Source organism: Capricornis sumatraensis, chromosome 15 (assembly GCF_032405125.1).
Source record: "Capricornis sumatraensis isolate serow.1 chromosome 15, serow.2, whole genome shotgun sequence".
In the NCBI taxonomy this organism is placed as follows: domain Eukaryota; kingdom Metazoa; phylum Chordata; class Mammalia; order Artiodactyla; family Bovidae; genus Capricornis; species Capricornis sumatraensis.
This window is the reverse complement of record NC_091083.1, coordinates 39,705,419-39,963,986: the sequence shown is the minus strand read 5'-3', so window position 1 is coordinate 39,963,986 and position 258,568 is coordinate 39,705,419. Positions and strand designations below refer to the sequence as shown.

The following is a 258,568-nucleotide window of genomic DNA, read 5'->3' as shown; positions in this document are numbered from 1 at the left end:
CTGGCTGCCTCCAAGCCAGGCACGAGTCACCTTCCAGGGCCAGCGCTGGAGAAGAGGGAGGCAAGGCGGGGTCAAGGCGGGCCCAAGTGCGCAACCCACGGCGACCCAGGTGTGGAAGAGGCGGCGAGTGCGGGGCCAGGACCTGCGTGGAGCAAAGGGGATGGAACTCGGAAGGATCCCGAGCCCGGCCACAATGCAAGGAGAGAAAGACTCCTATCAGATTCTCTTACAGGTGAAATTTGCCTTCCCACCATCGCCTCAAATATGAGAGGAGCGAAAGCTGTGGCTTAGGTACTATTGAAGTTTGGGGCTTCTGGCAACCTGTATGGTCCCCACGACGCGGCGCGCGTTCTCGCCGCGGGCCCCACTGCGGCAGCGACACCGTTCATCCTTTTTTTTTTTTTTAAAGAGTGAAAGTAGATTTCCCCCAAGCCTGAAAGTTATGACATCATTTGTTCTTTTCTCCCCTAAAGGTGGCTGGCCAGCCTGGCGCGGTGGCCCACCCAAGCCTCTTCCTTTTAATGTGGCTGGAAGTGGTTAAAACGTACACTAAAGCCATTGTTTCCAGCACTGGTCACCCCCGAATTTTCCATTATGTTATCCCCTGAAATACGCGACTGTGCCCCGGTCTAAAACAGAGAGGGGCGATGGTTTAAATTTGTGTGCATCCGGCAGACAAATAGTATCATTTGTTCCCGTTTCCAGATGCGTTGGTGGCACTCTCGCATCTTGCCCTGGGCGCTGCACTTGACTTTTGTGGGGTGGGTTCAGTGTAGTCATGGGTCGGTTCAGTGTAGTCATGGGTCTACAGACCTCGCAGTGGGGACTTGAAGTCAGGGATACACCATAAAATTCGAGCCACTGACTTGCAGGGAGTAAGTTTCACAACAAAAGCAGATCCAGTTTATAATTCATAGGAAGAAGAGGCTGGTTCTCTTCAAAGGACTGTGTGACTGATGGTGGTCATCAGCCATATATAATGGAATTGAATCGGCTGTAACACGCCCCTCTGATATATATTTTGGTCAGCTGTGCTGGATAAGGCACCAGGCATGCATGCAGTTGCTTGCAATTTCACAGTATTCTACTGCTTACCTAACTGTTTCTTGTAGTATTTAGTCTAGTAGAGGACAAGTAAATTTCATTGTTTAGTCTTAACTGTATTTACTCAAATGTAAAATGTATTTGAAGGATTTTGACTTTTTGAGGCATTTTTACATGTAAGATCATTATAAACCTGATATACACAGCAAAAAGTCTTTCTGCAAAATGTTTTTCATTTGTCATAGGAATAACATACACCTCAGTCTCAAGTCACTGAAAAATTAATACATGGTAATTCCTTTAGACTGTAGCCTAATCATTGGAATCCATTTTAAAAATGAAAAAGAACAGTGGAAGGTCCATTTTAAAGTGAAATAGTGTGGAAAATCCCTCTCTAATATACAAACGAGTGTATACTGTGTAATAGACCAGAATTTTATTTTTGCAAGTGTCATCTTCTATGCAAGAGAGAAATTCCTTCTTTTAATCCACAGTCCAGATGCATTTGTCATCTTAAATTTCACCTTTTTCTAAAATGAATTTTACTCAGTTTCTTATGCTATATTCCAATCTCCAGTATATGAAATACTGTTTTATAATCCTCAGAAGTAAAACTTCTAGTTTTAGAAAGAACTATCAGAAGATTTGAGAAAGTGTGTGTAGTTTGTGGATACTGGCCACATATGGGGGAAAAACCGAAAACTTAGGCCACAAGTCACAAAACTTGAACCCTAATCTTAATTCTAATTAACCTGATGTTGGTTTAGCCTGAATTTACTGAAGTGTAAAATACAGATTTTAAGTTTTCCACAAACTTGCCTTATGCTACTAAGATTTTTTTTTATGTGCAAGTAACAATTGCTATTGCTAAAACTAGAAAAATGTTAAGTAAGAGCATTTGGCAGAAATCTTAATCCATCCTATTGAACTTTGAGTGTAATTATAAATGTAAGTAATTTGAACTTTCTAATAAAGAAAAAAATAAGAAGCCTTCATTATAAGCCTTTTGGTTTATTACCAAGGAACCTGACATTTCAGAACAATTATTGGTCAAAGTTTTTGAAACTAATATTGCTTTTAAACTCTCTTTCAGTTATTACTTATAAGCAATGTAATGAATTACAAAGCCAGGGAATGACTGTTGCTCCCCAGCCAAATAGTATAAAGTGGTAAATTTATAAACAAATAGCCAGACCTCCTCACACTTGGCCAGTTTGACTTGTAAAGATCCACACTGGAGTGCATAAGTAAAATAACAGAGCAAGCAGCGAGAGAGAACCAGCTGTAGAGACATCCTGAGCAAACTAGGAGAACGGATGGCCCCAACATATCTCATTTTTGCTTTCTTTATAATGTAACTCTAACGGCATACACAGCACAGAATAAAATCCCTCAGAGAGGGCCTTCTCCATAAACGCACTCTCAAACATCAAAGAGTACAAGTGAAAGTTCCTCTTCAGCCAGCTCCACCCAGTCACATTTCTGAGAGGCAACAGCCAAGAGGTGGCCATTCTTTTAAACTTTTTCTCCATGTAGTGACATACACAAATATAACCAGATCATTGTTTTGTTTTATGAGTTTTTGAAATAAATGAGACTGTACTTTACATATGTGTACGTACACACACACACAATAGTAAACTAAAACTTGCTTCTTCACTCAATGATTTCATAAAGAACTTTCATGCCGGGTCCATATAAATGGAACTCCACCTTTTTAACTGGTATGACATGCACCATAATCTGCTTATGCATTCTCCTAGGAACTTAGTCTTTTCAATTTTCACTATTATAAACATTAAATACTCTTGTAGGGGACTCTTTCTGCATGTATGTGTTTCTCAAGGAATAACTACACAGAAGTAGCATTGCTCAACTGGGGGAAACAGGATTTAAAAATTTCGATAGGTCCTTAGAAATTTCCCCCCAACTTATACCCCCAGTCTTCTCCCAACTTATACCCCTACAATGTTTCCATTTCCTCACATGCTGCATAGCATTTCATATATTTGGTTTTCATCACATTTGTCTGTATGATGAGTGAAAAAAGGTCTCATTGTTTGAGAGACTTTTCATTAATTTATAAGCCATTTGTATTTCTTAGTTGAAGAAATGTGCTTATATCTTGTTAGATGCTTATTCACTTATAAAAAGGTTCTTTAAAAAACATTTTTCCATGAAATATATACTTTATATATTGACAATGTGAATTAAGAAGACTGCCTTTTACCTAATTTGGTTTTTGTCTTTGGTTTAAACATGGACACAGGTCAATAGAGGGCTTCCCAGATGGTGCTAGTGGTAAAGAACCTGCCCACCAATGCAGGAGACATAAGAGACATAGGTTCAATCCCTGGGTTGGGAAGAGCCTCTTGAGGAGGGCATGGTAACCCACTCCAGTATTCTTGCTTGGAGAATCCCATGGACAGAGGAGCCTGGTGGGCTGCAGGCCATAGGGTTGCAAAGAGTCAGACACAACTGTAGCAACTTAGCAAGCATGCAAAAGTCAATATTTTCTTCTAATACTTCAAAAAATGGTTTTCACTCAGCTCCTTAATCCTTTTGGGATGAATTTGCATGTGTTGTAAGGGAGGACTCAAATTTGATTTTTTTTTCTTCTCCAATTGAATGGTCAATTATTCCTATGGAATTTATGAAAGAGCTTTCCCCCCATCAATTTGAAATAACTATTCTCATATATGTGGTGAATTCCTTTCCATATGTAGATTGATCTAACAAGGTTTTGAGAGATGTTACACCCAATAGACTGTAATAAATTTAATCTTCAAATTTTTAAAATCATCTTGAGCTCCCAAAACTTTCAATATTATTCTGTTTCTAATTTCAGAACATGTCAAGTATTAGAATAGTAATATGTGCAGCCTGGTTATGGTTCTCATTTAGAAGGCTAATTCAGTACTGTTCTAGGATGAAGCCGCCTTTTTTTTTTTTTTCTGTCTTCATCCTGCTAAGAAACGAGAGTAATTTCAGGCAGCCATATTCTCTAGGATAGAATACAGCTGATTTGGATCTCCAAACATACCAAGTGATAACCAACCACCAGCAACAAAACATTTTTTGTAAAAGTGATGAGTCCCTGCCATCAGTGATTTGAAAAAAGAAAATTCATCTTTTTTCTTACATAAATACTTATAGAATGTGAATTAATACCCCCCCCAAAACAGCACATCAAGAAGAGGACCTTTGATAGGATCGCAAATTAGGCAAGTTCACTTGGACAAAAATGCAAAAATTTTATCACTGCAATTAAAAAAATATTACGTACATACAAGTACAGAAAATACTTGTAATAAGCAGTCAGCAGAGCTGAGATCTGGGTGAGTTCATGTCTTCTTCTACCTCATAGAGCTTGAGACAGGACTGGAAGTAACTCTGGAGCCCTAGCTGAGGCTTCATCTTTTCTCTTGATTCCAGAATATTTTCTGTCTTTATTGCATGGGTCCTGAGGAGAACCTGGAGAACATTTTGTCCTCAACATGTGCATTGAAATATGAGAATTTCTTGTAGAAGTTCTAGCTTAAAAATCAATTTGCCTTCACATCAAAAAGTGGCCATTTTAATAAATATCGTGAAGACTTTTCATCATAAGCAAGGATGACTCTCCATATTTGGAACCTAAAATGGACTTAAGGCACTCAATAGGATTTTAAGATTTAATTACAATACGTACCCCATGGCTGTATCAAGTTTTTGGTTCACTCCACCGCCTCCTCTATCCACCCTCCCTGCTTTCACTTTCAGCCTCCTTGTTTTCATCTCTGGGTAGAATCTTTCTTAAAAAATTTATTGGGTGATTTACAGTGGTGTGTTAGTTTCTGCTGTACAGCAAACTGTGTAGGATACCTGAATAAGTTCACCCAAGGACAGCTTGTGAACAAAACTGAAATGTGCAATTTCTGCTTACCATGCTGAAAAAGAAATTTCGTTTGCCCTTCTTTTTAATTGTCCTTTGTTAAGGAGGGCTGGGGCATGGATGTGGGAGTGGCCTGAATCTGCCAATCAGAAAACAACCTCTAAAATGGGGGAGCCAGGGGCAAGATGAAAAGAACCTGCAGCCTTGGATGGACCACCTGAGTTAGAGCTCCCTGGCCTGGGCTCAGCATACTATGTCTGTAAAAGGCCAGATAATAAATGCTTTAGGTTTTGTAGGTCATAACCTCTCTGTTCTATTTTGCCATTTGTAGTCCAAAAAGTAGCGGTAGATAATACTTGACTGTGAATGAGTTGTGGGTCAGTGTTCCTGTAAAAGTTTATTTAATGGACACTGAAGATTGAATTGTATAAAGTTTTCATGTGCCACGAAATATGCTATCTTTCTTTTTTTTCCCCCAGCCATTTAAAGATGTGGAAACTACTCTTACCTTAGAAACAGACAGCAAACTAGATTTGACCCCAGGTGGGCTTCCCTTGTAGCTCAGTTGGTAAAAAATCTGCCTGCAGTGCAAGAGACCAGGGTTCGATTCCTGGCTTGGGAAGATCCTCTGGAAAAGAAAATGGCAACCCACTTCAGTATTCTTGCCTGGAGAATCCCATAGAGAGAGAAGCCTGGCAGGCTACAGTCCATGGGTTCCTAAGAATCAGACACATCTTAGCGACTGACTAAACCACCACCATGTTTGTTCCCCTTCCCCTCTCTCCCCCCACTCCACCTAGGCTACTGAGCTCTGGACCCTACTGGGAGACAAACTTCCTCTTCTTTAAGTTGCTATATTAAAGGAACTTAGCCAGTACCCTATGTAATACACTCCTCTGCAAAGATGATCTTAGTTACCTTGAGTGAACTTGGAGGAGTGCTTTTTGCACGACTAGAAGCTGCTGCAAACAAGAACTGGAATGGAGATGGAGTGACAAATTGCTTTCTCTTCTCCTCTCCTACGAACAGGCTGTGTGTTTAGAGAATCAGTCTAATTACTCGCACAGTAGTTTTGAGGCTATGTACATTTTAAATTTTAAGTGTCTTTTAAGGTATTGATATTTGACTTTTGATGCTTGTTTTTTGTAGTCATGTACAATAGTGATTAATTGATAAGAATGACTATTTCTGGCTTAGCCCTCCCCTACCAAAAAAGTCCCACAAAATTTGAACTGTTTTTTCATTGTTTTCTTTTTTAATAATCAACAGTCAATATTTATGGGGCACCTGTATGCAAAATCCTGCCAACAACTGCATTAAATTTACTTTAAAAGACGTGATCCTTGCCTAGCTTTCAGACCTGTTAAGAAAACACAGGGAGACATACCTACCTCATCTCAAAAGTTTTAGAGTGTCTGATATAAAGATCACTTGAATCCAGTAATCTGCAAATCATCTGTGGAAACACATGAGGGACCTTGAAGATGATAGAAGGGCCATTTGGTGTGTCTGCTAAAAATTTTGTAACCATATTACAGACAGTCCTTCCCAAAAACATGCAAAAAGAGATCATTATTTCAGAAATTTGAGCCTGATTGAAAAACAGCATCTTGACCTCTTACATCAGACTTTTTCTAGGTTTATGCCCCAAACCTCTGGGTTTCAGGAGAGAATTTTAGGGCTTCTGTTGAACAGCAACAACCAAAACAGTAAGAATAAATAAATATACTGAGGTTAGCGCACCATCTTTCTTCCTTCCCATGTCCAGGCCTCTTTGAACCTTCCTCCACTTTTACACTTTTAGGAAAAGTGTTGAAGAGAGAGAGAGGTTGCCGGGGAGAAGTTGTAACTCTGGCCAATATGTCTGGGCCACAGAGCCACAGGAAAGCAGCTGCACCTTGGACTGTGTTTGTGGCCCTGAGTAATTCTCTGTCTCTTTGTTTTGATGTTCATTGACCTTCCTGAAGTGGGCTTTGATGTTGTGTTGTTTAGTTGCTAAGTCATGTCCGACTCTTTTGCGACCCCATGCACTGTAGCCTGCCAGGCTCCTCTGTCCATGAGATTTCCCCAGGCGGGAATACTGGAGTGGGTTGTCATTTCCTTCTCCAGGGGATCCTCTCGATTTAGGGATCAAACTGGCATCTCTTGCATGGACTGGGGGATTCTTTACCGTTGAGCCAGCAGGGAACCCCTTTGATGTTGTAGGCTATCACAATACTGCTCAGAAGGGAGCTTGGGCTGGGAGAAAGGGAAAAGGCAAAAGATGTCAGGCCAATTAATTATTCTGTTTAAGTGACCTAAAGTCTAGGATAAGGGGAGCCTTACAATAGACAAATAGCCCAGATTTTTTTCCTTGGACCTGCAGTAGTGGCCCGCTCAAAACATATGACCTCATTTTCAATAACTTGGATGGACATGGAGGGTATTATAATAAGTGAAATAGGTCAGATAGAGAATCTTTCCGATATCATATGTGGTATCTAAAATATAAAACAAAGGAATGAATAACAAATTGGAAATAGACTCAGATAACACTAAACAGAGAATGAGCTAGTGGTTACCAGTGGGGAGACGGCAGGTAAAGGGATGAGGCAGGGTTGGGTATTAAAAGAAGTACAAATTACTATGTATAAAATAAATAAGATATAAGGATATATTGTACAGCACATGGAGTATAGCTAACATTTTATAATAACTTTAGATGAAGCATTATCTATAAAAATATTGAATCATCGTGTTGTATACCTGAACCTAATATAATATTGTAAATCTACTACACTATAATTCTTGAAAAGACATATGTCCTAATACTACTCCTTCAGATCTTTTAAATGAGGGCATAATTAAGAATATTTTTATTTGCCCTTACTACATGAGATGGTTAGATAGCATCACTGACTCAATGGACATGAATTTGAGCAAACTCCGGGAGATAGTGAAGGACGGGGAAACCTGGTGTGCTGCAGTCCATGGGGTCGCAAAGAGTCGGACACAACTCTGCGACTGAACAACAGGAACGCATGCTCCCACACTCTTCTAGGAACCCAACCCATATAATTCTCACAGGCATCCTTTGGGGAAAGTACCCATTAGTATCCATCTTGTAGAAGAGGGGTAGAAGTGCCCTACGTCCCTAGTTGGTAACTGGCAGAGTCAGGATTTGAGTGGAATCAGGCAGATACCAGAGCTTGTTTGCTGAGTCGCCCAGCTCAGACTAACCACTTCTTTGAAGGTCCATAGGCAGGACAGAGAAAAAGAGCTGTAAACACTTGCTGGATAATTGTAGGCACTGCTAACTGTGTGGTTGCACATCTTCTGGCTCCTCACTGAACCACACGGCATCTGAGGCCACCGTGTTCTTTTTCCCTTCTGTCCATGGCCTTTCTCCTGGGTGGGGAGAATGTGGACTCTCAGTGTCACCCAGATATGACGTCCCATGGCTCAGACATGGCGGTGAAAAGGCTGTAGGTCACATTAGTCTGCCTGTGTGAGCTCACTCAAAAGTCAGTGACTTCTGCATCTTCTGCAGGTTCTCTAAATCCAGAGAGGCTCCTTCCCATTTGGGTATTGAAGTGGTTCAGCAATGAAAAACAGCATGCTTTAGAACAGCCGCAGCAGGCTGGAACGTTGTCTGTTATAGGAGTGGGCACAGCACGGTTGAAAGTGGCCTATCTTGAGTGCGGTTAAAGCCCAGCAGCTTTGATTAAGAAGCTTTGGTTAAGATGACAGTGGTCCTTACAACTTCCTAACCCTCGGCTTGCTGTTTTGTCTCTGTTATGTTTTGTTTTGTCTTGTTTTCCTTTGTCAGGCCTGCCTCTAACATTTGCAGAGCCCACGGCAAGAGTACAAATGAACACCCACAGACCATATGTCTAAATATTTAAAAGTTATAAAATCAGCTAAAACACAGTTAAATAAAATATGTTCCATCCTTCTACCTTGACAAATATACCATCATGGTAAAAAATGGAAAACTATGTAAAGTTATGGCTTTTGTTGGGAAAATATCAAAGACAAGTAAGCATAATTGTTATTGCATATGTCTGGGTGTTTTGTTGTTGGGCTGGAAATGTTTAGATGAGTGATGAAATGAAAGAGAAATAATTCATAATTTACTATTTATCCAATTGAATTGATTTTTTTGTCTACATTTCAGTAAGAATCACTATACCGTTTAATCAATATTCCATAATTTGTCCTGAAGGGTTGCAAATACACTGTAATTCTACTAAAAGTGTCCAAAAATTTGAATATATGTTTATCAAGAATGTGTATTAATATAAATATGGGAAATTTTAAGTTAAATTTATTTAAACATTATTTATAATATGCTATTTTATTCTAAAATACTCACATTATACATTCAAATAGAAAAGAAAAATTATAACTAATGAATATAAGATTTTTTTTAAGCTGAAATTTTATTTAATTTTTGGAAAACAAATTTGAACTATTTTAAGCAAATACAAGTATTTGCTACGCTAATGTAGCTGGTTTTCAAGGTAAGGTATTGGTATTCGATTTCATGAATTATTTGTGTGGATTTATAGAGTTACCAACCTAGTAGTGATATGAATTGACAGTAGAATGTTCTGCTGCCAGGGGCAACTATTGTAAGGATTTGCTAAATGTTCAAAACCTGCAGAGCTGTGTATTGGAGAAGCAAGAAAACAGTGCGAGGCCTGCTGGGAAATGATACTGCATGAGGGAAGGCCTTTGTGGGGTCTGCCAGGTGGATTCATTTGTCTTTTCTGCCTGCTCTTGGAGCAGTGTTCACCTCCAGTGTTCTGAGCAGCATAGCCCAAACCTTTACAACGTTTGGATGTGAACACCTTCTACTCTGAGGACACACAGCAAACCCATTTCCATGGGTCCTGAATGGAGTTAGTCACAAGAGCAGATGCTGAATTTTAAAGTTGCACTGTATCCTTGTTGAGTCCTGACTCCCAAATGACAGGGACATCGTATGTTCTTTAATTTCCCTCTGCACGTGTGTGTGTGCGTGTGATACAGGGCCTTACAAAGAAGGGCTCAGGGCAGTGGCCCTTTGCCTGGGTCGAAAAGTGATACCATTTGGGGAAATGTTTTAAAATTTGTGTTGTTTGTTTACTTACATTTTATTTATTCTTTTTTTTTTTTTTCAAGTTTTAAACTTGGACCCTCAGCTGCAACAAAATGAAATCACAGTTATGGGAGTCTTTCCATGAGCTTGTCCTCTGATGATCCTGCAATGATTAATACAGGCCACCGCTTCTGGAACTGCAGAAAGCAGTCATTTTAAAAATTAATTATTTATTTATCTTGGGTGGCACTGGGTCTTTGCTGCTGCTCTCAGGCTTTCTGTAGTTGCAGTGAGTGGGGGCTACTCTTCATTGCAGTGGCCTCTCTTGTGGCAGGGCACAGACTCTAGGCACACAGGCTTCAGTAGCTGCTGCACTCGGGCTCAGTATTTGTGGCACACGGGCTTACATTCCAAGGCATGTGGAATCATCCCGGACCAGGGATAGAACCCACGCACCCTGCTCTGGCAGGTGGATTCTCATCTACTGTACCCTAGGGAAGTTCAGAGTCATTTTTAAAGCCCTTCTGGGGGCAATGTAGATTTTCAACAGGGTTGATTATTCCAGAATCATCCTTTAGGAAGTAATGTTTTCATTGGGAGTCAGGGGTTTATACACTGGGGAGAGGTCAGTTTTGCAAAGTTTTTCCTTCAACTTTCAACAAGGCTAGCAAGGAGACAGCTGATGATGGTCATTGCCTATGGCACGTGGCTGCCACACACAGGCAGGCACTTGTGGTCTCCATAGGAGGCTTTTTATTTTCTTCAGTACCTTGTATATATATGTGTGTGTGTGTGTGTGTGTGTGTGTGTGTATGTATACATACATATATATATATATATAGCCCATGAACCATCTTTAGTAGGGGTGCTTGTTAAAAAGGCAGTGTCTAGATCTCAACTATACATGCCCCAAGTGAGGTTTTCTGAGCTTAGGCTCTAGAGTGATACTGACACAGATGCTTTTCAAACCAGGTTTTGAGAAATATTCATCTAGATTCAGTTCAATTCAGTTCAGTTCAGTTGCTCAGTTGTGTCCGACTCTTTGCAACCCCATGAATCGCAGCACGCCAGGCCTCCCTGTCCATAACCATCTCCCAGAGTTCACTCAGACTCACATCCATCGAGTCAGGGATGCCACCCAGCCATCTCATCCTCTTTCATCCCCTTCTCCTTCTGCCCCCAATTCCTCCCAGCATCGAGTCTTTTCCAGTGAGTCAACTCTTTGCATGAGGTGGCCAAAGTACTGGAGTTTCAGCTTTAGCATCATTCCTTCCAGAGAAATCCCAGGGTTGATCTCCTTCGGAATGGACTGGTTGGATCTCCTTGCAGTCCAAAGGACTCTCAAGAGTCTTCTCCAACACCACAGTTCAAAAGCATCAATTCTTCAGTGCTCAGCTTTCTTCACAGTCCAACTCTTACATCCATACATGACCACTGGAAAAACCACAGCCTTGACTAGACGGAACTTTGTTGGCAAAGTAATGTCTCTGCTTTTGAATATGCTATCTAGGTTGGTCATAACTTTTCTTCCAAGGAGTAAGCGTCTTTTAATTTCATGGCTGCAGTCACCATCTGCAGTGATTTTGGAGCCCAAAAAAATAAAGTTTGACACGGTTTCCACTGCTTCCCCATCTATTTCCCATGAAGTGATGGGACCAGATGCCACAATCTTTGTTTTCTGAATGTTGAGCTTTAAGCCAACTTTTTCACTTTCCACTTTCACTTTCATCAAGAGGCTTTTTAGTTCCTCTTCACTTTCTGCCATAAGGGTGGTGTCATCTGCATATCTGAGGCTATTGATATTTCTTCTGGCAATCTTGATTCCAGCTTGTGCTTCTTCCAGACCATCGTTTCTCATGATGTGCTCTGCATATAAGTTAAATAAGCAGGGTGACAATATACAGCCTTGACGGACTCTTTTCCTATTTGGAACCAGTCTGTTGTTCCATGTCCAGTTCTAACTGTTGCTTCCTGACCTGCATATAGGTTTCTCAAGAGGCAGGTCAGACGGCCTGGTATTCCCATCTCTTTCAGAATTTTCCACAGTGTATTGTGATCCACACAGTCAAAGGCTCTGGCATAGTCAATAAAGCAGAAATAGATGTTTTTCTGGAACTCTCTTGCTTTTTTGATGATCCAGCGGATGTTGGCAATTTGATCTCTGGTTCCTCTGCCTTTTCTAAAACCAGCTTGAACATCTGGAAGTTCACGGTTCACGAATTGCTGAAGCCTGGCTTGGAGATGAACCTTAAACTTTTTATTTATACACCCTTATCATTAAAACATTTTGAGCAAGTGGATCTGATATATAGTCAATTATTTACACACTGTATATATGGACTATTATGCTAATATATCATGTAAATAGTAAAACACACAAAACAAAGTTTTCTAAAAGGCAAGATGATATAAACAATATTTTGAAATAATTTTGTTTTATCTCTCGATGATACAAAAATACTTTTTGTTCCCATCAAAATGTCACTGTTAATGGATAATTATTGATATGATAAACAGGCTATTTTTAGTGAAAGCTATATATTTGAATTGCTTTATATATTTGTTAAAAATCTAGATTTAATAATGATTTAAAGATTGAAACTCAAGTTCAGGTAAATTAGAGACTTATTTTTAATGCCATTCAGGACAAGCTAGGTTCACGCAAAAGAGGTGAATTTCTGACTGTATTTGTTACCTGTTTTCAGTCCTATCCACAAATTATATAAACGTTTTGGCTGAAGTCATGCTTATAAGTGTTCTTTGAGATCTGTCAGTTCTTGTCAACTTGTCATAAAGTGTTACATTTTTATTTTCAAAAAATTGACTTTAATAATTTGCCGAAACTCTTTGAGAAGTTTTAAAACAGATTTGAAAATTCTGTTTCCAAGTTTTTAAAATGTGATGAGTTTCCATTGGCAATACAGTCATTTCCAGGAATAAAATCACACCATGAAGGGGACATTTTTAATCACATGTGTTTTAGAAAGCAGTTACTTTTGCAATTGTTGTGAAATGTCATCTTTACCTGAAGGGGGCAGATGAAGAGTGTTTTATGGTTTTCGTTTTCAAATAACTGTAGATTCTCATGGAAATCACATCCTGGAGAAGGGGAACAAAGTACTGTGGTTTAGGCTGAAGTTGAAGATGTACTGGGCTTACCTGGTGCCTCAGATGGTAAAGAATCTGCCTGCAATGCAGGAGACCTGGGTTTGATCCCTGGGTTGGGAAGATCCCCTGGAGGAGGGCGTGGCAATCCACCCTGGTATTCTTGCCTGGAGAATCCCATGTACAGAAGAGCCTGGTGGGCAACAGTCCAGGGGGTTACGAAGAATCAGACACCAGTGAGCACTGACTGAGGAGATACTAAGGAAACAGTGAAAATCATGATACGGCCAAGAAATGGGCAAAGGCTAAATAAGGAGAGGCCTGTATTTTATGCCCATGGCTGTTGTTTCTATCTTCTGAGAACAGAGCAGTCATAAATGGCAGTCGTGGACATCCCAGATCACTGTGGAAGGGCTCGTGGCCCCAGCGGGTGGACGATGGAATCCTCGCTGTGAGATAGAATAGTAACAGGTATGAGAGTTGACTGTAACAGAGCCCTCGGGTGCAGGCATTGTTCTGGGGCTTCCACGAGTAGCGCTTCATTTAATACACCAACCTAATTAGAGGTACCAAGGGAACATTTCATGCAAAGATGGGCTCGATAAAGGACAGAAATGGTATGGACCTAACAGATGCAGAAGATATTAAGAAGAGGTGGCAAGAATACACAGAAGAACTGTACAAAAAAGATCTTCACGACCCAGATAATCACGATGGTGTGATCACTCACCTAGAGCCAGACATCCTGGAATGTGAAGTCAAGTGGGCCTTAGGAAGCATCACTACGAACAAAGTTAGTGGAGGTGATGGAATTCCAGTTGAGCTATTTCAAATCCTGGAAGATGATGCTGTGAAAGTGCTGCACTCAATATGCCAGCAAATTTGGAAAACTCAGCAGTGGCCACAGAACTGGAAAAGGTCAGTTTTCATTCCAATCCCAAAGAGAGGCAAGGCCAAAGAATGCTCAAACTACTGCACAATTGCACTCATCTCACATGCTAGTAAAGTAATGCTCAAAATTCTCCAAGCCAGGCTTTAGCAGTACGTGAACCATGAACTTCCAGATGTTCAAGCTGGTTTTAGAAAAGGCAGAGGAACCAGAGATCAAATTGCCAACATCCGCTGGATCATCGAAAAAGCAAGAGAGTTCCAGAAAAACATCTATTTCTGCTTTATTGACTATGCCAGAGCCTTTGACTGTGTGGATCACAATACACTGTGGAAAATTCTGAAAGAGATGGGAATACCAGACCACCTGACCTGCCTCCTGAGAAATCTGTATGCAGGTCAGGAAGCAACAGTTAGAACTGGACATGGAACAACAGACTGGTTCCAAATAGGAAAAGAGTCCGTCAAGGCTGTATATTGTCACCCTGCTTATTTAACTTATACATCATGAGAAATCCTGGTCTGGAAGAAGCACAAGCTGGAATCAAGATTGCTGGGAGAAATATCAATAACCTCAGATATGCAGATGACACCACCCTTACGGCAGAAAGTGAAGAGGAGCTAAAAAGCCTCTTGAAGAAAGTGAAAGTGGAGAGTGAAAAAGTTGGCTTAAAGCTCAACATTCAGAAAACAAAGATTGTGGCATCTGGTCCCATCACTTCATGGGAAATAGACGGGGAAACAGTGGAAACAGTGTCAGACTTTATTTTTTTGGGCTCCAAAATCACTGCAGATGGTGACTGCAGCCATGAAATTAACAGACACTTACTCCTTGGAAGAAAAGTTATGACCAACCTAGACAGCATATTCAAAACAGAGACATTACTTTGCCAACAAAGTTCCGTCTAGTCAAGGCTGTGGTTTTTCCAGTGGTCATGTATGGTTGTGAGAGTTGGACTGTGAAGAAATCTGAGCACCTAAGAACCGATGCTTTTGAACTGTGGTGTTGGAGAAGACTCTTGAGAGTCCCTTGGACTGCAAGGAGATCCAACCAGTCCATTCTGAAGGAGATCAACCCTGGATGTTCTTTGAAAGGAATGATGCTAAAGCTGAAACTCCAGTACTTTGGCCACCTCATGCGAAGAGTTGACTCATTGGAAAAGACTCTGATGCTGGGAGGGATTGGGGGCAGGAGGAGAAGGGGTTGACAGAGGATGAGATGGCTGGATGGCATCACCAACTCAATGGATGTGAGTTTCTGTGAACTCCGGGAGTTGGTGATGGACAGGGAGGCCTGGCGTGCTGCAATTCATGGGGTCGCAAAGAGTTGGACATGACTGCGTGACTGAACTGTACGAGTCCAAGTGCCAGCCTTTTTATGGATGAGGACCCTCAGTAATGGAGTCAGGAGTCAGCATGTCAGTCAGCACATCTGGGGATGAAAGCTGTGGACACAAGAAGTCACAGCGTTGTTAGGGCCTGGACCTACTCAGTAGGACTCAACTCTGCCTTCCCAGCCAGATGGAGGAGGCACTTGAGGATACCTGGGGTCTGAATGCTCCACACTCAGAAACCAAAGTTCCCTCTTGCAGAAGCTGCCCTCTGTGGTCTTAAATCTAAAGAGCAGAGACTGAAATATCTGAGATCATCAGCTGATCATGTGGGGCATGGATTTCCTGAGGTCTGCAGGCACAGCCACCCACGCCTGGAGAATCTCATGGACGGAGAGGTCTGGCAGGCTACAGCTCATGGGGTCGCAAAAAGTCGGACTTGACTGAAGTGACTTAGCATGCATGCATGCAGACTTCTTGGCAAGAATTTTGTCTGGCTGTTTTGGACATCATTAACTTCAAAATGTGTTTCTTTAATTTTGGTGACATATACAGACATAATATTAGTGACTGGGGCATTTTCTTGGACTGTTGTAAGTATTAGTTTATGTTTTCTTGGAACGCTTCCTCCAAAAGTGTCAATGTATAAGCAACCATTCTGTTCCAGATGTTGTGTTAAATTCTTGAGATTCAGAGGTTTCAAAGATCTGTCACTTACTCTCAGGAAAATGAGTCTGGAGAAAACCAGATAACTGGGTATGTAGTTCATATACTATGTTGAGATTGTTTATAGGGACAAGTGGCTGTTCACAGGACTCCCAGGTTGTTCAGTGGTTGGGAATCTGCCTGCCAATGCAGGGGACACAGGTTCGATCCCTGGTCTGGGAATCCCACATGCCATGGGACAACTTAGCTCACAAGCCACAACTACTGAAGCCCATGTGCCCTAAAGCCAGTGCCCCACAACAAGAGAAGCCACAGCAATGAGAACCTCGAGCACTATACCTAGAGAAAGCCTGTGCACAGCAAGGAAGACCCAGCACGGCCAAAATAATAATAATAATATTTTTTTTTAATGACTGTGCACAGATGGGAAGACAGACAAGGCTTGCAGAAGGAATGGTCTGTGGCTGCTGGGTGGAGAGGTGGCCTTTTTCCGTTTGTTCATCTCAGAACCTGAAAACGGATGTCACCTGTTCCTCCTTTCACTCCCCACTTTCCTTCCCATTTCCTCTGCACAAATTTCCTCCCATCCGCACTTCTATTTTTGTCTTCTTTTCATTAAAATAGAATTCCTTTACCATCAGAAGATATATTATTAGCAGTAAACAAGAAGGAGAAGAGCAAATCTTCACCAGTACTCTTTTCCTGGGATTAAAAGTTCTCTGTTTAAAGGAATTTAAATTTATTGCAGTAATAGTGCCAGGTACCAGAAAGGTCTGAAACTTTAAGCTCACTGAATCAAGGCATGCCCAGCTTCAGCGTGTGCTTTTGTGTTTTTTTAATAAACAAATATGTGTTATTGTTACAAAAGCTGTATATGTTCCTTGAGAAAGACAAAAAATAAGATAAAAATAAGAAAATAAAAGCACTGAATTCCTACCACTGGAGATTATCTTTAATATCATTTTGGTTACATTTTCAGGTACCATGTGTGTGTATTTATTAAGATGAAATAATACTTTGCAAGTTGTTTCATATTCTGATTCTCTAGGTTAATGAACTTTACCTTTATAATTCAAAACCTTTGTTTGTCTAATAGTCTATCCACATGTAAATTTCCTCTATTTCCCCCAAAATACACTTTAGACCTAGATTGCCCAAATTTGAGTCTACTTCAGGCCCACATGTTGAATAAAGTTGTTACACCCCTTAGTTTTCTTCTAATGTAGAATCATTTCTAATTTTTTTCCATTACTTTCCCAGACCAAGGATCCCAGAAGAATGATTCACCTTCATTTGTCTGGGTGCCTTCAGGGGCAGTCAGTGAACTTTCCCCATTCCCTCTATTTTCTTACAGTGAAAACTAGGTCTAAAACTCTGCTGGATGCATGTTAAACACTCTGACTAGAATATTCTGCAGCCAATGGTTTGCACTTTATTGTGGGTCACATCAGGAGACACGGCATCTGATGGTTCCCCATTCATGGGGCTAAATGTGACCACTGCATTAGGTGATGAAAATCTGATCCCTCCAAAAATTGACGCTTACATTTATTGTGTGGCTGGGAGGAAATCTCTGTGGTGTTACTTCGGCACCCTGTGAAAGTCAGATTCGCTGTAAACCATGGCACTTGATGCTTGTAACACTAGTTGACGATCCTTGCCCTGTGTCAATAATTTCATTAGGGATTGACAATGATTAAAGTCTAATTCAAGCATTTCCTTGGTGGCTCAGTGGTAAAAAATCTGCCTGCCAATGAAGGAGACAGCGGTTTGATGTCTGGTCCAGGAAGATCCCACATGTTGAGGAGCAACTAAGCCCGTGTGCCACAACCATTGAGCCCATGCTCTAGAGCCCGGGAACCACATCTACTGAGCTGCAACTACTGATGCCCGCTCACCACAACTACAGAGTAGCCCCAACTCAGTGCAACTAGAGACAAGCCCTCACAGCAACAAAGACCTAGCACAGCCCCAAATAAATAAAATTATTTTTACAAAGTCTAATTCAGTCCTTCCTTTTATCTTAACAGGTAGCATACTTCTGTAAAATAAAGCTTTCTCTCATCACATGAAGTTTTTTTGGTGGGGAGAAGTTACTATGAAATACAGTCTTACTGGAAATTTACTTTTTCCCATTCAGTTCAGTTTAGTCGCTCAGTCGTGTTCAACTCTGCGATCCCATGAATCGCAGCACACCAGGCCTCCCGGAGTTCACTCAGACTTGCGTTCATTGAGTCAGTGATGCCATCCAGCCATCTCATCCTCGGTCGTCCCCTTCTTCTCCTGCCCCCAATCCTTCCCAGCATCAAAGTCTTTTCCAATGAGTCAACTCTACACATGAGGTGGCCAAAGTACTGGAGTTTCAGCTTTAGCATCATTCCTTCCAAAGAAATCCCAGGGCTGATCTCCTTCAGAATGGACTGGTTGGATCTCCTTGCAGTCCAAGGGACTCTCAAGAGTCTTCTCCAACACCTCAGAGGAACTTACCACATGCTCAGTTGGCCAGTTGTGTCCAACTCTTTGTGAATCCATGGACTGTAGCCCACCAGGCTCCTCTGTCCATAGGATTCTCCAGGCATGAATACTGGAGCGGGTTGCCATGCCCTCCTCCAGGGGATCTTCCCGAACAGGGATCGAACCTGCATCTCTTATGTCTCCTGTATTGGCAGGTAGATTCTTCACCACTGCACCACCTGGGAAGCCCATTGTCAAAGGAAAGAGGTGACCTAATAACTGCTTCAAGATGATGACATATAAGTTGGAGGCTACTTTCTCTCTCTCTCTCTTTTTTTTTTTTTTTTGGAAAATTATTATTTATTCATGGATTTTTGGTGATTCAGTCAGTGCACCTACACAGTTGCAACATTTTTGGTCTAAGAAGTTGTTAAGTTGAATAATTCAGTATCAGTTGTCTTACTGTTTAGTGTTATTCAGGTACAGCTCAATCTACAATTTTATGAACATTTTGAAAAAATGAGATTAACCAGACAGTAAAAATCACTTTCATTACATGGGATGGGTCACTTATCCCAGAAAATGTCCCCCACCAGGTATGGTGTCTGATGTTCAGTGTGTCAACCTCACATGATTAAAATGAATTTACTCTTGTAAAATGGGTTTACTGAGACTTGAAGGGAAATATCATTTCAAGAACTGTTCACCTGTATGCAGTGCAGATAAGATGTTTCTATCTGAGGTGGCACTAGTGGTAAAGAATCCATCTGCCAATGCAGGAGAAGCAAGAGATATGGGTTCGATCCTTGGGTCAGGAAGATCCCCTGGAGCAGGACATGGCACCCCATTCCAGTATTCTTGCCTGGAAAATTCCAAGGGCAGAGGAGTCTGGTGGTCTACAGTCCCCGAGGTTGCCGAGAGTCGGACACGACTGAGAGACTGAAAACCACACCACCATGGCTATTGAACTTTATCCTTTTTTTAAAAAATGAGTTGCTAAATGACTTAACTGCACAATTCATTACATAGCACATCCATTGAAAAGAGCTTTATATTTGGTTATTATTCTCCCCTCTAAAATGACTTTAAACCCACATGAAAATGATAATGGTAAACATGTGTGAACACACACACACACACACACACACACACACACACACTGATAGGTGTTTTGCTAAATTGTAGAGTGACCTGTTGTCTCAGTTTTATAACTAAAGTTATGCGTCACAGTAAGCACTCCAGTCCCAGGCAAAATGGGATGGTTAGTCACCCAAAATTTGTGAGATAAGTAAATTTGTCAGCCTGGCATTCAAGCAACAGATTTCTGATGTATTGTCCTAGTCTTGACTCAGATGTTAAACAAAGCCTTTAATTCAGAAACAAACTGATATGTCGAACTGGCAGGAAAATAACCTTTTAAGTACATTTGAATTGTTAGAAATATCAAGAATGCACTAAAAGGATCTAAAACTGCCAGTGTAAAAGAGTCCAAGTATCTCACTACTTTCAAAGAGTTAATATAGTTTCCAATATTTTGAATATTTTAGCCAAAGCTTAGAAAATGGAATGGTGTAAGGAACAATGTGCTTGAGCTGATTTTCACTATGGAATTTTATTTATAATAAGTACTATTTCTAGAGAGACTAGTCATTGAAGGTTAGGTTGAAAGGGACCTTGAGAAGCAATAATGTTTATCGTCCCATGTCTAGTCAAGGCCACAGTTAGACCATAATGGAATTCTGTCCAATGTATTTTTAAATACCCTCAAAGAGGGGAATATTCTATTACTAACTTCATATCTTACCTAAAAGTTCTCACACTTTCCGGAAGACCAATCTTTTTTCTCTGGATGATGCTAGTAATTGTGAACTGCAGGGGAGCATCCTTTGACAAAAGTTTAGAGATTATTTTTTAATTTCCTTTCAGTATTTTAATTCTGAAAGATTTTAATTTTTTTCAAAGTTTGTATCTTCAAAACTTTAGTTACATTTGTGGCTCTCTGAATTCCAGGAGCATAGATTTGGGTGCCAACAAAGGTCCGTCTAGTCAAGGCTATGGATTTTCCAGTGGTCATGTAAGGATGTGAAAGTTGGACTGTGAAGAAAGCTGAGCACTGAAGAATGGATGCTTTTGAACTGTGGTGTTGCAGAAGACTCCTGAGAGTCCCTTGGACTGCAAGGAGATCCAACCAGTCCATTCTAAAGGAGATCAGCCCTGGGTGTTCTTTGGAAGGAATGACGCTAAAGCTGAAACTCCAGTACTTTGGCCACCTCATGTGAAGAGTTGAAGTGAAGTGAAGTGAAGTCTCTCAGTCGTGCCCGACTCTTTGTGACCCCATGGACAGTAGCCTGCACCAAGCTCCTCCGTCCATGGGATTTTCTAGGCAAGAGTACTGGAGTGGGTTGCCGTTTCCTTCTCCAGGGAATCTTCTCAACCCAGGGATCGAACCCAGGTCTCCTGCATTGTAGACAGACGTTTTACCATCTGAGCCACCAGGGAATCTGTGACAAAACACAAAAACGTTTTACCGAGTTGACTCATTGGAAAAGACTATGATGCTGGGAAGGATTGGGGGCAGGAGGAAAGGGGGACGACAGAAGATGAGATGGCTGGATGGCATTACCGACTCGATGGATGTGAGTTTGAGTGAACTTCGGGAGTTGGTGATGGACAGGGAGGCCTGGTGTGCTGCGATTCATGGGGTCGCAAAGAGTCGGACAGGACTGAGCGACTGAACTGAACTGAACTGAACTGAACTGAACTGAATCAAGCAGGGCTGCAAGCAAAGGTTTTTCTTTGGAAGAAAACAATTTCTACTTTTAATATAAGTTTTTATAGTATAGTGCTCATGAAACTGACATCTTTGTAATGGAGAAAGTATTATATAAAAACCTATTGTTGAAAACCATCAGTAAATTCACATATCAAGGAATAAAATTATTAGTTTAACTTATCAGAGTTTAATAGATTTTGTAGGATCTACACATGGTTCTACATGTATGACTTCTGATTCTTAGGATTTACCACTAAAATCTCATTCTTCATCTCAGGACCACAGATGAGCCTAATCCTGATGCTTTCTAGTAAAAAAACAAAAAAGTACTTTGAGCCCATAAAAGGGAAAGACTATGATGCTATGAGACACACATTTTAATTTTAGTCCTCTTTCTGGTTTCCAGATATTTGACCTGAGTTATTGCATTTGGTAGGTTGTTTAGGGATTCAGTTCAGTTCAGCTGCTCAGTCCTGTCCGACTCTTTGCGACCCCATGAATCGCAGCACGCCAGGCCTTCCTGTCCATCACCAACTCCCGGAGTTCACTCAAACTCCCATCCATTGAGTCAGTAATGCCATCCAGCCATCTCATCCTCTGTCGCCCACTTCTCCTCCTGCCCTCAGTCCCTCCCAGCATCAGAGTCTTTTCCAATGAGTCAACTCTTCGCATGAGGTGGCCAAAGTACTGGAGTTTCAGCTTTAGCATCATTCCTTCCAAAGAACACCCAGGGCTGATCTCCTTTAGAATGGACTGGTTGGATCTCCTTGCAGTCCAAGGGACTCTCAGGAGTCTTCTCCAACACCACAGTTCAAAAGCATCAATTCTTCTGCGCTCAGCTTTCTTCAGAGTCCAACTCTCACATCCATATGTGACCACTGGAAAAACCATAGCCTTGACTAGACAGACGTTTGTTGGCAAAGTAATGTCTCTGTTTTTCAATATGCTATTAGAAGTATTTTATTTAGGTGGTTAGTATTTTGGAGATTCAAAGAGCTAACAAAAGTTAAGGGGTAGTTTCCATTTGATGCTAGTACAGAAAAATTGAAAAACAGATTTCCCAGACTTTAACATGCAGGCAAATTCACATGAGGGATCTTCTTAAAATCCTTTCCAATACAAGGTAGTCCAAGCTCTATGCTACTAACAAGCTCCTAGGTGGTGCTGATCCTCCAAGAACTACATTTTGAATAACAAGATTGTGAAGAATGTACCTACAGCCTAATTCAGTCTTTCTCTTCTCAACCTAGAAAAACAAATAGCACCCAATGAGATGACATCATTATCGAGATAGGTGGGGACATGGGTAGGGATGAGAAAAAAAACCTTTACACTATTATTGGTATAGCAAAATACTTGAATTTCTAATTAAAAATATTCATAATTAGTTTAATAAGGCCGCTGGTAAACTCATGAACAAAACTTTTAAACTTAAGAAAGCTATTTCTGTAGCACAGTGACTAGAATGTGGCTATAAATCTGAATGCTATATACAATGCCAGTTGTAATAGCTTGATGTTTTATTAATAGTTTGAATTTTTAATGCACACTTTGCAGCTAGAGTTACACTTATGTTACTCCCTTTTAATAAAATTTATTTTTCTCTATTTTGTATCAGGAAAATACCAAATAACTTTCTACAGAGAAACTTCATATACTGAAATTTGGTATTACAAATACCATAAACCAATTAAAATTTTATATTTTATACCCAAAGTTACATGTACTGCTTACATCAATTCATGGTCATTTAATAATTCAGTGAAACATTTACTGAGCAGCTATTTATTCATTAATTATACTTTTTGAATTTTTGCCTGATCTGTTAGGATTGTTTGGTTGTGAGAGACAGAAGAACACGAAATCAAATTGGTTTCAACAAGTTCCTAGCTTACTTCTTATATCCACAAGTCCACCTAGCATTCCAAGATATCAAGGATCTAGTAACCTTCTGTCTTGTTGCTTCCCCATGCTTGGCTTTCGGGCCAGAGATTATTATCTTGGCCAAAACGGCTGCTGGAGTTTCAACCATTACAACCACATCCCAACCAGAAGAAAAGGAGACAGAAGATAAAAATGCATGCTGCTTGCACTCCCTCAATACCTCTCTGTCTCCCCTAGATGATGTGCCACATTTAGCTGCAAGGGAGGCTGGGAAATGTAGTCTGTATTCCAGGCGGCCTTGTGCATATCTGCAAAGTGCAAGGTGCTGTTACTATGGGAGAAGGGATTGGCAAACTATGATTGGCTGGCTGGATCTGACCACTGTGTATTTTTGTAAATGACATTTGATTGGGACCTTATCATGCCCATTCATTTACACAATGCCTACTGTTGATTTCACAGTGCAGTGTGGAGCTCAGCAGTTGAGAAAGCAATCACATGGGCCACAATGTCTAAGTATTTTCTCTCTGGCCTTCTAAAGAAAATTCTTGCTGATCCCTGCTATGAAAGAAAAGGAGGGACAACTTGGAGTCTCTGTTACATTTCTTAGGTGATTTCTCCCTCTTCTCTCATCTTTAGCCAAGTTTAAGTCATTTATAAAATCCAGCAGCTTCTATGAAGTGCTAAGAAGTAGGGTCTGAGCAGGAGTTGTGCTTCCTATGGTATGTTCTATGCTAAGTCACTCAGTCATGTCCAACTCTTTGAAGCCCCATGAACTGTAGTCTACTAGGCTCCTCTCTTTGTGGAATTTCCCAGGCAAGAATACCAGAGTAGTTTGCCATTTCCTCCTCTAGGGGATCTTCCCAACTCAGGGATTGAACCTGCATCTCTTGCCTCTCCTGCATTGGCAGGCAGGTCCCTTACCACTAGTGTCATTTACAAAGCCCTCCCATGGTACAGAATATCAGGGATAACTTACCAAGATGTCCCCCCATATCACTGTCTTTTTCTTTATTTTATCAAGGGAAGATTTACAGTTGTTCCACATCTGGGTCTAGTCTTAAACTGATGCCAACAGAATCCACTTTAGCTAGTTTAACCAGGAAAGGTTATTATAGGATATTAGTTCAGTTCAGTGGCTCAGTCGTGTCTGACTCTGCGACCCCATGGACTGCAGCATGCCAGGCTTCTCTGTCCATCACCATTCCAGGACATTAAATGACATACAAAATCATTAAGAGCTTAAAACAAGGAGAAGGGAGGTGCTAAATAATAAAGGCTGGGTCAATTTTTCAGAAATGACTCTTTACACCACAAGCAGGACCACCAAACAGGTTTCTATCTTGTCCCTAATCCAGGAGGGATTTTGGAGTTTTGCCCTATGACCTCAGTTCTCTGATGGATCTAAGAAGAGTTGTTGATTCTGTTTGTTCAGCCTTTTTTCTTTTGAGTGGCCAGGAGAGATAGATGACTTCCAAGCTCCTTGCATGCTGGGCTGGAAACTGAAAGCCTTCAAAACCTTTTACAAATACACTGAATAAATCCTATAAGAATGGACAACTTTTGGTTGCTTCACTACCCTTGTTTGGTCTCTTGTCACAAATCTGAACCGTATTTTAATCAATCACAACATAATTGTACAGGAAGAGATGTACTGTCATTCCAGCAAAGAGTGCTTCTCAGACATGATGACGATCCCCTATGGTTAAATATTTTAGTGCACCAGACTGTTTGCATGGTACAGAAAGTCTATATAAGTTATACTACACATTTTCGTTAGTAATTCCCTGAACGAAAAGCAATGTATTCTAAATGTATTGATTACAGTATAGCCTCAGCTACAAAAGGAGGAGAGCAGGGCAACCCACTCTAGTATCCTTGCCTGGAGAATCCGGATGGACAGGGGAGCCTGGCGGGCTACAGTTCACGGGGTCGCAAAGAGTGGGACTTGAATGAGTGACTAAGCACACAGAAGCTATGATAACAAATACTTCTTATGTAATAGAGGTATACTTCTCTCTCGAGGGAACTTTTGGGAGAAGGCAGCTGACCGAAATGGATGGGCCAAAGTCAGTGTAGAGACCTGGGCTCCTTATGTGTTGTGCCTGCTGCTGTGTCACTCTATCTGCATGTTTGAAACTGGTTCAGCTCCTTGTCCAGAATTCAGCTTGCAAAAAGAGAAACTCTAGAGAGCAAGTGGTTTTCTTGGTGATGCAGAGCTTGCACAATCACCTGTATTCCCTCCACTGACACAAACTTAGTCCAGTGGCCAGCTAGCTCTGAGGGAGGCTGGCAAATGTAGCCACACATCAAGCTGTGTGGCTAGATGTCTGGAGGATGGACTGAGGGTCAATTAGGGATCTTCTCCAACACTATGTGACTCTGGGCCTATGCATGACATAGCCTTGCTTAGAAGTTTTAAAAAGCATTTTGAAGTCTGACAAAACTACCTGTATTTCTAGGTGATATCAATATTAGTAACTTTCTCTTCTTGAAAGTATGTTCAAATAAAAAATCTTACACAGAAGGCACTCTGGAAAATGCACTTTAGTGACTTTGCAGAGTTTTAAAGAGTAATCAATATATAATCTTGATGCTGGCTGTTTACTTGAGAAATATTGCATATGATCAAAGTATAAAGTGTGTGTGTGTATGTGTGTGTGTGTGCATGTGTGTGTTGAGAGAGTGGCTTCAGATGAATCAGTTTTAACATGGTGTTCCATCTGAATAAATATATATTCCAGTGGCCCAAAGTAACTTAAAAGGAATTTCAATATTTTATATGTATATCTGCAGAAATGTTAAGATCTATGTTGTAACCCACAACAATTATTTTTAAAATATTATTTCTCTTCCACGCTTCTCCGTATTTGCTCCAGAGTCTCTCGAGCTCCCCCAGTTTTCCTAACATCCACTGTTTATGGTTTCTGTCATCTATCTCCTGCCCCCACATCAAAGCTCCTTCTTATTTAGATCAATTTAGAGTTGAGTTTCTTTTTATAGTTTCATTTCTGCTTTGCTCATTACCTGGACTCTCCTCAAGAAGGAACCCAGGGCTGACCCAGAATGCAAAAATCCTTTCCCTTTTCTTCATGCATCTCCCCTGTCTCCTAATTTCGCATCACAAAAATGCCAAGAAATGGACTGGCAAAGAAAGGATGCCAAGACGGTGAAGGGAGGATAGAATCTGCCCCAACAGAACAGGCAGGCTGTGAACACTAATGCATTCAAATGTCTTGTTTCCATCACACATATATCATTAAGAGCTCTAGTGAGGATAATGTGGACTGCTATAACTCCAAACCAGATGGAAAAAAATCTCTCAGTTTAAAAATATTCACAAAGCTGGATTTATACAGATGTTCCACCTGAAGGCAGAACTGAACAAATTAATGCTCACAGTGGACTATGAAACTCTAATCTATAAAGTGCAAAGGGAAGGGATGGGAACTAAAAGTTATCGAGCACTTACTCAAGTGTTGTGTTAAGCTCTTTAAACAATGTCGAGCCATCTAAAACCCCCATTAACCCTTCAGATCAGTGTTCTCAGCTTGGGGATCTACAGATCATATTCTTGATAGTCCACGAGTGGTGAGATTCTAAAAGGCTTGTGTGTTTGCAACAAAAATAGTATTAAAATGCTTAACACGATGTAGTGTAAATGCCTGACGATAAGTTGAATGGAAGTCCCTGACATTGAGCTTTTGATTGCAGAAGCATCCGTTTCAAAGATGTCATCTATAAATAGATCGCCAGCTGTGTGACAGTTAGTAACTAAACAACTTGATAAGGACCAGACTGAACTCCTTACCCATGAAGTTCCCCTTTTAGAAAGTCTGGGCTAATCTTGACAGCTGATTGCTGGAGGGATTCCACTTTTTCCTTCCTGCACCCTAATTCCCGTCTTATTTTAAAATTTACCAATAAAGAGTAAACCCATAAAACCCTAGGTACCCACCCTCAGACTCCAGTAAAGGCAGAGCCCCAGGTCCACGTTCCCTCTCTTTCCACTTGTGATCTTGCTGTGTGGTTCCTGGGTGTGTGTTTACCCACCAGAACCTGTGAGCAATAATCCTTGTTATTGCAGTCCCCTGATGCTTGTGGCTGAGGTGCATCTTGTATTCATAATAAGTACGACGAGGGCTGGTCCAGCCATGACATTGGCTCTCATTGGTCAAAGTCTGCAGGGCCGCACCCCAGGTAATGTGGGCCCTGGTGAGAGCCTTCTGCATTCCTAGGGATAACATCACTGTAAACAGATGAGACTAATACAAAACCCATGAGCATATTCTGGGTCGTCAGGAGAACTGATTTCATAATCAAACACTCATAACCAGAGTCACACAGTATCTCAGTGTGCTACTTTAACTGATGTAGACCAATGAGAAAGGCACAACGGCAGACCTAATAAATGACACATGTGTGCCAAGCCGAGGCCAAAAGACTTCATACTTTGTGAAATGAATGGTGGCTTTGCAGGAGTTTAGATTCAAAAGACGGCTAGGAGATTCCCCTGGCATGTGGCAGTAGAGTCACCTTCTAAAGGACATCATCAGGGCAGTGTTAGGTTAATAATTTTGTACAAACAGGACAATATCATCTGGTAATGTTGTTTCTTTGAGTTTTGTTATTTTTATGAGTATTGTAACGAATTTACAAATTTGTGTTGATTTACATTGGTGTGGTAAGTTAGATTTTTCTTCCTAATTTTTCAGTCTTTCTCTATTAGATTATGATACAGCCAAACTTGAGAGTCCCTTGGACTGCAAGGAGATCCAACCAGTCCATTCTAAAGGAGATCAGCCCTGGGATTTCTTTGGAAGGAATGATGCTAAAACTGAAACTCCAGTACTTTGGCCACCTCATGTGAAGAGTTGACTCATTGGAAAAGACTCTGATGCTGGGAGGGATTGGGGGCAGGAGGAGAAGGGGACGACCGAGGATTAGATGGCTGGATGGCATCATGGACTTGATGTACGTGAGTCTGAGTGAACTCCAGGAGTTGCTGATGGACAGGGAGGCCTGGCGTGCTGTGATTCATGGGGTCGAAAAGAGTCGGACACAACTGAGCGACTGAACTGACCTGAACTGACGGGCCAAAACTGTGTCCTGTGACTTTGCAGTACCTTCTACCAGAGAAGGCAGAATGTTATAGATATCTGTGAAAAAAGCAGCCTATATTACTTGGCAGTGAAAATTAGCAAAACTGTTACTTTCAATAACCTAAAGGCCAAAAAAAAAAAAAAAAGTACCTAATGAATGTAAAGCATTGGACAGGGAGGTTCTGAATCAGGATGTGGAGTATCTGGGCAGGCTGCAATTCACTGCATTTGGAAAAGTACAAGAAAGTGATGAGCTCAGAAAAGAATTGGCCAGTTTGTAGGCAAAGCTAAGAAGGAATGTGGAAGACTAGAAATTCCAGCAGCTGTAGAGGTGATAAATAAAATCTTTGTTTTGTTTCCAACCAGTAAAAGAGAAAATTGAAAAATGCCTTGCATTCGAAAGAGCTACTAAAATAGCTTCAGGGAAACAACAAAATCCAAGTATAACCCCAGTAAGAGAAACCTTAAGGCCATGTCTGACAGTACATACTTTTACCTGGTCTAAAGGACTTTGAGAAAAGCGGCTAAGTGCTCTTGAAGGATACCTGGATTAAGAACAGCCACATCTGGCGCTGGGAAGAGCACAGGTTCTGATCTGATCTGGCCCTGGGGAGAGCACAGGTTCTGAGCCTGATTCCAAGATCATGGGGTGAGGCTATGGTGTGTTTTGAGGGGCAGGGAGAGTACTTTGCATAAGAATACAAATTGAATAGTTACTGTGAGGGAGCTTGGTGAATTGTTCTTGACTTCTTCTCTGTAGACTCACACTTTCATGCTTTTCACTGTGGGACTACACAGCCCCTCCAATACAGAACACACAGAGTGGATTTCACTGGAGGCTGAACTTGGGTGAGATGTTAATGAACGTGACACAAGATAAGGCTTTAAAAATGTATGCATGACTTGGTTTGATCTTTGCTGTCCTGTGATACATCAGAAAGCTTCCCTGACAGCTCAGTTTGTAAGGAAACACTGAAAATCAAACCAACTAAACAAACCCTAAAATCCATGCCCTGTGTCACCTCTGGTATCAGAGTGAAGATGTATGTGGGTGTGGGGAGCAGAATGAACCTACTTGTAACCTAGCACTAATCCTTATCCAGTCTAGCTAAACTGAGCCAAACCCCGCTATGAACTGAAAAAAAAAAAAAATGTGTAAGTTGCTGAGATTTAGGGGTTGTCAGCTCTGCTGTACTATTTTAGTGGTTGTTGAATAACACAGTTGGCATCAGTTCAGTTCAGTTGCTTAATCATGTCTGACTCTTTGCAACCCCATGAATCGCAGCACGCCAGGCCTCCCTGTCCATCACCAACTCCCGGAGTTCACTCAAACTCACGTCCGTCAAGTTGGTGATGCCATCCAGCCATCTCATCCTCTGTTATCCCCCTTTCCTCCTGCCCCCAATCCCTCCCAGCATCACAGTCTTTTCCAAAGAGTCAACTCTTGACATGAGGTGGCCAAAGTACTGGAGCTTCAGCTTTAGCATCATTCTTTCCAAAGAAATTCCAGGGCTGATCTCCTTTAGAATGGACTGGTTGGATTTCCTTGCAGTCCAAGGGACTCGCAAGAGTCTTCTCCAACACCACAGTTCAAAAGCATCAATTCTTCGGCGATCAGCTTTCTTCACAGTCCAACTCTCACATCCATACATGACCACAGGAAAAACCATAGCCTTGACTAGATGGACCTTTGTTGGCAAAGTAATGTCTCTGCTTTTCAATATGCTATCTAGGTTGGTGATAACTTTTCTTCCAAGGAGTAAGCGTCTTTTAATTTCATGGCTACAATCACCATCTGCAGTGATTTTGGAGCCCCTCAAAAATAAAGTCTGACACTGTTTGCACTGTTTCCCCATCTATTTCCTATGAAGTGATAGGACCAGATGCCATGATCTTCGTTTTCTGAATGTTTAGCTGTAAGCCAACTTTTTCACTCTCCTCTTTCTCTTTTTTCAAGAGACTTTTTAGTTCCTCTTAACTTTCTGCCATAAGGGTGGGGTCATCTGCATATTTGTGGTTATTGATATTTCTCCCAGCAATCTTGATTCCAGCTTATGCTTCTTCCAGCCTTACCTGAATGGCCTAGTGGTTTTCCCTACTTCATTCAATTTAAGTCTGAATTTGGCAATAAGGAGCTCATGATTTGAGCCATAGTCAGCTCCCGGTCTTGTTTTTGCTGACTGTATAGAGCTTCTCCATCTTTGGCTGCAAAGAATATAATCAATCTGATTTCGGTGTTGACCATCTGGTGATGTCCATGTGTAGAGTCTTCTCTTGTGTTGTTGGAAGAGGGTGTTTGCTATGACCAGTGCGTTCTCTTGGCGAAACTCTATTGCTGCTGCTGCTGCTAAGTCGCTTCAGTCGTGTCTGACTCTGTGCGACCCCATAGATGGCAGCCCACCAGGCTCCCCCGTCCCTGGGATTCTCCAAGCAAGAACACTGGAGTGGGTTGCCATTTCCTTCTCCAATGCGTGAAAGTGAAGCCGCTCAGTCGTGTCCGACTCATAGCGACCCCATGGACTACAGCCTTTGCCAAATTCAGACTTAAATTGAAGAAAGTAGGGAAAACCACTAGATCATTCAGGTATGACCTAAATCAAATCACTTATGATTATACAGCGGAAGTGAGAAATAGATTTAAGGGACTAGATCTGATAGATAGAGTGCCTGATGAACTATGGACTGAGGTTCGTGACAATTGGCATAAGCATAAGCATGAAAAAAATCATACCTAGTTTTCTATTTACACATCAGCAACATTACATTAGAAAACATCTTGAGTCAACACTAGAGTTCTTTTTTTTCCTCTTTTTTTTTGATTTTTAAATTTTTTTTATTTTTAAGTGAAGGGTAATTGCTTTACAATGTTGCTCTAGTCTCTGCTATACAACAGTGTGAATCAGCCATAAGTGTACATATGTCTGGGCTTCCCTGGTGACTCAGCAGTAACTAATCCACCTGCAATGCAGGAGATGAACCCACAGGTTTGATCCCTGGGTCGGGAAGATCCCCTGGAGAAAAAAAGGCAACCCACTCCAGAATTCTTGCCTGGGAAATCCCATGGACAGAGAAACCTGGTCAGCTACAGCCTATGGGGTCACAAAGAGTCAGACATGACTTAGTGACTAAACAACAAATACATAGGTTCCCTCCTTCCTGAAGCTCCCTCCCACCTCCTACCCCATCCTACCCCTCTAGGTCATTGCAGAGCATAGGGTTCTATTTTTCGAAAGGTCTCCATATGTTAATCAAGTCTTTAAAACCCTTGAAGAGTCCTGATTAACCCCATTTCACGGATGAGGAAACTGAGGGCACTGAACGAGGCCACAGGGTCTGACTAGGGCCTGCCTGATCTTCATCATGAGTATTTTTCTACTACACACCTCACTGTCTCTTTTTATTGGTTTCAGGTAGCTTCTCTTTGGTTTGGGTGACTATTAAATTAAAATTTGACATAAGATCATACAGAGATCAAAGGAAAGGGAAAAAAAAGTTTTCCAAAAGGAAAGACAGAAAGGACAAAGATAAACTGCCAAATTCAGATGTTGAAGCCTGGAGCAAACCTGGAGTTATCCAAACCCTGGGGGATATTTTCACCATCAGAGGACTGCTTCTCATGTGTCTCTACTGTTAGCAGTTAAGCAATGCTTTCAAAATACTTCAAAACCTGTGACTGTCCACCCATCTGACGCGAACATCAAAGCGTGCAGCCTGAGAAGAGCTGTACTCGGGGCGCGGGGAGTGAGGCCCGGACAGAGGGGTGTTCTGGAGATCAAAGGGCAGATTCCTAAACAAGCAGGTTCTTTTTACGCTCAAGAAAGCTTTTCTTCATTGGAGCATAATTTGAGTAGTTTCAGATGTGAATCACATCATGAAGGCGGGGGAGAAACCCCTTCAGAGGATTATTTTTTCCTGTGGCTTGGTGTTAACAGGTTCTTTTAAACGTGGAAGAAACTCATAAGCTCCTTGGGATCGTTTTTCACACACTGTCCGTTTGGAACCCTGTCGACAGTCAGGCGGTGATGAGAGTCTTTGCTTCCTTAAATCATTGCCTCCCTGGGTGAGGAGAGACCTAAACACCTCGGTGTGTCAGCAGCCCAGCTCCGCCCTGTCTGTCTGGAGGGACCTGTGGTGACTACATGGGGAGGCAAGTTGATAACAAGAATGTGATGCTTATAAGCATCGGTTCCTCAGGGAACGCTGGGGGAGGGCTCAGTGGTGAAAGAAGGAAAGGGAAGACTCATAAGAAAAGGAGGAGGATAAATCCTCTCCTCCAGCCATGGACACCCAGTTTCCTTCACTTTTGAAACTCCTTCTTTCTTTCTGAAACATCTCAAAAGATGCCCACTTCTTTTTTAAAAAAAAAGATTTTTTTTGATGCAGACCATTTGTAAAGTCTTTTTTGAGTTCATTACAATATTGTTTCTGTTTTAAGTTTGGGTGTTTTGTGTTTTTGGTTTTTTTTTTTTGCTCTAGGGCATGTGGGACCTTAGATCCCCAAACAGGGATGGAACCTGCACCCTCTGCATTGGAAGGCAAAGTGTTAACCACTGGACAGCAGGCCCTACCCATTTCTCAATTTACTGATCATCTCTTGGGCAAAGGACTTCCCTCTTTCGTAGGACACTCAAGGACAAAATTGCCCTGGAAACAGTTTTGAATCAGGACAGTTACTGCATGGATTGGGGGTGTCTCTTTCAGGAGCAAAAGCACATTGGTCCAGGCTGGGGACGGGAAGTGAAAGTCACTCAGTTGTGTCTGACTCTTTGCGTCTCCATGGACTATACAGTCCATGGAATTCTCCAGGCCAGCATGCTGGAGTGGGTAGCCTTTCCCTTCTGCACTGGATCTTCCCGACCCAAGAATCGAACTGGGGTCTCCTGTATTGCAGGTGGATTTTTTACCAACTGAGCTATCAAGGAAGTGAAGCTCCTTATAAAAGCTCCCTTCGTGGCCTCACTCACCATCATGGGAAGGTCCCTTTGAAGTTTGGAGTTTCTCTCCTTAAGTCCCCAGTCCTGGCTCTTTGTCAGTGATGGCCTTGGGAGCAGAGAACAAGGAGAGGCTTCATTCTGCAACATCTTCAGGAAAATAACACTTCAGACTCTCAAACTGACATTGACAAAAATCAAGGATTTTTTTTTTTTTGGACAAAATTGAGACTCCCATGGATACGTTCACTATTGATTAATGGATTGATTGCTCTTTCCTGGACTGTAGATGCATATATCACTGCCTCTTTTGTGACCACCCCCACCCTCACTCTTTTCTCTGAGTGCTAATTCAATTCTTCATGTCCTGGGAACAGCCACAGACGAGGAGGGTGGCTGCAGAGTTTCAGGAGTGAGGTATTAACCATCTTCTCTGTAGTTTTTGCAATAGACTCTCATTGAAAACTATGTCATAAGGCTTCCCTGGTGGCTCAGTGATAAAGAATCCACCTGCCAATGCAGGAGACACCAGCACCTGCCTCGGAGCAGCTAAGCCCATGTGCTGCAACTATTGAGCCTGTGATTTAGAGCCTAGGGCGCTGCAACTACTGAAGCCTGTATATCCGAGAGCCTGTACTCTACAACTAGAGAAGCCATTGAAATGAGAAACCCACACACCACGGCTAGAGAGTAGACCCACTCACTGTAACAGAAGAAAGCCCACACAGTGATGAAGAATCAGCACAGCCAAAAATAAATAAGAAATAAATAAATAAATTTTTTAAAAACTACATCACATTGAGCTCCTAAGATGTTTGAAACAAACTGATATGAGCAAAATGGATATAAACACATATTTTGACAATTTGAAAACATATTTAAGTGAAATATCAAAAACTCTCAAATGCTTGAAAACATATGCCTAATTATTTTTATTGAATTAGACTTTTTTCTTTGATCTAAAGTTAGAGGAGAAATCATTATAACTGTTAGATGCTTGATAAAATGTGTACTAGGCGTAAATCTGAAATTAACACTAATGGCATAGCCATGCCTTATGCGTGTATGGAGCTTCTTTCACAGCTTTTCTTTTTTAATAGCCGAATTTAGCCTCTAGTTCCATAAGGGTCTCACAGTTATAGTGTCTTTGCTTTATTTAGAGAACAGTTTTTCAGGCTTTTTTTGGGTGAAAATGCCACAGTTTCTGCGGGGTCCTAGCTTAGTACTATTGTAAAAAAATTTTTTTTTTTTACTTTATTTTACTTAACAATACTGTATTGGTTTTGCCATACATTGACATGAATTCACCACAGGTGTATACAAGCTCCCAATCCTGAATCCCCCTCCCACCTCCCACCCCATATCATCTCTCTGGATCATCCCCATGCACCAGCCCCAAGCACCCTGTATCCTGTCTACAAGCCTGGAGCTAACTTTAACCTTTAATTGAGGCTGTTCTTGATGGAATGATGGTATTTTGGTATCTATCAGTACTTGCCTACATGTGCTTGGGGCTATGGATACTCACCTCTGGTTTCTTTTGAACTCCAATTGCTTTTTGCCCTAAGACATTTTTCAGCATATCTAGACTGAGCATATTTTTAGAGAAAACCTGGAAAATGAAAAAACATAAAAGGAAGGAAAAAAGATCTGTTACCCAATCACCTCAAAACAATGACTTTTTTCAGCCTTAGGAATTTTCTTGTAATCCTGTGAAACAACTATTTATAATCATAATATAGGTATTTTTGTTTCTTTTAAATTTAGCCTTATGCCAGAAGTCTCTTATACTATAATGGCTTATTTTGTAATGAGTGTATCATTTTTTAAATCACAATTTCCATGGTTCTAAAAACCTTATTTTAAAAATTTATACAAACTCCAGCATCTCCCCCCACTTCCAGCCCAATCCCTGGCAGCCACTGTTCTATTATTTGCTTTTATGGATTTCACTATTGTAGATGCCTCATGTAAGTGGAATCATGTAGCATTTGTCCTTTTGTGACTGGCTTACTTAACTTGGCATAATGTCCTCAGCGTTCATGCATATTGCCACATGTGGTAGGATTTCCTTCACTTTAAGGCTGAGTAATATTCCATTGTATATATAGACTACACTTTATTTATCCAAGTTTGTAACATGTAGATGTACTTCATCTCTTTCTGTTTTCAAATAATATTCTGTCCTATGGCTTTTTGTCCAACTCTTTTTGACCCCATGGACTGTAGCCTGCCATGCTCCTCTGTCCATGGCATTTCCCAGACAAGAATGCTAGAGTGGGTTGCCATTTCCTACTCTAGGGGTTCTTCCCAACCCAGGGAACAAGCCCACATCTCCTGCATTGACAGGAGAATTCTTTACTACTGAACCACCTGGGAAGCCCATGACTTTAGCACATTTTGTTTATTCATCGTCAGCTAACGGGCATTTGGACCTTTTACCTTTCTCGAATAATGCTGGGATGTCTCAGGAGTCTTAAGTGGGGGAAAACCCCAAGGATTTTGGTCCAGGTATTCTTAGATGGTGCCGTGAGATGTTCCCCTGGGTCTCTCCACTCCATCTTCCTATTCCGGCAAGCAGACTTTCTTTTTCTCCCTTTCTCCTTTGCTGTCTGTCTGTGTAAATCCTCGTTTACTGCTGTCTGCGCCTCATGTTGACTGCTCCCCAGGGTCTGCTGCCTCTTGTCCTTGTCAAGAAAGTCAAGAACAGAGAGTCCACCGCTTTTCCCCGTCAGCGGTGAGATGCTGACAAAGGGCTCGTCCTTCTGCAAGAGCTGCTTCTGTTCTTGTCCACACTGCTTCCCCTCTCTCCCAGTGAGCCTCTCCCCAGACTGAGTAGGGATCACAAGCATGTTTGGGATTCCTTCTTCTTCACGTCCCCACTGTCTGGGAATGGAGAGCCAGGAGTTCATCCAAATGACATAGTTTATTGTCTCTTGCCCCGACTGCCACTTTTCAAGTATTGTTATAAGAAGTTGGCCTTCTGAGTGCTGGCTTTTTCCTTCTGCTTTTAACTATCTGTGCTCTTTTCATTTGTTTTTAAGGGGAAGGGCACTTTGCAAGTTGGCTTTGCTTCTTCTGGGAAAGCCTTCTCCAAAAAGATTACAAATTATTTATTTAATTGCTAGATAATAGTCCACTGAGCGAATTGTAGCATGATTTATTGAAGAACTCCCCCTATTTTTGGACCTTACATTTGTTTCCATTTTTGGCTATTATAAATAATACTTGGAGGAGCAATCTTTGCAAAAATCTTTTTGTTTTGAGATCATTTTTTTTGGCTGAACTGCCAAATGTATAATTATCTGACCAAAAACTAGGATAGTTTTTTAGATCCTTGGAACATCTATGCCAAATTGTGTCCCACAAAGATTATTTTAATTTATATTCTCACCAGCATGGGTTAAGTGTGCCTCTCTGATTGAATGCTTGCTTTTACTGAAACAAAACAAATCAACAAAACACACAACAATTAACTTCTCATCATTAGAATTTATAGTGCTTTGGGCGGTTAGAAAGACCAAGGAAATAATTGCTATTGTCTTGCTTGGAGAATCCCAGGGAAGGCAGAGCCTGGTGGGCTGCCATCTATGGGGTCGCACAGAGTCGGACACAACTGAAGCGATTTAGCAGTAGCAGTAGCAGTAGTAAAAGGCATAAAGGTGTAACAATGCTAGTATTACTGTTGTTGCTGTTATTATTGCTTTTTATATGTGCACTTTTAAATTATTTATTTCAGTCAAAAAATTTGAAAGACATTTGTTAGTATCAGTGTGAGCTAGCAAGTTTGAGTATAATTAAGTAGATTTTTCAGAATCTTGACTTTATTCAAGCCTCTTTTTAACAACTTTATCAAGGTAGGCATATATACTGAAAGATCAAACCAGTCAATCCTGAATACTTACTGGAAGGACTGATGATGAAGCTGAAGCTCCAATACTTTGGCTACCTAATGTGAAGAGCCGACTTATTGGAAAATACTCTGATGCTGGGAAGGACTGAAGACAAAAGGAGAAGGGGGCAGCAGAGAATGAGATGGTTAACATCACCAACTCGGTGGACATTAATATGAGCAAACTCTGGGAGACAGTGAAGGACAGGAGAGCCGGGAGTGCTGCAGTGCATGGTGTTGCAGAGTCAGACATGACCTAGGGACTGAACAACAATGACAATAAGCTGCATATTTTAAAGTGTACAACTTGACAGACTTTGACACGTGTGCACTGGTGGAAGCATCACCACCTACAGTGCTGAACTTTTCCATCACCCTTGAGTTTTCTCTTGGTCCTTCGAACACGTCCCAGATTCTACCTGCTCCCCCCACCCCGTTACCCCATTAGGTTTTTGTCACTAAGGACTAGTTTGAATTTTATGTTTCAAATACATAAAACCATGAATCATCTACTCATTTTTGTCTGGCTTTTCTTTGAATCAGCATAGTTATTTTGAGAGTCTTCTATGTTGTGTTTCCAGTTCGGGGCTTTTCCAAAACCATTGCTGTGCGCATCCATGCTACAAAGCCTTTGTAAGACATGTGCTCTCTCTTCTTTTCGGTGAGCACCTAGGGATGGAAAGGGTCAGTCACAGGTGAGTGTCTGCTTAACTTTTAAGGAAACTGCCAAACTGCCATCCAACGTGTCTGTCCTGTATCACATCCCACCAGCAAAGTATGACTCCAGTTCCCCCCCACCCCAGCCTCATGAACACGTGGCACAATCTTCTGGGTTTAGAAATCCTAATTGTAGTGGGTAAGTGGTGGTTTGTCACTGTGATTTTAACTTGCCAACTGGGCTACTTTGATACTGTAAGGAAACAGAGGTATAAAATGGAACTGTTCACTCCCTTTACAGTTTGATGACATTGGATAAATTACTTAATATCTCTGTGCCTTGGTTTACTCATCTAAAAAATAAAGATGAGGAAAACCGTACTGCATACTTTAACAGAGTTGTTATTAAAATTAGTGGATGCAGTGAATGTAAAATGCTTTGTAGGCTACATAAGTATTAGATATTATCATGATGATAGTTAAATTGCTGCATGATTTTAGGCAAATCACTTCAACTTGTTTGAGGATTACTTTCCAGCTCTATAAATTGAGGGGCTACATAAGGTGACCTCTAAGTTTCCTTCAAGTACAAAAATGTTCTTGTCTAAAAAGTATACTGATGTTCCAATACCACGTGTATATAACACATTTATGGAAAAGTACTCTTTAATGTGGAAAAAATGATAGCTAAATATTAAAAAAACATGCATACATTGTAATTTCTTATTATTGTAGGTATGCCAGATTTTAAAAGTCGACCACAGGTTTCTATTCTTCTGCGTCCCACGTGGAGGTAGTTAGTAATAAATTGTTCCTTTATTTCTGTAATTAATCTGATCCAAAGATAAATCAATTTTAGCATATTCAGAGAAACATCTTTTATATTCCAAATCTTCAAAACAAGGTGATGATTTCACCAAATAGCATACGGTGAGTTCTAAGTATTTTTGCAAAGTTTAAAAAACTTTATCTGTTTATTTAGATCAAGAGTTATGCCAGATCTGGGGATGATAAAAGGTCTAAGAACCACATTTATTTGGATTTGTATATAAATGGAATCATTTAAAGAAATACCTGACTGAAGTTGAGAAGACCAAATGAACTGTGGTCTAAGCTATTAGGAAGATGCCAAGCTCTTTTTTGAAATAATATCTGCCAAGCATCTGCTTTATTACTTAAAGTCAGGTAAACAAGTAATATGAAATTTGATAGAATATCAACTCAAACTTGATTGCTAAATTACTGAGATATTGAGAGCTTTAATATAGTGTCTTGAACCTAATTCGTGTATTTCTTAGTAGTTGACTACTAAGTAGTTGTTTTGTTGTTGTTGTTCAGTTGCTAAATCATGTCTGATTCTGCAACCCCATGGACTGCAGCACACCAGGCTTCCCTGTCCTTTACTATCTCTCAGAGTTTGCTCAAATTCATGTCCAAATTGAGTTAGTGATGCTATCTAACCATCTCATCCTCTGCCGCTCCTGCTTCTCCTTTTGCTTCAATCTTTCCCACCAACAGGTCTTTTCCAGTGAGCTGGCTCTTTGCATCAGATGGCCAAAGTATTGGAGCTTTAACTTCAGCATCAGTCCTTCCAGTGAATATTCAGGGTTTATTTCCTTTAGGATTGACTGGTTGGATCTCCTTGAAGTCCAAGAGACTCTCGAGAGTCTTCTCCAGCATTACAATTTGAAAGCATCAGTTCTTCGGCACTCATCCTTCCTTATGGTCCAACTCTCAAATTCATACGTGACTACTGGAAAAATTATAGCTTTGACTAGACAGACCTTTTGTCAACAAGTGATGTCTCTGCTTTTTTAAGATGCTCTCTAGGTTTGTCATGGCTTTTCTTCCAAGGAGCAAGAGTCTTTTAAACTTCATGGCTGCAGTCACAGTCCATGGTGACTTTGGAGCCCAAGAAAATGAAATCTGTCACTGTTTCCACTTTTTCCCCATCTATTTGCCATGAAGTTTATTGCTGATAGTTTCAGTGACTTCACTGATATACTATGATATGGTTTAACTGTGTGTTTTGAAATATACTCACTGTAACATTTTTTTCTTCAAATTTCCTTGACTGCTTTATAATATATCCATATTTCACAGGGATTAACAGTCATATTTAGACGGATGATGGATAATAGAAAGCAGGTGCCAAGGCCCTCCTTCCTGTTCTTTAGTATTTATCAAAATTACACCAATGATTTCCATTTCTGTTTAAAAATTCTATCTTTCCAGCCTTTATATTGAATGTATTTGACATATAACATTGTGGACATTGAAACTGTACAACTTGTTACTTTATATAATGTAACATGATCATCATTGTAGTGGTATTGATCACATTACATGATTATAATACTATATTATTGTCATATATGTTTATCATACTGTACATAGAATATCATACGTTTATTATTCTGTATGCAGACCTTTGCAGCTTATTTACTGCTCATTGCAGGTTTATACCCTGAAACAACATTAATCTTATCCCCCACCCCCATACCCTGGTAACTGCCATTTTACTCTCGGATTTTTATGAGTTTGACATTCTTAGATCCCATGTATAAGGTTAATCACACAGTACTTGCTTTCACCCATCTGACTTCCCTCAGCATAATGTGCTCAAAATCCACCTGTGTTGCCACAAATGGCAGGATATACTCCTCGCTCCTGGCTGAATAAAACCCCATTGTTTATCTGTGTCAGATCTTTTAAACATTTATTCATCTGCTGATGGGCGGTTAGATTCTTTCCGTATCTCGGCTATTGTGTATAGTGCTGCAGTAAAAATGGGAGTGCACATATATGTTTAAAATACTGTTTTTATTTCCTTTGGGTATATACCCAGTAGTGGAATTACTGGATCATATGGTAGATACATTTTTTAATTTTTTGAGGCACTTCCGTATTGTTTTCCATGGTGATTGAACCAAGTTACATTTCCACCAAGAGTGTACAATTGCTCCCTTTTCACCATCCTCATCAGCATCCATTGTCTTTTGTTTTTAATAATGGCCAATAGAGCAGGTGTGAGGTGCTATCTCATTGTGGGTTCAACTTGAGTTTCTCTGTTGATTTGTGATGTCAAGCATCTTTTCATGTGTCCGTTGACAATTTTGATGTCTTCTTCAGAAAATTGTCTGTTTAGTTCTTGTGCCTATTCTTTAATTGGACTTTTTTTTGCTATTAAGTTATATGAGTTCTTTATATATTTCGAACATTAACCCCTCATGCAACATATGACTTGCAAAATTTTTCTCCTATTCTTTTTGCTCCTTTTGCTGTGTGAGAGCTTTTGAGTTTGACTGTAGTTCAGTTTATTGATTATTGCTTGTATTGTTTGAGCTCATGGTGTCATGTCCAAAACATCATGGCCAAGATCAATCCTGAGGACTTTTCTGTACATTGTTTCCTAGGAGTTTTATGGTATCAGGTCTGTTGAGTTAATCTTTGTGAGTGGTGTTGAGGTAGGGGTCCACTTGCTTTGTTCTGCATGTGACTCTCCAGTGTTTCAGGCCATTTGCTGAAGAGACTATCCTTTCCCATTGGGTGTTCTTGACTCCTTTGTTTAATATTAGTCACTTGTGTATACTGAGATTTAATTCTGGGCTCTCTATTTTGTTCCATTGGCTCATGTGTCTATTTTTGTGGCAGTATCATACTGTTTTTACTACTACAGCTTTGTAGTATAATTTGAAGTCAGGAAACATTTTTCCCCTCACGATTGCTTTGGTTATTCAGTTCCACGCAAATTTTAGGATTGTTTCTTCTATTTCTGTAAAAAATGCCTCTGATATTTTGAATCGTAGATGGCTTTGACTAGTATGGACGTTTAAACAATATTATTTCTTCCGATCCATCTTATTAAGTTTCTTTCGGCAAATTCTTGCACTTTTCATTGTACAGATCTTTCACTTCTTGGATTAAATTTATTTGTATTTTATTGTTTTTGATGCTGCTGTTAATGGGATGGTTCTCTCTATTTCTTTTTCAGATGTTTCATCAGTCATGTATGCATTCATGAATGCAACTAAGCAACAGGTTTCTATATGTTGATTTTGTATCCTGCAACTTAATAGAGAAGTTGTTGATTAGTGCCAACAGTTTTTTGATTGACTCTTTGGGATTTTCTCTGTATAAGATTATTTCATCAGCAAATAGCAACAATTTTACTTCTTTCTTTCTGATCTTGATGGCTTTTATTTGTTTGTCTTGCCTAATTAGTCAGGACTATCAGCAGATTTATTGAATAGGAGATGTGAGAGAGGGCATCCTTTTCTTATTCATTTGCTCATGAGGTTCTTGCTATCAAATAACATAATTTGAAAAAGTCTCCCACCCAGCCCTGGCACATGGTAGTACTCAATAAATGTTGCCTATAATAATAATAATTGCTTCAATTTCTATTATATTACAAAGCAGTTGGTTCTGTTCTATTCTACTGAGGAGCTTGTTATTATATTTAGGTAATCATGTATTTTCTCAGAACTTCCAAGGTCACAGATTTTCTTCTGTGGAGTAATGTGGAATAAATGTAATATCTCTTCCAACTGAGGAGACTCCAGCTATTTGGAAGAAATGTACAATGTTTTGTACTTTGGACAGTCCTCCCCGTCTTTCCCCCTTCTTTTGGCAGATTGCCTCTGCTTCATTGCATGCAGTTATCAAGAAAAAGATAAGCCAAATGAATTAGTTTGCTCAGGCTGCCCTAACAAAGCACCACAGACTGAGTGGCTTAAACAATAGAAATTTATTTTTTAACAGTGCTGGAGGCTACAAGTCCAAAATCAAGATGTCAGCATGGCTGATTTCTTCCGAGGCCTCTCCCCTTGCTTATAGACAGTCATCTTCATATTCATGGGGAATTCTCCCTCTGTAGGTGTCTGAGTTGAAATGTCCTCTTCTTGTAAGGATGCTAGTCATCTTAGATTAGGGCCACACTAATGACCTCATTACAACTTGTGTGTGTGTGTGTGTGAGTCACTCAGTTGTGTCCAACTCTTTGCGACCCCATGAACTGTAGCCCTCCAGGCTTCTCTGTCCATGGGATTCTCCAGGCAAGAACACTAGAGTGGATTGCCATTCCCTTCTCCAGAGGATCTTCCTGACCCAGGGATCGAACCCTGGTCTCCTGCACTGCAGGCATATTCTTTACCTTTTGAGATACAGGGAAGCCCCATTACAACTTAATTACCTCCTTTAAGAGCCCCTCTTCGTATACAGGCATCACGTTCTGAAGTACTAGGACTTCAACATACGAATGGGAGGAGGGCACAGATCAGTCCACTATGCCACACTCCAGACTCTTCTCCAGGACTCTGAATCTCAAGCACAATGACCAAGGGAAAACATGACTGCTCCACCAGGGCAGGAGTGTCTGGGAGGGTCTCTCTATCAGATCCCCATGGTTGCTCTGTCTTAATTTCTGTCCTTCCTGACATATATTTCTCTTCTTTTCTATGAGTAACCCTGGTATCATTATGTTAAATTATTTTTCTTTTCCTATTTAAGCTAGAAAGAGTCCATTTCTACTGTTTTCAATAAAAAGACTCTGAGACCTACCCCTAAGTCCATTCCCCAAGTGTGTTTTCTAGACCATGGGTGCTAGAAATGAGTCTCACCTCTTTGAAGTTCCTGTTACCAGAACCAGCACATTCCCAATTTGAGTTGGAACTAAAGAAAACTCTCTGATTGTGTATGTGTTTCTACAGATATTTCACTTTACAATTGGATTAAATTGTGTATATGTTTCATATTAATATGTGCTGTAAAGTATTAGGATAAAGTGCTCAATGATTTTTTTAAAAAAATATCGAGAACCATTATTATAGCAAATAATCTTTTTTTGTTTGCTTAGTTTACAATTGTGATCTGTGATGAAGACCAGGAAAAAAGCTGAGTTAGAAGCAGTTTCGTTGGAGCACAGGTTTTGTGTGCAAAGACAGGTGTTGCTTGGGAATCAAAGGTTACAATGGAAGGTCAAAGCCATAATGCTTGATTCACAGGAAATAGTTGGCGGCTCTGGCAGATACTGCTAAACGTAGTCAAGATCCATGTTTTCCCTTTTTTATATTGTTGTTATTGTCCCTGTCATGTCTGACACTTTTGTGACCCCATGGACTGTGGTCCACCAGGTTCCCCTGTCTACAGGATTTTTCAGGCAAGAATACTGGAGTGTGTTGCCATTTTTTCCTCCAGAGGATCTTCCTGACCCAGGGATCGAACCTGTGTCTTCTGCATTGGCAGGAGAATTCTTAACCACTGAGCCACCTTTATGGTATTAGACTATTCTAGCTGGGCACATGGCCACCCAGAATAAAGGTGGCATTTTCCAGTGTGTCTTGTTGGGAAGTGAAGTGAAGTCGCTCAGTCGTGTCCGACTCTTTGCGACCCCATGGACTGTAAGCTATCAGGCTCCTCCGTCCACGGGATTTTCCAGGCAAGAGTACTGGAGTGGATTGCCATTTCCTTCTCCAGGGGATCTTCCCAACCCAGGAATCGAACCGGGGTCTCCCGCACTGCAGGCAATAAGTAAGTAAGTGCTGGTAAGTAAGTAAGTGTTAGTCGCTCAGTCATGCCTGACTCTTTGCGATCCCATGGACTGCCACCCATCAGGCTCGTGTGTCCATGAGATTTTCCAAGCAAGAATACTGGAGTGGGTTGCCATTTCTTTCTCCAGGGAATCTTCCCTGACCCAGGGATCGAACCTGGGTCTCCTGCACTGCAGGCAGATTCTTAACCAACTGAGCTACAAGGGAAGCCCTCTTGCTGGTAGGTGTGACTGTATATGACTGTGCTCACCTGGATGAGATACATACACATATTTTCTTGATGTCATAGATGGTAAAGAATCTGCCTGCAATGCGGGAGACCCAGGTTCAATCTCTGGGTTGGGAAGATCCCCTGGAGAAGGGAATAGCTCCCACCCAGGACTCTTGCCTGGAGAATTCTATGGACAGAAGAGCCCGGTGGGCTATAGTCAGTCCATGAGCTGCAGAGTCAGACACGACTGAGAGACTAACACTTTCACTCTCATCATATATGCAACCTCTGAGATTTGTACATCGTCCTTCTTTTTTCTAATTGTCAATCTAGTGAGTTCTTCTGGGTTATGAATACAAGGCAACACTGCAGAGGATTACTAAGCTAAGAGAGAAAGAGCACAGACATCCAACGATCATACAGGATAGAGCTTTGGTACCAGCTTGGATGTTTGCGTGATGCAGAAAAATAAGCATCTGTCTTCTTTCAGAGTCTGTATTTTTATTTGACCTGCAACAGTTTTTATGTTCTAAGTGATATGCATGCATGCATGCTAAGTCACTTCAGTTCCTTATGAACCCACCCCCATCTCTTATGTCTCCTGCATTGCCAGGCAGGTTCTTTACCACTAGCGCCACCTAGGAAGCCCAATTAGTCCATTTCAGTTGAGTTGCTCAGTCATGTCCAACTCTTTGCGACCCCATGGACTGCAGCATGCCAGGCCTCTCTGTCCATTACCAACTCCCCAGTAGTGGCCATTAATATGCTTTCTATCTTTGATTAAATATTGGGACAATAAAGACCATTTCAATGACTTCTGGTGGTTTGCTAAAGGAACATGTGTTTCAGTCTAATTGTTTTTGTTAATGCTTGATTCTATCACTTTAGAGCCAAAAATAACTTAATTTTTAATGTTGAGGATGAGAGAAGAGAATGTCTTAAGAAAACCAAACTCTGGTGCAAACAGCTCTATCACTATGTGTATGACTTCTCAAACACTGAATATTCAATTTTCTTCCATCTTTAGAGGGCAAAAAAATAATGACATCATATTGGGCACATTATAAAACCACATACATATGCTGTAACAGTGGGAATGCTTTCCAGAGTCCAGTGAAACCAAAGAATGGAAACCATTTGCTCCAAACTCCCAAGTCGAAGCCTACAGCAGTCCAGCTTTTGAGTGTGTTATACTCCTTGATTTAGTCTTTGACAGAATGCTGAAAGTAGTTGGAAATTTCTCTATAATTTCAATCCAGATATCGACATCCATTTGTCAGAGCCAGAAAACATTTTCTGCCTGTTCTGATGAACTGTAATTGTGAGTTAGAACTTTCTTATCTTGTAGAATAAAAAAGAAAAAAGAAAAAAACATTTGGACCTGGACCCTGACCTAATACTTAGCTATTCCTTTTTAAGATTGATGTAGATTTTTGGTAAAAAGATTGTAAATGTTGAAATCCCTTGACAATTAAATATATTTTTAAATCCTTATGAATCTTTCTAGAGAAATTTACCTAAAATTTGATGGTCTGTATACACATCCAATGTTCAATTAGAGGATCTTATAGAAATATAAAGAAAATTACTAAAATTTAAAGAAATTTAAAGCAAAACTAGTCAAAATCCTTTTTTTTTCCCCTAGAGTTTTCATTCTCAGATTCCTTAGGATTGAGATTCTTAACCTGGATCCCTGAGTGGATTTCTGGGACTATAATATGGATGGAAATGACAGGCAAAATTTCGAGAATACAGATCCATGGGTTTCATCAGATGCATATAAGTGTCTGTGACCTCCAAATAGATTAAGAACCTGTAAAGTATCGAATAATAGGTAGTAAATAAGTGTCTAATATAAGCCTGGCTCTGTAGCATGTAGAAGATTAAAGCAGTTTAATCCTGTTGGAATGACAAAAGCAGAACATCTGTTGTAAGAGTCCGTGGTTTTCAAAAACCTTGCTGTTTTTCCTCAAGTGTGCAAAATCCTGCTTGCTGTCTATGACACTGAAGCCAGAGCCTTGCAGAGGCTTAATGGAGGCTATAACCCAAGATTGGGATAAGAGTTTGATGTTTACTGCATCAGTTTCAAAGTCCAGCTGTAAATATACTATAGCTGAGAGATGGAGCAATATAATCTTTTCAAGCTTGAACAAACAGTGATGCATAGCCAAATACTTGGAACTGTTTGCTTATTTAAGAAGAAGTCTATTTCAAGATTTGATTACCACTAACTCAGACAACTTTTTCATCACTAAGTCCTTTCAATTCCATATCATGTGTTTCAAATTTAGTCTGCATAACTTATTTTTGTTCTACTTTTCTGTCAAAAACAATGTGGAAATCCCAGGTTATATAATTGAGGTCTTGGAGAGGCAATATACATCTAGCCAACCAAAATAAAATGAAAGCTATTATCATGAAACATGCTTAAGGAAGTCTATCCTTTGTTCGGTTATGAGTGCCAACATTTGTGATCCTAGGATGAAGTCAAAGGAAACTAAAATGGGTTTTCCTTAATGCAACCATGTGCAGAATCGCTCTTTATTGTAGCAGATGATCTGTAAAAATATTTGTGGATTTTTAAATACCCATGAGAAGAAATCAACTTAAAATATAACAAGAATGTATTATTTTTATAATGTAGGTGGAAGCTGAAATCATTATATTCATCCTCCTTAGTTAAGTTTATTATCAGCACTATTAGACAAGTCAAATGAGAGACTCTTCTGCAAACCCACTCTCTTCAGGGCAGACACTAAAATGATCATTTCTTCCTTCCTCTTTCTTTGCATCAGGTTGATCACACAGTCATTTGAGTTACAGCTAGAAGGACATGTTGTATGGTTTTGCACCAATAGAATAACTTAAATCCATAGATTTTTTAATTCATATATGAGGAATGTTCCAGCAAGAAATCACCAGTGTGCAGAGTTGTGAAGCTAATGATGAGTAGACAAGAAGATGGTTAGTCTGGCAATACCTGGGGCAATTTCTTGGTCTTGTGGTCCAAGAAGGGAGTAAGAGACTCATTTGATAATCACCGGATAGAATAAAGAGAACATTCCTGTGTGTGTGTGTGTGTGTTGGGGGCAGCACAAAAAGGCTAACCATTACTGAACTGGCTTTTTCTGTAAAATTGCCACAAAAATGCTTACTAAAGAGAAAATGAACAGCATATGGACTCTAGTTGAGACTTCACAGAAACACCCAGGGAAAGAAAGGACAGAGGGCAGTCTTTCCAATGAGCATGGAAGAAGTAAAATGTTTCCCTAAGTTTTTCTATCAATGTCAACATTTTGGATGGAATATGCTATTAGGGGAAGATTAGCTTCGGTTTGCTTAGAAAGAACTTTCCCTGCAAATAATCCTGGGTGAGCTTTTAATATGTAGGGCTTACATTGTCAATCATTTCTATTTGGCTGTTTTAAATATGATTTCTTTTTTACCCATGAATTATTTAGAAGTGGGTTTTAAATTTCTGAATATATTGATTCTTGGCTATCTTTAGCTATTGATTGTATTTATCAATTGTATTTCTAATTTTAATGCATGAGTTGAGTAGTGTTTTAGGGTGAAGAATATGATCAGTTTTTGAAGATGTTCAATGTGTACTTGAAAATAATATGTAAACTATATTTCTGTGGGATTAGATACATGTACAGTGGGCTTCCTAGGTGGTGCTGGTGGTAAAGAATCTGCCTGCTAATGCAGGAGATGCAAGAAAAGCAGGTTCAATCTGTAGGTCAGGAAGATCCCATGGAGTAGGAAATGGCAACCCCTCCAGTATTCTTGCCTGGAAATTTTCATGAACAGAAGAGCCTGGCAGGCTACAGTTCATGGGTTGCACAGAGTTGGGCATGACTGAGTACACGTGCACACACAGGGTGCTTAGAACTCAGTTGAAACACAGCAGAAGAATGTTCAAGGAAAGTAAGAAAGACTAGTAAGTCTGAAGTTATGACATGTGAGTCTTGGTAACTTACCAAGGAAAAAGTTCTGCCATTTCAAATGCCTTTGAAAACCAATAGCTTTAGTATCTGTGCCTCAGTTTCCTCTTCTGTAAAATGGGATAATAAATAATACCAACTCCCTTTAGGTCTAGTCTGAAGACAGGGTGGACAGAGGTAAAATGGGATAACAATGATATTATAATTATATAAAAAAAGGTAAAGTGGAAGGTGCTCAGTTCTGTCAGACTCTTTGTGACCCCATGGACTGTATCCTGCCAGACTTTTCTGTTTATGGAATTCTCCAGGCCAGAATACTGGAGTGGATTGCCATTCCCTTCTCCACAGGATCTTCCTGACCCAGAGATCAAACCTGGGTCTCCTGCATTGCAGGCAGATTCTTTACCATCTGAGCCATTTGGGGAAATTGCCAACATCTGCTGGATCATGGAAAGAGCAAGAGTGTTCCAGAAAAACATCTATTTCTGCTTTATTGACTATGCCAAAGCCATTGACTGTGTGGATTACAATAAACTGTGGAAAATTCTGAAAGAGATGGAAATACCAGACCACCTGACCTACCTCTTGAGAAACCTATATGCAGGTCAGGAAGCAACAGTTAGAACTGGACATGGAACAACAGACTGGTTCCAAATAGGAAAAGGAGTCTGTCAAGGCTGTATATTGTCACCCTGCTTATTTAACTTCTATGCAGAGTACATCATGAGAAACCCTGGACTGGAAGAAGCACAAGCTGGAATCAAGATTGCTGGGAGAAATATCAATAACGTCAGATATGCAGATGACACCACCCTTATGACAGAAAGTGAAGAGGAACTAAAAAGCCTCTTGATGAAAGTGAAAGAGGAGAGTGAAAAAGTTGGCTTAAAGCTCAACATTCAGAAAACGAAGATCATGGCATCTGGTCCCATCACTTCATGGGAAATAGACAGGGAAACAGTAGAAACAGTGTCAGACTTTATTTTGGGGGGGCTCCAAAATCACTGCAGATGGTGATTGCAGCCATGAAATTAAAAGATGCTTACTTCTTGGAAGGAAAGTTATGACCAACCTAGACAGCACATTCAAAAGCAAATACATTATTTTGCCAACAAAGGTCCATCTAGTCAAGGCTATAGTTTTTCCAGTAGTCATGTATGGATGTGAGAGTTGGACTGTGAAGAAAGCTGATCGCCGAAGAATTGATGCTTTTGAACTGTGGTGTTGGAGAAGACTCTTGAGAGTCTATTGAACTGCAAGGCGATCCAACCAGTCCATCCTAAAGGACTGGGTGTACATTGGAAGGACTGATGCTGAGGCTGAAACTCCAGTACTTTGGCCACTTCATAGGAAGAGTTGACTCATTGGAAAAGACTGATGCTGGGAGGGATTGGGGGCAGGAGGAGAAGGGAACGACAGAGGATGAGATGGCTGGATAGCATCACAGACTCGACGGACGTGAGTCTGAGTGAACTCCGGGAGTTGGTGATGGACAGGGAGGCCTGGCGTGCTGCAATTCATGGGGTTGCAAAGAGTCGGACACGACTGAGCGACTGAACTGAACTGAACTGAACTGAATGACGTTTTTGTTTGTTTTTTATGGGCACAACCACCAACTTTAAGTTTTAATTTTAATGCTGAATTAACTGATTTCTCTTTGATAGAAGCTCTGGTCTGAAGGGTATCTGGCAGTCAACGTTGGAGGGATGGCACTCATTACCCATAAAGTTCATGACTCAACCTCTCTATGATGATGTTGTCACTGTTGTCACCTGACTGGTCAACGAAGGTGTCAGGACACCTCAGCTTCACCTGTCTTTGAGGGGGTGTGTTATTTGGTCACTTACTTGACTAGATCTGCCTACGGATATCCTGGCCCCTGGTGGTAATAGAGAAGAATATCTGAGTGGTGCCTCCATACCACTTCAAATCCACAAGAACCGCAGGGCACCTCCTCATGGGGTTCAGAATGGTTATTTAAGCAAATGGTGACACAATCACTAATAACTTGGTTTTTATTACTGCAGCTGATTAAGTACTTTCTGATGTCTTTTATTTCTACCCTACCCTGTATTATCTTTCCCACTTTTGATGTGGTCCCTACACATTTGTTCATCCTTGGTGATCTGGCTGGACGATGTTTCTTAGTTCCCTAATTTGCCTTTCAGACCTTTGCACAGCTCTGGTTTGCCAATTTGGCCAGCTGTTCCCTGTCCTGAACGCCCTGTGCAGTCTGTTCACCTGCCAGAATTGTTTGTTTAAAGACCATCCAGCTGCTTGGGCTCCTTTCTGCCTAACAGGTTTTTTTTTGTTGTTTTTTTTTGCCAATGCCCTAAACTTGCTGAAATTTGCTTTCCCAGAACTGATTATTTTTTTCTCATCAGCTTCTTTCCTTTTCCTTAGGAATATTCAGCCTTTTAAAAACTATTACTTTCACAGAAGTTTCAATTCTCTTTTAGTTATGAACCCTGCCATTATTAAAAATTGAATTAGAAAGGATCTTTGCCTTCTGATGAATTTGGTAACAAGTAATTATCTCCAGTAGACTTAAAATCTATTTCACAGTTAGTGGGTGACCTATTTTCTATAGCAAATAGCAGGATAGTTAGAAACCTGTCTGACTACCACAATGGAGTGTTAAGATGCATGTCCTTATGTAATTCTGTATTGGATAAAGCAAAATAAAGAAGCTGTAAATATGTACTTATATTGTTGGCTTATCTTAAAGACGCTACAAAATTTTAAATGAAATTAACATCATAAACCCAGGGGACTTTTATTTTTAATGCCCATGCCCCAACACACACACACTGGCCCTATTTCTATAAGTTCTTAGGAAGAGACAACCCAGGGGCTTCCTTGATGGCTCAGAGGCAAAGCATCTGCCTGCTAATGCAGGAGACACGGGTTTGATCCCTGACCCAGGAAGACCTCACATGCCTTGGAGCAACTGTGCACCACAGCTATTGAGCTTGTGCTCTGGAGCTGGAGAACTACAGCTGCTGAGTCCACATGTGCTAACTATTGAAGCCTGTGCAACCTAGAGCCTGTGCTCCACAACAGGAAAAGCCACGACAATGAGAAGCCCTCCCACCGCAACTTGGGAGTAACCCCTGCCCACTGCAGCTAGAGAAAAAGGCCACGCAGCAGCAAAGACCACAGCAGAGCCAAAACTAACTAACTAAACAAATAATTTCTTTTTTTAAAGAGACAACCCAGAACTTTAAGAGGTGGTCAAAAAAGTCCTCTGAGGGGGAAAAAACATAATTTTTTGTAAAAGCAATTTAAGGATTATTGATTGCGGAAAGATAGCCCTAAGGATTTGTCCTGGATGGGTTCAGAGTGAGGCAAAGAGAGCTAAATGGGTGTCTGTCAGGGAAGTAAGAAACGTAGTAAATTACTGGTTGAATGCTCTGGTATTCCCACCCACCCCCCGCCTGCCATGGGCACACCTCCTGCAGTGTGACTTGTGGCTCACGCCATCAATGGAGACACTGCACTTGCTATGCTGACAGAGTGCAGCAAAGAGAAGGCGGGTCAGTTGTTCCTAAGGTTCAAGAGCCTTGGGTGCTTCTGCTTGTTTTCATAGAAACCAGCCCAACCTCTTTGTGAACAAGCCCTGGCTAGTCCACTGGAGGATAACAGACTGCCCGATGGCAGATTCAAATCAGCCCATTTGACCCAGCAGAAGCCCCAGGGAACACAAGAACCCAGCCTCTAAAAACAAAGTCAGTCTCCCCTGTCAGCAGAGGCCTGAGCTGCCCAGCCAAGTCCAGTCCAAATTGCTTCCCAGCAAATTCATGATTCATGAGGTCAGTAAATGGTTGTTTGAAATAGGTGACTTCCCTGGTGGCTCAGACGGTAAAGAATCTGCCTGCAGTGCGAGAGACCGGGGTTCAATCCCTGGATCAGGAAGATCCCCTGAAGAAGGGAATGGCTACCCATTCCAATACTCTTGCCTGGAGAATCCCATGGACAGAGGAGTCGCAGGCTATAGTCCCTGGGGTTGCAAAGAACTGGACATGACAATTTCACTTTTGGAATGGGTGGTGAAGCAATAAAAACTAATTGATACAGAAATGTTTAAATCTCCAAAGATAGCCTCATGGGGGCCAGGAGTTGGTGTGGGGGAAGGGCAAGAGTCTGGGAAGGAAAAAAGGTGGTAAGGGAGAAAAGGCCAACATGCTGTGTTAGTTTCAGGCACATAGCAACATAATTCAGTTTTATTTTTTCAGATTATTTTCCACACAGTTTATTACACGATGTTGATTATAGTTCCTTGGACCATACAGTAAATCTTTGTTTCTCATTTATGAATAGTAGCAATAGTTTGTATCTGTTAACCCCATACTCCTGGTTTACCCCTTCCTCCTTCCTCTGTGGTTTGTTTTCTGTGTCTGTGAGTTTGTTTCTGTTTGGGTATAGATTCATTTGCAGCATTTTTTTTTAATTCCACATATATGTGATATCATACAATATTATGACAATCTCTAGGCCCATTCATGTTGCTGAAAATGCAAGATTTCATTCTTTTATATGGTTGAGTAATATTCCATTATAATGGAATATACATGTAATATATGTATACATATATATATAATTTTCTTAAACCAGTCATCTGTTGATGGGCACTTGGGTTGTTTCCATGTCTTGCCTATTGTAAATAGTGCTGCTATGAACATTGGGGTGAGTGTATTTTTTTTTTCCCAAGTTAGAATTTTCTCCAGATATATGCCCAGAAGTGAGATTGCCAGAAGTAGGAGGTTCTTGATGGGGAGAAACACTGGGAGACAGAGCTGAGGCTGGTATCACAGAGTGAAGTTTTCTTCATGCCGCCCTAACCCCAGAATCTTCTGCAAATGTCTCCCACTCATATTTGTCTTGGACGAGTGGCATTTTTCAGAAATCAGAGAAAAGGAGTTGTATTACATGTCACATACCTGCCATCACACAGTGAGGAGGGGAGGATGGAAAGGGAAGTTGCCAGAGGTGAGGCGGGAAAGAATTGAACATTTAAAGGAAGCAGGCAATGACCAGAATCATGAGGTCACTGGGAAGAATATGTCCCGCTCAAGAATTCCTGGAAATGCTCAGAGTGTTGAGTTTTTCACTCTGTCGAGGTTCAAGCCAATTTTTGTCTAAATCTTAGTGGGCAAAATCACACCCGCAAACCAGAGGACTTTCAGCCACCAGGAGCTGGCATCAAGTTATACAGAGTTTCTATTGACCATAAATAATGTTTTTTATTTCATTCATTTTGAAATTGTGTGGCATATCAGTTCAGAATCAGTACGAAGTTGTTTTCGCCGCTTCATTGCTAACATGTTTTTAATACATCTTGGAATCAAAGGAAAAATTTCTCACCAACCAACATGAAAAGCCAGACAACAGCAAAGCGAGTGTGAAGTCAAAACTGAATTCCTGGATGTGTTTGAAGGAACGGGAGCAACACGGGCAAGATGTGGAAGCAGCATGGTCCAGCATATTTGGGGGAATAGAAACAGTTTAGCTTGGCTGATTACAGTGGGCAGTGTTTTGAAATGCCATACAATGTCTTTTTCCTCCTTAGTAGTTCCAGAGCTGGTTTTTGTGTTTGTTTGTTTGGTTAGTTGGTTGTTTTTAAAACCCTGCAGCCTTCCCCTCCATTGAGGCAAGAAGCTGAAGATATTTTTTTCCAGGGAAAAGAAGACAAATACTACCCAGAACAAAAGAAAGCCTTGCTCGGTTTTGCATTTCAAACTAGATTTTTCAATATAAAGTTGATAGATAAATAGCAGTCTCAAAAAATTAGACTTTCAAGCAGGAATCGGGTATTTTTTTCTGACCAGTTCCAGCAGAGTTTTTATATAAAAAGTTTGGAGGGTTGCCTTCAAAGAAAAATGGAGAATATGTTTCTAGAAGGGCCAGCCACACAAAGGAGGACTGAGTGCCTGGCAGAGTTGGGAAGAGAAGGGAAAGCTGTTGCCCCAAAAGCTTGGCCTGCTTGGAGGTTTGTGGGAAATGAGATTGGAGAGAACCTAGAGCGGGTGCGGCCTCCAGAGGAGTTTTGAGTCCCTAACAGAGCAGGTGTGGCTGGGCTGATGGAGCTCAGGGGAGCTTCCCCAAGTCCCCACATCCGGCTTTACGGTCTGGCCCCTCGGAGGGCCTGGCTCTGCCTCCCAGACCCTCCCTGACGCCAGAGGAGGCCAGGTTCCCAAAGGAGGCTGCAGAGATGGGGCGCAAGGGGACCCAAGGCACTTTCGGGGTCAGAACCCCAAGGACACTGGCGGCTCAGCTCCTGGAGGTCTTTGCGCGCTGCCCCCACCCCGCCCCCCGCGCAGGGAAAACTGAAGTCTGTAGGAGTTAACCCCAAGGAGCAGTTTTTGGCTTTGCTTTTTGTTTTTAAATCCTTTTTCACCTTTATTGGGACTTCCCTGGTGGTTCAGCTGGTAAAGAATCTGCCTCCAATGTGGGAGACCTGGGTTCCATCCCTGGGTTGGGAAGATCCCCAGGAGAAGGGAAAGGCTACCCACTCCAGTATTCTGACCTGGAGAATTCCATGGACTGTATAGTCCAAGGGTTCACAAAGAGTCTGACGCGACTGAGTGACTTTCATTTTCACTTTCAAAGTGAATCAGCCATATATACACATATATCCCCTCTTTTTTGGATTTCCTTCCCAGTTAGGTCGCCTCTGTCCGTGGAATTCTCCAAGCAAGAATACTGGAGTGGTCGCCATTCCCTTCACCAGGCGATCTTCCTGACCCAAGGATCAAACCCCATTCTCCCACACTGCAGGCAGATTATTTATCATCTGACTCACCAGGGAAGCCCATTAAGGTCACCACAGAGCACCAAATAGAGTTCCTTATGCCCTACAGTAGGTTCTCATTAGCTATTTAATACATGGTATTAATAGTGTATATGTGTTAGTCCCAATCTCCCAATTCATCCCACCCTTCTTTCCCCTCTGGTATCCATATGCTGTGACTTTTGTTTGCTTTTGAGCAGAGTACATGTGGAGTATATTTGGAGCAGAACCTTGAGGGGAGGAGATGGGGTGGTAGGTTGAAATGAGAACACAGGAGAATCTCTGAAGAGAAAGGCAGGGGTTATTCTTGATAATGTGGGAATAAATAGAAAGCTTTCTCCTGGAGGACATTATGCTTAGTGAAATAAGCTAGTCCTCGAAGGAGAGATGCACACAATTCCACATCTGTGAGGTTGTCTAAAACTGTCAAACTCACAGAGGCAGAGAATACAGGAGTGGTTGCGGGTGGGGAAATGGGGATCTAGGCGTTCAAAGGTGTCAAGTTTTATTTAGAGTTACACTGCCTTAAACAGTGCTAGAGACCTTTGTACCCAACATTGCTACAGTCCCAGACACTGTGCACTTCAGATTTATTCAGAGAGCAAACCTCATCTTAAGTTCTCTCCACCCACAGCACACACACAAAAGCTGCACACAGCTCTGGGAGATGTTATATGTCTAGAACCTTGATTGTGGTGCTGGCGTGACTGGTATTTGGTGGGACCAAACTCCTCAAATTGTGCACATTCGAAGTGTGCATTATTTGTATATCAATTGAAAGTGAAAGTGTTAGTCTCTTAGCCATGTCCAACTCTTTGCGACCCCAGGTTCCTCTGTCCATGGAATTCTCCAGGCAAGAATACTGGAGTGGGTTGCCATTTCCTTCTCCAGGGGATCTTCCCGACCCAGAGATTGAACCCATGTCTCCTTCATTGCAGGCAGATTCTTTACTGGCTGAGCCACCAGGGAAGCCCCCTGCGTATCAATTAAACCTCAATAAAGCTGTTTTGTTTTGTTTTTCAAGAACTGAGGGTTGTCTAATGCTCATGAAGTATTCTTTCATTCTTTCTCTGAAACATCAGTCCTCTGCCTAAAGGGCATAATAAATACCCTTTTTGAAGAAATGACCGACAATATTATCCCCTCCTAAATGCAAGTCTCACACAGCCAGAGTGGAGGGAAGGTCCGTTTGAGCACCTCTGGGCCCCTGTTCAGAACCTGCAGAACTCGGAGGAGATGGGCCACAGTCTTGGCTGGAACACATCTGTCTCCTGCATTCATTGACGCTCCTTTCCTTCTCCCCTTCAACTCTGTTGTTTTAGCTCATAAGTAATTCAGTTTAAGGGAATAATCCAAATAAGTTCACCTCAGGGATGACAGTGTGGTTGCTTCTCTTCTGTTTTAAATCAGTGTCAGCAGTTGTTTCTTGCTTCAAACAGGAGATGATAATTAAGGTGATCCCTTCATGTTTTATACCTTGCAAATGAAGATTAGGAACAACCATTGAAGCTGAAAAAGGCAACACATTCCCCTCAAAGCAAAACAGGGGTCTAACTGTCACATCCTCCCCACGTGTGCACAACCTACAAGTGAGATTTGGTTGGGGCCAACATCTCTGTGTGGAGAAGGCAATGGCACCCCACTCCAGTACTCTTGCCTGGCAAATCCCATGGACAGAGGAGCCTGGTATGCTGCAGTCCATGGGGTCGCTAGGAGTTGGACACGACTGAGTGACTTCACTTTCACTTTTCACTTTCCTGCATTGGAGAAGGAAATAGCAATCCACTCCAGTGTTCTTGCCTGGAGAATCCCAGGGACAGGGGTGCCCAGTGGGCTGCCGTCTATGGGGTCGCACAGAGTCAGACACGACTGAAGCGACTTAGCAGCAGCAGCAGCAGCAGCAGCATCTCTGTGTCGCAGAAGGAACAGCAGTACAGACACAGACAGAGGCATCTGCAAGCCGTCAGGGAACCAGGCACACCATTTTCATGGGCCTGGATCACACCCATGATGCAAACTGAGCAAATTCTCACGGCAGCTCCCACTCTGGTAATAGTTCTCACAACTCCAGCACTAACTTTTCAAAGGCCTCCAGCCTCTTTTTCTCTCTAAAAGTGCTGAATTGTTCATAGGAGTTGCAGAAAACTCACATTTGCCTTTTAGCACAACCTAAACATCACCCAATGGAATTTATGAGAGTTATGATCATTTTTAGGCCATTTTGATACAATTAGTGGCACAGTTGTAAGACCTTACTATTTTTCCAAAAGTATGACTATGTCTTCTTAAATGCCTAATTTGCACCCACTGAATCACACACTGGGAGAACTTGGCTCATTCAGAATTAAAAATATACTGAACTGACTGAGGTAACATGAGGGGATTCTTTGTCTATGAGTCAGTGGCTGTGCGACTGTTGAAATGTTTAATAAACAGAGTGCCTGCTAGAGACGCTGTGGAGTGCATCTCATGTCCACTGACTCTGCTGGTAAGGATACCCCGAACCAATTTTTTTTTAAATTATTATAGATTTCACTAGTTAGGCTTGAAAAAAATGATTTTATTCAATCCAGCTATTCCACTCTTGGGTGTACACACAAGATAATTGGAAACAAGGACTTGACCAGACGTTTGTACACTCATGCATATGGTAACATTATTCACAGCAGCCTCATGATGGAAGCAGCACAAGTGACCACCCGTGGACCGACGGGCAAGCAAAACATCGCATGTGCATACAGTGAAATATTATTGACCCATAAAATAGAAGGGCATTCTGACACACGCTGCAGCATGGAAAACCTTGAAGACACTGTGCTGAATGAAATAAACCAGACACAAAAGGACAAATCCTGTAAATGGTGCTGCAAGGAACACTGGGGTAACACAAGTCTTTTTGAATTAAGGTTTTCTCAGGGTATATGGCCAGTAGTGGGATCACTAGGTCGTATGGTAGTTTTATTTCTAGTTTTTTAAGGAATCTCCATACTGTTCTCCACAGTGGCTGTATCAATTTACATTCCCACCAACAGTGCAAGAGAATTCCCTTATAAAAGAGAACAGACTTGTTGACACAGCAGAGGAGGAGAAGGTGGAATGAACTGAGAGAGTAGAGCTGAAACATATACATTGCCATATGTAAAATAGATAGAGAATGGGAAGCTGCTATATAACACAGGGAACCCAGCCCAATGCTCTGTGACAACCTAGATGGGTGGGATGAGGTGGGGAGTGAAAGGGAGGCTCAAGAGAGACGGGACATATGTATACTTCTGTCTGATTCATGGTGTTATACAACAGAAACTAACAGAAAATTGTAAAGCAATCATCCTCCAATTAAAAATAAATTTAAAATTTTTAAAAATGGACAAATATTGTGAGTCCACTTACATGAGGTAACTAGGAAGATCAAACGTATGGAAACAAAGTGGTGACCAGGGACTGGAGGAAGGGGAGATTGGGAGTCAGTGCTTTTAAAGGGAGCAGAGTTTAAGTCTGGGAAGATGAAAACATTCAGGAGATGGAGAGTGGTGATGGTTACATACAACATGACAATACTTAGTGCCCTTCAGCTGTACAGTTTTAAAAAATGGTTGAAATGGCACAATTTATGTTATGTATATTTTACCACAATAAAAAATGATTGTACACAAAATATAATGTTGACTGTGGTCTTCTAGATGAATTACATTTGAAAATTCATATCAATTTGAATTTTAAAAGTCACCATGTCAATAGAAATAGCATGACTGAGAGGTCTGTCAGGAGAAAAAGACTAAGATGGCTTAACCCAAAGAAATAGTAAAAACTCACATAAATTGAAACAGTTTTGATAAAAGAAACCAACCCCTTAAACTAGCTAAATGGATAGACTAAAACTTATCGACAATGGTATCCTGTGGCCACATAAATGTGGCTAGCCCAAATTGAACTGTGCTATAAGTGTAAAATATATACCAACTTCAAAGATTTAGTGAAAAACAATGTAATATATTTCATTAGTAATTTTTATATTCATTAAATGTTTAAAAAGTTAAAGTCAGTTGCTCACTCGTGTCCGACTCTTTGCTACCCCATGGACTATAGCCCGCCAGGCTCCTCCCTCCATTGAATTTTCCAGGTAAGAATACCCGGGTGGGTTGCCATTTCCTTCTCCCGGGCATCTTCCTGACCCACGAATCAAACCCAGGTCTCCAGAATTGCAGGTAGACACTACCGTTTGAGTTACCAGGGATATGTTTACAATATTTGGGAGACGTTTGGTTAAACTAAGAATACTAAAATTAATTTCATCTGTTTACTTTTTTTTACTTTAGCTACTAGAAAATCTTATTTCGTATATGCATGCAATGTGTGTACTTTATTTAAATATAACTGATGTACAACATTATATTAGTTTCAGGTATACAGCATAGTGATATGGTATTTGTATCAACTGTGAAATGATCACCACAATAAGTCTACTTAACACCTGTCACCATACATAGTGACAAAAATTTTTTTCTTGTGATGAGAAGTTCTCAGATTTACTCTCTTGGCAATTTTAAAGTATGCAGTTCAGTATGATAACTATAGTCACCATGTTGTATATTATATCCCCATGACTATTTATACCTGGAAGCTTTGTACACTTTGAAGTTTCACCCATTTTGCTCACCCTCCAACTGCCCACCACTACCACCTCTGATAACCACGGAACTATCCTTTGTATATCCTATCCTATCTATGAGTTCAGTTTTATGGGGATTTTTCTGGGGGGAGGGTTTAGATTCTGCATTTATGGATCATATGGTATTTGTCTTTCTGCCAGATTTCACTTAGTGTAATGCCCTGAAGTCCCATCCATATTGTAGCAAGTGGCAATATTTCATTCTTTATTGTGGCCAAATAATATTCCATTGTATCAGTTAGTTCAGTCACTCAGTTGTGTCTGACTCTTTGCGACCCCATGAATCACAACACACCAGGCCTCCCTGTCCGTCACCAACTCCCGGAGTTCACTCAAACTCATGTCCGAGTCGGTGATGTCATCCAGCCATCTCATCCTCTGTTGTCCCCTTCTCCTCCTGCCCCCAATCCCTCTCAGCATCAGGGTCTTTTCCAATGGGTCAGCTCTTCGCATGAGGTGGCCAAAATACTGGAGTTTCAGCTTCAGCATCAGTCCTTCCAATGAACACCCAGGACTGATCTCCTTTAGAATGGACTGGTTGGATCTCCTTGCAGTCCAAGGGACTCTCAAGAGTCTTCTCCAACACCACAGTTCAAAAGCATCAATTCTTCAGTGCTCAGCTTTCTTCACAGTCCAACTCTCACATCCATACATGACCACTGGAAAAACCATAGCCTTGACTAGATGGACCTTTGCTGGCAAAGTAATATCTCTGCTTTTCAATATGCTATCTAGGTTGGTCATAACTTTCCTTCCAAGGAGTAAGCATCTTTTAATTTCATGGCATTGAATATATTTATACATTTTCTTTATTTATCTGTCAACTGATGAACACTTACATATCTTGGCTACTGTAAATAATGCTGCAGTGAGCAACAGGGTGCATGTATCTTTGCAATTTACCATTTTCATTTTCTTCAGATAAGTACCCAGAACTTGAATTGCTGGACTATAGCTTAGATGGTAGAGAATCCACCTACAATGCAATCTATCCCTGGGTTGGGAAGATCCCCTGGAGGAGGGCATGGCAATCCACTCCAGTATTCTTGCCTGGAGAATCCGCATGGACAGAGGAAACTGGTGGGCTACCATCAATGGGATCGCAGAGTCACACACAACTGAGCGACTAAGCACATGGTAATTCTATTTTTAATCTTTTGAGGATGCTCCATACTATTTTCCATGATGGTTGCACCAATTTACATTCCCAACAGTGCACAAGGGTTCCCTTTTCTCGACCTCCTTGCCAACACGTACACTTGGCCTTTTGATGATAGCCATTCTGATGGGTCTGAGATGTTATCTCATTGTGGCTTTGATTTGCATTTTCCCTGATGATTAGTGATGTTGAGCAGAAAATTTTGAATTACACAAAATTGTCTTGTGTTTCTGTTGGATGGCACTGCACTAGAGGTGTATGGGGTGGTTCATGGTATGACAGCACAGAAGTAGATTTCATGACTATGGGCTTCTTCTTTAAGGAATAAGAGACCAAGTTTTAAGCCTGTCAGTTCTGGTAACTTTCTATTCCTATGCTTTAAACTTGGCCTGTATAGCAGGCCCACTGTTCATTCTTTTCATTCCTCTTTATATTCTATTCGTTGTACCCCCACCTTGAGAGTCCCTTGGACTGCAAGGAGATCCAACCAGTCCTTTCTGAAGGAGATCAGCCCTGGGATTTCTTTGGAAGGAATGATGCTAAAGCTGAAACTCCAGTACTTTGGCCACCTCATGTGTAGAGTTGACTCATTGGAAAAGACCCTGATGCTGGGAGGGATTGGGGGCAGGAGAAGAAGGGGACAACAGAGGATGAGATGGCTGGATGGCATCACTGACTTGATGGACGTGAATCTGAGTGAATTCCGGGAGTTGGTGATGGACAGGGAGTCCTAGCGTGCTGCGATTCATGGGGTCGCAAAGAGTCAGACACGACTGAGCAACTGAACTGAATTGAACTGTACCCCCACCAGATTAACTTTTAGGAAATCCTTTGTATACACTTTCTTTTTCATGATCAAAAAAATTACTGCCTGGGAAGTTTGCAGGTTTCCAGGTTTGCAGAAATCCAGGTTTCCCAGAAATTCTGTATGGGTAGGTCGGGGGCAGGACTGACACTTTGCATATTAACAGATATCCCAGACTGGCTTTATGCAGAAGGCCTGGGGAACTGGCCTGCAGGATTAAGCCAATTCCTCAAAATACTTCTCAAGGCTCTTTCTATCTTCATAAGCTAGTTAGTCTAATCTGTCTGAGAGAGAATGGGAAGCAAATACCTAGCTATCCTTTGCAAGAGAATCAGCCTCTGTCCTGAGCAGCTTTGATTGAGGGCAGGTAGTTGAGCCCTAAAGGTATGTCCAGTTCTGTGATTTTTTTACCCTAATCCTAATCATGATTATTTACATCCTCAGAGTACTTTTTTCCAAGCATCAGCCTGAATTTGAGGAAGTCAGCCTCTTCGATGCTGCATTCTGTAGTGCTGACATCATAGTATAAATCAATTTGAACCAAGAAAGTTTTGACATGTGCCCTTTTCCACAAATTATTTTCCTTGCTTTTCTACTGATTAGCTCCAGGCATCATTAGGGACATTCATGTCAGGACTTTACACTCTCATTCAATAGATAAAGATGATGACACTGTAGACTGACAAGCTGAAGGCTGTATTTGGCTCATGGAAGCATTTTGATTTTTCTGCATGGGTGTTGTTATTCCCTGCATGCGTGTGTGTGTGTGTGCTCAGTTGCTTGGTCATGTCCAACTCTTTGTGACCCCACAGACTGAAGCTTGTCAGGCCCTTCTGTCCAGGGATTTCCCAGGCCAGAATCCTGGAGTGAGTTGCCATGCCCTCCTCCAGGGGATCTTCTTGACCCAGCAATTGAACCCACGTCTCTTATGTCTCCTGCCTTAATCCCACAGGACTAGTGTTCTTATAGAGGGAAAATATACCAGAGATTAATCTCTTTCTGAGCACACAGCAAGCTGGGAAAGAGGTCTCATCAGAAACCAACCTGTCAGCCCCTTGTTCTTGGTCTCCCAGCATCTCGAGCTTTGAGAAAAAGAAATGTCTGTTGTCTGTCAACAAACTGGGTGGCTTAAACAACAGACATTTATTTTTCTCACAGCTGGCAAGCTATGCCAATACTTAAAATTTGGAAGAGTGCCTATAAAAGTCTGAATTTCTCTTGAAAAAATGATAAGATCCGGTAACCATTGGCTAGAGATGAGTAGTCATCTGTCTTCACTCCCCATTTCTCCAGTCTCCGCAACCCCCTCTTGTCTCCCAGACATGGAGGCTAATGGTCAATTGGTAATTGTATCAGAATTATTACCTTTAATCTAGCTCTTATCATTCATTTACATTACTTACCTTCAGATCAGTCCAGTTGCTCAGCTGTGTCTGACTCTTTGCGATCCCAGAACTGCAGCACACCAAGCTTCCCTATCCATCACCAACTCCCGGAGCCTGCTCAAACTCATGTCCACCCTACCATTGTGAATTTAGGTTTGCAACTGATAATGTAACTAATCTATTGACAACGATCAGTTTTCTTCCAATAATGAAGCAGTACTTGCATTGAACTATCCACACTATCTTATCTGAACTCCCTTTTGATAGACGGTCTTTCTTTATGAGGACACTAACCAGCTGTAGATTCTGTATATATATGAACCACACTGAAATACACTATTATACCTGTCTATCATGAAAATAAATTAGGACATAAATCTAAATTGTAATGACAAATCTCAACTCTGAACACCATGAACCAATTACATAATTTGCAAAAGATGTCTTTTATCAACTAATAAATCAGGGTGGCATGAACTGGCAAAAGAAAAGCTCCCTTTTGTCTCGACAGATGTAAATAAAGAGTAAATTACTTTTACCTGAAAATTTGAAAATAATGGATTTGGGAGTATAAAGATTCCATCTGTTACATGATTTCAAGTCACTCATGACAGTTGCATCAGAAGCATATTGAAATATTAACTTTATATCTTGCATTTATAGAAATTAAAGCATGAGACATTTTAAGAAGCAGAAAGTAACCATTTGTCAGAGAAAATGGGAGCAGAATCTGGAGACACAGAAAGTAGAACAGAGGAAAAGCAAGGAAAGTAATTGCTTGAATGAGGGGAAATTAATGTAACAGAGGGAAGAAAAAATCACAAAGAAGAAAAACATGATGCTTTATGAAACTGTACTATGTTTATTTATTGACTGGGAGTGTATTTCCATTAGACTAATTCAAGCAAAATATATAAAGAGACAGTAAATCACAATAATATTTGTCTTAGGGATCTACAGCAATAAACAAATGAATGGATCAAAATCATTCTTTTCAAAACAACAGTGTTGTATAAAGCAATCCGTCAGTGACTTTTGAGTTATTTTATTTGTTTTCAGTGCCCCTGGAATAGAATTCAGCTGTTAAGACAAAACTAAAAGTTCAGAATTTACTATGGGCCATTTCAGCATGCATCAAGTATTGCTGTTGCTGTCCAGTCGCTAAGTCATGGCTGACACTGTGACCCCATGGACTGCAGCACGCCAGCCTTCCTTGTCCTTCACTATCTCCCAGAGTTTCTTCAAACTCATGTCCATTTAATCAGTGATGCCATCCAACCATCTCATCCTCTGGTGCCCTCTCCTCCTGCCCTCAATCTTTCCCAGCAAGTTCACTGTATATACTTCAAGTATGCTTCCAGTATACTGTACTATTCTTAGCTGTAGTTGAAAGCTATTACAAATGTCTGTTTTGTAGATTAAAAGGTATTATAGGATTTTAGATGCTGAAACAACCATTCTTATTTTATATATAAAAACTTATTTATTTTAGGTATGTTCATGGCATCTGGTCCCATCACTTCAAGGCAAATAGAAGGGGAAATAGTGGAAGCAGTGACAGATTTTATTTTCTTGGGTTCCAAAGTCACTGTGGACGGTGACTGCAGCCTTGAAATTAAAGCAAACTTGTTCCTTGGAGGAAAGGCTATGACAAACATAAACAGCATATTAATAAGCAGAGAAATCACTACTTTGCTGACAGAAGTCCATCTAGTCAAAGCTATGGTTTTTCCAGTAGTCCTGAAGGATCTGAAAGTTGGACCATAAAGAAGGCCAAGTGCTGAAGAATTGATGCTTTCGAATTGTGGTGCTGGAGAAGACTCAGAAGTCTGCTTGGACAGCAAGGAGATCAAACCAGTCAATCCTAAAGGAAATCAACCCTGAATATTCACTGGAAGGATTGATGCCGAAGCTCCAATACTTTGGCCACCTGATGCTAAGAGCTGCCTCATTGGAACAGACCCTGATCCTGGGAAAGATTGAAGGCAAAACAAGAAGGAGGCAGCAGAGGATGAGATGCTTATCCTCTGATGCATCACTGACTCAATGGACATGAAGTTGAGCAAACTCCAGGAGATACTGGAGGATAGAGGAGCTTGGCGTGCTCCACTCCATGGGGTCGCAAAGAGTCAGACATGACTTAGCACCTGAACAAAAGCAATGAGGAAGAATGTCTGCCTTAGAAGTTTTCAAAGAATGAAAACAAGAAAATTCACTGGGAGTGTTTTTATCATAAAAAAGTAATTCATGTTTATTGTAAATTAGTTTAGAAAACAGAGATGAACAAAAGAGACAACAGAAATCATTCTTATTCCACCATTCAGAAATAATCACTTCTTCGACTTATCACAGTTTGGTGTGTATAAGTCATTTTCTTTCACTGTGACTAGCTATGTGTATACAATTTTTAAAATGTACTCACACTGTATACACTGCTTCAGAATCTGCTTTCCAATAGAACAGTATCTTATGAAAACCTTTGTCATGAACTATTATCCTACAACATGTTTTTATGCTAAGGTTGAACCTGAATGGAATTAACCAATTTTTCCCAAATATCTTCATCACTATAAATAATGATGTTGTGAATACCCTTGTACATAAACCCTTGCATATAATCAAAAAGCCACAAAAATGTTTAGAGCTTCTGGTATGCATTGCCAAATTGTCCTTGTGGAATAACTGTGCCCATTTCAATACACCCTAGTATGATGTGAGATTAGCTATTTCACTACTTCTCTATTTTAAAAGAGATAGAGGGTCAGTTCAGTTCAGTCGCTTAGTCATGTCCAACTCTTTGCAACCCCATGAATCGCAGCACACCAGGCCTCCCTGTCCATCACCAACTCCCAGAGTTCACTCAGACTCACATCCATCGAGTCAGTGATGCCATCCAGCCATCTCATCCTCTGTCGTCCCCTTCTCCTCCTGCCCCCAATCCCTCCCAGCATCAGAGTCTTTTCCAATGAGTCAACTATAGAGGGTAGGAAGTACCTAACACAGTGCCAGCATTTGGTAGCATCATATTCCACGTTTTCTCTTCCTACTCCTCTCATTGAGAAGAGATTTCTCACTCTGAACTTATGTATGTGAGGAACATAGATATCTTCAGGCACTTAATGCATTTGAGGCAGCAAGGTTCTTAAATAAGTGGGTGTCCCTACTGTTTTCACTGAATCATAAGAATGGATGTAAACTACTCCATCCTAGTCTTTTATGGAATGAGATTACACACCGCCAATTATTAGAACTATGAAATAGTTTTCCTAAGTGGAAATAAAATTTCCAAGTATTTTGAATCATTGACCTTCAAGTCCATGCAAAATCCATGCCTTAGAGAGGCATAATGGTAATTCCAAAATCTATCAAAATGATAGGATTTGCAATGTCATCTCACAAGACATCTAACCTTCCACTCACTTTCAGAGCCTAGAAGTTTTAAAAAGAAATTATTTTAGTGCAAGTCATTCTGAAAGAGGCAAAATAATAGTGACTACAAACAGCAGAATGATTGTGGCCAGGATTTCTAAAAGGAATCCTTGCAAACTAAAGACAGTGGAAGAGCAAAGAATATCTATTTAAAATTCCTCCACCTTAAGGTTCTCCAGGCAGAAATAGCCAGCTATCACAGAAAGCATATTGGATTCCCAGGATGTCCTGGGGAAGAATAAAACCTAAAAAAGAACTTGCCGCTGAAAACTCAGAATGAATGTCACCAGCTTTAAAGCAGAAAATAACACACAAAAATCTTATACAGAAACCTAGGCCAAAAAAAAAAAAAAAACACAAGGTGTTCTTCCATGGAGAGCGCCAAGAAATGGTCCTTTGGCCTGGAGTAGCAAAGAAATGGTGTGATCCTTGGCTTGTTTGTTCTTTTATCTCTGGATACTTTCACTCACTGCCTCTGACATTTTTCTAATAAGGTCAGAGTTTTCTGTCATACCATTATACACACACATACACACAGTGAAAACTGACCTTTAAATTCAGTTTCTCTTTTGTTTAAAGGTACTACATCCCTGGTACATGCATGCTCAGTCCTGTCTGAGTCTTTACGACCCCATGGACTGTAGCCCGCCAGCCTCCTCTGTCCATAGAATTTTCCAGGCAAGAATATTGGAGTGGGTTGCTGTTTCCTCCTCCAGAGGGATCTTCCTGACCCAAAGATCAAACCCACATTTCCTGTGTCTCCTGCATAGGCAGGCTGATTCTTTACCACTGAGCCACCTGTGGGAAGACCACTACATCCAGGGTGCTTACCAATTAAAAGGAAACAACTCTTAGAAATACCCCAAATGATTTTCATGTTAGCTTACTGTATCTGTTCCCACAAGTTCAGTTTCCTTTAAAATGGCACTGTGGCTCTCATTTTATGTCTTTAATAATCATAGAAATGAAAGTCCCACACTTGCACATGGTAAAGGAACTTATCCTTCTCCACGACTCATCCAGTTCTCTTTGTGCTGCTGCAGGTGTTTGAAGGTTTGTTTTCTATTGCTTCCTTCCCCTCTCATGCATGCATGCTAAATCGCTTCAGTCAAGCCTGACTCTTTGCGACCCTATGGACTGTAGCCCTCCAGGCTCCTCTGTCTGTGGGATTCTTCAGGCAAGCTCTCAGGACCCTCTAATTCCAAGAATATGTAACAATCTTAAAATGATGGAGAAAGCTTCCTTTAATAATAATGTAACAATAATATATTTATTCATTTTCTATAACTGTCATAATCCATGATTTCTAGATGTATTTTTAATATTAGTGAAACACACCTAACCAGTGTCTTTAACAATATCTACTGTTGAGAGTTTGAGGATTTACACTATTATATAAAGGGCTTCCCTGGTGGCTTAGATTGTAAAAAATCTGCCTGCTATGCAGGAGATCTAGGTTGGATCCCTGGGTTGGAAGGTCCCCCAGAGGAGGGCATGGCAACCCACTCCAGTATTCCTGCCTGGAGAATCCCCATGGACAGAGGAGCCTGGCCGGCTATAGTCCATGGGGTCGCAAAGAGTCTGACATGCGTTTGAGGATTTACACTATTATTTAAATTCAATTCTTTGTTAGCATTGCTCTTTTATAACCTCCTTTGAAAAGCAATAAAGATGAATTGGTGTTTTACAAAATCTTAAAATTCTCAGAACTGCCTTACCTTTTTATCAGAGAGTCTAACACCAGGATAATTTTCATCCTGTATGGGGTTCTCATTTCATACAAATTATTTACATTTAATTCAATTAAGTTTATGATCTTCTCCAAATTATGACAAACATATACAGTACTTCATATTTTTCAATAAAACCTTGCCTGTTCTTTAAAGCGTGAGATTGTCGGTTTACTGAGTGGATATACACGAAGCTGTTTTCCTAGCTAGTTCTAGATGGGGGGACGGTTAGTTCCCAAACATTGTAGCACACCACAGTTACATATGTGACTCTTTTAAGTGGCTTCTCATGTTCCTATAACTTGATAAAATGCTATTAATCCTTTGTAGCCACTTTTTAAAAAGTACTTTGTATGCTGAAAACCAGTTCACAAACTCCAAGCAAGTTTATGTGAAAGTAATATTATCCTTGTGTTGTGAGGTGTGCTTACATCAGCATAAATTAATTCTTTCAATAAAAGTGTTGGTGTATCCTGTGAGGGAAATAAAACATTTCACTGTTTATGCCTGGGAGATTCAAAAGTGAAAATCTCACTCAGGGCTTATGTTTTTGTGATTTGTGTTATCTGGTACAGTGACAGTTATATGTTGTCTTCTCAGATGTTTGATAGCTTTAGGAGAAACTTGGAATGACCTCAGGACGTTCTCTCTCAACCCAGCTGCTGAACTCTGAATTCTGTTCCATAACCGTTTGTCAAGTCAGCACATCTCAGAGCTCTCCTGCGGGTTGCAAGTGATCAACCAAACAGAACTACAGTGACAGGACAGTTAGACTGGCTTAACAGAAAGGGAATTCGAAAGACATTCATGGATGACTATAAATACACACAACGGGAAGACCATATCTTTTATTAAAATCACCACAAATACAAAAGCATCGCTGAAATATATATATATATGTATATATATATATATATATATATATCTGTATACATGTATACAGCTGTATACATATATATATATTCTCAAATTCCTGAAAAATTATCACAAATATATTGGGTTTATGTGTCACCACATGGCATATCCCTAAATTAGAACAAAAATACCCGTACAATTTTGGGATGAATCACATTCTCTTCATTTCTAACTTCCTGTGTTTTCAGTCAGACATTTGTTTCTAAAGGATCTGCTATGAAGTGTTTCCCAATTTAGGCTTCATGGCTCTGGGAGTGACATGTACAGTGTCATGTAAAATTTGGTAGCTGTCATGTCCATTCAAGTTCAACTGTATCTCGCCTTTTCAATAGCAAGAGCCAACCTGCGGATGTTGGATATACAACCTGCAGCAGCTTCCTGGAGTTCCTCATCAGGTGACCCAACCATGTCCAGTAGAAGCTGCCACACATGGAGGGAAGAGGGGGAGGAGGGAAACAAGAATAAAAACATTAATCTAAACCTGTAAAGCCAGGCTATAGAAATACATTAAATATGAAATATTTTTTAAGTCACCAAAAAAAAAAAAAATCCTAGAAATTTCATGATGGCAAAGGTAAATATAAATGGTATTTAATCAGATGCAGGAATCTCTCATGAAATTCTCATGCTTTTTATCTTTTAGAGCTGAGCAAGATTGAAGCTCCAATACTTTGGCCACCTGATGCAAAGAACTGACTCATTGGAAAAGACTCCAATGCTGGGAAAGACTGAAGGCAGGAAGAGAAGGGGACAGGATGAGATGGGCATCTCATCACTGACTCGATGGGCATGAGTTTGAAGAAGCAAGCTCCAGGAGTTAGTGATGGACAGGGAAACTGGGCATGCTGCAGTCCATGGGGTCACAGAGTCAGACACGACTAAGCGAGTACACTGAACTGAACCTGTTTCTCCCTTCTTTCTTTGGTCATCTGACTTTTTCTGCTTTGGAATTTCTCTTGCATCCACTGTAGCTTTTCTACCTCCTGGGACAAGCCAGCAGCATGTCATGCCTAGACTGTTACTGTATCCTCTTAGATTGAATATCTCTTCATTCCAGTCTGCCCCACCATGTCATGACCTAGATAGGTCAGTCCCTTAATAGAGACTTTCATTGACTCCAGGGCAACTAACTAGAGGCCAGTCTCCTTACCTGTCCTTGAAGGATTTCTGTGCTCTGGCCTCAGCTTACCTTTTTGGCTGTTCATCTTTCTCCATGTCATCCTGTACTCCAAGGTCACACTTTCCCATTTCTTTTGCCTTGATCAGTGCCACTGCTGCTGCTGCTGCTAAGTCGCTTCAGTCGTGTCCGACTCTGCACGACCCCAAAGATGGCAGCCCACCAGGCTCCCCCGTCCCTGGGATTCTCCAGGCAAGAACACTGGAGTGGGTTGCCATTTCCTTCTCCAACGCATGAAAGTGAAAAGTGAAAGTGAAGTCACTCAGTCGTGTCCGACTCGTAGCGACCCCATGGACTGCAGCCCACCAGGCTCCTCCATCCATGGGATTTTCCAGGCAAGAGTGCCAGAGTGGGGTGCCATCGCCTTCTCCGGATCAGTGCCACTACTTTACCTAAAATGCCCTCCTGTCTCCTCTTTCTGTTGCCCACCCTTCATGACCCGGTTAACTTTTCTACAAAGCCTCCACCGATTTCTGCCAAACAAAGTGCCATTTCTCCCTCATCGGAGCTCTCATAGTCATTTACTCAAGTGTCTATTGCTACATTTATATTCTTCCCTTTTCCACAGACATTTGTATTCATGCTTTTTGTGCTCCTTTAGATTGTAAACTCTGGAAGAATCTTACACCATATATATATATACACACATACATACATACTATATATATAGAATAGAGAATCTACTATATACTGCTTGATACAGAGTAGATGCCAAGTAAATATCAAATAATTTAATTAAAACTTTTAAGATCTATCTATTATAAGTCTATCTAATAAATCTATCTGATAAAAGACTTAAAATGTAATTCGAATTAACCATTTTGGACTCTTTACCAGCTTGTGGCTCAACTGGTAAAGAATCCACGTGCAAGGTGGGAGATCTGAGTTCAGTCCCTGGGTTGGGAAGATCCCCTGGAGAAGGGAAAGGCTACCCACTCCAGTATTCTGGCCTGGAGAATTACATGGACACACAGTCCATGGGGTTGCAAAGAGTCAGACACGAATGAATCACTTTCACTTTCACAAATGTGGATAATGTCATAGAATGAGGATATCTTGATAAGCAAAGAAATATTGTAAATAAAAATATTGTGAAACATCTTAAATATGACAGGCTTAGGAGTCTGGCTTTTATTCTACGGGGAATGAAAGGAAGTTATTGAAGCACTTTAATTAGGAGAGTGATATAGTCATATTTGTATTTTAGAAAGATAAATTTTATGGACTATGGAGGGGGAGATTGATGGGTACTATAGTACATCAGCCAAGATGGACTGAATAAAGCAAAATCAGTAATAGCATAGACGGAAGGAATTCAAGGGATATTTAGGAACTAATTTATTCAACACATGGCCCAAGGACAGTTGGTTATCCAAATGGAAGAAAATAAAAATGGTACTTTCATATCACACATAAACATCCATCCTAGGTAGACTGATGATTTAAATAAGAAAGCAAAACATGAAATGTTTAGGAGGCTGTATACGAGACAACCTTGATCAGGCTAGGGCACTGAAGGCTGTCTGGCCTCTCTGTTTCTTGACCCCCCTCCTGTCAATGGTCTTCACCACATTTGAGCTCCCATTGCCAGAGTCACACCCTGGTTCTTATTTTTCAGCAGTCTGAACAGACTAGCCTCCAAATTCTCTTACAACAACTTCTTCCCCTCTGATTTGGCCACTGAACTTGTTTGTTCTTATCATGGACTCCAGTCCATCAGCCTATATGCTTTTCCTTAAACCATGTCCTATCTTCACTTTCTCCCATGACCAGTTTAGATTCCACAGTCCATCTTCTCATTCTCTTATCGGTTTCTTAAACCTCCTCATGACATCCATCCAACAAAACCATAATCAACTCTGTCTTCCCCATGCCCTCAGCTCATCAAGCCCTACTGGGGATGATATGTGCACAACAAAGCAAATGAATTCATCATAAATCCAACTTCAGCTGGGTTCTCTCACTCCCCAGCAATCTAAGTATGTCTCTCTCTAATTAGGTTACTTTCTGTTCTTCTCAATGCCTATTTAAAAATCCTCCTTCTTTTCTAATTGTCAACTCTTCCTCAGCAGACAACTTGTCAGGGCTCCTTTACAAGCTTGCCAGAAGTCATTAGACAGGAGTTGTTCCAACCAAGTCTGCAAACATCCCTACATCATGGGGCTTTCCAGGTGGTAAAGAATCCACCTGCCAATGCAGGAGATGCAGGAGACACAAGAGACATGGGTTTGATCCCTGGGTCGGGATGATCCCCTAGAGTAGGCAATAGCAACCCACTCCAGTCTTCTTGCTTGGAAAATTCCATTGATGGAGGAGCCTGGAAGGCCCCAGTCCATGGGGTCACAAAGCTTGGGACATGATGGAACGAACACACATGCATGATGCTACATTAAAAGCTTGATTTCCACAAGCAAATGGGATGTAGAAATAGTCTAGTGTCCAAATGTCCATCATATGTTGTGTAAGAAGTTGGAGGGAAAGAGATTTGCAAAGACCGTCTACAGAGAATTCATCTAATGCCTCCCTCCCAGGGCCTCTGCTCTAGTCTCTGTCTCTCTTCAACAGGTTTATGTTCTCGTTGTTTTCAAACCTGGGGAGAGGTGAAATGAAGTTCATTACTCAGGTGGTGAACCCAACTACCTGAGTAAGGAACTAGACAGCACCCTTACGCCGTTCAGTTCCTCTATGGAAAAGGGTGCATCAAATAGAGGTCAAAGTCATAGGCGCCGAGATCATAGCTGCATGGATGTGTATCCTGATTCATCCACTTACTGGACAAGTTATGGAACCTTTTGGTTCTGCCTTCTCAAGTGTTTAATGGGAAGATGGGTCCTCTGAGGGTCATTGGGAAGATGAAATGAGACAGGACACACCTTTAATAGAAATGCTTTTCCACCTGTGTTCATGGGCTCGCTCTCTCTATGTATCTTTTGATCTTTGTATCTGCCCCTTTCCCTCATCCCGTTTTGTGTGATTGTTTCCTGAGCCTTCTGTGGATCCAAGTGTGCCACGTATGAAAGGAAAACTCAAACATGTAAAGAGGCACAGGGGGAGTTTATGCCAGCAAGGGCAGAGGATTCCTTGTGCGAGAGGAGAGAACTGCAGGTGGGGAAACAGAGCAGGGAGGTGAAGGAAGGAAAGAGCTCCCTCCCACCCTGTTTTGAAGAGAGCTTGGGAGTACGGGGGTTATTTGGGGAGCAACTTAGAGAGAGAGAATGCTGAGTGGAGCAAAGGTAGGAGACTTTTAAAGAGCTTCACAGTACATACTTGTGCTCTTCAGCTTCAAAGACAGTGAAACTAGGGTAACAATTACTTTCACTTGCTCCTTGCCTGCCAGGCTTCTGTGTCTAGGACTTCACGTCCCAGTCACGAATGGACCGTGAGGAGCTTGGCTCTATACAGGTTACACATTCGAATCCCATAAACCCAGGGCCTAGGACAAGGTTAAGTGCTCCGTAAATGCTATCCATTATCAGAGTGATGACTTCACCAGGTCTGAAGTCTGGTTCTGGCATTTACTCTTTGGAGCCCAGCCCTGGTTAGTCTGAAGGTTAGTGTGAGAGGGACAGGGAGCAGGAGTTTTGGCCTTGGGATCAGTCTGCCCCCATCAGCACTTGGCTCCCGGGGTACCAGGGGTCCTGGCTTTACGTGGCATCACCATTGCCCCCGCTGCCTTGCAGACTCCCTTAGAAAGCAGCCCCTCTGGCTGATGCCTGTCAGAAATAAACCACTATTTTGCCCCTCCTCCCCCCAGACCTGGTGGTGGTTCTGTGGTTCCCTCTCCAGATTTCCAAGAGTCAGGCATTTATTCCCAAGCCCTTGATGCCTGTTATATAATGTCATATTACATAAACCATAGACCCCATATGTGGGGTACATGTGAAATGTCTGGCATGCTGTGGGCACCTGGGTCTTTGATGGAGCCCACGGTGTGCTTGCTGGCTGTCCCTGGAGTCTTCCGGACAGGGTTTCTAGAGGCGCGGGCACCAGACCGTCACATACATTATGTCAGAATCCAGTGTTTCCTCAATGCCGTGCCCTTTATGACTCAACTCCATACATGACATTGCTACCTAACTTATAGTCCTGAGTTCATCAAAATGACTCCTACTCTTTGCGGAGTTAACTTTCCCTAAGTTTCTTGCACTAACCATGAGGTTTCCTTCCACATCCAATAATCGTGGTTACTGAATGTTTAGCCTAAAAGCTTGATCAGTGGAGTCCAGCAGTCCAGACTTTTAAATGACTAAAAGGTAGACAAGGGTTGAAAGTTTTAAAAATAGATGAAAGGCGAAAAGTATGGCTTAGAAAGGTACTTGTGGTGGGCAGTGAGAGCGGCTTCCTTAAACAGAACTTCAGTGACTCATTGGCCTCAGGCCACAGCTTACCTAACGTTTGTACAACGTGAAATGATTTTATTAGCTACCAAGCTTACTCTGTGCCAGGCACTGGAATTCTTTCTTTATTGGTTAATTTTATCCTGCTCTGGCCATTTTCCTTAGCCAGGAACATTCTCAGTCAAGGGTACAGAGATGGAAGTGTAAAATTTTCTGCATGCTAGAGGCCTGGAGAAGGGCATGACAACCCACTCCAGCATTCTTGCCTGGAGAATCCCACGGACAGAGGAGCCTGGCGAGCTACAGTCCATGGGGTCACAAAAAGTTGGACACGACTGAGTGACTAAACGTAGAGGTATGAAGGGCTTGACACCTGAGAGGCATTTCTAGGGCCCTCTTTTGGTGATGCTGCTCTGTGAATTTACTTTCCCTAAACTTTATTTTGCTCTCAAGAAATGCTACTCATTACATTGGTAATATACGCAGAGGCTGTGCAGCTAATGCTGCTTCACAAATTGTTTAAGGATGTGCCACCTTTCCCAAACCACTCTCTGAACAACATGTGCTGGGTATGTGTCTTGGTTTCCAATCAGGTTCAGGAATAGAGGCTTTTATTTTTCTTAGGAGCTTCACAAGCAAACTAGGCCACCCAGAGAAATGCTTTCAAATGGCTCTAAACAGCCACATAATGGAAACTTAGGGCAAAATCTTGCATTTGAAGGGCAGCTAACAGAAAGCAAGGAATGGCATGACTAACACACAAGGTGAGGGGAAGGTGGTATGCAATTCTTTGCAATCTTTAATTAACAGGAGTGTTTTCCTTAGGAAGAGGGCTTCCCTGGTAGCTCAGGTGGTAAAGAAACCACCTGCAGTGCAGGAGACTCCAGTTCAATTCCTGGGTCTGGAAGATTCCCTGGAGAAGCGCTAGACTACCCACTCCAGTAAAAAATCTTGCATTTGAAGAGCAGCTAACAGAAAGTAAGGAGCACCATGTTTTCAAATCACTAACACACACGGCAAGAAGGTGGTATGAAATTCTCTGCGATCATTACTTAACAGGAGTGCTTTCCTATAAAGTGAAAGTTGCTCAGTCGTATCTGACTCTTTGTGACCCCATGGACTATACAGGCCATGGAATTCTCCAGGCCAGAATACTGGAGCGGGTATCCTTTCCCTTCTCCAGGGGATCTTCCCAACCCAGGGATCAAACCCAGGTCTCCCGCATTGCAGGCAGATTCTTTACCAGCTGAGGCACAAGGGAAGCCTAAGAATACTGGAGTGGGTATAGCCTACCCCTTCTCCGATGGATCTTCCCAAACCAGGAATTGAACCGGGGTCTTCTGCACTGCAAGTGGATTCTTTACCAACTAAGTTATCAGGTAAGCTTCTTTAGGAAGGAGAGATGCAAATTGGGTACAAGTGATTATGGAAGTGGTACGCATTTTTTTCTGGTATATATTTTTTGATTTGTAGACTTTTTCCAACTATAAAAGCATTTAAAATATTATGAGAAGGAAAAACACCTCAGGTTTACTTTTTTGAAGTGTTTGTTCCTTTCAGAAACTTTCCTCGTTTTCACCTCCTCCTCCCCCAAACACACCCAGCTCTTACATTTATTGGCAGTTCCATATATGCGCTGAAGGAAAACCAGCTCCCTTGTTTCAGAACTTAATTGCACAGAGCGCTTTAAAACATCATTCAAACACATAACTTTTTACAGTGTTGGCGTGAACAAGAACAAGGGGAGGGGCAACGAGAGTGGTCTGCGGACTGGGCTCACGCGAGCGCTTCCTCCAGTGGCAGAGGCTTTGATCACAGGCACAAACCCTTGGAACACAGCTGTGACCCGAACTTCACATCCCCCTTGGAAGGCGAGACAGAGGTAGCAAGGGAACCTGTATCTGCGTCCAATTTCTGCTTTTACATCTAACAGTTCATGACTTTTATATAATATTTCAGTTGTATGAAAAGTATGTACCAGTTTGAGTGATAACAGATTTTCTTGTGGTTTGACTTGACGTTGTTTGGGCAAACCCAGACTGGAAACAGGAGCGCTAATAGAGCCAGAGGAGCCCTGAAATACCTGCATGCACACCGAGCTCAGAGGGTTTTCCAGGCAGTCCTGGCATTTCTGGAGCTGATCGGAACCCATCTTCCGTTGTCTGTTTACCAGGCAATGAGGTGACGTTTGCACAACCTGGGAAAGAGCAGGGCCTTTGGATCATGGCCTGCAGGCCCCGGGGCCCCCAGGATGTCCAGGCAGCTGGGCTCTGATGCAGAGGCTCCCAGTCGGACCCCACCCCCACGCTGAGCCTTGGTAATTCATTTCATATGGCAGCTCCTCAGAGACATGGGCCTTAAAACACATTTTACATTTGATAGTGGGGGTAAATCTTTGATTCTCTTTGGTCAGTGAAGTGAAGCAAGGAGTTTGTCCTTTGGTGGTGTCTGTTTGCCTCCAGGAAACAGGAGTGCATGCCCTGTGATCTGAGATCCACATCCACACAGTTTTGGAGGGGTTTGTTGGTTCTGTCTAGTGCCCTTTTTGCATAGAAAACATTCCTTCACACTGGAGTAGGCTTTTCCTCTGGTTTTTCAGGTTGTCTTCTCATGAGCCTTCCACTACAGAGTTTCTGTGCCCAGAAACACAGCACAGCACAGCACAGCACATCACACACACACACACACACACACACACACACACACACAGGAATACTACCACGCATAATAAAGAATGAAGTTTTGCCATTTGTGATAACATAGATGGGCCCTGAAGGTATTATGTCAAATGAAATAAGTCAGAGAAAGACAAAGACCATATGATTTCATTCACATGGAATCTAAAAACAGAATGAACAAACAAAAACTCATACAGAGAAAAGATTGGTGGTTACCAGAGGGGAAGGGAGCTAGGATGTGTGTGAAATGGGTGAAGTGGGTCAGTTGTTTGATGATGGACGGCAGCTAGGCGTTTAGTAGTGATCTCTTTGTATTGTATACAGATGTTGAATTATATACACCTGAAAGTTAATGTTATATACCAGTCTTTCAATAAAACAGGGCAAAGGTCGAATATGGAGAAGTTAGAGGAAACAGCTAAAGTCAGAATTTCCAGCTTCTGAAAAAGACAAAATGGGATCATGAGTGCAGTGGGTGGGAACAGCCTGGAGAAGAAATGCTGAAGTGCCAGAGAGATGTTCACACTGAACGTAGCTACAGGTGAATCTGTAGGTGTGGGAAGCTGAGGTAGTTTCAGGTGTACATTATAATTCCATGTCTGTATACAATACAAAGTGATCACCTCCAAAGGCCTAGTTACTTAACACATAGCCTTATAATTTATAATTTCATGTAGAAGTATTTTAAAACAATAAGAGACATGCACTCTTCAATAGAAAACAATTACCTTAATTATGTAAAGGCATTTTCAATGGAAGGATTTTGTTTTGGTTTACAGCTTTGCTCTAGGAAATAGTAAGAATTTATAAAATCTGAGATAAATCTATAAAACTGAATCTTAGCAAGCTAAGTAAGAATTCTAAATTGTTTAAGAATAAGGCCAGGCCAAGAGTCATCTAAATATAGAGATATTAAAATGGATAAAAATATTCCATAACAATATAGCCCACAATATTCCATAACATTGTTGCTGTTCAAGGACTTATTGTACAGCACATGGAACTCTATTCAATATTATGAGGCAGCCTGGATGGGAGATGGGTTTGATGAGAATGGATACATGTATACAAATGGCTGAGTCCCTTTGGCGTTCACCTGAAACTACCACAACATTGTTAATCGGCCATACCCCAAAACAAAATAAAAAGTTTAAAGTTACACACACAAAACACATGTTGTTGTTGTTCAGTTGCTAAGGCATGTCCGACTCTTTGTGACCCTATGGACTGTAGCCTGCCAGGCTCCTCTGTCCATGGGATTCTCCAGGCAAGAATACAGGAGTGGGTTGCCATTTCCTCCTCCAGAGGAACTTCCTTACCCAGGGTTTGAACCCTCATCTCCTATGTTTTAGAGTCAATCTAAATTCTTCATGTTATCTTGTCTGCATTTATATGTATCTCTAAAAAACTGGCACATTATTAGAAGGAATTCAAAATTAAAAACATGTTAGTATTTAAAAATACCTTACTGGGTTTGGAATTCATTCCTCATAGGAGTAAACACGGAAAGATATCCAAAAGAAATGAAGCCAAAGATTTGAAGAGGGGAAAAAAAAAAAACCTTTAGTTAAACCACTTTCCCAACTTTATTTTGATTTCTTTTTAACTTTCAGAAGCAGATTAATATGGAAAAATAAAGCACAAGCCTGGAGGAAAGAGCCACAATTTTTCTTCTTCAGTGTCAAAGAAATAGCTTTCCCTGCTCCTACTAAATTGGAACTAAGCTCATAAGGTTGAAAATAAATGACTAATTTCTTGGGAAATAACCTTAAGTGAAAGAGTCTTTTGGCCCAATGACTGCTTTTCTTAAACTGCAGTTGACTTAACCTCGTTCTCAAGGCCTCCTCTCCCTTCTTTCCATCTCACTCTGTCCGTATCAAGTGACCTTAAAAGTCAGTCTCATCGATTGCTACCCATCTCGGCAATGTTTTCCTTTTCTGATACAATTTGTGGGCAGAAATAAGTCAAAAGTGATTGTGCGCTCTTCATTTCTCTTTTAAAAACTTATCTCTGATGTCAAAGATCTTTAAAAGATGGAACTGAAACAATATTACCACAAAATTTCACAGACATTTTTACCAACTCTGGAAAAAACCATGATTACCCTCTAAAATGTTTTAATGCATCACTAAATGTTAATTTTCATTTTCTCCTTTTGCTAAATTTATACAAAATGATACTTCTTAGTCTCATCTATACAAGAACCTCAAGTTTCAGTGAAAGAAACAATGAATTTTATAACAGAATGATCTCTTCCTCTTCTGGCAACAACCCTGTTCATTTCAGAGCCCATCTTGCATTACTTTTTACCAACTTTAGCTGTTCAGAACAGGAGGGCTGGCTCTAAGCACGGTATCTAAGCCAGTGATCAAATTTTTTTTTTTCAGCAGCAGAACTCCTTTCCTTTCCTTAAAAAAAATTTACTGAGTATTTATCACGTTCATTGGAAGGACTGATGTTGAAACTGAAACTCCAATACTTTGGCCACCTGATGCGAAGAGCTGACTCATTTGAAAAGACCCTGATGCTGGGAAAGATTGAGCATGGGGAGAAGGGGACAACAAAAGATGAGATGATTGGATGGCATCACTGACTCAATGGACATGGGTTTGGGTGGACTCCAGGAGCTGGTGATGGACAGGGAGGCCTGGCGTGCTCTGGTTCGTGGGGTTGCAAAGAGTGGGACATGACTGAGTGACTGAACGGAACTATCACTGAATTGCTGTATTAACAATGTATAATCTCATTTCCAGGCATATTCAAAAGCAAAGTTTACAAACATTTATCATAAAATATTAATAGTAAGTAGCAAGAAAAATAAAATTTTGTTAATCCTGGAACTATCTTGCAATATTAATAAGAATATTTAGGCCTGAAAGTTATTGGTACAAACTGGAATGATGAAATACATCTTTACCAAATGCAGATGCATTTTCTTTTTGTATCACATATATCTCCTCTAATTTTTATTAGCAGTGCCTTGAGTTGGGAGAAATTTTAACATCTAGATGTATCATGTAAAAGTAATACCTATATAATTTTTTTTAAACTGTTTCAGTTTAAATGGAAGCATTCCTTAGCTGTGTAATGATTCTTAGCATCATTCTTTTAAATGTAGTTCTCAAAAAAGGATAAATACATTAAACTCTGAAAATTTTGATATATTTTCTGGCACATCTGCAATTGGTTATCATAAACTTTAAATGACTTAGTAATTTCATTCTTAATACATAAATGAATTTATATATACTGTTCCCTAAAGTTCTGGAAAGACTTAGGAATAGAAAGTCCTAGGAACTTTAAAGAGTAGGAGAACTCTGTTCTTTTTTCTCCCAAAACAAAAATTCAATTCTTCTATGAAATTCACAGGTACATAAACATACTATGTAAGGCAAAATGGAACATCAAGAGGAGATGCAGGGTGTGGGTTCCTAGAACTCCTCCTGTTCCCTCTTGCTCCCCACATGGAACCTCAGGATCTGGACGACTCATCTCCGAAAACTTTGACCCTGTCACCTGTTCATTTCCATCCTCACAACAGAACAGCTCCCTTGCTGCTCACTGCAGACACATCTTCCCAGTCCACGCTCACTCCACCACCAGCTGCCCCACCATCCTAAAAACGGTCACGCCCTCAGTTCTGATGGTCTCGGCTAGACAGTTTGGAAAGGAATAGTTTAAGCATGCCCCTGGCTCAGTTTTAAATGAGTGACAGACTTGCCTTATGCTTCTTGGATTTCAAAATTTGCGTTTTTAGGCTCAATCTTTAGCTTACAAGATTTCAAACTATGTACCAAAGTGATATGTCTTAGGCAGTACAAATGAAAGAGCTGCATCAAGGAAGGGCTTTGGGGCCTCCCCTGAAGTGATACATATGGAATGTTGTTTCTGTGTGACTTGAGTCAAAATCCTCCTGAGGAAACCCAGATGGACCTGCACCCCTGAGCCTGCTCCAGGACCAACCCAGAGCTCCTAATCCAACATGTCAATATAGTTGTCCTTTCAATCTCACTTTAAAGTCAAGGTGGAACCCAGGTACTACTTGTAGTTCATTTGTGTCAATACTTATTTTGTGTTAATCTAGCTTTCTTCAATGTGTATCTTACATGTCTGGTAAGATTTTCCTTTTAATTTCTTCCCTCTCACATCTTTTTGGCTGTGATGAGCACAGGTGGGCAGGTCTTTGTTTCCTTGGCAACCAGAAAAAGACTTGGCTGGTCACTTGCAATGTGATGTGAAAGGCACGATGAGGGAGTCATGGGCTAACCCTCGAGGAGGGTAGGGGGTGCAGAGTGAGCCAAGTGGTGGACGGCAGTCCAGGAGAGCAGCCCTTCCTCTGCCCCATGTCCTCAGACTCAGAGAACAGGTGTGGGCTGTATCTCTCCCCTTTTACAAAGCAAAGCCTAAGAAGACTCAGGCAGGCTTTTCTCAGTTCATCACCCCGTCTCTATCAGAAATGACGTTTCCCACCCATCCTACCATAGAGATCCAGAAAAGGCAGGGAGGCTGGCTATCTCTCAAGGAGAAAGGGGGTAATAATAACAATGACCAACATTTCAACCAGCAGTTAGTACTCACCATGTATGAGGCACCATCAAAGTGCCCTGTGTGTACTAATTCATTTAATGCTCTCAACAAACCCAGAGTTAAATATTATTACTATTCTAGTGTTACAGATGAGGAAACTGCAGCCCAAAGTTACAGAGCTTGGCAAAGCCAGGATTTGAACAAGTAGATTCCATGCTTCTACCCATTATGAACACTGCCTCCTTTGGCATGAGTGTCCATGGAGAAGGAGCTGGTCTGGCCTGGTCCCTGGACTCCTGGTGCTGGCATTCCCCAAGGCCATCATGCCCACACCCAGTGCTGAAATCTGTAGTCACAGTCAGCTGCCTCTACTTGCAATGATCCCACTCAGAGGCGCCTCTTTGTTTCTGTGAATGCTACCTGCGGGTCCCTTGCAGACCAAGCGCAATCTGTGGGGTCCAGGCCCTACCAGGGGCTGACCTTTCAGACGTTTGTCTGCACCAGTGGTGCACCATCACCCTGGCACCACGATGACCTGCAGTATGCTTAGAGCTTCTCCTGAAGCTTGAACCCCTTCCTTTCATCTGCATATCCTCAGTGGCTATGACAGTCCCGCACAGTTTTGAAGTTACAATGCTCTACATATTTCGGCTTCCGCAACAAATGAGGCTGAGAGTTTTGAAATTACTCCTCTGATCCTTCCAGTCATACCCATTTTGAAATGTACTTGAGCTATTTTTCTCTGGTACAAGAGAAAACTTGTCAGTTACTCTTTCCACTCTTTTGGGCACAATGTCTGAATCTCTCTGGTTTAATATTCCTAACAGCTTACTTGCGTTCACAGACTGCGCTCCACTGTGTATGTTGTTTTTCAAAGTGTTCCATGAGATTCTTCCCAATACTGACCCTGGGAGAATGCTGCCAAGGACGAGTGCTTCCTCCGTCTACTCTGCCCCTCATCAGGTTTCTCACCCATAAAATCTCCCCCTGCCCCCTGTGTTGTTCTGCCTCAAAAACACACACAACGTTTCTTTTCAGTCGCTTCGGTGCAGAACTTTGTCACAAATGTCCTAGAAGTCTACATAGTGGCCAGTTGGCTCTTTTTGGGGGCCATCAAAGAGTCCATAAACTACCTGTGAGCACATTTCAAGGATTACCCAAATATACATAACCAGAAATGCTCATTTTTTTCCCCCTCCAGCCTTATTGCTTCACATGTAGGGCAAAATGACTTAATGATGCATTTCAAGAGGATACAGTGCGAATCTTATTCTCCATTAGCCAATGGTATGTTAAAGCTCTCATGCAGTAAAGCTGAACATCTCCTTTTCAGCCTGTCAATTTATTCTGACACAAGCCGTTGCTGAGAAAATTAAACTAACGAACATTAGAAGAATAACTAACATAAACAATTTTTAAAAATTATTTCAATAAAGTTGGAGGGTATAAGAAGTCAGTATCAGGGCAAATGGCTCTGCCAACTTGGCAGTGGTAGGTGGAGTCTATGATGAAATTTTTACCTTAATGCAACAGAATAGCTTTCTCCTTTGCCCAGCCATGATTTTGAAGCTTTTCATGTACCACAAAATACATAATAGAGGGCAGTTAAAGTCACTCTGCACCCCCAGCTACATGACCATGGCATATTTGGAGGTGACTGTGAGGTGCATTCCCAAATATGGTGCAATGCCTTCTAAATTTACAGTCTGATTTCCTGCTGCCAGTTATGACTGCCAAATGCTTCTGACAGTGCGGCCAGTTTGTGGTGTCCCTAAAAATCATCAGCAATTTGAAAACATTAGCACCCGGCAATAGTCATACTTTGCCATCATTGCCTGTATTTATCACCTCACTTTTCCAGGGGACAAATTGAAAAAAAAAAAAATCAAAGAGAAAAATTTTCTACTCAAGCAGCAGGGAAAAATACAGAGTTGAAAACCAAGTGCATTAGAGGAACTCAGCCCTTTTCTACATTGTCCATAAATTAAACAGTTTGAGCTCTAGGGCTTAGGTGGCTATGGCAAAGAAAAATACTATAATATGTTTCCCTCTGTCAAATCCTTTTCACTTGGTCTCCACATTTGCAGAATATTTGGATATTTGGATATTACGGTTATGTGGCAGGACTGAAAATGCGGAGAGGTTCATTGCTTCATTCGACAAATATTTACTATGTTCTGCTGCGTGGCATGAACCGTGCCTGGAAATGCAGAACTGGATGAGATAGGCCTGGCTTCTGTCTTCAGCAGCCGTGGTCCCCTGAGACCCACAGTCCCAACATGATAGAAAAGAAGTGATGCACAAGTCTCAGGAGATACAGATGGGGGCAGAGGTAGAAGATGTCCTTGAGGTACAAGAGGGAGTCTGAAGCCTGAGAGATGGATGTGGAAACACAAAGTGTGGTGCGGGGGGCTGAAGCGCATTGCAGGCTGAGGAAGGGCAGTGGGACACCTATAAGGGATTTGCAGAACACAGACATGTGACACCCAGCCTTCTACCCCACCTTGCTCTCCACTTGTACATCCTGGCTGGTGGCTGCCTCCAGGGGCATGTTTTTCTTCACAAAAAAATAGCCAGAGCTTGCCAAGCCATGTCCCATGAATGCATTACTTTGAGTCCAGGATAAACAGTTCTCACAAAACAACCCCCAAACCCTAACCCTAACCCAGTTTAGTGGTTTAAGCAACCTAGAAGTTTGTCTTCCCTTGTGTAACTCTGCAAATGGTCCAGGGCTGGTAGCGCAGCTCTGCTGTCTTTAACATGCTGGCTAAACGCTGAGTCTACAGCTGCCCCAGTGGCCTCCACCCCTCAGCCATAGAGTTAGGAATGGGACCCAGGGATATGCATGCATCCTTGATGTGTTGCAAGAAATACAAGTTGCCCACATCACTTCCTCACACGTCCTGTGCTGGAGAACTTAAGTCACGTGGTCACAGTGAGGGTCAGGGGAGGCTGAAAAACGTGTTCTGTGCTGTGCTGAACGTGGTTGGGGAAGGAAGAGGCAAGATGGTGGCAGAGAGGCAGGCAAGACTCAGGTTATGCGAGGTCTTGCTTAAAGGAAAGGTTAGTGATATAAGAAGTGCAGGGACAGACTTATGAGAATTTGCTTGCAGGAAAGGCTGGATCATGGTAGACGCAAGCTAAGGTTCCCAGTGAGTCTCCCTTTTAATTATCATGTGTCTTTGTTCAGCAACAATCCAAATTCTGCATTCAGAGGATGCATATCTGAGTCACACAGCCTTGAAGGAACTACTTGAGAGCTTACGTTTCAACAGAAAGGTTTTGGTGGATACAGACAGAAACCTGAAATATTCTGTATTATTCAGCTTTCCCCCGTCGTGACTCTAGGACATGCTCTGAGTTTATGTACAGTCCCAGGTCCCAACAAACCACACCCCTTTTAAGGTGCAGCGGTGACAGCATCTGTAGATAAAAAGTGTGGCCTGTACCCTGGCCAAGCCAGAGGAGGACCAACCCACTCTCAGGGGTGGCACAGACCTGCCAGCAGCCTCTCTGAGGAGCATCTGATCCCGCCAAGGGTACAGGATCCATCCACATGTCACTCAGCCCCTCAGGAAAAATGCTGCAGGAAGCCAGCACCTTAGATTGTGTCTACACTGAAAACCCTGAGGCTGAGGACATGAGAGCTGCCATCTGATCTGGTTCACTGCACAAGAAGAGGATTTGGTTCCCAGGAAGAGTGCTTTAGATACCTACCCCACCCCCACAGCCTTCACCAGTCAAAATTCTGCTCCTGATAAAAACAGCAGCAGCATTTGAATGTACCCCCGGCAGGCAGGCTCTTAATATATACAAATCTCTCTATATATACTCATTCTTCTCCTTTCATCCTCTCTGTAACTATCTGAGGAAAATATCATCATCCTTCTGGAAGCAGTAAGGACAACTCAGGGCATCAGGGTACCTTGGCAGCTGTACCCAAACCAGGACTCAAGCCCACGTCTAGTCTGGCACCAAACACACGCTCATTTCTCTGCATCCTGTGTTATTTATTTAACGGGTAGTTTTCTCCCTCTGATTTATCGATTTTCTAAATTGGATTAATGAACAACCTTTGGGATATCTGTCTAAATTACACCTGTATATAGTATATCATGGATCTGAGCCACCTAAAATGATTTTTTTCCCAAAACCTATCTAAATTTGCATAAAATCACTGACTATATCCTATAAAAAGTTCTTACTCTTGCAGAATGGTTTGTGGTAGCTTTAGTGCCTACATGCTGTCAGGATCCTTAAATCATTCTTTTTTATGACAGGCCATCACTTCTTTTAGGATTTCAATGAATATGAAAAATATGGGTAAGCCGTACTTGGTTTGCATTTCCCTGATGACTAGTGGCATACAGCATTTTTCACATGCTTGTGTTTGCCATCCATATGTCTTTGCTGAAGTGTCCAGAAATTTTGTGAATTTTTAATTAAGCTGTTTATCTTCTTGAATTATAAAAATTCTTTATGTAACTTGTATAATACTTTTGTCCGATATGTATATGTATATATATATATGCATATACATACTAGTGGCTTTGATTTAATTATTACAAGCGTTATCAATTAAATTCTGATTCATCTATTATTAAATTAATTGAACAGTTAACACAGTTAAAACTTGAAATGGTGCTAAACCATGGCTGCTGCTGCTGCTGCTAAGTCGCTTCAGTCGTGTCTGACTCTGTGCAACACCATAGACGGCAGCCCACCAGGCTCCCCCATCCCTGGGATTCTCCAGGCAAGAACACTAGAGTTGGTTGCCATTTCCTTCTCCAACGCAGGAAAGTGAAAAGTGAAAGTGAAGTCTCTCAGTCGTGTCTGACTCTTCGCGACCCCATGGACTGCAGCCTCCCAGGCTCCTCCATCCATGGGATTTTCCAGGCAAGAGTACTGCAGTGGGGTGCCATTGCTTTCTCCGCTAAACCATGGAGGACTGATTTTTAAAAAGTCATACCTGATGAGGATAGTTAGTGAATCATGACAGCCTGGGGCTTCTTTTACTTGGCCCAGTGTTTCTGAGACTCACTCATGTTATGGAATGTGTCACTGGTTTACTCTTTCGTGTTGCTGAGTAATATTCCAATGGCACAGAGGCACCCACAGCTATTTATCCACTCACCTGTTGAGGGATATTCTGTTTCTGTTTGGGTAACTGTGAATAATTCTGCTGAAACTATTCATAGCGAGGTCTTTGTGTGTATACACATTTTTCCTGTTTCTCTTAGGCAGGAATCTGGGAGTGAAAGTGTAGAGCTATGTGGCATGCTTAACTTTTTGAGAAATTGGCAAACTGTTTCCCAGGGTGGGGGTAGCTGTACCATTTTGCATTTTTGTCAGCAGTGTGTGAGGGTTCCAGTTCTTCCACATCCTTGTCAGCTCTTAGTACTGTCAGTCTTTTGAATTTTAACCATTCTGATAGGTGTATGGTTGTGTCTTGTAAAGTTTTGGTTTGCATTTCTCTGATGGTTAGCAGTGTGGAGCATCTTTTCATGTGCTTGTGCTTGCCATCCATATATCTTGATGAACCATCCAGATACTTTGTGGATTGTTTTCTTTTGAACTTTTAAATTTGTCCTGTCAGTCAGTCAGTCAGTTCAGTCATTCAGGCATGTCCGACTCTTTCCGACCCCATGAATCGCAGCACGTCAGGCCTCCCTGTCCATCACCAACTCCTGGAGTTCACCCAAACTTATGTCCATCGAGTCGGTGATGCCATCCAGCCATCTCATCCTCTGTCGTCCCCTTCTCCGCCTGCCCTCAATCCCTCCCAGCATCGAGTCTTTTCCAATGAGTCAACTCTTCTCATGAGGTGGTCAAAGTATTGGAGTTTCAGCTTTAGCATCAGTCCTTCCAATGACCACCCAGGACTGATCTCCTTTAGAATGGACTAGTTGGATCTCCTTGCAGTCCAAGGGACTCTCAAGAGTCTTCTCCAACACCACAGTTCAAAAGCATCAATTCTTGGGCGCTCAGCTTTCTTAACAGTCCAACTCTCACATCCATACATGACCACAGGAAAAACCATAGCCTTGACTAGACGGACCTTTGTTGGCAAAGTAATGTCTCTGCTTTTGAATGTGCTGTCTAGGTTGGTCATAACTTTCCTTCCAAGGAGTAAGTGTTTTTTAATTTCATGGCTGCAATCACCATCTGCAGTGATTTTGGAGCCCCCCAAAATAAAGTCTGACACTGTTTCCACTGTTTCCCCATCTATTTCCCATGAAGTGATGGGACCAGATGCCATGATCTTCGTTTTCTGAATGTTGAGCTTTAAGCCAACTTTTTCACTCTCCTCTTTCACTTTCATCAAGAGGCTCTTTAGTTCCTCTTCACTTTCTGCCATAAGGGTGGTGTCATCTGCATATCTGAGGTTATTGATATTTCTTCTGGCAATCTTGATTCCAGCTTGTGCTTCTTCCAGCCCAGCGTTTCTCATGATGTACTCTGCATATAAGTTAAATAAGCAGGGTGACAGTATACAGCCTTGACGTACTCCTTTTCTTATTTGGAACCAGTCTGCTGTTCCATGTCCAGTTCTAACTGTTGCTTCCTGACCTGCATATGGGTTTCTCGAGAGGCAGGTCAGATGGTCTGGTATTCCCATCTCTTTCACAATTTTCCACAGTGTATTGTGATCCACACAGTCAAAGGATTTGGCATAGTCAATAAAGCAGAAATAGATGTTTTTCTGGAACTCTCTTGCTTTTTCCATGATCCAGAGGATGTTGGCAATTTGATCTCTGGTTCCTCTGCCTTTTCTAAAACCTGCTTGAACATCTGAAAGTTGACAGTTCACGTATTGCTGAAGGCTGGCTTGGAGAATTTTGAGCATTACTTTACTAGCGTGTGAGATGAGTGCAATTGTGCAGTAGTTTGAGCATTCTTTGGTATTGCCTTTCTTTGGGATTAGAATGAAAACTGACCTTTTCCAGTCCTGTGGCCACTGCTGAGTTTTCCAAATTTGCTGGCATATTGAGTGCAGCACTTTCACAGCATCATCTTTCAGGATTTGGAAGAGCTCAACTGGAATTCCATTACCTCCACTAGCTTTGTTTGTAGTGATGCTTTCTAAGGCCCACTTGACTTCACATTCCAGGATATCTGGCTCTAGGTGAGTGATCACACCATCGTGATTATCTGGGTCGTGAAGATCTTTTTTGTACAGTTCTTCTGTGTATTCTTGCCACCTCTTCTTAATATCTTCTGCTTCTGTTAGGTCCATACCATTTCTGTCCTTTATCAAGTCCATCTTTGCATGAAATGTTCCCTTGGTATCTCTACTTTTCGGTATAGCCAATTAACAATGCTGTGATAGTTTCAGGTGAATAGCAAAGGGACTCAGTCATACATATACACGTATCCATTCTCCCCCAAACTCCATTCTCATCCAGGCTGCCACATAATGTTGAACAGAGTTCCCTGCACTATACAATAGGTCCTTGTTGGTTATCCATTTTAAATATAGCAGTGTGTACATGAACATCCCAAACTCCCTGTCCATTTCCCTGGCAACCTTAAGTTCATTTTATGTCTATGAGTCTCTTTCTGTTTTATGAGTAAGTCTATATTATTTCTTTTTAGATTCTACATATAAGGGATGTCGTATGATATTTCTCCTTCTCTGTCTGACTTACTTTACTTAGTACGACACTCTCTCAGGCCATCCATGTTGCTGCAAATGGCATTATTGCCTTCTCTTTAATGGCTGGATAATATTCCATTGTATATATATACCTCATCTTCTTTATCCATTCCCCTGTTAATGGGGATTCCGGTTGCTTCCATGTCTTGGCTATTGTAAACAGTGCTGCAGTGAACACTGGGGTGCATGTATCCTTTTGGATCATGTTTTGTGAATTTTTAATTGAGTTGTTTATTTTCTTCTTGAGTTGTAAAAATTTTTTACATAGTTTGAATAATTCAAGTCCTTTGTCAGATATGTAAATACACACACACACACACGCACCCACACACACACAAGGAGACTTGCCCTTTTGTAGAAAAGAGATGGACCCAGTGTTGCTTCAGTCAGGCTCCTGAGGCTCCCCTTCTAGATCCCAGACAGCCCTACTGCGAAGGTTTCCAGGACTTGTTCAAGCAAAACTGAGGGACATTGTGGCGCAAGAAAAGTATATGTCCAGATATATGGTAATCTGTCATCAACACACAATTTCACTTTCAACAAACCAGCACCTTTGCTGTCTCTCCCAGTCACAGGGAGGACATCACGTGTCCATCTGCGCTCTCCTCAGGCCACGCACAGGCGGCTGGCTCTCCAAGATGTGTCTCTAGGTGACCAGGCACCACAGCTTGGATGAGTGTTTCTTTCCTTCTTTGGCCAAGGTGACAATGTTCAAAGAGGCTTTTATTTTTTACTTCTCTGCATGCAAATTGGAATGAAAAATAGTAGGTCAACATTCTGACATGAAGTTTCATTGGCAAGTGACCGACCATCTAAGAAAAAGGACCTTAGAAATTTATTTTCACAGAAATTTGATCAGATTTCCCCCAATCAGAAAATCATGGTCTAGTGAAAAATATCAACATTTGCAGTAGTCAGTGTGCACATTTTAAGTTACTTCTTATAATAATCGGAGGTATAAATACTAAGCCCTGAGTTGTAAAGAGACCCCCTCAAACTGCATGCCGATTTTCCTTGCTATAAATGGAGCATTAGGAGGGCTTTTCTGATTTTTTTCCTCCTCAGGGATTCAAACTTTAAACTTGGGTTATAAAGAATGTTAGCTTAAACTTTAGAAATATTTTTCTTACTTTTACTCACAGGTAAACAAAGACCTAGAGAATGAAGTGATTGAAAAACCAAAAGCATATTGCAAACTAGGATATTATGAACAAATCTTGACTTGTTAACCAGAAGCATAAGCCATTCTGTTTGATCACTCCTGAACCACAGACATCGTTGTTTTAATTTAAATATGCATATATTATAATTAAGCTGATTTTTAAAAACGTAACTCTTGTTGAGCACATGTATTTTTAAAGGCATTTCAAAGGGAGACATCTTACATCATGGCAATGGGTTGCAAAATAGAGAGAGATCACAGCCTCTATGAACTGAAGGGCTTTGTGTTTTTTTAATTAAAAAAAAACAAAACTGATTGATCTTGAAGGAAATGAAAAAAAAAGAAGCCTTAGAAGGGACTGTTAATGCATGCATAATTTCAGTACCTTAAAGACTTCAACTCGCTAATTCAAGCTCTGTTTACTTTCTGTATATAACAGGATTGCTGTTTTCAAGGGAAAAACAGAAGATATTTTCTGAGTGCCAAAAACTACTTATTCATGAAGTCTGAAATACCATTATTATTATTAATTCTTATGTCTAGCATCTGTGAATAGCTTCTTATACGAGAAAACCATTTTGGGTCAGCTGGAGGCCAAAAATAATGAGCTGGCCTCCTGCCTTTGTGCACTGAGGCCAGTAGCTGCCAATTAATAAAATTGATTTTTTTTCTTTTTTGTTCCCGAGATAAATTTCAGAAAGTGAAAACAAACAGTTGTTGGTGCTTTTTCTAAATTTCCAATGGAAATGATGTATTTCTCAGAAGTTTAAAGACTGACAGCACTGTAAGTAACCAAACAATTACGAGAAGCTTCCCGGTATATTTCTGTGGTTTCAAAAAAGGGCCAAGTCGGAAGGAAAAAACATTCCCGGCATTTTCTGAAGCTAGATAAATACAGAGAAGAAATACAGATGAAACATGGAACTACTCTCTAGAACTCCTGCCAGATTCCTCGACTTTTTGGCAGGCTGATTGAATTTGGCAAATGCAGCCAGTAGCACTCTTTTCCATTAAAAGGAGCAGCGTATACTTTATTTTACCATACTGTTTGTGCATTTTTGACCCTTTCAGATTGACTCTCTTTTTTAAGAAAGTGATTCTTTCTGCAGAGTTGGCTGCAGTTGCATTTATTTGAAACGGATCATTTATGACCAAAAAAGCTGTGGGACAACAGCTACTGCTGAAGGGCTCGATGGACCTGCAGTTCGACAGGAAAAGCATCTTTTTCTGATACCAGGAGATGCTTTACCTGTGCCAAGAGCATCTTATGCCAACCTAGCACCTTGATAGCCGGATCCATTCGAATTTCAGGAGTCCCAGACTGTACAGTTCAGGCAAGATAAGCTACCTAGTCCTGTCATTTTCTTTTATCTGTGATCAGAAAACTGTAATAGAGCCTGATGTTCCTAATTTTGGTGACATGATTAGGTTAAGAGAAAGACTCACTCTCCAGGCCCAAATCTGAATTCTGTGGACTCCAACACCCCTTAGCCCTAAAATTTTTTATTTGGCAGTGATTTCATAGTCAACTTATTAGGATGTATGAATAACAAGCTCTAGAAATGTGATATTCAGAAACAGATATCAAGGTCACAGTTTCTGGCTTCACCCACCTCAAGAGGGGAGGTGCACATCTGAGAGTCTTCCATGCCCTCAGATGGCAATGACTTTTTGTTTATACCTTTCATTGGTTTCCTCTAAACTAAATGAAAAAATTTTTTTATAAATAGTGTGTTCACTTTTTGCTGTGAAGTTTTTGAATACAGTGTGACGGACAGATGTTTGGTTTTTAAACAACCCCAAATTCAAGCAGCCTTTGTATCTGAATATTGATTTGACAGTAATTTGAATATATTATTGTTCTGATATTATTTGTCATCTTGTGCATCATTCTTAATCACAAAGTAGCAGCTAATTTAAAGACAGGGAAAAGCATTACCTTGGCGTGAGTGCCAGGTAAACCCTGTGGTTTCAATTTAAAGTTTGGAGCCAACAGTGACAGATATAAAAATAAGAATCTGTAATTTGCCAAGTTTAAAATCCCAAAACCAACATGTGAAAGCTTCACAGGTTTATATGTGCATAAAATGAAGACTGTTTTGCACAGCATTTTAAATGGTGAAGGAGTGTCTTTTCTTAAACTTCGGTTGACAGTATAATAGTTTAATCACAAAGTATTTGACAAAAAAAGAGCCAAAAGTTACTGTTTTAAATTTCAGAATGCTAAATCCATACTAGCAGTTGGCAATAGCAAGATCTGGAATATTTTCAGTAAAAATTATAAATAATTACCTCTCACATTTTATGGTTTACATCCATTTAACTCACAAAGCTTGCTTTATGAAAGAGTTCTTTAATAAAAATAAAATACTAATAATAAATAAAGCTAGCCAAAGCTGTTAGTTGAATTTATCATTTTAACAAAACAGGCACATCATTTTAAAAGTGTTAGGTACATTTTTGAAAGACTTACAGTGATACTGTCATAACAAAAGTGTGTGTATATATATATATATATATATATATATATAAAACTCTAAATACAAGCAATAATAGCATGATGGATAAAACACAGTCCACTAACACAGAAATTTCTCATGTTGGTGGGTCCAGAAATCTAAGTCGTGGCTTGTTGCATTGGTGTGCCCCTTTCTGCTGCCTTCTCAGCTCACCAGGAACACCCCTAGCTGTCCTCGTCCCTCATCCCCAGGGGCCACCTTGGCAGCCATTTGGTAAGAAAATACACTGTTTTCTCATTCACAGCTGATTGGACTAAGGGTAGGTACTTTTCTCAAACTGTGCCAATCAGATTTCTTTCTCTGAGATTTTTGAATTAAAAATGAAAATAATATGTGGCCTCCCTGGGTGACTGCAGAGCAAACCTAGTCAAAACAGTGGAGACAAATGTGGAAAAACAGAGACAACTCTCAGAGAAAGAATAAAACGAGACAGACACAGAAAGGAAGTGAGAACACAGGTGAAAGAAAAGATGTTACAAATGCTGAAGCTCTTTTCCTACCCAGCATCTTCTTAGGCTCTGCTGCTTTCTGGCCCATAAGATCTGTCACAATGCCTATGGTTCTCCTTTGGAGCCCAAGTTTATCTGAGCTGTGTTGCTGTGATTTCTGGAATCTTAAATGGATCCTACATTCTCCCTATGGGACATTCTATCCATGGGACATTGGGCACATCGCTGAGACTGTTGAACTAATGCATCCCAATCTTTAAAACAGGCATGGTAATGTCGGGATCATGGGGTGACTATGAATACAGTGAGAGAAAGAACAAAGCATCTAGCCCAGAGAAAACACTAAGTCATTGGCAGCAATTTTAAGAAGAGATTATCCTGTAATGTATGTTATAAAAATACATACAATTATTCATATTAACTAATCATTAGTCTAAGAAAAGCACTGCAATCTCTTATTATTAAGTCTAATAGTCTAATATTTGCTAATTTTTCACTTAATGGACGACTCCAAATTACCTGGTGAAATTTAAAATGAAAATGGACTTGCAAGCAACTGGTATCACTATTACTGTTTCCCTCTTTATAGCACTTGGTCTGTGCTTATGTCCACCAAAAAGTTATGTCAAGGATGCTCAGAGAAGCACCATTTGTAATAGACCTACCTCATTCTCACTCTGGGCTTCCCCTGTGGCTCAGCTGGTAAATCAGCCTGCAATGTGGGATACCTGGGTTTGATCCCTCGGTTGGGAAGAACCCCTGAAAGGCTATCCACTCCAGTATTCTGGTCTGGAGAATTCCATGGACTGTATAGTCCACAGGGTCACAAAAAATCAGACACAACTGAGCAACTTTCACTATTCTGACTCTAATAGGTAGAGGATTCTAAAAAAAAAAAATGCTTCATGTTCAAATTATCCATTCACAAATTTTTCAGAAGTTGGATAAATACTGTATAATTTGTGACCAAATGTTTGAAATCATATATAAAATAATATATATTCCCTAGAATAAGAAACTGGTATCTAAAATGAACTAGAAAACCGTATCTGGAATAAATTAGAAACTGGTGTCATAGCTAAAAAAGAAAATAGACTGAAGCTACTTGTGGAGTATAAAGCCTTAAAAATAAAATAGAAAGAGCCCATCTGCACACAAATCTGTGTGTGAAAATCCTGAGGATTAGGAAAAGATTCAGCTGGATAAATAATAATAATAATTTGTTTCCTTGGAAAATACAGCTGTGGATGAACACCATTGCAGTGGATGCTGTGGTATGCTCCACAGTGTAACTGAGTAGAAAAGTAACTGGTTGATGAAAAGCAGCTCTTCATGTACATGATTACTTGAGAGGTAGCTATAAATGTTAGCATTTAAACTTAACAAATTAAGATTGCTAGTGGACTAAACGTGGACTAGTTCATCAAATTTCAGGGCATTCGAACAAAAGGATGTCCTTTTCAACTATGAAGTCAGCAATGCTGGGGAAAATAAAAGGTTGTTTTATATGGAGAGTAGGAGATTTAAGGATTTTCTTGTTTAAATGGTGGTTTGGGATAAATATATGAAATACTCAAGAAGGGCTTAGGAAAGTTATAGTGACCACATGTTCTGATCCCTAACCAGAAATTTTAGCAATTTATAGAAAAAAGTTTTATAATCACATAAAAATTACATCTAAGTCAACTTTGCAGAATGTGTTCAAGCTACAACAAACTGGAATAGCCGGTAAAGGCAGGAATACTGCAGTATTGTTTGGTTTCTTTTTCTAAGTTTGCCTGAGAGGATGTGCCTTATCCAAGGCTTCTCAAACTTGACTGTGATACGAATCATCTGGGAAACTTATTAAAATGCAGACTCCGATCCAGTAGGTCTGGAATAGGGTCTGAGATTGTGCCTTTCTAACAAGCACCCTGTGCCGCTCTGTGCCTGGGACCACACTTTGAATAACAAGCCCTTAGTCCTGGGGCGCCAGGAGAGGCTGAGAGCCAGGAAGGGCCCCCAGCCAGCTGCCTCCAGGCCCCACAGTTTTGTCCATTAACAAATATTGAGTGTTTTTCTGATGACAGGAAAAAAAGGTTATTCTGTAGGATAATCATACAACATACACTTTGATATCCTTTCAAAGGCAATTAAGTTAAACTGGATTGGCCTGGACTGGCACACTGTCAGATCCTACATTCCTATTTTCAAAGCTGCAAACTTTGAAGATGGTATTTTAAAGCAGGTAACACATAAATTCAGTCTTGTCTCAGTTAAAGGAAATTTTATTTTTATAATATTAGCAGAAAGTCCTCCTTGTCAGAACTTCCCTGGTGGTCCAGTAGTTAAGAATCCACCTGCCAATGCAGGGGACATGGGTTCAATCCTTGGTCTGGGAACTAGGATCCCACAGGCCAGGGGCAACTGAACCCCTGCGCCACAACTACTAAAGCCCAAGCACCCTTGAGCCTGTGTCCTGCAACAAGAGAAGCCACTGCAACAAGAAGCCTGCCCAATGTAGCTAGAGAGTAGCCCCCACTTGCCTCAGTTAGAGAAAGCCCGCACATAGCAGCGAAGTGCCTGTGCACGACAATGAAAACCCAGTGCAGCCAAAAATAAATTACAAGTTAATAATAAAAAAAGTCCCCCTTGCCTTGTCTTTGATGAGGAGCAAATAAAGCATCTTAGATAGACTGTCTTCACACTGGCAGAGGTCCTGGAAAACAAGAGTTCCACAACTGCCTGCTCTCCCTAATTTCACACAGACAGGAGCCACATGATTCCTGTTCACCATGATATCACACCCCAGAGAATTCCGAGTGCACAACCAGCATTTTGCGGGTGCGAAGGATTCATCATTATCGGTACCGGCTGAGTTCTGCGTGTCAGGGGATGACAAATGGCAGTGATGGTCTAGTGCCCTCAGGGGATCAGTGGTTCTCAAACTTCCATGTGCTTCCCCATCACCTTAGGAGCTTGGTTAGAATACAGTTTCCTGGTATTGTTTACAGAGTCTCTGTGTCAGTCAATTTAGGGTAAGGACCAGTGAATATGCGTTTTTTCACAAGTTCCATATTGCTTTGAGATGGGCAGACTGTGGACCATGCTCTGGGACAGGATGCTGTAATGGACCACAGTACACTCAGGTGGCCCAGGAGTGGGGTTGCTCCTGATCCTCAGAATATTGGGTGAGGAGATAGGAGAGTTTTGACTCACAAGATGTTGTATGACTTTAAGAACGGACACTCTCATTCATGATATGCTAAGAGGCCTGAGACTTTTATCCCAAGTTTCCAGGTTAAACTTAGATCTTGAATTTCTTTGATTAGGGATTTCTCCTTTTATAGTGTCATAATTAGTAGTATTTATAATGTCTAGAAGTATGCCCCTTGGTGGTAAGAGATGCTTTTAAAAGTAAAAACAATACAAAGATCATGGAAGTTTGGAATATACCTCATGTAGACCTAAAAACTTGCTGTAGATTAGCAAAAAAGTTTAAATTCAGCACAAAGCTTAATGGAACTGTATTTTAGTTTCAATTTTCTTAATTCTAAAAGTGTCAAGTATATACATACACACAGAGCATAAAATGCCAGTCACATTACTAAATTAACTGATATTAACTAATATATTATTACCTTTGGTAAAAGCAGCTACCCTTATTAATACCTAGCTCAGTTGGTAAAGAATCTGCCTGCAATACAGGAGACCCCAGTTCAATTCAGAAAGATCCACTGGAGAAGGGATAAGTTACTCACTCCAGTATTCTTGGGCTTGCCTTGTGCCTCAGCTGTTAAAGAATCCGCCAGCAATGTGGGAGACCTGGGTTCAATCCCTGGGTTGGGAAGATCCCCTGGAGAAGGGAAAGACTCCAGTATTCTGCCCTGGAGAATTCCATGAACTGTATTGTCCATGGGGTCACAAAGAGTCAGACATGACTGAGTGACTTTCACTTTCAAAGATTAGAAATGTAATATTTTAAATCACAAAAACCAATACAGTATTGTAAAGCAAAATAAAGTAAAAATAAAAATTTTAAAAAAATCATCTGGTTTTAAGTTTACATACTATAATTCTTTCTGGTAATAATGTTTAATTGGAATACATTAAGAATATGCAAGAGCTTCAAGGGCAGCGTGAGAGGCTGGAAAATCATGAAAACGAAGGAGAAAATTATAGCATTTTAGACATAATTCAAGAAAGGATGTGAGGGTTAGGCTTAGGAGCAGGCACTCGACCACCACAAGCAAGCATGTTCTCTGCCAAGTCCCATTCCTGTTCTTGCCTCCCCAGCAGCTACTCTGCCCCATAAAGCAGTTTCTCAAGCAGACTCAGTCCTTCAGACACAGCCTTCAGTGCCAGAATCTACACCCAGGTGTGCACTGGCGGGGCTTCAACTTGACCGTGCAAGGGGGGTGAAGAGAACAGACTCTGTAACCAGATTCCTTGGGTCCCTCTTTCTCACGACCTGGATGATTTGGGGCAGGTTACTTAACCTCTATGAGATTTTGTTTCTTTATCTATAAAGGGAGAAAAACGACAATTCCCATCTCACTGGTTAGTGGCGAAAAATGAATGAAAGAATATATGTGAATGTGCTTTTAGAATAGAATCTGCACATACGAAGCTGAATAAATGAAAATGATATGACTTTCATTATTATCTAGTGCTTTTGCTTTACGTGCAGCTATCCTCTCATCTTGTCCCACCTTTAGCTTTCAAGAGGCGGTGGATTGTTTTGTAGAGGGGAGGGAGGCTGCGGGGGAGGTGGGGAGAGTGAGTGAGCAGACACAGGGTGGATTCCTTCCTGTGAAGCAGAGCTGGTGTGGAAGAAGACACGTGTTCTGTTAGCTCAGACCCTCTGAGATACAGTCAGTTCTCCCCAAATGCTACCTGAATGGCTGAAAGACCACTGACCACCTCAAGGGCAAAGGCATTGCCTAAAGCTCTCCAAGGGAAACTTAGACTAAAAAAAAAAGAGTCTTTCTCATATTAGGTTTTTATATGCAGTGTACTTGTCAGAATACAAAGAATGAAGATTAGAATTCTTATTTTCTACTGGAGAGATTCTTATTTTAGAAACCTTCTATCAAATGAAAGCAAAGTGCAAAATAAATGTGAAGAGGATGTCTCCTATTAGGTTGCATAAACAACTATTAAAGGACAACATGGCTTCAGGCAGTAATTTTTGATTCTTTTTAAAGCAGCCAAAGCTTTTATGAAGCAATCTCCTACACAAGTTTAATACACAAAATGGAAAAAAATAACTGCTCTGACTAACATGGGTGACTACACCCTGCCTGCCCTGCTTCCTGGGGCCTGACTACCGGGTGCTGATTTTTCCCCCCGGGAACTCTAAGGGTCATGAGACATGGTTTGAAATTCACTCATCTAGTGGAAACAACACTCAACTAGACATCACAATCATTAATGATGTTATGACCTCTATTGACTGTGCAGTTTCAGGAACTTCACTTACCTGGCTCTTTGTTTTCTCATCTGCAAAACATGTGTTTAAAATGGACAACTTGCCTCTGCCAGCTATCACTTTCCATGAATTTATTACATAAGAGAAAATCTAAAAGGAAAATAAGAATTCTGCTTTGTGCCAAGATAGGGTAATAGAGACTGGATTTGCTTTCCTGTCTCAAGTAATGGAAAAACATAAAAAACAATGGCCTTCAAGTCATTGGACATCAGATGGCAAACAAAGCACAGTGATCGCTGAGAAAAGAGAAACAAAAATGGTGAGCCCTAAAGGGTCTCCCAGCCTACTGCCTTGAGAAGATTTACTGCCTGGAGAGACTTCGCTGCCTGGAGAGGGTTTCCAGGGTGCAGCACAGGAAGAGAGAATGCACACACAGCTCAGCCATCTCCCTGAGCTGAGGGTCAGAGAAGGGAGTCGGGGGGACTATGGCGACTTGAGTCTGCAGGGCAGGTTACTAGAGGCGAGAGGCAAGACCTTTCCCTGCATCAGTTCCCCTGGACTGTGCACTGATCATCACCCGTGTATTGGGAGACTACTCGAGGACAGGAAAAGGACCACCTGAAAGATAGAACAATCTCTCAAGTTCATACGCAGTCAGGAACAGTGCCTCAGAGTAGAAGACTTCATAATTTACAGGGTGTCAGGTAGAATAACCAGAAGGATCGTTTGCCTGGGAAGTGGGGAAGAATGAGACCTACTCTATTCCTAAATAGCATTAAAGCAAGAACTGAAAGGACCAACTTGTGTCAGAGTCACATAACTGCACCCCAGAACAAAACTCAGGGATACTTATATAGATACAAGAGAAAGATATCCAATACTCAACACATTAACAACTCATGGTCTGATGTCCAATGATTCATGATAAATAGAAAAGTCAATCGATTGACAGCAACCCAGAAATGATATTAGAACTATAAATAGAACTCAATGTTGTACGTGCAAGAAGCCAGAGAGAAGACTCACCATATTAAATAGAGATATAAGACTCAAATTGAATTTTGAGAGGTGAGAATTATCGTATCTGAAATGTAAAACTCACTGAGTATAAATAAACGCTAATTAACACTGCAAAAAAATTCTCCTTGAGGACAAAGAAATAGAAATATCAGAAATTAAAACACAAAGAAAAAGGACTAAAAAATCTAACACCATGGGAGGGAGCTGTAGGAAAACTTGAAGCAGCCACATATCAGTGGAAATGGAGTTTCCAAGGACACTAGAAAGATGGAGAAAAGGAAAATATTTGAAGAACGGTGGTTCAAAAATTTCCAAATTTGATGAAATTAAGCCCACAGATCCAAGAAGCTCAACAAACCTCAAGCACAAGAAACATGAAAAAAAAGGCACAAAGGCACATCATAATCAAGTTGCCTAAAATCAGTGGAAATAACACAATTTTAAAGCAGCCAAAGAAAAAAGACACTTTTTTGAAGCAGCATAAAGATGACAGCAGATTCTTTTCAGAAATAAGGCGAGTGAGAATAAAATGGGGCAATGTGTTTAAAGTTCTGAAAGGGAAAAAAAAAATGTCAGTGTAAAATTCTACACCCAGCAAAAATATTTTTCAAAAACAAAGACAAAATAAAATCTTTTATAGACATAACAGAAGCTGAAAGAATTTATCATCAAGAGAAGTGTACTCTAAGAAATGTTAAAAGTGCTTTTGGCAGAAAGAATAGGATACCAGATGAAAATCTGCACTACAGAACAGAATAAGTAGTCCTTTTTTCCTGTTGGTTTAAATATATGTCAACAGTAACTACTTATAGCCCCAAATGAGAACAATGTATTGTGGATTTTATGGAGTCGCAAGAGGTGCTACTAAACCACCACCACCAGGACTCAAGGGCATGGCAACGGTAGCACAAAAGTTGAGAGGACAGAAATGAACTCATGCTGTCTGATTCTTAGACTATCTGTTTCTATGTATGCTATAACTTGAAGTCCACTACTATGCTGAATTAAATATGTAACTTTATATACATTAAATATATATACTGAATGTAAATATGTATACTAAAATACAACAAAGAATCATAACCAGTAAGGTGACAAAAGAGATTAAATGGAATAATAAAAAACTTCATAAACCCAAGGGGAGACAGTAGAAGGAAAGAAAAACAGATGAGAAAAAGAGGAAACAAGCAACATTATATATTTAAAGCCAGTCATGTCAAAAGTACATTAAATGTAAATAGTATAGGCTCTCCCTGTTACATCTCCCACAAAGGCAGAGGCTGTGATTTGAATAAAAAAGCAAGTCCCAACTATATGCTGCCTATAAATAACCACTTTAAACAAAGACATGCAAACAAATAAATGGATAGAAAAAGCTATAGAATTTAGCATGCTACTAGTAACCTAAGAAAAAATATCAGGGTTTCTATTAACAGTAGAAAAGGTAGACTCCAAAACAAAAAATTTGACCAGAGATAAAAATCATGTCATAGTGATAAAGGGTCATTGATAGGACATACTATTTCTAAATATTTATGCAACTAACAAGAGAGCGTCAAAATATGAAGGAAACGAAAACTCACAGAACTGCAGGTAGAAAGTGGCAAATCCACAATAACTGGTAGGAAAAATAATTACAAAATCAGTGAAGATGTAGAATACTTGAACAACAATATTAACCAACTTGACTTTATTAAACTTTATAGGATGCTTTACCCCAACTACACCAGAATACTCATTTCTTTCCAGTGGACATAGAATATTAACAAGACAAACCATGTTCTGGGACATAGAACAAGTCTGAAATGTTTTAAAAGTCATACGATGTGTGTTCTCTGACTACAATGGAATTAAATTTTATAATTTAATAACAGAAAGAATCATATATAAAGGATCATTTATAATTTAATAACAGAAGGATCTGTGGATCAATAACAGGAAAACCACTGGAAAAATCCCCAAGTATTTAGAAACTAAACATCTCATCTTTAAATAATCCACAGGCCAAAGAGGAAATCAAAAGGGAAATTATAAAGTATTTCTAATTTAACTTATGAAATGAAACAATAAAAATGAAAATATAACTTATCAAAACTTCTGAGATGTAGTATTAGAGGAAAATTTGGACAACAAAGCACATTTATTAGAAAACAATAAAGGTATCAAACCAATTACCCTAGTTTCCACTTTAAGAAACTAGACAAAGAAGAGAAAATGAGACCCCAAAGTAATCAGAAGATAGGTAATACAAAAGATCATAAAGGAAATCAATAAAAGAAAAAGCAACAGAGAAAAATCAATGAAACAAAACTGGTTGTTTGAAAAGGTCAATAAAATTGATAGAATTCTACCCAGATTGATCAGGATAAAAAAAAGAAGACAGAAATTACCAATATCAGGAATGAAAGTTGTGCGATAACTACAGATTCTATATATATTAAAAAGATAAGGAAATACTTTAAATAACTTTAGGCCAAAGCATTTGACAATTTAGATGAAATGAAATAATTCATTGAAAGATACAAGATATCAGAGCTCACTCAAGAAGAAATAACATGAACAGCCCTTTATTGATTAAAGAAATTGGATCCTACCAAACATTTAAAGAAGAAATAATCCCAGGGCTATAAAACTCTTCAGGAAAATTGAGTAGGAAGAAATACTTCCCAACTCATTCACTGAAGTCAGCATTATCCTGATAGCAACACAAAGGAAAGACATTATAAGCAAAAAAAAAAAAAAACCACTATAAAAACAAATATAAATGTAAAACTATAAGCAGCATGTCAGCAAGTTAAGTTCAACAATGTATGAAAAGGATAATACATCAAAACAGAGTGGGTTTACCTCAGAATGCTGGGTTTGAAAATGAATATAATGAAAATGAATATAATTCTCCATAATAACTAAAAAAAACTGTAAGATGATATCAGTAGATATACAAAAAGCACTTGACAAAATGAGCATCTATTTCTGATAAATTCTCATTAAAGTAGTAATAGACGAGAACTTCCCTAACCTGATAAAGACTGCCTCTGAAAGACCCACTGCTAACATTAAACTTAATGGTAAAAGATTGAATGCACCACCTTAAGACTAAGACATCTGGTCTTACTGCTTCTTTCCGACATTATGCAGAGTTTTCTGGCCAATGCAATCAGGAGAAAAAGAAATAAAAACATCCAGATTGGAAAAGAAGAAAGCCTTTATTTGAGATGACAAGATTGTTTATGTGAAAAGTTGGCAAGCCACAATCTGTTTTTGTATGGCTTACAGAATATAGAGCGGCTTTCCCATTTTTGTATGGTAAATAATAACAACAATGGCAACAATAAAAGGAAGAAGAATCTGCAATATAGACTATATGCCATTCATAAAGCCTAAAATACTTAATATCTGACTTTTTTTTAGTATCTGACTTTTTAAAGAAAAAGTTTGCCTACTCCTGGTCAAGGTAGAAAATATGAAAGATCTCCAAAAACTTACTAGAGTAAATAAATAAGTTAGTTTCACAAGATTGCAGGATATAAGATTAATATACAGAATCAATCACATTTCTATATAATAGCAACTAACAACAGAAATTGAAATTCAAAAATACTGTTTACTGTGGCATCAAAAAAGCTTGATTACATAGGGATGATGTGAAAAACCCATACGATGAACACTATACAAATGTAGCTGAGAGATTTAAAGTGAGATCTAATTTAATGGGAACATAGTTCTTTTTAATGGGTCATAAGATTCAATATTGTTAAGGTATCAATTTTCCCCCAAAGATCTACAGATTTAATGTCATTCCAATCAAAAATGTCCAGAAGCATTTACTGTAGAAAGTTATGAACTGATTTTAAAAATAAAAAAAGTAAAAAAAAAAGAAAAAAAAGAACACCTTAGCAATGTAAAGAATCTTTGAGGTGTGTCTGAAGCATTCTGCTTGCTAAACATGTTGTTTATTCTCTAAGTTGTGTCCGACTGTTTTGTGACCTCATGAACTGTAGCCTGCCAGGCTCCTCTGTCCACGGGATTTCCCAGGTAAGAATACTGGAGTGGGTTGCCATTTCCTTCTCCAGGGCATCTTCCTGACCCAGGGATCTAATCTATGTCTCCTGCATTGCAGGTGGATTCTTTACCACTGAGTCACCAGGGAAGTCCCTCTTGCTAAACATAGTGAGAATTAAAATTCCTCAAAAAAAAAAAAAAAAAGTTTGTATGGAGATGTAAAAGAGCTAGAATAGCCAAAACAACTTCAAGACAATAAAGTAGGAAGACTTAGACTATGTAACTTTGAAGCTTTTCACAAAGCTATGGTAATGAAGATAGTGTGGTACTGGCAGAAATATAGATGCCTACAACAAGGGAACAAAACAGATATGTATTCACTGATTTCTTTCCCTATAATTGCAAAGGAAATCAGTGGAGAAAGGGAAACCTTTTCAACAAATGATGTCCTTATGCCTTTCCCTAAATTAACTTCAATTCACACCTAGCATCATAAACTAAAATTTATTCATAATGCGTCATAGACTTAGATGTAAAACCCAAAGTTGGAAAACTTGCAGAAGAAAACATGGAAAATCCTTGTGTTAGGCAAAGGTTTCTTACATGTAACACCACATGCATGATTCACTTTTTAAGATCAATTGGATTTCATCAAATTTAAGAATGTCTACTCTTTAAAAGACACTGTTAAGAGACTAAAACTAGCTACAAACTGGGAGAAAATATTTGCAAATTATACCTATGGTAAAGAACTTGTATCCAGAATATATACAGAACTCTTGAGACTCAATAATAAGGAAACAAACAGTGAAAATTTTAAATGGCCAAAAAATGTGAACATTTTCTCAAAGGAGTTATGGAGCTAGCATATAAACACATTAAAAGATATTCTATATTACTAGTAATTAGGAAAATTGAAACTGAAGCCATGAGATATCATTACATATCTATCAAAACGTCTCAAATAAAAATGACTGGACATACCAAGTGTTGGCAGGGATGCTCCCAGACATTGCTGGTGTGAATGCACAACAGCATGAACACTTTGGAAAATAGATTAGGCAATTTCTTCAAAAGTTAAACATGTACCATATGATCCAGCCACTCACTCATCGGTATTTACCTAAGAAGAGTGAAAGCATATGTCCATACGAGACTTGGACATGAATATCTACAGAAGTTTCGTTTGTAATAACCTAAAATGGGAAATAACTCAAAAGTCCGTCAACAAGTGAAAGGACAGACAAATTGTGGTACTCCCTACAATGGAATACTACTCAGCAATAAGACTGAACTCGTGATACATGTAGGAACAGAGATGAAGATAAAAACAATTCAGCTGAACTGAAAGAAGTCAAACAAAAAGTCGAGCACATACTGTATGACCCTAATTATGTTAAAGTCTAGAAAATGCTAACATATGAACACTAATCTATAATGATAGAAAGCAGATCAGTGGTTGCCCCAAGACAGAGCGGAGCAAGAACGAAGGTTTGCCGAGGGCTAGCAGAAAACTCTGGGACATCATTATCTTGATATTTTAATAGTTTCATGTGTGTGTGTGTGGGGGGGGTGTCTGTGTCTGCATGTGTGTGTGTGTATGCATAGTACATACATATAAATGTCAAAATTGACCAAATAATATACTTTAATTATATACATATATATGTTAATTACACATAGAGTTAATAAAGCTATTACATTTGTAAGTTAAAAATAAAAATAAAATGAGGAAAACACTTGACACATGAATAATGTTAAAGTTAAATATGATAAACTAAAACCTAACTTACTGGAACCCTATTCAAATAGAAGCACTCTTCCCTTACTCTGCCACTGCTGGGACTACTCCAGGTTGCATTTCTGCAGCCTCTTCAATTTCCTGCCTTTCAGAAAGATATTGGTATTTTTTATCTGCCTGGTATAGACATCTGCATAAACAAACCCAATGTCACTATGGAGAAAGCAGTTTCATGCCTCTTAAAGGTACTCATCATCTTTCTATTTGATCACTTTTCTGTCTTAGGAAAGGGCTTGTCTTGCTCAGTTTTTCTGCAACTTCTTCCCCTCTTTCAATCATTTTCTTATGTTACAGTTTTGCTATGATCAGCAAATGACTGATATATCTCCTGGATGTCTTATATTTTCAATAGAGTTGCCAACAGCTCTGCTTCCGTGTTCACAAGATTTTGTGATGACACAGACCGTGGGGCTGATACTTGGAGAAGGAAGTCTGCATGAAACCATAAAAGGATAAGAACTGGATTATTCCTGTCCCATTGTATCCATCAGAGCAGGGTATTTACTAGTTCCTACAGAAGAGATTTTAACCTGGAGAGGCTCTACTGCAAGGATTATTTTTTAACAACTCTTTATTTTATATTGGAGTATAGCCAGTTAACAATGTTATGATAGTTTCAGGTGGACAGCATACAAGGATTATTTTTCATCATAACTGAATTAGGAAATCCTTGTTGACTGCTTAGCGTGTTTAAACACAAACCCTTTGGTAACCTGTTCTTTCTTTGGCTCCCAGAACTCCTGGTTAGCCTGCTGACTTCCTAAGTTCACTGTGATGGCTCTTCCTCATGGTTTACAGGCTCCATGACTGAAAATGTAGACATTTCCCAGGCTTCTCTAAACTCTCTGCCAAAAACATCTTATCCACCCTCCATCATGACTCAGTACCTCTCCAGTGACACTTCCTGAATCTTCCTGCTCTTCTGTTCTTAGGCCGATGCTGTGGAATAAGAAAACCACTAAACCACCTATGGAGAACTTGAAACATGGCCAGTCCAAATTGAGATGCATCATAAATGTAAAAACATTCACCAGATTTGGAGATTTAGTACCAAAAAAGAGATAATATAAAACATTAGCATTTTATTTCAATGATTATATGTTGAAATAATATCTTGAGTATACTGGGTTAAATAAAATATATTACTAAAATTAATTTTGCTTGCTTCTTTACCTTCTCCTAAACTGGGGTTACTAGAAAATGTAAAATGGCACATGTAGCTCACATTACATTTCTACTGGATAGCATTGCTCTAGACCTAAAACTCAAGCTGACTGTTTGAATGGAACACATTAGAAACTGAACTCAATCTATTCCAGACCCTCAAGCCTGCTCCTTTGCTGTTACTACAGAATAAAGACCAGTTGGCATGAGACAGATACAGTACATAATGGCAGCTGCTACTGTTGAGGAAATTGTACAGGGAAACAGCTAACTCTAGAATAAACTACTTATGAACAGGGTGACAGGATGACTCTGGTAATTGTCAAGGAACCTGTCCACATTGTTCAGAAGCAGCTGCTACAGGAGTGTTTGCAGGTCTAGGAAATAAAACTACACAGCTGTCCCTCAGGGACTGGTTCTAAGACTCCCGTGGATATCTAAATCCATGGATGTTCAAGTACCTTATTTAAAATGATGTAGTATTTACATATAACCTACACACACTGTCCTATGTACTTTTTAAAAAACTTCTTATTGCGGTATAGTCAATGGTTAATATTATGTTAGTTTCAGATGTACAACACAATGATTCATAATTTGAAAAGATTATATAGTCCTTTAGTGTTATTACAAAATATTCGCTATATTCCCTGTGCTGTACAATATATGTGTGCACGCTAAGTCACTTCAGTTGTGTACGACTCTTTGTGACCCTATGGACTGCAGCCCACCAGGCTCCTCTGTCCATGGGATTCTCCAGGCAAGAATACTGGAATGGGTTGCCATGCCCTCCTCCAGGGGATCTTCCTGACCCAGGAATTGAACCTGTGTCTCCTGCAACTATTGCATTGCAGATGCATTCTTTACCACTGAGCCACCAGGGAAGACCAAAATGTATCCTTGTAGTTTATTTACTTTATACATAGTAGTTTGTATTAATGGGCTTCCTTGGTGGCTCAGATTGTAAAGAATCTGCCTGCAGTGCGGAAGACCTGGGTTGGATCCCGGGGTTGCGAAGATCCCCTGGAGGAGGGCATGGCACCCCACTCCAGTATTCTTGCCTGGAGAATCCCTATGGACAGAGGAGCCTGTATGGCTGCAGTCCATGGGGTCGCAAAGAGTCAGAGACGACTGGGCGACTAAGCACAGTTTGCATTAATACTTTTTTAAACCCTCACCCCTATTTCTCCCCATCCCACTTCCTTCTCCCCTCTGCTAATCGCTAGTTTGTTTTCTGTGAGTCTGTTTCTTTTTTCTTATATTCACTAATTTGTTGTCTTTTTCAGATTCCATAGTGATAACATACAGTATTCGCTTTTCTCTGTCTGACTTATTTCACTTAACAGCCTCCAAATCCAACCATGTTGTTGCAAATGACAAATTTTCATTCTTTTTTATGGCGGAGTAATATTCTATTGTGTATATATACATACATTATATTGTGTGTGTGTGTGTATATATATATATACATATATATATATATATACACATATTGTGTATATGAAATTAAAAGACGCTTACTCCTGGGAAGAAAAGTTATGACCAACCTAGACAGCATATTCAAAAACAGAGACATTACTTTGCCGACTAAGGTCCGTCTAGGCAAGGCTATGGTTTTACCTGTGGTCATGTATGGATGTAAGAGTTGGACTGTGAAGAAGGCTGAGCACTGAAGAATTGATGCTTTTGAACTGTGGTGTTGGAGAAGACTCTTGAGAGTCCCTTGGACTGCAAGGAGATCCAACCAGTCCATTCTGAAGGAGCTCAGCCCTAGGATTTCTTAGGGAGGAATGATGCTAAAGCTGAAACTCCAGTACTTTGGCCACTTCCTGCGAAGAGTTGACTCATTGGAAAAGACTTTGATGCTGGGAGGGATTGGGGGCAGGAGAAGAAGGGGACGACAGACGATGAGATGGCTGGATGGTATCACTGACTCGATGAATGTGAATCTGAGTGAACTCCGGGAGTTGGTGATGGACAGGGAGGCCTGGTGTGCTGCAATTCATGGGGTCGCAAAGAGTCAGACACAACTGAGTGACTGAAATGAACTGAACTGAACTGACATCCTGTTTATTCATCTGTTGATGGATATTTAGGTTCCTTCCTTATCTTGGCAATTGTAAATAATGCTGATATGAACACTGGGGTTCATGTATCTTTTTCAAATTAGTGTTTTGATTTTCTTTAGATATACACACAAAAGTAGAATTGCTGGACCATATGGTATTTCTATGTTTACATTTTGAAAAATCTCCATAGTGTTCTCCATAATGGCGGCATCGATCCACATCTCCACCAACAGTACACAAAGGTTCCCTTTTCTCCACATTCTTGCCAAACTTGATATTTGTGGTCTTTTGATGACAGCCATTCTGATGGTATGAGGTGTTATCTCTCTGTGGTTTTGATTTGCATTTCTCTGATGATTAATGATGCTGAGCATCTTTTAATGTGCCTGCTGGCCATCTGTATGTCTTTAAATCTCTAGATTACTTACAATATGAAATACAATGACCCTGATGCCAGGAAAGATTTAGGGCAGGAGGAGAAAGGGGCAACAGAGGATGAGATGCTTGGAAGGCATCATCAACTCAATGGACATGAGTTTGAGCAAACTCAGGAAGATAGTGAAGGACAGGGAAGGCTGGCGTGCTGCAGTCCATGGGGTTGCAAAGAGTCAGACATGACTGAGCGACTGAACAACAACAAATACAATGTAAATGATATGTAAATATTTGCCAGTACATGTGGCAAATTTCAGTTTTGCATTTTGGAACCTTCTGGAATATTTTTTTCTGACTATTTTCGATCTATGGTTGGTTGAATCCATGGTTGTGGGGTAGAACACACCAATAAGAAGGGCTGACTGTCAGCATTTGACTAGAAAGGTGCTATAGCATTCAGGAACAAAAACAGTCAGGGATTTGCCAACTTAGTGGATAAAGTTTACGTACATTTGAAGTCAGAAATGTTAGCATGTTAGCAATTATACAATGCAATGCATTGACCGCAGGTACTGTAACACCCTGATACGCCTATGAGAGCTGGACCATAAAGAAGGCTAAGAACCAAAGAACTGATGTTTTTGAACTGTGCTGCTGGATAAGACTCTTGAGTGTCCCTTGGACAGTGAGGGGGTTAAAACAGTCAATCTTATAGGAAATCAACCCTGAATATTCATTGGAAGGACAGATGCTGAAGCTCCAATACTTTGGCCACCTGATGTGAATAGCCGACTCATTGGAAAATACCCTGATGCTGGGAAAGATTGAAGGCAGAAGGAGAAGAGGGTCACAGAGGATGAGATGGTTGGATGGCATCACCAATGCAATGGACACAAACTTGGGCAAACTCCAGCACATGGTAAGAGACTGCATGCTGCAGTCCCTGTGGTTGCGAACAGTCAGAAAGGACTTGGTGACTGAATAACAAGTGCCTATATTTTCTTGCATTGTCTTGTTTGATGGAAACTTCCTCTTCACTTAGCCCAAAACCTGGAGTTAATTTTGACTCAACACTTTCCTTTACTCCTCACATCCAAGAAACTATCAAACCCCACTGGGTTCTACCAACACCCAGTACACTATCATCCACAATTTTAACTCTTTAAAACCAAAGAAGGGAGACACAGGTCCTCAGGCTTCCCCCACGGCTACATGAGGGAGAGCCCACCATAAAGACAGTCTCTGTGTCAGGACAGAGCAGCCTACGATAAGCTTATAAAAAGCATATATTTACACTCATCCTCTATGAGAAATGGCAGGTAGTTGGGAATGCAGGTGAGCAAGGCAGAGAGAACCTCAAGACACCATTAGCTGACCTGGGAAGGGGTCTCAAGGGAAACAAACCCAACTTTCTTTGTTGTTCTCTATCCTGTCCCTCACCCTAATCATTTTTGTTACTTTATTTTTTGATTTACATAAGCTATGTGGATGGGTGAACACGGTTTCAACACTTTTCACAGCACAGCACAATTCGTAAATGATTTTAGATTACCTATGGATTTGTGTTAGAAGAAATAATTGAGACTTGCATTTATAGCTGGTATAAATGGAAATTTAAGTGTAACAGGTAAACATTATTAAATCTGAATTCTGAGTAGTCTAGAAATTCTCTTCTTAAAGGAACTGGCAATTGTCTAAGCATGGTCTATGTCTGACACTTTACCAGGTACTTAACTTTTATAGCTTTTAATTTTTTAAAAAGTCTTTAGGCTATGCATATTAGACTGTACTTATTCAATAATAGAATGTATAATTTTAAGTTAGAAAATCTTTTTTGAAGTGTGAACATGATCACATAGAAGTGATGGCATTTTTACCATTCTTTAGCAACTTGAAGTTAACATTCCAGTATATCTTTTATAATTAACTTAAAAAAATTGGTGCTTAGTTTAAAGGTGCTTTTTATGCCAGTTTTTTTTCTTTTTCTTGAAGAAATCAATATGGCCTAACTGGTGTGCTGTAAAAATGGATTTATAACGGAAAAGCTGACACACTTGGGTTTAATCGGGTTTAAATTCAGAAAAATTAACATCATATTCTTCAGCTCTAATAGGGCTTAAAGGATAAATTAAAATAATCACCTCAAAAAATTACCAACTGGCATTTTAAGAATCTTATTCCTCTGAAGATGTTTTGTAAGCTAAAAGTTAGCTGCTCAGTTGTGTCTGATTCTTTGCAACCCCATGGACTATAGCTTACCAGGCTTATCTTCATATTCAGCACATATAAGTTTGAAAGATACATTAACTGAAGATTTTATTAGCTTTTGTTTAAAAGATCAAGCTAACTTTAGACATACATTTCAAAATGTAAATGCCTCTGGCTATCATAGGCTCCAAACTGAGACACTGGACAGTAAAATTACATTGTACAAGGAAACAAGCTGTAGAAAAGAACTGTAACTTGAAACCAATTTTTCCTAATACTTGTAAGCTATACATGTACTCTTGAGTATTTTTATATACATTGTCATAAAAATACTCCACTCAGAAGCTCTAGGTAGTTCCCAACATACAGATACATCAAAGCCTATGCACAGAAACTTTCTGCTGGATATTAGTTAAAGGCAAAGAAAATTTGACGCACAGTTTGTTTTCTTTAAAAAAGTGTCTTTGTATTGGCTCTTTGCTTATGGGTAAGACTGGCAAGACTATCTAGCTGCTGTTTGTCAGCTCCTTTCCTGTGTAGCTGGTGCCTCTATTTACTATATAAGTGCTAAGTAAATAAACCATTAAACAGAATTATGAATATCACTGATTGTTCACGCACTATATATTTTGTTTGAAAAGTGTTGTTTGCTCAGTTGTGTCCAACTCTTTCAGACTCCATGGACTGTAGCCCGCCAGTCTCCTCTGTCCATGGAATTCTCCACACAAGAATACTGGAGTGGGTAGCCATTCCCTTCTCCAGGGGATCTTCTGACCCAGGAATTGAACCGGGGTCTCCTACATTGCAGGCAGATTCTTTACCATCTGAGCCACCAGAGTCCCTCCCTAAAAACATATGTTTTGTTTAATCCAATTCGAATTATGGAACAATTACTTATTTAACTGAGTATGTATTATATTCTTTGATTTAGAAGGAATCTATTTTCACACAAATTTTCTGCAGGACAAACCATGATAATGGTAACACATAACCCATCCACAGTCGTGATGCAACAAGTGGGTAGTTTTGTGTGTTCAAATACCCGTTCTAGTAAAACCTTCACATTACTTAAGTTTCTTTCCAGTGTACACTGACTTAACTTATCGCACAAAGTTGACCAACAGTACCTTCACAGCGCCATTCTCGTGCATGGTAATGCAGTTGTCGGCATCTTCCGAGAGCTGGTACAAGGCCTGGGCTGTTGCTCTGTGCACGTTGGTGTCATCTGATTTCAGGTACCGCACTAAGGGAGCCACTGCCTTGTGCTCGCCGAAGGCCACTCTGTTTCTGCCCCACATACAGCAACGTGAAATCGTTTCTGCTAGGTGACGCCTCAGTTTGTCATTATTCTGCACAAGGAAAACGTTATTCTGTGGTATGTGCGTCGTAATGACCCTGTGGTGTTTATGCTCCAGATGTGGGGTCCCCAAAACTGAACAACAACAAACCTCTAGGCTCTAATGCCTAAAGACCTGAGGTGAAGCCGATAAGAGAAATAAAGTGTACAATGAACGCCAATGAGCTTAAAAGTCAAAGTGTTAGTTGCTCAGTCTTGCCTCACTCTTTGCAACCCAGTGGACTGTAGCCCACCAGGCTCCTGTGTCCATGCAATTTTCCAGACAAGAATACTGGAGTGGGTAGCCATTCCCTTCTCCACGAGATCTTCCCAATCCAGGGATTAAACCTGGGTCTCTTGCATTACAGGCAGGTTCATTACTATCTGAACTACCAGAGAAGCCCTTGAATCATCCTGAAAGCATCCCCAAACCCCACTCCTGGTCCATGGAAAAACTGTCTTCCACAAAACCAGTCCCTGGTGCCAAAAAGGTTGAGAACCACCCTTAGATGTTAATTACGCACTGGCTACACAGTTGGTGTCTTGATGGAAACTAGTATTTTGGGGGGTCACCGATGGATCAAGGTTCTTTTTATGAACTGAATGGAATACATGCAGGCAAAGGTGATCAGGTACCAGGCATTAGTTATTTGCTCAAGGCTCAATTTCCTTCTGAGTAAGTCTACTCACAACACAGAGCTACAGATCAGCAAGTGGTCAAATAATAAAAAATAATTAAGGAGTATTGAACATTCTTAAGGGACCCTGCCAGATAACTTGGATAAGTGGATTCATTCTACTTCTTCACCCAAGGAATATGTACACATCAGCAAGATACCTTGGTTCCTAAGAGGGCGAAGACAACGCAGTAAACAAGGGCAGGTGCTGAGTTCGCCATTTTCCTTTCTGATTGTGTGTGTGTTAGTCGCACAGTCGTGTCTGAGTCTTTGCGACCCCATGGACTCTAGCCCACCAGGCTTCTCTGTCCATGGGATTCTCCAGGCAAGAATACTGGAGTCGATTGCCATTCCCTTCTCCAGAGGATCTTCTTGACCCAGGGATCGAACCCTGGTCTCCTGCATTGCAGGCAGATTCTTTACCCTTTGAGCTACAGGGAAGCCCTTCTGTACTGTTTATGTAGACTATATCCTTCTTTTTGGATGTAATTACCTCCTACAGGTATAATACAACTGAATAATGCTCTAATTTTCTGTTTATTAATTACACTGTTCTCTTGATTAAGGACTTGGGAGTCCTTAACTGGAACTGGCAGATATTCTTAGGAATTCAGTATTAGACTGGACCAAAAGTCTTCTAGATCAAGCAGGCTTCCAATCACTGAATTTCTGCTTTACGATTTTTCTGCCAAGTGGCAGACCAAGCCATGCTCAAATATCTATGGTCATGGTGAAGTCATTATCTCTGAAGGCTGCTTGTTCTATCTAGTACAGCTCTGGATAGAGAATACAGTGATTGCCAAAATCTAGCTTTCACTTCACTTTTCACTTTCATTCACTTCACACTTTTCAAGACTGCCATCGACACAGGCTTGCTAAGCTTAGAAAGGAGCATTTAACTTCTAAAGTTGGCATGACTAATCATCTTAAAGATCATAATAATGATGACGGTGATACGATAGTTAACACTTCTATAGTAACATTTATATTTGTCACCCCTTTACTTGCCAATAAGTGAAAAATAGCCTCTATTTCTACAAAGATTCTGCATATTAACATTTTACAGTTTGAAGTATACTTTCACGATTATTTGTCTCAGAGAAATTAAATGAAATTAAATGAATTTACTAAATCTCATGCCTCATAAGTGACAGATATTAAACTCGAATCCAGGTCTCTAGATTTGGAGCTCATTGTTTTTGCTGCTACTCATGATAATATGCATTTTGAAATAAAAAGATGGATTACTTACTGTATTTGCTAGCTTGGACAGTAAAGGAACAACTCCATGATCTGTGATAACAGCTAAATTTTCTTGATCTTTTGCTATATTGGTAATAACAGCACATACACTGGCCAACACTTCTTTATTATCTGATTTCAGTAAATTGACAACAAGTTCCAAACCACCAACGAAGGAGCGAACCATTTCTCCAGCATCCTAGATAACAGTAAAAATAAAGATGATATCAAACATACACCCACATTTAGCATTTTTTTAAAAAAGCACAAAGTAATAATAAGGCTGTGAGTTGTACCTTTGGTATGAAAAAATTCAGTTTATTTATATGTTATATAATTTTTATGTATGTATATGTAACACATGCTTCCCTGGTGACTCAATGTTAAAGAATCCACCTGCCAGTGCAGGAGATGCAGTTTCAATACCTGGGTTGGGAAGACCCCCTGGAGAAGGACACGGCAACCCATTTCAGTATTCTTGCTTGGGAAATCCCACAAACAGAGGAGTCTGGTGGGTTACAGCCCATGAGGTCACAAAGGATCATACACGGCTGCGTGACTGAACAACAATATACAGCACAGACACAGACACAGCTCAGTTTCAACAAACACGTACTGAACAACCATCACATGAGTCAGTGTGGTAACTACTGGGGATACAGAAGTTAACAAAACACAGCTGAGCAAGGCAAAGACAATGGGAAGAAGAGACAGGAATGTACAGATGAAAAGAGGGGAGGAGTTCATTTCCTTCAGGACCAGGTCGAAACAACATTCAGGTATTCTCTCAATCTCCTGTCTTACTTCCCAGTATGTTATTGTTGCTGTTAGTCACTAAGTCATGTCTGACTCTTTTACAATCCCATGGACTGTAGCCCACCAGGCTCCTCTGACCATGGGATTTCCCAGGCAAGAATACTGGAGTGGGTTGTCACTTCCTTCTCCAAGAGATCTTCCCAACCCAGGAAGTGAACCTGTGTCTCTTGCATTGCAGGCAGAGTCTTTACCACTGAGCCACCTGGGAAGCTCTACTGCCCATTATACTCTTCTGCATAAACAATACTCCGGACTCTAGGATTATTGCTGTTCCCTAAAGTATCAAGTTATTTACTTTACCTGGAGTTTAGCCCTACCCAACTACAAACTCCTGCTCCGTTCTGAAAATCTGACATCTTTTAATAGCAGCTTAAATAACAGCTCCTCCATGAAGTTCCCCACCCATCCACCGGCCTTCCCTTCTCAGTGTGGTCGCTCCCTCCCCTCCACATTCTTGTAGGTAGTTTTCTCCAAAAATCCATTTCGTCATCCTCTTCTGTTTGCCAAGTCCTGGTTTTGCTTGGTTGTCTAATTCCCAGACAAGTATCAGGAGAGCCCACCTCTGACCTGGAGCTTCCGCCTGTCCTGGAAGTCTCCTGCCCCTTGCCAACAATTTGCTTAGGGGGAGCCTACACATATGGCCCAATTATGGCCCATGAGTTCTGGATGATAAATCAGAAGTCTTCTGGGAGGGTTTTCCTCTTTATAACAACACTGAGAATGGTAGAACAGGAGGAGGACAAGAGCCCGGTCCCTGGAGACACTGCTGAGATGCTGAATCAAGTAATGCTAAAGTCTGATCTGGCTATTTAGAACCAAAGGAATCTATAGCTGTTTTTTCCGTCATATTGCAATTATGTTCTTATCGGTCCTTTCCCCGTTAATACGTGAGTTCTTCAAGAACAGTCACCAAGTGAGTCAGAAAGAGAAAATCAAATATTGTATATTAACATATATATGTGGAATCTAGAAAGATGCTAGAGATGATCGTATTTGCAAAGCAGAAATAAAGACACAGAGGTAGAGAGCATATGGATACCAATGGGGAAGGGGAGGTGGGATGGACTGGCAGATTGGTACTGACAAATAGACACTTTCGATGTTATGTATAAAATAGGTAACTAATGAGAACCTACTGTATAGCACAGGGAACTCGACTCAGTGCTCTGTGATGACCTAAATGGGAAGGAATTCCCAAAGGGAGGGGATATATGTATCTGCATAGCTGATTCTCTTTGCTGTACAACAGAAATAAAAATCAAATAATAAAATGTAATAAAAATTAAATAAGATTTTCTTAAATATTCAATAAAAAAATTTTTTTAAAGAGAGACACCTGGTCTTTGACTCTTACTTGGGTTATTTCTGTCACTCAGAGGACTTTTAATAAATGTTTGTTGAATTATGAAAAAATAAAAGGAATAAGGGGACTATAACTTTAAGATACTTAACCACAGTCACAAACACTATAAAGAAGAGTGTGCTAGCTTGGTAAAATAGAGTGTAAATGAACTGGCCTGCCAGTCTAGTGACTTCCTGGTTCTCTGAGAGCAGTTATCATGGAGCCTGCAAGCTGCAGCACTGGGCAGCCCCAGGACAAATAGCAAAAGTGACTACACCTGCTTCTGATCTGGGAGCTCCCTGAGGTGTGTGGTGCGAGATCCAGGGCACTGGGGTCAGCAAGGTCACGGGTGCGGCTCACCAGGGTCTCATAACAGTTTATATTGATAATCTGTGCTACACTCTGGAGAAGGCAATGGCACCCCACTCCAGTACTCTTGCCTGGAAAATCCCATGGACGGAGGAGCCTTAGTCCATGGGATTGCTGAGGGTCGGACACGACTGAGCGACTTCACTCTCACTTTTCACTTTCATGCACTGGAGAAGGAAACGGCAACCCACTCCAGTGTTCTTGCCTGGAGAATCCCAGGGATGGGGGAGCCTGGTGGGCTGCCGTCTATGAGGTCGCACAGAGTCGGACAGGACTGAAGCGCCTTAGCAGCAGCAGCAGCAGTGCTATACTCAAGGCTACAGGCCCCTCCAGAGTTTGTTTTGAAGGTGAGCTTTCTTTTTTTTTTTTTAGGTTCAAAGGTTTTAGACACATGACTTCTTGCCTCACATAGTTTCTATGGAAAGGGAGACAGTATACTTGAGGATGGAAAAAGTAATTCCTCTGCCAAAACTGTCTTTCACTAATGCTGAGCGACTGGGCAAATTCACTACATTTTCCACCTTCTCACATATCTTAAAAACTAGTCTTTGCCAGTTTCGTCACTGGTACAATATTGGCTATGGACAATTCAACTTTTCATCTATTAATGAAAAAATCTTTAATGATGATGATGACAATGATGATGATATTAATAATAGTAGAACAATAACAAGAGGCTTTTTTTTTTTTTTTGCAATTTACAGAAGACTTCTGCATACATTATCTCTTCTCGAGTCCACAGCTCTGCCTAAGGAACCATGGCACCTTCATTTTACAGACAGGCAGTCTGAAGGTTCATGCACAGTGAGTGACAAAGCTAAAAAAGCAGATCTCTTGATTTCTCATTTAGGATCTTTTCACTACACATTGTGTGCGTGGACTTGGAAGTACTAATAGTTGAAGTTGTCACATTAAAGTTAGTTTATAAACAGTCAGAAGAAGCCTCCCAATTTAGAGAGTTAATAATTCCAAAAGGGATGAAGCTATTTGCCAGTGAAATTTCCTAAGACAAAAACCATAATTAAAAAGAGAATATGAAACACCTTCATGCTGCTATTAGCTTGAATGGTTGAATAAGTAGGGAAAGGGGTCAAGATCAAATTAAGCAAAATCAAATATTTAATATTAAATATTTTTGGTTAAAATTCAACTAATAGGAAAACATTAATGCAGATTATTATTTACAGACTAATGAATAAAACAGAAAACTGGATGTTTGGCACAGAGCAAGTAAACTAATAGGCTTGAAATTCCCTCTTTTGCCTCCAGCAAAAAGAACGGGCAGCTTTCTGATGAGGTGAGATGCATACAATGCAACTTTAAAGCACTTGCAAGGCAAGTGTAACGTGACTTAAGACAAAAACTTTTGACCAGAAAGGCTATAAAAACACTACACTACTCCGGGCCATATAGACACCATACACTGTATAACATTTGAAACAGATTTTAAAATAGCACACTGCATATAAAAAAAATTTTCAAAAATGCTACATTCACATTAGAATGGCACATCAGAGAAACTAAAACTGAATAGGCAAATCTTGCCCTAAAGGTAAATTCAATAAATTTCTTTTCAAATTCTAAATATACCTCTGTATACTCAAGAACAGTTCGTTTGTGGGCTCTATCATAATAAGGTCCTTGTTCCATTGCTAGTAAACAAGTCCTACAGCTTAAAGATACACACACATACATACACACATACATACATACATATATATATATACACACACATGATTTGGAATTACCTGACACTTTCAAATATAGTCCTTCAAAACTGGAAAGTAGAACCTCAATTATTATTCCTTTCCTTCTCAACTGAAGGAAAAATAAATTGACTTTTGGTAAAAAAAAAAAAAAAACGATGCAGTGGCTCAGTCTAGATCTATGTCGCAGAAAATGTATTAAACTTTGAAGGTGGCTTTATCCAATTAATTTACACAAGATAAAATTTTTTTAAGTTAATGGTTCTGATTTTTCTCTATTTCCTTAGCCGAATTTAAGATAATTTTTAAAAATATCACAGTCAACTGTGATTTTTTTCCATTTTACTATGCCTTGTGTTGATTCTACTTTAGATGCAATTCTATTAATGAGAAAGTCTAAACTGTGAAGCACTCTTGTGAATCAGCCTGCAATGCGGGAGACCCAGGTACCATCTCTGGGTTGGGAAGATCCCCTAGAGAAGGGAATGGCAACCCACTGCAGTATTCTTGCCTGGAGAATTCCATGGATAGAGGAACCCGGCAAAGAGTTGTACACAACTGAGCAACTAACACTTTCACTTTCACTATTGTATATTCAGAGGTTTATAGAGGCAATTAAAGGACATTTTTAACCGATGACATATTTTAAAGAAGTTTATAAGTACAAGATGCTAAATAAGACATATTATCATCTAGTAGCTATTATAGGTAAATCAACTGTGCATATATAAGCTTATAAATATTTTAATTTTAAAATACATATATTTAGAATTTTTCCCACTTGTAATCAGTAACCCACAGATTAAGATGTGTAAAACACTTTCTGGTTAAGATCTAATCAGTGAATTGTATAGGTCAGGCTAAGAATAATACTTGAAACCATAAACTTAAAAAAATTTAACTGTATGAAATACTACACTCTTTAAAAAAAAGTCTCTAATTTATGAAGAGGTTCTTCTCCAACAGTTTACTTGTTGGGTCTGTTACATTATATTTTCCTGTTGAACAAATTGAGTTACGAAGTTTGCCTCATCTGCCATATTCACCTGACCTCTTGACAACCAATTACACTTCAAGCATCTTGACAATTTTTTGCAGGGTAAACTCGTCCACAACCAGCAAGAGGCAGAGTTCATCAAATCCTAAAGAGTGGATTTTTATGCTACAGGAATAAGCAAACTTATTTCTCGTTGGCAAAAAGGTGTTGACTGGAATGGTTCCTGTTTTGATTAATAAAGATGTGTTTGAACCTAGTTATAACGATTTAAAATTCATGGTCCAAAACCACCATTACGTTTGCACCAAACTAACACCTACAATGAATCCTCATGCTCAGGAATGTTCTAACATTTGAAACTGGCTCTCTGGTCTTCCTCCTCTTCTGTGTACCTGTAACTGATTTTCATAGTAAGTGGTTTTCATCAGTCTTCCCTCTCATTTATCAGATTCTCTGAGAACACATCTAGAATTTAGCAGACATGGTCTGACCGGAGCAGAATTTGGCAGACTTCTCACCTCCAAGAGCTCCACTTGGTGCTTCTGCTGTGGCGGCTACTTCAGCAGGTACAGGGCCAATGAATTCATGTTAATCTCTGAAATTCAGCCAAAACTCCTACATCTTTTACAAGTGAGTTACTGTATAGCTAACACTCTCCTATCCTGCATTTGTGAGGATTCTAGCCGCTTTTTATTGTATAAATTGGGTTGGACAATTTTCACGCAAAAGAGATAAGCTTTTGATTAAATTTCACATGGTAAAATTTATCTATTTCTGTTTAATACTGTCCTTTGAGAAACCAAGTAAGCTACCTAGGATATTTAGAGGTCAATAATATATCCAAGCATTCTCATCTTAAAAAAAAATTCCTTAAGAAGGTAAAAGTACAGTTGTTAAGGCAGTAGTTCTTAAACTTTGTGGCACATTAGCATCACCTGGGAGACCTTTTAATGTTCCATCAGCTCAAGTTGGGCCAAGTGAAACAAAGCATGTGGGGGTGGGAGCCAGCACCCATAAGGTCTTTAGGTGACAATTCCAATGTGCATCAAAGTTTGGGAAGCCCTGGTTTAAGACTTTAAGTCACACAGTGAGAACAGCTGGGAGCATAGCTTGGTTTCATTACTATCGGCTGTATTGCTTTGAGCAGATACCTTCTCTAACTTTCCATTTCCTCATCAGTAATTAAACAACACACTTGTAAATAACCACTGAGTTAAAGAAGAAATAACTATTTCCTAAAGAAGAAAATAGAAAAACAGTAGAGAAAAATCAATGAAACCAAGAGTTGGATACTCAAAAAGATCAACAAAACTGGCAAATCCTTAGCTAGATTAAGGAAGGGGGGGAAAAAAGACTCCAAATCCAAAATGAAAGAAGGTACAAGACAATTTAGAGAAATAAAAAGGATTGTAACAGAATGCTATCAACAATTGTATGCCAACAAATTGGATAACCTAGAAGAAATGGATACATTTCTAGAAACACATTGTAGGGAAATAACAATCAGCCAAAAGGGTGGTGGTCAGGCTCTCACCTCATGTTCTATCTTTCTCATCCCATGTTGTTTACAAAGTCTGTAAACAATGACTTTGCATGGTATGATGCAACAGCTGATATCATTTATAGCAGAGCGCACATGCATCATGCCTACATAAGCACCACGTGAAAAGCCTTTGCAACCCACTGCAGAAGCATCAACCATTAGTGAATAAAGCATTTTGGCCTTGCAGCTGCAATACTGTCTGCAGTACCTAGGGCTCCTCGTAGGGACTTTTTCCAGCTTTCCATTTTCTTCCAGCTTCCCTGCTTGTCTACTCTGGGTTTAGCAAACAATGAGACACACATAACCTACACCAACTGAACCATAAAGAAATAGAATATATAAATAGATCTATAACTAGTAAGGAAATTGAATCAGTAATCAAAAACCTCAAACAAACAAAAGCTCCAGGACCAGATAGTTTCACTTGCAAATTCTACAGAACATTTAAATAAGAATTAACAGCAAACATCAAACTCCTCCAAAGAATTGAAGAGGAGGTACCACTCCCAAAGGCAGTGTATGAGGCTAGCATTACTTTGACACCAAAGTCAGATGAAGACAATATAAAGGAGAACCACACTCTTCAACAAAACACTAGCAAACCAAATTCAGTAGGATTATACCCCATGACAAAGCAGAATTAATACCTAGTAAATATGAGTAATTCAGGGCTTCCCAGGTGGCACTAGTGGTAAAAACCCTTCTGCCAGTGCAGGAGATGTAACAGACGCTGGTTTGATCCCTGTGTCGGGAAGAGCCCCTGGCAGAGGGCATGGCAACCCACTCCAGTGTTCTTGCCTGGAGAATCCCAGGGACAGAGAAGCCTGGCAGGGTACAATCCAAAGAGTTGACACAATTGAAGGGACTTAGCATGCATGCATGGGTGATTCAACATAAGAAAATCAATATACTGCCCTACATTAACAGAATAAAGGTCAAACCTGTAAGAGCATGTCAGTTGCTGCAGAAAAAGTATTTGACAAAACTTAATGTCCTCATGATTTTTTTTTTAAAGTTCAACAAACTAGGAATAGAAGAAAATGATCTCAACATAATACAGGCCAAGTAGGAAAAACCCACAGCTGAGATCATACTCAATGGTGAAAGACTGAAATTTTCTCTCCACGATCAGGAACAAGTGTGCCTGCTTTCAGGGTATACAGCCAATATTTTATAGTAACTATAAATGGAATCTAACTTTTAAAAATTGTGAATCACTGTGTTGTACACCTGAAGCTTATATCATATTGTAAACAACCATATTTCAATTTAGAAAAATTAAAAATACTATGTGCCCAGAGAGATGGAGAGACACAACACTGCATCAGAAACTGGGGTCCTAGTCAATGTCCAAGTCTGTGAACTGTGTTGGCACAGTTTCTGATGGTGGTCAAGTACAGGGTGTGTTCCTGGGAGTTCTTGGCTGAGTGGGAGATAATGATGTAACTTAATGGATGACATTTTTCATTTAACGAAGTAACTGGTAGCTGATAAGCTGTAGTTCAGTAGCTAAAGTCGTGCCCGACTCTTTGTGACTCCATGGGACTGCAGCATGTCAGGCTTCCCTGTCCTTTACCATCTCCCAGAGTTTGCTCAAACTCATATCCATTGAGTCGGTGATGGCATCCAACCATCTCATCCTCTATCGCCCCCTTCTCCTCCTGCCCTCAATCTTTCCCAGCATCAGGGTATTTTCCAATGAATCAGCTCTTCTCATCAGAGGACCCAAGTATTGGAACTTTAGCATCAGTCCTTCCAATGAGTATTCAGGGTTGGTTTCCTTAGGATTGACTGGTTTGATCTCCTTGCTGTCCAAGGGATTTTCAAGAGTCTTCTTCAGCACCATAGTTTGAAAGTATCAATTCTTCGATGCTCAGCCTTCTGTATGTCATCTGTATATGACTACTGGAAAAACCATAGTTTTGACTATACATACTTTTGCCAGCAAAGTGATGTCTCTGCTTTTTAATATGCCTTCTAGGTTTGTCATAGCTTTTCTTCCAAGGAGCAAGAGTCTTTTAACTTTGTGGCTGTAGTCACTCTGCGCAGTAATTTTGGAGCCCAAGAAAATAAAATATGTCACTGTTTCCACTTTTCCCCCATCTATTTGCCATGAAGTGATGGGACAGATAAACTGTACTTTCAAATAAAATGGTTAAATGGGGATGTCCCTGATGGTCCATAGGCTAAGTGTCCATGCTCCCAAAGCAGGGGGCATCCTAAACCAGCAACCTCATTGCAGCCCTCTTCAGAACAGGGGCTGAGAAGCCTGGAAGGGGAAGCAGTCACAGGGTAGGAGGGGAATCCAGGTGAAAGCAACACATCTGCCCCACAGATAGTGGTCCTTTCAGCTGGGATCTGAAGACAAGCTTAATCACACCCTCACCTGTTGTGGCCCTTTACGTCCCAAGCTGAAAATCAGCCGCACAGAAAAAATATCTGTAAAACAGTTCACTTTAGTTTACAGGATTTTAGAAACCATGGGCTAGAAAAGGAGCATACTTGGAACTGTTTGGTGACTTGAAAATAACAGCCGACCTTAGGTAGGTAGGCCTCCAAACACGGATTTCGTTTTAAACAGCTTTTCAGTGTTTTAAGAACCTGTGCAGCTTCTTTGGCACATGATGGACAGCTATACATTCTCTGGCCCAAACATGACCAAATTCGAGCTCCTTAAGCTGTGTCTGTGGCCGTCGTCTCAGTGTGAAATTACAGCTCTATGTACTTCTTGTCCAGGTTCTCTCTGGCTTCCTCATTGGACACGGCTCATTGGGCAGCTGAAGTTAAACAGAGGGTGATGTCAGATTCCTGCCCGGTTTCATCAGCTATGTTCTGTCACACCTGTAGTCAGGAAACTAAAACTTCCCAAGCTTGTATTCTAATCTCTCAGAAATTAACTTTTTCTCCTTTCTTTTGGGGAATAGCTCTCAAACATCTTCTAATTGGCTTCTGTTTGGGGCAGATCCTGAGGCCACTGGTTTTGAAGTTACTAGAGATTTTTTCCCTGCCCTGAGATAAAAATTCACAACCAAATACTATTTTCTAAACAAGTAGCAAAGTTGGGTTTAAGAAGGTTACAAGGCCAAGTGATCGCATAGATATATTACTGATTTGGTAGACAGGTTGAGCTTTCTTCCTAGTGTGACAGCTGTTTTAATTACAGAGAGTATTTCAAAATAAGATACCTGTTTCCCATCTAATTCACAAGGAAGTGGTGACTGCAAATTAATATGAATTATGTGAATCATTTCTTATAAAAAGGCCAATGAGCCTGGTGGGCTACAGTCCATGGGATCGCACCGAGTCACACATGACTGAGCGACTAACACTTTCTACTTTTTATGAACAAAAACTTTTAAAAGTCATTAATGAAAATGAACAGAATTAAGAAAATTAAGTACTATCTCACATCATTCACAAAAAGAAAATATTAAAAAAGGCAGTCGTGGTTTAAAAAAGAAACATGCTCTTATCAATGCTGGAAAAATGCTTGAGGTAAGTGGTGTAACATATTTATACATTCTGTATGTGAATTCTGTAATTTTTCATTATCTCATTGTTCACAGAGCACAAATTTGAGTTGATTTTCTGCAGCAGGAAATTTTGGTTCTTAAGAACAAAGAATTTAATACATGGATCTTTGCCAGATTCAGTTTTACATTCTTTACATCACAAGTTCATAATGCTGAACACCTGTTCAACCACTGTTTTTCTCCAAAGTGTGTTTGATCATTCAGCTGGAAAGGGACAGCTTTTCACTTCCATTTACAAATATCTTGCACTTTTTACAAAACAGCTCTTCATCTGCAGCCAGACTTGCAGCTCATGAATTTTACTAAATAACATCACTACAGAGGTCACATCTTATGATCTCTGTCCTTTTTAGTAATCTTAACGGGAAAACAACAACAAACTTTCCTTAAGTCTTAAATAAATCCTTTTAAATAAAACTACTTAGAAAAATATTCAGTGAATTTTTATACTTAGTTCACTTTTAGTTCAGCCTCTGTTCTTTAGATCTTGAGAGACTGAAGAACGTTGAGCAGCTTTTAAACTGAAGATGCTCATTTCCTATATTAAATACTCTTTAAAGTTTAAGGCCATAAAACAGACTTACATTTCACACCCTGATTTTTAAATCATATAAGGTACGGACAGATAATTATTAGGCTGGTAAAACATTTATCTTTTACTTAGTACATTTTTTAATCACCAATAACTAATCAAAAACTATAATATATAGGCTTCCTCCAGAATGAAGGAATATTTGAAGCTTCTAGCTGAGACACTGGCCTCCTGCGAAAAATGTCAACATTTTGTACTACAAAAACCCCACATTCCGTTTGTTAATACATCTAATTACAACATAATGCAATGCCAGTCCAGTGGCAGCTTACGTAGTGACTCTTAATTTGTCACAATTAATTCATTACTGAACTACTCTTGCCTCACTCATTCACTGATAGGGAGCTTTAAATATTTCCCTGCAAGAAAAGAGGCAGTCCATTCACTACATGTAATTTTCACATCTCATTTTCTTAACAGATCTGAAAATGTGTTCTCATGGATATGCTGTTAACAGTGTAAAGAATGGGTAACATCTGTCTTCAACAGCTGACATCTCACCACGTCGACTCTACACGGACACGTACGTAGTGTGCTCAGCTTTTACGATGCCTGACAGATGTTCAGGGACCCTGAAGTAGAAATGACCTGTCTGAAGACATGACTTCTACTTTCTTCCCACTGTGGCTGCCCTTGGCTATAACTGACAATAGCCGCATTGCTGTCAGTGCCATTAATCTAGACAAAGAAGTTATTTATTTCAAAATGATGCCAACTCCTATGATTCATAAGTTAATAATTCTAAAGTGACTTGCAAAAGTATCTTACGTGAAAAAGTGGAAATGCTTTCTTACCAAATAAAAGGAAATTTTTCCTAGAAAGCTGAGTCATAAACTTACCTGAAACAAGGACGCATAAGGAAGAGGGGGAAGGAAGAATGGGCCAAAATATTTGGCAGGACCTCATCTGATTCTGTTACTTCACTGTGAGCAGGATGCCCGGCATGTTCAAAGTGTTTCCTGCCTCTATTCTCCCACAGAACTTACTCTTATTTGAAAACAATTTAAATTCACCTCCAAACAATAGAATATACAAAATACTACTTGAAGATTCTAAATTGAACATAACTAAGTGGATTAACCTAGAGAAGGGAATGGCTACCCACTCCAGTATTCTTGCCTGGAGAATTCCATGGACAGAGGAGCCTGGTGGGCTGCAGTCCATGGGGTCGCGAAGAGTTGGACACGACTGAGTGACTTCCCTTTCACTTTTCACTTTCATGCATTGGAGAAGGAAATGGCAACCCACTCCAGTGTTCTTGGAGGGAGAATCCCAGGGACGGGGGAGCCTGGTGGACTGCCGTCTATGAGGTCGCACAGAGTCGGACACGACTGAAGTGACTTAGCATGGAGGCTTGGGTCTAGACTGGTCCTTCGGGCCAAGGGTTTAAACACAGACAAGATGGGTTGTTTTTAAAGTTTGAATGTGGTTAAGTTTAGGTTGTTAGCAAAGAAGACAGGTTGGGTATTCAAGACAGAAATCCTGGGCAAGAATAATGAATACAAAAACATTAGAAAATCTTTTAAAGCCAATTACAGATAAGTAGGCCAATTTTGAGTTGAAATCCATAGGAATAAAGGATGTAATTAACATATAATAACAACATTAATAGAAATGTTATCCATAAAAATGGTACATCACCAACGATAATATTAAATTCCTATTTTCAATGATGATTGAGAGTTAACCAGTATCTCTAACAAGCTTCTCCAGGAAAAGGCAAGACCTTTGGTATGTTTTTACCTATTACCTTCTACTACCTAACATGCTTTCCTAATCATCTGATAGTTTAGATTCAGATTGTTACTGTGACAATACCATGTTTTATTTTAATGGCTTTTATTTTATGCCATTACTTTTAAAGAAATTCTTTCTTAATAATTTGATAAAAATTGAAAGCCCTATTACAATACAAATTCTTATTTAGCAAAAATTCTAATGATTTATTTGTTTATTATTATTTCTATAACTCATGTTATTTTCTTTCTTATAATCTTCTGTTTTGCTGGAAAACATTCTAAAGTAAATTTTTTTTCAGAAAAGACTCATGGAGGATAACTTTCCTGAATCCCAACATTTCTAAAAGAACAATGTCTTTATTCCATCCTTACCCTATACTCACTCAGGTGCTAGTTTTGCAGGACATAGAATTCCAGGATAAAAAATGCCTTCCTTTAAAGACAGAAATATTTTTGTTCCATTTTCCTTAGAATTCACTGTGAATGATGTTAAGTTTAATAATGGTGTGATTCTTGTTCTTATATAACTTTTTCCTTTCCTTTAATTTCTGGAAATGCCAAATTTAAATTTGTGTCTAGGTATAGATAAATTCTTTTTCCCTACTTGGCACTAAATGGATCTTTCAATCTGGAGACTAGAGTCTTTCTTCAACTCTTCAGCTTATAGAAACCACCTCCTCCTTTTATAAATGACTGTTTATTCCTTTTTCTTTCCTTTTGTGTGCTTCCCATTCTTATTTTCTTTTTTACATTTACTTTACATTTTTAGTTGTTTACTAGACTTTATCATCCAGATTAATTGCTCAGTCATATCCCAGTACCATACATAATGTAGTATTTGTCTCTTTTATTAAAGTTATTGTTTCCCAAATATATTTTTAATTTCCAAAAGCCCCTTCTTAATCTATGAATACTTTTTATTTAGCCATTTTGGGCTTAGCAGTATCCCTTGGGTCATTCTAAGGATGTTAATTTTAAAAATTTAATTTTGTCTTCTGTTCCTCTGAAGTTAGTTCTGCTTATCAGTCTTGACTTGTCTCCAAAACCAATTAGCTTTTCTTAAAGATAATTAAGATCATTAAAGATATGAAAGATTGTTTAAGGAGGATTAAGATCTTTCTTAAAGAATATCCTTAAAGAAATCCTTCAAAGATGTGTAGCAACCTTTCTTCAATAGGCTTCTTTCTTACTCCCTAAATAATATCATTTATATTTTATATTTTAAAAAAATTTTGGACCTTATATAGTAGGATTATATTGTATCTCTGCTTCTGAAACTTGCTTTTATTTTGGTCAGTATGTTCATGAGATATACTGATATCGATGCAGACATTGCTGAAGTACATTCATTTTTTACTGCTGCACTGGATGACATAGTATGACTGTGCTGTCATCTGGTTATTCATTTTCCTATAGGCTGACATTTGAGGGGTTTTAATTTTTTCCTCTTTCGTTGTTATAAAAAAAACAGTCCATTAACCAGTTTGTAATAGTCTTTTCTAAATATTAGTATATATCACAATTCACTTTTTACAATTACATCTAGTCACAAATATTAGGAAGATAGAGGCATGTTAAATTTATTACAGGAATTAAATGCTTTCTGTAAAAATACTCAACAGAGAGCAATCTCTAGACTTTACATCTAGTCTTTATTTAACAGATAAGAAAAGTGCAATTCATGACATTATGTGACTTTTTCAAGGTAACAAAGAACTTAGTGATTTTTCATGGTAGTAAATCAGGCAGTAAGTAAGATAGAGATTATCTTGGGCTTCTGAAAGTAGCAGTAATGTAATTTTCTTTTCACCCAAGAGGTAAGAACAGTATATTTTCCGTCCCCTTGATGTACCTGTGGTATTTGTTTCAATTCCACCAGCCAGGTAGAACACAGTAAGCTCTGCCATTTTAGCCCAGTTTCATTTGACCTCTAAAAACTGACCAGGAAAAAGGTATTGCTCAAAAATTATTTTGGCACAAAAGTTCAGCATTCTTTTTCCCAGGTAAAAATCTGACCATAAAGAAGTGAAAAGCAGTTGGTGACCTGTGGTAACATCATTCACCATGGTATTAGATTCTATGATGGACTGACTTATGGTCTCTTCTTACCTTTGCATTCTGGATGCAGGGACAGAGGGCCCAAGCTGCACTGGCCTTCACGTCCGGGTGAGGATTTTTTAGCAGGGACCACAACAAACGAACTCCATCTAAGCGATCAATTATCCTATTGTGAAACAAAAAACAAAAACAAAAAAAAACCCAGAGGTATATACTGTAATTAGTACATGAAAATAAAATTTAAATGGCCTATCCACACAGTTCTAATTATTTTTTTCTCCTTTTGACATTTTGCTTAGCTTTTTTTTCTTTTCCCAAAACTTTAACAACAGCAGGGACTTAACATGCTGTTGATCTGTCAGTTCTCTGATTTCAGTTTTACACTCGTGATGCAGAAAGCAAGCTCTATAATAATTATGATTCACATAAACTAAAAATCAAGCCATGTAATTTTTTAATTAGCTGTATACAGACTGTTGCCTGAATGCAAAAATACTGATTTCTTTCATATAGTAACATCTAAATACTTTCCAAGACAAATATTTACGCCTCAAAACTGTGCAGTAACCTTTTTTATTTGGTCTATGTTTAATTGACTTACCGTACAGCATGACATATTTTAAACTCCTCCAGTCCTAATCTAGCACTAGGAATTAAAATCATTACGCCACACTGCCTCCTTTGTTGGGCAGCAATAACATGTAACTTGTTTTCCATGTGCTTGCTTCCCAGAGAGACTAACATTGCAGACTGTGTTATAATTACTTAAACACACTGTAATCAAAATATCTTCTTGACTAGCTGAAAAATGAATTATCATCAGAGTCATCTCCACACCATCTGTCTTCTGTTTATGCATCAATCAGTCCAGGGAGCATAACCTCGCATTAAGGTCCGTTGAGTACTCACAGTTGAAAAGAAGGCCAAACAAAACTTAATATCCTTTACAAACATGGCTTTGTTCAGAAAGATATACTAAACTATGAGCAGATGGAAAAAGATAAAGAAATCAAAATTCCTTTGATTTTAAACCTCGAGTTAAATACATGTAGTACTTAGCCACAGATAGAATAAATATTCCTAGCTTAGTGCCATTCAATATTTTTTCTTAAAAATTGACTAAAAATACTACATTTCTTGATTATCTGAGATGAGTTTGCCAGAAAAAAAAAAGTATTATTCAAAAGGTTCCAAGTTGGATATAAGTTTTCCATAACCTTAAAAAAATTGGAAGTGCCAATAGCTTATAGTAAGATATAAACTAGCTCTTTAAAAGATGATCTTTAATGAGAAAAAGTACATTGAGAAAGTGTTTTAACCCCATGTTTAACTAAATAGTTTTCTAAAACTAAAGCTCTCTTTCACTATCTTGCTAAGGGAAATTAAAGATTTTATTTCTCAATTTACAGAAAGTATAAAGAAAGATGGTGAATACACTGTACTTCACAATGAAGGATTTACTTTACCAACTTAAAAAAGCTTACTGTTTTACACATGCCACTGAAAACATAATTAATGGAGATCCCCGGGTCTCTATGTATTTTTTTTCACGTGTGATTTCCCAGAGAACAATAGTGAATGATAATCTGTTCTACTCTCTCACCAATGTAGTCAGTACTAATATTTGCATTAGGAATATTCAGCCATACAATGCAGGACATAGCTTGTCATTAGAGAGGAAGTCACTTGGATGGCACACACTTTCAGTTATAAAGAGGGATAATTCAACTTTGGATCCCTACCCCAGGCAAAATTTCACAATTAACAATAAAAATTCATTGTTCATTCTAAAACCAGATATACTGTCCTTGACTGTCACCCCAAACCCTAGACAATTCCTCAGCTGCTTAGTTACAATGGATGAGGACTATGACCTCATTACAGATGACTTAAAAGATAGCATGGTACAGAGTAATTACCTGAGATGAGGAAAACATTAAAAAAAAATTGCAAACAGAGGAACTAACAAAGTCAAGGGCAGCAAACTTCAGAGTTTAACCTTGTTCCTCCATTTCCCTCATCCTCTGCATCGAGTCATACTGTGGATGCGCTTCACAGTAAGTCAAGCGTCTCCCCTACTTCTCTCTCTCCCTGCCAGCACCCTAACTGTAGTCTCTGTTACCTCATATGAATAGCTACAGCAGTAACTTGGTTTTGCGTCTTCAGTTTCTCTCAATTCCAATCCATCCTATAGATCCCTACAGGATGGATTCCAATCCATCCTATAGAAATTAATCCTGCTGAAAGAGTATTTTAGAGCTTCTGCAGTATCTCCTTGCAAGCAAGGCCCCAGGGATATTCATTCTATCCATCACACCAGCCAACACATTCAGTTAACGCTTGGTGAACAGTTCACAACTGACAGATCACTCCCAGGGGACAGTCTCGGACGGCTTCCCACTGCCTGCGTGGTATTCACACCCCAGTCTTGAACTCAGTATTTAACATTTCCAATGAGCTGGTTTATTCCTCCCAATTCCCTGTATTCAGGTGTTTGCTCATAAAACTCTGTGGCCACCTACTAAACATTAAGTGCTGAGCATACAGAAGTAACAGATACACTCAATTCTGGTTGCTCAGGGTAGTTAAATTGTATAAAGTCACAGCAAGCAGTGAATTTGTAAATACCAAATCATTGCTCTCTGGGGAATATGAAGTTTTGTTCCTAACAGCCTCTGGTGAGAATACTTTCATTAACTGATCAACATATAATCTTGTTTTATGTGTGTTTCTGTTTAAAGACACTTTCCTTAATAATACATTTTTGATTCATTAACACTGAACCCACGAGCAATCCAGCACACATATTTTTCTCTGTAAGGCACATGGAAGTCTTCTTGTACTTTGGCATTAGGCTTAGGGGCCATTTCAAACAGGACGATCACCAGCTCAAAGCACAAAAATGCAAAACATGTGGCACTAAATACTATGAAGATGACACATTTACAAAAGGAGAGCGGAAACAAGAAGGCAGAGTATGGCCGTGTTCAACTCCAGCTGGAAACACATGCATGGAATAACTGCAAAAGTGCTATAAGGATTAATTAGGGGGATCACAAATACACTTCAGAAAGATATGAATACAAGAATAGTGAAGTGAAGTTGCTCAGTCATGTCTGACTCTTTGCGACCCCATGGACTGCAGCCTCCCAGGCTCCTCCATCCATGGGATTTTCCAGGCAAGAGTACTGGAGTCTGTTGCTATTGCCTTCTCCAAGAATACAAGAATAAAGGCTCTGCAAATAAAATGGATTTTCACTGTCCTTCAGGAAACTGCAATCTAGTGAAGGTGATAAAGAGACCATTGCAATCTATTCTGGTAAATGCTATAGGACAGTGGTTCCCAACCTTTTGGCACCAGGGACTGGTTTTGTGGAAGACAATTTTTCCATGGACAAGGGGTTGAAGGGATGGTTTCAGGGTAATTCAAGCACATTACATTTATTGTGCACTTTATTTCTATTATTATTATATCAGCTCCAACTCAGATCACCAGGCATTAGATCCCAGAGACTGGGGACCCCTGCTAAGAGATGTGGGCATCAGGCTCCACGTGAACACAGAGGGGAGACACTGGTTAACTCACAAGTCACAGAGATTCTCCCAGCTCTAGAACTTTGCCCACACCACCTCCATCTTTCGCTGTGACAATGCATATTTTAAGATCTACAATAAAACCCCTCCTCAAATCCTCTGGCTTCTCCCTCCTCTGAGAGCCTTTTGAGTTTTGCTGCCCTCGTTTCTGGCTCTCATCATATACTGCTTTGCAGTGTGGTCGTGTGTGTATGCATCTTATCTCCCCAAGGGCCGTGTAATCTCCTTGACAGCAGGAATCTGCTACTGCCCACCATGCTTTGCACACGTTCCTGAGCCAGAGAATATTGGTTAAATGGACCTGAAACAGAAGTCTTTGCCTACTCCTTTTATTGCTGAATCAAAAATCTCTCTCAGCACAAACACACTCATTTTTAACCTCATACGTGAAAAGCATATATTCAAATTCAAAATCTAACCAGTAAATTTGTATTTGGAGTTCCTTCTAGGTTGAAAGTGCATTTTCATAGATATTCTTTACAACGTTATTGCTTTTTGAATATACAATGATGGGCTTATAGGTGGCATTAATTACACCACTGTCCATTTTCAATGGACACAGGTAGTGTCTCCTTTTGTACAGTTCTTTAATTTTACTAGTATCTTGCTCTGATTTCATTTCCAGCACTATGTTAAATCTTCTTGTTTTTATTATCAGTAGAATTTTACATTAATACTTTGATATTATAAAAACAAAACTGAATTACATGTTTCTAAAATCTTCAGCTTTATCACAGAAATCAAACTGTGGGCTGACAAAATAACAGTTCTTGAAAGATGAATACATGTTCATTGACGCTTTATAAAAAGAAAAAAACACAAGAAAACACACAACGGCTTGTTATGAGTCTCAGTTTCTTTTGTTGTGTTAACTCTTGTCAGGATTGTTAAGAAGTCTGGCTGGCTTGCCTGCCCACCAAGGCCACATATATGAACAAATGTGGACGGTCTGCACCCACACGGCCAGTATGGCTGAAGTTGCAGAACTGCTGTCTGGCAATGCCAGTACATCTATTTTGAAACCATAATTTGACATCGTGTCTAAAAATGTCATAATATTTGCAAATCATGCTGATAAATACCATTGTCAGACAATGGCTCAACCTAAATGCGGTTAGCCTGAAAGAACATGATGTTCTTAAGCCACATTATAAACTGCAACTGAAACCTATACGTTTTAAAACCACATTGGCAATTCTGTAAAAATGGAAACATAAATGCTGCTGCTGCTGCTAAGTCACTTCAGTCGTGTCCGACTCTGTGTGACCCCACAGACGGTAGCCCACCAGGCTCCCCTGTCCCTGAGATTCTCCAGGCAAGAACATTGGAGTGGGTTGCCATTTCCTTCTCCAATGCATGAAAGTGAAAAGTGAAAGTGAAGTCGCTCAGTCGTGTCCGACTGTTCGCAACCCCATGGACTGCAGCCTACCAGGCTCCTCTGCCCATGGGATTTCCCAGGCAGGAGTATTGGAGTGGGGTGCCATTGCCTTCTCCAAACATAAATGCAGGTCAGAATTAATGATTGTGAAAAAAACTATGATTAGAAAAATTTTAACACTTTTATAAAAATTCTCAAAGTTTTAATGTTTCTATCTCTATGTATTCTTTTAAAGAGACTATAGGAGACCATATAGGCAGCTGCGTGGCACTGGCACGGCAGCTATGTGGCCCTGGAGCAGCTGTGAGGAGATAACCCACATTCAAGAGCAAAGGAAAAGCCCTAGCAAGATGGTAGGAGGGTGAAACTGTCTTTAGAATCAAACCCCATACCCGCCAGAGATGCTCAGAGGGCCCAAAAATACCTTGTCCACACCAGGACCCAAGACCCCACAGAGACTGAGACAGAACTGTGTTTGGTTGTCTTCTGTGGAGGTACAGGTCAGCAGTGGACTGCTGGGGCAGAGGCTCCGGGTGCAGGAGACCTGGGTATGGCATAAGCCCTGTTGGAGGAGGTTGCCATTAACCCACCACAGAGCTGCCAGAACTTACACAGGGCTGGGGAAACAGACTCTGGGAGGACACAAACAGAACCTTGTGTGCACCAGGACCCAGAAGAAAGGAGCCGTGACCCCACGTGAGACTGACCCAGACTAGCCCATGAGTATCCAAGAGTCTCTGGCAGAGGCATGGGTCAGCGGTGGCCTGCTGCAGGGCTGGGGGCACTCAGTGCGGAAGTGACCTGCATGGTACCTTTTGAAGGAGGTCACCATTATCTTCATTACCTCCACCATAGTTTGTCCTCAGGTCAAACAACAGGGAGGGAACACAGCCACACCCATCAACAGAAAATTGGATTAAAGATTTACTCAGATTTACTGCCCATTTGAATAAGACCCAGTTTCCCCCTCAGTCAGTCTACCCCATCAGGAAGCTTCCATAAGCCTCTTACCCTTCTCCATCAGAGGGCAGACAGACTGAAAACCACAATCACAAAAAACTAACCAAACTGATCACATGGACCACAGCCTTGTCTAACTCAGTGAAACTATGACCATGCTGTGTAGGGGCATCCAAGACAGACAGGTCATGGTGGAGAGTTCTGACAAAACGTGGTCCACTGGAGAAGGGAATGGCAAATCACTTCAGTATTCTTGCCTTGAGAACCCCACGAACAGTATGAAAAGGCAAAAAGATAGGACACTGAAAGATGAACACCCCAGGTTGGTAGGTGCCCAATATGCTACAGGAGATCAGTGGAGAAATAACTCCAGAAAGAATGAAGAGACAGAGCCAAAGCCAAACAACACCCAGCTGTGGATGTGACTAGTGATGGAAGTCAAGTCCAATGCTGTAAAGAGCGATATTGCATAGGAACCTGGAATGTTAGGTCCATGCATCAAGGCAAATTAGAAGTGGTCAAACAGGAGATGGCAAGAGTGAACATTGACATTTTAGGAATCAGTGAACTAGAATGGAATGGAATGGGTGAATTTCACTCAGATGACCATTATACCTACTACTGTGGGCAAGAATCCCTTAGAATAAATAGAGTAGCCATCATAGTCAACAAGAGTCCAAAATGCAGTACTTGGATGCAATCTCAAAAATGACAGAATGATCTCTGTTCGTTTCCAAGGCAAACCATTTAGTATCACATTAATCCGAGTCTATGACCCCACCAATAAGGCTGAAGAAGCTGAAGTTGAATGGTTCTATGAAGACCTACAAGACGTTCTAGAACTAACACTCAAAAAAGATGTCCTTTTCATTAAAGGGGACTGGAATGCAAAAGTAGGAAGTCAAGAAATACCTGGAGTAAAGGGCAAATTTGGCTTTGGAATACAGAATGAAGCAGGGCAAAGGCTTACAAAGTTTTGCCAAGAGAATACACTGGTCATAGCAAATACCCTCTTCCAACAATACAAGAGAAGACTTTACACATGGACATGACCAGATAGTCAATACTAAAATCAGATTGATTATATTCTTTGCAGCCAAAGATGGAGAAGCTCTATACAGTCAGCAAAAACAAGACCAGGAGCTGACTGTGGCTCAGATCATGAACTCCTTATTGCCAAATTCAGACTGAAATTGAAGAAAGTAGGGAAAACCACTAGACCATTCAGGTATGACCTAAATCAAATACCTTATGACCATACAGTGGAAGTGACAAATAGATTCAGGTATTAGATCTGATAGACAGAATGCCTGAAGAACTATGGATGGAGGTTTGTGACACTGTACAGGAGACAGGGATCAAGACCATCCCCAAGAAAATGAAATGCAAAAAGGCAAAATGGTTGTCTGAGGAGGCCTTACAAACAGCTGTGAAAAGAAGAAAAGTGAAAGGAAAAGGAGAAAAGGAAATATATAACCATTTGAATGCAGAGTTCCAAAGAATAGCAAGAGATAAGAAAGCCTTCCTCAGTGATCAGTGCAAAGAAATAGAGGAAAACAATGGAATGGGAAAGACTAGAGATCTCTTCAAGAAAATTTGAGATACCAAGGGAACTTTTCATGCAAAGATGGGCTCGATAAAGGACAGAAATGGTATGGACCTAACAGAAGCAGAAGATATTAAGAAGAGGTGGCAAAAATACACAGAAGAACTGTACAAAAAAGATCTTCACGACCCAGATAATCACGATGGTGTGATCACTCATCTAGAGCCAGACATCCTGGAATGTGAAGTCAAGTGGGCCTTAGAAAGCATCACTACAAACAAAGCTAGTGGAGGTGATGGAATTCCAGTTGAGCTATTTTAAATCCTGGAAGATGATGCTGTGAAAGTGCTGCACTCAATATGCCAGCAAATTTGGAAAACTCAGCAGTGGCCACAGGACTGGAAAAGGTCAGTTTTCATTCCAATCCCAAAGAAAGGCAATGCCAAAGAATTCTCAAACTACTGAACAATTGCATGCATCTCGCACGCTAAGAAAGTATTGCTCAAAATTCTCCAAGCCAGGATTCAACAGTACATGAAACATGAAATTTCAGATGTTCAACCTGGATTTAGAAAAGGCAGAGGAACCAGAGTCAAATTGCCAACGTCCATTGGATCACTGAAAAAGTAAGAGAGTTCCAGAAAAAGATCTATTTCTGCTTTATTGACTATGCCAAAGCCTTTGACTGTGTGGATTACAACAAACTATGGAAAATTCTTCAAAAGATGGAAATACCAGACCACTTGATCTGCTTCTTGAGAAATATGTATGCAGGTCAAGAAGTAACAGTTAGAACTGGACATGGAACAACAGACTGGTTCCAAATTGGGAAGGAGTAAGTCAAGGCTGTATATTGTCACCCTGCTTATTTAACTTATATGCAGAGTACATCATGAGAAATGCTGGGCTGGATGAAGCACAAGCTGGAATCAAGATTGCCGGGAGAAGTATCAATAACCTCAGATATGCAGATGACACCACCTTTATGGTAGAAAGTGAAGAAGAACTAAAGAGCCTCTTGATGAAAGTGAAAGAGGAGAGTGGAAAAAGTTGTCTTAAAATTCAACATTCAGAAAACGAAGATCATGGCATCTGGTCCCATTACTTCATGGAAAATAGATGGGGAAACAATGGAAACAGTGAGAGACTTTATTTTGGTGGGGGGCTCCAAAATCACTGCAGATGGTGACTGCAGCCATGAAATTAAAAGATGCTTGCTCCTTGGAAGAAAAGTTATGGCCAATCTAGACAGCTTATTAAAAGGCAGAGACATTACTTTTGCCAACAAAGGTCCATCTAGTCAAGGCTATTGTTTTTCCAGTAGTCATATATGGATGTTAGAGTTAGACTATAAAGAAAGCTCATAGCCGAAGAATTGATGCTTTTGAACTGTGGTATTGGAGAAGACTCTTGAGAGTCCCTTGGACTGCAAGGAGATCCAACCAGTCCATCCTAAAGGAAATCAGTCCTGAACATTCATTGAAAGGACTGATGCTGAAGCGGAAACTCCAATACTTTGGCCACCTGACGTGAAGAACTGACTGATCTGAAAAGACCCTGATGCTGGGAAAGACTGAAGGCAGGAGGAGAAGGGGATGATAGAGGATGAGATGGTGGATGGCATCACCAACTCAATGGACATGAGTTTTAGTAACCTCCAAGAGTTGGTGATGGACAGTGAGGCCTGGCATGCTGCAGTCCATGGAGTCACAAAGAACTGGACACGACTGAGTGACTGAACTGAACTGAACTGATAAGAGACCAAGTACCTAGGTAGTCCTTGTCATGGAGAAGAACTCATTCTCAATAAGTGTTAAGTGGAAGTTAGTCATCATTACAGTCATCAGATATTAGTGCTGTCATAGTGAACCTCTACTCAAGTGCTTTCATTAAAAAACAAAAACAGGTAAAGTGGCTTAACTAATGCTGTATAACGTATTTATTGTATAAGCAAATAAAACAATTTATCTTTTCTTACTTTCATGAAAAAAGGCAAATGGTTTAGATGGGTGCATTAAAGACAGGTGAGGGAAGGTTCACTCAAAGCAGAAATAAAATGAACCAACGCAAATGTTCATATGCTTGGTCACATCCATACAACCACCCTTCTGGATATAAAAGAATAATTGTATAACAGTGGTCTGATGAAACTATAAACATCCCTAAACATTTGGAGTAGTAAAATAAACTCTTTCTCAAAGTAGTTAGACATTGTAAATCATTACTGGATACATTTACATTTGTATCTGTATTTGAGGGGTTTTATGATTATGACTTATATGACTGTCATCATATGATTTATGATATGTATTATCACTGGGGGTTTTCCTGGTGGCTCAGATGGTAAAGAGTCTGCCTGTAATGCCGGAGACCTAGGTTCAATCCCTGGGTCAGGAAGATCTCCTAGAGAAGAGAATGCTGCTGCTGCTGCTGCTGCTAAGTCACTTCAGTCGTGTCTGACTCTGTGCAACCCCATAGACGGCAGCCCACCAGGCTCCCCCGTCCCTGGGATTCTCCAGGCAAGAACACTGGAGTGGGTTGCCATTTCCTTTCTCCAATGAGAAAGTAAAAAGTGAAAGTGAAGTCACTCAGTTGTGTCCAACTCTTAGAGACCCAGTGGACTGGAGCCTACTAGGCTCCTTCGTTCATGGGATTTTCCAGGCAAGAGTACTAGAGGAGGGTGCTATTGCCTTCTCTGGGAAAAGGGAATGGCTACCCACTATTCTTGCCTGGAGAATTCCATGGACAGAGGAATCTGGCAGGCTACCATCCATGGGGTCACAAAGAGTCAGACACAACTGAGTGATTAACACTTTCACTTTTTCCTTTTTTCATAATTATGACTAAGTGGATACTCTTCAAAAATTACAAAATAGACAAAGGAATAAATTTAAGAGTAATGAACACCTAAGTGTGTATCCATTGAAAGAGCATAAGAACTGTGGTGTTGAAGAAGACTCTTAAAGAGTCCCTTGGACTGCAAGGAGGTCCAACCAGTCCATCCTAAAGGAAATCAGTCCTGAATACTCATTGGAAGGACTGATGCTGAAGCTGAAACTCCAATACTTTGGCCACCTGATGCAAAGAACTGACTCACTGGAAAAGACCCTGAGGCTGGGAAAGATTGAAGGCAGGAGGAGAAGGGGACGACAGAGGATGAGATGGTTGGATGGCATCATTGATTCAATGGACATGAGTTTGAATAAGCTCCAGGAGTTGGTGATGGACAGGGAAGCCTGGCATGCTGCAGTCCATGGGGTCACAAAGAGTCAGACACGACTGAGTGACTGAACTGAACTGAATTGAAACTAGATAATTATAAATCATGTATTCAAATACCAGGACTACTACCTAGAATCATGATATTGGGCAAATATTTAATCTCCTGAAGCTTGAATTTCCTCATCTATTAAAATCAGGTCATATTACCTTACTAATGAGATATCCAATATAATTACAAATAGATATGCAATTAATGTTAGTTTCATTTCTGAGGTTAATAAACACGCAGATAAACTTAGATTGATCCGTGGCTCTATCTATATCCAGTGATTAGGCTAAGCCAAGATTTAAAGTGGATATTTATTCAGAGTATACTATAAACTTACTAATATACACTAGAAATATAAAGTATTGAACCAAAAAATTCTGATTTTATTCAGGCATACAGCCTCACTTGAGTATATGAGCACTACATTATCTGTAGAGATAGCAAAGGTAATATAGTTGATTTGGATTTGAATTCAATTAAATAAATTTGCATTGACATTCAACAAAGATTTATCATACACTATTGATTAGAATATTTCAAGAATTCCACATTTTAGTAGTAAATTTAAATTCCCTATTTCAACTTTATCAGAAATGTCAGAATTATATGCATATAGACTAAGAGAAATGAAAGAGGCATTTGCAGGCTAAGAAGATGAGCGGGCAGGGAAGGAGGCAATGTGGGCAGAACAAGAGGGACAAACACTGAGAAATGGAATCAATAGGTAAGGATTTTATATATTTTAAAGTTAAATATGTATCAATAGACTCTCTTCCATAAAAGTTCTGTTAATTTAATTCCCATAAGTGCAAAAAATTTTTGATCTTATTTTTTTCCTCCCTTCTCACTATGAAAAATTTCAAACACACTCAAGAGTTTTCTTAAAAACAGTAAAAATAAGCATCAATAGACACAGCCTTCAAAATTTGATCTACTTATGTCATCTATCAATATGAGTATTCATTTTTTCTAAACTGTTTGCAAGTAAGTTACAGATACAACAGTGTATAACTAAAACTTTCATGTTTTAAAAATAAGCACAGTCTTTTGCATTATCATTATACTATTCTTGCATTTAAGAAAGGTAAAAGTAATTCCCTGATATAATCAAATATCCAGCTCAGATTCAAATATTCCCAATTCTCAAAACTTCCTTTAGAGCTTTTAAAAAAGCAAATGAAACCTGGATTCAAATAAGCATCATACACTATGTTTTTGATATATCTATTTAGTCTCTTTTAATCTAGAATATTTTTTTATGGCACTGACTCTTAAAAGAGGAAGACTGCTGTAGAAAGTCCCACCATCTGAGTTTGTCTGGTTGCTTTCTCAAGGTCTCATTTGACTTTCCCCTCTTAACTCCGTGACTTCCTTGGTGGCTCAGACGGTAAAGTGTCTGCCTACAATGTGGGAGACCCGGGTTCAACCCCTGGGTTGGGAAAATCCCCTGGAGAAGGAAATGGCAACCCACTCCAGTGTTTCTGCCTAGAAAATACCATGGACAGAGGAGCCTGGTAGACTACAGTCCATGGGGTCGCAAAGAGTAGGACACAATGGAGCGACTTTACTTTCACTTTCTAATCTCTGCACATATCTTTCTCAACTGAATGATGCATCTATATCCTAACAAAAATAAACCCATCGGAAGTCAAAAGTATCATACATTGAACACACATTTAACACATCTAACCTACGAACATTAAGCTTAACCTGTGCGCATGCATGCTCAGTCGCTTCAGTCTTGTCCAACTCTTTACGACCCCATGGACTGTAGCCCAGCAGACAGCTCTGTCCATGGGATTTTCCAGAAAAGAATACTGGAATGGGTTGCCATTTCCTCCTCCAGCGAATCTTCCTGACCCAGGGATTGAACCCACATCTCCTGCGTTGCAAGTGGATTCTTTTACCACTGAGCCACCTGGGAGCCCTTTTACCCTGTTGCTGCTGCTGCTAAGTCGCTTCAGTCGTGTCCGACTCTGTGCGACCCCAAAGATGGCAGCCCACCAGGCTCCCCCGTCCCTGGGATTCTCCAGGCAAGAACACTGGAGTGGGTTGCCATTTCCTTCTCCAATGCATGAAAGTGAAAAGTGAAAGTAAAGTCGCTCAGTCGTGCCGACTCTTAGCAACCCCACGGACTGCAGCTTACCAGGCTCCTTCGTCCATGGGCTTTTCCAGGCAAGAGTACTGGAGTGGGTTGCCATTGCCTTCTCTGTTAGAAGGACTAAACTAAAAAAAAAAAAGGAACCCTAAACGTTGGCACCAATGGGAATGTAAAATTGTACAACCACAGTTGTGTACTATCTGTAAGTTTCTAATAAAGCTAAACTTCTACCCAATGAATCAGAAATTCTACTCCCAGAACAGGCAAAACTAACCTATAGTGATGGAAATGAGAAAGTGGCTTGGGGTTAGGGTGGGGACTGACTGGTAAATAGCATGAGTGCACTTTCCTGGGTGAAGGACATGTTTTACATTTTCTTTTGGCTGGTGGTTATATGATTGTATACAGTTGTTAAAATGCATCAAACAGAACAGTTAAGTATTAAAATAACCTATAATTTTGAACAAAAAAAACAGACAAAAATAAACACATACTACATGCTTCCATTTGTTCCCAAATAGAAATAAAACAGAACTATACTTTAAAGGGAGGCATTCTCAAGTGTAAAATGTGTAAAACATGGCAAGATAAAAATTACCATAAAAGGTAAGAGTGGGCTCTCCCCAGCCTGCAGGGAGGTGGGCACGGGGTGGGCTGGGAGAAGGACAGGCAGCTAGGGGGTCTTGTAAGGCAACAACAATATTCTGCTTCTTGGCTTAGGGGGCAGGTACATGAGTCTTCTCTTTTTAAAATTTACTAATGTATACACTTGCTAATGTATACACTAACGTATACATGTACTTTATGTATATAACATTTTACAAATTAAAAGCTTTAAAAATGTGTTTTAACTTCATTGTAAACACACACACACACTCTCTCATACACAGGAAATAATACTGAACAATTAATTTATTCAGCTATTGAACTTATGCACATGCCACAACTAGATGAATAAGATATATAATGCAGATAAATAAAATCCATATAACCTTCAAATTAAACATCCTCAGAGCTTGTTTAAAATGAGAAAACTAAGACTCAGAAGATAAAATGACTCACATAATTACTTTTCATGTGGCATTTCGGTATCTCAGTTAGATTCATATACTTTTAAAAGTATGCAGATGAGAAACAAATAACCAAAACATGTAAAAAGGAAGGAAAAATATTCTTAATGACAGAAACATACGAAACATATTCTATTTTATATCTTGCATAAGCCCTAAAAGGTCGTAAGGACTGGTTTTGTGGTAAATGAAATTTCTGAGTGGCCTGTTTGTATGCAAACAAGCATAGCTTTATTTTTTCTCCCCTTTTTAAAAAGAAGAAATAAGCCCAATGTAAAAAGAAAAACTACGTAAATGCAACATAATTATGTTTAAACCACAGAAGACAGGAAATTTAGAGTTACAGATTCCATGGTAAGTTTTAATTCTATCCGTGTGTATATGTTTTATAAAAGAGTCTTTCATTACATGATCACATAACACTGGACTATGTAACAATCAGTTCAGCAAATGTTTGTTTTATAATGTGTGGAAGGAAAATATTTTATAGGATAAATTGTAGGAAATTAGTATATTATTTAGCAAAATGTTACATAAAACTTCTTAGAATCTTGGGCATTTACGGAATATTAATATAAAAATTTTTCTTGATTATCTTCTAAAACAACATGAAATTTAACCCTTTTGTAGGCTCAGTAGTAAAGAAGCTGCCTGCAATGCAGGAGCCACAGGAGATGGGGGTTTGATCCCTGGGTCTGGAAGATCCCCTGGAGGAGGGCGTGGCAGCTCACTCTAGTATTCTTGCCTGGAGAATCCCATGGACTGAGGAGCCTGGTGGGCTACAATCCATGGGGTCGCAAAAGAGTCGGACACGAATGAAGTGACTTAGCATGCATGTAGGCAGGCACTTACAGCTGAAAGCTGATCTGTAGGTTTAAGGTTATTCTTAAGTAATGAAAACCTTGAGACATTAGAACTTTAGCATGTTTTGAATCATGTGTGGAAGGAATTCTGTCTTAAAATTAACAGCAGAGACTGAAGTAAACCATGAGGATATATAAGTTCCTACTAAGTCCAAAAAACAGCCTTTATCATCACTGTTGGCATTTGCCAGGGCTCCTGACAACTCATGTATCTGAAATTGGACTTTTTCAAAGGGAGAAAAAAGCATTTATCCTGATTTTTCTGTATTAATTCTATTTCAGGTTAACCAAATGATTATCAATGAACTCTAAGATAAACCTGGAGATGCGGGTAAAAGTATTAGATCATAAAGGTAAAGAAAAATTTCTCAAGGCCTCCAAGCAAAAAGATAAAAAAACTCACAAAGAAGAACGAATTTGACTAATATCACAGTTTTCACAAGAAACATATGAAGTAAGGCAACAATGAAGCAGACTTTTTTTTTTAATTCAAGAAAGAAAATGGGAAACAAGAATTTTACATCTAGCAAAACTGAAATAAAGAAAAGAGCAAATATAACAGAATATGAATAATTATAAAATATTATGAGACCAAACATCATTGAGTGTATGTGGGTTTAGCTCGATTATTAAAAATATGTTTAATTTGATGTACAAAGCAAGACCCATCTATAGACTACATAAGACACCACACCTAAAAGAATGTGGTTCAAGAAAGACTAAAAACAAAAGGTAGGCCAAGATACTCCCAGAAATGGAAAAAATATGAGAGCAGGGGTAAAGATTCTTATATCAAAGTAGAAATATCAAGCCAAAACCCATTAAACATGACAAAGAAGAGCTCTTGAAGTATTAAAAGCTATAATCCACAATGATTAGAACATTTATGCACCAAATAATATGGAGCCTGCCTTTAAGTAGCAAAAGCTATATGAGCTGTAAGACAACACAGGTAGAAGCACGCTAATAATGCCACCACGTTCAGTATGAGACAGATCGTGTGCATGAAAAATAAATAGTAAGGATAGAGGGCTTATCTAACATAATGAAACAGATCTTCAGAATATACATCAGATTCTACCCTCTGTTGTATATTCTTAAGATCTGTTTCATTATGTACCCTCTGTTGACCTCTGGTGGCTCAGGTGGTAAAGAATCTGCCTGCAATGTGGGAGGCCCAGGTTTGATCCCTGGATCAGGAAGATCCCCTGGAGAAGGAAATGGCAACCCACTCCAGTATTCTTGCCTGAAGAATTCCATGGACAAAGGAGCCTGGCAGGCTACATACAGCCCATAAGGTCCCAGAGAGTCGGACATGACTGAGCAACTAAAACTTCACTTCACTTCTAGCCTCTGTTGAAAGAGAATATATCTTCACCCAAAGCACCTATAGATGTTTTGTAAAAATTCATCTTATAGTAAGTCATAAAGGAAATACCAGTATGTTCCATAAAAAGTAGAAATAAAACACTCTGAGTAAACTGCAACATAATAAGAAATAGCTAAAATAAACAAAAAATAAAAAGCTTCCCTTTTGTGGAATTAAAAAAAATTCCATTAAGCAACACATGGTCTAAAGGGAAAATGCAAATTGAATTTAAAGAATTTCTTAAAAGTAATGATAATGAAATCACTACATATCAGAATTTACAAGGGACATTTAAAGACGTGTCAAAGAAATGTTCATAGCACAAACTACTTTTGTTATTATGAAACCAGGGAATTCCCTGGCAGTCCAGTGGTTAGGAGTCCACACTTCCACCACAGGTGGCCTGGGTTCAACCTCTGGTCAGGGAATTAGGATTCCACAAACTGCACTGCACAGCCAAAAAAATAAAATAAAATATCGTCCAAGCTCAAAAAATTAGAAAAATAGTTACAAAATAAACTCTAAAAAGACAACATAAAGATAAAAGAAATTTATGAGGTAGAGAATAAAAGCACAGTGTATCTAATTAATTAATTTTTTTCCAGAAAAAAATCAAAATAGGGAAACTATACCAGATAATTTGATCAGGGAAAAAACAGGAGAAAGCTCACACACACAAACATAAATTGACAAGTGGGAAATAACCACTGAAAAAAGACAAAGTTTAAAAATCATAAGACATTGCTTTTCAGATCACTGTTTAAATAAATTTGATAATGTAAATGAAATTGATCATTTTATGAGGAAATGCAGATTGCCAAAACTGACCCCATTTGAGTAAAAAGCATAAATGGATCAGATTTCATAGAAGAACTAGGGGAAACCAATAAAGAACTAATAAAACACACAGAGATTGGGCCCACATGACTGGACAGTATACTTCTACCAAACCTTTATGCCATTGTTCAAAAAATTATTCCAGGGCACTGAAATAAAAGAAAACTTCGTAATTTCTTTTTAAAGCAGGTATAATACTGATACCTAAATTTGATAGTCTTTTTAAAAAGAAAGGAAGGAAAAGAAACAAACTACAGACCAAAATTAACTTGATATCATTATTGAAATACTAAGATTAGCAAACAGAATCCTATACCACATTAAGAAATCAGCACATCATGACCAAGTGAAACTTATTCCCAGAATGCAAGGTTGGTGCAGTGTTTGGAAACCCATGAGTATTATTCATGATGTTGATAGATATAAAGGGAAAATCATACTGGACCAAATAGAGCATAATCTCCATAAATGCTTAAAAAGATATCTGACAAAATCTAATACCTATTTTTTTTTTCTGGGAAAAGTCTTTTCAATACCTATACATGACTTAAAAACCACTCTTCAAAAATAAAAATTAAGAGGTTTTGAAAAATATGATAAAATGTATATACCTTAGTCCTCAAGACATTATTTCACCTAATAAAATAGCACTAAAGGCATGTCCACTAAAACCAGTAATCTCCACTGAGTGAAGTGAGTGAAGTCGCTCAGTCGTGTCCGACTCTTTGCGACCCCGTGGACTGCAGCCTGCCAGGCTCCTCTGTCCATGGGATTCTCCAGGCAAGAATACTGGAGTGGGTTACCATTTCCTTCTCCAGGGGATCTTCCCGACCCAGGGATCGAACCCGGGTCTCCCGCATTGGAGGCAGATGCTTTAACCTCTGAGCCACCAGGGAAGCCACTAGTCAGCATTGTGGTATGAAATCAGCTAATGAAATCAAACAAGAAATCAACCTAAAGAATAAGAATTAATAAAGAAGACATAAAACTTCCTCAGGAATATCCTAGGAAAGAACTCAGCAATTTTTAAAAATTAAGCCCTGGTAAAGGAGATCAACCCTGGGATGTCTTTGGAGGGAATGATGCTAAAGCTGAAACTCCAGTACTTTGGCCACCTCATGCGAAGAGTTGACTCATTGGAAAAGACTCTGATGCTGGGAGGGATTGGGGGCAGGAGGAGAAGGGGACGACCGAGGATGAGATGGCTGGATGGCATCACGGACTCGATGGACGTGAATCTGAGTGAACTCCAGGAGTTGGTGATGGACAGGGAGGCCTGGCATGCTGCGATTCATGGGGTCACAAAGAGTCGGACACGACTGAGCGACTGAACTGAACTGAACTGAGCAAGTATATTAGTCTTTTTGGGTTATCTGGTCTTTGTCACAACTACTCAACTCTTTCATTTGTAACATAAAAGTCATCAAAGACAATACAGAAATGAATGAGTGTGAGTATGTTACAATAAAACTTTATTTACAAAAACAGAATTTGGTCCATGTGCTATAGTAAGTCAACAACTGTGCTAGAAAATCAGTAATAAAGTGAACTTGATAAGAGAATTCTGTTAGGTAGCAGCATATAGAATTAATACACAAAATTCAACAGTTCTCATGAAGTGAAGTCAAGTGAAGTTGCTCAGTCGTGTCCGACTGTTTGTGACCCCGTGGACTGTAGCCTACCAGGCTTCTCCGTCCGTGAGATTCTCCAGGCAAGAATACTGGAGTGGATTACCATTTCCTTCATAGAGACAACCAATTGAAGAATATAATAGCAGTGAAAAAAAATTATACCACCAATAAGGAAGATTAAATACTTGGAAATGAACTGAACAAAAAAGGACAAAACCCACATACCACACTCTTCAAATTGGTGTGTAGGATGTTAAGGGCATATGGGAACTCTCTATTCCACGCATTCTATATTCTTGCGACTTTTCTGTAAGTCTAGTGTTATTTCAAAATAAAAGTTTAGCTGGTGGGAATGTAAATTTGTGCAGCCACTATGAAGAACAGTATGAAAGTTCCCTTAAAAACTAACAACTGAGCTATCATATGATCCTGCAATCCCACTCCTGGTCATACATTCAGACAAAACTATAATTCAACAAAATATATGCACTCCAATGTTCACTGCAGTACTATCCGCAATAGCCAAGACAGGGAAGAAACCTAAACATTCATTGACAGAGGAGAGGATAAAGAGGAGGTGGTACACATATACAATGGACTATTTCTCAGCAATAAAAAGAACAAAATAATGTCATTTGCAGCAACGGGACCTAGAGATTATCATACTAACTAAATAAGTCAGGCAGAGAAAGACAAATATTCTATGTTATTATTTACATGTGGAATCTAAACAAGAATGATACAAATGAACTTATCTTTACAAAACAGAAACAAACTCACAGACAGGAAAACAATGTCATGGTTACCAAAGGGAAAGGAGTGGGGGGTATAAATTGGGAGTAACATATACACACTACTACATATAAAATAGATAAACAACAAGGACCTACTGTATAGCACAGGGATCTATACTCAATATTTTGGAATAACCTATATGGGAAAACAATCTGAAAAAGAATATATATTTATATAATATATATAATCTAATATATATAATTTATATATATATTATATATACAACCTATATGGGAAAACAATCTGAAAAAGAATATATATTTATATAATATATATAATCTAATATATATAATTTATATAATATATATTCTTTTTCAGATTCTTTTCTTCCTATATATATTCTTTGCTATATACCTGAAACTAACACAACATAGTAAATCAACTATAATTCAATAAAATTTTTTTTTAATTTTCTAAAGGTAAGTAAAGAGCCTGAGGTATGGAAAAGAAATTTTAGACGTATAGGTTTTTAGCTTCAATACTTTTTAGTCATTTGAAATTTTATAGTACTTTATGTGAAAGTTACATTCCCCAAAACATAAGCGTTAACAGTTTTTTGCAACGTTCGTGTGATTTTTATATACTTGAAGGACAAATTACCTCCAGATGAATTCTGTACATATCAAATAGGCATTAACAAGTCAACAAAAAAAGAAAATCCAGCATGAATAAATCTACTTTCTCATGAACCTAATACATCAGGATACTGGCTGTTCATGTCAGGTCCTCAGGAAGGGCATAATTAATATGAAACTGTTTATACTGAGTCTTTAAGTAGTCTGATGTACTGAGAAAAGTCAGTAAAGTTTTCTGAAATCACTGGTGTCTTAAAAACAATTTTTGATTCAGTAGCTAAACTGTTACTTTTAACATGTTTTGTATTCTTACTGAAAAATAGATATGGGAAGAGAATTGTGCATTCTATCACAGAGCTAATAAAACTCTGCTATGTGTATAGATGTTTACCCTCATATGCCACACCTAAGTTTTGGCCACACCCACAGACATCTCAAAAAGCAACATAAAACTGCTAATCATTAAAACAAGTTCCTAACCTATGAATTATTTAAAACTTACACAAGAGAGAGGTATTTGTCAATTCCTTACCATTTAACTTGAAGCTTGAAGACTCAATAAATCCTACAAATCTAGCAATAGCCACATCTGAAATATGACGCCACATGTAACACTGTTGGATCCTTACCAAACTCAAAACACTGTTTTCTAAAACTGACTTTGTGTGTTTCTAAAAATATCTGTACGAAAACCATATCCACAAGTACAAGAGGGTTCATCAACCTCCTTGTTGCACAAGAAAGAACAGTTTAGTCTTTATCTTACGAGCGTCTGTCACAAAATTTGACACTTTTGACCACATTTCCCCTTAAGCGCTCTCTTCCCTTTGTTTTTTTCAGTTTCTTGTTCTTCTGGCTTCCCTCACAGCTGGGGCTGTTCCTTTGCTATTTCTTTACAGGCACCTCTTCTCTGGTCCACTCATTCTCCTTAGAAGAGCAGGCTGAATAGGATTCTGTTTTTGTCTTCTTTTCCCTTTTCTTTCTCTTCCTCACAACCTCACATATATTCATCACTTAAGCTGCCAAATGTTCATAATACTACATGCCCAACCCACATTCTATCCTAAGTTTTAGACATGAATGAATAGCCAATTGACTAGTTATCATCACCACAAAACCTCAATGTGTACTGAATGTAACTGAATTCATCATTCATTCCGTGTACTTATAAATGTTCGTTGAGTGCCTATCCTGAGCCTGGGACTGGGTTAGACAATGAATGCACCATGATGAACAAACTGGCTTTGTTTCTGCGCTAGTGAAGTTCATTTTGCCTTCACCATTCGTCCAGCTACATTCCCTATATCAGTAAGTGGTACAAACATCCATCTCATCTTTTCATAGTTATCCAAGTCAGAAACCTAATTATCACCCATGACTCCTCCCTCTTCTTTGCGACTCATGCTCAGTCATTCACCTGGTTTTATCTATTCTCTTATTTTGTTCTTTAATCTTCACTTTTTTTATTCTTTAGTATTATATATTATATTCCATATGCTTAGTGTAAACCACCTTCACCTCTGGCCCACAATGGTTTCCTAAATAGCTTCTCTGTTTCAGGTTATGCCTAAAATCCTTTAGTAAACTTCAACCAAGTTTAAAACAAAACCCAAGCTTAGCACAATACACAAAGGCCTGAATTATAATCACCTACTAACATGTGTATGTCACACCCTCAAAATTCCTGATTGCAGCTGAGAAGACCCATTCAAGATCCTCTTATTCTTGATTTATAGCAAGTTAAATAACATGATTAATTTGATAAAAGAGAAATGGACTCATCTATAGACAAGTACAGATACTAGACACTCTGACTTTAATTTTGTATTTGTGTTATTATTGGTTTAAATTGCTATTATTTAAAGCTACTGCTATGTGAATGATACCAGCCAACACTTACCCAACACTATTATCAAGTACTTTACATACATTAATTCACTCAATCATTACAACAATCCAATGAGACAGGTACCATGACTGTCTCCAAGTCATATATTTAGGAGCCAAGGCACCAAGTACTTTAATAATTTGCTGTAGGACACATAGTAAGTGATGAGACTGGCATTCCAGGCAATGCCTCCAGAATCTATACTCTAAACCACTGTACACTATTCAGGAGAAAATGAGATTGTGCAAGGTACTAAGCAAGAACTTTATTTTAAAGATGATACATATTTATCATACAAATTGTGTAGAAAATGTAAAAAAGAAAGTACAAAGATCCCAAATACTACCATGCAGAAATAATAATCATTAAAATTATTCCAGGGCTTCCCTTGTGGCTCAGTGGTAAAGAATCCGCCTGCCAATGCAGGAGACACAGGTTTGATCCCTAGTCCAAGGAGATCCCACATGCCACAGGGCAACTAAGCCCGTGCATCAAAACTACTGCACTTGTACCTAGAGCCCTAGAGCCACAATTTCTGAGCCCACATGCAACAACTACTGAAGCCCATGCACCCTTGAGACCATGTGATGCAACAAGGGAAGCCACCAACAAGGGAAGCCACCACAAAGAGAAGCCTACACACCACAGCAAGAGAGTAGCCCTGCTCACTGCGACTAAAAAATAGCCTGAGCAGCAACAAACACCCGGCACAGCCATAAATAAAATTATTTTTAAAAAATCATTTCAGTTCAGTTCAGTCCAGTCGCTCAGTCATGTCCGACTCTTTGCGACCCCATGAATCGCAGCACACCAGGCCTCCGTGTTCATCACCATCTCCCAGAGTTCACTCAGACTCACGTCCATTGAGTCAGTGATGCCATCCAGCCATCTCATCCTCTGTCGTCCCCTTCTCCTCCTGCCCCCAATCCCTCCCAGCATCAGAGTCTTTTCCAATGAGTCAACTCTTCGCATGAGGTGGCCAAAGTACTGGAGCTTCAGCTTTAGCATCATTCCTTTCAAAGAAATCCCAGGGCTGATCTCCTTCAGAATGGACTGGTTGGATCTCCTTGAAGTCCAAGGGATGCTCAAGAGCTTTCTCCAACAACACAGTTCAAAAGCAGCAATTCTTCGGCACTCAACTTTCTTCACAGTCCAACTCTCACATCCATACATGACCACTGGAAAAACCATAGCCTTGACTAGACAGACCTTTGTTGGCAAAGTAGTGTCTCTGCTTTTGAATATGCTATCTAGGTTGGTGATAACTTTTCTTCCAAGGAGTAAGCGTCTTTTAATTTCATGGCTACAATCACCATCTGCAGTGACTTTGGAGCCCAAAAAATAAAGTCTTACACTGTTTCCACTGTTTCCCCATCTATTCCCCATGAAGTGATGGGACCGGATGCCATGATCTTCACTTTCTGAATGTTGACCTTTAAGCCAACTTTTTCACTCTCCTCTTTCACTTTCATCAAGAGGCTTTTTAGTTCCTCTTCACTTTCTGCCATAAGGGTGGTGTCATCTGCATATCTGAGGTTATTGATATTTCTCCCAGCAATGACTCTACATATGGACATCACCAGATGGTCAACACCATAATCAGATTGATTATATTCTTTGCAGCCAAAGATGGAGAAGCTCTATACAGTCAGCAAAAACAAGACCAGGAGCTGACTATGGCTCAGATCATGAACTCCTTATTGCCAAATTCAGACTGAAATTGAAGAAAGCAGGGAAAACCACTAGACCATTCAGGTATGACCTAAATCAAAACCCTTATGATTATACAGTGGAAGTGAGAAATAGATTTAAGAGACTAGATCTGATAAAAAGAGTGCCTGATGAACTATGGATGGAGGTTCGTGATACTGTACAGGAGACAGGGATCAAGACCATCCCCATGGAAAAGAAATGCAAAAAAGCAAAATGGCTGTCTGAGGAGTCCTTACAAATAGCTGCGAAAAGAAGAGAAGTGAAAAGCAAAGGAGAAAAGGAAAGATATAAGCATCTGAATGCAGAGTTCCAAAGAATAGCAAGAAGAGATAAAGCCTTCCTCAGTGATCAATGCAAAAAAATAGAGGAAAACAACAGAATGGGAAATACTAGAGATCTCTTCAAGAAAATTAGAGATACCAAGGAACATTTCATACAAAGATGGGCTCGATAAAGGACAGAAATGGTATGGACCTAACAGAAGCAGAAGATATTAAGAAGAGGTGGCAAGAATACACAGAACTGTACAAAAAAGATCTTCATGACCCAGATAATCAGGATGGTGTGATCACTCACCTAGAGCCAGACATCCTGGACACATGGATAGATAGATAAAACTTCTGTTTTAAATACTATCTATTGATTTATTTATGTGCAAGACAGAATTTGCACACCTACTCATCCACTCTTCTCATTTTGTCAGTTGTATTATTATATTACTGTTATCAATATCTATAAAATATAGATGATTCCCCTAATGATAATTCCACCACTCTTTTGATTGATCACTGGGTATTTTAGTCAGTACCCTCCAGCTTATTCAAGGGAACAATCTGGCTTTGTAAGTCCGATTTGGTCACCTTGTGGTTACTTACAAGCACATTTTACCCTCTCATCACTCATGCACACCAATTCTAAGAGATGACACTCTTCCATGACTTCTCAGCATTCCTTCTAACACTCTCAAAACCTTTCAGCCTTGAGGATCACTTACATCATACTTTCGGGCTCCATCGCACAAGCACCAACTGCTTTTGTGACATTGACAAGTAGAGCTTGGTTTATCCCAACGAGGAGGTTCACGAGTGGCTGGATGCCACCACATCTCCGGATGATGACTCTGTTCTCATGTTCTTGGCAGCATTCTCCCAACGCACCAACCACATTCACAAGCACTTCCTCGGGCTGGTCAGTTAAAAGTCCCACCAGGGTTTCGATGGCTTTGTATTCCCGAAATCTGAGTTCATCACAAAGCAAAAGAGGGTAGGAAGGGAAGGAAAGAGGTGAACAGTGTTATTTCTGATATTAGCTGATAGCAATCTTAGTGATAATATTAATAGCTAAAATGTACTAAATGCTAACTATATGCTCATTCAATCATTATAACAATTCTGTGATAGGGATACTATTATTACCCCCATTTTCAAAAGGCTAATCTGAAGCTTGGTAAACAGTGAAGCCTGCATCCACATCCATTGTCTCTGCTCTTAAGTACCACCCTGTACAGCCTCTGAGACAACTATAACTTTTTTCAAATCTGAGTATCGACAGTCTCACTGCCCTAGGGGTTTTCCCTCACATTTCAGGAATTATTTTACATGAACAAAGCAAAATAAATCATCACTGTGTTAGACAGAACATGTAAATTTCTTGTCAAAGAAAATCATCACCCTGAGATAGGGAAAAGTTTGCCTAGAACATCCATCATAGAGTGTGTAAACTCTAAAAATATATAAAAAGATAAATTCAAAGATTAAAATTAATCAAATGATCATAAAGTTTACAAATACTTTAAAATTCCACAAAAGTGTATTTGAAAATGACTACACTTGAAGATTAATTGGTTAGTTGGTCTTTAGCTGACTCATCTTGTTTATCTTTAGAAAAAGAATAAAACCAGTTCCTTGTCTAAAGATTCTGTGGGAAATTCATTCTTTCACCTTGAAGGGTCTCTACAGGAAATATCAGGGGTGCTTCTCATTTAAACGGCTGCCCACATGCAAAACAGCCCACGGAACAGGGAGAATACGTCAGCCCCTTCCTTCTATTAATGCATGAAAATCATTTCCGGGTGGTGGGGTGAGAAGCAGGCACTTTCATTTCATTCAGTCCAGAATGTGCAGCTTTCAAAATTATAGGAGTAGCATTAGAATCAACTCTTTATTAAAATAGCATTAAAATGGAAGGATGTGTTTTGATGGCCATAGCTTAATACAAAACACTGAATGCCTTCCCTTACTTGGTCACGTTCTCTTTGCTGATGGAACATTTCCATATGGCCCCTGTGACAGCGGCCAACCGCTCTTTGTTGTCAGTGTTGTTGAGGAGGGAGGCCAGGGGTTTAAGTCCTCCATGCAGCCTCACCAGGTCGCGGGTTTCCTCGTCTTCCGCACACTACACAAAAAGCCAAGTCAGACGCTGTCATGGTCAAGGTTTATCAAACTTTCAGTGACTGATAAAGAGGCTGCCAATCTAGTTGCCACGAAACTACTTTTTAAAGAGTGTCATTTTCTGAAGGAGCCTTCAAGTAAGACATAATTCTAGTCTATACTGACCACTATCTGACAGTGTCTCTCTTCCTTTACATGGTTTTGGGAATATTAGCAGTGTTTATATGCTGGGTTAACCTCCCAAGCCAGTTCTGGGGTAATCTGGGCTTCTACCAAGACAGAGGCAAGGTCAGTGAAGAACCTAGAAAACCACATGCATGGCTGGAGAATTTCTGCAGTGACGTAACCCACAGCCTTGGGAAAACACAGTAGAGAAGACAGATGAGGGAAGGGAGTTCTGCCAGATCTTTAATAACCCCCAAAGTGAGGAATTTCCCCAACAGAGGCTAGAGCAGCGGGTGGTAGGGACAGCAACCGACATTTTATTCATACATGTTTATCCGTATGTTTGTGTTATCCTTTGAAATAACAGTAAGACTGCGTAGTGAAAAGTGAAAGTGAAGTTGCTCAGTCGTGTCTGACTCTCTGCGACCCCATGGGGTGTAGCCTACCAGGCTCCTCTGTCCGTGGGATTCTCCAGGCAAGAGTACTGGAGTGGGTTGCCGTTTCCTTCTCCAGGAGATCTTCCCAACCCAGGGATCAAACCTGGGTCTCCTGCGTTGCGGGCAGACGCCTTACCATCTGAGCCACCGGGGAAGACTGCATAGCTGTTCCCAACTCATGATGCTTCCCAATTTATAAAGCCAAACGATGACAAATGTAGCAGAGATTTGATATTCTAAGCATACAGTTGGTCTCTAAGGTTTTAGGCTGCATGTTATGTACCATATATGCCAGGTACAACCCATGGAAGGGCTTGAAGGGCATTATGCTAAATAAAGTAAGTCAGAGAAAGATAAATACTGTATGCTGTTGCTTATATGTGGAACCTAAAAAATACAACAAACGTGAATATAACATAAAAGAAGCAGACTCACAGATCTAGAGACCAGCCTAGTGGTTACAGTCGGGGAGAGGGGCATGGGGGTGAGTGATGGGGAGGGACAAGGTACTGTGGACGAGACAGGATTAAGGATGCACTGTACCACATGGGAGTACAGCCAAGATTCTGCAATAACTGTGCATGCTAGTCGCTTAAGTCATGTCCAACTGTTTGCGACCCTATAGCTTGCAGCCCGCCAGGCTCCTCTGTCCGTGGGATTTCCCAGGCAAGAATACTGGAGTGGGCCATTAGGCCCTCCGTGAGAGGATCTTCCCGAACAAGGGATCAAACTTGCGTCTCTTACATCTTCTGCATTTGCAGGTGGGTTCTTTATCACTACTGTCACCTGGAAAGCTCTGTGATAACTGTATATGGAAAGTAACCCTTAAAATTACATAAAAACTAAAAATATAAACGTTTGATATATCCCTGCTATGTGTGAGCTGTTTCCTCTCACAACTCAGACGTTGAGGGCCTCACCCCCCTATGTCAGAATGTGATGAAGGTAGTTACAGTTATATGAGATCACGGAGGTGGGCTTGCATCCAGAGTGCCAGGTGTCCTTATAAGAAGAGGACATCAGGCCACAGAGGAAGACATGTGAAGACAGAGGGACGAGGGCAGGGGAATGTGAAGATGTCCGTCCACAAGCCAAGGAGAGATTTCCCAGAAGGAAACAATCCTGCTGACACCTCCCCTGAGACTTCCAGCTTCCAGAACTGTGAAGAAACCTCCTTTCTTGTCACTGAACCACCCACCGTGCATGGCAACCCACTCCAGCATCTTTGCCTGGAGACTTTCCATGGACAGAGGAGCCTGGTGGGCTACAGTCCATATGGTCACAAAGAGTTGGACACGACTGAGCGACTAACACTTTCACTCATGTACAGTTATGGCAACTCCAGAAAACTAACACAACCCTTCACTGACATGAACCTTCCTCTGACTCCATCTTTCTGGCTCATTCTCTCACTTTGCACATTTAAAATATGTTGTTCTAGGAAATCTACTCTGATTAGGCAGAAACTGGTGCTGCTTGTAGCCAGCCAGAGACGAATCTGTCAAGGCCAGCTCTCCGTCCCCTTTACCATTCTAATCTGGTGTTTTGGTATACTATGGAACTTGTAACTCACAAAGAGTTAATGTAGATTTTAAAAAGCAATAAATAGAAAGATAAAATTAATAGAAAGGTAAAACAGGAATACACACACTCATTCATCTATTGCATCTTGGTGGGAGATGTATTTCCCAAAACTATTGTGTTTGAATAGGACATATGAAAGGCAACACAGAGGCACCATGTACATATATCTGGCTATTTTACACAAAGCACATCATAATAGAATAGTAGTTCTCAAACCTATGTGTGCATCAAAATCCCTAGGGGTTCTTATATATGTAGATTCCTGAATCCCACCCCCAGGCAATGGGACCTCGTGAAACACCACCTTAAACTCCACGCAGGAGAGCCCACTGTACCTGGTAGATGGCCATGGCGCAATGCTCCTGCAGCTGTTCGTTTTCACTGTTCAGGTTCTTTACCAGATTTTCAATTATCCTTTCAGCTTTGATTGCAGCTCGGTAATTTTCCTAGGAAAATAAACTGCAATAGTTATACAACGCTTAAATAGGCATAAATGTGTCTATTCACATTTGTTAATAACAACACTGAACAAACTTTCTTAATAAACACCATAGTCTGAGGTTAACATACTGATGTAACAGTAAGAGAATTTAGTCAACATTTAAAAAAATATATCATCCAGGTACCAATGTAATTCCTTCCCTGGTACCTTCCCTGGTGGCTTAGTCAGTAAAGAATCTGCCTGCAATGCAGGAGACCTCGGTTCAATCACTAGGTCAGGAAGATCCCCTAGAGTAGGAAATGACAACTCACTCCAGTATTTTTGCCTGGAGAATTTCATCAACATAGGAGCCTCGCAGGCCACAGTCTATGGGGTCACAAAGAGTTAGACATGACTGAGCAACTAACACCATTGTAATTAATTTTCTATCTGATTCGAAAATCTCTTGCTTTTCTAAAAGAATGGTGACTTCTTAAAAAAAAATTCCTTAGTGGTTATGATAACTTCACAAATTATTTTTCCATTAAAGGAAGTCAAGGTAAATTAGAGCACAGTGGGCAGAGCTAGCCTGTGTACCTCTGAGGCACATTCCTGCAACGTCCCCACCACCGGGATAAGCATGTTTTCATGAGAAGTCTTCAGGAGCCGAGCCAGCAAAGGGATGCCTCCTGCTTTACGAATGGCCTCTTTGTTCGCATAGCTCTTGCTGCAGCTCCACAGTGCCAGCGCCCCACAGCGGGCCACCTCCACGTCTCGGGTCTCATACAGGCTGGACTGAGCAGGTTCTGCAGAATGCTTCCCACAGTCAAGCAGAGCAACCTACGAGGGCAGATCAGTACAACACAGACGGGGATCTTTAAACCAATCACAATAGCCAGGACCTGGCAGCAACCCAACTGTCCACCAACAGAGGAACGGATAAAGAAGATGTGGTGCACCTCTGTGATGGAATATTACTCAGCCATGAAAGGAATGGAATTGGGTCATTTGTAGAGACCTGGATGGACTGAGAGACTGTTACACAGAGTGAATTAAGTCAGAACGAGAAAGACAAATATCATGCCTATATTTACACATATATGTGGGTATATGCGTTAGAAAAATGGCATAGGTGATCTTATTTGCAAAGCAGAAACAGAGACACAGATGTAGAGAACAAATGTATGGATACCAAGGGGAAGGGGTTGGTGGAATGAATTGGGAGACTGGGACTGATATATATATATATATATATACACACACAGACACACACACTATCGATACTATGTACATAAAATAGATAATTAATGAGAACCTATTGTATAGCACAGGGAACTCTACTTAGGGCTCTATGGTGACCTAAATGTGAAGGAAATCCAAAAATAGAGGGGATATATATATATATATAGATAGATAGATAGATAGATAGATAGCTGATTTTCTTTGCTGTACAGTAGAAACTAATACAACATTGTAAAGCACCTATATTCCAATAAAAATTAAGTTAAAAAAATAAAATACTATTTGGCTCTCTTTGCTGCATCTACTGCAAGAATGAAGACCATTCTCAGCAATCAGACTGTCGACATCCCAGAAAATGTCGACATTAACTTGAAGGGACGGACAGTTATTGTGAAGGGCCCCAGAGGCACCCTGCGGAGGGACTTCAATCACATCAATGCAGAACTCAGTCTCCTTGGAAAGAAAAAGAAGAGGCTCCGTGTTGACAAATCGTGGGGAAACAGAAAGGAACTGGCCACTGTTCGCACAATCTGTAGTCACGTACAGAACATGATCAAGGGTGTTACACTGGGCTTCCATTACAAGATGAGGTCGGTGTATGCCCACTTCCCCATCAACGTTGTTATTCAGGAGAATGGTTCTCTTGTGGAAATCCAAAGTTTTTTGGGTGAAAAATACATATGCAGGGTTCGAATGAGGCCAGGGGTTGCCTGTTCAGTATCTCAAGCCCAGAAAGATGAGTTGATTCTTGAAGAAAATGACATTGAACTTGTGTCAAATTCAGCTGCTTTGATTCAGCAAGCCACCACAGTTAAAAACAAGGATATCAGAAAATTTTTGGATGGTATCTATGTTTCTGAAAAAGGAACAGTTCAGCAGGCTGATGAATAAGAAGATCTCAGTGATCCTGCTGCAGAAACAAGATAGCAGATGGTTCTATGGACTCAGTTGTGATCTTTTAAAGAGACAATAAAAACTCTTGATTTGAAAAAAATAAAATAAAATAAAATACTATTTGAAAAAAGAAAAAAGACAACCCATCCTGCAATCACCTCAGGGCTGCTACTAAGCTCACCTCCCTCAAAAATAAGAGTCCTTTAAGAAATTAACTTTCAGCAGTCAAAAGAACACACAGAACCTTCAAAACAACGTCCTTCAGATTTGGGAGCTTTTATATTTCCTTCCCACATGAAATTTAATCCCCCCAAGATAGCATTTTCTTAATATGGCTCTAACGTCTAACGAGGAAGATTTGCAAACCACATCCTGATTCCTGGTATCTCAGAAAGTAGGCTCCCTAGAGCCGTGAGAACTTTACAGAGAGAACTGAAAAGTTCTCTGGCCTGTACACGCCTAAAACCATGAGGCCTTTCTAGAGGACACAGCCATCACCCTGAACTTTCGAAACCTACTGGACCAAGTGCACAGCTGTCAGGACCCTCTTTCCTCTCTGCAGTAACTAGTCACCGAAGCCCTCAAGGAAGAGGCAAGGTACGTGCACACAGCGGGGTGTCAGGCTGCCCACGAAGGACAGGGTGTGAAGCCAGTCACCCTGAGCCGTCTTTATCCCCCGCATGTCTCCTCCATTCCTCTCTCACCAGAGACCAAATTCCATGGATACTGCCCACTTAATTTTGTCTGCCTTTTAGAAGGGAGCAGCAGACAATTCCTAATTGCACTGATTCCTACTTCCACTGATTCCTAATTCCAAGATCACAGAGAGAGGACACTGCCTTTAATTAGTGCTGACTCATGGTCTAACTGGACTTCTCAGGTGGCTCAGTGGTGAAGAATCTGCCTACCAGTGCAGGAGATGCAGGACTCTCGGATTTGATTCCTGGCTCAGGAAGATCCCCTAGAGAAGGAAATGGCACCTGACTCCAGTATTCTTGGGGGGATAATCCCATGAACAGAGGAGCCTGACAGGCTATAGTCCACGGGGTGCCAAAAAGTCAACTGAGCACACATACACAAGCCCATGGTCTACACAGCACGTGGTCTCCACCCAAGAACAAGGGTGGAGACTATTTAGTGGCTCTCAGGTAACTTCTGGGCACAGGACAGCAGGAAGATGGGCTTGATCACAGGGAGAACTTTCTAAAAGGACCTGCCCATTGGTTACTCTAACTGTACCAAGTCCAGTCTCCACAGCTTACTGGATAAGACTGTGTGTGATCCCCATGGTCCTCCACCTTCATCTCTCACTGCTCAGCCCATCTCATCCTGGGCCTGGCCCTCTTACACCACCTACTTTCCAAGCACACAGTGTTGTTTGCCAGCTCCAGGCTTTACCAGCACAGCTCCATCTTTAAACGCTTTTCCCTGCGTCTCCCTAACACATACCTGTTCACCTTTCAAGATGCAAGTGACATCTCCTCTCTTTAGTCTCTCTTTTTAAAATTTATTTAACAAATTTTCTATCTTTATTAATTAATTTAAATGTTTAAAATTTTTATTGAAGTATAGTTGATTTACAATGTTTTATTATTTTCAGTTGTACAACATTCACTATTTCTATATACTCCATTTAAAGCTATATATCAGTTCTGATGAGATGGATGAAACTGGAGCCGATTATACAGAGTGAAGTAAGCCAGAAAGAAAAACACCAATACAGTATACTAACACATATATATGGAATTTAGAAAGATGGCAATGACGACCCTGTATGCAAGACAGGAAAAAAGACACAGCTGTGTATAACGGACTTTTGGACTCAGAGAGAGAGGGAGAGGGCGGGATGATTTGGGAGAATGGCATTCTATCATGTATACTATCATGTAAGAATTGAATCGCCAGTCTATGTCTGACGCAGGATACAGCATGATTGGGGCTGGTGCATGGGGATCACCCACAGAGAAGTTATGGGGAGGGAGGTGGGAGGGGGTTTCATGTTTGGGAACACATGTAAGAATTAAAGATTTTAAAATTTAATTAAAAAAAAAAAACTGTCAAAAAAAAAATAAATAAATAAAATAAAATAAAATAAAATTTCCTATTAAAAAAAAATAATAAATAAATAAATTTTAAAAAAAACCTATAAAAAAAAAAGCTATATATTTAGAATTAAAATTGAATAGATGTCATTATTTTGATTAGGTGACTGCAACTGTCCAAACTCCAGTCTACAACACACATTGCATAAGATGCCCATAAAAACATTTTATTGTTGTATCATTCTTATGAAGCAGTTTTGGTGGACAGTCACACCAGCCTACCACATGATTCATTATTTAAGCAGAATAATGATAATCACAGTAATAATTCCCTTTCTCTCCAACATTTTATTATGAAAATTTTCAAATATTCATGAAGGCTGAAATATTCATGTGGCAACATCCACACATCCATCCCCTAGGTTCTATAATTACCATTCTTCCACATCTGTTTCATTACATAGCTATCTATTCATCTATCTATCCAGCCACAAGTCCATCTTATTTTTGAGGCAAATAACTCTAAGCTTTAGTGCTCTACAGATTACAAGTGACTATACAGCATCTCTTCCAGGAAATCTCTGAACATGTTTCACCATACATATTCACATGGAATCTGCATTGATTCAATAGATATTTCTTAACTGTTAATGTGTGTGAGGTCCTAGGTAAGGTGCTGAGGATGACACTGAGATAAATAAGACATGTCTGTCATCTTCAAGAAACTTAAAGTAGGAAAGCGGTGATGTCATCGGTGTGATAAATGCTGTGGGAGCGACTCAAGACACAGTGAGAATGAAAACGCACTTCCATACTGCTGCACTTTATAAATATCCCTCCTGATGGGGCAGGGACCCTGAGCCAGCTTCTTTCTTCCAGGTGACAGTTACTGAAATAATCATGTTTTCTGATTATACATGTAATATAACAAACTGGCCAGTGTAGGATAGTAGGGAGGAAATTTGGTAGTCATTTCAGAGAGAACCCCTTAGGAAAAATTTTGTGTATTTCAAGTGATTTTTCTATACTTGTTAGCTAAGGTCTTTAAAAATTGGGATCATGGATATCATTAGTTTTTAATCCTGTGATGATTTTATATAATATTAAACATATATTTGGGGTTTCCCTGGTGACTCAGATGGTAAAGAATCTGCCTGCAATGCAGGAGACCCAGGTTCAATTCCTGGGTCAGGAAGATCCCAGAGAAGGAAATGGCAACCCACTCCCATATTCTTTCCTGGGAAATTCCTCTGTTCGAGGGGTCTGGCGAGCTACAGTCCATGGGGTCACAAAGAGTTGGACATGACTGAGTGATTAACACTTTCACTTTCACACATACATTTATTCCATGTTACTAAATAAACTTCTAAAATACAATACTGACAGCTGACAATGGATACTTCTTATGGATGTGTCACTTACAGTTTTACTAATCTCATCCTGTAAAACATGTTGTTTTCAGTTCTCACTTCTGTAAGTAACAGTAGGATGAGTGCCGTTCTGTCTCTGTGGGGGCAATTATCTCTATCTCCTCATAGGATGTGGGTCTCCAGACGGTGTCCCACTGCAGAGGGCTTCATCCATTGTCACCCTCTTTTTTTCAAACTGCTTATTTCATATCGGACTATAGCTGATGAACAATGTTGTGGCAGTCTCAGACTGAGTGAAGTCAGTCACCACCCTCTCGCCGCCACTGCCCCCCGCCATATGAATGTATCCCCACCTGTGTGATAGGTGAAAATGACATCTATTTTTAAAAATTCATTATTTCTTTGAAAAATTAGATTGAACATGCTTTTTTGGCTGCTTGCCAATGTACATACACAAAAATAATTTTCAAGGGCGTGTTACACAAGAAAAAGATTCCCAGAACACAGCCAGGTGTTACTGAGTGTCCAGGAGGAGCAGGGAAGGACAGGGGATGCCCGCCCCCGTGAGTGGCACCTACTCACCAGCTTGGTGATGCCTCCATGGCGTCTTACCACCCGCCGGGCTCTCCTAAACTTGGCAACATTCGCAATTGTCTCAGCCACCAAGCATTTCAGACTCTTATGTGGAGAATCAAGTATATTAACCATAACTGGTAAGCCCCCAAGGTCAACAATATTACGTCTGATTTGAGGATTATGACTGATTTCCTTCAGGATTTTTAATGAACCAATCTAAATGAGAAGAAAAAGTTACAGATGAATGGGTGCTTAATGCAGAACCAGTGCTATATTTTTTAAAAATTCCAAGTCTACCTAAAATCCTTCCCCAATTAAGTTTTTTAAGGGAACTGTTTATTCCCAGGTGTTATACATACACATCCCCCGATTCCCTGCATTTTCCTGCAGTTAAATAAACAAACATTCATCATTTAAGAAGCATAAGCTAACGGAAAGAAGCCAAAAAGACAAGGAAGAAAAACAGAGAGTCGACAAAGGTAGCTAATTGTAGTAGAAGTGAGTTATCAGTAAAAATTAAAGACCAGCAACAAGCAACAGGAAGGGCAGATGCCCAGCACTGAGAAGAGAAACACGTGAAGAGACACATGAGAAGCACATGTGTATCAAGGCTCCTCGTCCACTGTGATCAAGACACTCACCTTACATTTAGCTTCATCTGTCTCAAGTAAATTTATTAAAACTTCAAGGCCTCCAACATCCCTGATCGCCAACTGGCAGGTCTCTTGTGCTAAGTTAAAATCCTTCATTGAACACAATGCAATCACAGTAGCCGTCTGATTTCCTCCCTGCAAAGACCCAAGGCCACAGAAAGGTTAAATAAGATCATGCTCTCATAGAAATTTACTAGATGTTGACGAATCCATGAACTGGGAAGTGTGTATTCCCATACATAGCATGTTTCGTTTTTAAAATTCTCTGAGTAGGTTATAATTTGTTAAATGGATCATGCTGAGCTAAAGCACAAGAAAGCTGTCCAGGGTGTCATAAAACATTATTCCAATTAAGAGTCAACCATGTTAAGGTGGTCTGTCTGCTTTAAACAGCTACAACATCAGGTGGAATTATGATATTAAATAGAGTCAGGGGCAAGCCTTGAGAGAGATTCTGAGGAAGGTGAGGTTTACGTGGGGTTTACAGGCAGTCCCTGAACTGTGTGTGCTACAGTGCAAACTGTGTCTGAAAATTATTCTTACAGATGTACACAGAATGGTCTAGAACATAGAAAACGTGAAGAAAGCAAACTGCCTGGTAGGCAGCACAGTGATCCATGTGGGATAGAGAATAAGCAGGGTGAGGCTGTGAGGCTGGGAAAGAGGAAGCGATTCCACTAAAACCTGGGAACCAATGGGTGGACTGAAGGAGAGAAAAAGATCGTTTCACTGTCATGAATGAAATGCTGGCCGAATAACATGCAAATCAACGTCTGTTTAGCTAATCACCACATGTAAAGAGCAGTGGGGAACAGCGTCTTCAAAAAATCCAAGAGATATAGAAATTTTTTAATGATGATCAGTGAATCAGGCCTGCTAGGAAATTAAATTAGAATTCATTGCTGAAATTAAGTAACATCCACTGATCATTAATGCTTTGAAAAATTTTTAAGAACATAGCATATATTACTTCTACATACATATATTACTGCTACTGCTATTGAGAGTGGCTGCTAAATAAGAGATCCTAGAATAGTTAATAAGACAGAAAAGCAACACTTCTAACGGAGCCAAGAAAAAGCTATTTTATGCAAAAGGTGTTCATAAGACAGCCTTGGGTTTCTATGTCAAAACACAGTAGCAATGGCCTAAATACATATTTTTCTTTTCTTGAGGGAAGACATCTTCAAATTATGTTTACTATCATTTGCTAGTCATGGCTTTACATTGCTATATTATATATATATGTATTATATGTGTAGGTAGATAGACTTAGCACACAAAAAAATGGAAATTATACTCAAGCTTCTCACCTTCATAGCATGCAAATACACGCATGCCAATCCTCCTATAAATTCAACACAATATGTTTATAACTAAAGTGGGGTCTGTAGAGAGTGAGCATCAAAAGGTGAAGATAGAAATGTTTAGGCTTCAGAGACTCTGCTTGCTCCCTTCCAGAATATTCCCTCCACATCTCTAAAAGTGCTCTGAACAACATTTCTGCTTTTCCTTCTAATTTTCCCTCTGGGTCATCTAAGCTGTCTTTTATATTCAAGATTAAGTTTAGAATGACAAGAGCCTTAATTTTTTCACTTACATTTAAAATAATAAGTTTTGTTCTTAGAGCTTTTAGCATCTTTTTCTCAGTAACAAGAGAAATTTTAATGCCACCAATTTTCACACAGCTGGTTTTAAAACATAAAGCACTGTGTCTTCTATCATTACTGTCAGTATCATGGACCCCCTGTTTGGGACACAGGACACCACACACCAGTTCCTCTGGTGCCTCTCTTAGAAAAAGGTATATATTTTGTAAACCATAAGAGAGAATCTAAATACTAACCGTAATTAACTAAGGAAAATAACATAGAAAAAAGAAAAGCAAAGAAGAGAAACAACTCATTAAACAAGGCTCTTTTTCTGAATTTAAATGGTGAAAAGGAGGCAGAAAGTTCCTCCCAGGCACCTGCAGGAACAGAGCTGGGTTCTTAAAGGTTGGACAATGGAAGCTGAGAGCCTCAGATCAAGAGGATTCTTCAGGCAGTGGCTTCAGACAGCGCAAGCAGGAGTCTGAGCAGGAAGCAAGTAGTTGTCCAACAACGTGTCCTGCCCCAGTCAGGCCAGGAAAGCCCTTCCCACCAGGTCCAACTCCGTAAAGAAGAATTTCTGTCCTGCTATTCCCAGTCATACATGATGGGGAATCTTCCTGACTCCCTATTCCTGTCTAGTTTCTTTGGTAGCAGTTCTCTGCTTAGACATTCAGCACCAGCTTGGCTTCCTCTTTCAAGTTCTTTTCATTTTTCTCTTGTAGAGTATTTCCACCTTTTGAGTTTTACTTCATTATTTACACTATAACGGATGACATAAACTTTTAAAAGTCATGTAACTGCAGCTGATGCCCAAAACATAAGATCTTGTATTTTGCTGAACTATCTTTAGGCCAATTTTGAAACCAAATGATGGAAAATATACATTTATCATTAAGAAGTTAGATCTTTATAGAAAAAAATTTTTTTCTGTAAATCATCAGCTTTTTTGAAAATCTGGAAACATATTCATAGGCTTGAGGGATTTTTTTAGAACAGTTTTTTATGAGGGAAAGTTAGTTTTTCCACATTTCAGGATTTACTTCTACTCTTGTCACTGACCACATTCCCCAAAGGATTATAAATCTTTCAGAATGAATACCAGCAGATGGGAGCCAAAATATTCAATGTACAGAGCCACAAACGTTAGCCAATTGCTATTCTTTAAATACCAGCTATGTTGAAGGATTTTCAAATGTCCATTCTACTTTGACCAGATGCCGTAAACATCTTACTGAAGAGAAGTAGTACAAATATGCTCCTTTTAAATTAAATCTCCCCGAGAATGTAATTAGTTGCCAATACTTATTTTCACGTTTTATCACAGATTTACGTTTGTGAGGCTTTTTAAGAGCTGGAGAAAAACATAGTGAAGTATTATTTTACTAGCTTCTGAAAGGGTTTTGAAGAATGCTTCCAATAAGCTTTTCCATGTCTTGAATTAATGCAATTTCTTTGCTAGTTGTCCTCTTTCCCCTCCTGCTTCTTAAACATCTCCAACTTCTGCCAGCCTTCAGATATTTACAGTTCATGCTCCTTTCCATGCCCAGCAGGCCCTCATGCGTGGTTGCAATCATGCTTCAAACACAATGAGACTGGATGAATGTTGCTTCTCGCTTTTCTCAAAATTTCTTCTTAAAAGATGAATAGAGGATTTTTAAAAAACAATGATAATGATAATGTTTTCCTGGACTTAAATAAAATTTCTGAAGTAAGTATTACCCCATCCAGTATAGAGTAATATCCTCCCTTACTGTCGATAAAGAAGCAATACACATTGTCTAAGTTGAGATGAAGAATGTATTCAGGAATAAAACAGAGAGAAAGCTGCCTGAAATCACTTTTGTATTCTTTCATTCAACAAATTTGCTTACTATTTACTTAGCTACTTGCCAAGTCTGATGCCAGGCCCTGGAGACATCCTGGGAAACAAAAACAGACTTGGGCTCTGCTTTTATGGAGCTCACAGTTTAGTAGAGAAGAACAATTTTAATTTTCTAAAGTCCATCCCAGTAAACGGAAACTTTAAGTCTGAGCAGTGCCTAAGGGAGAGGGGCACAGGGCCAGGGAAACCCACAGCGGGGAGGCTTCAACTGGGCCAAGGGGGCATCAGGGAAGGTTCCCCTGAGGAAAGAATGCCTGGGCTGAGGTCTGGACAGAAAGCAGGCTCAGGTGATTCATCAGGCGCTGTAACGGCTTCAAGTAACCCAGTTCAGGAAAGGATGCCAGAGTGGGCAGATGGGACTGTGATGGCAGACACGCTCACAGGGTCATCCCTCCTGGTGTCCTGTGAGACTCAGGGAGACAGCAGGGTGGGCAGGGGTGGCACGGGGAGCAGAGGTCCCTCTGTTCCCGTCTCCACCGTCCACAATCAGAGGGCGGCGGGTAAGACCTGGTGTGGTGACGCAACCATCACAACCATCCAACTGGCTTCCAAGGTCCTCAGCAGTTTTTCCTCCAAACATGCCACTCACCGAGCGAGAGCCACGACCCCTGCCAACGACTGTTTATTAATGATGACAGGGGGGCAGGCACCCAGCGCGGGGCTTGGCTCAGGGACACTTTTCGTCTCTCAGGAGCAGAAATGGTCGAGAGTCAGAGCCCCAAGTGAGTGGCACAGAACCACATAAGCTGAGGTAGTAAAACATATTGCTTTGCCTTCTGTTTATTTGAAGACTGATTTTATGCTGAGATTCGGCACTCTTAAATCTGGGCTGCAAGAGATGAGACTCAAAAGGGAACTGCAAGGAAAAAGAGAAAATACTGTTCCAGAAGAAAAAAGAAATTAGGCTCAGACTGTTGGATTGCAGGCTTGCTAAGAATTTTATTTTATTTTTTTGGTCAGGAATGGTCAAGGAACAATGCAAGGATTCCCTATGCATTCTTTTTAAATCACCATGGAACATTTACAGAAATTGATGATTTACTGGAATGTTACGGCAATGAGGAAAAGTCTGTAGGAAATGTAACAGTCTTTCTAGAAAGATTCACAAGAATGAACTGAATAATTATGGTAATTAATAACAGTAGCTCAGTAAAGTGATTGGATACAAAGGAAATATTCAAAAATGAGTAGCTGAGAATAACAAATCAAAATATGTAATCTGAAAAAAGTTCCCATGCCAGTATTGGCAAAATAATAGTAGTAAAAATATCTATGAGTGAATCTCACAAGAAATGTGCTGCAAATATATGCAGGAAAAGCTATGAAGTTTTACTGAAGTATATTAAAGATTAAATAAGTGAATGGTCATACCATATTTCCTAATAGGATAATTCAACATTATTAAAACTGTAATTTATCCAAAAATAATTTACAAATTAATGTGAGCCAACCAAAATCCTAGCAGCATTTTTTAGCTTTAAAAAAAAAAACAAAAAAACTTGGTTCTGGAATCATTGTCAAGATGATCTGGAATGGAAAATATGCAAAAAGTAGTTTAAAATATTTTAAGAAAACTCTCTGGCCAAATATTTAAATATACCAAAGCTATAATAATTAAAACAGCATGGGATTATCCAAATAAATCAATGTAGGAAGATCTGGACACAAGGTCTTAAAGTGAAATGACAATATTTGATAAAAGAAGCAACTCAGATCACTGAAGGAAAGAGTGGCTGAACCTGCCATCTGACTTTGACATAGGACAAATTGAGAGAAATTGGCACATAACAAAGGATTAATTTGCATCAAGAATCAAAAGACATCCACACAGGGAAACAGGCAAGGTACACAATACAAAACTCATATGTTAACTCATGTGTCAATCTCACTAACAATCAGGAACATGGAAATTCACATAAGATACATTTTTCCCCCTATAAAACAAAAAAAGACTGCAGGTTAAAATTTATAACAGTAAATCTTAATCCTAGTTGAGTAATTTTAATACCCTGGGGAGATTTTAAAGACTATCAAAGCCCAGACCCCATTCCAAACCAATTAAATCCAAACTTCCATGAATGGTACCTGGGCATCAGGTCTTTGTTTTGTTAAGAGCTGGGCTGATTTCATTGTGTGTCTGAGGTTGTAAACCTTTGATGTTATTACTGATAGAGTGTAAATGGATGTTTATTTTCTGAAGGGAGTTATCAAAAATTTTTTATGTGGTTGATTACTTTTCATTATATTTCCCTCTAAAATAAAAAAATGCAGTACTTCTCCAACTTCACTGTGCACATATTCTTTTTTAAAAAACACATCTTTACTGAGGTATAATTGATATGCAAAAATACTATATATATTTGACGCACACAATTTAATGAGGATGGACACATTCATATACCTGTGAAACCAGCACCACAATCAAGACAATTAATATACTCATCAACTCCCAAAGTTTCTTTATGCCTCCCCACTTTTTGTATGCTAATAGCGCATGGCAACCTGCTCCAGTATTCTTGCCTGGAGAATCTCATGGACAGAGGAGCCTGGCAGGTTAAAGCCCACGGGGTCACAGAGTTAGACATGACTGAAGTGATTCACACACAGCACAACACAATGTGAGATCTCCCTCTTACATTTTTTAAGTGTAAACAGCATTTTAACTACAGGTACAATGTTACAGAACTTGTTCACCTTTCATAACTGAACTTTTACACCATTGAACAACAGCTCCCCATTAGAACTATCAACATTTGAAATGTGCATACTCTTTCACGCAAGCAATTCTATTTCAAACAACTCATCCTATGGAAATAGATACAACGTCCGAAGCATACATAAAAATATTTGCGGCTGAATCATCAGAACAAAAATTGATTTGGGGAGAAAACCTAAAAGGTTACCAACAAGGGAACTATTAAATTACTGATATATGAATAATGAAATACTATGGCGCAATTAAAAGGAGTAAGGTAGATATGAAAGATCACCAAGACAGAGTACGAAATATTAAGACAAAAGGTACGATGTAGAATCATAGTCTGACTTCATTTTACGTATGAAAGTTACATATGTGTATGTATATATACAGACATCTGGAGGGCATTCACTTTTATTCTTTTGCATGGCTTGAATAGGTACAATGAGCATATGTCAATGTGTCATTTTATAATACTCTAAATACAGAGGAGATAAAGGATGGACCAGAAGAGGAACACAAGCCTCTGACAGGCTCTGTGTGTCATGGAAGTATCAGCAGGGCATTGCCAGCCAGACCAAGAGCTGGATTAGGATCGACAGCCCCTGCCAGCAGGAAGCTCAAAGGCCAGTGGATAAAAAACGGACAGAGGATTTCTAGAAATATGTGAAATGAAACATCATTTATATCAAATTTGGTACCTCTTACTCCTCAACCCCTACACTTAGAAATTCTTCAGCATTCAAACTTCTGTAACATGTGTTTTTAACCCAAAAAAGTGAAGCAATCCACTGGATTACATAAATCGGGAACTAGACATAAACTTCTTTTCTCTATTTAGCCTCTCAAATAACTTTGGGTTGGAGGCATGCTTTGAGGAATAAAAAATATTGTTGTTGCAAACACATCAGTCAGCAAATTCCCTGAACAGATCTGTTACATTTTCAGATCATTACACAAAACTGCCTTAGATATCAATATTCTTTCTAATCAAAAATCATATGAATTGCTAGATGGCAGTGTGTATGCTCTAATTATGCTCTAGCTGAACTAGTTAGTGGTACGTGTTCCACTAGAGAATGAATAGAGTTAAACCTTAAGAGACCTCCCTAGAGATTTTTCATATTGTCATTTTTCAGTAGTTAAGTGGATGTGATTGCATAATGTGAGCTAGGGGCCATATACATGGTTACGATTCAATGGTGTATTTACCATACCCATATAGTTATCTTTGCTTTTTCTCCACTCTTTTATTTATGATTGCCCAGAGGCAAAGCAAGTTTAAATCTCAAAAACTGAAAACAAGTTACTGCTGTATCTGTAGACTCAGAGGGTGAGGCCCCTTCACCAATTTCACCGTCTCTTCTGCTATAAAAATAAAAGATGACTAATCCTTTCTTAGTGGGCATTATACAAGTCACACATCTCAATCTGAGTAAGTAAAATTCTTACACTACACTATGTAGCGGTTTCTCTGGTGGCTCAGACAGTAAAGAATCTGCCTGCAATGCAAGAGACCAAGGTTCGATCCCGAGTTGGGAAGGTCCCCTGGGGCAGGGAATGGCTACCCACTCCAGTATTCTTGCCTGGAGAACCCCATGGACAGAAAAGTCTGGCAGGCTGCAGTTCATATGGTTGCAAAGAGTTGTATACAGTTGAGCGACTAACACTTCCACTTCACACTATTTAAGAAAATGTACATGCAGACTCTGCTGAGTAGGAATTTCATTAGAAAATGGAATTGAAATATCTTCTGATGAAGATATCAGGGAACTTTTTTTAAAGTCCTCCCACTCTTTTCACCTTGGAGACTATTTTCAAAATCAACTCATAACAGTGTCAAAACATACGTATTAACTTAAAGCATGTTTCTCAGGAAAATGGTACGAATTTTCCTTCTCAACTACTGGAGTTTATCTGGATGCATAAGCAGTGACCACTGTTTCCCGTTTTTGGAAGATTCTTTTTAATAATAATAGCACTGCTCTGTCACATTCTTTTCCATCTTTTTAAGTAAAAACCTAGTGTACTCTGATACTGCTTCCTAAAAATGAACATTGAATTCCTTTGTGCAGAAGTAGTCCATGCGTAACTAGTCACTTACTCAGAGTGAAAAAAAAAAACAAACGAGAGAAAATAGGAGGAGAAAATAGTTCAACAGTGAGGCCTTTGGGTCCCCTGGGCCCTGAGCTTCTGGACAGAGGGACAGAGCAACCAGGCAACGAGCAATAACCATAGACCCTGGACGCCTTCCCGGCCCACAGCCACCTTCTGTGTGGCCTGGAGTGAAGTATTTCTCAACTTTTCCACCAATGAAACAGGGATCACACTACCTGCCACTCCATCCCCAAAACCAAGTAATGGGAAAGGAATTTAATTAACTGTAATTGACACAAAGTACATCAAAATTCCTCTGATGAAAAACTATATAACTCCCAGCTTCCACTTAGGAGAACTTTCTAACCAATGAAGGTCACGTGTGTGTGTGTGTGTGTGTGTGTGTATGTCTATGTGTGTGTCTTAATCAATTCATGGAAGATCATGCAGCAACTGAGCCCCACAAATGCAGTCTTTAACAAAGGTTTTCAAGTCTGAAAATGTCTTTGCCAAGAATACTCCTCCAGAGAGGAAATCGAAACATTCCAGGGAAGGAGCCTGGAAAGTCTCTTCAGAAGCCTCCTGGGATTTCTGATGTGACATCCTCTATTAATAGATGTTGCCCTGAAGTAGAGTCCTTGTCACTGCTGAGCTGGGGGAACCACCATGTATCTTCACATCTCATGGCCTGAGGATCCAGAGCTTGTGGATACATAACAGAAGAAGAACCAGCAAGATCCCTGGCTCACGTGAAAGGTGAAACCAACACAAGTTTAATCACATAGAATAAATAAATTAGTCACTAGCTCTCACCAACACATCACGGATGGCGGGAGAGGATTAATATGTGATGCCTCGCCATGATCATAAGCTGCCACTCAGCAGCCCACACCAGCCACTCTCTGCTGAGTGACCTGTGATCAGATGCCACGGTCACCCTTCTAGAACTTGGTAACAAAGTTGGCCCCACCATCATACTCTAGGGTGATACCACATTTCTGAATTTAAAAAGCCCTTCTTTCCCCAGCCTTCATATATCTAGCTCTTCACAGTGTTAACATGTAGGAGTTATCAACTGAAGGAAAAAATGACTTTAAAATAAACATTTTTTCTCTTATTGTTTCAAACTTTAATTTTTTGTCTTCCTTTAATCTTTTTAATCCACTAACTGGTTGGATAAAATTACCAAATAAAATGTTACCCATTTTTTAAAGACTTTTTAAAAATGTGGACCATTTTTAAAGTCCTGATTGAATTTGTTACAATATTGTTTATGTTTTGTTTTTTTTGGCCACAAGGCAATGCAGGATCCTAACTCCCTGACAAGGAATCAAACCCACACCTCCTGCATTGTAAGGCGAAGCCTTAACCACTGGATGGCTAGAGAAGTCCCCAAAGGTTACTTTCTTTAAGATTAAAAAAAAAAAAGACCAAAAAAACAATCTGCTTATAAGGTGGCAAACTAATATTTAAAGGCTGCCATTTAACATAAATATTTTGATTCATAAACACTGTGTTAGTTGTATGTACTAATTCAAGCACTATAGTTTCTGATTAGCTTGCTAAGAGGACACGTTCAATCATGAATAAAAAGACACAAACAGGCCCATCTGCTCCACATTTTCCTAAGCCTTTCATTCCTCTACCAAAAAGGTAACCCCATTTCTAACGAATAATTGGAGCATCAACCCTTTATTTCCAACTACCGTATGGACCTTTCTATGTGGATATTTCACTCTCCAAACTTAATCTGCACCAGCCCAGAGCCTCCTGAGAAACTGGCCTGCCTTCTCTCTTGGCCCTTTCCTGGCTGCTTCCAAGAACACTACCCCATTCCAAGGCCCCAAACACTCTCCATCAGGGCCACAGGTCACTGGCTTCCGGTCTTTCCACTGGAATTCACTTTTCAAACCACCTGCTGCTGAACTCAGCTTTTTAAAGCAATGCTTTTATCTGCCTGCTTCCCCAGGGTGGACTCCGATCAAAATCTCAGGTGCAGAAACAGTCATCCTGCAGGGAGGAGTTACACCTGAGGAAGCGGCCCTGGGGAACACACCCTGGATTCCTCCATTAGGGCAGCAAGTAACCAAGAGTAAGTCCAGAGGAACAAAGCACTTCCCAGTAGGGCTCTAAATCTGCTTGCTAATGTCATCCCAGATGAGCCTGGGACTACGGGGGCAGAGGTCTTATCCTCAAAAGACATCCCTCCAAAATGCCCACAGGGTAGATAAAGCAGGATTCTAGAGCCAGCCTCTGAGATCCCTTCCAGCTATCTAAAAGTTCACCAACCATTTTCTAGTCTCCTTTATGTTCTCTTGAATTCCTCGATCCTATAGTTTTAAGTTCCATATCCAAACCACCTTCAACCCACAAACAAATGGATTCCAACAGGCTTTCAACTCTGGATCCAGAAATTCATTCTTCAGTTTTAAGAATACTTACACCAAGGCAGTAACACTGTGTGGATCACAATAAACTGTGGAAAATTCTGAAAGAGATGGGAATACCAGACCACCTGACCTGCCTCCTGAGAAACCTGTATGCAGGTCAGGAAGCAACAGTTAGAACTGGACATGGAGCAACAGGCTGGTTCCAAATAGGAAAAGGAGTACGTCAAGGCTGTATATTGTCACCCTGCTTATTTAACTTCTATGCAGAGTACATCATGAGAAACGTTGGGCTGGAAGAAGCACAAGCTGGAATCAAGATTGCCAGGAGAAATATCAATCACCTCAGATATGCAGATGACACCACCCTTATGGCAGAAAGTGAAGAGGAACTAAAAAGCCTCTTGATGAAAGTGAAAGAGGAGAGTGAAAAAGTTGGCTTAAAGCTCAACATTCAGAAAACGAAGATTATGGCATCTGGTCCCATCACTTCATGGGAAATAGATGGGAAAGCGGTGTCAGACTTTATTTTTTGGGGCTCCAAAATCACTGTAGATGGTGACTGCAGCCATGAAAGTAAAAGATGCTTACTACTTGAAAGGAAAGTCATGACCAACAAGATAGCATATTCAAAAGCAGAGACATTACTTTGCCAACAAAAGTCCGTCTAGTCAAGGCTATGGTTTTTCCTGTGGTCATGTATGGATGTGAGAGTTGGACTGTGAAGAAAGCTGAGCACCGAAGAATTGAAGCTTTTGAACTGTGGTGTTGGAGAAGACTCTTGAGAGTCCCTTGGAATGCAAGGAGATCCAACCAGTCCATTCTAAAGGAACTCAGTCCTGGGTGTTCTCTGGAACGACTGATGTTGAAGCTGAAACTCCAATACTTTGGCCACCTGATGCAAAGAGCTGACTCATCAGGAAAAGACCCTGATGCTGCGAGGGATTGGGGGCAGGAGGAGAAGGGGACGACAGAGGATGAGATGGCTGGATGGCATCACTGACTCGATGGACATGAGTTTGAGTGAACTCTGGGAGTTGGTGATGAACAGGGAGGCCTGGCATGCTGCAGTTCATGGGGCTGCAAAGAGTCGGACATGACTGAGTGACTGAACTGAACTGAACACCAAGACAGAGGTCCCCAACCTCTGAAATCTAATGCCTGATGATGTGAGGTGGAGCTGATGTAATAATAATAGAAATAAAGTACACAATAAATGCAAATGCTTGAATCATTCCAAAACCACCCTCCCATTCCTGGTTCATAGAAAAATTGTCTTCCACGAAATCTTTCCCTGATGCCAAAACAGCTGGGGACTGCTGCACTAAGGCATATGAAATGTAGATATACTTATAATTATGATCTTTTAACATTTTATATCATGTTACTAAAGAGCACCTGCATACATGTGTGCTAAGTCACTTCAGACATGTCCGATTCTTTGCAACCCTATGGACTATAGTCTGCCAGGCTTCCCAGAATTCCCAGATGGGATTCTCCAGTCAAGAATCCTGCAGTGGGTTGCTGTGCCCTCCGCCAGGGGAACTGCCCAACCCAGGGATCAAACCTTCATCTCTTGCATTGGCAGGTGGTTTCTTTACCACTGGCACCACCTGGGAAGCCCAAAGAGTACCTACTTATGTTAATAATATTAGAATACTTGTGATGAAGAAATCTACATTTCCAAGCCACAACAAATCCCCCAACTTGCTTCCTATCTCACAAAGGTGTTCAATACATTTCTGATTTAGAAATGAGTAAAACTTGCTGTATTTTTAGAGCGTTAATGTGGGGTATAGACCTTAACAACTATCTCCTCCAATCACTAATACTCATATATAGCAAAATATTTTTGTTGCAAGATTTTGAAGCAACCATGAATGGGGAGAAGATAATATTGACACAAATGTGGCAAGGAAACAACACGTCTCCAAGGAGAAGGGGGCAAGAAAGGGAGGAGAAGGGGGAGCAAGAGAAGGTGGAGAAGCAGGGGGAACAGCACTGTTCTCGAGGAGCTGAGAGTGAGGGATGGTCTGGCCCTTTGGGAACCTCATTTTGTCACTGTCCCTCCTGAGCAAAAGATGGAGAGGCAAGCCTGCGCTCACCTGAACACATACTGCAAGATTCAGAAACGAGATTAATCAGCTGTAGCTAATAAGACAGACAAGCTGGGAGAAGATAAGTACAGAAGGTAGCTGAATAAGGAGCTTGTTACTTCATTTAGAATTGAAGCCCAGAGTCATCAGTGATGTGGGGGAAAAGACACTGGAAGGCTGGTGAATAAAAATGCAATGTATCCATTAGTTTAAAAATTAAATTGTGTTCTAAAACTCCAGATTATAAGAATATACACAGATGTAAAATGTGCAAGTTGAAATGGATGTGTGTCAAAGCCAAATTATTAAAGACTTAGTCCCTTTATCATGTGCCAAGATCTGAGCTCATAGCTCTGGATAAATACTAAGCTGTATCACTCATTGGCTTGTTTGGGTATTAATGAACTCATCAAAACTTTTTCAACAATCACAGACATTGCTGTACTCGGAAAACGGTAAGTGAAGAGTCAGCTCAGCATGAACATTTCTTTGCTGGATGAAGTCTAAATTTATATAACTTTGTAAATTACAGTATCAGGTTTATTTATTTTGAGATTACCTAGAGACATTCAAATTTGCATTTCATAGATTTTTCATATCCTTTTGTGTCTCCACAGAAAAACATTTATCTGTGTTGAAAATCCTGAAAGCTTTTGTAGATATACTTTCTCTTTTATTGGGTATGTTAAGAATATTTACCTGTGGGGAACTATAATAATTTCAAGCCATTTACCGTCTGGCCAAAAGTATCACATTTGCACACGAGTTACTGAGGGGTAACTTGTGTGAGTTTGAGTAGCACTTCATCAATACACGCTTTCCTGAGCTGTTCTGGGAGCGCATCAATGCATCTCTTTTTGATCCACCACTATATGCATTTATCCCAAATAGCTGAAAAATGCAAGCTCTTAGCAGTGTTCATGGGGAGGATACTGTGGAGGACGTGGGGCACCACCAAGCCACGGTCTACCCCCTTATGTCCTTGGGGAGGAAATTCTTTCTGTTCTTAGCACCAGGATCAGTTACACTCATTGGCAAGAGGGTTGTTTTTACCTTATGATGGAAAGAGTCCCTCACTGTATGAACTCACTGTATTTCTTCCTTTTATTGGTTACCAGAATCTTAAAGCAAAGGCTGAAGACCATCTGTGCGGGTCATTAGACTCCCCATCTTACATTGTTTATAATAATAATGTGCAATAGCAAGAATTATCATTGCTAACAGGGGCTGAGCCCTTCGTGCTAAAGCACTTAAATGTGTTAGATCTCACCTACTAATAATAATAATCCTAAAAAGTGAGATCTTTTATTCTGTCATCTGGAACAATTAGGAGACCAAAGCTTACAGAGGATGGCCAGCACCCCCAAGGCTGCTGAGATAGTAGGCGGTGGAAGCCCAACTCAGTTGAAGACTTGTTGACATTGAAGGTCATGTCTCTTAACTGCCCCATTATTCTGCCTCCTGACCTGGATGATACTTCTGCTGTTTGGACTCTTTATCTCCTTTTATTAATGAAAAAAAGTTAACAGACCCAAATTCTATGCATAAACACCAGGGCTCTTCCAAATCTTCTTCCAGAGGCTGTGTCCAAGCCCTAGCGCCTGTCTGACTCAAGTGTTGGTGGCAGAGATCTCTGCGGCCAGAGTGTCCTCAGATAACACACTCCTTGTGCGTAGAGGCCATGGGTGGCCCTGTGACTCAGGAAACGTCAGGAAGGTCTCCAGAGTCTGGACATGGCTGCCCTGCCTGCAGGACTGGCCACTGTGTTGACTGGGTGGTTTGTGCACAAAGACTCCTGCCAAGGTAGGGGCAGAACTGTGGGACTGAAACGTCAGTCTGTGCTCCACAAGACTGCCTCCAAATTCCCAGCAAATGTCAATCTTCCAGATTCCAGAATAAGAAATTGGAATTCCCAGCAGTGGTCAGAAATTCCTGAAATCATGTTATTTCACATGTGTTGCTAAATTTTATTTACATGCAACTAAATAGTAAGGATGACTATAATGGTAAATTATTTCTGTAATAAACCACAAGTCTTTTTTGTGATAGAAATGCTAAAAATTTCAGAGGTTTTTTTGTAAGAAAAAAACCCCACTATACATATTACAATCCCATGTAAAAGTGATCTCCACCTGATATTTGATAACAGTAAACACTAGAAGAGGGAATATCACACAAAATAAATGCTAAATAAAAGCCATTTTAAAAGTTGAAAGAAAAAAGTAAAATATCTATCATTTATAAGATATTCTTAAAATATAATTTTAAAATACACAAAGCAAAGCGTCAATTGTCCTAATCAATATTCTTGATTTTTATTTCAGTACAAATATGCCCGATGTTAAAAAATTTTTTTCTTTCATTTTGCATTGACAGCAGTCACACTGTTAAGAAGCTTCCAAAAGCAGAGCCAAGGTGGGTATTAGGGTTTGCTTCATATACCCTCATTTTCTTTTTCAATGATGAAAATATTTTATCTGCTTGCCCTGATTCTGATTTAATCATTGAGGTTAAATGGTTTGCTAATTATCATTAGCTAATCAGATCGTTTGCTAATTCAGATTTTAGATCAGTTTCTGGTATCACGATGGACTGCTGCACAACCCACATTCACATCTTCCTCACTCTGCATTTCTTCTGTTAAATTACTTGCAAAGAACAAACTGTAATACACAGTATACACAATATAGTGAATATTTAAACACTGAAAAAGTGTCCGAGTACATCTAAATGACTTACTGTTCAGATTTCCAGCAAGTTCAGCAAGGCTACAGGAATCATAGGTCAAAATTTCACATTTAATGAGCTATTTTGCTTCACAAATTTGTTATTTCTTAGAACACCACTAATAGGATTTGTGTAAAGGATATGATGCATATAAATGCACCATTTATTTTTGCAAGAATGACTCACCATCCTGCACATACACATTCAGAGCACGGCAATAAGTGAGGCTGACCACCTGGGCTGGGACCACTTTTCTCTCAATGGCTCCTGTCCTGATGCCTGGAAACGTCTTCTTCCACCTTTGATTCTGCTGCCAGAATTTTCTTTTTCTAAACTTTATTGAGGGATAACTGGCAAATATAATTGTATATCTCAGCAGTCCTCAACCTTTTTAGCACCAGCGACCAGTTTCATGGAAAACAATTTTTCCATGGACCAGGATGGTGATGCTTTTGCAATGATTCTCATAAGGAGCATGTAACCTGGACTCCTCACATGCGATGTTCGCAGTAGGGGCCACACTCCTATGAGAATCTAGTGCTGCCACTGACCTGACAGGTGGCGTAGCTCAGGTGGTAACGCAAGCAATGGGGAGCTGCTGTAAACACAGATGAAGCTTCACTCACTAGCCTGCTACTCACCTCCTGCTGTGTGCCCAGTTGCTAACAGGCCACAGACTGATACAGGGGACCCTGATACATTGGGAATCCTTGGAATATCTAATGTGCACAGTGTGTTGCTTTGACAACCACAAACACTGTAGAATGATTACTAAGATAATCAACTTGTCCCGCTCTCCATGATGTCAGTAGATTCCTTTGAATCTGTCATGTCTTCAGGAAGATTATCAAACTTTAACTGTCAACTTTAATTCTAATTTTCCATTTTCCCAATTTCTTGGCTAATTTTTCTCAGGATTCAGGAAAACATAAAAGAATTTTCTGAGAAGTACTTAGAACTGCAGCTGAGATGATGCCAACAGAGGAAGTGGACATATATTTTTCTTTTAGGAAAAACTTTTTTGGCTACTTATACCTACCAGACTGCTCACCTGGCGGCAGGGAGGAGCTTTTCTAAATTCATGAAAATGTGCATATAGGCTGTTTGAGCTGTCAGCTTGGGATGACCTCAAAGGTACAGGAAAAGTACCCTTTAGTAATTTAGGAGTCATGTAAATTTCTTTAAATACGCAAAGCCTAGCAAATGCAGGAGGACAAGCTGAGGTAAGTCAGAGTGTTGTTTTCATAAGGACTTCTGGATGGTAACTTTAGACAGGGCCTAGCTATTACCAAGGAGAAGGCAATGGCAACCCACTCCAGGACTCCTGCCTGGAAAATCCCATGAACAGAGGAGCCTGGTAGGCTGGAGTCCATGGGGTTGCTGGGAGTCGGACATGACTGAGCGACTTCACTTTCACTTTTCACTTCCATGCGTTGGAGAAGAAAATGGCAACCCACTCCAAGTGTTCTTGCCTGGAGAATCCCAGGGACGGAGGAGCCTGGTGGGCTGCCATCTCTGGGGTCACACAGAGTCGGACACAACTGAAGCGACTTAGCAGCAGTCGCAGCTATTACCAAGATTCACTGTCCAACATCAGAAATTAACATTGATTTGGGTTTGAGCAAATAATTTTCCTTGCCCCACCCTTATTTGAGGACTTTAATACAGTATTATATGGGTCATTTATTTATTATTACAAAATATTTTCACACATGGCATCTCACCTAACAGAGTAGCAGAAACAGACCAACATATATTTTAAGTACCTACAATGTATCAGACACCACACTACATCTTTCAAGTGTGTGTTCTCAGTCCTTAAAATAATCCTAGAGTGGATATTACTAACTTTACTCCATGGGTCAGGAAGATTAAGGCTGCAAACCATACTTTTCAACAGTCACAGATGGTTAGCGACACAATCTAGAATTCAGTCTAAGTCCAACTTCAAAACCCCTTGCTCTTTCCATCATGCCATACTGCTAGACACACAATGGTGTAAGTCACAATATCTGATGGCTGCCATGGTCCACTGCCTTCTCCTCACCTAGGGGAGAGGGCTGGCACTAGGCAGCCCAACTGTTCCATGAGGACAAATTTCACTATCCTCAGAGTAATAAGACCTTCCCATGTGCACACTTAAATAATAGGGATAGTTACTATCCCTATTGAAAGAAATATATAGTAAACTTGAAAGCAGAATACATATTTTTGGGAAAAAATTTAAAATAAACATTGCAAATACAGTATAAAAGGTTTGTCTCTCACCTTCAAATATTTCACCAGCTTCTGAATTTGCCAATATTCTGATGGCAAATCTGCATTTGCTTCCTGACGATGATCAGGTTGTTCTTCATCTTCCTCACTTTCTGAGGAGCTGTCACTAATAATTTCCTCAATCTTTTCAACACTCTTACTAGGAACAACAACATATAATAAGTATGTTTATGCTACAGTATGCTTACGTTACTATTTCAGCAACATACATTGATACATAAGCTATGGATAAGATACCAACACCATCTGAATTGTAGAAGATCTTTGTTAATGTCTACACGAGGGGATGAATAAACACATGCCTTTATAGCAGGTGCATTTCAATATTATTGCTATGGTGCAATAATAATTTTTAAAAAGTAGTAAAAAATGAAAAAGGTATTAGGTAAATGACCTAAGACTCCCACTTGTCATAGTGATTAGATAACTTAAATAATAGGTCGCTATTTATATTTATGTTTCTTCTACTTCTTTACTTGAAATTGAATACAATTCAAAATTCAGTTTTCCAGTTGCATTGGCCACACTGAAATTGCTCAACATCATGTATGTCTAGTGGCTACCACAAAGGACAGCTCAGAAATAAACCATTTCTATTATTGCAGGAAGTTCAGTTGGGCAACACTGCCAGTGCCCCAAAGGGAAAGGCATTTATTCCCTTACCAAAGAGAGTTCACTTTATTCCATCCTTCTCTGAGGCTTTTAACTCAATATCAAGGTCATGGACACATGGAACATATTGAATTAATTATTATTTTCTTTCTTTCTCTCTCTATCCCCAAGGTGTACTCTCCATAAATATCTTTTTTATTTTATTTTTTCCATTTGGAAGCGTAGTAGGAGGACGAGTAGTTGTCCAGTTTCATTAATTCTAAAAGTTCTACCATTCTCTTAATTTCTCAAAGACTTTTTGGCACAGAGAACTCCAATTCTTGTACTTTCAAAAGTCAGAATGGTACAACTGTGCTCTCTGAGGTGAAATCCTGAACCGAAGTGCCTGGTCCAACTGAACAAGCCACATGAACTGTCAGTTTTACATATTCTCTTGTCCAAAAGATGTCAGGAAACCTGAATTGGTTACAGAGGAAAATCTGATAGATCAAATTAGTAGATCAAATATGTATATATAAGTTATTAAAGGGTACACCATAAGCTTTGACTGTGTAGATCACAACAAACTGTGGAAAATTCTTCAAGAGATTGGAATACCAGACCACCTGACCTGCCTTCTGAGAAATCTGTATGTAACTCAAGAAGCAACAGTTAAACTGGACATGGAACAGAAGGCTGGTTCCAAATTCAAAAAGGAATACATCAAGGCTGTATACTGTCACACTGCTTATTTAACTTTTATATAGAGTACATAATGCAAAATGCCAGGCTGGATGAAGCACAAGCTGGAATCAAGATTGCCGGGAGAAATATCAATAACCTCAGATATGCAGATGACACCACCCTTATGGCAGAAAGTAAAGAGGAACAAAAGAGCCTCTTGATGAAAGTGAAAGAGGAGAGTGAAAAAGTTGTCTTAAAACTCAACATTCAGAAAACTAATCACGGCATCTGGTCCCGTCACTTCACGGCAAATAGATGGGGAAACAATGGAAACAGTGAGAGTTATTTTCTTGGGCTCCAAAATCACTGTAGAGGGTGACTGCAGCCATGAAATTAAAAGATACTAGCTCCTTGGAAGAAAAGCTATGACAAACCTTTTTAACAGCATGTTAAAAAAGCTGCTGCTGCTACTAAGTTGCATCAGTCGTGTCCAACTCTGTGCAAAAGACATTATTTTCTGAAAAACAACTGTCTAGTCAAAGGTATGCTTTTTCCAGTAGTCATGTATGGATGTGAGAGTTGGATCTTAGGGAAGGCTGAGCAGCAAAGAATTGATGCTTTTAAACTGTGGTGTTGCAGAAGACTCTTTAGAGTCCCTTGGACATCAAGGAGATCAAAACAGTCAATCCTAAAGGAAATCAACCCTGAATATTCATTGGAAGAACTGCTGCTGAAGCTGAAGCTCCAATACTTTGGCCACATGATGCAAAGGACTGACTCATTGGAAAAGACTCCGATGCTGGGAAAGATTGAAGGCAGAAGGAGAAGGGGACGACAGAGGATCAGATGATTGGATGGCATCACCGACTCAATGTATGTGAGTTTGAGCAAGCTCTGGAAGTTGGTGCTGGACAGGGAAGCCTGGCATACTGTAGTCCATGGGGTCTCAAAGAGTCAGACACAACTGAGCAACTGAACTGAACTGAAGAAAAGAGAAGTCTCAATTCAGTAATCTAAACTCACATCTAAAGAAACTAGGAAAAGAAGAGCAAAACAAACCCAAAGCAAAGAGAGAAAAGAAATCAATAAAGAAAAGAATGAACAAAACTGAAAATAGAAACAACTTGAAATATCAATTTTAAAAAACTGCTTCTTGAAAAGATCAATAAAATTGACAAACCTCTAGCAAGACTGACAAAGAAAAAAAGACACAAATTTCCAGTATCAGAAATGAATGAGGTGTAGCATATCACTTCAGATCCTGCTGACAACAAAAAGATAATAAAACTATGAAAAACTGAACATAGATTGAACTGATAATTTAAAGAAATTGATTCCTTTAAAGGTACAAATTACTGTCACTTAACCAACATGAAGCACATAATTTGAACAGCACTATAGCTACTAATGGAATTAATTCATAACTTAAAAAACAAGTGTCTTCAGTTTCAGATGATTTCACTGGAGAATTCTACCAAGGATAAAAAAACTAACAATTTTACACAATCTTTTCCAGAAAACGGGAGAGAACTGAACTCATTTTATGAAGTCTGATATCAAAACCGAAGTGCATACAAAAACAAAACACAGCTATTGAATATCCCTCATAAGTGTAGATGTAAAACTTCTTAACAAAATGTTAAGCATATATAAATGTATATATATGTAAAGCTGGGCTGGAAGAAGCACAAGCTGGAATCAAGATTGCCAAAAGAAATATCAATAACCTCAGATATGCAGATGACACCACCCTTATGGCAGAAAGTGAAGAGGAACTAAAAAGCCTCTTGATGAAAGTGAAAGAGTTGGCCTAAAGCTCAACATTCAGAAAACTAAGATTATGGCATCTGGTCCCATCATTTCATGGGAAATAGATGGGGAAACAGTGGAAACAGTGTCAGACTTTATTTTTTTGGGCTCCAAAATCACTGTAGATGGTGACTGCAGCCATGAAATTAAAAGATGCTTACTCCTTGGAAGGAAAGTTATGACCAACCTAGATAGCATATTAAAAAGCAGAGATATTACTTTGCCAACAAAGGTCCATCTAGTTAAGGCTATGGTTTTTCCAGTGGTCATGTATGGATGTGAGAGTTGGACTGTAAAGAAAGCTGAGCACTGAAGAATTGATGCTTTTGAACTGTAGTGTTGGAGAAGACTCTTAGGAGTCCCTTGGACTGCAAGGAGATCCAACCAGTCCATTCTAAAGGAGATCAGTCCTGGGTGTTCATTGGAAGGACTGATGCTGAAGCTGAAACTCCAATATTTTGGCCACCTCATGAGAAGAGTTGACTCATTGGAAAAAACCCTGATGCTGGGAGGGCTTGAGGGCAGGAGGAGAACGGGGCGACAGAGGATGAGATGGCTAGATGGCATCACCAACTCAATGGACATGAGTTTGAGCGAACTCTGGGAGTTGGTGATGGACAGGGAGGCCTGGCGTGCTGTGATTCATGGGGTTGTAAAGAGTTGGACACAACTGAGCGACTGAAATGAACTGAACTGAAAGCTATATATATGTAAAGAAGGACCAAGTGCGGTTTATTCCAGGAATGGAAGTCTGCTTCAGCATTCAAAAATCAACCAGTGGAATCCGTTACAGTAACAACCTACAGAAGAAAAATGGCATGATCATACCAACTGATGCAGAAAAAGCATGTGACAAAATTCAACACCCAGTGGTATTAAAACTCTCAGAAGAACAAGAGTAGCAGGGAACTTCCTCAACTTAATAAAGAATATCTGCACAAAAACTATCATCATACTTACTGGTGAAAGACAGAATTCTGTCCTCTTAAGACTAAGAACAAGGAAGGAAGCCCTTTCACCTTGATCACTGATAGTTAACACAGTACTGGTGTTTCTACTTCTGGATGTAAATCTAACAAAACAGGTACTGGACTTTTATGCTGAAAATTACAAATTGCTGGTGAAAGAAACCAAAGCCTTAAATAAATAGTCATACAGTCTACACAGTAAAGATATCAATTTTCTCAAAATTGATATAGGGTTTCAAGGTAACTTCTATCAAAACTTTCAGTTGTTGTTCAGTCACTCAGTTGTATCTGACTCTTTGCGACTCCATGGACTGCAGTGAGCCAGGCTTCCCTGTCCACCGTCTCTCAGAGCTTGCTTAAACTCATGTCCATTGAGTCGGTGATGCCATCCAGCCATCTCATCCTCTGTCGTCCCATTCTACTTCTGTCCCCAATCCCTCCCAGCATCAGAGTCTTTTCTAATGAGTCAGCTCTTCGCATCAGGTGGCCAAAGTATTGGAGCTTCAGCTTCAGCATCAGTTCTTTCAATGAATATTCAGGATTATTTTCCTTTAGGATTGACTATTTTGATCTCTTTCCAATCCAAGGGACTCTCAAGAGTCTTTTCCAACTCCGCAGATTAAAATCTTCAGTACGTTTTTTCTTTTTTTGTAGATATAGCATGATCATTCTAAAATGTATGTGGAAAGGAAAATAACTAGAATAACTCAAAACAATTTTGGGAAAAAATAATAAAGAGAGAGGAATCATTTTACCAGATTTCAAGAATTACTATAGAGCTATAGTAGTCAAGCTATAATAATCAAGATTGTGTGCTATCAAGATTGTGTGCTAGGGCTAGATATAAAAATTAGCTGAACAGAATGAAGACTCAGAAATAGCCCCACCAAGTACACCCACCTGATGTTTGACTAAGGTGAAAAAGCAGGTCAAGGGTTGAAGGATAGCCTTTTCATCAAATGATGCTAGAGACACTGAACATCAGTAGGTTACAAAAAAGAATATTCACCTATATATAAATTTTATATAAAATTAAACTTAAAATGAATACCAGCCTTTAATGTAAAATTATTACAACTTTTAGGAAAAATCATTGGAGATAATCTTCAGGATCAAGGGCTTCATGAAGAGTTCTTAGACATGGCATCAAAAGCACAATCCACAAAAGAAAAACTGATAAATCAGACTTCATCAAAAACTGTTCTCCCAGAGGCCCTATTAAGAGGAGGAAAAGACAAGGTACAGAGAGAGAGAAAATATCTGCAAACTAACATATACAACGAAGGATATCCTAGAGAGATAGATGACGAGCTCTTAAAACTCAACATTTTGAAAAACAAATGATTCAATTAAAAATGAGCAAAAGACATAGACATTTCACTGAAGAGCATAAACAGATAGCAATAAGTTCATGACAAGATATTAACATCATGAGCCATTAGGGAAATGCAAAGACCACAATAAGCTGCCACTGCACAGATTTTAGGACAGCTAAAATAAAACAACAAAACCAAATGTTGGCAAGGATGAGGGGAACTGAGTCTCATACATCACTGGTGGGAACACAAAATGGTGCCACCACTCTGGAAAAGCTAAGTAGTTTCCTAAAAAGCTAAAAACACAGTTACCATATGTATCAGCAACTGGGCATTTATCCTAGAGGAATAAAAACTTTCATCTGTACAAAAACCTGTATGTGATTGTTTATAGCAGTTTTATTTTTAATAGCCAAAAGCTGCAGACAGCTAAAATGTGCCTTAATATGTGAAAAACTTTAAAAGCTGTGGTATATCCATACAATGGAATGCCACTCAGCAATTAAAAGTGACAAACTATCAATACATGCAACAATTAGGTGGATCTCAAGGGTATTATGGTGTTGGAAAAGAAGTCAATATAAAAACAATGTATGAATCTATTTATACGGCAGTCCAAAATGACAAAACTATGAAAACAGATGACTGTTGCTAGGAAGAGGGGATTATGGAGGAACCAAAGTGGTTGTGACCATAACAGGGTAGCCGGAGGACATGTATGGGGTGAAGTTCTCTAGCCTGGTCGCCACGGTCACCATAAAAAATTACACATGATAAAATGACACTGAACTCTACATTGTACCAATGGAGGGAAAGAGCAAATTAGCCAAGATGGTGGTGGTCAGGCTCTCTTGCCCCACAGCCTCTTACTCTTGCCCTACACTTTGTAAATACATGGTTATGTGACAGCTGACATCACTTACAGCACTGCACATCCATATCATGAGGTACCCACTTGGCCGTGTGCCACTTCTGCTCTGATTCCTGAAAAGCCCTGGAGGCTGGAGGCTGCCTTATGTCTGTGTTATGGCCATGTTATGGCCGCATTAGGGACGTGTTGTGGCTGTGTCTGCTGGGTCAGCCACAAGAGAATACAGCGTGTCTGCTGCTACAGCTGCTATGCCAGTCAGGACAGAATAAACGTGTCTGCAGTTTCTACAATTCCTTACATTTTCTTCCAGCTTTGCTCGTTGCCTACCCTGGGTTCAGTGAACAGTGATACAGCAAAACACATATACATTGTACCAATGTTAATTTCCTGGTTTTGATCTTGTACAGTAGTTATGCAAGATGCAGGATTTAACTGTTGGGGGAAACTAGGTGAAGGGCATATGGGATCTCTCTGCACTATCTCTGCAACTTTCTATGAATCTACAAATATTTCAAAGTAAGAATTTTTTAAGAATTGTCAAAAAAATGAATAATGTATTATTCCTAACTTCCCAAGATGGCATACGTGTTGTAGAGTGTCTTAAAGTTTGTTTTCTTTTGAACTGTGCAAATTTTATAATATGAAATTCCTGCCATTCCTCCCTGCCTCCCAAACGTAAAAGCCGCTGAACTTTCTTCCCAGATATGCCACTTTTATTGTCAAACTGAAAATTGGGTAAGAAGTTTAACAGTTGGTCTTAGACTAATGGCTGTTTTAATGAGAAATAACATATGTCACTTTAGAATTAACAGAGCCATTGGTGATCAGTAAGTAAGGCTCAGAAAGATGACGATTTTGCTATGACAGAGGCAAGAGATTAGCTAAGAGTCCCGTTTTGCTACCATTCCCTGGGTTGGGAAGATCTCCTGGAGTGGGAAATGGTGATCCACTCCAGTACTCTTGCCTGAAAAATCCCATGGACAGAGGAGCCTGGCAGTCTACAGTCCAAAGGGTTGTAAAGAGTTGAACATGACTGAGCAACTGAACACACATGCAGTTAATTGCTTTTTGCATTAAATACATGTGTTTACAAACAGTTTGCTAATACCAGTAGATCACTGTATATAACTCCACATTAGGGACAGACAGTTTTCTGGGGCAGGAGCCCACTGTACCCCTCTTTTCCTGGCCAAGCAATAAAGCTATTCTTTTCTACTTTATCCCCCCCAAAATAGTTCCACATTGAAAATTATCCTATATATTTAAAGAAACCCATTATTACCATTCTTATAGCATTTCTACTATATCAATATAGATATCATAAGACCCTAACGTGAAAGTAAAGCACCATTAACCAGTATTAACTAGCTGTTATGTAGGAGTAGCTTTAAAGAACTGATCCTCAAGTGGTAAAGAATCTGTTTGCAATTCAAGAGACTCAGAAGACATGGGTTCAATCCACAGGTCGAGAAGATCCTCTGGAGAAGAAATGGCAACCCACTCCAGTATTCTTGCCTGGAGAATCCCATGGACAGAGAAGCCTACTGGGCTACAGTCCACAGGGTCGCAAACAGTTGGACATGACTGCCCACGCACACATTAACAGAAACTCACCAAATTAACTGTGCTCTTCCAGGTGAAAGAGATGATCTGGACTTTTCAAGTTTTCCTCCATGTTTTTCTACTTGGGTGTCTCTTAGCGTATTTCTGCTCCTAAAGAAATATTAATTGTATTAATTACTTTATGCTAATAGAATATTAAAAATATAAATGTGTACAAATATTCCATCATTATCAGGCACCCGAATGATGTGTTTTCCTGACAGAGAATAACTATGAGTATCAGTCTCATCTGACACCTGAGAGGTCCGTTCTGTCCTGCAAGCAGAACCATGCATTTTATATAATGGAGAAACACTTGTCCAGTATTTCTTCATGCCAGAACAGGACTTCACAGGTTGCTATCACTGGAAAGGTCCTTCAGTCTATGTCTTCTGCCCTGAGTCCCAACTGCCTGTGTTCTCCTTGCCCACCCGACATCACAGCAGGGCCTATGTCTGATTTTCTGGACATTCTCAAGCTTAGTATACTCTTTGGCACATACTGGTTTGCATCAAATACTTGTTTAGTAAATTCTTAACTGAAAAAAAAATTAGCCCATGGAAAAAGCAGTATTTTATAATTCCATCCCTCAGTTAACAGATGAGCCCATACACTTATAATTTTCAGACTCACCCTTTCAAAGAGAACCAAAAGGTCAAATACCCCCAAATCAGGGAAAATCAGAGAAGCAAGGTATCTCACCTCCCTCAAGTTTCCCTTTTCAAAGCTCTCTGAGTCTATGTCCAAAATACAATCACCTGAGGCTCTTGGAAACCCTATAGGTGAGTGTCCCCACATGACCAGTAGGGAGCCAGTTCTTAAATCAATAAGGGGACCACATGGAACACTAAAAATGACTGAAACTTGTAACCCATTTGCTAAAACTTCACAAAGTGCTCTAGGTACTTCTGACTGCTTTGGTGTTGGTAACATTGGCCTTTATTCTTTGCTTTGGCACCAATTTACAAAGGGTCCTGAATAAACCCAGGCTTGTACATTTCAGACTTTCATAAAACCAGGTCCACTTTACTCAGGCCTGTCACATGTTTCAGATTCTATCCTTTTTATAGTATTCACTTAAAGTTCTCTTAATACACATGGTACCACTGCTATGAAGTTTCCCCTAATTAATTCCACATGATTTTATATTTATTAACTAATTTATTTAATTGGAGGCTAATTACTTTACATTATTGTAGCAGTTTTTGCCATACATTGACATGAATCAGCTATGGGTGCACATGTGTTCCCCATCCAGAACCCCCTAGCCACCATTGGTCATCCCAGTGCACCAGCCCTAAGCACCCCATTCATGCATCGAATCTGGACCAGCAATCCGCTTCACATATGATAATATATACGTTTCAACACTACCCTCTCAAATAATCCCACCCTTGCCTTCTCCCAGAGTCCAAAAGACTGTTCCTTACATCTGTGTTTCTTTCGCTGTCTCACATATAGGGTCATCGTTACCATCTTTCTAAATTCCATATATATGCGTTAGCATACTGTATTGGTGTTTTTCTTTCTGACTTACTTCACTCTGTATAATAGGCTCCAGTTTCATCGACCTCATTAGAACTGATTCAAATGCATTCTTTTTAATGGCTGAGTAATACTCCATTGTGTATATGCACCACAGCTTCCTTATCCATTCATCTGCTGATGGACATCTAGGTTGCTTCCATGTCCTGGCTATTGTAAACAGTGCTGAGATGAACAAGATGAACATTGTCTCTTTCAATTCTGATTTCCTCAGTGCGTATGCCCAGCAGTGGGACTGCTGGGTCGTATGGCAGTTCTATTTCCAGTTTTTTTAAGGAATCTCCACACTGTTCTCCATAGTGGCTGTACTAGTTTGCATTCCCACCAACAGGGTAAGAGGGTTCCTTTTTCTCTGCACCCTCTCCAGCATTTATTGTTTGTAGACTTTTTGATGGCAGCCATTCTGACTGCTGTGAGATGGTACCTCATTGTGGTTTTGATTTGCATTTCTCTGATAATGAGTGAGTTTGAGCATCTTTTCATGAGTTTGTTAGCCATCTGTATGTCTTCTTTGTAGAAATGTCTGTTTAGTTCTTTGGCCCATTTTTTGATTGGGTCATTTATTTTTCTGGAATTGAGCTGCAGGAGCTGCTTGTATATTTTTGAGATTGTCAGTTGCTCCATTTGCTATTATTTTCTCCCATTCTGAAGGCTGTCTTTTCACCTTGCTTATAGCTTCCTTTGTTGTGCAAAAGCGTTTAAGTTTAATTAGTTCCCATTTGTTTATCTTTGCTTTTATTTCCATTACTCTGGGAGATGAGTCATAGAGGATCCTGCTGTGATTTATGTCAGAGAGTGTTTTGCCTATGTTCTCCTCTAGAAGTTTTATAGTTTCTGGTCTTACATTTAGATCTTTAATCCACTTGAGTTTATTTTTGGATATGGTGTTAGAAAGTGTTCTAATTTCATTCTTTTACAAGTGCTTGACCAGTTTCCCAGCACCACTTGTTAAAGAGATTGTCTTTTCTCCACTGTATATTCTTGCCTCCTTTGTCAAAGATAAGGTGTCCATAGGTGCATGGATTTATTGCTGGGCTTTCTATTTTGTTCCATTGATCTATATTCCTGTCTTTGTGCCAGCACCATACTGTCTTGATGACTGTAGCTTTGTAGTATAGTCTAAAGTCAGGCAGGTTGATTCCTCCAGTTCCATTCTTCTTTCTCAAGATTGCTTTGGCTATTTGAGGTTTTTTGTATTCCCATACAAATTGTGAAATTATTTGTTCTATTTCTCTGAAAAATACCACTGGTAGGTTGATAGGGATGGCACTGAATCAATAGATTGCTTTGGGTAGTATACTCATTTTCACTATATTGATTTTACTGATCCATGAACATGGTATATTTCTCCATCTATTTGTCTCATCTTTGATTTCTTTCACCAGTGTTTTATAGTTTTTTATATATAGGTCTTTTGTTTCTTTAGGTAGATTTATTCTCAAGTATTTTACTCTTTTTGTTGCAATGGTGAATGGAATTGTTTCCTTAATTTCTCTTTTTGTTTTCTGATTGTTAGTGTATACGAATGCAAGGGATTTCTGTGTGTTGATTTTATATCCTGCAACTTCACTATATTCATTGATTAGTTCTAGTAATTTTCTGGTGGAGTCTTTAGTGTTTTCTATGTAGAGGATCACGTCATCTGCAAACAGTGAGAGTTTTACTTCTTCTTGTCCAATCTGGATTCCTTTTTTCTTCTCTGATTGCTGTGGCTAAAATGTCCAAAACTATGTTGAATAGTAGTGGTGAGAGTGGGCACCCTTGTCTTGTTCCTGAATTTGGGGGAAATGCTTTCAATTTTTCACCACTGAGGATAATGTCTGCTGTGGGTTTATCATATATGGCTTTTATTATGTTGAGGTATGTTCCTTCTATTCCTTCTTTCTGGAGGGTTTTTATCATAAATGGATGCTGAATTTTGTCAAAGGCCTTCTCTGCATCTATTGAGATAATCATATGGTTTTTAATCTGTCAATTTATTAATGTGGTGTATCACAATGATTGATTTTCAGATATTAAAGAATCCTTGCATCCCTGGGATAAAGCCCATTTGGTCATGATGTATGATCTTTTTAATATATTGTTGGATTCTGTTTGCTAGAATTTTGTTAAGGATTTTTGCATCTATGTTCATCAGTGATATTGGCCTGTAGTTTTCTTTTTTTGTGGCATCTTTTTCCAGTTTTGGTATTAGGGTGATGGTGGACTCATAGAATGAGTTTGGAAGTTTACCTTCCTCTGCAATTTTCTGGAAGAGTTTGCATAGGCTAGGTGTTATCTCTTCTCTAAATTTTTGGTAGAATTCAGCTGTGAAGTCATCTGGTCCTGGGCTTTTGTGTGCTAAAAGATTTCTTATTACAGTTTCAATTTCTGCACTTGTGATGGGTCTGTTAAGATTTTCTATTTCTTCCTGGTTCAATTTTGAAAAGTATTTGTCCATTTCTTCCAAGTTTTCCATTTTATTGGCATATATTTGCTGATAGCAGTCTCTTACAATCCTTTGTATTTCTGTGTTGTCTGTTGTGATTTCTCCACTTTCATTTCTGATTTGATTCTTCTCCCTTTTTTCTTGATGAGTCGGGCTAATGGTTTGTCTATTTTATTTATCTTCTCAAAGAACCAGCTTTTAGCTCTGTTGATTTTGGCTATGGTCTCCTTTCTTTTTCATTTATTTCTGCCCTAATTTTTATGATTTCTTTCCTTCTACTAACCCTGGGATTCTTCATTTCTTCCTTTTCCAGTTGCTATGGTGTAGCGTTAGGTTATTTATTTGACTTTTCTCTTGTTTCTTGTGGAAAGCTTGTATTGCTATGAACCTTCCCCTTAGCACTGCTTTTACTGAATCCCATAGATTTTGGATTGTTCTGTTTTCATTTTCATTCATTTCTATGCATATTTTGATTTTTGATTTCTTTTTTGATTTCTTCTGTGATTTGTTGGTTATTCAGAAGTGTGTTGTTTAACCTCCATATGTTTGTATTTTTAATATTTTTCCTGTAATTGACATCTAATATTACTGCATTGTGATCAGAAAAGATGCTTAGAATGATTTCACTTTTTTAAAATTTACCAAGGCTAGATTTAAGGCCCAAGATGTGATCAATCCTGGAGAAGGTTCCGTGTGCACTTGAGAAAAAGGTGAAATTCATTGTTTTGGGGTGAAATGTCCTACAGATATCAATTAGGTCTAACTGGTCCATTGTATCATTTAAAGTTTGTGTTTCCTTGCTAATTTTCTGTTTAGTTGATCTATCCATAGGTGTGAGTGGGGTATTAAAGTCTCCCACTATTATTGTGTTACCATTAATTTCCCCTTTCATACTTGTTAGCATTTGTCTTACAGATTGAGGTGTTCCTATGTTGGGTGCATATAGATTTATAATTGTTATATCTTCTTGGATTGACCCTTTGATCAATATGTAGTGTCCTTCTTTGTCTCTTTTCATGGCCTTTATTTCAAAGTCTATTTTATCTGATATGAGTATTGCTGCTCCTGCTTTCTTTTGGTCTCCATTTGCATGAAATATCTTTTTCCAGCCCTTCACTTGAAGTCTGTGTGTGTCCCTTGTTTTGAGGTGGGTCTCTTGTAGGCAGCATATATTGGGGTCTTGTTTTTGTATCCATTCAGACAATCTTTGTCTTTTGGTTGGGGCATTCAACCTATTTACATTTAAGGTAATTATTGATAAGTATGATCTCATTACCATTTACTTTGTTGTTTTGGGTTCGAGTTTATAAAGCTTTTCTGTGTTTCTTGTCTAGAGAAGATCCTTTAGCATTTGTTGAAGAGCTGGTTTGGTGGTGCTGAATTCTCTCAGCTTTTGCTTGTCTATAAAGCTATTGATTTCTCCTTCATATTTGAATGAGATCCTTGCTGGGTACAGTAATCTGGGTTGCAGGTTTTTCTCTTTCATCACTTTAAGTATGTCCTGCCATTCCCTTCTGGCTTGAAGAGTTTCTGTTGAAAGATCAGCTGTTATCTTTATGGGGATCCCCTTGTGTGTTATTTGTTGTTTTTCCCTTGCTGCTTTTAACATTTGTTCTTTGTGTTTGATCTTCATTAATCTTATTAAAAATGTGTCTTGGGGTGTTTCACCTTGGGTTTATCCTGTTTGGGACTCTCTGGGTTTCTTGGACTTGGGTGGCTATTTCCATCACCATTTTAGGGAAGTTTTCAACTATTATCTCAAGTATTTTCTCATGGCCTTTCTTGCCGGGAGCCAGCACGGGAGATTCCACCCATGACAAGGTTATGTGGAAGAGACCTGACGAGCAAGGCAGATCAGGACTCGAGGGACCCCCTGGACCTGCTCAAGCAACTACCCCAAAACCAGAATCTGTCTTACTATTTTATGGCTTTCACCAACTCTTCTGACATTAACAGGGGGCTATCCCCAACCACCTTTCTCTGGAGAAAATCAACTTAGGGCTCTAGTTGATAAGTCTCTTGGGCATGAAAGGAATATTTCAATTCAAACCCCCTCTGATGGCTTTCTAGCTTGCTTGGCAGGTTTATCCAGACTCTTGCAGCTACGCATGTGATTGTTCACAGCCTCCCAACTGTGAGAGGCATGGGAAGCCTAAAACATTCTAAAAATATAGAGCCTTTCAAAGAGTTAAAAACTATTAGAATAGTGCTGGTGTAGGATTTCATTGTTGAGCCAATGCTTGCTGCCAAGTTCCCATATCTCTTATCCACTGTGCACCTGGGAGTGCAATAGTTAATGCAGTTGGAATTTAAGAAAAACAAGCAGTAGCCTTGGAATTAACCACATCAGACCTTTGAGCTAATTGGTTCTTTCTTTGTTGTAACTCACTGTACCTTTGCTCCGTGAGAATGTAACTCTGTTTAGCACTTCTGAGGCTGACATACATTAGAAATATAAAGAAAAAACATTTCAAGGGAAAATAAGTTTTCTGGTTGAGCAGTCTTTATCAAAAAAGGGTCATAAAATGTCCACAGGCCTCCAAGGCCAGAAGATAATGTACACAACATTGTTTATGGGAAAGATATGCAGAAAAAATCCTGGTTTCAATAAAGACAAAACAGATGTAATGTTTGGGCTGACTCTGTATGACCTTGCATCTTTCATTTCCCTCTATGTACAAGGCAGGTTATAAAAGTTCCTTTTGAAAATAAAGTTATGGGTCTCGCTCACTGAAGCTTGCTCTGCCCGTGTCAATCATTCTTTCTTACTCTCTCTCTCTCTCTTTCTCCCTCTCCCTCCCTCTCTTTTTCAGGCTGATCCCTTGGAGCACAGAGGCTCTCTGCGTTCACTTTCCTGCCTGGGCTTCTAAGACCCGATCGAGAAGGTGCTCTGCATCTTCATTCTGGCTACAAGGCGCTCTGCATCTTCACTCCAGTGAGAGGGTATCTGCGGCCTCCGTGAACAGAGCAAGTCCCTTGTCTGGGGCTTTATTGGCTTTCTGCATAAACCAAGGAATATTAGCCTCTATTCTTTCGTCCATTCTGAAGGAGATCAGCCCTGGGATTTCTTTGGAAGGAATGATGCTAAAGCTAAAACTCCAGTACTTTGGCCACCTCATGCGAAGAGTTGACTCATTGGAAAAGACTCTGATGCTGGGAGGGATTGGGGGCAGGAGGAGAAGGGGACGACAGAGGATGAGATGGCTGGATGGCATCACTGATTCGATGGACGTGAGTCTGAGTGAACTCTGGAAGTTGGTGATGGACAGGGAGGCCTGGCGTGCTGCAATTCATGGGGTCGCAAAGAGTCAGACACGACTGAGCGACTGAACTGAATTGAATTGAACTGATTCTTTCTTCTCTCCCTTCCCCTCTTGCCAACATTGTCCATCCTGAGGGTACCCCTGGATCCTGCTGGGGCTGGACCCCAGCACTTTCTTTTCGTGTTCTTCTGGGACTCATGATTCGAATGTTGGGGTGTTTGACATTGTCTCAGAGGTCTCTGAGGCGGTCATTTCTTTTAATTCTTTTTGTCTTTTTTCCTCTCTGCTTCATTTATTTCCACCATTCTATCTTCCATCTCACTTATCCTATCTTCTGCCTCAGTTATTCTACTGTTGGTTCCCTCCAGAGTATTTTTTATCTCAGTTATTGCACTATTCATTATTGATTGACTCATTTTTATTTCTTCTATGTCCCTGTTAAACTTTTCTTGCATCTTCTCAATCCTTGTTTCCAGACTATTTATCTGTAACTCCATTTTGTTTTCAAAATTTTGGATCATTTTTACTATCATTATTCTGAATTCTTTTTCAGGTAGACTCCCTATCTTCTCCTCTTTGGTTTGGTTTGGTGGGCATTTATTGTGTTTCTTTACTGCTGAATATTTCTCTGCCTTTTCATCTTATTTAGATTGCTGTGTTTGGGGTGGCCTTTCTGTATCCTGGAAGTTTGTGGTTCCTCTTTATTGTGGAGGTTCCTCCCTGTGGGTGGGATTGGATGAATGGCTTGTCAAGGTTTCCTGGTTAGGGAAGCTTGCATCAGTGTTCTGGTGGGTGGAGCTGGATTTCTTCTTTCTGGAGTGCAATGAAGTGTCCAGTCGTGAGTTTTGAAGTGTCTATGGGTTTGATGTGATTTTGGGCAGCCTGTGTATTAATGCTCAGGGCTATGTTCCTGCGTTGCTGGAGAATTAGCATGGTATGTCTTGCTCTGGAACTTGTTGGCTCTTGGGTGGAGCTTGGTTTCAGTGTACGTATGGAGGCTTTTGGATGAGCTCTTGTCAATTAATGTTCCCTGGAGTCAGGAGTTTTCTGGTGTTGTCAAGTTTTGGATTTAAGCCTCCTGCCTCTGGTTTTAAGTCTTCTTCTTACGGTAGCCTCAAGATTTCTCCATCCATACCACACCAATGATAAAACATCTAGGTTAATGGAGAAAAGATTCTCCACAGTGAGGGACACCCAGAGAGGTTTGCAGAGTTACAAACAGAAGAGAAGAGGGAGGAGGGAGATAGAGGTGACCAGGAGGAGAAGAGGAGGAATCAAAAGGGGAGAGAGCAATGTAGCCAGTAATCAATTCCCTATGTGCTCTCCACAAGCTGGAACACCCAGAGAGGTTCACAGAGTTACATAGAGAAGAGAAGAGGGAGAAGGAGAGATGACCAGGAGCAGAAGAGTGGGAGTCAAAGGGAGAGAGACAGATCTAGACAGTAATCAGTTCCCTAAGTGTTCTCCATAGCCTGGAATATCCAAAGAGATTCACAGCACTGGGTAGAGAAGAGAAAGCGGAGGGAGGACATAGAGGTGACCTGGGGGAGAAAAAGCAAAGTCAGGGGGAGAGGGCAATCAAGCCAGTAATCATACACCTATGTAAAAATGAGTACCAACGATTGGATTCTTAAAGGTACAAATACCAAAAAGCAAAGATTAAAAATCTAGAGTAGAGGTTAGACTCTTAAAAATACAATAGTAAAAAAAAAAAAAAAAAAAATCACAAAAATAATTTAAAATATATATGAAATTTGCTTTAAAAATAGGGTCTTTTTTTGTCAAGGTAATAGGTTATAAAAATGAAAAAGGAGTAATAAAAGGCTTAAAATTTTTTAAAAATTAATTTAAAAGTGATAATAGTAAAATATATCTAGGAATTTCTCTAGAGCTGTTGTGGGTAGTATGGGGTCAGTTCAGTTTCAGATAGTTCCTTGTTCCAGCTTATACTTCTTCTCGAGGCCTATAGGCCCCTTCCAATGTAGTAGGTGCTAACTATAGGGTTTTAATCTGTTGTACCTGTCACTTCCCTCTGTTTATTTTGGCTTCTTCTGTTTGCAAGTCTCTTCAGTGTCTAATTTCCGCCCTGACACACGGAGGTGGAGGTGGTCACTTATTTAGGCTCACTTGTTCAGTTGTGCTGTGGGGAGGGAGGAACACTGCAAACAAATATCACTAGCGTGTGTAGGGAGCACCCGCAGTGTGTGGGCCACACTGGGTTGGCCCCCATTCACGGCATGGGTGCCTTTGCAGTCTACACTGCTCAAGCTCCAGGATGCTCTGCAGGGGAACTGTCTAAAGCGGGCCCTGGGTTGCATGCACTTCCCAGGTCTAAGCCACTCAGGTTCAGGTTCAGGTTCTAGGGTACTCCACAAAGGCACAGACTCAGTTGGGCCTGTGTTTTGTGCTCTTCCCATGTCCGAGCAGCTCAGGCAAAAAAGTCCTTGGCAAGTGCACTCTCCCCAGGTGAGGCAGTGTGTCTTACCTCCTCCCCTGTCCCAGCTGCTCTGTTTCCTGGATGTGCAGCAGGAGCGCCATCTCAGGTGTGCCGTGTGTCTCCTTTAGGGAGCTGATCACTGGCTGCAACCTTCCTGGTGGATGTCAACCGTCCAGGAACTCAGGAAGACTTGGTTAACAACTGGGAGCCTGCTCAGAGAATGCCATCTCTAGGGCAGAGATAGCCCCTCGCTGGCTCTGGCTGCCACCCACCTGCCTCTCTGCCTCCGGTGGGAGATGGGCTGGTCTGCAGCTGGCTAGCTCTCCTCTGGTATTCACTCAGTCCTTTGTTCTGTGAGCAGCCTGGCAGTGCCTTAGGTTAGAGCTTTTCATGGGAAAGATCTCTCTCTCACTTGTTTTCTTTTTTTCTCTCTCTGGCTATCCCAGTTTGGGTTGCTATCTCACGTTAGCTCCCTCAGATTGCCCTCAGGGCATTCAGGCCTGGTCCTTAACCTAAGCAATGCAGCCTGCACCTCCCTGTTCAGTCCCAGCTTGCTGGTGGCAGATGGGAGCATCTGGGCTACTTCTCTGCTGGGAGTTGTAGTTAGGCGCGTAATCTGTGGGTTTTATTTATTTATTTTTTCCTCCCGGTTATGTTCCCCTCTGAGATTCCAAAACTCCCCTTAGACCTGCCGGTGAGAGCGTTTCCTGGTGTTTGGATACTTCTCCTTCTTCGCGACTCCCTCCCCAGGACGGGTCTCTGTCCCTAACTCTTTTGTCTCTCTGTTTATCTTTTATCCTACCTCCTTTTGAAGACAATGGACTGCCTTTCCAGGTGCCTGATGTCCTCCACCAGCATTCAGAAGCTGTTTTGTGGAATTTCCTCAGTGTTCAAATGATCTTTCAATGAATTTGTGGGGGAGAAAGTGGTCAGGACTGCCTCCTGATTTTATATTTAATCACATAATTTAACACTACTTAATCAGGTCCCTACCACAATGTTTACATTCCTCCATGAGATTCCTCCATGTGTTTTATCATCATTTTCATTTGTTATTTGCCCTGACTCACCAAGCACATGAAAGTGAATTGTGCTCTCCTTCCGTGGTCCTCTGTACACAAACCCAGTTTGATGTCAAATCTTTCTGCTTGGAACATGAAGAGGGGAAAAGGGAACCAACCTGTAATTACTTTGGAGGGAGGTGTATGTATATACTCTGTATTTTCCTCCAGTGAAATAAAGTTATGTGAAAAGTTAGATAAACATGTGGTAGGGAAGTATGTATCAGAAAACCCATTATGTTAATATCTACCTACTCTTTGGAACTGACACTGGTCCTCCAGTTTAAACTTGGCTCCAATCTCTTGGTCAGTTGACTCCTTCCCAGATTAATTCGGTTCTTCTCTTGTGTACTCTTGCGGGAAGTAATACTAGTTTTATGTGTAATGGCCACTTCCTCCTTAGGTGCCTCGTTAGGCTGATCCTTTTGTGGTTGTTCACTGAATTTAATTTCCTTCAATTAATAAAAAAAGAAAAAAAAAAGCATATTTTTATAATGATACCACTTCTGAATTATCTCATGTGATCTGAAAATTCACCACCCTAGTGATAAATTTAAGATGTCTCAAGATGCTCTAACTTGTGTTGCTTAGCAACACAAATTGAATCTGGACAACTTCAAGACTAAGCCCTCTACTGGAGTTAGGCTGACAGTAATGGGATGATCCTAAACTCACAGCTCTTATGCAGCCCACACAGATACTGCAACAGGGCTGCTGGATTGACTCACTCCTCACCACCACCTGAAAAAAATTATACTCAAACCCTATAAAGGCTGAGGTGCATCTTACTCAAATTGCTGAGACCAAGGATAAAGACATCATCTTGCAGGTAGCCAGAAACTGAAGACACTTTATAGACAGAGGAAAAACATAACAATTAAAACACACTTCTCATCAGAGACAATGCAATCCAGAAGACAAGGGAGGGATACAGTTAAGGTGATGAAAAGGAAAAAAATTCACATCCTCTCAACTCAAAATTCTATACAGAGGGAAAAAAATCTTTTGAAAATAAGGATAAAATAGACATTCACAGATGGAGAAAAGCTGAGAGAATTCACTGTCAGAAAGACCTAAGATAAAAATTGTTCATGGACCTCTTCTGTCAGAAGGAATCTCATACTAGACAGAACATAGATCTATATAAAATAATGCTGAAATGATAAAAATAAATATAAAAGACTCTTTGTGGTGAGGGGTTACTAGCATGTTGGAAGTAAAATTCATGACTACAATAGTACAAAGGACTGGGAGTGGCATTTGAAGCCACTTGTAAGGTTCTTAGACCAGTGGTAAAACTGTACATTATTGTTCAAAGGCACACTCTATAAATTAGACACATATATGCCCAAGTGAGATACTTTTAAAAAGTAGCATAACTGATGAACTAATATCATAAACAAAATGGAATCATTTCTAAAAGTTCAATTAATCCAAAAGGGGAAGAAAAAAAGGAGACAAAGAATAAATGGCACTAATAAAAGCAAATAGCAAAATAGTAAATTTAATTTAACTCTACCAGTAGGAACTTTAAATGAAAGTGATTTAAAGACTTCAATTAAAAGAAATCATCAGATTGGACGTAAAAGGAAAACCTAATTATTTGTAGTCTAAAAGAAACCATTTTATATATAAAGATATAAATACATTATAAGTAAAAGGCTGAAGAAAAATATTCTATGAAATCAGTGATCAAAGCAGAAATGCCTATATTAATGTCAGACAAAAAGGGACTTCAAAACAAATAATATTATCAGAGGTAAACAGAGAGACACATAATGACAGAGCCAATTACCACCCAATTCTAATTATGTTCACAATAGAATTTCAAAAGACATAAAGCAGAAATAGAACAGGAAAAACAGATAAATCCACAATTAGGAAACTTCAAAACTCCCCTCTCAGAAATCAACAAACTGAGCAAAATAAAACTTAATAAGAATATAAAAGACCTGAGGAAAAGTATCAACCACCTGAATGTAACTGACATTCACGGAACACACCACACACAACAGCAGAATACACATTCTTCTCAAAAGCACAAGGAAAAATTCACCAAACTGACCAAATTGTAAGCCATGAAACAAACATCCACAAATTTAAAAGAACTCAAATCATACAAAACACTTTCTCTTAATAAAATGGACATAAGCTAAAAACTCGTAAAAAGACATGTGGAAAATCTTCAGATATATTGATTTGCATGAAAACATATCAGAGTCTCTGGGAGACAGTTCATATGGTGCTGAAAAAGAAACTCACAGCATAAAATTTCATATTAAAAAATATAGGTCTCAAACCAATTCCTAAGCTTCCAACTCAAGAAATTAAGTAAGAGCAAATTAAGCTTAAAGAGAGCAGAAGAAATAAAATTATAAGAGCAGAAATAAAATAAAACAGAAAACAATAAAGAAAATCAATGAAACAAATAATTGTTCTTTGAAATGACCAGTAAAATTGATCACTTCTTTCCAGATGAGTTAAGAACAAAGAGAATATATAAATGACCAATATTAGGCATGAAAGAGGGATCCTTCAGAGAGCAAATCGTTTAGACATCAGAAGATAACAGTGGAGTAGTATTTGATGTCAATACATTAGGTAACTTAGACAAAATGTACAAATTCATTGAAAGCTATGAACCACCAAAGCTTAGCAAGAGAAAGAAATATGAATAGTTCTGTATCTATTAAAGAAATAAAATTCTCAACATAAACCCTTTCAACAAAGAAACCTTCAAGTAGAGATGGTTTCCTCGGTAAACACTACCAAACATTAACAAAGAAATAAGACTCAGTCTATATGAAGAATTCCAGAAAGAAGAAAAGTAGTGAATACTTCCAAATTCATTTGCAGCCACATTACCCAGATACAAAAAACCAGACAAAGACTTTTATTAAAAGATAACTACTAAGCCATAGCCTTCATGACTATAGATACAAAAATCCTCAATAAAATATTATCAAATTACATTGAACAACGCTAAACAGGGTAAGAGATCATGACCAAGTCAGAATTATCCTGGGATTCAATATCAGTTCAACATTCAAAAATCAATGACCATATCAACAGACTAAAGGAGAAGAATTATGTGATCATCTCAAGAGATGCAGTACAATTACCACCTCCAAGCAGGAATGGACTCATTTCCCACAGTGTAAGTTGAGGCCCCATGGGAAGCATGTCCTCCTGGTCAGGTGAGTGCAAGCAGAGATGCAGTGGGGAGACCAAACTTCTACTCACTGCCCAGTGGTGTTGAGGCACCCTACACTACTGGAGAAGGGTTCTCAATGGAGTCTAAGCGAGGAACTTGGATTTTTACATGCACTTTGCAGTACCCCAGACCTACACCATGAGACCCACACTTAGAGAAATCCTGCTAAAACAAAAGACTTCCATGAAATCCAAAGTTTCATAATATAATCCAAAAATGTCCAAGACACAATTTCAAAAAGATCACTCATCATACCAAGAACAAGGAAATGTCACAACCTGAATGAGAAAGGACAGTGAATAATTGATGCTTATACCAAGATAAAATAGATGATGGAATAATCTCAAACAGATGTTTGGAGTAAGATTTTAAAGTAGCCATCATAAAAATGGTTCAACAATCAATAATAAGACTTGAAACAAATAACAAATTAGAAAGTTTCAACAAATAAATAGACGATATAAAGAAGAACCAAATAGAAATTTTCAAATTTAAATTTACAAACCAAAATAACTCCCTGGAGAGTTCGGCAACAGGATGGAGAAGAGAGAACCCGTGATCTTGAGGACAAACAATAGAAATTACTCAGTTTGAACCACAAAGAGAAAATACATTGGAAAAAAAAATAAACAGAGCCTCAAGATCTGTGGGACAGTAGAAAAAAATCCAACATTCATGTTATTAGAGCACCAGAAGGAGAGGAGAAATCAGGTCAGACTCTAAGAATGTCAGAAGTTTTCCCAAACTTGGAAAAAGACATAAATGTAAGATTCAAGAAGTTGAGCAAACCCTAAACAGAATAAACCCAAAGAAATTCCTATCAAGAAACATAATAATCTAACTCCATAAAACCAAAATCAAGGAAAAGTAACAGCAATGAGAGAGAAAAAATATTTTACCTATAAGACAGAAACAATTAAAATAAAAGCAGATTTCTCATTAGAAAACATGGAGGCCAGAAAGACTGGAAACATTTTCCAAGTGCTGAAAATAAAGAACGGTCAACACAGAATACTATATACAGTGGAAATATTCATTAGGAATAAAGGGGGATTCAAGATGTTCTCAAATAAAGGAAAACAAAGAGAATCTGTCACCAACAGGCCTACCTCCAAAGAATAAGAAGTTCTTAAACAGAAAGGAGATGATAAAATAAGGAAGTTGGCAACACAAGAAAGGAAGGAAAGAATCAGAGAAAGAATAAAATCATTCAGTTCAGTTCAGTCGCTCAGTCATGTCTGACTCTTTGCGATCCCATGAATCGCGGCACGCCAGGTCTCCCTGTCCATCACCAACTCAAGACTTTCATCCTCCTCTTGAGTTTTCTAAATGACGTTTGATGGTTGAAGCCCAAATTATACCATTGTCTAATACAGTTTATCAATGTGAAGGAAATAAAGACAAATATAAATGAGAGAGGGTATAGGGACTTAAAGGAAGACATGGTTTCTCTACTTTTCTCAGGTGGTAAAATATCAAACCAGTATATTATGACAAATTATATATAACACAATATCTACAACCACCACCAAAAACTCTACACAAATAGATATACCTAAATACTATGGAAAAATCAAAATGGTATTTAAAAAAAAACGTTCAAGCCAAAGAAGACCAGGAAAAAGAAAAAGATAAACAAAACAGAAAACAGAAGGAAAAAACAGAAAATAAAACTAAGCTGGCAGACTTAAGCCCTAATATCAATAAGTAAAAGTAAATAATCTAGGGACTTCTCTAGTGATCCAGTTGTTAAGAATCCACCTGTCAATGCAGGGACACGGGTTCAATCTCTGGTCCAGGAAGATCCCACATGCTGCACAGCAACTAAGCCCATGTGCCACAACTACTGAGCCAGCATTCTAGGGTTCAACAACGGAAACCACCGCAATGCAAAGCCCTCACACAGCAACTAGAGAGTAGCCCCTACTCCCAGAAACTAGAGAAAGCCTGAGCTCAGCAACAAAAACCCATCACAGTCAAAAATGAAAGAATGAATGAAAATATTTTTTTAAGTAAATGATCTAAACACACCATGGATATGATACATCAATATACAGCGTTTCAGAAAGTGGATTTTAAAAATGACTCAACTATATGTTATTCACAAGAAACTCACTTCAAATATAATGATATAGGTAGCTTGAAAGTAAAAAAAGGGGAAAAGATATACCATGCAAACATTAGTTAAAAGAAAGCAGGAGTACCTATATGAATAGTAGATTAGCCTTCAGAAAAAAAAGAAAATCACCAAAGACAGAAAGGGACATGACATAATGATAAAATAGTCAGTCAAGAAAATGTAATCCTAAATGTGTATATAGAACTGCATATACAAAAACAGAAGTAAGAGGAGAAACAGACAAATCTACAATTATAGTTGGAGGATTTCAAATCCCTCTCAAAACTGATAGAAAATCAGCAAGGATATGAAGAATTCAACCACACCAAAAACCAAATTTATAAAGTTGTTCAGAATTTGTTATCTCAATACAGTGGAATCAAACTAATAATGAATCATGTAATGGGAAAATCTAACACTAAGTAACAAACTTCTAAATAATCATGGGTCAAAGAGGAAGCCTCAAGGGAAAAAAAAAAATGAGGTATAGTTGGCTTAAGGGAATTTTTTTTTAATACAAAAACTGAATGAAAATGAAAACGATGAGAATAAAACACCAAAATGTGTGACAGCTAGGAAGTTCTGCAAGGAAAATTTACAGCACTAAATACTTAAGCCCTAATAGACTTAAGCCCTGGTAGACTAATACTTAAGCCCTGTAGCACAAACGGTAAAGAATCTGCCTGTGATGCAGGAGACCAGGGTTTGATCCCTGGGTGGGGAAGTTCCTCTGGAGACGGGAATGGCAATCCACTCCAGTATTCTTGCCTGGAGAATTCCATGAACAGAGAAGCCTGGCAGGCTACAGTCCATGGGTTTGCAGAGTTGGACACGACTAAGCAACTAACACAGACTTAAGCCCTAATATCATTAAGTAAAAGTAAATACTCTAGGGACTTCTCTAGTGACCCAGTTGTTAAGAATCCACCTGTCAATGCAGGGACATGGGTTCAATTCCTGGTCCAGGAAGATCCCACATGCTGCACGGCAACTAAGCCCATGTGCTACAACTACTGAGCCAGCATTCTAAGGTTCAACAACGGAAACCACCGCAATGCGAAGCCCTCACACAGCAACTAGAGAGTAGAAAGGAAGGAAGGAAGAAAGCTCTCAAATCAAGACTTTAAGCTGTTACCCTAAGAAACTAGAAAAAGAAGAGCAATATAAACTCAAAACAGGCAGAAGGATATAGAAACAGACACATCTCTGAAGTGTCACAGCTTTGCTGAGAGCAGGAAAGTGGAGTGTTCCCAACATCTTACCACTGCCATGCCTAAGAGAGGTGCTCACTGTGTCTGAGAGACAAAATGTCTGAATGTGTGTCCAAAAAACAAATAGCTTCTCTATAAATGAATGTAGACTGAAGAGAATTCTTTATCTTAATATTGGCCATATCCAAAATCACCAAAATTCCTTTCAATGCAAGTATGACTAGATTAAATGCATGGTTTAAAAAAAAAACTAGAGAAGAGTAAATGAAACCAAAAGTGACTTCTTTGAGAGAACTGAGTAAAATGATGGACTTCTAGCCAGATGGATCAAGAAAAAAATAAAACACATTGATTAATATCAGGCACGAGACAGGTAACAATAGTTACAGCTTCTACAGTTGTTAAAAGGTTAACAAAAGAATACTATAAACAAGTTTACACCAATCAGTTCAACAACTTTAGACAAAAGGGATACACATTCCTTTAAAAACAACCTAGCAAGCACCCTCAAGAAGAAACATAACCTGAAAGGCCCTATAACTAGTAAGTACATTGAATTTGTAGTTAGAGATCTTCCCACAGTGAACACTCCAGGCCCAGATGGCTTCACTGGTGAATTCCACAAACAGTTAAGACAGGACACCAATTCTAAGCACTCTTCCAGAAAACTGAATGGGAGATAAAATCTTCCAACTCATTCTATAAGGCCAGTATTAATCTGATACTCAAACCAGACAAAGATATTGAAGAAAAGAAATCTACCATTGATAATCCACACATTGATAATCCTAAACAGATGTAAAACTTCTTGATAAAATGTTAGCAAATTTAAAATTTTAAATAAATAAATAAAAAGGATAATACACCCTGCACAAATGTAGTCCCAGAAATGTAAGGCTGGTTTCTCTTTCAAAAATCAATATAATTAACCAAGTTAAACTAAAAAATAAAATAAAATGACTAATGCAATAGATACAGAAATATCATTTGATAAAATCCAACATCCAATCCTAATAAAGTTCTCAACAACTTTGATAGAAGGGAACTTCCTCAACCTTATAAATTTTGTCTATGAAAAGCTGATAGGTGACAACAATTAGAAACTGAAAGTTTTCCCTTTACCACAAGGAACAAGAAACCACGTCTACTCAGTTCTGTATTGGAGGTTCCAGCTAGTGCATTAAGGAAAGAAAAAGAAATAAAATGATGGAAATTGGAAAGGAAGCGGTAAAATGATCTTTATTCAGAGACAATGTGATCATCTATGTAGAAAACCCCTCAGAATCTACAAACCAGACAAAACTATTAAGTGACTTTAGCAAGGTTTCAGGATATGAAATCAATATACAAAAGTGCATTTTATATAGTAGCAACAAATAACCAGAAATTGGAACCTTAAAGCTATTGTTTAACAACAGCCCCAAAATAGGAAATATTTACAGATGTTTCATGAGAGATGTGTAAGACGTGTGTTGTAAGTTACAAAACAGTGCTGAGAGAAACTGAATAAGATGGAGAGACATGCTGAGTAACATTAAACAAGGAGAAACACTGAGTTCCATGACCTGGAAACTCCAATACTGTTAAGATGTCAGTTCTTAAACTGATCTATAGATTCAATACAGTATCATTCATAAATCCTTTGGGGTTTTTATGAAAAAACTGACAAGCTGACTATAAAATTGGAATGGACATGCAGAAGATGCATAACAGCTGGCAACTCTGAAGAACAGCAGCCACATTGGAGGACTGACAATACCTGAACCAAGACCGACTGACTACAGTAACCAAGACAGCGTGGCTCTGATATAAAAATAAACAGATCAGTGGAGTGGAAATACACCCATACAAACGGACAACTGGGCAAAGAAACAACAATTCTTTTCCAACAAATGATGCTGGAACAATTAGGTGTCTGCATGCAGAAGAAAAAAATGAACTCTGATCCATACCTCACAGCATGTACAAAAAATATATTAAACTGGATCATATGCCTGGATATAAGACCTAACATTTAAAAACTTTTAGAAAAAAAACACTGGAGAAAATCTTTGTGACACTGGATTTGGTAAAGCTTTGTTAGATACAACACTCTAAAAAGTTAGTAAGCTGGACTTCATCAATATTGAGGACATTTGTTCTTTGAAAGACTTTTTGGAGGATAAAATGACAAGTCACCCCCTGGGAGGAAATATTTTACAAATCCCCTCTCTGAAAGAAAATATAAGCTTATATGTATGTGTGTATATAGGTAGGTAGGTAGGTGTATATCTCACAACTAAATAATAACAAATTTTTAAAAAAATAAGAAATGGGCAAAAGATCTGAATATATACTTTACCAATTAAGATATATGAATCACATTCAATTAGCATATAAGAAGATCCCTTCAAGAAGTGCAAATTAAAATTCAGTGAGATAGTGGTACACACCTATTAGACAAAGTCTAAAATAAAGGAATGGCCGGACCACTCATTGACAAGCATGTGGCACAGCCGTCAGTCTGGTGCACAGAGTGGATGGAAAATGTTACAATCGCTTTGGCAAGCAGTTTACCAACCATTTAAAAAGTTAAACGTATAACCACCACATAACCTTGCCATTTCAGTCCTACGTTTTACCCAAAAGAAATGAAAGAATATGGTCTGAAAAAATATAAACACCCAAAACAAAACATTAAAAATATGAAAGCTTAAATTTTAAAGATTTACACAATGTTTGGAAGACAAAGTAAAGGTGTATTTCCAGAAAGTGGGGTGGGGTGTACGAGAGAAAAGAAAATCAGAAGATCAACCTCAGAGGCCTCAAATCCAACTAGAATCTCATGAAGAGAACAAAGAGAACAGAGAGGGAAAAAAATGATTAAAGATGTAATACAAAAATATTTTCCAGTTTTAAAAGACATATGTCATCATTAATGAAAAACAAACAGAAACCAGCACCAACCATATCATCATGAAAATTACAGAATATCAGGGATAAGAGAAAATCCTAAAGGCTCATTCTATGAGAAAAGCCAAAACAAACAGGTCACATAGGAAAATGCCTTTAAAATTCTAAGAAAAAAATTATTTTGAAACTGTCATTACAGAAACAACAACTAAGAGAGAAGAATAAAGATATTTTCAAACATGCTAACCATCAATTTTTCTCCTCCTATGTGCCTCTTTTACTCAGGAAGCACTACCAAAATGATGGGGTACACCAAGAAAAAGAAAACTGATGAGACGATAAAGGCCATATATGGAAAGCCCACAACTAACATCATATTCAATAGCAAAAGCCTGAAAGCATTTCCCCTAAGATCAGGAGTAAGACAAGGAATCTACTTTCACCACTTCTATTCAGCATAGTTCTGAGAGTTCTAGCCATGGAATTTGGTAAGAAAAAGAAATTTAAAACATCCAAATGGGAAAAAAAAATGTAAACTATCTCTGTTCACAGATGACATGATCTTATACGTAGAAAAACCTAAAGATTCAAAAGAAACTGTATTAAATAAATTTGGCAAATTAGCTGGATTCAATTTTGAATTTCACATTCAAAAATTACTTCTGATTTTAACACTCAAGTATCAGTTGTATTTCTATATGCTGCTGCTGCTGCTGCTAAGTCACTTCAGTCGTGTCCGACTCTGTGCGATCCCATAGACGGCAGCCCTCCAGGCTCCCTTGTTCCTGGGATTCTCCAGACAAGAACACTGGAGTGGGTTGCCATTTCCTTCTCCAATGCATGAAAGTGCAAGTGAAAAGTGAAACTGAAGTCGCTCAGTCGTGTCCGACTCTTTGCAACCCCATGGACTGCAGCCCACCACGTTCCTCCATCCATGGGATTTTCCAGGCAAGAGTACTGGAGCGGGGTGCCATCGTCTATATGCTAGCAGTGGACAATCAAAAAGGAAATTAAGAAAACAACTCTATTTGCAATAGCATCAAAGAGAATAAAATACTTAGGGATAAATTTAACTAAAAAGACAAAAGACTTACATGAAAACTACAAAATACTGCTAAAAGAAGTTAAAGTAGACATAAACAAGTGGGAAAACATTCCACATTCGTCAGTTAAAAGATAATATTATTAAGATGACAATACTATACAAAGCAATCTACAGAGTCAATACAATCCCTATGAAAATCTCAATGATGTTTTTCTCAGAAATAGTAAAACCAAGACTAAAATCCACACAGAGAAGTCAAGGGACCCCAAATAACCAAAACGGTCTTGAAAAAACAAGGACAAAGTTCGAGGATTCATACTTTCTGATTTCAAAACTAACAGAAAGCTATGATAGTCAAGAGTATGGGACTGGTATACAGATACACATACAGACCGATGGGATTGAAAAATACGCCTTGAAATTTATAGTTAATTTATTTTTAATGAGGATGACAAGACCATTCAGCGGGGGAAGAATAATCTCTGAAACAAATGGTGCTGGGAAAACCAAACATCCATATGCAAAGAAGTGAAGGTAGACCCTAACACTATACACAAAACCTAACTCCAGATGAATCAAAGACCTAAACTTGAGAGAACTAAAACAAAAATTGTAGAAAGGTAGAAAAGTTAAGGGCAAATCTTTATTATGACAGATTTAGCAATGGTTCCTTAAATATGATACCAAAAGCACAAGTAACAAAAGAAAAAATATAAATCAAACTTTATCAAAATTTAAAATGTTTCTATACCAAAGGGCACTATCAAGATAAGATAACCCACAGGAAAAGGGAAAACATTTGTAAACCTTCTAATAAAGAATTAATATCCACAATATATAAAGAACTCCAACTCAAAAATGAGACAATTTAATTTTATAAAATGGACAAAGGATTTGAATAGACATCTCTTCAAATAAGATATACAAATCACTAATAAGCACATGAAAATATGCTCAACATCACTAATTATTAGGGAAATGCAAATCAAAACCACAATGGGATACACCATGTTCACACTTACTAGGATATCTATAGTAAACACAAATACAGAGAAAAGATCAGGTGTTGGTGAGGATGTAAAGAAGCTGGAATCTTCATACACTGCTATTGGGAATGTAAAATGATTCAGCTGATGTGAAAACAACTTGGTGGTTCCTCTAAAAGTTAAACATAATTATCATATGAGCCAGAAAATCAACCCTGATGTGTTCACCCGAAAGAACTGAAAACAGGGACTCAAAGAGATACTTGTACACCAATATTCATAGTATTTTTCACAATAACCAAAGGTGTAAAACCCAGTGTCCATCAAAAGATGAACAGAGAAACAAAATTTGGTACATACATAAATGGAATGTCATCCAGCCATTAAAAGGAATGACATTCAGATACAGGCACGTCACAGATGAACCTTGAAAACATTATGGTATGTGAAATATACTAAACACAAAAGGACAAATATTGCGTGATTCCACTTATATGAAATATGTAGAATATGTAAATGCATAGACACAGAAAGTAGGTTAGAGTTTACCAAGAGCTAGTGAAGAGGAACTAAAAAGCCTCTTGATGAAAGTGAGAGAGGAGAGTGAAAAAGTTGGCTTAAAGCTCAACATTCAGAAAACTAAGATCATGGCATCTGGTCCCATCACTTCATGGGAAATAGATGGGGAAGCAGTGGAAGCAGTGGCTGACTTTATTTTTTGGGCTCCAAAATCACTGCAGATGGTGACTGCAGCCATGAAATTAAAAGACGCTTACTCCTTGGAAGGAAAGTCATGACAAACCTAGATAGCATATTAAAAAGCAGAGACATTACTTTGCCAACAAAGGTCCGTCTAGTCAAGGCTAGGAGAAGGCAATGGCACCCCACTCCAGTACTCTTGCCTGGAAAAATCCCATGGACGGAGGAGCCTGGTAGGCTGCAGTCCATGGGGTCGCTAAGAATCAGATACGACTGAGAAACTTCAGTTTCACTTTTCACTTTCACACATTGGAGAAGGAAATGGCAACTCACTCCAGTGTTCTTGCCAGGAGAATCCCAGGGACGAGGGAGCCTGGTGGGCTGCCGTCTGTGGGATCGCACAGAGTCAGACACGACTGAAGTGACTTAGCAGCAGCAGCAGCAGTCAAGGCTATGGTTTTTCCAGTAGTCATGTATGGATGTGAGAGTTGGACTGTGAAGAAAGCTGAGTGCCGAAGAATTGATGTTTTTGAACTGTGGTGTTGGAGAAGACTCTTGAGAGTCCCATGGACAGCAAGGAGATCCAACCAGTCCATTCTAAAGATGAGTCCTAGGTGTTCTTTGGAAGGAATGATGCTAAAGCTGAAACTCTAGTACTTTGGCCACCTCATGAGAAGAGTTGACTCATTGGAAAAGACTCTGATCCTGGGAGGGATTAGGGGCAGGAGGAGAAGGGGATGACAGAGGATGAGATGGCTGGATGGCATCACCAACTTGATGGACGTGGGTTTGGGTGAACTCCGGGAGTTGGTGATGGACAGGGAGGCCTGGCATGCTGCAATTCATGGGGTTGCAAAGAGTCGGACACGACTGAGTGACTGAACTGACTGAAATGAGGGGGAGAAGGAAGGAAGAGTTACTGCTTAATGGAGTTGTTGCTTAGTTTCAGATGATGAAGATGATTTGGAAATAGTAGTAACAGTTGCACAGCTTTGTGAATGTACTTCATGCCACTGGATGGTACACTTAAAATGGTTAACATGGAACATTTTGTATTTTACATATATATGTGTTTTATGACAGTAACAACAACAATGGAAAACTGAGATCCAGGAAACAGGTGATCAAAGACCAGCAAACAAAAAGAATTCATGAAATGATGACAAGGAGCCACGCTGAATAACAACGGTCTGGCAAGAAAATAGAGCAGAAGCAGCGGCAGCAGAAACACAATGAACCTGATCAATGAGCTCTTGCCAGGGGGTCTATAGAGCTGCCATCAGCCTGAGAATCAGCCCAGAACCTAAGTGGATCATGTTAGTATTCTTAGAATTTTGTTTTCTACCTACATCAGCTTCAACCAAAATTTTATTTAACAAAATATCACATTGACTGATTTCTTTGTTCAGCACTATTTTATAAACCATGGGAGACATAAACACTGTTCTTATGCACATGTAGTTGACACACTTATCAAAGCAATCCAACTAGGTAGTAATCACAGGATTCCCGGAAAGGATGAAAATAATCAAAACATGAAGGGTTCATACCAGGACTGAGTCCTTTCTTCTCAGTGTAATTAATTCAAAACAGAAAATGATAAAGTCCTATTTAGAAAGCACTTTGAAATATCATCCCTGTCACCTAAAGAAAACCAGAAACATTCTTAAATTGCTACATTTACAACATGTATTACTTTATACTATATTGTAGAAAACACTCCAATAATTTAAAGTACTGTCCAAAACAAGGCAGCATTAGTCTCCAGTTTTTTTATACTACAGAAAGTTGCAGCCAAAAACTAGGATGATATAAAAGTTCAAAAGAGACTGTAAAACTTACCTGTTTAGACATATTTTCTGAAAATATTGCTGATTTTTCTTTTAAAAGTGTGACAAGGTCTTTATAAATTTCTCCTTTTCTCTCATAATTAATTTGCCCTTCATCATCTGTTTTGCCCTTTGGAAGAAAAAGTGTGGTGCTGTAATTAATGGACTAGCAACATAAGAACCTGATCAATAAATCACAACCCAACCACAAGTAATGTTTTCTTCTCTAAAGGATCCATGTGCTTGTCTTTATACATGAAACGTGCAGGCAAACCCTTCCCTCTTACTATAATGTAAATTCATTTATTTATTCACTCATTCAGCTAGCCTTTACCAAGGGCCTCCTAGACACACAGGGCTTCTAGACACATGGCTTGCTGCTTCAGTAGAGACCTGAAAGCCCCTTCCCTCTACTGTTCTATCGTGTGAAAATGCATTACGACTTCATGAGACTTTGACGAAGTCATAAAGGCCTCTGAGGTGAGAATGTTACCACACAAAAGCCTATGGTTCTGTTGGTCACAGCCTGCTCTTATTCTGTGTGGAGCATGATTACTATAGGCTCATTTTCCAGGGGTTTGACCTCCATGTACCATCTGTCCCTCTTCCCTTGGCCTCTGTCTGGCTTTCTTGTCTCTTTCCATTCCTGTTCCTATACCACATATGTGTGTTTGCATATATATATACATATACATACCCATACACTGTAGTATGTTACATATATAACTGTGTCTGTGTATGTGTATATATATGTAACTTCCCAGGTGGCTCAGACAAGCAATGCAGGAGACCTGAGTTCAATTCCTTGGGTCAGGAAGATACCCTGGAGGAGGTAAAGGTAACCACTCCAGTATTCTTGCCTGGAGAATTCTGTGGACAGAGGAGCCTGGTGGGCTTCAGTCCACGGGGTCACAGAGTTGCACACCACACATATATATACATATGTGTGTGGTACACATATATATACATATGTGTGTGGTACACATATATATACATATATGTGTATATATGTATACATATATACACACACATACACATATATATATGAAAAGTGAAAGTGTCAGTTGCTCAGTTATGTCTGACTCTTTGTCATGTCCCCTGGAGGAGGACTGCCGTTCCCTCCTCCAGGGGATCTTCCCAACCCAGAGATCGAACCAACTGCATTGAGGGGAATATTTTTTACTGCCTGAGCCATCAGGGGAGCCCCCTGTGTGTATATATATGTATATATATACACACACATATAACATAGTTATACATATCAACTGTAGTGTCTAATACATTTCCTTGTGATTACTGAACAGCTTCAGTTCCTTGTCTTCCATTTATTAAGCTGAGGAACACCCAGGTATTTCCATATCAAACCAAGCTGTATGTGCGTCAACAGCCTTTTATAGAAGCAAAGGCTCCTCTTCCCACTCCGGAAGGCCAAAGAAGACCATTCCTCTTTTTTTCTCAATCTCTTATTTTCCAATTGGATATTCTGCTTTTCTATTAATAAAAACAAACTGAAAGCAAAATCATATTTAGATTTTCTGCTTCCTCTGTGCCGAAACAAGCCCAGGGTCACACTGACAAGACAAGCACCAAAAGGCAGGTTAGAAGAAGTGCCTCCTGCCACTAAGAATACGGCTCCGCATCTCGATACCCACCCAGGCTGAGGCATGAGCACTCTCCAAACAGTCCTCTGGGAAGGCTGGGTCCCCGTTAAGAAGTTGGATCCTCCCTGCAGAATTTTGCTGCGAGTCCCAAGTTTACATGAAGACAGCGAGGGCAGGTCTTTGCAGAGAAGAAAGCTGAGCTGCTCCTTCCAGCCAAGTTCAGTAAAGTAGGTGTGGGCCTCAACATCCAGGGTTTAATCCAGAAGATTCAGAAGGCCATGTGCCACCTCCCTCAGGTGGAGGGCCACCCACCCACACTCTGCTGACACTCGGGCCGAAGTCTGTAGAGCTGTTTCTCCATTGCCAGGCCGGCTGAATTTCCGTCAGCAAGAGGGGAGAGGTCGCCGGGGAGGCTGGACAAGGCAGGAGGGACTTGCTCCCTCCTACGTCCTCTCAGAGTCACCCAGCAACGGCCCCTCACCCCACAGTGGCAGTTGCTTCCAGTAGCAACAGTTGGTTCTAGTTTCTGGGGGCTTTTCCCAGAGGCCCAGAACCAGGCACATCAGGATCCCTCAGGAACACCAGCAACAGCTGCTGGGGCCCCTCCTCAGAGACCCGGCTCTGTCAAATCCTATTCAGCCCCTGAGATGCCAAGTTGCTAACTGGGAAGCACCCACTCTTCAGGGGCCCCAGCTGGTTTCAGGGAGATACCTGGGCTCCGAGGGGACCAGCACTGCCTGGAGGTGCCTGTTCTGCAGATGTGTGAGCCCCAGCTCTGTGGGGACCCTCTGGGCATCTAAGGAACCACTACCAAATGCAAGCAGGGCCCACTCTTCAGAGGTATAAGTCCCAGTTCCGTGCAGGCACTGTCCTGAGATGCTGAGGTCCCAGCACAGCCTGGAAGCCCCTCCCTGGGTAGCAGGGTCCCCTCTGCAGGAGCCCCTCCTCTGTGGACCCTCTCCTCTCTTTTGTTGGTCCCATCAATGCTGAGGACAGAAGCCAGTTATGGCTTTTGCATTACCTTGGAGCTCCTTTTTTGACTTATTTTTTTCCCTCTAATACTTGTATCATTAATCAGCGAACTGATCATGTTAAAGAGGTTTTAGTTTTAGATAGCCGAATGCATCACTATGAAGGTCACTTCCTAGAACGCTGACCTGAGGACCTGTAGGGGACACTGAGGCAGCAAACACAGCAAAGGGATCTGCTTGAATCCCACAGGACAATCCTTCAATTGCCTGGTTTTGGGGTTGAATCCTGGAGACATGCCTGCACTTACAAATCAACCTCAGGAGTAAAGTAAATACTAGTTTTTAAAAAAAAATTACTTACACCATTTAAAAACACTCCTTCTTTGCTGCAAGTAACACACAAAGTTTCAGCATCATGAGGTTTCACCAGCACGTAACAAATTTCGCCTTTAATCTGTCTCCAAGGTGGGGCTCGACATCCATTTGAAAATTCATAATCTGAAACCAATTATCGCACAAGTAAAAGGAGCTCCTTAGCCTCAACTTGTAACACAGCTTGGCTTCAAAAAACAGGATTGATATTTCAAGTTTTTGTTTCTTAAATATTTAGCTATTGAAGCATTTTGAAAATGTAATTATGAAGATAAACAGAATGTAACATGAACCTGAGGTGTACTCGATAGATTCCAAGACTGTCTGTTCTCCCTTTCCTGAGAACTGTTTAAGCAGCTCTATGTCATTCTTCACAGTCCCTGGATTTAATCGTATTTCTCTGAAATAAATGTTTAAGAAATTAATTTTAAATACTTTAAAAGAGAATCCATAGAAAGCAACAAGAAAACATTCTATTATATTGGATAATATTGTTTTTATAATTAAAATATCAGTTAAATTATACATCAACAAAATTGTAGTGAATTTTAACCATGTTACAATCTCATAACACTGCCAGACATTAAAGAATTAGTGATTTGCATTTAATGCTGAGAATGTTGAATGTAAATACTCATTTAAATAGTCACTTCATTTCATAATGAAAGTATTAAAGTACTAGAAAAGACTAGAAAGATGAACAAGTTTTAAATCTGACAAACTCTACATGATAAGTGTATTATAATTTTAAAATTTATCTAATGATTTAAGAGACTTTGGGGATAAAAAGCCACATAATGGCTTCAGAACTAGATGAAATTCTACTAGAATGTTTTAGCTGAAAATTTTACTATTTGGAACCAGAAATATTCATGCAAAAACTGAAATTTTATTCCAAATAATGTAATGTTAAATCAATAGCAAACACTTCTAAACATTATTTTTCTTATGTTTTCCTCTAAGGCTCTAAAAGTACTTTTTAGAACCCATTTTCAAATGTTTCTTAAAAAAAAAGAAAGACTCACAAGGAAATATGTTTCAGAGAATGACTGAGTAAGTGCAGATCCAGCTGCTTGAGTTGCGAGGCAATCTTCATCTTAGTCTCATTTTCAGAATCATTATCTTTGGTACTTTTGTCAAGAATACTAGGTACAAATGAGTTTCCATTTTTTTCATTTATTATATTATAATCCAAGCCCAAGATTTTTGATACTGGATTTCTGTTTGCTGACCAGAAAAGTAAATTTTGAAAATTATCTTCTTCTTGTCTATTACTAGAGCCATATACAATATCAAGTCCTTTAGAGCCCACTCTAACACGTTTATTTCATTAAACTTTCTCTGACTGACCCACTTTGAGTTAACTTCCATTTCCCAGATTCTACTATACTTAGAAACTTTCTCACTCCTCTTGAGATGTTCACCTTGTGCTATAATATCATGTATATATGTCATCACCCTAATAGGCCAGAAGCCAAGAGGTCTGTTTAAGTTGACTATAGGGCCTTATTCAGAATAGGCATTCAATTAATACATCCAGAATTGATTTGAAGATAGAGAAATATTGGTCTCCTTAGAAAAATGATCACTAGAACTGTGTGTGTATCAGTGAACAGTATTCACAAATGTTTTCTCTCCAAAATAGCATGTTTTTCTCAGTCTACAGATCTACTGCCAATCTTTTCCACCTGTTTGAACTGCTTATATTTCCAATGTCCTTAGATGTTAACTGGGAAAACAAATATAACAAGTATTTACCTAAATGCTAAAATTATAGTGAAAATTTTAAATACCAACTCATAACCAAGGCTGAAAGTTGAATCTAGAGATGTTGAAAACAGAATTTAATAAAGGCCAAATTGGGGCTTCCCTGGTGACTCAGATAGTAAACAGTCTGTCTGCCTGCAATGCAGGAGACCCAGGTTCAATTCCTGGGTTGGGAAGATCACCTGGATAAGGGGAAGGAAACCCACTCCAGTATTCTTGCCTGGAGAATCCCATGGACAGAGGAGCCTGGTGGGCTACAGTACATGGGGGTCACAAAAAGTTGGACATGACTAAGCCACTAACACTTTCAAAAAACTATATGGATGAAAATGAGGGAGAAATGGGCAAAACCATGTTTAGGAAGGAAAAATTCAAGTCAGATGAAAATATGTATGCATTTGGATTGAGGGGCAATGCCCATGGAACTAATTCAGAAAGCATGACCTGATGGACATGAAGAGAAGACAGCAATGGTTTTTAACTTTCCCACAGGAAATGGACTGTTAGCAGGAGAGGCTGGGGGCTGTTAGAAAAACCTGCATGGGGTAGGGTGCAGCATCACGAGAAGGAGACCCAGGGACCAAGCACTTAGTGAGCATCTCCATTCATCACCTTACAACTGTCATCTCTAAAGATTATGAAGAGAAATATTAGGTGAATTCTGGGGAAAGACACAAGCTGACTTCCAAACTGCCAGGTACTATACAATTTGGACCTAAAACTAAGAGCTTTACCTAGAACTCTTACAGAAAGGGCAAAATGCAGCAAAAGTTGCATAATTAGCCAGATTGGGTATATAACACTTTGTGGATTTAAGTTTACAGATTAAGTTGAATTTAATGAATGGGCTGTGCCCTCAATTAACTCTTCTGAAATTGTTTTATTCTCAAGATATCATCCCTCCTCAGAAAAGTAGCTTTGATGTATAGGAGGAGTAGACGAGGCATAAAAAGCGGCTGCTGTCCTAAGGTTCACATCTTTCAAAAAATTAAAAGAATATAAAATGAGCAACTTTCTACCTCACAGACACAGATAATGGCAAAGAATGATGAGAGACAGAACCCATGTACATTATGCCTGGGAACCACATGTCACATGATCACAAAGAAGCAAAGCACACACATGACATAATTACCTACTATTAGGTATTTCTACTCATAAGAAATATTTAAAGCCCAGTTATAGCAGGCAATCACATTCTGTTTTGCATGTCAGATGATTAGGCAATAAGAATAACATTCTATAACTTTAGTGAAGAGGAAAAATATTTCCCACTGAATGAATGTAATGATTCACAGAAAGCCGTGTATTTGGGCTGAGACAAATGGGAAGTGAGATTATTATGGGTTGTCTGCTAAAGGAAGGGGCTACGTTCATTTTAAAGGAAACTGATCACCATCTGGTACAGCAGAATGAGAGAGGATGGCTCCTAACACTGGCCCTGGACATCTGTCTCTTTCCCTGACATGAACCTTAAAGGCCACGGGTCTTTCCAGAAACTAAGAAGGCTCGCTTTAAACCACACACAGAGATTAGAAATCTAGAAGTTGACTAATGGTAAAGCATTCGGGTTTTCATTTAAAGTGGAAAGCTGATATGAACATAACATTTCAGCCAAGAAAAATCAAGGACATTTTTATGAAGATGAACTTAGTACTTTTTACCTTTTAGTTTAGAGAACTTTTTCAAGAGACTATAACAAATGATTCCCTCCCCAGCCCCGAAGATTATGTTTCTGAAAGTTCAAATCACAAAGTGGAGTATAAATATTACCTTCAATACATGCTTGTGCTTCCTTCAGCTTCATATTTTTAGCAATATATAACATACGTGACAGCTGCCCAAAGCTCCTAATTTTAATTTGTGGTACAGAGAGATACAGCAAAGGCTCTCCATTTTTATCAACTTCTTCTGACTTGACTGTTGTTCCACTAAAAAATGAAAAAAAAAAAAAATTTTTTTTTCTTGAAGGCTTAGGGTTACCTGAATGCCAGTAGAAGTTAATTTAAGACATCTCAACACATTATTTCCATGTCTCATGATAAAATACAGAGAATATAAATAGGTCTTGTTAGAAGCTCATCTATTTTCCCACTTTCATCCAGTTTTAGGCCCTTAAATCCCCAAACTTCTTCAGCAATATGATATATCCAGGAAAAAAATTTTTTAGCAATCTCCTGAATACCTATGTAAACTCACAGTTTGGGGTTTTGTTTTTGTAATAATGCATTGGACATCTTTTTTAAAATCACTAGTTCTGTGGGAATCATTTATGTTTTGTGGATTTCCAATGTTATTTTATTTATAAAATTTTTACACCACAGTAATTAGTGGTTAGGAACTTTCTTGGCTACTCTGTTTCTGAGACCCCCCGCCAAAAAAAAGTGCTATGAAAAAAGACAAACTAGATCCTCTCTGTGGATTATTTCCCCCCTCCAAACCCCTAATTTGGTTTACTTGAGGATAACAAGCAGTTTTTCTAACTAGGCTTTATCCTGATCAGAAATTGTTAGCTCTCTTAGATCAGTATTTTTCCCATTTTAACTTTTTTAGGTTGTCATTTCTAAAATATTAAGATTTTTTTCATGGCCATGATATATGTATACTACTTACATTACGTAAACTGCCCAGTTTTTCATTACATACTGATAATCTCTAGTAAAAGTGTTCACATCTGATTTTTTTTTTATTTTTTAAATATGTATCTATTTATTTATTTGGTTGTACTGGGTCTTAGTTGAGGCATGTGGGGATCTAGTTCCCTGACCAGGGATGGAACCCTCACTCCCTGCTGTACTTAGTCACTCAATCACATCCAACTCTTTGTGACCCTAAGGACTATAGCCTGCCAGGCTCCTCTGTCCATGGGGATTTTCCAGGCAAGAATCCTGAAGTGGGTTGCCATACCCTCCTCCAGGGGATCTTCCCGACCCAAGGATCAAACCTGGGTCTCCTGCATTACAGGCAGGTTCTTTACCGTCTGAGCCACCAGGGAAGCCCTGCATTGGAAGGCAAAAATCTCAACCAGTGAACCACCAGGCAAGTCTCAAGACCTGCTATTTTAAATTGTAACACAGATATTGTAACACAGATAAACAGTTGTGAGATGCTGACAGTTCATCATAAAAAGTAAATCGACAGACTCAGTCAGTCTATTACTATTTCACTAAAATAGGAAGAGGGTCAAAACTGGGGGATGGGGGGTGTCCCTAAACCTTATGTGGCAAAAGGGACTATGCAGATGGCTGACATTAAAGACTGTGAGATGAGACAACTGCTCTGGGGTATCTAGGTGGGTCAATCTAATCAAAGGGATCTTCAGAAGAGGCAGGTAGCAGGGTCAAGTCAGAGATGGCAACATGACAATGGAAACAGGGTTCAGTGATGCGGGCCACAAGCTGAGGGATACAAGCGGCCTCTAGAAGCTGCAGAAGGCAAGAATGAAGGAACATAGACTTGCCCACACTCATTTTTAGAAATTTTGTCACCTTCAGAACTGTAAGATTTAAATCCATGTTGTTTTAAGCCATTCAGTGCATTGCAATTTGCTGTAGCAGCAACCAGAAGGGAAGACAGGAGCTTCATTAGTCTCCCCCACTGCTCTGTTCCCAGGACCTTGAAGAGGAACTGCACACAGAAGGCGTGTGACAGATGCACGAGGAATAAATGAAGGAGCAAAACGGTTTTAGATTTGCCAGTGCTGGGCATAATTTACAGAATGTTTATTTTCCCTGGAATAAAGCTTCTGAAAGAACTCCCTTAGGACTGAGGAGTGGTCTTAGAGGTCTGTGGGCAGGGCCACTGGTACAGAAGGGACGAGGAGAGGATGAAGTCACAGGCAGAATGAATATCCACAGGATCAAGCTCCTGACCTTGAGAAAGTGAAACTCCTGGGGAGACCAGGAGAATGGCAGGGCATGGGGACATGTTTCATTGTCCTGCCAGCTGAAGCCTGCAGCTGAACAGAGCCAGAGGGGCTAAAATGCTGGCGACCGAGAGGATTCTTGAAAAGCAGGCTCCCATTTCAGGCTCGCAGTCTAGCCCTGAAGACAGAGCTCTTTGGAAGAAAACTACTGTAGACATCTTGATAAGGTTAAGAAGAATAAAAGAAGAAATGAAATCCATCGACCTGATCAAGAGACTTTTAAACTGGAATTGAGGAGGGAGCTAAAAATGCTCAGCTTATACAATAGAGAGCAGGAAAAATGTCTCATTTATTTAATCCCCAAAGTCAAGTTCCATGTCCAGAACACAGTAGTTACTCCACAGATATACATCTGAATAGTAACATAGAAAATAAGGCTATAGTTGAGAAACTATTCAGTAACTCTCAGGGATGGGAAGCAAAGAGTTCAGTAACAGAATTTCAGGCCACTGATCTGTGACTTTGACATTTTATCAAAATAAAATAATCATTGTCTCATCGAACAATACCATTTTAAGGCTGGAGATCATGTGTTTCAGCCCTTAGTGATATTGATCAGAAGATTAAGGACCATAAAGGTATGAATTGGATGTGAAATGTGCATTTCCGATAGAGGAGGTGTCCTGCTCCAACGTCTTGATGTCTCATCCACACAGAACTTATATCAGCATATAATTTCTCCCAAATCATTTATTTATAACAACTGAGACACAGCAGACAGTCATTCACAACTAACATACAGCAATATTCAAGCAGACATGATTCAAAAATCCTAGTTCTACCAGAGGGGAGGAAAGAACAGGTAACATCATTTTCACCAAGTGATTCTGAATGCTTACCCAATTAAAAAAAAATATGGATACGAAGGGAGAAAGAGGAGGTGGAATGAACTGGGAGATTGGGACTGACATAGATACACTGTTGATACTGTGTATAAAATAGACAACTAATGAGAACCTACTGTATAGCACAGGGAACTCGACTCCATGCTCTGTGGCGACCTAAACGGGAAAAAGTCCAGTAAAGAGGGGATGTATGTATACGTATAGCTGATTCACTTTGCTGTACAGTAGAAACACACATGGTAAAGCAATTATACTCCAATAAAAATTATAAAAAAGAAAAGAAAAGGGGCAAAGGACTTAACATACATAGCACTAACAGGGATTTACAGATAGCAAATAAGCAAATAAAAAACTATTCAAAAATAACTAGCAATTATACATATTCATGAATCAATTAGTTTTCAAATTCTTTTCCCATTTAGGCTATTACAGAGTATTGAGCACTTTGCTGTCCAGCTGAAACTAACACAACATTGATAATCAACAATGTTCTAATATAAAACAGAATTTTTTAAAAACAAGAAAAAAATGCCCAAGCTACCCTGTAGAGACTCTAAGTAACTGAGTTCTGGGTATCACCCACAGATAGTGTCACCACTGAGTGCTGTCACCTGTCCTTAATTTACAGTGATTTGGGATTCATGGAAGGTGTTTTAGGAAGATTATTAATCTCATCCTGTGTGATAACAAAAAAAAAATAAACAACTGGAAACTGATAAAAAGAGACCTACGATTTCCATCAAAATGAAAGCAGAGATATTTCCTCAACACTGAATGTGGAGAGATAATACAGGATGAACAGGTGCACCTCGGGAATGAGTCTAAAGGAGATAACAGAATCTCTTTAGTGCTTATCTAGTCAACCAATAACCAACTGCACAAAAGGAAAGAAGATGGGGGATGAAACATAAAACTTCTCACTGTATGACTAAAGGATCAGTTTCGACGTCATATGCCAACAAGTCAAGCTCAGAAGAAGGCTCATCACACCTGTGTTGACGGCTACAGAGTGTGCTCTTGGGGATGCACAGCAACTGAGAAGTAAGGCCACACATAAAAGTGTGGTCTCCAATATATCTGCAGAGATCAGCAAAAGTGGGGGGCGGGGGGTCATTTGGCTGCTTTAACAGAGTTTTGGTATAGATGAAAATTGCCTTGCTTTGGAAGAAGATGGCTGAGAGAATGAATCACCCCAAGAAGAATCTGCCTTTGTTCTGAAACATCCAAGGGTATTACTATTTGATAGAAACATGTCTGGAAACTCCAGGCTTAAATTCTGATGATGACTTGGGTATCCACATGGTCTTACAGATATGAATCTTGACTAGGGGGCTTCCTCCACTTTAAATAAATGAATAAATGTGTTCTAAGGCCCTGCAGCTAAGCAAAAGAGTACATATGAACCAAAAAGCAAAGAAAGAGGCAGAGGGACTGTTTAATTACACATTATTCTTGCCATTGAGGGCATCGCTGGTTTACATCACGTGATATGCTGCTGGATGGACCAAACACCACATGACTTTGGGTGCTGAAGGTTCCTTGGTTTAAGGGATAGAGCACAGAGTGGGTCAAGACCTGGATGTGAGAGCATTTGGTGTTCTCCTTCACTCCCTCATAGTTCAGTCAGTAAAGAATCTGCCTGCAACGCAGGAGACCCAGGTTCAATTCCTGGGTCAGAAAGATCCCCTGGAGAAGGAAATGGCAACTCAGTCCAGTGTTCTTGGCTGGAGAATCCCACGGACAGAGGAGTCTGGTGGGCTACAGTCCATGGAGTCGCAAGAGTCGGACATGGCTTAGCAACTAAATGACAATGAACACCAAAATCTCAGCTATATCTTTTGCCTTCTTCGGGTCAGTCAGTATCTACCTGGTTTCCATCAAGACACACAGGAATAGTTTCCACCCTATGCAGCAACGGCTACTATCACACCTCTCTCATTTCTTCCATCATCAAAGAGATCATCAACCAAAGTCAGAAACAGGAATGACAAATAGAAAAACTGGCCCACCGAAGAGCTGCATGATAAGCTTGACAGAAGCAAGACAACAAAGGGGTAGCTGGTTCAAAACATACATGGTGTCAAAATGTCTAAACATCCGGCTTGATGCTACATTGAACTCAGGTGAGAGAAATAAAACACTTTGGGAGCAAGTGACCATTAGCGCAGTTAAACATAAAATATAATTTAAAAAAAAGATTTCTGAAAATTCAGAGAGAAAATAGACCATGATATCAGAACCAAAGCGCCCTTGAAATAAAGTTCAAGAATGATTTTCCAGGGACTTCCCTGGTGGTCCAGTGATTTAAGACTTCCAGTTAAGGGGTACAGGTTTGATCCCCAATCAGGGGGTTAAAATCCCACATGCCTCGGGGCCAAAAACCCAAAACATAAAACAGAAGCAATATGGTAACAAATTCAATAAAGACTTTTAAAAAAAAGAATGATTTTACAGTTCTAAAAATTAAATTCTGAGTTTATGCTCAAAAATAATCCCAAATGGAAAAGGCATGTATAGCAAACTTTGGCCAGAGAACTGTTTTTCATAAGATCAGACTTTAAAAGTTCATATGCACAACTGAAGAGGAACAAAGGAAGAGGGTCAGAATGCCTAAAGTGACACATAAACTAAAATACTTACAGAATACATTTTATACAAGTATAATTATATTTATATAAACCTATGTAATTTATATAAAATATATATTTAGCTATGATCAAAAGAGATAAATTGCTAGCCTGCTGTTTGAGGTGGAGGTAGGATTTTTTTTTTGAATCTCAGATTTGGAAGGTTCTCATTCAAGGACAATGCCAATTGTTAAGAAGTCTTTTCCTTATATTAAGCAAAATGTACCATTCTCCCTTTGCTGCCCCACAGATTTTACAGATTTAAATACCAGAAGGGGTTTTGTCTTTATCTCAGGTCATGAAACCAATGCCTGGTGGCATCTGGCAGTTCGTGTGAGTGGAAAGACCATTCACAAAGCAACAGCAAATGTAGGAGAGTGCAGTGACCTGGAAACATATTCCCTATCAAAAGAAAATTCAAATGTAAAAATTAGATAAACAGGGTATTGGCCAAACTACACATCCTCAGATTTCACCCAAGTGCCTCCAGGTTTCTGAGACTTCTGAGATTCACCCAGGTTAAGCAATTTGCCTTAAACCTACAACCAATCAATAAAAAACATGCAACCGAAGACATTAAACTCTAGAAGCAATTCACTGGCTTACCTGACAGCATAGCCTGATCCAAATGCCGAGGGGTCCAAATTTGTTTTCCATTCCAGCGGTTCTACAAAAACATAGTTTGCCTCTTGGGGATATTTATAGATAAAACTCTCCACAAACATAATAATTTCCTTCACTATAGCCTCATTGAGAGGAGTAACTTCCAGGGTCTTAGCCCCATGCCCCGCAGCAGTCCACTGAGCAGACCTGGTCAGTGCCACGCCCATGGGATCCCACGATGTTCAAACCTGAGCTCAGCACACACACTGCATCAGAGCAGAGAGAGAGAGATAATAGCATCCATCTTCCTAGCGGAACATTTCTCATTTTCAAGATTTTAAGCTAGTACTTACCCAATCCACATTCTGCTTGTTCATCTTAGAGACGGATTTTTTTTTTTTAATTATCCAATTGCTCTTCAAGTCAATAAAATAGTTAATGTTCCCTGAACCAGCTTTAAGTAAATCAGACCCAAGGACATAAAGATTTTCCAGTATCTGCCTGCCCTGGAATGAACAACTTCTTTCTCATTTTCAGCCTAAGACAGAGAATTCCAGTCAGAAAATAGAAACAGGAAAGTCCAAGAGAGGAAAAAAAAAGAATCAGAGGAGGCATGGCTTCTGGTTTGCAGCTCTGCTGGGGCCAGTGATTATAAGAGATGCTCTTTCGACCTGGGTCACACGTTGTTTAGAATTATGCTATTAAACTGAATTCTGTCATTCTTTGTTGTAACATGTATCTGTATCTGTGCAATGATGGCTGATGAAAGTTCCCCAAATGCCATCAGAATTCATAAAAAATGGAATAAGAACATTAAGTAAAATAGAATTTTTTTTCTGAAAATTGGTAAGGTACATATTGATGGTATTAGTCAACATATTTGAGTAATTCAAATTCCATACTCCCTGCATATATCCTGCTCAGAATATTTTATCATAATTCATAACTTAAGAGCAAATGTGAGCATGAATGAGAATCTTTTTAGCCTGTTTATCTAAATTGATTATCAGAGGATTCTAGCATTAAAATGTAAAACAAATTGAAATAAATTTCACTTTCAATAAAATTAGCCTTTAAAAGAGGTATCTGAAAAGATAACATAATCTGCACACTTAAATAAGAGCCAAGTTAATAAATAAGTCCTGATATTACTATATTATGGAATTCTGTCTTTTTTTCAAATAATCTATACTTGTTTATTTTCTCATTGGCAATTAACACTGATCATTAAAACCTTTCACCTGGAATAATAGAAGAATGGTTTAAAAGTTAAATAAAAAATATAACTAGCTTCCTGCTTCCCATAATTATTATAAAAGCTCAGAACCAAGATTTTATAGAAATGGTTTGGAGATTTTACTTTCCTTTCTGTTGTTATATCTTCAAATCCAGTATCAGGGACATCTAGATCAGAGGTCCTTGACTGGGCAGTATTGGCTGCTAAACAGCAGTGAAGAAGTGTCGTACAGATGTTTTCTTACCAAAACGATAGGGGACATTGTGAGCACTTAGTGATGAAGACAGAGAATGCCAGGTGTCCTGCCATGTGCAAGACGGTTCCCTAGAAGGAAGAGCTATGATGCAACCTCCAACATTTAGCACGTAACCAATTTCAGATAATTCATACCTGAGCCTACAACCTATTGCTACTTTACAAATAATCACAAAGGATTTTTCACAGTTTAAATATGCATTCAATTTTCCAGAATTGAAACTACCACATAAATCAAAGGATGGTTGTAAATACTTATTTTATATGGACCTTTACCAGGAGGTCAGCATTTTGCAAAATCATATCATTGACTGAAATTCTAGTCACACAATTTAAGTTTGTGACATGACTGTATTTGGGGTCACTGCATACACAGCAATTCAACATAAGGCTGGAGTAACTGATTTTGTTGTTCAGTCGCTGAGTTGTGTCCAACTCTTCGTGACCCTATGGACTTCAGCACACCAGGCTTCATTATATTCTGCTACCTGAGCATTTGCATGCTGATATTTTATTACAATTATCTTCTTTTATTTTACAGTTAGAGCACCATTGAGATTTAAAACTATGATTTTGATTTCAGAAGAGTAAAGTGAGCATTACAAAATATTATAAGAAGCAAGTATTGGATCAGAAAAAGTTTAGAACAATATAATATACATACATACACATAATATACATCCACATACATATGTATATCTGTAAAATTGCTAGTGAAATAAAATGAATACCAAAAATGTATAAATTTGTTCTGTGCATTCATTTTAGTATTCCAGTTGCTATTGCTAGATTCTGAACACATACGCAAGCACTGATGTTTATGTGTGACACTCTTGAGTTTCCCAATACTATGAAAGAAAGTGCAGATAGATCTATTTCATACGGAAAGGCTCAGGTGGATGGTTCTGTTTGTTTTTAAACTAAAGGTAAATTTGTTTCAGTTTATAAAGTTATTTAAATCATTTCCTGCTTGTACCTTTTTTTAAAAAAAATGTGAAATTACATAAGGCTATAGCAGTCCACATACCAGATACTAATTTTCTGGAAGACACTTAAAAAGGAGCTAAGAAATGCAAAAAGTTCCTTTTTTTATCATGATAAATTTTTCTACAAACGTGTGTAACATATTTGACACTATTCAAATTGTTTTTCTGAGTCTAACAAACCCAGGAGCTGCAGCAATGGACAGGTTTGACCTAAGAAGGCCTAAGAAAAAACTGGGGCTTCCCTGGTGGCTCAGTGGTAAAGAATCTGCCTGCCAAGCAGGAGATGCAGGCTCGATCCCTGGGTCAGGAAGATTCCCTGGAGAAGGAACTCCAGGAGTGGCAACGCACTCCAGTACTCTTGCTGGGTTAACCCCATGGACAGAGGAGGAGCCTGGCAGGCTACAATCCACGGGGTTGCAAAGAGTCGGACATGACTTAGTCAATAAACAACAAAAAGTGAGCCTATGACCATCCAGAAGACAAGCACAATATTATTAGAATTAGTATTGGGGGAAAAAAGTGGAACAGAATAGCAAAAAGAAGACCATGTATAAAAGATTAAAAAAAAAAAAAAAAGACTTTGCAGACCCAACTGAGTTTTTAAAAGAAAAAACAAGTAGTCTTGTATTTTTTTTCCTAAGTATGAGAATTTCTAATGACCTCTTAATTTGCAAGGAGAACAAAAGCTACAGCATTTATTCCTCTAATTCCAGTAATGTTCCAAAAATTTAAACACTAATTTTTTTATCAAGATAGGTTGATGAGACATTTACACCCAGCGCCAATCCATGAGATCTTAGGGCCTGAGAACCATGGTTACAATGAACATAAGTGAATACATAGTACTTATTTTGAGTTAAACCAAGATTTTGAAATTTAACAATGACAATGGAAAAGGTTTTTGTGCATGTTTGTTTCCATAAACTGAGAAATCACTTTACACTCATATTGTCTACTCATCAACACTTTGTTTTTTCTTTTTAAGGGTCCGTTGCAAGCCTCCAGTATCATTTATAAAATAAAACCCATTCGTGAATAACTTCTGGGACACCTGGGCAGAAGCAAAACTCAGTTCTTTAGGAGACTAGGGAATGTAAGCGTCCACTCTTAAGATCTAGCGGGTTAGGAGCAGTGCCTGCGCTGGCGGCCAGAGAACGAGGATACCAGGCGATGAAACCTGCAAAAAGACTGGTTTCAGGGCTGACAGGAACCGAGCCCTGGAATAAAAACAGACCCGATATGGAGATGCGCAAGGATGGCACCAGCCGGTTCTCGAACTGAGTAAAGTCGAGTCAAGTATCTGCGCGGGAGGCCGCGGTCCTGGCCTGGGAGGACGGAGACAGGCGCGAGGAAGCGGCAGTGAAGACGCACGGAGGTGGAGGCAAAGCTGCGGAGACGGAGCGGGGAGAAGGGAAGGCAAGCCAGGAGCAGCGGGAGCGGCAGCCGGGGAAGGGGGGACATGGATGCAGTCCGGGCTGCGGGCTGCAGAGTCAAGGTCCAAAGCCCGGGAGGAGCGGGGTGTCCGCGAGGAAGCAGGGGCTGGAAGGAATGGGAGAGACGCGGAGGGGGCGGATACCGGGTCCGAGGGAAGAAAGGGAAGCCGGGAGGGGACAGAAGCGAAGCCTGAGCGCGGCTCCTCAACTTCTCCATCCCCGCGGACTGCTGCAAAGACGCCAGCTCCCGCGGGTCGCACTCACCGCAGCACCCGGCTCAGCGCCCCGCTCCGCCCGCGCGCCCGCCGGTTGCTAGGACGCCGGGTAAACACGGCGCCGGGCGCGCGCCCGCATCCAGCCCGGAGTCCCGCCCCCGTGCCAGCCCCGCGCCCCAGCCCCGCGCCCAGTCGCCGAGTCCCGCCCCGTCCCAGCCCCGCGTCCAGCCCGTAGCCCCGCCCCCGTCTCAGCCCCGCACCCAGTCCGGAGTCCCGCCCCCGCCCCGAGCCCCGCATCCAGCCTGGAGTCCCGCCCCCACCCCAGCCCCGCATCCAGTCCGGGAGTGCCGCCCCCGCTCCGAGCCCTGCGTCCAGTCCCCGAGTCCCGCCCCCGCACAGAGCCCCGCGTACAGTCCCCGAGCCCCGCGCCGCCTTGGAGACAAACGCGCTCTGTACTTCTCTCTTCTCCAGCAACCAGAGGTCGCGTCCTCCTGGCTCCACCAGGTGGGAAACCTGTCACCTTCCCTAACGCGCAGTGAGAGGTCTTAGCAGCAATTTCACGGTAGAACCGAAAGCAAATAGAAAATAGTCATTGGAAACGCCGTTTTGTTTCCCCCTAGTCTTCTAGACAGAAGTCCCATCGCGTTCCTTGAGGAGTTCTGTGTACCCGAAATCTTTCCTGGGTTCTGAAAAATAGCACAGGGCCTCTTACAGGATGTTTGAGATGCACGTTTTTCTCTCCAGAAAGCAAATAAACTAGAATTCTAGGATATTAACTGGAAAAGCAGAAACTGCTCTTGGATATTCTCGTTCATAGAACTAGAATAAAATGAGGACATTTCCCCGTGTTTCTAAATGCCTTCCGCCTCTGTGTGCCAAGATGACTTTGACCCCACCAGCAGACACTCTGCCATCAGGAGTTGTTGTTAAGTCTTAGTTGGGTTAACTCGTGTCTGACTCTGCGACCCCATGGGCTTTAACCCTGCAGGCTCCTCTGTCCGTGGGATTTCCCAGGCAAGAATACTGGAGTGGGTCGCCATTTCCTTCTCCAGGAGATCATCCTGACCCAAGGATTGAACCATGTCTCCTACATTGGGAGATGGATTCTTTACCACTGAGCCACCTAGGAAGCCCACTAACAGGAGACCAACCTTGAAAAACCAGAGGGAGGGAGAGGAAAAAAGGAAAATATTTGTTGGGTGAAAAAAAACGGGGGGGGGGGGGAATGAGCGGTGTACTGTCTTGGCTGATGGAGTGTTTGGGGACAGCCCAGATAGTTGGGGGGGTGGAGGGAGGGAGGGAGAGAGACAGTGTTAAGGAACTAGAACTGGATTGTTTTTCGTTAAACCCAGCAGGTCTGTGAGGATGTCAAGGGTCACATGTGAGGGTACTCTGTTGTTGCCACTCAAAAACAGCTTTCTGCAGACATAGAGAAATAAGGTTGATGTGGCCTTTGCTTTGGATTCTTATCTTCTCTTTTTGAGATTGTGAAACTTGTTAGGAGTGGAATCTTTTTGCCTGAAGGGACCTCCCTTCCAGAGAAGCCTAGAGTTGCAAGCACCAGAAAGGAAGATTATGTGCCAGTAGGTGTAAGGGGCCCAATAAAAATTTTTTTAAAAGGTGGTAAGATTACATTCAGGAGCACAGGATCACACCTGTAGAGCTGAAGCAGGGTCATGACCTGGTGAAGGTCAACAAGCTGGGGAGGGGCCGCCTTTCAGAGGCATGAAGCTTCTTCTGGTATTCATTTCACTTATGGATTTTAATCAGCTGTAGAATATGAGAACACATTTACTAGGCCCACTGTAGAAACTGGCCAGAAATCTACAGAGTGCTGGACAGTGGACCTTGGTTTGCAAAGCAGAAACAAACCAGCACCAACCAAGATCTGAGCATTGGCCAAATTCATGCCAAGTCAGAATCTATCATTGCTTAATCCTATTCCAAATTGGAATTTATTAGCTTCGAGATAAAAAACAAACAAACAACTTCTAACAATATTTAAATTGGTAGAATTCCCAGCGGGCTTCTTCCAGTTTTTTTTCTCGCCACGTGAAAGCACTAACTTGGCTGACCTTCAGCTCTCAGCTTAACTGACCATTTCTCAGGGTACGCACCATCCCACCTAAAGAAGCCTCCCAGTAGAACTTAACTCCTCTTAGTCTTTTTGCCTGTCTCCTGCCACTGCAGTCAGCGCCATGAAACAGGGACCTTTTCTGTTTCCTTCCAGTACGTATCCCTAAGAGCTGGAAGACAGACTGACCTGCAGAAGGAGCAAAATTGGTGAATCATCTGACCGAAGATGGCTTGCTATTTGACATTCTTTGTTGAACCAGGAAGCAGACAGGTAAGGCCCACGTTTCCCTGGACACACTTGATAGAACCAGTTTGACAATTCTGAGTGGCTGTGTTATGTAAAAGAGCTTTCAACACTGAGGGCACACAGGTGTTTGCTGTAGCAGAGGGCTCTCCCAGCATTGCCTACAGCTGAAACATGACCCAGTTTTGTCCAGTGGATCTTCAGAGAAAGTCTGCCATGGGCATCTGAGAAAGGTTGGAACGTTTTTGGCTAAATAAGCCCTCCGTGAAACCATCCACCCCGGCTCAGAGTGGCTCAGCTCCCCTGGTGCACAGTAAACGTTGAGGCACAGATTCCATGTAAGCATTTGCTAGGATTGCCTAACAATGTACCATAGACCTTAAACAACAAAAATATATTGTTTCACAGCTCTAGGAGCTCAAAGTCCAAAATCAAGGTGTTGGCAGGGTTGATTCCTCCTGAAGGCTGTGAGGGAAAGATCTGTTCTGGGCCTCTCTCCCTGGCTTGTGACAGCCATCTTCATGTCTTGGGATGTCCTCTCTGTACACCTGTCTCTGCAAAAGGCCCCTTTTCCAAAGACAATCATCGTGTTGGACTAGGGTCCATCCTCATTAACTCACTTTAATTTGCATTACCTCTGTAAGACCCTATCTCCTACAGGTTTTCATTCTGAGGAACGGGACTTCAATATATGAATGGGGAGAGGAGGACACAGTTCCAGACACGGCATTCTGTAAACACGGGAGTCGGTGGGTTTCAGGGGCCCATTCATCTGTGTTAGAGTGGAGCCCCCTGGTGTGGGGCAGCCAAGAGGAGCATATCAGAATAGGAGGAGGCCAGAATCAGGAGAAGGTTGGTCTGAGTGTCTGATACCTCAATCCGGAAAGGACTGACAGTGGAAGAACCTCACAAATCTAGCCGAAAAGTACAATCACTCTATTGTGCAATAATGGAGTTAAGTCTCATGTGGGGACAAGATCTCCTGTTAATGGAATTTTTCAGACTTCAACAGAATTCTGCATGAAGTCTGATGAAACTCTAAAGGCCAAATTCCCCAGGTCCAACCTTTGTTTAGTCAGAGACCAACCATTTAAAGAATGGCAGCCTCAGCTGATGGACTGTGGACCAAGTCTGGAAATGAAATAGCTCTTTCTGTGTACGTTCTAACTTCCTAGACTTTCATTTATTTGTTTGTTTTTTTTTTTTTTTTTGGATACTGGTATGTGCTGCCAGGCACTCTGTTCACAGAACTGGGTTGTCCAGTTCCAGTTCTGGGGGAAAAAAAAAAGGAGTCTGTTAAACTCTATTCAAAATCCCTGGAGTAAGGCCCATAGCAGGGAGCACAGTAAGCAAAGAGGAAAAAAGGTTGCAAGGTGGGCAGTCACAGAAGGTAGTACCTTAAAGCCATGATGAAGAGGCAGATTGTATTCCAAGAGCAAATGAAAGTTATTGGAGGGTTTTAAGGAAAGAGTGGCATGATCTGATTCATGTTGCTAAGAAGTCTAGCTGTTAAGGTGCAAGAGTAGAAGCAGGACGACTATTAATAACCTACCACCGTGGGTCAGGCCCCTAAGAAACGGTCCAGGATGGAGAGAGGCCTGTGAAGGATGCATTGAGGAACACTTCCAGGGGAGTGAAGGCAACAGGACTGGACGGGGAGAAAAGCTAAATTGCCCTGGGTCTGGGATGGCCCTATAGGGTTTTCCCATATTAAGGCGAGGGGACTGGTAGGCCTTTGTATCTCGTTATCATTACATTTTCTACCCCCACATCCAAATCTTTATTCATTTGTTAACCTCCATTACACACTAAGTTCATCTTTTTGTCTTCAGTGTTGCTGACATATTTACATATAGCACTGTGTAAGTTTAAGGTGTACAGCATAATGACGTGACTTACATCATAAAATGATTATCACAGTACATTATCACAATCATCTCATATAGATATAAATTGTAAAAAGAGAGAACAGTTTTTCCCTTGTGATGAGAACACTCAGAGTTTACTCTCTTAAGAACTTCCAGGTATAACCTACGGCTGTGTTAATATTTATAACGTTGTACATTACATTACTAGTAATTATCTGTCAAAACTGGAAGCTTGTATCTTTCGACCGCCTTCATCTAATTCCCCTCCTCTCACCCTCTGCCTCTGAAATCACAAATCTGATCACTTTTTCTATGAGTTTGCTTGCCTGTTTTTGAAGCATAATTGGCCTGCAACACTATGGGTGCATATGCTCAGTGGTGTCTGACTCTTTGCCACCCCATGGGCTATAGCTCACCAGACTCCTCTGTCCATGGAATTCTCCAGGCAAGAATACCAGAGCAGATTGCCATTTCCTACTCCAGGGGATGTTCCTGACCCAGGGATTGAAACTGAGTCTCTTGCATCTCCTGTATTGGCAGGTGGATTCTTTACCACTGCACCACTTGTGAAGTTCCATTATCCATGGGAAGGACTATTACACAGCTGTTTTAGAAGAGTGAGCCAGATCAGTGTTTGTTGTGTGTGTATACCACATTGCTTTGATTACTATACCTTTCTTTGTAGTATAATTTGAAATCAGAGTGTGATACCTCCAGCTTTGTTCTTCTTTCTTAAGATTGTTTTGATGATTCAGGATCTTTTATGTGTCTGTACAAATTTTAGAATTATTTGTTCTAGTCCTATGAAAAATGCCATTGATATTTATAGGGATTGCATTGATGCTATAGGTTTCCTTCGGTAGTATAGTCATTTTAACAATGTTAATTTTTCTAACCCATGAGCACAGTATATTCTTCCATGTGTTTGTGCAATCTTCAGTTTCTTTCATCAGCATTTTATAGTTTTTTGTTTACAAACCTTTCACCTCCTTAGGTAGGTTTATTCCTAGATGTCATATTGTTTATAATGTGATGGTAACTGAAATTGGTTTCTTAACTTTTCTTTCTGATAATTAGTCACTAGTATATACAAATGCAACGGATTTCTGTGTATTACTTTTATATCCTGCAACTTTACCAAATTTGTTGATGAGTTCTAGTAGTTTTTTGATGGCGTCTTTAGGATTTTCTCTGTATAGTATTAATATGTCAGCTGCAAACAGTGACAGTTTTACTTCTTCCTTTCCAATTTGGATTCCTTTTGTTTCTTTTTCTTCTCTGATTGCCGTGGTTAGGATTTTTAATGATGTGTTGAATAAGAGTGGTGACAGTGGGCCACCCTTGGTTTGTTCCTGATCTTAGAAGAAATGTTTCAGCTTTTGGCCATAGAGTATGATGTTAGCAGGACAGGGAGGCCTGGCATGCTGCAGTCCATGGGGTCACAAAGAGTCAGACGTGGCTGGGCGACTCAACAACAACAGATGTTAGCAATGGGCTTGCCATATATGGTCCTTGTCATGTTGAGATATGCTCCTTCTGAACCCTCTTTCTGAGGGAGTTTTAATCATAAATGGATAATAAATTTTGTTAAAAGCTTTTACTGCACCTATTGAGATGATACAATTTTATTCCTCAAATTGCTAGTATGATGTGTCACATTGATTGATTTACAGATATTGAACTATCCTTGCATCCTTGAGATAAACTCCACTTGATCATGGTGTGTCATCTTCTTAATGTATTGTTGGGTTTGGTTTGCTAATACTTTGTTGAGGATTTTTGCACCTCTTCACCTGTACTGGCCTGTGATTTCTTTTGTGTATGTGTAACATCATTCTCTGGTTTTGGTATAAGGATGATACTGGTCTTATAGGATAAGCATGGCCAGCTTCTTATTTGGCCCTGGTCATCACTATTTCCTTTCTGTAGTCCCACTCTTGCCCTTTAGGTGGGAAAGGACAGTGAAGGGAAAAGTAGAAGGACAAGGAGTCTCTATAAATTGTCCTGTCAAAAACTAACTCTGCATTCTTTGCATCAAGCTTGATCTGGCTCTTTCTCTTATGAATGTTTTTCTTGGGATTTCAAAAATCTTGCAGTGTTGGTGTCCTTCTCTCTGTATTTTGTGCCATCCCTAAACAAGCTTCTTCCTCTGACTTTATTCCTGGGAATTTAGCTGTTCATACATTTATTTCTGCTGAGGTTTTATAGCTGCCATCCCACCTACTCCAACTCCCACTGTATTTTTCACCCACAGCCAAAATTTGACCCATGGGAAGCATTCATACATTATCTGCTCAACTAACTCTGCAGGTCAGTCCTGTCACAATTGAGGCTTTGCTCAATTGTACACTGCACGTCTCTCATCCCCCAGGCTCATCCACTGTCTCCTCTCCCACTCACAACTGCACAGTATGAAGGACGTGTATTAAGCTCTCTAAGTAGTCTTCTTAAAGTCCCTCTTCTTCCTTCCTTCTAAACTGAGGTTGAAGGGCATGTGAACAGAAAAGAGATGGCCAGCACAGCTCTCTCCAAAAAGCTCTTCCCTGGAAATCCACTCATTTCCCTTCTATAACTTCAATATGGGTGAGGCAGGAAATTGACTTTCCAGTTATAACCTCTACAATTTTACATCTCAGCCTAGTGCCTTACTCTGGAATAAATTATCTATTGTATCTCGAATCCTAACGTCTTGAATGAATGAAACAATTTTAACATATTATTTCTTAGTTGTATGTTCAAATCGTGGATGATGTACAGAACAAATCAGTACTATACGTTGCCTCAGAAAGTGGATGGATGGGGAAGAATTATAAATGTTTTTGTTTCTATACCTTCTTATCTTCAGGAGTGTTGCAATGAGCCTGTGTTCCCATAGTAAATGATTAGGACCGTGTAAGAAACAACAGACATAGAATGCACGAGTAAATTTAAATTCTTTATACAGATAATTCAAATTGAGGCCATATATCAACCGTCATTTCATATGCATCAAACAAAATGATTTTTATTCTAAGGTAATAAAAGTGTAGGATTGCCTTAAACATTTGAAAACACCAAAGTGTTTTCTCTGATCTTTATCTCACATTTACATGTTGTGCAATTGATTGACCTTTAATGAGTGAGAAGATAAAATAAGAAAAGTCTCTAATTGAATGGGAGGAGGGGGGGACTAGGGCTAGTATGTTGTAAGCTTCATTTCCATATAAGTGATAAATGAAAAATAAACCCAGAGAGGTGCATTCTCTTATCAGTTTGAGCCACATCTATAATAATGATAAAAACTGGTCTGTAGGATTAATTAAACCTAAATTTATAATCAAATATGTGCATTGTGCACATCACCAAAACTCACAAAAATGACAGTGAGGAAAGAGAATGGGAGGGAAGATGAAATGGGTGAAACATACCAACAGAACATGGGTAATAGAAAACAGAAGGGTTGAAATGGCTTAACCGAGAGGAGAAAGCTGAATCCTAAAAGCTTGAAGGGATCAAAGCCAATAAAAATAAAACATTTGCAGAAAAAATGGACCCTGGAAAAACTCAGAACTTGGAGGCATCTCTGAAGGTGCAGAGTGGACTGAAAACAGGAAGACAGCTTGAAAGCCTTGTTCAAGGAGTAGCTGGACATATAAAATTTCCCCCCAATCTAAAGGTTTATCACTCAGAGCACCAGGAACAGCTGAAAACACTATACAGAAATCATGGAACTAAGGAAATATGGGCTCCCAATTACACACACACACCCTCACCCTCCCTGCTGTCTTCTGGCCCCCTTCCTCACACTGGCAACCCGATGTCTATTTTCAGGCAGGCCTGACGCTGACCAGCATGGACGCAGAGATCAACAGGTGCTGACACTTGAGAGTTCTTCCAATCAAATAGACAAGTGTTGCAAGAGGGGACATGTGTGGGTAGCAGGGGGCAGGATGGTGCCAACAGAATTATGCCTTCTACTTCCAAAGTAAGAAGTCAACAATAATTCCTCAAAAGGAAAACCAAGCCATAGCAGTTTAAGGATGTCATTTAGAAATTTAGAAACATTGAGCAATACCAAAGATGAGTAAGACTCTTGCCCATCTCTGTGATTTTTATGGAAAAAAAAAAAGGATTCAGTCAATTTCTCAAGAAGAACCAGGGCCAACCACTTTATGGAAAGCTCCATCATCCATCACACAGACTTAGAGACACCCAGTCCTGATGAATTCAGACATCAGAAGAGGCGAGGCTTCTGTGACGGGTAACTAGTGCTGTAATACTGCTGCCTAACCCAGCACCCCACTCAGTAGTACACATGAATTCATACTTGCACTCACAGACCTGTAGGTCAGGTGCAGCTTCTTGCAGTTTGGCTTATCTAGATGAGGCCAGAGTAAGTACTCTGGTTCAGGCTGTGCTTCTAGGCTTGGTTCCAGGCTGTGAAACCTGTTCCACATCTCATTCCAGAGCTCAGGCAGAGGGCCAATGGCTATGTTTGGCATGTACTTGTCATCGTGAATCACTTTCATGCACATTCCAACTGACATCCCATGCGTTGTGTCAACTGACATCCCATGGATCCAAAAAATCACATGGTCAAGCTCAAAGCCAGAGGCTGGGGAGCTGTTATTTGCCCACTATGAACTCATGGCCAGGGTGTAGATAATCTGACACCACTTCAGCAGATTGAAGAAATTGCTAGAACTGATAATCCAGTCTACCAGCACACCTTCCTCAGTGTATCATTCAACAAGTGTGTTTTGATATTGGTCTTCATTCCCATTACATCATCATGGTAGTTCTGTCACCTTATCATATTCTCTGTCCTCTAGCAGGCAAATCTAGGATTGTATACAAATAATTTAAACACATTGTAATCATGTGTTTAAAAAAAAGAATAGGATGAATAGCTTAGAGACGTGTTCTGATTTGTCTATTTTTATGCAGTTATTTTGAGTCTTTAAAAATCTTTTTCTAAATTACTTTGTTCAAAGTTTCTCTTTTTGAAAACTCTCTCTTTTATCTAAATAAGAATACAGAATACCATAAAAAATGTACCCCATTTTATGTCAGGTAGCACTTGGTCCCTATTCTGGATTTTTAAAAAGTAGAAACTCAGAGCAAAATACACTGGAATGCAGGGAAAGTTATTTGATATAGAAAATGTGTAGTCTAGCCAAGAAGTGATTACTCCAGAAATCCTCATGGAGAATAAAGGATTTAATGTGAGACTTGATATTTTGGAAAAACAAACTGAGGATTAATAATATCCGGGTGATGTCTCCCAAAAACACCAAAGGAAACAGTGAAGACGTCTTAAAAGAATGGCTTCCAGATGCCTAGTAAATCATGTGTCTCTACCGAATGAGAACATGACTAAAGGGGGATATTACTTATTTTGAGAAAAGAAGCATTCTTTGAGTGACTAGTCGTCTTTTGCCCGTCAACTCTGTAATACTATTAAAGATCTAAAAGCCAAGAGTATTATCCTTTTCAAATAATGAAATGATGGATACATTATTTGCAATGAAAATTAGTTTAACTGCCCAGTGTGATTTATTTGTAAGAAAATAAGTAAGTTAGGGTTTTATGGTGAGATGAATTGTCTTCTTTGGTGACTGGAATACATCTTGGAGTTTTGTAAGGTGGAGGAAGGATGATTGTAAAAAGAAAGGATAGGAAAACCAGGATGGGGCTTAGTGCTTCAGCATATATTTATGTACATTTCAGAAACAATTTGTAATCTGGAAACTGATTTCCTATAAAGTATCTAGACCCACAGACCCTTTTGCAAGAGTTCATGTGTTCCCAGTTTGGAAGCCACTCACTTGGTTCATTGATGGAGTGTCTCAGGCCCCATGTTCCTCTGCCTTTTGCGGTCTTAAGTCACACCCTCCAGTAGGCTCCAGTATGGATCTGCACCAGTCACAGTGTGCCAGAACCCATTAGCTTTCAGAGTTAGGGTCCTGAAGAGCAGTTATTGAAGTCACTGGTATTGGTTTTCCATATTGAAATCTTTCTTTGACTTCTCAGTGATTCATAGTCTTACGCCTGTAAAATTACCTGGCAAGTGTTTGGGCTTGAAGCAGTTCTTTTCTGGGTTTTGTCACTGGATTAAAAAACAACAGCAACAGCAGCAGGAATGAAACTAGTCTCTAGGGATGACAAACAGATTGTAATCCGATATCATAGAACAGAAATTAGAATGCTTACATTCTCTCTGCGGGCTATTGCATTTACTCAATTACATTTCCTATAGAGGATTTTAAACACAAATGGGCCATTTTGTAATTTCCATGGATATTAAGTTCTTAAGGTAGAAAAAGGAGGAAAAACGGAAGTCTAAATGAACTAAATTAATCTTCTATTTCCTTCCTAACTGACAAATCAGCTGAAAGAGGCAGAAGCACGATTAATAAACCATATGCAATACTTTGCCAGTTGTCATTTGAGTAAACTGTTTTTTCTCCTGTCTTATTGATTACCTAAGTGTTATAATAACATTACAGGAGCTTTTGGGGATTAGGAAAGCCATGATGATTTTTCACCCCCACCTCTTGCAAAAGTGTCTACTTCCTCAACTTCTGTAAGCTCACTCTGTATTAGTTAAGATTAGGTTCTGGTGTGAGAAAAAAGACTCCAAAAACAGTGGCTTATGGAGGACAGAATTTTATTACAACAGTAGTCTGCAGCAGCAGTCAACTCTGCGAAGTGCTAGGGGATTCAGGCTCCTCCTCTGCTGGGCAGGACTCACATTGCCAAGGTCTCCCTCCTCTCCAGCATGAGGACCACTTTCCAGCCAACAGCAGAGAAGAAAGCATGAAGGGGGGACAAAGGTCATGCACTGGCTTTCTTTTAAGGAAATTGCCATACCACAGTTCTACTTACATCTCAGTGGCCAAAATTAATCACATGAAACATTTTGGCTTTTTACATTCTGAAGCTATCTTAATAGATACACAGAAATTTAAATGAACCAAATTAAATTTTTCTTTCTTTTTTGGCTGCACTGCACAGAGCAGCATGTGGGATCTTAGTTCCCTAACCAGGGAATGAATGTGCACCCCCTGCTTTTCAAAGCACAGAGCCTTAACCACTGGACTGCCAGGGAAATTTCTTGTCTTTTCTAAAGATCTGACCCTTTTATCATTAAAAAGTTACCCTGTTTTTCTCTAGTAATGATTTTTGCCTGGGAGTATATTTTATCTGATTTTAATAGAGGTACCTCAGCTTTCTGTTTGGTGTTTTCCTGGTGTGTCTTTTTCTATCCTTTTACTTTCAATTTTTCTGGAAACTTACATCTTAGATATGTTCATTATAACAGAATATAGCTAATTTTTTTTAATACAGTCTGACAGTGTTTGGAATTGACATGTACATGTTGCTATATTTAAAATGGATAACCAACAAGGACCTATTGTATAGCAAAGGGAATCCTGCTCAGTACTCTATAATAATCTAAATGGGAAAAGAATTTGGAAAAGAATAAATACATGTTTGTATATGACTGACTACCTTTGTGGCACACCTGAAACGTATGCAACATTGTTAATCAACTATACTTCAATATAAAATTTAAAAAAATTTAATAAAGTAAAAAAAAATATAGTCTGACAACATTTGTGTTTAATGAAGGCATTTAAGATATTTATATTATGTGAAATCTTATTTTATGTTTCCATTTGTCCCATCTTTTCTATGATTCTTTTTCTGTGCTCTGTTGCCTTTTGCTTGCATTGATTAATTTTTCCTAATTCTTTTTTATCTACTACTATTTACAAGTCATGCACTCTGATACTGTTCTTTTTGTGGTTACCCCAAAAATAACAGACATAATTAACTTATCAAAGCCTCAGATTAGTGCCTTTGCCCAACTGCTGAGCCCTCATCCATGCTGGAGTTGTGTCCCTTCTGGTACAACATGCTACTGCTGCTTTATACAGTCATCATTTCATATTGTTTGTTTCTGTGAGTATATTTACCACTTTCTCTGCTTTCCTTTTCTGTGGAAAAAAAGAATCATTGAGGTATGACTGATGTTCAGTAAACTCCACGTTAAAAGTGTACAATTTGATCAGTCTCAACATATTTGAAACAGTCACTACATCTAGGAGAATGAGCATACTGTCACCTCTAAGAGGCTTGTCATGCCCTGTTTTGCTACTTCATCCAGCCTCTATATTCTGTTGGTGGTGGTGGTGCTTCAGGCAGGAGACTAAATCCAGATCCTGTTACTTTGTCATGGCCGTTAGTGGACATTTCTCTCTGATTGTATCTCAGATTTTGAATATGATATCACTTTCCTTCTTTCTCTCTTTTATACTCGTTAGATTTTCCCTCAGTAGAGGTCTGCTGGAGAAGAAAATGGCAACCCATTCCAGTATTCTTGCCTGAGAAATCCCATGGACAGAGGAGCCTGGAGGGCTACAGTCCATGGAGCTGCTAAGACATGACTTAGCAAGTAAACCACTACCCAAAGATCCGCTAATGGCAAATTCCCCTCAGTATTTGATGACCTGGGAATATCATCAGCTTCAGTTCAGTTCAGTTCAGTCACTCAGTCGTGTCCAGCTGTTTCCGACCCCATGGACTTCAGCACACCAGGCTTCCCTGTCCATCACCAACTCCCGGAGCTTGCTCAAACTCATGTCCGTTGAGTCGGTAGTGCCATCCAACCATCTCATCCCGTCATCCCTTTCTCCTCCCGCCTTCTATCTTTCCCAGCATCAGGTTCTTTTCCAATGAGTTGGTTCTGCGCATCAGCTTGGCTTCATACAGAAAAGATTTTTTTTCCCCCTAAGAATAGAGGTCTTGGTTAAAAATAGTTTTCTCTTTGTACATTGAATATATCACTTCACAGTCTCCTGACTTCCTTTTTTGTCATCAAGAAATCAGCTGTCGATTCGTTACTCCTCTAAAGGTAGTACATGTCCTTTTAAGATTTCTTTTCATTGTTTCTTTCTGAATAATAAGCATTTATAAAAGGCATAGGGCATAGACATAGAGAAAAAGCTAGTCACTACCAGTAGGGAGAGAAATGGTGGAGGGGCAAGGTAGGAGTAGTGAATTAAGAAGTACAAACTATTATCTGTACAATAAATAAACTATTAATACAAAATGTATTGCTCAACATAAGACATATAGCCAATATTTTAAAATAACTGGGGTATAACCTTTAAAAATTGTGAATCACAAGATGCTGTATAATTGTAACTTTATAATATTGTGCATCAACTATATTTCAAATGTTCAAAATAGCTGAGAATAACAGTAGCATAATAATAACTAAGAGCAAAAAAAGCATAAGATGCATAAAGATCAAATACAGCTTGCTTCTTTTATAGAAGTGAGGATCTCTTTTCCTTTGATGCTCTACAGCTTCACCATGATTTTTCTAGTTGTGAGTTTTCTTCTTATTTATCCTGCCTGATTTTTACTGTGCCCTTGAGTCTGACCAGAGATCCTTTTCAACAATTCTGGAAAATTCTCAGCCATTTTATTCTCATACATAAACTCTGCTCCCTCTCTCTTTTCTTTCTGAAGCTCTGTCCGTCCTAAGTTGCTTCAGTCGTGTCCAACTCTTTGTGACTCCATGGACTGTAGCCTGCCAGGCTCCTCTGTCCATGGGATTCTCCCAGCAACAATACTAGAATGGGTTGTCATGCCCTCCTCCATGGGGTCTTTCCGAACTAGGAAGCAGAACCGTGTCTCTTATGTCTCCTACTTTGGCAGGCAGGTTCTTTACCGGTAGTGCCCCCTGGGAAGCTCCAGGCAGGCACATATCTCCTCTGTCCACCCATTTTCTTAACCTATTTTCCCATATAGTGCATGTGATTTCTGTGCCACCTTCTAGAAAGCACCCTCATGATTATTTGTCCTTGAGATCACTAATTCTATCTTTAGCTGTGTCTAAAGTGAAGTCGCTCAGTCGTGTCTGACTCTTTGTGACCCCATGGACTATAGCCTACCAGGCTTCTCCGTCCATGGGATTTTCCAGGCAAGAGTACCAGAGTGGGTTGCCGTTTCCTTCTCCAGGGGATCTTCCTGACCCAGGGATTGAATCCAGGTCTCCCACACTGCAGGCAGACACTTCACTCTCTGAGCCCCCAGGGAAGCCCTCAGCTATGTCTAGTCTACTGTTAAACCTATCCATTGAGGGTTTATTTTGTTCATTTAAGTAATTATGTTTTTCATTTCCAGGTACTCTACTTGCTTCTTGCTCAGATTATCGTCATTTTATATAGTCTATTGTTCTCTATACAGATTTTCAAACTTTTATTTATACATGCTAAGCATAATGCTTTTGAACTGTGGTGATGGAGAAGACTTTTGAGAGTCCTTGGACTGCAAGGAGATCCAACCAGTCCATTCTGAAAGAGATCAGCCCTGGGATTTCTTTGGAAGGGATGATGCTAAAGCTGAAACTCCAGTACTTTGGCCACCTCATGCAAAGAGTTGACTCATTGGAAAAGACTCTGATGCTGGGAGGGATTGGGGGCAGGAGGAGGAGGGGACGACAGAGGATGAGATGGCTGGATGGCATCACTGACTCAATGGACGTGAGTCTGAGTGAATTCCGGGAGTTGGTGATGGACAGGGAGGCCTGGCGTAATGCGATTCATGAGGTCGCAAATAGTCGGACACGACTGAGCGACTGAACTGAACTGAAGCATAATACTTACTTATACAGCTAAGCATAATTATGTTACATGCATAATATAACAGTATCTGAAGTCCTGTGGTTTTATTTCTAATATCTTTATTCTTGCTGCTTCTCACTCATGGTACCTTGTTTCCCTGTGTATTGAATGGTATTTTGCTGTGAGCTGCTCATTTCCCTTGAAATTTTTTTTCAGTGAATTCTTTGAGAACTGGGGAAAAAAGTTTCCTGTAGAAAGGACTGGCCTTTGCTTCTGCCAGATTCCTGTATATCTAAGGATACTTTGAATTTCTGGTTTCATTTTGTATATTTGGTCTGTAATTTTTCATTTAACAATATATCATGAAATCTGTGTTACTCTAGATAAATTCACCTACTCATTATTTTTAACATTGCATGGCATTCTGTAACAATGATATATTATAATTTATTTAATCCTTTGACTGTGTGGAACACAACAGGCTGTGGAATATTCTTATATAGGAATACCAGACCACATTACCTGCCTCCTGAGAAACCTGTATGCAGGACAAGAAGCAACAGTTAGAACTGGACTTGGAACAATGGACTGGCTCAAAATTGGGAAGGGAGTATCTCAAGGCTGTATTTTGTCACCCTGCTTATTTATCTTATATGCAGAGTTCATCATATGAAATGCTGGGCTGGATGACTCACAAGCCAAGCTGGAATCACGACTGCTGGGAGAAATATCAACAATCTCAAATATGCAGATGATACCACTTTAATGGCAGAAAGTGAAGAGGAACTAAAGAGCCTCTTAATGAAGGTGAAAGAGGAGAGTGAAAAAGCTGGCTTAAAACTCAACATTCAAAAAATGAAGATCATGGCATCCGGTCCTATCACTTTATGGCAAATAGGGGAAAAAGTGGAAACAGTGTCAGATTTCATTTTCTTGGCTCCAGAATCAATATGGATGGTGACTACAGCTAACAAAATTAAAAGACAAGCGTGGAAGAATAGCTGTGACAAACCTAAACAGTGTATTTTAAAAAGCAGAGAAATCACTTTGCTAACAAAGGTCCGTAAAGTCAAAACTGTGGTTTTTCCAGTAGTTTTGGAAACTAACCATACATAACTAATGGAAAAACCATAGTTTTGTTTGGTTGTGGGAGTTGAACCATAAAGAAGGCTGAGCACCAAACAACTGATGCTTTCAGACTGGTGCTGGAGAAGACTGTTGAGAGTCCCTTGGACAGCATAGAGATCAAACCAGTCAATCCTAAAGATAATCAACCCTGATTATTCATTGAATATTTGAAAGGACTGTTGCTGAAGCTCCAATACTCTGGCCACCTGATGCGAAGAACCTACTTATTGGAAAAGACCCTGATGCTGAGAAGGATTTAGGGCAAGAGGAGAAGGGGGCCACAGAGGATGAGATGGTTGGATAGCATCACTGACTCAATGGACATGAGTTTGAGAAACTCAGGGAGATAGTGAAGGACAGGGATGCCTAGTGCCTAGTGTGCTGCAGTTCATGGGGTCACAAGGAGTCAGACACAACTTAGCAACTGAACAGACCAACAATTTATCCTTCAACTGTTTACTTTTTAGGAGACATCACTAAAAATGTGTATCTTTATATACATAACTTTACATGCTTGCATAATCATCTCTAATTTTTATATACATATAAAACATATACCCTCTAATCATATACATTCATTATTCAATAACATATATTGAATGTATTCATTTACACATTCAAATATATGTAATACATACATTATGATATATACGTACATATATGTTCCAGAAAGTTGGACTATCACCAAAAAAAATGTGTACTTTAAATATGTTTAAGACATGCTACACATGACCTTCTAGAAAGATTCTGTCAATTTGCAGCCCACCAGTGTGCCTTTGACAATGCTAGATATTATCAATCTTTGAATTTTGCTGATCTGCTGAGAATATTATTATTTTAATCTCCTGATATCTCACGACTAATGAGGCTGAACATATTTGCTTACATATTTGACTGCTTTTCTCTTCTATATGATTGCTGTTCATTTATTTTGCCCATCTTCATAGTTTTTTCTGAGTTGTTTTTTATAGTCCTTGAAGCTTACAAATTTTAACATCTTTCTTTTAAACATTTGATCCAGAAACAACTTTTACAGTGTAAATATGAACTAGTATGAGTTAGAATTGAAATGCTTTCGTAATAGATACTGTTCTTGGGACAAAGCTGTGCAGTGAATAATTGTAAGCGGTGTACGTGGTGACAGTCTGCTCCATCAGCTCTTTCGTAGTCTCAGGTTTTACACCACGAATATTATAGTGCTCTTTGTGACTACGTTTAGAATCTGTATTTTCTCATTTCCCGTTTCTGATCATTACCTAAAGTGAGTGCTTTACTTGAATAAATGGATATTTGAACTGAAGCAAAAGAACCTACCACTAGTGATTGTATATTTTATTGTTGAGAAAATTAAGCCTAATTGTTTTCTGAATCTTTGAAAAAGGTATTAGGCATTCATGTACTAATAGTCATACTTAGGGAGCTATTTCTGGTCAGATTTCTGATGATTTACTAGAGATAAACTTATTTTCAGAGACCTTAATTTTTTTTTAATTTCAAGTGTTTTAACATGTAGCCAGTTTTCACCAGATGTTTCCATCATCATTATTTATCTAAAGCAGTAATATTTATATTTAACAACTATTGTTGGAGGGAGATTATAGCATTGTTGTAATTTGAAGTTTTATTAATGCATATTTTACTCTTTTGGAAAATGTCTAGTATTTCTAATGACTGTTCAAATGTGCGTTTCTTATGATTCTTACTTGGTTTCTATAGTGAATTCTTTTGAGCTATGAATTTTTTGTAAAGTTATTGGAAAAGCTATTTTCTGACAATTATAAGGCATTGACTATAGCCATTGATGATTTTTATAAGTGTTTATAGTGTGAGAGAAATTTTGACTTTGCATAGTGAAATAAACTGAAAATTATGGAAAGTTTCTTAATTCTTCCATAGGAGTGCATTCCTTAGTCATAGAATCATACAAAATGATATAATGCCAAAGATTTTTTAAACTTCTTTGAATTCATAGCTTATATAGTTCATATAATTAGGAGCATTTAGGACATCATCAACTCAAATTGGATACAGAATGTATAAATTGTCTTAAAAATAAAATCTATATTTTAAGAAATAAAATTGGTTAAGAATCATCAGGGCTTAGAAATTATATTTTCAGAATTTTCCCATGAAACTTACAAAGAAGCATGCTAAACATACAAATTCATCTGATTCGAGACTGATCCAAAATTTAAAAAGATTACAAAGTCTTAGCAAATTTTCTATTTCACTGAATATCTAATTAAAACAATTTAAACATTTTTGGCATTTAAATAAAGTCAGATATTCTTTCTTATTTATTATTTTCAGAACATATAATTTAAGGTTACAAAAGTTTAACTTATGCTTATTTGAAATGTCAGATCCATTTGACCATTTAAAATTATTAAAAGCAGACAGGATAGAAGGCTGATACTGAATTCATGATTCAGTATGAATTTGGCCTGAGAGAATAAATGGCTACACATAACTGGCTTTCTCAAAATAAGCTACTGAGAGATAAGAACTATAAACCTTGCACTTCATCAGTTATGTGAAAGCATTTTTATCTGGTATGTTGTAAGAGATGCTGGTCCTTATAAATGCGATAATCAGATTATTTGGAACCTGATGCAGCCAAGTAAAAGTTACCTTGCTAAGTTATCAAGCAACTTCTGAAATTCTCTGGATTTAGGTATCAGCCAGGGCCAAAAGAGATCAAGACCAAAAGGGAACCAACATAGCAAGCAGAAGAAGAGTTCAGAAATACTGGGGAAATAAAATCAAGTCAAAAGTAAGAACCTGAGTCTCTAGAGATACACCAGTACAACCAAGTTTACAGAGAAGGTGGGTAGGCAGAAAGTGGGTTATACTTTTACCCCAGCCCACTAACTATCAGAGAGATACTATCACAGAAAAAAAAGAGTAAAGAAAGATTTACCTTATAATCTACCCCAAGGTAAAAACTTCAGCTAAGGAGTCTTCAAATATGTTCTAGTCTTAGTAAATCTGGAAACTTAGCTTGTATAACTGACCCTAAACTTCGTAACAATAAATGTGTAAGTCACATTAAGTATTGTGTGTGTCGTATGTAACTATTTACTATTATTTCAACAATCAGATAATTTTCTTTTTAAAATCTTTTCATCATCTATGCTGAATATTTATTAGTAGCAACTTCTATGACTATTTACAAACTAAATATTTAACATAATTCATGTATTACTTGGCAATGTATAAGCAAAGAATCTAGTCAGTGCTACATATTGCTTTGCAGAAGTGTTTAATTAACTTAGCTCTGTACTTAAATCAGTACATACAAAGTTCAACAAGGCCTGAAAATCAATAAGTAAAACTACATTTGGGGAAAATACTTCCCTGGGGAGAAAATGTTGTAGTCTTCATTTTCAAGCTGGCAGACACCATCGACTTAATTGACTTTTGGTTGTCTATTAAAATTAATTCAATCTGATCAAGAACCAAATAGTAACAAAATGTTTACGTTTGTGAAAGTTGAAGTAGTAGGTGTTTCACTGAATACCATTTTCTATATTTAGAACCAGAAAGTGACATCAGTAGCCCTCAACAACTTATTTATTGTCTTATTTTTGGTCTCCAAACGCATCCATACACCATGTTCTCTGAACTTTTAGTCCCAAAAAGAGAATCCCAAACATTCACTACATACATATGTCTGTGATTACTTCTGAACACAACAAAACCTTCAAATGAAAGTGGAAAATAAGAATGCAGGAGTTTGTTTCTCCATCTTGCAACTTTGTTATAAGTACACACAAACACATTAATATCAACTTCACCAAGCAGGATACAAAAACTGTATGTAAATGATGATTACAGCTATGTAAAAACTGTAAATGAAAAAAAAAGATGGGAGGCTAGGAATCCACTAAAATTGTAGCAGTGGTTATGCTGGGGTTAGAGTCAGGGGTCTCTTGCTTGGCTTTTTGTTGACTTTCCAGATGCCCGGCAGTGTGTGGATACTGCTGTAATGAAGCATCTACTATTCTGTCTTCTTTACTGAACACCCCCAAAAGACTTTACTCGAAAAATACGTAGTGATCAACATGCAGTTTATTGGCAGTTTGGTAGGAGAGGATTTGCATCAGAATTGGCAAGTCCCTACACAGGCTGTTGTCCAGCATCCCTTTTGTGCTTTAGTATCAGGAAAACTCTTCTTCCTTCCCCTCGCCTTCTTCTTGCAGCACCACCTTCTTGCAGCCTTACTGCTCTCGTCTTTAGCCTCCAAAATGCCATGAGTCTCCCATCAACTTTCTTCCTCTTGAAATTATCTAGGAAGGTTTAACTGTGCCTTACATTCTCCCTCTAAATTTGCTTATCAAACCCATCCCATCAAAGCACTCAGGGCACAAATGGATTTTGGAGTCACCAATAGCCACCCTCATTATGTTTCTGTGAGTGTAAACTGGCATGATATTCCGAGAAGAAAATACATCAGTCTCTCTCAGAATTTAAAATATACATACCTTTTGGCCTAAAATCCCACAGTTAGAAATTCATTCTATGGAATTAGATCACCAAAGATCCCCAAAGGAAAATGTACATGGGTATTTATTGCAACAGCATTTGTCATAGCAAAAACTGGAAATACATGAACTACCCAGTGATATGTGTGCACGTCAGGCGTGTCAGGCTCTTGGTGACCCCATGGACTGTAGCCCACCAGGCTCCTCTGTCCATGGGATTCTCCAGGAAAGACTACTGGAGTGGGTTGCCATGCCCTTCTCCAGGGGATGTTCCTGACCCAGGGATCAAACCCGAGTCTCTGCATCTCCTGTATTGGATTCTTTACCACTGCACCACTTGAGAAGCTTCATCCACCAATATGGCACTGGTTTAAACAGTGTATCCATGGCAAGGACTATTACACAGCTGCTTGATGAGTGAGTGAGAACATGCTAATCCAGAAAGCGCTTGAGATATGTATATCTATGTATATATAATAGTAAATATCCATATATATATATTAAAGTCAAGATATTAAACAATCTTTAAGGATTTTTCAGAGGGTGAAATGCAAGCTATGTACTAAAGCAGAGGTCCCCAACCTCTGGGATCTAATGCCTGACAATCAAAGGTGGAGCTGATGTAATGATAATCCAAATAAAGTGTACAATAAACATAATACACTTGAATCATCCCCAAACCATCCCCCACCCCACCCCTAGGTCCGTGGAAAAATTGTCTTCCACGAGACTGGTCCCTAGTGCCAAAAAGCTTGGGGACCTCTGCACTAAACCAGATTCTAAAAAGAAAAAGCAAGTCTATGGAGGAGTTCGGTGGGTCCTGCCATGAAGTCGCTGGGCCTTTATCAGCTGCAGACTGCAGGCGGGGAAGTGAGGCTAACCTTTCCGGCCCAAGTCCTGGGCCAGCCATGTGATCTTTTGGGAGATGCGTTAGTAGTGCAAGTAGCTGATGTGGCCGGCACAGCAGGTAGTCACAAAAGATAGCAAATCATATCTGCATAGCTGCCCTCAGGTTGCTCTATTGTGTCCCACACGGGGCAGCACCATGGCCAGGACAGGGGCAGGCTGAGACTTGCCACAGGGAGAGGGTCTGGTGAGTTCTGCCATGCTGTGCACTTTTCATTGTTTTGGCCTGTGTATTCCTGTTTCTTGGGGAGAAGCCAGATGGACCTGGTTTGTCTGGTGAGTTACCGTCACACATGACCTGTGTTCTTTAGTTTCTTTCATTATATCACATTGAGATGCTGAAACATCCCCCCTGCACTTTAACAAATAGCACCTGGACAGTCTCATCTTGTTTCTTTGTGAAGCAATCGCAAAACACTTTAGTAAAAAAGATTTATGACAGCTCTTCTATTTTTTTCCATCTTATATGTCTGCTAAATTCCATTTTTAAAAAACATTATAGAGAAAGCCACTGGTGGAATTGCAATGTCTAGAAATGTTAACGTCTCTGTAAAAATAAGGCCACTCGAATCTTGTTAAACTGATATTGTATTCGTTGTGCTTCTTAATGCCCACATTCATTCCAAAGGACTTATAAAGTGAAATCATCAAAAAGTTCCCAGCTGCACAAGTCTTTTGAAACTTTTCTGTTGTAACAGAGTCTGCGTTACCCATTACAAAAACATGCAAGGGAGCTTAAAGATAGTTTAACAAAAAGACTAGAAACGGAGAATATCCAGGTGGCTTTTTAAGTGTGGAACACAATAAAACAGTGTTTGGAAAGTACAATGCCAAGATATAATAACTAGAAAACAAAAAAGTCCATTTATAAGCTGAAGTGTAACTTTCAATCGTAAATAGAAGAAATGTCAAGCATGCAAGGAGGGGAAATAACATGAGCACTTAATAAATATGTAACAGACTAAAAGCCTTCAGATGTAGAAGAGCAATAGGACAGTATGTGCTGGGCCCATCCTTCTGAAGCTCTGATCTAAGGCTTTGAGTTACACTATCAGTCAGGGCCTCCTCAAGGAAGAGAAATCACTTGAATATTTAAAACAGAGGGACTGATGCAGAAAACTGGTCACCCACAGGAAAGCAGAGCTGAAATGCCCAATAGCAAGACAGGGAGGCAACCCAGAGGTTAACACACCATCCCTGGGCCAGACTGAAGACACAAAAGGCGAAGGTAATCGCAGAGGAACCAGAAGTGTCCCACTGTTGATCAGATGTTCCCAGGGACAGAAAGGGAGCAGGAGAAATACCCTGGCTTTTCCCTTCTTCCTCCCCCTATCTCCTGCTAGTGTCTGCCTGGCCACTCCCAGCTTGGGAACTGGTCCGCCGGGCTCATTGCTGCTGCAGTACAGAGGACTAGATCCCAGGACAGACAGATCCAGGACCAGCACAGATATTGCTGCATTAGTGGATGCACACCCTTCCTCCAGTCTGTTAGGGGAGAACGTCCCTTGAAGGGACATGTACCACACCGGGATGACCAGGGACTCTGTCCTGCCCATGATATTTCACTCAAAGCAAGCAGAGTCACCCCTGACTGCTCTCTGTGTCTTGACAGAGTTGCTCTGCTGCATTACTTAAAGTAATATTTCAGTTTGGTCATGCACATTTTTAAAGGGCTTATTTGGCTTGTAGTTTGGATGTCCTGCTGTAATTCATCCACTGGCCTTTGGGCAGAGCACACTTCATAACACCAAGGGCAGGTTAAGTGGAAGCCCAGCTGGGCAGTTGTCCATGACACCAACCAATGAGAAATGCTGACATCAATGGGACATTACAATATCTCTGGGAATGTCACTAGCTGGGGAGAAAAAACAAACAAAAAAATCCTTGCATTACCCCAAATTCCTCCAAAGGAGATAGAAGCTACTTTATCTGGTTGAATGTTGGAACCTACTTTCAGACACTGCCTCATCCACACCCTCAACCTAAAACTGCTCTTAAGAACAATCAGGAAGCCAAATCCAAACAGTAAAGGGAATCTGTTGGTTATATAACTTTAAAAAAGGTGAGTCAAGGTGACCTTCAGGCAAATCTTGATCTGCAGCCCAGTGATAGCCCCAGGCCCATGCCTTCCTCATCATTAGCTCATGGTTGTAGGAAGATTCCCAGTGGTCTGTCCACGAGGTGAGAAAAGCCCTCTTCTCTAAACACGAGATATTCAGGGTCACCAACAATTATTGGCCAGGCTTGGGCTTCTTGGGAAATACAGTTTCCGTAAAAATTAGTCTTTCCTCCCCATTCGTCTGGTTGCTAATGCATAACTTAAGGTGTTTGAAATGAATACAGGAAGTGAGAGGACTCAGGACTAAGCTTACTCACATTTATGAGAAATTCCCACCTTCCTGCTTTCTCTGGCACCTACCTCAGCTTCTGAAGGAGAATTAGCTTTTCCAGCCTTGAGAGGCTTCAGATGTCTGGGCCCCCAGACACCATGGATGGCCGGTTCCCTTAAGTATCTCTTAGCAAAGTCAAACGGTAGAAACCTCTTAAACATAGTGGGAAGGACTGCTTATAGCTCAATTTAAATTCAAAAGGAAACATAAAGAATAAAAATAGATTATAAACATTTTATTTTCACTCATCCGCTCATCAGTGTTTTGGCATGAAGCCAAGGCCTTTTCTTCAGATGTGAGTCTTTGCTCACATTAAACCTTAGACGTATGCATTGAGGCGTAAGATTTAGTTTCTTCTATTCTTGTTTTCTTTTAATGTGTAGTGAGAATTTAAAGGAACATGTGATGTGAGGAGAGAAAAATCCTTTAAAATTTTTACAATTTCCCCCAATTTTTATAGTTTGAGAGCAATTTTTAAGCTGTTGACTTTTATCAAGTCTTTCCAAGCATTTAATTTAGCTTTCCTAGGGTGAAAAAAAAAATCCCTCTGTTGTCATATTCATGGCTCATTGGTTTCTGTAATTCTTTATTTCTTACTAACTTATAAAATTATAATAAACATAACTGGCATAAATAAGTTTAGGAGAAGACACAAATAAATTGGGAGCTGTGAAACTCAGTTAATGGAAACAAGTGCCTAAACCCATGAGCATTTGGAGGACTATGGGCTTATGTTAAGATGTTTTACAGGAGAACAGAACATATTAAATGGCCAAGTATTCAGTTCAGCAGACATTGGTTGAGACAGCAACCACTGCATTATGTTCCCTTTCTGCTTTCAGAAAGGCCACCTGCAGCCTAAGCTTGTATCACTCACATAAGACCTACCTCAAGGTCATAATACATATTTAAAATCTCCAAAACCCTGATTTTTTTATACCAGATGTCAGTGCCACAGCCTTGTTAGAAATGTACTCAGAGTCTGGAAACACAATAGGAAGTATTTTAACCCACTCTTTGCTGCAAATACAAAGGTGTCCAGCTTCCCTGTTTGAGATCTGTAGGATCAACCTATTACCCTCCAGCCCACCTTGTCAGCTCACACAGTTCCATGTTTCTTAATCTATTCTTTGTAACACCTCATTTTATGTAACAAATTCTGTGTGAGTTGTGAAAATAATAGAAAAGTTTTAAACTGGCTTAATCAACAAAGGAAATATATTGGCTCATTTAAAAGCTTCAGAGGAAGAGCAGGTTTCAGGTAGGGCTCAGAAATCCAGTGTATAGTTGCACAGTCTGTGCACTGCTCAAAGGTGTCTGAGCAAGGAAGCAAGTGGGAGCTGGATCCAGCTCACAATCCATATGCCCAGGCATGGAGCTGGGTCTTCCTGGAGGAAGGGGTGCTGTTTTATTCACACAAAGGAGCCATGTAGTTAGCAAAGCCATGCTCCTACAGGCAGAACTTTCCCAGTTCATCCATCCAGAAGTACTTTCGGTCCAAATAGTGGGAACCCTACTAACCCAGCAATGTCAGCCAAAGGTTCATTTCTTTCCCCTATCTTTTCTACATTTTCTTTATGTTAGCAACATCCATAGGTTGACTCCACCCGTGCTCACCAGGTAGAGACCAGCATTAATTCAGTCATCGTTTTTCTTGCCCAGTGGGAGACTGATTCCCTGATTACTGACTAGGCTAACTTTTTATTGGGTCAATCTGGGTCTTATATCCATTGCTAAACCAATCACTGCGGCAGGTGACTGAAATACACTAGTTGGCTAAGCTAGGATTTACATCTGCCGTTTTGCTATTTTTCTTTCATAAGTCTTTTCATTTCTCTGTTTCTCTAGTAGTACCTTCTCTTGTGTTAAACATTCGCTAGTATATCATTTTAATTTCTTTGTTCTTTTAGAGTATTTTGTTTTTGTCTTTTTAGGGTATTTCTTTTAGTGGAATTATTTGTTTATTTATTCACCTACTGAAAGATATCTCACTGTTCCTTTAATTTCCATTTCCCTAATGACATATGGTGTTGAGCATCTTTTCATATAATTATTTGCCATCTGTAATCTTCTTTTACTTTGGCCACCTCGTGCAAAGAGTTGACTCATTGGAAAAGACCCTGATGCTGGGAGGGATTGGGGGCAGGAGGAAAAGGGGACGACAGAGGATGAGATGGCTGGATGGCATCACCGACTCGATGGACGTGAGTTCAAGTGAACTCCAGGAGTTGGTGATGGACAGGGAGGCCTGGCGTGCTGCGATTCATGGGGTCACAAAGAGTCGGACACAACTGAGCAAATGAACTGAATCTTCTTTGGTGAGGTGTCCAGGTCTTTTGCCTATTTTTCAATGACTTGATTCATCCTCTTACTAATTTTAAAGAGTTCTTTACATATGTTGGATAACAGTCCATTACCAGATGTCTTTTATAAATATTTTCTCTTAGGCTATGGTTTGTCTTTTAATTCTCTTGACATTATCTTTTGCAGAGGAGAATTTTTTAATGAATTCTACCTAATGAATTATCTTTTTCACAGATTGTGCCTTTGGTGTTAAAGGTTGGTT

The 258,568-nt window shown here is 39.9% G+C and overlaps 1 protein-coding gene and 1 pseudogene across 1 annotated transcript; one reads left to right on the top strand and one right to left on the bottom strand.

The window, feature by feature from the left end:
• Positions 1-69,560: 69,560 nt before the first annotated feature.
• On the bottom strand, positions 69,561-228,388 carry ODAD2 (outer dynein arm docking complex subunit 2). Its single transcript, XM_068987709.1, has 19 exons — positions 228,165-228,388; positions 221,935-222,092; positions 219,420-219,621; positions 218,688-218,794; positions 218,384-218,520; positions 215,464-215,580; positions 201,711-201,907; positions 190,734-190,829; positions 182,872-183,019; positions 165,113-165,259; positions 164,478-164,687; positions 158,945-159,187; positions 158,262-158,372; positions 155,590-155,744; positions 154,345-154,587; positions 129,811-129,925; positions 115,075-115,263; positions 112,937-113,158; positions 69,561-69,674 (listed from the first exon to the last, which is right to left on the bottom strand). Exons 1-19 carry the CDS (start codon positions 228,386-228,388, stop codon positions 69,561-69,563), a joined length of 3,135 nt encoding a protein of 1,044 aa, XP_068843810.1.
• Positions 159,902-160,480, top strand: LOC138091712 (large ribosomal subunit protein uL6 pseudogene; annotated as a pseudogene).
• Positions 228,389-258,568: the final 30,180 nt, after the last annotated feature.

Coding starts and splice junctions, on each gene's coding strand:
- ODAD2 (XM_068987709.1), bottom strand. CDS start 228,388: ATGGGCGTGGCACTGACCAGGTCTGCTCAGTGGACTGCTGCGGGGCAT. Junction 158,373..158,944: donor TGCAGGAATGTGCCTCAGAG/GTACACAGGCTA, acceptor TTATTTTCCTAG/GAAAATTACCGAGCTGCAAT. Junction 129,926..154,344: donor ATGGAGCCCGAAAGTATGAT/GTAAGTGATCCT, acceptor GTTTCACAATAG/GATAATTGATCGCTTAGATG.